At 42.3% G+C, this 247,213-nt stretch overlaps 10 protein-coding genes and 2 long non-coding RNA genes across 15 annotated transcripts; 7 read left to right on the top strand and 5 right to left on the bottom strand.

Annotated features, from left to right (window-relative positions):
- Nucleotides 1-54,025: 54,025 nt before the first annotated feature.
- On the top strand, nucleotides 54,026-74,595 carry tanc2a (tetratricopeptide repeat, ankyrin repeat and coiled-coil containing 2a). Its single transcript, XM_079565203.1, has 28 exons — nucleotides 54,026-54,101; nucleotides 54,192-54,299; nucleotides 58,633-58,772; nucleotides 58,974-59,142; nucleotides 59,259-59,582; nucleotides 61,742-61,867; nucleotides 61,934-62,200; nucleotides 62,281-62,417; nucleotides 63,463-63,694; nucleotides 63,782-63,954; nucleotides 64,037-64,117; nucleotides 64,184-64,384; nucleotides 64,747-64,881; nucleotides 64,964-65,160; nucleotides 65,330-65,438; nucleotides 65,517-65,639; nucleotides 65,721-65,858; nucleotides 65,978-66,076; nucleotides 68,671-68,862; nucleotides 68,943-69,027; nucleotides 69,394-69,527; nucleotides 69,606-69,729; nucleotides 69,814-69,989; nucleotides 70,315-70,447; nucleotides 70,537-70,628; nucleotides 70,704-70,838; nucleotides 71,217-71,317; nucleotides 71,789-74,595. The coding sequence occupies exons 1-28, from the start codon at nucleotides 54,041-54,043 to the stop codon at nucleotides 73,353-73,355; spliced, it is 5,559 nt and encodes a 1,852-aa protein (XP_079421329.1). The 5' UTR covers nucleotides 54,026-54,040; the 3' UTR covers nucleotides 73,356-74,595.
- A 1,256-nt stretch (nucleotides 74,596-75,851) lies between these two features.
- On the bottom strand, nucleotides 75,852-80,181 carry cyb561 (cytochrome b561). Its single transcript, XM_079563806.1, has 6 exons — nucleotides 80,012-80,181; nucleotides 78,864-79,071; nucleotides 77,069-77,167; nucleotides 76,883-76,986; nucleotides 76,629-76,786; nucleotides 75,852-76,129 (listed from the first exon to the last, which is right to left on the bottom strand). The coding sequence occupies exons 2-6, from the start codon at nucleotides 79,066-79,068 to the stop codon at nucleotides 75,937-75,939; spliced, it is 759 nt and encodes a 252-aa protein (XP_079419932.1). The 5' UTR covers nucleotides 79,069-79,071; nucleotides 80,012-80,181; the 3' UTR covers nucleotides 75,852-75,936.
- Nucleotides 80,182-87,399: 7,218 nt separating this feature from the next.
- On the top strand, nucleotides 87,400-129,116 carry hdac5 (histone deacetylase 5). Of its 4 annotated transcripts, XM_079564168.1 has the most exons (29): nucleotides 87,400-87,510; nucleotides 95,205-95,348; nucleotides 109,962-110,045; nucleotides 110,674-110,918; nucleotides 111,101-111,245; nucleotides 111,330-111,435; nucleotides 111,941-112,074; nucleotides 112,653-112,784; nucleotides 112,979-113,088; nucleotides 113,432-113,548; nucleotides 113,747-113,858; nucleotides 114,015-114,128; nucleotides 114,233-114,426; nucleotides 114,500-114,618; nucleotides 116,382-116,568; nucleotides 119,287-119,398; nucleotides 120,465-120,598; nucleotides 121,043-121,163; nucleotides 121,236-121,285; nucleotides 122,417-122,524; nucleotides 122,674-122,729; nucleotides 122,818-122,905; nucleotides 123,227-123,346; nucleotides 123,425-123,522; nucleotides 124,686-124,804; nucleotides 127,312-127,445; nucleotides 128,087-128,165; nucleotides 128,243-128,414; nucleotides 128,714-129,116. In XM_079564168.1, exons 2-29 carry the CDS (start codon nucleotides 95,327-95,329, stop codon nucleotides 128,751-128,753), a joined length of 3,252 nt encoding a protein of 1,083 aa, XP_079420294.1. In that variant the 5' UTR covers nucleotides 87,400-87,510; nucleotides 95,205-95,326; the 3' UTR covers nucleotides 128,754-129,116. The 4 variants fall into 4 exon arrangements, with proteins under 4 accessions (XP_079420294.1, XP_079420291.1, XP_079420293.1 ...); XM_079564167.1 differs by lacking the exons at nucleotides 87,400-87,510; nucleotides 95,205-95,348 and adding an exon at nucleotides 102,594-103,604 and having other exon boundaries at nucleotides 111,101-111,236; XM_079564166.1 differs by lacking the exons at nucleotides 87,400-87,510; nucleotides 95,205-95,348 and adding an exon at nucleotides 102,595-103,604.
- Nucleotides 129,117-133,116: 4,000 nt separating this feature from the next.
- Nucleotides 133,117-134,379, top strand: LOC306968558. The gene is made up of 2 exons (XR_013793267.1): nucleotides 133,117-133,174; nucleotides 133,543-134,379. It is a non-coding gene; the product is annotated as an uncharacterized lncRNA (long non-coding RNA).
- A 999-nt stretch (nucleotides 134,380-135,378) lies between these two features.
- On the bottom strand, nucleotides 135,379-138,075 carry pex12 (peroxisomal biogenesis factor 12). The gene is made up of 4 exons (XM_079564261.1): nucleotides 137,886-138,075; nucleotides 136,927-137,062; nucleotides 136,248-136,777; nucleotides 135,379-136,145 (listed from the first exon to the last, which is right to left on the bottom strand). Exons 2-4 carry the CDS (start codon nucleotides 137,050-137,052, stop codon nucleotides 135,743-135,745), a joined length of 1,059 nt encoding a protein of 352 aa, XP_079420387.1. The 5' UTR covers nucleotides 137,053-137,062; nucleotides 137,886-138,075; the 3' UTR covers nucleotides 135,379-135,742.
- Nucleotides 138,076-145,828: 7,753 nt separating this feature from the next.
- LOC306969586 (uncharacterized protein) lies at nucleotides 145,829-148,579 on the bottom strand (the record flags this gene model as incomplete). Its single annotated transcript, XM_079565249.1, has 3 exons — nucleotides 148,407-148,579; nucleotides 148,168-148,330; nucleotides 145,829-146,136 (listed from the first exon to the last, which is right to left on the bottom strand). The coding sequence occupies exons 1-3, from the start codon at nucleotides 148,539-148,541 to the stop codon at nucleotides 145,829-145,831; spliced, it is 606 nt and encodes a 201-aa protein (XP_079421375.1). The 5' UTR covers nucleotides 148,542-148,579.
- A 6,971-nt stretch (nucleotides 148,580-155,550) lies between these two features.
- On the bottom strand, nucleotides 155,551-171,709 carry col1a1a (collagen, type I, alpha 1a). The gene is made up of 48 exons (XM_079563968.1): nucleotides 171,143-171,709; nucleotides 169,382-169,570; nucleotides 168,837-168,859; nucleotides 168,666-168,701; nucleotides 167,418-167,510; nucleotides 166,629-166,697; nucleotides 166,503-166,547; nucleotides 165,669-165,722; nucleotides 165,515-165,568; nucleotides 165,380-165,433; nucleotides 165,253-165,306; nucleotides 165,114-165,167; nucleotides 163,568-163,612; nucleotides 163,443-163,496; nucleotides 163,324-163,368; nucleotides 163,181-163,234; nucleotides 162,855-162,953; nucleotides 162,713-162,757; nucleotides 162,483-162,581; nucleotides 162,270-162,323; nucleotides 162,083-162,190; nucleotides 161,820-161,873; nucleotides 161,185-161,337; nucleotides 160,990-161,088; nucleotides 160,860-160,913; nucleotides 160,724-160,777; nucleotides 160,531-160,638; nucleotides 160,400-160,444; nucleotides 160,195-160,293; nucleotides 160,013-160,120; nucleotides 159,768-159,929; nucleotides 159,579-159,632; nucleotides 159,392-159,499; nucleotides 159,259-159,312; nucleotides 159,117-159,170; nucleotides 158,849-159,010; nucleotides 158,646-158,753; nucleotides 158,461-158,568; nucleotides 158,323-158,380; nucleotides 158,134-158,237; nucleotides 158,002-158,055; nucleotides 157,792-157,899; nucleotides 157,654-157,707; nucleotides 157,469-157,576; nucleotides 157,096-157,375; nucleotides 156,823-157,013; nucleotides 156,486-156,728; nucleotides 155,551-156,184 (listed from the first exon to the last, which is right to left on the bottom strand). The coding sequence occupies exons 1-48, from the start codon at nucleotides 171,225-171,227 to the stop codon at nucleotides 156,038-156,040; spliced, it is 4,344 nt and encodes a 1,447-aa protein (XP_079420094.1). The 5' UTR covers nucleotides 171,228-171,709; the 3' UTR covers nucleotides 155,551-156,037.
- LOC306968554 lies at nucleotides 165,534-171,109 on the top strand. Its single transcript, XR_013793266.1, has 3 exons — nucleotides 165,534-165,629; nucleotides 166,489-166,568; nucleotides 169,869-171,109. It is a non-coding gene; the product is annotated as an uncharacterized lncRNA (long non-coding RNA).
- Nucleotides 171,710-224,576: 52,867 nt separating the features above from the next.
- On the bottom strand, nucleotides 224,577-225,513 carry coa3b (cytochrome C oxidase assembly factor 3b). Its single transcript, XM_079565006.1, has 2 exons — nucleotides 225,314-225,513; nucleotides 224,577-224,912 (listed from the first exon to the last, which is right to left on the bottom strand). Exons 1-2 carry the CDS (start codon nucleotides 225,480-225,482, stop codon nucleotides 224,806-224,808), a joined length of 276 nt encoding a protein of 91 aa, XP_079421132.1. The 5' UTR covers nucleotides 225,483-225,513; the 3' UTR covers nucleotides 224,577-224,805.
- Nucleotides 225,514-225,757: 244 nt separating this feature from the next.
- Nucleotides 225,758-227,914, top strand: rpain (RPA interacting protein). Its single transcript, XM_079564690.1, has 7 exons — nucleotides 225,758-225,919; nucleotides 226,023-226,217; nucleotides 227,027-227,093; nucleotides 227,171-227,288; nucleotides 227,426-227,489; nucleotides 227,567-227,707; nucleotides 227,813-227,914. Exons 1-7 carry the CDS (start codon nucleotides 225,848-225,850, stop codon nucleotides 227,840-227,842), a joined length of 687 nt encoding a protein of 228 aa, XP_079420816.1. The 5' UTR covers nucleotides 225,758-225,847; the 3' UTR covers nucleotides 227,843-227,914.
- A 355-nt stretch (nucleotides 227,915-228,269) lies between these two features.
- On the top strand, nucleotides 228,270-234,081 carry LOC306969524 (26S proteasome non-ATPase regulatory subunit 11A-like). The gene is made up of 13 exons (XM_079565158.1): nucleotides 228,270-228,470; nucleotides 228,951-229,052; nucleotides 229,258-229,454; nucleotides 229,544-229,601; nucleotides 229,686-229,880; nucleotides 230,026-230,170; nucleotides 230,352-230,412; nucleotides 230,653-230,715; nucleotides 231,017-231,142; nucleotides 231,237-231,272; nucleotides 231,358-231,409; nucleotides 231,487-231,630; nucleotides 233,058-234,081. The coding sequence occupies exons 1-12, from the start codon at nucleotides 228,278-228,280 to the stop codon at nucleotides 231,627-231,629; spliced, it is 1,371 nt and encodes a 456-aa protein (XP_079421284.1). The 5' UTR covers nucleotides 228,270-228,277; the 3' UTR covers nucleotide 231,630; nucleotides 233,058-234,081.
- Nucleotides 234,082-235,321: 1,240 nt separating this feature from the next.
- Nucleotides 235,322-241,770, top strand: LOC306969299 (homeobox protein Dlx3b-like; the record flags this gene model as incomplete). Its single annotated transcript, XM_079564909.1, has 3 exons — nucleotides 235,322-235,738; nucleotides 239,211-239,395; nucleotides 241,342-241,770. The coding sequence occupies exons 1-3, from the start codon at nucleotides 235,411-235,413 to the stop codon at nucleotides 241,768-241,770; spliced, it is 942 nt and encodes a 313-aa protein (XP_079421035.1). The 5' UTR covers nucleotides 235,322-235,410.
- Nucleotides 241,771-247,213: the final 5,443 nt, after the last annotated feature.

The following is a 247,213-nucleotide window of genomic DNA, read 5'->3' as shown; positions in this document are numbered from 1 at the left end:
ATTCAACCATATTCTAACCAACTCAATAAATAAATGTATGTACACATTTTCTTTCTACGGCAGAGGGAGATAGAGATGGTCATGTCTTTTGGAGTTGAACCAAACAGAATAGTTTATGCGCATACAACAAAACCCCAGTCACACATTAGATACGCCTGTGCACAAGGAGTGGACATGATGACTTTCGACTGTGAGGAAGAACTCCTCAAGATCTCCAAGTGTCACCCCAAAGCAAAGTCAGTAAAATTACCATTTTATTATTTAAAAAAAAAAAAGAATTCACATTGCTTTACAATGCATCATATAATCTAATATTCTGTCCAGACTGATGCTGCGGATTTCAGTGGATGACTCTAAATCTCTGCTAAAAGTCAACTCAAAGTTTGGAGCCAAACTCCCGGTTGTCAGGGACCTGCTGAAACGAGCCCAGGAGCTGCACTTAAACGTTATAGGAGTCAGCTTTCATGTTGGGAGTTATTGCCAGGACAGTGAGGCGTACAAGATGGCTATAGAAGATGCTCGAGAAGTCTGTGATCAGGCTGTGAGTTGTGGTAAAATGAGTTTGTATGCACTAAAGGGCAGACGTTTCTACAAATGTACAAGCACAGAACATAGTTCCTGTATAGATGTTTCTAATAGCAAAAGTGAATCTCTATAATATGGCCAAGCTTCAGTCAGAGAGCTAGATAATAGATTAATGATTATATTAATTATTTCAAACAACACATTTCAGAAAACGCTGGGATTTGAGATGAGCCTTCTAGATATTGGTGGTGGTTTCAATGGTCAGAGCGACCATCAGACTTCAATTCAGCAGGTAACTACAAACAAACCTTTTACATCCACTGTCTTCTCAACACCCAGCTAAGGAGCCATTTGACTTTGTAGATGTCCACTGAAATAAATAAGGCTCTGGATGAGTTGTTTCCTGCTGACTCTGGAGTGCAGATTATTGCCGAACCTGGGCGTTACTTTGTGGACACAGCCTTCACATTGGCTGTAAACATCTTTGCCAAAAAGGTCGTCCAGTGTGATCCAACTCAGAACGAGGGTAAAGGGACTGATCCCATTTCCACAATTTTGTGTAGGGAAAAATGTGGAAGAAAAAAGAGATTTCTAAATGCTGCCCACTCTTTAAAAAGAACCGTGATTGTTTTCAGAAACTGGGAAAGGCTTGGACAAAACAGTCATGTACTACATCAGCGACGGTGTTTATGGCTCAATGAGGTTAAGAACCCATTACTCTGAGATCTACAGATTTTATCCACATCGTCCCAGGGTAACACACTTTCACACCATGTGCCAATCTTTCGCAGTGTATTTTATAATAAACTTTTGCTATAATTCTTATGTGCAGGAAGGCAGTGAGCCGAAATACCCGTCCATTATCTGGGGACCGACCTGTGACAACATGGACAGAGTGACTGACACCGTTCAGCTGCCCGAGTTAGATGTTGGAGAGTGGCTCCTTGTTGATGACATCGGGGCGTATTCAGTAGTTATGGCGAGTGAGTTCAATGGATTTGAGAGTGCTCATATTTACCCTGTGGTGACAGCACAGACAAGGAATATCCTGTTTCACTGTAAAAACAACTCCAAGGAGACTAGTCATGCTTAAGTTACACAATTAGGAAACACTGTTGGATCTTAAAGGTTAAAGAGTATTATGGGAGGAGGGGAATTCTATACGACTTTGTAATTCTGCATGAATACCATAATACAGGTATACAGTATATAACTATCCTTATGGTTAAATGCGTCAAAAAAGTATTTTAAATTGCCTTAAGGTGAGTAGTGCTCAGTTACACTTACTCAAGTACATGTACTTAAGCAACTTTGTGAAGTAATTGTACTTTTGAAAGTACTTTTTACTTCTACTTGAGTAATATTAGAACGAAGTATCTGTACTCTTACTTCAGTAAAAATGCAAATCTTAATTTAGACACAGAAAAAAAATCTTCACAATGATTTATTTTTATTGTTTCTTATATATTTAATTTTTTGTTGTTTCTGATAATGTATGATTATGTAACTGAAACATAAATCAGACTTTTACGCTCAGTTACACAGAAGTTATAGTGCTCAAGTAAAATCTTTCTCCAAGTACTTTTTTAGTCTTACTTGGGTTAATATTTTGGCCACTCCACCCACCTCTGGTAACATGTAATCCCTTTTATAGCAAGAGTTGCTTTTTAACACTTTGATTCTTGCTTCCATTTGAAAACCATAAACACTAAAGGTTAACCAATGCAAATAAAAAGCTGGACTGATTTCCTGTTGCTGCATCAGTGCATAGTTGGACTTGATTGGTTTGAAATTGCTGTTTCATTAAATATTGTAATAAAGTATCTATGTATGGTTCGTTTTCACCTATTTAACCTCAACAATACTTAATAAAGGCGTAGCAGACCAGACAACTGCTTGAACAAGTAGTCTGTTAAAATAGAATTTGATAAAGATGTGCAACCAGCTCAATGTGGGTAAATGTATAGGGCAGTCGTTTGTCCAACTGGGGCGCTGCAGTGAACGCACCATCCAAGGTGCGTTTCCCCTGCGTGTTCACGTCCGGTCGCCCTGATTAGTAATCAATGGCTGCTGGCTGCCCAGCTTTTTTTTATTATTTTATAACAAAAACAAAACAAAAACAAAAAAGAAAAAAAAAGAAAAAAAAAGAACATAGCCAGAGGTATACAAAACCAAAAAAATGGTATCGAAGCAAGAGACAGAAACAGCACAACAGTTATGCAACACTTTGTTACATGTTTTTCTTTTCTTTTGAATACACATCTAGATCAGCAGCAGCACTATTTACTTAGTGTCAAACTTTTCGCACACATTTTTAGTTTTGATCGCCTTCAAATGTTCTATTGGGGCCAGAGAATGTAAGTATGTGGTCAGATTCTTTTGATTCACGGTAAATACAGGTTTACTGCCAGAAAATCTGGATTTGTGAATATGAAATTTTGCAAGCAGTAATAAAAGATTTACTAGAAATTCTTTGTCTTTATCTTGTATTCTATTGAAGCATCCAAAGATGATATGTTCATACAATAGATTTAGGTTGAGATGTAGTTTGTTGTATATGAATTTTGATAAATCTTTCCAAAAGGTTTTGGTGTAGTGACAATACTAAAAGAGATGGGGGCTGTTTCAGGCAGCGCAGAACAAAAGGAGCAGGACGTATCAATGTCTTTTTTTAACTTTGTCATGAAATGCTTAGCGGGGTAGATTTTATGTAAGATTTTGAACGAAATCTCTCTGACCTTGTTGGTAAGTATGTACAGTATTTATGAGGCAAGAGCCAAGTGACGAATTGCTTGATTGTTTCTGCGCGGCCCAAAACAGACTTTGCCACATAATGTTAATGTTTGATAACAGATACAGACATACCAGACAACTGAAACTCATTTCCACACAGATTTACAAAACCAACTGGAATGGCATTCATAACTTGATAAAACTCTTGAGGGGAAACAGAACAATTATATGTATGTACAAACTCATCATAGCTCATTGGATGACCATCTGTTTTAAACAACTGAATAACTAAATGTATATTTCTGTCGTGTCGAGTTTGTTAAAAACATGCTCCTTCTTTTATGCAATAGTTCACCATTGTTCCAAATGTAGTATCTTTGGGGTGAAAAGTTGTGCTTGTAAATCATTTTCCATGCCAGCAAAACATGTTTATGAAAATCTAACAGTTTTATGGGTATCTTATTTATCTGATAATTACACACTAGCAAATAAGGGAGACCACCTATTTGGTTAAATGTAAATTTGGGGATGAAGTTCCATAATGAGGAGTCATTTTTAAGGAAATACTTTAACCAATTAATCTTAAACACATTGTTTAAGGAAGAGAAGTTCAAAAAGTCAAGTTCTTACAGGTGTTCATTACCACAGATTTTCTAATATAATGAGTTTTTTATCTCCATAAAAAATTGAACAGCAATCGGTCAATTTTTTTAATTGTGAGACCATCCAGAGCCAGGGATGAGGCAGCATAAATAAGCCTGGAGATCCTCTCTGCTTTGGACAGTAGCACACGTCCCCTCAATGACAGGTCTCTCTGTAACCACTGGTTGAATCTGTTCTCTGCCTTTTTTATTCTGGGGTCAAGATTCAGAGAGCATCTCTCCTGCTGATCTTTAGTGATGGTAATACCCAAGTAATTTACACTACTCTTGACAGTGATGTCATCAATGGAAGTTACATCACTATACTTTAAAGCCAATAATTCACATTTACCAAGATTTAAGAATAAACCCAGATGTTTTGGAGAAAACAGAAATGGCATGAATGGCAGGTTTCACTTGAAGAGCATTTTTAAGAAATAGTGCAGTATCATCTGCTAACTGACTAATTAATATATTTTGACCTGCAATAGAGATACCCTCCAGGTCACATGATTTCATATACAGACAAAAGACCTGAGCCACTACTAAAAATAGGTAGACTGACACAGGACATCCCTGCCTTATACCTCTCTCCTGGTAGAATCTTTGAGTGGCACCATCGCTCAGCTTAATCGAGCCGTTACCATTTGTATAAAGAGTTTTTATAGCATTGCAAAAGTAGTCCCCAAAACCAAATTGTTCAAGACAATAAAAAAGAAGCGGGTGCTCTACTGTGTCGAAAGCCTTTTGAAAATCGAGGAACAGAATGAAACTGTCTTCTTCAATCAGATGTGAATAGTCTATGAGATCCAACACAAGTCTTATATTATTGAAAATACGCCTTTTACTCATAAAACCTGATTGGTTCTTGTCAATAATAGTGTCCAAGACCCTTTTAAATCGCTTGGCAAAAATTAAAGCCAACAGTTTATAGTCATTGTTGAGGAGCGTTATGGGCCTCCAGTTATCAATAGAAAGTGGATCTTTTTTCATCTTTGGTATGAGGTTGATGAGCCCCTGTGACATGGTAGCAGGGAGTTCTTCATTTGCAATGCTTTCTGTAAAAACCCTGAACAGAAATGGCTCTAACTGTTGAGAGAATTCTTTGTAAAATTCAGCAGTAATGCCATCATTCCCTGGTGATCTGTTATTTTTTAGCCGTGTTATTGCCTCTTGCACCTCCTGCTGGGTATTTGGAGAATCACACAGCAGCATATCAGTCTGACTAATTGTTTTAATACAATCAATGTAGCTGAAAAAGGACAACATAGCATTATGATTAAATTTTGATTTGTATAGAGTAGAAAAATAGCGATAACAGAAGTCAGATATCTTTTTCTTATCATTGGTAGCGGCTCCATCAACGTTGAGCTCGAGTAAAGAATTGTATTTGGCCCGTGATCGCTCCAATTTGAAAAAATATGACGTCATTTGTTCTCCTTCTTCCAGCCATTTTTGCCTAGACCTGACGTAAGCACCCTCAGCTTTACGTTTATAGATATCATCAAGTTTATTTTGAAGGTCCATCACTTGTGCCCGATCATCAACAGACATTGACTCAGGTGAGGAAAAAGACAGAAGGGAAATCTCAGAAATAATATTTTCTTCTTCTTTACGCCTAGACTTGGCTAATTCACTACCATATTTTCTAATATATTTTCCAGTTTCATATTTCAAAAGTTCCCAGTTTTTTACGTACATGTTCTCACTCTGGGCTCTGTCCCAATAACTCTTAATTAGCCTGGTTAATTCCAGATTGACAAATTTGTGGTTTAACAATGAACTATTTAACTTCCAGTAGATGAAGTTTTGGGAAACTGCATTATCTGTGCAAAGATTAATTTTAATAGAGACTGCCTTATGATCTGTCAAAGGCGTAGGCAGAATATTGACTGTAGTGGCACTGTTATCCAGAGATTTTGAGATGAGCCAATAGTCTAATCTGGACTGTCTGGAGGCATCTTTGTTGCTCCAAGTGTATACTCTGTCGTTTGGATTTTTGTCCCTCCACACATCTTTGAGTTCATATTTACTTATTAACATTTTCAAAGCAGAGTTTGCCAGTGTGGTTCTACCAGGCGGCCATCTGTCCTGACTCTCATTCATAACAACATTAAAGTCTCCTCCGACTGTCACGTATGCATCAGGATATTTTAGTGATAAAGAAGTTAGTTTAGAATCTAAAGTTTCAAGGAGATTATCGTTATCTGCCCTGGCATTGTAGCCATGGAGGTTGACCAATATGAAGATTTTACCATTGAGGTTGCAAACCATACAAACAAAGTGACCCAGCTTGTCACATATAATGTGCAAAATGTCTCCCCTAAAATCATATTTCAAATTAGACACCCCTGCAGAACGCTCTGAACCGTGTGCAAACCAAATGTCGTTACCCCATTGTGTTTTCCAAAAGTTTGAATCTTTTGTAATAGAGTGCGTTTCTTGTAAAAAAGCAAAATCAGCTTTTAGCTGTTTAATAAATAAAAATAAAGCGTTGCGCTTTATGTCATTTCGAAGACCCCTGGCATTTAATGAAACAATAGACAAGGACATGAAAACAAGAAAAAAACATTAAAAAAATAAAATAAAGATAACCTATTTAAAGTGCTACAAAACGGAAGAACTAAGAACAGCAGCTCTAAGACGCCTGCACCACCAACTCAGTTCTGTTGGACTCTTTCAAAAGAAAAGAAGCACCTCGGAATAAAATGCTGTAACTGTAGCATTTATATTCAATGTCTGAAAGCATAGTAATTCACTTGTACCATACAGATGAAACTTGCCCGCTTTGTCCAGTAGGCCATGAAGTCAGTCAGTGAGTAGAATCTCACCTTCACCCTCGATGAAAGCTCGGGCTCCCACGTAGTATGCAGTCTTTCCAGAAGCGCGTGCTCTATGGACATGCGGCCACAGTTTCGCCCTCCGTTCACGATCGCCTTCGGACAGGATATTATAGAGAAATAATAAACTCATCAAAATCGTTCGGTCACGGTTTTCCAGCTTCACATTTAACATTTCGATGAAATAACAGAAATATAATGTTGTAAATATCATTAGCTTCTAATTCACAGACATTTTATACTTTATCAAGTCATTTTCAAAATACTCTTGCGGCATTTTTTTTACAATTTGGGGAGGAAACAGTTGAGAATGGCAAAAAATTACAAGTCAATATTTGTCTTGGTAAATGACTGGTGACAGACAGCAGGTCTTACGTTCTTCTGCCGGCACCTGTAGACCAGTCAACACTCCACCTTCTCCATCTGTGCAAATGGAAACCCAGAGTAAGTAAACTACTGCTGTTTTAAACTATTTCAACATTAAAGGCTGTAAAAATATGTTTTTATTGTTAGTGATGATAGCTGACACTGAAATCTTAGAAACCTCAAAAACCATTCACAGCTTCATTGATGGAAAAATCAAAGCCTGTAATTCAATGGTAAGCGTGCACATTTTCAAATATTCATCAGTTAAATAAGTTGTTATTGCATTTTTTTTGCGTTTTGTTTTGTTTTTTGTTCAGGGAAGTGAGGTTCCTTTCTGTGTGGTAAATTTGGACAATGTCTATGAAAAGTTGCAAATATGGCAGGCTTTTCTGCCCAGAGTGACACCTTTCTATGCAACAAAGTGCAACAGCACACCAGCTGTACTCAGGGTGCTGAGTGCACTGGGAATAGGTTTCGACTGTGCCAGTAAAGTAAGTCTTTTTAACTATAGAACAGCCAAGAGGTCATTTTGACCTTTCTTACTTCTTCCCTCCCTCTATACATGTTTGTTTCGTTCTTTTTGTTTTCATAAAAATGTCAGTTTTGAAGACTCAAGTAAAAAAATGTAGCAGACCGAGGCAGTTCACCCCAATAATCACAACGCCACTCTGAATTGCAAGTCAGAGAAGCCAGTATTGACTTTGCCCCACTCTAAGCGCACACAGATTTGTTGGACTAGTTAGGACAGAAACAGGTTAAGTACATTGTAATATTGTTTTGATTCTTTTAGAATTAAATATATTATTTGTTAATTTTGAGTTGGAGACATTAAAAACATCTGGTGTCAGCAGCAACCACAGACTTGCATCCGGTCAGAAGGGGAAACAGGACCCAGTTTTTGTAGCTACCGTAGCAACGTACTGTGGGGTAAAAGAGGCGCGCTTACATTATGCAGTCTTTTGCTTGACACAGGGCTGTGACCAAACAAGCTAATGAATGAGATAAAGAGGATGTGTGCTCAATGTTCTGTGAAGATTTTCCTACTATTATTTCAACCAATTTTAGTGTTCTAGCCAACCATTCAACCATATTCTAACCAACTCAAAAAATAAATGTATGTTCACATTTTCTTTCTACGGCAGAGGGAGATAGAGATGGTCATGTCTTTTGGAGTTGAACCAAACAGAATAGTTTATGCGCATACAACAAAACCCCAGTCACACATTAGATACGCCTGTGCACAAGGAGTGGACATGATGACTTTCGACTGTGAGGAAGAACTCCTCAAGATCTCCAAGTGTCACCCCAAAGCAAAGTCAGTAAAATTACCATTTTATCATTAAAAAAAAAAAGAATTCACATTGCTTTACAATGCATCATATAATCTAATATTCTGTCCAGACTGGTGCTGCGGATTTCAGTGGATGACTCTAAATCTTTGGTAAAACTCAACTCAAAGTTTGGAGCCAAACTCCCGGTTGTCAGGGACCTGCTGAAACGAGCCCAGGAGCTGCACTTAAACGTTATAGGAGTCAGCTTTCATGTTGGGAGTTATTGCCAGGACAGTGAGGCGTTCAAGATGGCTATAAAAGATGCTCGAGAAGTCTGTGATCAGGCTGTGAGTTGTGGTAAAATGAGTTTGTATGCACTAAAGGGCAGACGTTTCTACAAATGTACAAGCACAGAACATAGTTCCTGTATAGATGTTTCTAATAGCAAAAGTGAATCTCTATAATATGGCCAAGCTTCAGTCAGATAGCTAGATAATAGATTAATGATTATATTAATTATTTCAAACAACACATTTCAGAAAACGCTGGGATTTGAGATGAGCCTTCTAGATATTGGTGGTGGTTTCAATGGTCAGAGCGACCATCAGACTTCAATTCAGCAGGTAACTACAAACAAACCTTTTACATCCACTGTCTTCTCAACACCCAGCTAAGGAGCCATTTGACTTTGTAGATGTCCACTGAAATAAATAAGGCTCTGGATGAGTTGTTTCCTGCTGACTCTGGAGTGCAGATTATTGCCGAACCTGGGCGTTACTTTGTGGACACAGCCTTCACATTGGCTGTAAACATCTTTGCCAAAAAGGTCGTCCAGTGTGATCCAACTCAGAACGAGGGTAAAGGGACTGATCCCATTTCCACAATTTTGTGTCGGGAAAAATGTGGAAGAAAAAAGAGATTTCTAAATGCTGCCCACTCTTTAAAAAGAACCGTGATTGTTTTCAGAAACTGGGAAAGGCTTGGACAAAACAGTCATGTACTACATCAGCGACGGTGTCTATGGCTCAATGAGGTTCAGAATCAGTCACTCTGAGATCTACAGATTTTATCCACATCGTCCCAGGGTAACACACTTTCACACCATGTGCCAAAAAAAAGCGTCCAGTTTCACTTTATTGCAGTGGGTTTTCAGCCTAAATTTAATTGTATTTTTCCCGACATGATAAACTTTCGTTGTAATTCTTATGTGCAGGAAGGCAGTGAGCCGAAATACCCGTCCATTATCTGGGGACCGACCTGTGACAGCATGGACAGAGTGACTGACACCGTTCAGCTGCCCGAGTTAGATGTTGGAGAGTGGCTCCTTGTTGATGACATTGGGGCGTATTCTGTAGTTATGGCGAGTGAGTTCAATGGATTTGAGAGTGCTCATATTTACCCTGTGGTGACAGCACAGACAAGGAATATCCTGTTTCACTGTAAAAACAACTCCAAGGAGACTAGTCATGCTTAAGTTACACAATTAGGAAACACTGTTGGATCTTAAAGGTTAAAGAGTATTATGGGAGGAGGGGAATTCTATACGACTTTGTAATTCTGTATGAATACCATAATACAGGTATACAGTATATAACTATCCTTATGGTTAAATGCGTCAAAAAAGTATTATTATTTTACATTCTTTCTTATTAATAATAATAATTCTAATACATTTGTGGGAGCATTCTGGTAATATGCAGAGGTGAGTAGTGCTCAGTTACACTTACTCAAGTACATGTACTTAAGCAACTTTGTGAAGTAATTGTACTTTTGAAAGTACTTTTTACTTCTACTTGAGTAATATTAGAACGAAGTATCTGTACCTGTATCTGGTTGCAATTATTTGGTGATTTTAAATGTGTTTTATCTTTCTGTGAAGCACTTTGGTCCTCCTGGTGTTGCTGTAAAGTGCTATATAAATAAACTTGGATTGATTGATTGATTGTACTCTTACTTCAGTAAAAATGCAAATCTTAATTTAGACACATAAAAAAAATCTTCACAATGATTTATTTTTATTGTTTCTTATATATTTAATTTTTTGTTGTTTCTGATAATGTATGTATATGTAACTGAAACATAAATCAGACTTTAACGCTCAGTTACACAGAAGTCATAGTGCTCAAGTAAAATCTTTCTCCAAGTACTTTTTTAGTCTTACTTGGGTTAATATTTTGGCCACTCCACCCACCTCTGGTAACATGTGATCCCTTTTATAGCAAGAGTTGCTTTTTAACACTTTGATTCTTGCTTCCATTTCAAAACCATAAACACTAAAGGTTAACCAATGCAAATAAAAAGCTGGACTGATTTCCTGTTTCTGTATCAGTGCATAGTTGGACTTGATTGGTTTGAAATTGCTGTTTCATTAAATATTGTAATAAAGTATCTATGTATGGTTTGTTTTCACCTATTTGACCTGAACAATACTTTATCAAGGCGTAGCAGACCAGACAACTGCTTGAACAAGTAGTCTGTTAAAATAGAATTTGATAAAGATGTGTAACCAGCTCAATGTGGGTAAATGTATAGGGCAGTCGTTTGTCTAACTGGGGCGCTGCAGTGAACGCACCATCCAAGGTGCGTTTCCCCTGCGTGTTCACGTCCGGTCGCCCTGATTAGTAATGCACTAAAGCTGCGAACGCCGTGCACGTGCAGCATTCAGTCTCGGGGCTGTTGGCCATGGGTTCGAGTGGCGCATGTAAGTAGCTTGCTTTTGGCGGGTTTCAGGCTCATTAATGCACATCAATAGTGTCACTAATACCATTTACTTCTGGCTAAGGTGTTCAGGAGTTGTCTGGTACTGGCCTCTCCTGTAAAGGTGCCAGAAGCCCCGGTTTGGCCATAGTCGGTTGTACATAGGATAAATAAAGTTCAGATTTGTTTATTCGCTTCCTAACGCATGGTGAAATAACATGCATATGGTTGCTTCAACAGTTGGCCTCTGTTGCCCGATTTATGGCTCTCAATAGTGCTCTCCCTTTTTTTTGAGTGCGAGTGCCCTTTTTTTTTGTTTACTGGGTGGGGTTATGCCCGTGCTGCCATATTTTCTCTCATGAGGAAACCCTCTGCTAACTTAATATACCAACATAGTGCAGACCAGGGGGCTTTTTGCCCCGCCCTTGTCCATAGCACGATTAAGAGGTTACACCTTAAAGACTCAACCTTGGAAATTATGCCATTAAGTAACATACTTTTTGACACAACTTAACCGAGGATGAACAAAGGGCAGGGGTGCAAGGCAATTTAACATTTTTCAATGATTGTACAATCTCAGAGCAAAGTGGCCAAGTCTGAAAGATCTTGACAAATCTACACTATAAAAGTGTCTTCAGTGAAACAAATGATTTGTGTTATAAACACCACAGCAATAAATGGTCAGAATGGAGTTTGATAATGCATTAAAAAAAATGATTGCCCTACACAATGTGTAAATAATGTATACGAAATCGCTGTGCGACAAAGAGTGTCTAAAGCAGTGGTAGGCAAATGTGCTTGGTGGAGGGACGTTTTTTGAAGGTCTTAGCTTTCAAATAAGGTGTTACACTGGTCAAGCTCTGGCCACTATGTGAACGTCACCAGTAATACCCCACACTGCCAAGCATCGTGTATCTGCAACACAGGCACATCAGGGACTAGCTTTTATAGAGTTTTGGGTCACGCGAGAACAGATATTTGGAAATAGCCAAAGCATACACTGGAGATAGAAGTTGTCTCAAAGATAAGGCGTTTATTGCCATTGTTCCTAGTTACAAAGAAGTAATACCAGCTGATGACTTCAGTGAGAGAGAAGAAGTGAAGTCCAGAACTCTGTTGACAGTCCCCTTTTATCCTAGGCTTCACACCTCTGCACAAAGAGGGTGACTGCCTATCTGTGAATCAGTTGTATGTGGCTATGTGTTTGTATATTGTCTGTACTTCATGTTATTTGCAGAATAGCGTGTAAGCAAAGCATGAGTCAGAAGCTTGTTAAGATTTCCTTACAATCCTTACAGTCTGTATTTCATCTTTCAAAGACATTTCTTTGTTTTATCCCCCATGTAAAGCGTCTTTGAGTGTCCAAAAAAGCGCTATACAAGTCTGATGTATTTATTATTATTATTATTATTATTATTATTATTATTATTATTATTATTATTATTATTATTATTATTATTATTATTATTATTACAACGCCAACGTCCTGTACAAGAAAGGCCAAAGTCGCCTCCACCTTCTGAGGAGACTGAGGTCCTTCGGAGTGAGCTCCTGGGACTTTCTATGACTCTGTGGTAGCCTCTGCTCTCCACTACGCTGCCGTGTGCTACCTCGGGCACACACGGCACACAAAAAGGTCAAAGCCAACACCAAGAATATGCTCTACAGGTTCAACTATTTTCCATTTTTTCTCTCAAAATATCGTGTAACGGGTGGTACCTCAGGGTGTCGCTGTTTCCCTTCGGCCGGTGACGGCTTAAATAGGAAGTGGCCTGGTTGTAGCAATGTGCTAGTTTCCGTGGGCGACCAGGAAGATTGCTGGGCTCACGCTGTGCTCACCCACGCCAGGTGTGAGGGCTGAAGTTGTTTGGTGAGTGAATGTTTTTTAGAATGTATAGGTTGTGTGATGTATGGTAGCAACAACGCTTGATTTTAATTGTTTATTTTAATGGCAGAATCGATCAAAGCCGATTGATGACCAGCGGCGTGGGGGTTGTTGAGCAGACTGTGTGTGGGGCGTTCACGACGCACAGGTAGCTTTTAGATATTTTTAGATATGCTTAATAAGATTAAAGGTGTTTAAAGTAAGTTTGGTGTGTTTTATAATGAGATATTTTTGTCTGTTTTTACAGTGTTGCTACCTGCTGTCCTTGTGGTTTTTGTTTCCAGTTAGTCCGTCCCGCTGTAGCCCATGCTGGGGAGTTCGGTTTGTAAGGGCGGACTAACTAGGTTTTTTTTCAATACTTTGTTTGTTTCTTTTTTGTTTTGTTTTGTTTCGGGTCACTTCCCCAAAAAACCTGCATACGTCAGAGTCAGACTAGAGTTGATCCAATCGCACGGTGTGTTCACATTGCAGTGTTTTGCTGTTAGCTTGCGGTGCCTTTTCAATATTGCATGTTCAGCTTCAATGTCGCATGTTGTTGGGTTTGCGGGTTTGCCCGCCTTGTGTTATTAGTTAATTTGGATCATATCGGCGCTCTGTTGTGCAGCGGGTAAAACGGGCTGTGGTCCCGCTATTTAACCCTACACGAATAAATAACGTAAACCTTTCTTCTGACTCTGTTCGTTCATATTTCGGCATAGTAACATTTGGCGTTGTTGACAACTTTGGGAAGTGACCATTTGAGTTTTTTTTATTAAGTTCAAGGACAGCAGGGGCAGTGGGAGAAGACTACGCGCTGGGGACTGGTTTGGCTTGGAAAGTTTTGCAGCCATGACTGACGCAGAGAAGCAAGCCATGTCACAGCGCATTGAAGAACTGGAAAATCAGCTTGCAGCACTAAGAGCTGCCAGCCCGAACTCTGAAATGCCCTCTTCTTCTGCGGGAGCTACAGGTGGGGTACCTGGTCAGCAGGCACAGGCCCCCATCATATATGTGCAGCAGGACAGGAAGCTGCCACGATTTTCAGGGAAGGTGGACAATAATGACTCATGGACCCTGGACGAGTGGATTGAACAGATGAGACAGTTTGCACAAATAAGAGGAACAACGGAAAAAGAGCGAGCGCAAATAATCTATGACCATCTAGAGGGCACTGCGCGTACAGAGATAAAGTTTTTGCCTACATCTCAAAAGGAATGTATGGAATCCATTTTTAAGGTTTTGAAAGAGGTCTATGGTTGTATGCACTCTCATATTGTTTTACAGCGCAGGTTTTACAACCGTAGACAAATAGAGGGTGAGTCATTGATAGATTTTTCTCATTCTCTGATGGACTTAATGGATTCAATCACTAAGACTGATGCTCAAGCTGCTTCTATAGCTGCTTCTAAAGATTTGCGTGACCAATTTTGTGATGGGGTTCGGGACCAAGCATTAAAAACACGACTGAGAGACCTGGTTAATGCAAATCCTAACTGGACAATTCGTGAGGCCAGAGCTGAAGCTACAAGGTGGATGGCTCAATGTGGTGGCCAGCAGAAACATAAAAGTAATGATTACAACTTGGCTTCGAATGAAACAGTTGCTTCTTGTGAAAGTGTTTCAGGCTCCTCGCAACACAGCGAATTAATGTCTCTGTTAAAAGCACAACAGTCTCAGTTGGATTTGGTCATTAAAGCACTGGCCCCCCAAAGTTTGCCTCCAGCTAGACCCCGCTATAGTAGGCCCCGACGAACAACTGATGGGAAGCCTATTTGTTTTAGGTGCGATCAAGCTGGTCACATTGCACGAAACTGTCCGGCTAATGTTGATAAAGAACCCCAGCAAGCTGCTCAAAATCAGCCAAATCCAATGGGAAACTAGAGCCCGCCAGTGTGCAGAGCCAAACTCTGGTGGGGGGACTCCAAGGCTCCCAAAGTAATGCAGTTCACGTTGATTCTGATGTAAGTCACCTTATTGGCGAATGCTTTGAAGCAGAGGTAGACTTTGCTGGGGTCAGTGTCCCCTGTTTGTTAGACAGTGGCTCCATGGTTACTACGGTAACTGAGAGTTACTTTAATAGCAACTTTTCTCATCTGTCTGAAAACGGGTTGAGGGATTGTGGTTGGCTGGGGCTAAGAGCAGCCAATGGTCTAAAAATCCCTTATTTGGGTTACATCGAGCTAGATGTACATATCCTGGGTGTGTGTCTCCCTCGCCGGGGTGTGCTAATCGTGAAGGACCCCTCTGATAATCACATGAAGCAGAAAAAGGCAGCTGTACCAGGAGTACTCGGTATGAATGTGTTTAACCCTCTGTACTCTGAACTACTGAAGCTGTATGGCCCTGACCTCTGGGATGCGCCGGTGATCCTGTCTGCTCCACCTGGCCTGAGGAGAGTTTTGCGGTATTGCCAAGTGATGGAGGCCATGGCTAGCTCTCCCGACCCCCATCTAGTGAGAGTGCAGGGTAAGACACCACTTTGTATTCCAGCTGGCAGCCTTAAATATGTCCCTGTTACTTGCCCACATGTGCCCTTAAACCAGTCCATAGATCTGATGGTTGAACCCTTGGGTCCAGAACACACGGGTCTGCCTGAAGGATTGTTGGTTTCACCTTCCTTAGTAAAGGCAGAAAGAGGTAAAGCATTTGTGCCAGTTACTAATGTGGGTACATCAGATGTTTGGTTAACTCCACGCAGAGTAATTGCAACAGTTCAGGCGGCAGATGTTGTATTGGGGGAGCAGTCACAGATTCAGGTGTCTATAGATTCACACACATGTACTGCTTTTATTACAAGTCAGGAGATAACCTCAAATGAAATTGAGTTGAACTTACCAAAGTTTGAAAACCTTGAGGAGATGGAGGGGCAACAAGCAAGGGCTCTGTTAACAAAATATAATAATGTTTTTGCAACAAGTGATCTAGATGTGGGCTGTACCAAATTGTTAACTCATGAGATTCCACTACTAGACGAAACTCCAGTGCGGCAGCCTTACAGACGGATTGCTCCTTCACAGTACGAATTGGCTCGTAACCACATACAACAGTTGTTGCAAAGTCAAATAATTAGAGAAAGTTGCAGTCCATATTCCTCTCCTATAGTTTTGGTGTTGAAAAAAGATGGTACATTGCGAATGTGTGTTGACTACCGGCTGTTAAATGCAAAGACAAGAAAAGATGCTTTCCCTCTTCCAAGAATAGAGGAGTCTTTGGATGCTTTGGCTGGAGCCCAATGGTTCTCAACACTAGATTTGGCCAGTGGCTATAGTCAGGTGGAAATGGCAGAAAAGGACAAGCCAAAAACAGCATTTTGTACACCGTTTGGCTTATTTGAATTTAATCGCATGCCTTTCGGTTTATGTAATGCGCCTGGAACTTTTCAGCGGCTTATGGAGCGTCTGTTTGGTGACTGTCGCCATCAGTCTGTACTATTGTATTTGGATGACGTGATTGTTTTTTCCACCTCTGTCCAACAACATCTGGAGCGATTAGAGCAGGTTTTCTCTCGCTTAGCAGATCAGGGATTAAAGGTTAAGCTCTCCAAGTGCAATTTTTTTCAGAAACGTGTGAGATACTTGGGTCATGTTGTGTCCGCTGAGGGTGTTTCCACAGATCCTGACAAAGTGGCCGTGGTGCAAGACTGGAAACAGCCTAGCAACTTGGCGGAGTTAAGGTCATTCCTGGGCTTTGCCTCATATTACAGACGGTTTATTGCAGGCTTTTCAAACATGGCCGGCCCCTTAAATCGCATGGTGGCAAAGCTTCTTCCCCCTGGAAGAAAAGGAAAAACACCAAGGAAGCCTTTAGCTGAGTTCTGGGACTCTGAATGTGAACAAAGTTTCCTTAAGCTCAAAACTGCTTTAATAACAACTCCTGTTCTGGCCTATGCAGATTTCCAGAAGCCCTTTGTCTTGGAGGTAGACGCAAGCCATGGGGGCCTGGGAGCTGTATTGTCGCAAGAGCATGGGGGTAAGTTGAGACCCATTGCCTTCGCGAGCCGTAGTTTAAAACCTACTGAACGAAATATGAGTAACTACAGCTCTATGAAGCTTGAGCTGGTAGCACTCAAGTGGGCAGTAACTGAGAAGTTTAGAGAGTATTTACTCGGAAATAAATGTACAGTGTTCACAGACAACAATCCCTTGAGTCATTTGGCCACTGCAAAATTGGGTGCCACTGAACAGAGGTGGGCATCTGAGCTTGCATCGTTTGATCTGACAATCAAGTATCGTCCTGGTTCCCAAAATGCAAATGCTGATGCTCTGTCCCGCCTCCATTTACCAGCTGGGGAGTCTTGGATGGAGGAAGAAGTTTTGGTTGAACAGGCAGAAATAGGTGTGTTACCTGGCCTTACCCCATCTGATCTCTATACACTGCAGTCCCAGGATCCCACTATTGGAAGTTTTCAAAAATATTGGGAGGAGGGGAGGATGCCCAATGCCAAAGAGAGACAGGAGCTCAGCAGGGGTTCCAGAGAGCTAGTTCGACAATGGGGGCGTCTCAGGAGGAGAGAGTCTGTCATGTACCGTTGTGCCCACAGTCCGGATGGGGAGGTTCAGCAGCTGGTGTTGCCTCAGTGTTTACAGGAGCGTGTCCTGCGCTCCCTCCACGATGAACATGGTCATCAGGGGGTAGAACGTACTGTACAGCTAGTTCGCTCCAGGTATTATTGGCCAAACATGTATAACGACGTTGAGAAGTGGTGCAGAAACTGTGAAAGGTGTGTGCTCTCAAAAGCGTTGCAACCTAAGGTTAAAACCTATATGGGCGCGGTCAAAGCATCCCGGCCTCATGAAATTTTGGCCATAGATTTTACAATGTTGGAGCTTTCTACAGATGGGAAAGAAAATGTTTTGGTTATGACTGATGTGTTTTCCAAATATACTCAGGCAGTGGCTACAAAAGATCAGCGTGCAAGCACAGTTGCAGAAGTCCTTGTCAAGCATTGGTTTCAGTTATTTGGTCCCCCATGCCGTATCCATTCTGACCAAGGGCGTAATTTTGAAAGCAGTCTGGTTCAACAACTTTGTAAAATCTACAATATTGACAAAAGTCGTACTACACCTTACCACCCTCAGGGAAACGGACAATGTGAGAGATTTAACCGTACTTTGCATGACTTGTTGAGGGCCCTTCCACCGGAACAAAAGCGTAGGTGGCCCAGGCATTTATCTCAGGTGACTTATGCTTATAACACTACTGTGCATCAGTCGACGGGCAGGACCCCCTATTTTTTAATGTTCGGACGGGAGCCGAGATTGCCTGTAGATGTTTTGTTTGGAGTAGAGGAGCCAGAGCCAGATGTGACCGTGGAAGAGTGGGTGGCGGAACATCAAGGGTCGTTGAATGTTGCGTATGAAACCGTACAGAAGAGACTTGAGAGTAAGAGAGAACAAAGAGAAATGAGAGAACATGACCAGGGCATGGCTGCTGATTTTGAGGAGGGAGATTTGGTGTACACAAGGAACCATTCTGTTAGAGGGAGGAATAAAATTCAAGATTTTTGGGATCCTGTCCTCTATCATGTAGTTCACCCGCCTCCCCCAAAAGGGGTGGTCTATTCAGTTGCTCCAGTGGGTCAGGAGGGCCCCCTCCGTCAACTCCATAGAACAGAGTTGAGAGGTGTCCCTGAGAATAGGACTGAGGATGTTATCGCTAACCCTCCTACTGTAGATGATGCAATCACTGACACAATGTTGAATGACTGTACAGTTGGCCAGTCTGAATCAGAGATTGCACCAGGGTTAGATGGTGATAATGTGAGTAATGATGTTGAAATGTTTGTTGATGTCCAGCATCTTCCAGGTCAAGATTCCACTAAGGAAACTAGCACCCCCTTAGTCTCTGAGCCTCGGCGATCAGCTAGGAAAACAGCAGGACAACATTCAAATCCTCATAGGCTGCCACAATCTATACAAGTTACTAAACCAGCAACATAAAGTTGCAGTGATTATGTGTTTTCCCCTTTTTTATACATCGTCGGGTCGACGATGCTCCTTGTTGGGGAGGGATGTAACGGGTGGTACCTCAGGGTGTCGCTGTTTCCCTTCGGCCGGTGACGGCTTAAATAGGAAGTGGCCTGGTTGTAGCAATGTGCTAGTTTCCGTGGGCGACCAGGAAGATTGCTGGGCTCACGCTGTGCTCACCCACGCCAGGTGTGAGGGCTGAAGTTGTTTGGTGAGTGAATGTTTTTTAGAATGTATAGGTTGTGTGATGTATGGTAGCAACAACGCTTGATTTTAATTGTTTATTTTAATGGCAGAATCGATCAAAGCCGATTGATGACCAGCGGCGTGGGGGTTGTTGAGCAGACTGTGTGTGGGGCGTTCACGACGCACAGGTAGCTTTTAGATATTTTTAGATATGCTTAATAAGATTAAAGGTGTTTAAAGTAAGTTTGGTGTGTTTTATAATGAGATATTTTTGTCTGTTTTTACAGTGTTGCTACCTGCTGTCCTTGTGGTTTTTGTTTCCAGTTAGTCCGTCCCGCTGTAGCCCATGCTGGGGAGTTCGGTTTGTAAGGGCGGACTAACTAGGTTTTTTTTCAATACTTTGTTTGTTTCGTTTTTTGTTTTGTTTTGTTTCGGGTCACTTCCCCAAAAAACCTGCATACGTCAGAGTCAGACTAGAGTTGATCCAATCGCATGGTGTGTTCACATTGCAGTGTTTTGCTGTTAGCTTGCGGTGCCTTTTCAATATTGCATGTTCAGTTTCAATGTCGCATGTTGTTGGGTTTGCGGGTTTGCCCGCCTTGTGTTATTAGTTAATTTGGATCATATCGGCGCTCTGTTGTGCAGCGGGTAAAACGGGCTGTGGTCCCGCTATTTAACCCTACACGAATAAATAACGTAAACCTTTCTTCTGACTCTGTTCGTTCATATTTCGGCATAGTAACATTCGCATTCTTTTAGATTCTGTGTTAAGACAAGAACATGGATTCTGCAGTTGGTCAAAACATTCCTGGACCATTCCCAGTGTTTCACTAGATGACTAACACTCAACAAGTTTCTTTTGTATGTGTGTGGATGTCATTGACCAGTTCCTCCATTGAACCAACTAAAGATTAAACACTTCCTGGGACTCCAGAGGCTTGAACTTGAGCAATAGAGCTGCACATGTCCAGTACTTGTCTTCTTTCAATTGGAATGGGAGCGGTGACAGTCACAGGAGGATCCCACAAAACAGTCCCCACCTGAATTAACAATGTCTTGGTGAGCTTGATTTAAGTCCCATTGATAACCAGAATAAGTGCAAAACACAAATGAACATCCTTGTTCTCCACATTTCAAACGCAATGACCTCTCAGGGTACAGACCATGCTGAAACTTCAGATGTCTAAATAACAGTGAACAACTCGTGTGGTGTAACCTGAAGATCAAACACCTGAATCCCGGCCTGTTTCCAGGCAAAGATGTGTACCTTAAAGTTCAGTATTGAGAAGTCCTGCTTGGATTTCCTTGACTTGAGGGTTCCCCTAAATGCTGCCAATGTCAATGCCGTACACTGTGGTCTGGATGAATGTGTAGAAGTTGAGCAGCGCCTCATTGTAGGACACAGCAAAAGCGAAGTGGGCCTTGAAGAGCTCATCAAAGGCGGCGACTCCAGTCTGCACTGACAACAAAAAAAAACATTTTTTTAAATGATATTCATATTAAAATATGTCAAATTCATTCTTACCGCCATCATCAATCTTCTGTGCAGACAAGAGTGGGTCAGTGAGGTGAGCTCTACAAAAAAAACATAGTTTTGGTCAAAATAGTGAAAACTATTTAAAATTCAAGTAATGTGAATGGCCACTTTAAACGTTACGTTAGCTTACCCATGAGTCTCTACCATGTCTGCCACAAGTATGTTCACCGTGATTTTTCTTGTGCCATCAGAAAGGCATTTTTTCCGCTCATATTCTTTCAATATTTTCTCGTCACCTGGTTTTGATTGTAGAGCAGCCTGGACAACCTGAAACAATCCACAAAACACATTAGCAAAAAATACTTACATCATACATAGTGCTGTCAGGCGGTCCTTCAAGCAGTTTCTGAGACTGAAGCATCTGAAGACAAATCCTCAGTTCTGTCATCTAAGAAAACAAAACAGATGTCAGTATCAGAATCAGTTTTATTTCCATGGTTATGAACAGGTTCACAACAAGGATTTTTTTCAGTTGATCGTGCAACATGAAACACAAAATATAACTTTAGATAAATTAACAACTTTAATAAGAATACAGGCGGCCGAAATGAGTTTCCTTCGCAGGGTGGCTGGGCACACCCTTCAACATCGGGTGAGGAGCTCAGTTACCCGGGAGGAGCTCGGAGTAGAGTCGCTGCTCCTTCACGTCGAAAGGAGCAGCTGAGGTGGCTCGGGCATCTGTTCCGGATGCCTCCTGGTCGCCTCCCGCGGGAGGTGTTCCAGGCATGTCCTAGTGGGACAAGGCCTCGTGGAAGGCCCAGGACACGGTGGTGGGACTATGTCTCCGAGCTGGCCTGGTGTCGCCTCGGGGTCCCCCCAGAACAGCTGGAGGAGGTGTGTGTGGATCAGGAAGTGACCCGACCCCGGATAAAGCGGAAGAAAATGGATGGATGGACTTTAATAAGACTATAAGGGCATGCATAAGAAGATTACATTTAAACTATGATAAACAACAAATATTTGACGTAGAAAATCAGTGTGAGTGTATTTCCAGATATACAGGTGCATTGAGTGTTAGCAGCAAATATGAGTGTGGACATACCACATAGTGCAGCCAGACTAAACAATAAAGGTGATACAGTAGAAAATTACTTGCATCTCTCACCATTGGACTCTTTAGTGAAGGCTTTTAAAGACACCTGTACGGACTTCAGAAGTTCGTCAAATATGTCAGGATCCACTTCAACATCTGTAGAGTCCTTTAAGATGAAGGTTGTGGACACTGGCAGATTGAATTTTTCTCGTACTAGCAAAAGAAGAAAAATTGCATCAAACAGGAAACACAAAAAGGTCCTAAATAATCAGAGATGAGTTCAATCATTACAGATGTGTTTTGCACTTACCATGTGAAATTAGCAATTTATAAAATGGTCAATTTGAGAGATTAATGCTAAAATGAAAAGATCTGAAATGAAAAGATAACTACAATCCCATTACCTTCTTGTATAAAGCCTGAATAGCTGTAGACATCCTCCGTCTTTGGCACCTTGACCCACTTGCTCACTGTCTGGTATTCTACAGGAATCAGCATATCACAGCCTACAGTAAAAACATAATCATCATACAATCAAGGTGTGTTTATACTCAGTACATAAAAACAAGTCACAAAAAAAAGACAAAATAGGCCACAGCTACAAAGACATTATCTTAGAGCCTGACAACAGAGAGAGACACATCAACCCAATATACCTACCAAACCATGTGGTAGTCTGCCTCAGTGCAACTGTGGCTACAATAGAAGCTTACCACCACCACCAAGTATGGAGTGAATGAACACTGCAACATAACACATTTGTTAGTGTTGCTATATAAAAGCAATGTACTATTATTACTATAATACTTTTGGTTACTTTTTCCAACACAAATACAGTGGTTAAGTGATAAAAGCTCCACGTGGCACATGACAATGAATTATAATGACACTGTAAAACACAAGTGTCCCTTTATTGATAAGTATGTATTTCCCAAGAATATACCAAAAGCATTTTAATATTTTGTAATTTGTCTGTTCTGATACATTGTTAAAACATAAACTCTCAAACTCTGACAGTCCTCCAGTACTCAAACTAAATTTTAAGATAGCTTATTCCAGTCATAGCAGATAGACAGTTTAGGAATCAGCATTATTTTAGTCACTGCTGATGCTTTGCACAATCACAGGCTAAAGAACGATGGCTACACGTGCATAACTAGCAGATTAGCAAAGCTGGGTTCTGAAACACACATGCGTGCCTTACACCAAGGCCAGTGACTTTTCGGCGGTAGCGTACAATACAACCAAATTGCGCGACTACGAGTTTCCTACCCATGTGCTCAGCGCGTTCTCACTCCGAAGCAACACTCCGAGCAGCGGAGGACCCTGGTGCCTCACCGTCTCCAGCCCAGGCGAGCGGCTACAGCCGCGCCCACGCTAGGCTAGCGGCTTACCTAGCATCGCAGCCTCACTCAAGCTAACAGTGCACTTCAACTTCTAACCTCACATACGTTAACAGCCTCAATAAAATGTAACACAGCAGGTCGCTAAATAATGAGGCTTAGTGACTAGTCCATTAAAATCTTGACGACATGTATGCGAAAACAACACGGAGCTAAATGCATTGCAGAGGGACCTTATACATACGTAAAATGTAAACTACAATGTACAAGTTATACTTATACCCCAACTCCGACATTTACACCTCCATTATTGTAAAACTTACCGATGTCCTCGTAATATGCTTCTTTGCACTGCAAATCTGTAAAAACTCTGATGGCAGTCATTTTAGGGATAGGTTTGCCTGAGTCCTCCTAGGAACGCCCCCACCTCCTGGAGACGCCTCCGAGCTTTCATCACCAGCCGAGTAACCAACCACTGCTCCTCAGCAGAACCCCCTCCCCACTGATGCCACAGACAGCGTGTGGAGGGGGCGTGTCGGAAAGGCTCAGAGGTTCTTAAAGAGACAGAGGCCTATTTCAAGACATTCGCTTGTTAGGATCTGGTTCTTTTGTATCACGCGAGAACAGTTTTTGGATATAGCCAAAGCATACACTGGAGATAGTTGTTGTCTCAAAGATAAGGCTTTTATTGCCATTGTTCCTAGTTACAAAGTTGTATAACCAGCTGGTGACTTCAGAGAAAGAGAAGAAGTGAAGTCCAGAACTCCGTTGACAGTCGCCTTTTATCCTAGTCTTGCACTTCTCTACGCAGAGAGGGTGACTGCCTATCAGTGAGTCAGTTGTTTGTGTCTATGTGTTTGTATATTATCTGTACTTTGCGTTATGTTCAGAATGATTATGGTGTGGACCATTGTCTATCAGCTCATCTCAGTGACATGGTCTTCTTGTTCTGTAGCGTGTAAGCAAAGCATGAGTCAGAGGTTTGTTCAGATTTCGTTATAATCCTTAAACGCTACAGCCATTTTGAGAGAGCAATTTTATACAAGGCAGTTATTTTAATTTACTGCATTTACAGACCAACAGAAGGTTTCGTCATCATTGTAGTGTGCTATAGACTGGTGCGTGTGATTGAAAAAAGCAGAATACCCCCTCTTTAAGACTTTGTGTTGGTATCTGTGTCAAAATGTGCCTAAAACTTTGAATATGAGCAAAGAAAACTTACTGTAGCGACAAGAAAACAATGGCGACCGCAGAAAACAGTTTGCGCCTTCACGAGGCTTGAGTCTCCTCCTCCACGGAAATGAAGGGTGTGGTCAAGTTTAACACGAGCAGTGTAAAACCCGTTTAACAATGAAAATCAACACTCACACTACAAGTGTTACTTTTAATAAATTAAGTGTTAAATTAACTCTAGTTGGTGCAAAATACAACCTACACCGGAAAATTAACACTGGCAGATTTGCTATGAAAATGTCAAATTCAACTCCTTTTCTTCAAAATGAAATGCTGACATCACACATATGTGACTTTTTTCCTGTATTGCAGTGAGAAATCCATGACTCAAAGGATCTTGGTCCAGGTCTCTGGTCAGGTAAAATCTTCATCGAAGAGGGCTGTGTCTGAAAAACATTACATTAACTGTTGGTTAATCAATAAACTGTGTAAAACCATAAAATATTTTAAATGGTTTGCAGGCTGTCCTTACAAAGAAAACTGTGCTCCTTATTCCATATAGTTTGCTCATTGCTCACATCAAATTACATTTTAGCTACTAACGTCACTTTGACTTTATTGTTTGTTTTTTCTTTCTCAAAAAGAAATGCTGAAATACTGAATTGAATCTGAGAAAATTTATTTAGATTCTGTTCAGGATTTAAACTTTCAGTTTTACTCACTGATTCAATTAAAATCTGCATTTATCAATTCCTGGTGGCACCGACCAAACCTCCAAATCTAAAATATAATGTATATAATATATATATAATATAATCCCCACTTCCACTGACAGGTCCAACACTGAGCCTCTGATATAACTCAGATTCTAAACCCTAACCTCTGCCCTAACCTGTAATCCAAGGAGCAAACAGTAGTGGTTCGCCAAACTCTGCACAGGCAGGTGCCCAATGATTTCCAGTTCACAAAGTGACTAAACAAAGTCATTCAGGTGCCTGTAAGCCTGTAATTCAGTGGTAAGCGTGCACATTTTCAAATATTCATCATTTATTTATTTAATCCTAATATATATATATATATATATATATATATATATATATATATATATATATAAAATGTATATACACTGCTCACAAAAACTTAGGGCACACTCAAAAAACACATCCTAGATGTCAATCAATTTGATTTTTCAGATGAAAATCTTTATTCATAGTGTAGGGCAATGTGTTGAGAACAAAATAACATAAGAATGATAAATGGAAATCAAATTCTCAGCCCCTGGAGGTCTGGATCCAAAATTATAGCCAAAATCAAAGTGACAAATCAGGTTGATCCAAATTCTGTAGAAATTCCTCCAAACGAGTCCGTATCATCCTCAGTAGTGTGTGTGGCCTCCACGTGCCTGAATGCACTCCCTACAACGCCTGGGCATGCTCCTGATGAGACCACGGATGTCCTCCTGAGGGATCTCCTCCCAGACCTGGATTAGAGCATCAGTCCTGGACAGTCTGTGGTGCGACGTGGCGTTGATGGATGGACCGAGACATGATGTCCCAGATGTGCTCTATTGGATTTAAGTCTGGGGAACGGGCAGGCCAGTCCATAACATCAATACCTTCATCATGCAGGAGCTGCTGACACACTCTTGCCACATGTGGCCTGGCATTATCAGGCATCAGAAGGAACCCAGGGCCCACAGCACCAGCATATGGTCTTACAATAGGTCCGAGGATCTCATCCCGGTCCCCAATGCCAGTCAGGGAACCTCTGGCTCGCACATGGAGGGCTGTGTGGCCCTCCAATGAAATGCCTCCCCAGACCATCACTGACCCACCACCAAACCGGTCATGCTGATGATGTTGCAGCAGCAGAACGTTCTCCAGGGCGTCTCCAGACTCTGTCACGTCTGTCACATGTGCTCAGGGTGAACCTGCTCTCATCCATGTAGAGCACAGGGCACCATTGGCCAATCTGCCAATCGCTGTGTTCTCGGGCAAATGCCAATCGGGCTGCACGGTGTTGGGCATTAAGCACCGGCCCAACTTGTGGACGTCGGGCCCTCATACCACCCTCATGGAGTCGGTTTCTGACCGTTTGAGGACCAACATGCACATTTGTGGCCCTCTGGAGGTCATTTTGTAGGGCTCGGGCAGTGCTTCTCCTGTTTCTCCGCGCACAAATGAGCAGATAGCGGTCCTGCTGCTGGGTTGTTGACCTCGGTCGGCCCCCCCCAGGTCTCCTGGTGTACTGGCCTGTCTCCTGGTATCTCCTCCATGCTCTGGACACTGCGCTGGGAGACACAGCAAACCTTCTTGCCACAGCACGAATGGACGTGCCATTTTGGATGAGCATCACTCCCTGAGCGACTTCTGTGGGTTGTAGATGCTCCTCATGATACCTCTAGTGGTGAGAACACTGGACAAATGCAAAAGTGTTCCAAAAATACAGTACAAAGGATGAAGACAGGGAAATCGTCTGTGGTCACCACCTGCAAAACCATTCCTCTTTTGGAGTGATCTTGCTAATTGCCTCTCATTTCCACCTGTTGTATTTCCACAACACCAAGTGAAATTGATTCACAATAACCGTGGCTTCCTAACTGGACAGTCTGATATCCCAGAAATTTGATTGACTTGGAGTTACATTGTGTTTTTTGAGTTTGCCCTAAGTTTTTGTGAGCAGCGTATATGGGAGGTTGTCCCAAGCGCATTGTTTTAAATGTTGTAATCTGTAAAGCACTTTGTGATACCTTTCGGTATGAAAAGCGCTTTATAAATAAAGTTTGATTGATTGATACTTTACTTTGGGATGGGTAAAATACAGATCCTTTAAATAACATACTTTTTGACCCAATGTAACAGAGAACAAAACTCACTAAGAAAGACTCCAACTCTGGCCACTTTTAAAGCACGTTTTAAATAGTGGCTAAAGGACAACCAGTCCTGTGAACACTTTCAGTTGTTATTGCATTTGTAGTGATTTGTTGTCACATTTTGTAAATTGTGTATGTGTTGCCTGCCTAGGGACTACAGCATCTCTGCTATAATCTGGCATATTTACAGTGCTCATGTGTTCATTAATATGCATTGTCCCTATCAAATAAATAAATAAAATAAATCAAGCAAATTCACCTGCAGACTATGAAAAGAGGCGTGTTTACCGCAAAGGCGCCCAATCCCGTCAGACCTTGGAAGCTAAGCAGGGAAGGGCCTGGTCGGTACTTGGATGGGAGACTGTTTAGTAACACCAGGAAGCCTAGCGAATGTAGTGAGTGAGTGGTTGGTGGTGGTCGGAGGGGCCGATATGGCGCAGACTGGTTGCCTCGCTTCCGTCAGTCTACCCCAGGGCAGCTATGGCTACAATAGTAGCTTACCACCACCAAGTATGGGGTGAATGAATAATGCAATGTAAAGCGTCTTTGAGTGTCCAGAAAAGCGCTATATAAAACCGATGCATTATCATTATTATTATTAACAACCTATAAACACAAGAGCATTACACTCATGCACAAAGACTACAATAATAACTTGGGCAAATTAGTATGCAAATACTATTTAACCAAATACAAATAATAAGTAAGTAATAAACTGACTTTGAACCTAATTAAGATACAATGATTACCTTCCACCAATAGTGTTCCCCCCAGTGTCTGGTTGAAATAGGCTCTTCCATGGTTTGAAACAGGGTTCGTTCGAGATGCGATTGGGGCTGGCTGATCGGCGAGAGTAGCCGGCGGAACAGGGGCGGAGACCATCCGACCGCTCCACATGCAGAGAACAACGAGAGTGGCCTCAGATCACGCAGCGTCTCGTTCAGATATCGCGTTCATTTAAAATGTATCCTAAATAAAAGTCATTCACCTCCTGCTCTGTTTCCTTTACTCCAGAGACATCATTCTTCATCAGAGAAAACTTTCCCATTTGTTTGTTTGTTCAAGTTTGTGAGATAAAACACGTCCTTTTAAATCACGAGTTGTTGCAGACCTGGGCAAAGTACGGCCCGCGGGCCACATCCGGCCCGCGAGATGATTCAGTCCGGCCCATAACTTGTAGGGCATAAATTCATAAGCATGTCAAAAAAAAAAGTAAGTCTCTAGCTCATTCCTGTGCGGAGTTGTGATTTTTTATTTTTATTACCAGAGTGCTCACTCCAGCCACTAGGGGGCAGATTAAATAAGAATAAAAGTAAAGAATTCCACAGGTGTCCAGCAAAGGGCACTGGCATAATAAGATATAAAGATATAAACAACACATTGTGTGACTTGCAAGTGGGAAATGGACAGTCTGCCCCTGGGCAGCTGTGGCTACAATAGTAGCTTACTACCACGGAGTGCGGAGTGAATGAATATTGACTACAATGTAGCAGAGACTTGTGACACAGGCTTGTAAAGTGTAAGCCGTTTTTATGAGGCTACAGTCCTGCCAGGCTCATCATTATAGATTATATAGATATAATCTATAGATATTGAAATAATTTATAGATATTGAAAAAAAGTCCTCAATGTATTTTCCCAATCAAAACATTTTTTTTTATTTTGGAGCTTTTGTTCATGGACCCCAGCGATACACTCCCGATATATTATACTTATATCCCGATATAAGTTTGAGTTATTGTTGGTGCGGCCCTCCGACTCAATTCAGGCTCCTCATGTGGCCCCTTATGAAAATGAATTGCCCACCCCTGTGTAAGAGCATCAAACATGAGCTCTATTTTAGGGGCGATACAGAACTAGAGTTATAAGTTTTAGTTTCCGTCATAGTTTATTTGTTCAGATCTAAAGTGTTGCCCTGAGGAGAGGGGAGGGGTCGAGGAGCACGTCTGTGATCACAGCAGACTCGTATCCAATCACCTGCGCGTGAGCCGCGGACAGGTGGGCGTTTCCCGTCATGCACGAGGCCGTGGAGCCGCTGCAGTTGCCTTTGGAGAGATGCAGCGGCTGATCAAGTCGGCTGCTCTCGTTGGGGTCTCACGATCTTTCCGTGCCCCACGTGCCCGTGACATCAGAGCCCGTCTGGAGCAAGTCGGACAGAAATCTAACCGGCATGCACCGTGCGTCTGCAGTCAGCTGTCAAAACTGCGTCCGTCGGGCTCATCTCAAACACACCTGATGCCCAGCAGCCCCTCAGTCTGTCTGTTGTCCACAGAAGCTCAAAGGGAATTGAACTGTGAGTATAATGTTTACCTGAATATTAGCTTAACAAAACTGTACACCTAATTAGAAACTATCGTATTTTCCGGACTATAGGTCGCATAAAATGTATGTAGGCCTATACAATAATTTTAAAAAAGGAGCACGTGGAGGTGGGTTTGAGACGCAGCTTTTGCGCATGAGCCAATTACGCACAGGTGTCTGTCAGATCTTGTTCTGTGGTTGGTGGCCGCTGCCGGAAATGGCTCTTTGCATAGCGTTGACATTTTTTTTAACGCTAGTCTCCCCTCCGGCCGCCCGTATCTCGTCGCTCTCTGAATCTTGACCCCAGAATAAAAAAGGCAGAGAACAGATTCAACCAGTGGTTACAGAGAGACCTGTCATTGAGGGGACGTGTGCTACTGTCCAAAGCAGAGGGGATCTCCAGGCTTATTTATACTGCCTCATCCCTGGCTCTGGATGGTCTCACAATTAAAAAAATTGACCGATTGCTGTTCATTTTTTTATGGAGATAAAAAACTCATTATATTAGAAAATCTGTGGTAATGAACACCTGTAAGAACTTGACTTTTTGGACTTCTCTTCCTTAAACAATGTATTTAAGATTAATTGGTTAAAGTATTTCCTTAAAAATGACTCCTCATTATGGAACTTCATCCCCAAATTTGCAATTAACCAAATAGGTGGTCTCCCTTATTTGCTAGTGTATAATTATCAGATAAATAAGATACCCATAAAACTGTCAGATTTTCATAAACATGTTTTGCTGGCATAGAAAATGATTTACAAGCACAACTTTTCACCCCAAAGATACTACATTTGGAACAATGGTGAACTATTGCATTAAAGAAGGAGCATGTTTTTAACAAACTCGACACGACAGAAATATACATTTAGTTATTCAGTTGTTTAAAACAGATGGTCATCCAATGAGCTATGATGAGTTTGTACATACATAGAATTGTTCTGTTTCCCCTCAAGAGTTTTATCAAGTTATGAATGCCATTCCAGTTGGTTTTGTAAATCTGTGTGGAAATGAGTTTCAGTTGTCTGGTATGTCTGTATCTGTTATCAAACATTAACATTATGTGGTCTGTTTTGGGCCGCGCATAAAACAATCGAGCAATTCTTCAGAACGAGATCGCAACAAAACCTTACGTAACGAACTACTGGGCTCAATTCAAAAATGATATTGGTTGGACACAGGTCTGGCTCTTGCCTCATAAATACATACTTACCAACAAGGTCAGAGAGATTTCGTTCAAAATCTTACATAAAATCTACCCCGCTAAGCATTTCATGACAAAGTTAAAAAAAGACATTGATACGTCCTGCTCCTTTTGTTCTGCGCTGCCTGAAACAGCCCCCATCTCTTTTAGTATTGTCACTACCACCAAAACCTTTTGGAAAGATGTGTCAAAATTCATATACAACAAACTACATCTTAACCTAAATCTATTGTATGAATATATCATCTTTGGATGCTTCAATAGAATACAAGATAAAGACAAAGAATTTCTTGTAAATCTTTTATTACTGCTTGCAAAATTTCATATTCACAAATCCAAATTTTCTGGCAGTAAACCTGTATTTACCGTGAATCAAAAGAATCTGCCCACATACTTACATTCTCTGGCCCCAATAGAACATTTGAAGGCGATCAAAACTAAAAATGTGTGCGAAAAGTTTGACACTAAGTAAATAGTGCTGCTGCTGATCTAGATGTGTATTCAAAAGAAGAAAAAAACATGTAACAAAGTGTTGTGTGTTATTATGCTGTTTCTGTTTCTTTTTTCGGTACGTCTTTTTTCGGTACGTCTTTTTTTTTTTTTTCCTTCTAAAAAAAAAAAAAAAGGAAAATAAATTGTATGTATACAATAATAATAATACAAAAAATAATCCTACAAAAAAAAAGCTAATGCTAACGGCGCTGTAGCTTCTCTCCTCCCCGTCTCTGCCGCTGAACTTTGGCCACTCTACATATTATGTCAAGAAAGGGCAAAATAAAAATATATTATTCCTAAAAAAAAAAAACTGTGGATTTTCGGAGGCTTCTTTCCAGTCGCCAGGCAGCATAGGGAATGAATGGAAGCTCGCCACTCTCGGTGTGAGCCCTGTCAAGCTGCACTGACAGTATCAACGCGCATGTGCACATGTCTTTGTCTCTCATTAAAAACGAGTTATTAACAGCTGGTAAACTTTGTCTTGCATAATATTACGTAACTAAAGAGCAGACGACTCTTTCCTCAGCAACTTTTATTATTTAAACGGTCATGCTTTCTGATTATTGACAAAACTTGTACTTTTTTTGTTTTTAAAGCCTATATTTTCAACAGACAGATATTTAAAGGCAAATTGTTTTAGCAGCTACATCATTTACTAATTACATGTAGAATAGACTGCCTAATTCGACAGTAAAATTTATGAAACCATGTTATTTGCTGAAAAAGGGGAACTCGATGGCTGAATGTAAAATGACTCGATAGTTCTGCACATGCGCAGCAACGAGTAGTGCAACTCGACAAGCCGTCTGTTTCGATTGTACACAGGCGTTCTCTGAACTGTTGACGTTAGTCTGTTGTGTAATGTGTCACGTTTATCATACCGCACGCCTAGTCAGCCTGTTGTTGTTTTTTTCTCATTAGGCTAGTGCGTCTTATACTCCAGAGCGACTTATCCAGTGCTTAAGTTGATCCCCGTTTGGGGGAACGCATTCCCCCAATTCAATTTTTTTCAGGGTAAAGGATCCGGGAAATATTTAGGAGGATCCGGCAAAAATTTTATCTGATGTAATGGTGTCTAATGAGAGTGTTCCGGCAAATGTTTTGGCCTGTTCCCCCAATCCATCACATCAGACCAAAAGTGTTCCTTAAAATACTAATTTACAAATTAAGCACTGGACTTACCTGTTTTTTCTTCTTCACTAAAGCCACACCGTGCAACATTTATTTCATGACAGATATTTTCATAATTGAAATACCTCATAAATATACAAACAAACATGTGCCTTTGCTGTGAGCAGCTCAGCTCTCCTGAAGGCCCACTGCAGCCCCGTCCGCTTGACGCAAGCTAGAATCGTTCTAACTTCCACGTAGCTCCTTCACATTGTTATGTCTATTTGTTTTTAATATCATAAAACGTTAAAACACAAAAGCACTAAATCATAGCAACAATATATTCATGTAAAATAACGTCAAAGAGGGAGACTGAAGGAGTTTGTTGTGTGTTTCCTTGCTTTGCGAAAGGATCGACCAATCACAGCGCTTGCGTTCTGTAGCCTAGCACTTGCCGCGGAGTCACCTTGTGCGGCAGATGCAGCTGTCGCAAAATTACAGCACGTTCCGGCCCGCCCACTTTTGACTCATTTTACTTTGACTCGGCACTTCCATTGTCCTGACACTTCCGAGCGCCGAGCGTGAAGCCCATTCATTAAGCGGAGAATGAGGGGAAAAGTTCACCGCTCAAATCTGATGTTTAGTAGATTGATTTGTGTAAAATGTCCAATGTTCATTTGCACCAACACGTCAATACTGCACCGCTTCTCTGCGCGGCCTGAAAACGGCTTTGTTTTAGTGTAGTGACTGATTTTATGTGGACTTCTCCAGCCCCATGTTAACAGATAGGAGAAAAGGGGCGGGCACAATTCATGGCGGCGCCCACGCCAGCCTCCGGAATAAGGTGAATAAACCAGGGTTAAGACATGACTGTAACTTTACCGGGAGTCTGTACTCCTGCTCATCGCCATGGAAATGTTGACCAAAGGCAGCTGAATTTGAGATTTAAATAGGTTTGGTCCTTACTCAAACCTATTCTTTGATTACCCACAGCAAAAATAGCATTTTCTGTGTCGAGCTGGTCACCGAGATCATGTTTTGTATTGATGGCATCAGTATAGTTATGCAGTATACCGTTTTAAAGGAATAGGCCACCGTTTTTACATACTGAGATATGTTCTTACCTAACCTTAGACGAGTTAATATATACCCGTCTGGTCTGGCAGTAACTCCTAAAGGTTATTGACGGAAGTGAGCGGGGGAAGTTTTTAGGAGCTACTGCGCGGACGTTGTGCTCCTCGTATAGTACCCCTTTTTATCTGCTTTTAAAATCGACATGTTACATTTCTGTGTAAATATACTTCGCATGAAAACACTTCACGTAACTTTATTTAAATAGGGAACACGTGGAAGAGCTTGGTAGCTTCTATCGTGAGCTTTTTTGGAGCTATATGACATGCTATGGGAGAGGCTGCGTATGTGCTCCGTTTGCGTGACAGAGCGCACGGACAAAGACCAGACGGGTATATATTAACTCGTCTAAGGTTAGGTAAGAACATATCTCAGTATGTAAAAACGGTGGCCTATTCCTTTAAGCATATTTTGGCTGGTGCGTCTTATACTCCGGAGCGACTTATAGTCCAGAGAATATGGTGTGTCAAATCAAATAAGTTAGTTGTTTACAAATTGTGACATAAATGATGAAACAACAACATTGCATGATTGGAGAGGTATCACACATACACCCACTTTCAATGAGGGTGACTTTATTTGTCTGTGGTAACCGCAAATGCACACAGGAGATCCCACGCTCTCCTGTCGGCACCTGCAGAGTGAGCACCACCTTCTCCATCTCCTCAAATGGAAAGCCCAAGTGTGTACCTGAAACTCATGATTCATCTTATTTAAAAACACCTTTAACCCCGCCTTTATCGTCAGCGTGTGCATGTGACACTGAAGTCCTGGAATCCTCAAACGTTCAGAGCTTCATTGTGGCAAAAATCAAAGCCCGTAAGTCAATGGTGAGTCAGCACATTTTCTGATTTTCAGTACACTGCGTTCCAGAGTATTATGCAAATTGTATTCTTGTGTCAAAAAGGTAAAAAAAAAAAAAAAAAAAGATTTACTGAAACTCATGAATGGTTTTGTGTCTCGGTGCTCTATGAATCACTGACACAAATCTCAGAGACCTGGGATGAGTAGTTTTCAGGTTAAGCCCAGTTAAGGGAAAAAGGATGTTCCACTTTATTAAGCAGATCATCATTTTCAAGCAATATGGTTAAGAAAAAGGATCTCTCTACTGATGAAAAGCGTGAAATAGTTGAATGCCTTGGTCTAGGTATGAAAACCTTCGATATTTCATGAAAGATTAAGCATAATCATCATGCCGATAAGAGATTTGTGGATGATTCAGAGCACACTCTGGTTTGTGCAGGTAAAGGCACAATATGGACGGTTTCTGCCAAACAAACGCATCAGATTAAGAGATGCAGATGCTACAAAGCAGCAGACAGGTATTTGAAGCTGCTGGTGCCTCTGGAGTCCCCCAAACATCAAGGTGTAGGACCCTCCAGAGGCTGCAGTTGTGCATAAACCTTCTATCCGGGCCTCCCCTAAACGGTTAATTGAAGCTTATGAACAGAAACTGCTGTAACGGGCTCAGATATACATGAGGACTCATTTTCAAACAGTCTTGTTCACTGATGAGGCCGTGTAGCCCTGGATGGTCAAATCAATGTAGTAGTGGATGGTTGGTGAATGGCCACAATGTCCCAACAAGGCCGCGACGTCAGTAAGGAGGTGGCGGAGTCATGTTTTGGGCCAAAATCATAAGGGAGAGAGCTGGTCGGCCCCTTTAGGCCCTTTTAGGCTCCCTGAAGGTGTGAAAATGACCTTTGAAAAATATGTGGAGTTTCTGACTGACCACTGTCTTTTATGCTACAAAAAGAAGAGCCGTGCTTTCCCTCTTCATGCATGACAACGCACCATGTCCTGCTGTAAAGAATACCTCTGCATCACTGGCTGCTATGGGCATAAAAGGGGAGAAACTCATGATGTGGACCCCCTCCTCCCCTGACCTCAACCCTATTGAGAACCTTTGGCGCCTCAACATAAAATACTTCTATGAGGGTGGGAGGCAGTTTTCATCCAAACGGCAGCTCTGGGAGGCTATTCTGACATCCTGCAAAGAAATCCGAGCAGAAACTGTCCAAAAACTCACAAGTTTAATGGATTTAAGATTTTTGAAGCTGCTATCACACAAGGGCTCCTTTGTTAAAATATAACTTGACCTGTTAAGATTTTTTGATTGAAATAGCTTTTGATTTCAGTAAATATGACCTCCTAATGCTACACATTCAACAAATGACCATTTTCAGTTAATTGCAAGCTTTAAAATTTATAGAAACGATGAGTTGCATAATAATTTGGAACAGTAGATTTTGAGGTTTTTACTACATTCATTTTTGAAAAAATATCACTGGGAGATTTTTTCAACCACATTTAAATGATCCTCTACCAGTTAAAGACTTGAAAATTATGCTTACTCTCATTTGAGTTGATAATTTAGAAAATCTGTCATTTGCATAATAATTTGGAACACAGTGTATTAGTTTAGCACTTATTTGAAACTTAATGTCTTACCACTGCATGCGTTCAGGGAAGTGAAGTTCCTTTCTGTGTGGCATACCTGGACAGTATCTGTGAAAAGCTTTATAAATGGCGCGCTCATCTGCCCAGAGTGACACCTTTCTATGCAGTGAAGTGCAACAACACACCAGCTGTTCTCAGGACGCTCAGTGCACTGGGAATAGGTTTCGACTGTGCCAGTAAAGTAAGTTTGTGAAACCTGTCACTCTTCACTTTGTGCTTTTTATAAGGCTCGTCTGTTTTGCGGCAGAGGGAGATAGAGATGGTCATGTCTTTTGGAGTGCCGCCAAACCAAATCATTTATGCACATCCAACAAAACCCGAGTCACACATCAGATACGCCTGTGCAGTGGGAGTGGACGTGATGACTTTCGACTGTGAGGAGGAGCTCCTCAAGATATCCATGTGTTACCCCAAAGCAAAGTAAGTGAAATTTGTATTTGTTTTTGTTGAGCTTTTAACCCTATAAGCAAAACACTATCATCCTTACAGACTGGTGCTGCGGATTTCAGTGAATAACTCTAAATCAAGCGTAAACCTCAGCTCAAAGTTTGGAGCTAAACTGGAGAATGTTGGAAACCTTCTGAAACGAGCTCAGGAGCTGCTCTTAAATGTAATGGGAGTCAGCTTCCATGTTGGATGCGAATGTACAGACCCCGGGGTGTACATGAAGGCCATCGCAGATGCTCGACAGGTCTTTGATCAAGCGGTAAGTAGAAATGACTACACAGTAAGGGGTATTTAGCCAAGTCCGCAACGCTCAGGCCTTGTATTTAATAAATTACACATGACTGATGGAACTAGCGTAAGGGATAATCGTGTGACTGTTTGCACCACTCCTTAACTCTGAAGAGCCAGTGGGCCAATATGGACGACTGAGAGCCAAACGCAATGTTTTGTGTTTGGGAGATGTATGGCCACAAATTGAAGTTTAACTAGTAACACACATTACGACCTTTTTATTTTTGCAATGTTCACAGAAGTCACTAGGATTTCCAATGAGCCTTCTTGATATTGGTGGTGGATTCTCAGGAAAAGAGAACTTTCCAGTTTCATTTCAGCAGGTACTGAATAAACGTGGCAGATTTAGCCGAGTTTGCCCGTTCAAACCTTGTCTGGGTGCTTTGCAAGACTATAACGCTGCCTTCATGTGCTCCGATAAACATGATCCTCTTCAGTTGTGAAGTGGAATTACGAGTGAATTGTGTTCAAGTGCTTTAGTGTAGTAGCAAACTGAAACATTTACCATGCAATGTGAGCTTCATAACTATGCTAGCCTACCTAGTACAGTCTAAGTAATAATGGCAACAGCGCCATCCAATGAGCACACAAGGACCAAACACAAACATAAAATCATTCATGCCATATTTGGCTCAACAATCCGATAAAAGGTTTAAAATATATATATTATTGCTGCTCTGTTGTAGATAGATATATGCACTTTTTAACTGCATTTTAGATATCGAATTCTGGATGGCAGGAAACTTTCTCCAGCTTAACCAGGACAAAACTGAAATGTTTATCATCGGCCCTGAGGCCCAGAGAGAAACCTTTACCCAAACTACAGTCACTGTCTATTTATCCTTCCTCACAGGTGAAGAACCCGGGTGTGATCTTTGACTCTCAGCTGACTTTTATTCCACACATTAAGAATATCACAAAGATAGGGTTTTACCATTTAAAGAACATAGCCAGAGTCCGCCCCATTCTCTCTCGGGCCAACACGGAGACGCTATTTTAGCCTGGCTAACGCCAGACTAAAATCACAAGTGATATTTAGTCTGGAGACCACCAATTAATTTTCTCGTAGGAAAGGTGTGGTTTACGATCGTCCATAGCCGTTTATGGGACGCTACGAATGTCTATCATGCGTCTGCACGTAGCCACAGCCAATCGTATCATCGTATCAGGCGACGTATGACGTACCCGCTGTAAACTTTCGAGCTAAACTATTTAGAACACGGCCTAAAGCTTGATCAAAAAATAGCGTTGCGTCTGCTGCTGTCATGTTGGATCTGTAAATAAACTTTTTTTTTTTTTTTAATCCGTAAATAAACTACAAGCTTCCGTATATCGAATAGCGCGTCATTGTCTTGCCGTCCCTCCTCGTTCTGTGATTGGTTCCCAAATCCATGCGAAAATTTCGGCCATGGTCCCCAGGCTGTTGTGCAGTTCGAAATGATTCGAGCGCACACAGCAGTCTGGAGTTAGCCAGGTTAGTAATGCCCTGCTTTCTGGTCTTCCCAAAAAGAGTGTCTCAGGTTTACAAAATTCAGCAGCTTGTGTCTTGACGAAGACCAGGAGGCAGGACCACATTACACCGGTTTTAGAATCGCTGCATTGGCTTTCCGCGTGCTTCAGGATCAACGCTTACCTTATGAACCTTCACGGCCCCTTCGCTCCTCCGGCAGGGGTCTCTTAGTTATTCCTAATGTCGACAAAAAGACTCCCGGCGAGGCGTCTTTCCAATATTATGGCCCTCTCCTCTGGAACGACCTGGGAGGAGCTCGGGGCTGCAAAGAACATTCATGTTTTTAAGAGCAGGCTCAAGACCCACTTTTTTAGCTTAGCTTTTATTTATTTAGTCCTAATATATAATATATATGGGAGGGTGTGCCAGGCGTATTGTTTTAAATGTTGTAATCTGCAAAGCACTTTGATACCATTCGGTATGAAAAGCGCTTTATAAATTTTGATTGTTGAAGTTTCTCATCTCGAGAACTCGGGCTTCAAAATTATTTTCCAGTTTCCCATTGTTGGAAAATACAGGATGAGGTGGCGTTCATGTCCAATTTTCCACTCGGCAAGTGGTATTTACCATATTTATGAGACCATGAAGGCAGCATTGTACTGTACAGTTTTATTTGAATCATCTATTGCTGTACCTATGATTGAATTGTGTGACCACATTGCTCTGTAGATACCAAATGGTTTCGAAGGATGAAGAAAGTGTAAAGGCAATCGGTAATAGTGTTTTCCATATTTCAGGTGTCAAATTCAATAAATGAGGCACTGGATGAGTTCTTTCCTGCTGACTGTGGTGTTCGAATTATTGCTGAACCGGGGCGTTATTTTGTGGAGACTGCCTTCATACTGGCCGCCAACATCTTCGCCAAAAAGGTTCTGCCATGTGATTCATGTTGCTGCAGAGGTACTTCATCAAATAATGCCACGAATAAGATGCCAAACTAGCAGTTTTAACAAGCAGAGTTTGACTATCTATATTAACAGTTTAACAAACTAAACGCTTAATTTTACCCCTTTTCAGATAAAGAGAAATGCAATGGCAAAAGAATGATGTACTATTTAAGTGAAGGGGTTTTCGGTACCCTGAATGCTCAAGTATATTATATGACCACATGGAATATCTCCCCAATTCTCAAAAGGGTAAGCTGTTTTGTACTTGGAAGAATTTCACATGCTTTTATTTTTGAATGCATATTGACTATTCCCTCTGAGCAGCCAGTGGAAATCAATGAGCCAAAGTATGAGTCCATCATCTGGGGACCGACCTGCGACAGCGTGGACAAAATCAACACTTTTTGGTTGCCAGAGTTAAATGTTGGAGATTGGCTTCTTGTTCATGACATTGGTGCCTACTCGGTTCCTTTGGCAAGTGAGTTCAATGGATTTGAAAAAGCTCAGATTTATCCTGTGGTAACTGCAAAAACATGGCACATTCTGTCAAAGTTATGAGACTCGATCTTGTAGACTTCAAATGTCAAAATGGGATGAGTCATCTTATACTGTAGTTACAAATAGTGACTTGATATACGCCACTACAATCGAACTCAGAATTATTTTAAAAATCTTTTTTTTTATGCATGGTTTTTAGCATGTGTTTTTACAACGTATGACCTTGTTTTTACCCATTACATTTTTACTGTGAATTTGTCTTCATACAAATAAAACTAAACGTTGTTTACATCTTTTTTTTAATTACAATTTAACTGTTTGCACATTTCTTGTCTATTTCGCACATCCTGAATTTCTCCATTGTGAGATCAACAAAGGATTATCTTATCTTCACTCATGCCACAGAAAATATGGAAATTATGTGTCAAACGGGCTCATTTCATTTAGTGATTCCATGAATGCATCTAGATGAAGGTAGCCTAAACAGATGAGTTAAAACGGCACAAAACAAGATCAACTTTCATGATTCAACTTTCCTAAAGACTTAGACTTATTTGATTTTGCTTTATCAGACATCCTGTCAGATGCTGACCAATAGAAGTGGGCGGGAACAGAGCATAGAGCTGCATTAAATGGAACAGACCTCTATTATAAACATTGCCACTGGCGGACTCAGGGCCAGCCCTGGCCTGGTGCCCTAGGCAAGATAGAACATTTCTGGGCAGACTAAAACAAAAATTATGTAAATATTGCACACAATTGGTTAATCTGTTCTGTTTCCAAAATCTTTGGTATTGGCCGTCCTCACGGTCCTCTTCACACACTTAAAGTAAAACATGGCGATGATTTCTTTTAATCTTTAAATGACACTTTTAATCTCACCAGCGATACCTGAATCAGAATGTTGTTTTTTAATGTATTACTATTAAATCTGTTTATTCCCATTATTTCCCATATAGCCTATGTTTGTTAATTCCGATGGAAAATCTCAGACTTTGAAAGTTTCCAAGGCCACGCTGTGCTAGAAATGACTTTCTGAATTGCTTTAGTGCCGCCTTGTTGAAGCAATAACATTCTGAAAGGCTGAATTCTGATATTAAAAACTATATCAGTCGTAATAGAAATGTATTTCGTGTAAATGGAAAGTAGTCTGTTCTTCAAATGGGGCGTAATCTAATCTCCATGGTTACGGGAGGTGAGTCCTAAACCCACAGCAGGCACGGACGGCACACGCGGATGCTCCTACGTTCACTGACCACTAGATGCCGCCGTACCTTAACAATCCGCCGTGTGACTCCTCGCTGCTGTCTGTGGATGATGTGGCTCTGCTGTCGGGATGTACGGGACGGACCACGGCACGGACACACAAGGACGCGCGCACTGACCACGCCCATGTCATGAATAATTCAACACCTCCTGTCGAGCGGAGCAGCCTCCTGCCACCGGAGCTCCTCCTCAGACGTCAGCGGCAGCAGCAGCCCGTGCCGTGCTCACCGGGGGAATCAAGGATAATGCACAGAAAACCGATCCGCTTTTGTCTTCGAACGAGGAACCAATAGTACCCGGTGATGAGCGGGGACAGGAGAAGAGCTGCTCTCCGTTGTAAGCACACCGACAGCATCGTGGGTTCCTACCGGGAAGGGCACACGCCTAGGGCTTGATATTAACCCGACCGTGACCCACCTATTCTCCTCCGCCGGGCTCACGACACCCGACGCCGCTGCTTTGAGGTGGGGTTTGTTTTACTATTTAATCTCTGGTTCAAAACGTGTTTAGATCGTAGTAAAAAAAAAAAGAAAAAAAAGACGCGTACGGGTCGGGCGCGCGTGTCGATGCTCTCTCTGACTGACACACCTCACAGAAACGGGAGAAGAGCGTGCAGTTGAGTCGTAATGATGCGTACTACAATACAACATCTTTGCTGCGGGATGCATATGCTCATTTGAATAGTGGACAGTGCTAGCTTAGCCGCAAAAGCTACAGCACTGTTCAATTGTCTGCACACTGGTCATATCTGTGTTATAACGGGCTATCAATTTTGAAGAGAAAGTATCACATCACTCACCGATTGCCTCGTTGATTTGAGAGAATATCCTATGTTATCTTCAGGGCACGATCGTGTCATTCTCAAGCATGAGGATGTGCATTTGTTTTCCGTACCTGGCTGCGAGCAATGTAGTTTTTCTGTCAACACGCGCAGGCGACATCCCACGCCGCCGCGCGCGAAGGCTTCACGGCTGTTCCCCCCCCCATTGGACGCCACTTTGGAGAAGAGCGATTGCACTTTCACGCCCTCCTCTTGCCGTTTTCTTTTTTTTCCAACCCTCACACTTTTTGCTCGCGATTCAAAGAAGTGCTTGGACTGTACATGCTTGTCTCCCCTGAGCCAGCTGGTGGTGGGTCACAGTTGTTTTTGGCAGGAAACAGAAAATCCTTTGTGCGGACTTGAAAGGATTATCTCTCCATACGGAATTTAGTATTGTTAATCCCCAGGCTGTCCCTCTTATGCCGTGGATCGATTGGATTGAATATGGTGGAGGTGAGTGATTTCTTTCAGGTGACTCGCCAGTTGATTGAATCAGTGGGTTGCCATCTTTCTTGTTGACATACCTGCTGCAGTTTGAGTGAGCACATGTGTGTTGGAACCGGAGTCACCCCCAACACATCAAATACACCACCACATATCAGCCATTTGTTTTTAGAAATGTGCACAAGCAGTTTTCTGGGCTGATCTGATCCCCTTTTCCTCCCTTTGGATTTTCCTAGACATTTGTGGTGCGGAAAGGGTGTAATCCCATGTTAATCTGCCTAGTCCAGTATTCTGGGTTTATCACTACAGCGATTAAGCGACCTCCTACTACGTCAGTCATTACTTTAATTAAAGCTAATCAAGACTACACTAAACATTTGTGCTCAGTTACACATAATCTCTTCTGCACTCACTGGATTCATGACTAAATAAGGTTGACATTGCCTTATGCACATGTGTTGTGAAGATTAATGGCACAACCTTACCTGTTTTCTTAGTTTAATGGTGTGTGGAGTTTTTTGATTTACGAGAAAAATCATTAGTCGATCCTATATGACATATTGGTGGCACAGCCCTCTCACCTCACAGCAACGAAGCGCCTGAGTTTGACTCGAGGACCTGAGTGAGACCTTTCTGTGTCGATTTTGTGTATTCTCCTTGTGTCTGCGTAGGTTTCCTCTGGAACGGCTAAGACAGTGGGACATTTCTGCTTAATTAAAGGTTAATAAATACATTTACGTATTCATATCTTACTAATATGTACTATGAGTCGCTAATCTGGGCAGCCAATCCCATTTTTTTTGCAACGTTCTGTTATTCTTTGCTCCTTTCCCTATTTTGTAGCATAGAATTAAGTGGAAGAGCATGATTTGCCGGGCCAGTATAGCTCTGCAGTATCAGGTAAAGTCAGACTCCTGCGCGGCCAGCTGACTCATGTCTTCGATAATGCCTTGAGTTGTTGGGATTAAGGCAGGTAATGCACATATCATTCGAGTTGTGTGTCAATAATTCGCAAAGCCACCCTTCAGCACTTTGCCATCCTAAGCAGTTGTATTTAATGCTCCCCTGTTGCCACGCACGTCCGCTGTGGCCTGGGATATACTACGCTTACAGGCACAACTGGAAATACTACACTGCCCGCTTGCATGAAAGAAGTGTCAGTTCAATTTTATCCCGGAGGTGTTTTCACATTATAGTGGCAGCCACATACAAATAGGAATCTGAAGCATTTCCATGCAGTGGGGGTATTAACTTCAGCCTCTTTCCCCCCAATTGTAGATGGATGGATGTGGCAAAGCAATTGTTTGAGTGTTCAGGGAATATGGTCTCAGGTCAGTGAAAACAACAGACTTTGGCCTGACCCTGTTCTTGATGTAGGTCCTCGTGAAGTGTACTGTCTACTCCGCTTGCTTGCCTTTAAAGACCAACTATTGAGGCAAGTCAAGCGGAGCCTCGGGATCAGATGTTCATAAATTGGCATTTGTTTTCTAGCCTTTTGGATGATTTTTGTTTTCGGTGAGGTCTAATGTGAATCAGTACATCTCTTAGTTTGTGCTTACCTGTTTGTAGGATTAGATTATTTGTGAAGCTGCTCTGTGACACATTAAACTTCAAAGAGAAGATCTCTGTTTACACAATAATCGGTAAAAGGTGACTATCATTTGGCCCTTTGTTGCTCCACTGGATTTATATATATATATATATTTTGTTTTCGCATTAGTTTCCTAAAGGTGGTCTGGCTGAGCAATTGCAGGAAGTCAGGAATCAGGATCGGCTTCTCTGGGGAAGAGAGATAAGAGTGTGAGGTTTGGCTAAAAGCTAGAGCATCTGCACACCGCCATTGCTACAGTATAAGAAACATCCAGTGGACATGTGCATGACCAAGCCCAGTAAACAAACACGCTCTGTACTCCCAGCTTTAATCTGCAGGGATGAAAAGTTGTTTGACTAACTAGTACAAGTTTCCTCTGCTTTATAGCCACCAATGACTTTTTTGTGTCCTGGGCAAAAGAGGAAGTCCATCTGAAGTGTTAACGGAAAGAAGGCAAAGGCGAAGCAGGATGGCCGGCATATCCCAGTATGCCTCTGAACATGTGAATCCATACAAGGCAGTAGCCAAGCTGTGTTCTCAGTTGGATATACAGGAGATGTGGGAGTTGGTTATTTGAATTTATTTGCATATTGTTCAAATGGAGATTAGTTTGTTTTCTTACAAGTTACAGACCTGCACCTATTAGTGTTGTTAGTTTTATGGAAACAGAATGAGTACATTTGGTCAATGAAACCAAAAGCTTCTTACTTGGAAGAGACAAAAATATATTTCTATTCTGTGCCACATGCTCAGTGGGTGAATCTACTGTACACGGGATATTTCTAGACTTGTTTCACTACGGAGACCCAATGGAGGCACTTATGGGGTGTTTCCACTGGCAGGCCAGCCCAGTGCCTGGTCAGCCCTGTTGGGCGAGTGTCTCCACTGCCCAGGCCAGGACTAATCCGGTCTGACCAGGCATATTTTTTGGGACCGACCTCTGGCTGTGGCCAAGGGCGCTGAACCGAGACTAACAGCGATATTTGTTTAGTGGAAACCCTCGCCTGTACAAGGTAGAGTAGATATGTGACAAGGCAAGCGCTTGGACTGGGATACCAGCGTGTTATGTGGAACCATGGCTTTAGGCCGCAAAAGTGGCACATGGTGGCACAAGTTATTAAAGTGATAGTGAATTTAGTGATTTACAAATGTAATAGATTGTGTATAATTGACTACCTGGGCCTGCAATTTGATGTAATGTAAGCAATATTTAATGATAAAAAAAATTCCAAGTCCCCCCTATTGCTGACCTCAGACACTTAATCAAAGACGAGCTTTCCTGTGAACCGGCATGTCAGGTCCAATCAGGTGGGAAGGGGTAGGAAGCTTGATTGTTTATTTTTGAAAGTTTGTTCTCGCTCTCCTCATTTTACAAACTAGGAGTGACTTTCTGGTCCAATCAGGAGGGGAGGAAATTGATTGCTTACTTTCACATTAAATTTCTTCACTTTAAGGCTGTTTTTTCAATTAAGTAACTAAAATATAAAGTATTTGTGCTTAATTTCCCAATTTGATCTAGATTGGTGCTATATACTGTATTATGAGCAACATTAAATCCCCCCCATTATGCTTCATATACAGTATCTGAGATGCCAAATCCCATCTGAGTGGCGTTGTACATGGGGTGGCCAGATTCTATTGGTGCCACCCCTGCCCCCCATTGAGACACGCCCCTCCCGTATATCAGCCTAAACGAGCGAACATGCATTACAGACACTTGGATGGCTTGTAAACAGTTGGGCAAGTGTAAGCATGTGCAGTGCGAAAGCTTTTTCTGCTGGCAGTCCGTCCGTTCAAACATGGATTGTAAATAGTAAAACTGGGAGTGCCAGTCATCATTGAGTTAACATGCCTTTTGTTGCATTTAGCACATCAAAAGTTGAATGAACTCTTTGTGGCCATATAATTAATTATTTTAGCCTAGATTTAGCCTTTGACTCATGTTTGTTATGGTAAACAAATTAAAGCCTTTTTATAGTAGATGCCACTATAGCACATTTCCAAAAGTGAAGATGTCTTATGTTTTTGTCACAACAAGCACAAGCATCCATCTTTGTTTGCAAACAGTTTGACTGATTTGGCTTGAAAAATGGTTTTAAGCATAGTATCAACCACAAAACGGCAAACAGAGATCTGTTCTTGTGAAGACGGCTAGACAGTAAACATGACTAACTGCTCACAGGCTCACTATGAATCAGCTCAGAGTATGTAATCGATTCTAGCTTCCACAGCCAGCCAAATGAGAGACAACTTTCGTACACATCTGGATCCAGAATGTAATGAGAGCAATATATGACCTTTTTTTGAAGTCAGCATGACTTATAAAACTGAATTGATGTGTCAAAATGCACTCCCTAAAACTGGAGTACTGACATGTTGTGATTCAGGTATTTTCTACATTCAGACTCAGAGTCATGTCGTCTGTGTTTGAATTGCGGTTCCCACACACTCCTGGACTGCCTCTTTCTTGCTCTAAGTGACTGACAGGCAGATTTAACCAGTCACAGTGATGTAGAAACTCTCGTCAGAGGAAGCAGACAGCATTTAGGATTCTTTTCTCACCCCTAGTAATAAGGTCATCCATTTCTGGCATTTACGCCTGCACTGATGCGTAAATAAAGTGCTAAAACCCTTCATTACAACAATGAGACAGGAACGGCACATTAGACGAGTCCTAATTAAACAAAAGGGCAGTCTGTGTGTAGCCCGATGTTCAATGATGTGCATAAAGTCTCAAAATAAGTATTTGGCCGTGCTAGCTTAGCCTCAGCATCACGTCTGCTAATGGTGCCATGTTGTTGTGAATTATATAATAAAAAGTTTGCAGGGTCAGATGGAGCGTGTAACTGACAACAGATGGTGAGAGTGTGTGTGTGTGTGTGTGTGTGTGTTTGTGTGTGTGTGTGTGTGTACACAGACACACTTGAATGAGCGGCTCCCCACGTCAGTGCTGCTGAGTCACATTTACTGGCTATCACTACCACGGCTGAGTCAGGCGCACTGTTCGCCGCAAAATTTCATACTTCCTGTTTTCTTCATTCTTAGCTATAGGGAGGAATGGCTTCTCATTGATTTTGTGTGATTCCACAAAACGAGATAATCCGATTCCGTTCAGTCTGAGAAATCAGGCAGCAACATGGACCGTATTACAGTGAATCTTTTATATCGAGGGGCTATTGAATTGTACAGTTTAATTGTGTTACAATAGTTGCTCAGTTGCAGATGTTGCAAGTATGGCCTGACTCAAAGACATGGTATGCAGCATTAGCTCTATGTGTGTACATGACAGTCAGCTGAAATTGAAATGGACTTGTAAAGAAACCTGCAAAGATTTTTGTCTTATACTGCAGCAGAGTGAGGCAGCAGTGACTTAGTTGGCTGAGCTTTCTCCGGCACCTATTTGTAGCTTCAGTTTCCCCTGGGGGAGACTGACAGAAGCGCTGTCGCGACTGCACACATCTGTGCCAATGGTCCCTCTGACCACCACCATTCTCACTCACACACATCCTGGCCTATTTTACATGTTTTCAGTGGTAGGAGAAACCGGAGTACCCATAGGAAACCTATGCAGACACCATAGGTGGGAATCGAACCCTGGACCTTCTAGCTGTGAAGCGAGAGGGTCTGTCTACTTAAATAAATACATTTACTTAAGTAGAGGATCTGTACTTTACTTGTGGTGTTTTTGTTGAGGACTTGTTATTTTTACTCCACAACATTTGAAAGATAAATATAATACTTTCAAGTCCACTACAGCATACTGTATAAGCTCTAAGGTATAAAGTTGCCAGCATATTTTGTCTAAAATTAGCTTTACAATGCACACTCCAGAGCAGGAGGTGGCACTATGCTGATGTACTGTCAATGCCACGGTGTCACAACACAGAAGAAGGTTTGTCTCCATTAGGTGTGTTTAAGATGAGCGAGGTGCTGCAGGCGGCTGCAGGTCAGATTCGTGTCCAAGATGGCCCCGCCTCGCTGTGACGCCACCTGTGCGACGGTGCCCGTATTCTCGTGAGACCGAGGCGGCTGGAGCGCCTTGGGTAGGCCAAAGGGATTGTGGGAAATGAAGTGCTGTAAACACGTTCGCCGACAGAGGACTAACAGATGATTGGATGAGTTGTGTTTAGATCAGAAACGTGTTGCCCTGACGCACCGCAGCCTCCTGCATCCTTTTTTCTCATCATCACCAAGATCTACTTAAATCTGCAGAAATGCTTCATATTTGACAGAAAGTGTCTATTATTTTAGCTGTAGTGATGGGACGTCTGTCTGGTGTGTGGGAGAAGCAGAAATGCGTCCTCAAACTTAAAAAAAAACTTTTATTCACAAACTCTTTCTAACAAACGCGAGACGCTGCGTGATCTGAGGCTCCTCTCTGTTCTCGGGGCTGAGATGTGTCTGACTTGATTAGAGGCGCCTTTCTCCGCCCTCGGACGCCACCGCCTGGTCTCGTCTGGAATCAAGGCGACGCGCACTTCATCTTAAACACACCTATTGTGTTGCCGTGCAGATGGTAAATTTGTGTGTTCTTTTTCATACCACTATTCAAACAGATTTGTACTCTTTACTTTGAAACACTGAACGATTTTGAACAGCAAATTCTTCAGTTCTTTCACTTCACAAAAAATTAAGCTTTGATTGTTATTAGAGTCATATTTGACGAGTACTAGTATCTGTACTTTTACTCAAGTAATGAAACACTGCCACTCAAACGGACTGCCATTCATTCACTCACTGTGGAATGTCATGTCATGTGTATACCCTCTCTAGTTGCTACAGTATGCACTTCTGCACACGTTAGCCGAGGTGGTTAGCAGGTTTTAAAGAAGAGACCCCAAGAAAACGGAACATTTTCTTGCTTACGAAGGATATCGTTCTTAAATAATTTGTAATTGTCCAGATGCAACCATTAAAACGGCGATCTTGATTCGATTACGATGAATTATGCAGCTACAAAGCACTCAAACTGTCCGTCTCATTTACACTGAATACACCGGTTTCCTCCCGGAGACGTTTTGCTGTCACACCGATGCCGCGCTTTCACTCAAGTGTGTTCGGACGTACATGACACAGCCTCAGTTTTTTTAGACTCAATCCCATCATTTCTGCTCACTTGTCGTGGAGGATTAGCACACTGACACACATAGTATACACACAGGCGAGGCTAAGCTAGCTGATGTCAACAAATACAATCTTTTTTGGGGGGGGTGCGCTTTCTCAGACGAGGATTATGATTTTTTTTTTTTTTTGTAAATCCAAACAAATCCTGATTGGACTTGGACTGAAATGTAAAATTTGATGACATTTGTTTACCCGGTGTTTCTCGTTGCTTATTTTGAATCCGCCAAAAATCTAATGTCTGAAGTGATTGACGCAAATGATGGAAATGCTTGGTGTTGCATTGTTCTTGTGGTTAGCAGCCACATTTGAAGAGGAACCATCGAAGAGGATTGACTAGTTTGCATTTTCAGAGATACATGTTAAAATTATATTGCCAAAGTGCTGTCAATTTTACATAATTTAAGGTAGCTATCAGCAGCTGATAATAAGGTCGATATGGGTTTTTCTAAAGCCGATGCCAATTTTTGGGGATTTCTCTTGGCCGATGTTGATTTGCTTAGCCAATATTTTTTGGCCACTTTTTCTAAATAGTCTATAATCCTGTAAAAACATAAATACTCGACCACTCCAGCAGTGGCTGATTTTATTTTATTACTTAAAGGGACTATACAGTGTTTAAAAATGTTAAAACTAAGTATCCCCCTACATGTTCCAGCCATGTCCTAATGTGTAGAATGAGCTCAGACCTGTTCACCACAACTGCCTCTAAAATCCTGCACTATCGCTCAGAAATTCGGGTCCGAAGTGCCGTCATGCACAAGCTTAAAGGGGGGGTATTATGCAAAATCGACTTTTTCAAGCTTTACATCATGTTATTATGTCATTCCCTCATTAAAAACATGCCTGAAGTGTTGCCTTGGCACATTCACGTATTTTTGAGTAATCTGTAAAAACTCTGATGACAGCCATTTTAGGGATAGGTTTGCCTGAGTCCTCCTAGGAACGCCCCCACCTCCTGGAGACGCCTCCGAGCATTCGTCACCAGCCGAGTAACCAACCACTGCTCCTCAGCAGAACCCCCTCCCCACTGATGCCACAGACAGCGTGTGGAGGGGGCGTGTCTGAAAGGGTCAGGGGTTCTTAAAGAGACAGAGGCCTATTTCAAGACATTCACTACAGCCATTTTGAGAGAGCAATTTTATACAAGGCAGTTGTTCTAATTTACTGCATTTACAGACCAACAGAAGGTTTCGTCATCATTGTAGTGTGATATAGACTGGTGCTATGTGATTGAGAAAAGCATAATACTCCCTCTTTAATATAGAAGCTGCAGTTACGCATAAGACCTGAGGTGGCAGTAGTGAGCATAAAATGACTAACTTGCATCTAGCCCCTTTAAGTTGATTCAGTCATAGTTGCTGTCCCAGCTTTGATTAGTGTCCATTAGCATTAGCATGCTGCCGTTAGAATTAGCATACTGTTACTAGCTGCAGCATTTTGCGTGACGATTAAAATGCCGGGTTCTGTACTTCAAAATGACATGAGCATGTCCGAGTGGTGGGAGGACTCATTTTAAAGCCCTGACTTCGCTCTTTCCAATGCAAAACAACTCTTTCACTTTCGGTCCCGGAGATATAGGCTTTTTTCAGCACTGATCGGCTGATATTGTAATATCCCCAAATATCGGCAGGCCAATATATCAGTCGACCTCTAATAATAACACAACGTCTACTCTAGCACTAGTCGACTGTGCAATGAATTTGAGAACGCTGTGACCCGCAGTTGTTAAAGTCTATGCAGCAAACACTGTTTTGAAAGTGACTATCCCAAATGGACATGACATGATTTCTCAGTTGTTTGCACAAAAAGGCTGTAGCACTGTCTTCAGCTGTAAATGACCAACCCTGTAAGAACATAAAACCAGGCCACTGTGTCACGGAGCCACAATGAATGACTTGTCCCCTTTCTATGGCTCAGTTGTGATAAAACAGTCATTCATGTGTAACCATCCAAGAACAGTGCGCTTGTTGTCTGGTCTTAAAAAAAATGGGATAATAGCATCTTTTGTTGCCTTTTGTGCGGGAAAATCCAAAAATGGAGTCTGTTGCGGTGCATGAATCACTTGTTTGCAGACTTGTACTAAATGGATCAAGTTGAATGGGCCTGACTAAAGCATTTGTGAGTAATGGCAGTCGGTCAGTAGAGGGGGACAGAAGCTCCAAAATCCTCTCGAAACGGTCCGGTCACAGAGACGTGTTCATTAAGTGCAGTCTCTTTGTGGCAGACAGACACAATTATTCTGCACACTTCAGGAGCGAGGTGCGGAGCAGTGATTTTCTGCTCCGCTGCTCCAGAGTAATGGACTTAATTAAGCTGAGGCGGAGGTGAATGGAGGATTATGGCATATATGGATAAAACATCAGAGTTTCAGAGGAGAAAGAACGTTAAGCAACTTTTGGGACAAGATTGGAAAGAAAATGGTCCGGACTTTATCTTCAAAATTGGTTGAAAACGTGGCCAAACACCATTATGATGAATGACTGCTCTATTATACATGTGACTGAGGAAAAGAAATTATTCAGATTTTTTTGTGTGCTTTCATTTGCCGCAGTACAGCAATGTGTTGTTGAGCTAAACTACATAACTTTCTCTTGTAATTTCTTGGTTAGTAATTATCCTCTATCCCTGTATTAGATTTATGCACTTTGCTGAGAGAAATGGCTGTCAAAGTTATTCTTCCATATTGAGATTATTAAAAACAGAGATGTATGACTTGTACATTAATATTGGCAAACCTAAAAACTTCCAGACAAGAGCCAGTATTATAGTTATTATCCTGTTGGACATAGATTCAGAAAACTTTGAATCTGTCATTTATTTCTTCTCTGTGTGAAATTACACACAACAACAAATCAAGAAGCAAACGGTGCTGTTGAAAGTGGGATCACATCTGCCGTCCACTTTGAAAGAAAGCATGATTGAAAATATGAAGTCAGCGCGTATTTGCGCATCACATGCATGTGTTGACATTAGCATGTGCAAATGAGTAGGAGGCAGTGACTGCCTGCACCATTTAATCTGCCATCTGTTCACTGCCCAGATCGTCTTATTGTAAACACAGACACACGCTTTCACACAAAATTCACATTCAGTCAGCCTCCCACTGGAAGAGGCGGGGCAGACAGTTTACATTTTAATTGGTCTTTGTACTGATTTAAATATCAACAACTGCCTCCAGCACTAAAGCCAAGGGCACGTTTTGTATCACTCTGCATCTTTAACCAGCAAGAAACAGTAACATCCATAATAACAGGTTTCAATTTCAGGCTTTTAATGTCTGTTGTGCACTCCACAATAATATACCATTGCAGTTATTGTTCACATAAAAGCATCGAGTTAGATGCATTTTCCAGTGGTAGTGAGTATGGACTGATCAAAAAAGTCCTGCATGTTTTGGAAGAAGCATATTTTTCTTTAGGGACCACATATTGTTTTTCCCATTTGGGCAACTTATGACATGCTTAACTCCTCTGGGAGAATCATACAGTGGCTGCAGGTGAACGGGGTTAGCTTCTAATATTTTCCTCATTAATGCATTGCTAAGCAACGGCAGCTGGTTGCTTAGCAATGGCATCACTACATGTAGGGTGTGTTCAAAAGTCATGCTGTAGTCGAAGGAGGGGGATGGTGTATGTGACAGAGAGAGCCATAATTCCACTCCGCCGCCACTGGGACAAATGAGAGATTGTGCCGAGTCAGCTCATAAACATGCATGTGGTGTGGCTGAGACAACCACACTCATCAAACACACGTCAGGCTCCGCTCAGGGCTGATCAGGAGAGAAAAGCCTGCGCTGCGGCTGGAAATGGTCAGATTCTAGTGTCTGGATCATCCTGCTGTAGCTCACCATGCATGTTAAATAACTCTTAATGGTTTTGCGTCTTGGTCCAGCTGGTTAACTGCCTGGTGGACACCAGTTAGACTATAGCTCAGGCAATGTGAACATTTCAGCAGTTACGTCTTGAGCATGTTTATCAACCGCAGACCACAGTGGCTGTGATTGGCAAAATGACAAAAACATTTGGACTCCAATGTCACAGAGGGCGATCTTCTTTCTCTTTCTTTCTTCACACTTTAAATGCTACCAGCAAAAGAACTTCACTGGACAAGAAACGCTTCTATATACTTCTTTTCAAAGACAAATGTTGCATTTGGACACTATAATAATTTAGTCCTCTTGGAGAAAGTTCTGTGAGTATTTTTAGTGCTAGGGGACATCTGAGTGTCCAAAGGAAACTACGAAGACCCAAGGAGACAAACTCTGCACAGAAAAAGTCAAACCCAGAACCCAACAGCGTCAAACTTTGATTGTGTGAACCAGTGAAGCAACACGGGACTAAATATGCACCTACATGTCACATTTTTGGCCTCCCATTGAACCAACACTAGCACACAAAATTCTATTTTCCAGGCCTGTTTTTCCTCTCACCCCCTCTTCACCCTTTTAATATCAGGGTTCCGTTCAAATGTTCCACCAGTAGCTTCTTTATGAGGCTTTGCAATTGCTTTGGCCCGGAGCTGCTGAAGACAACTGTGAATGGTTTATACAAACAAGACTGGGATTAGTCCTTCCGCTCTCATAAAATACCAGCAGCACTTCAGGGAAAACAGCTTACATTGTGTACTTGTTGGTTTTTCGGTATGGCACTGTGCTGCTCTTTTCAAGTCCATAGTAAACAATACAAAGAGCCAATCCTCTGCAATTGAAGTAAAAAAAAGACAGAGCCTAATCTGACCATACACAAATTTATATTGGAAACGTTAACTAGAATTCTTCAATACCTACAAGATAGTTTACAATTACAAGTTCTGCCTGATTTGGTGGCTGTTGTATTTGGTCCAAAGAGCTTGCTTCACTGGGTTACCGACTACTTTCCCTCAGTATTTTACCCTGTTTCACCTTATGCTGCTACTCTCACTTGAGTGTCATTTTGGGAATGAAAAAGTGGCAAAATGCCAGCGTTTGGACCACATATGCATATGAGTGATCAGTGATGACAGAACTGTGTGTCCAAACCACTGGATAAGAGCCAGATCTTAGCTAAGCTCTTGTCCATCAAAGGCCGACTTGACTTTTTAGGATTATGGCCGGTCCAATGTACTCAGTAAGGCGAAAGCCCAGTCTTATAATGAAATATCAATATTTGTATTTAGTGGCGGGTGATATGCCAAAAACATTCATATCACGATATTCTTTCTGCTCCTTTGAAAGTTGACATTAAATCCTGGAGTGAGGGTTGCATTTGTTGCTGTTTAAGCTGAGTCTTGTCTTGTTGTCCAGGGACAGAAGATCCAAAATAACCTTATGGGTAATTCCGGCACACTAACATTTGTTTCTGAAGGTAAATTTTCCCTTTTAAATAGATAAGTAAAAGTAAGTATAATATTTTTTATATTCCAGAAGTGTCCAACCATGTTCCGAAACAGTCTGAAGATGCTCCTTGGAGGCCGGGGCCGCAAGAACACGACCAGTGGTGAGTACATAAACTTTATTTTCCCCATATTTTCCAAAGTTTTTACTTTTGAATTTTTTTTTGACGTAACGTGTACCATGTGTTTGTTAGGCGGCAGTAGCATCGAGTCTGACGGATCAGACGTACGGATAATGGAGGGATTCACTCGGTCACTGCCATCTTCTCCTCTTCTCAATCTACGGCTGCCCAAGAGACCAGGTATGAGGGCCATCCCGCCACAACACACACAGCGCCGTCAAGGGCCAGTGATGTACTTTAAATGTATGCGTGATTCTTAACTAAACATGTTGTTGGCTGTGGCTGCTGGCTCCTGTTTTATGAAGAGGGTTAGAACTGATGACCCCTGACCACTCGTCGGATCATGTGTGGAGAGAGAGAGAAAGAGAGACACACAAATGTAACCTAAGCCTATGGTAACTCCTGCTCTCCTCTGGAACTCCTCCTCTGCCTCCTCCCCAGGGTTGAGCTGACACACTTCTCCTAAACACTAACATGTGCAGTCTTTCCCTGGGTCTCCCCCATAGTTCTCTCTGTCAAAACACGAGCTTTTTTTGTGTGTGTAATGCTGTTGTGTTCTTGGGCAAGACACATGTCATGCACTTGGCCCCTTTGCATTGTCTGTAAGAGATAGCTAAAGCTTTTTGCTGCATTTGAAAGTTCACTCTTTACTGTGATTGGCTACACCAACCTGTCACTCACTCGGAGCCTGACGGAATTCACTTTTTTATTTTTCCAAAGTTTCAGTACAAACTATCGCTAAGCTATTAGGCTATCTGTCTTTTGTCAGGATTCTCCCTCTGCTGACCTCCTTTTGGTCCCCTCTTTCTCTGTAAACCTTTCCTCGAATGCCTCGACATGTAGCAGATTGCACAGGGTAGCTCCTCCCGTGGTCCGTCCCCCTCGCTGCATGTGTGCGTGTGCAGTGCAGTTGGGGTTGGAGGAGGGGACTTTTGATTTGCGGGGCAGTCAGACGAGGGAGGTCGCCTTTCAGCCCAGATATGGAGGTCCTGCTGTTGAGAGAAAAACTTTTTCAATCCTCTGGAATTGTTTTTTTCGTACTTCAAACCCACTTGGACGTCATCTTTTGGGCTTGATGACACTTTTAAAACATGCACACCAGTCTTTCTATTCTTTTGCAAGTTTTGAACTGGGGCTTACCTGAATGAAGAGGGATTTTTGGCTAACAGGAGCTACATCAACTGTATGCCGTGAGTTGTGGTCAGAGCTGCAGTAAATGGATTTGCCAGTGAGTTCAGAGCCATTTTAAATGCAGCAGTAACCAGTCTTTGGGAAGTTTCTTTGCTGTACTTCCCACTGTATCTAATCTTTCTGCTTTTGCTTTCTTTGGAGGCTTTTTTGTGCTTTATCACATTCCTGCCTCCCTAATCTACTCCCCTGATCCTTTGTACCTTCAAAAAGGAGGAGCTCTAGACCAAGGAGAAGAAAACAACGTTTGAACTGGTTGCTAGCAGAGTACAAATGTATGCAAAAGCATCCTGAAAACTTTGCATACTTTGTATCTGCCCCCCAAAAAACACTAACACTTGTCAGCTAATTTTCCAAAATGGACTGCACAGCAGCAATTTTAAAGACTTGCGCACGTTCAAGAGTGAAATTATGCCGACCAGACTGTTCATCATCGCGCCGTCTGCGGAGACGGGAAGAAAACTGCGGATGCTGCGAGGATGCGATGGCGGCGCACGTTGTCGGCCATGTTTGCTCTCTTCTTCAATGCCTGCTGTTCTACGTCTGCTGCTGTTTGTCACACGACGAGAGCCCAGATCTGCGACGGGACTGGCTAGAATGCACTAGCAATACATCTGTAAGAGGAGGAAGAGGAAGAACAGAGGAGGAAGGTGGGGCTTAGCAATTAACGCATTTTTTATCCTGGGTATAGAAGACTAAGTTAAGGTGTACTTTATTGTCCACGGAGACAAATTTGTCCTCTGCATTTGACCCATCCTTCGATGCCCCTGGGGCGACCCGTCAGGAGCAGTGGGCGACTGCAGTGCAGCGCCCGGGGACCCATCTCCACATATGGAGCCAGGCTGATGGTCAGAAAGAATCACCTGGCTGGAGGACCAACCTTTTGTAAACTATTAGAATCCTGTAGTTCTAACTCCAGTCACAAGGGGCCAGTAGCGAGGTTTGCTTGTCATGATGGAGGTCTGTGCTCACGGAGAGCGTTACTGAGCGCCTCCAGGTTTATAGCATAACTTATTATTATTTGAGCAAATATTGAATTGCATTTACTTGACTCTTTGAAAATTGAATGCATTAAAGCTGTTAACCAGTATTGTCAGTTCGATTAACTCCACACCGCCTCAACTGTCCAGCCCGGCACGGACACTGTGCTCCAGTAAGAGCTCCTTTGTTTTATGGTGTGACTTGCGCAGTTGTCACAGCATCAAATCAACCTGAGACCCGCCAATGAAAAAGCCATTTGTCTTGCCCGTCACATATCTGTGGCCTTGATACTACAGTCAATTTATTGCTTAGTATTGATCCATTTTTGTTGTAAGGTGTGTCCTTCCGAGTGACATGTGGCCCTTTAAAAAACCAAGAGGACATCGCCTTTGACCACATGAATCTCTAACTAGACAATAGACAATTCAGCTTTACAAATAAATTATACAATTAAACAGTGGAAAAATGTTGTACACCAATGTACTAATTCTCACGAGTATGTGCCGTGCTCCCAATGACCCTGAATGTTGTTTTTATGATTTCATACAGCACGTAGTTAACTCATGTTTGACTGCAAGGAACAGGAAGCATCAGAGCATCCATTAAATTATATTGAACAGAACTGAATAAGAAAGACTATCCATGATCTGCTTGGATGATCTGCTAGTTCACCCATACATGGTTTGTATATTAAGAACAACAACAAAGTTAGAATTTTGAAAGCCAATTCTCTCAAAGCCAAGAAACACGTTTTTATAGTGCCACAGTGCCGTGTAAAAAAGCTAAAACAAACAATGGGAACGAGTGATGGAATACAGCTAAAGAACCAAAATGGATGTCTGCTGTCTGTCTCTGATCCTTCCACTTGATCTGGGTCCGACTATAAACGGCCTGCACACCCTGTCATTGGCTGACCGCACGCCTGCATGTTTGGGAGCACATAGTTTCTCCCCTTCTTTTTGTCCGCCTGGTTTTTCACTGGGATGCTACTGCTCCGGCTCCGGGTCCAACAGTCAGCAGTTCATAGCTGTAATTACAGAGACACAGAATATGAGCTTTCATGCTGTGGCTGTGGCTTCTGCGTGCGCCAGCGTGTGTCTATACTTGGCATATTTAGGTCATGATTGTGAATATATTAATGCAGAGATCAATCAGACTGCCGCTCCACTGGGCTTCGCGTTAGTTACCGACCGCGTTCGCGTTTGTTCCACTTCTATCGGTTTGGCGTGATGATTTTGTTCCTGTTTTTCGACCCCCGCTGGATAGCTTTACTTTCACAGAATAGGAAGGTGGAGTTTTGAGTAACCATGGCAACTGATAAAAGGGCGTCATCTGAAGCTCGTGAGGAGTGAGGACGGAGGCAGAAATAGTTCAATCAAAGTTACGGTTCAAAGCTTTTTCTTCACAAGACATTTTTCTCAAGATGTCTGAACGCTGTGCTAAAAATGGGAAAACATCAAAGCAATTGCATCAAGTTTTTTGGTAAGGCGATGATTTTTACTGAATTACAACTTGAAGCATTGTTGTGACAATACTCATTTATGTAGGCCAGGGGTATGCAACGTCAGGCCCCATCCTCCATCATAGAACCTCTGGCCCTCAAGATGATTTTGACGAACGTTATTACACAAATCAGAGATCAAATGCTGGTTTAAGTACTGTAGAAATGTGAAAAATACTGTAAATCCCTTTAAAATTTCCATTTGGACCATATATGATGTACAACACTGGCATTTGTAGAAAGTGATGCCCTTGGTCTTCTGACGACGCAGAAAATCGTCCCTCCACTGAGCAAACCTGCCCACCCCAATGTGATTTAGTTTTAATGCCCATATTGTGTTTTGAACACCCTCTTATTCTAGTACTATTTAAAGCGACACCGTGTAACATTTCAGCTAATAGTTAGAATGAAATACAAGGATTTATTTAATTACAGATATTTTTTGTAGATATGTAAATGTGTTGTGTATGTTGTGAGCGCCTCTCCTCAGACCAGACTTTTCACTTTCCTGTGAGCGGATGCCTCCAGCTCGTCACCATGGAGATGTTGACTAAAGGCAGCTAAATATGAGGTTTAAATTGGTTAGGTCCTCATCCAAAATCACCTCTTCGATTACCCTCTGAATGTGGGACGATGCAAATGAGCAGATATGAACTATATGAGACGAGACACAATGTTACTTTTAAATAAACCTACAGAACAACCTGGGAGTGTGACTGAAAAATGGACAGACTGAGTTGAGATCCCGTCTGTCCATTTCTGTATTTTCAGACCTAAATACTTACATATACAGTATGTTCAAACTCCTCCTTTTTATATAGTATCTCTTCTGATTATTTCCAGGTGAGGAGGAGGAGCTGGGACCACCGCCCTCGGTCGATGAAGCAGCTGATGCGTTGATGACCAGGCTGGGCTTCTTACTGGGGGATAAGATTGTGGCTCGAGAGTCATTGCCTTCATCCCACCCTCAGGAGGATGAACAGGTGCTACAACACTACCTACACTTAAAAACACATTTACGCACAAGAGCTTTTTTGACGTCATTAAATACTATTTTGCTGCTATATTTAAATATGGTGTACCTAGTGATTAAAGCTGTAAAGCAGGCCATTGTGCTCCTCCTTGTACCTCGTTGTTATTCCGTATTGATTGATCACATCCACTGTCTGCTGCCTTTTCCCCAGAGGATGTCCCCGTCCTCCAGCCTGGCCAGCAGCGGCACCTCCCCCTGCTCCACGCTGCAGCCCCCTGCTGGTGGAGAGAGCAACAACAACAACAAGCATGCCCCTTCCAACTACGCCTCCATCACCTCGCCCTCCTCCACACTGGACAGCAGGGACAGTGGCATTATAGGTGACTAAAATGAAGCCGTAACACAAATTACAACACAAAGCGTTTACCGTGGACAGTATGAAGCAACATTTTTAAGGGATTTCGTAGATAAATCTGAAGTCTTTTTTCTCCCGTAGCCACATTGACCAGCTACTCCGCTGAGTCAGCTGTGGAGCGTGACGACGGCGGCAAGTACCACACCGATGGTTACCACGGCAGCAGCCTCAACCTCTGGCATCAGGCCGGGGGGCGGCAGGTGGTGGCCTCTACGTCCTCGTCCAGCATGATGGCACCAAGGGGCGGGAACAACGGCTTCCTGTACCGGACGGAAGACGGCATGTCCGCCTCCACCTACAGCCTCAACAAGCTCCACCCCGACCGGGCGCACGACTTCTCCCGCTCCTCTGGCTCCACCCACTCCATCCCGCTCTACCTCATGCCACGGCCCAACTCGGTGGCCGGTAAGAAGTGCCCTCTGTGTGTGTTTCCTGTTAGGAAGGAAAGCACATCACTCACTGTCACTCCAGCCGGCGCACGCTCCTTAGTTCATATCACAGGATTTACTGAGCTGCGGCTAACGCTCCGTCAGCAAGATCGCTTTAATTAAAGTGGGAAAGGTCTATGATTCACTTCTGATTTTCCATATATTTGGTGTAATTCAGCGCTTGTCAATGTGAAACTCATGCTGCGGGGAAGGAGCAAACTCTGTTGCCAAGTATCTCTATCTTTCATGTTTATTACTGAAAAGATTGAGCTTCTTGATTCCAGTGCCTTGTGAGGGTGAAATCAAGACCACTTCCTCGTTACCTGAATAATAGAGAATGGTGGAAAACAAATGATATCTGGTTTATAGGAAAAAACATAAAGCTAGTTGCAATCGCAGTGAGGGAGAGGAACACAGCATGCCCACTTCATCGCCTGTTGTTCTTTGCATATCGCATTTTATTGTGAAGTTATAATGCCACAATATTATTTTTTTTGCACAGAAGCTGAGTTGTTAACAGAAGGTTGCAAACGTTGTTACGTAAATCATTTTTTTGTTCCCCACTGGGCAGGGATTTTCAGATAATGACCAGCGGTTCCCTAAAATAGAGCAAACAAACAGAGCGAACAGACTTTTTTGTTGTTTTTGTGTAGTGTCATCTCTCAGCCATAAAACATGTATTACACTGTACAAGCAGGCTCTGGTCATATTTCACGTGTTAATGTGGCAGCTGTTTCTTTTAAGACATTGTAGAAATGGGTGAAACAGGCAGTTTTGCCCTTTTTATAGTCAGGCTGTTCCTATCTGTCAGTGATAAAACATTACGATTGTGTAATTAATTGTAAAATAATGAATAGACCTCATGCTTTAAGCCTTCAGGCCAAGAATCCTCTCTTTTAAAGGTCAAACTATCAACTTCACTGTACATTTTTACATCCATTTTACTGGATCTATGACTTGTACTCCATTAGCTATTAAACATAGCACAATCTAATTCAGCGAGGCAGACACTATATCATAAAATTGTCCGATATTTGCCCTTGGCTTAATGTTGCCCCTTCCCTCTTTTGTGTTGGCTCTTATAAAAGTAAAAACCCATGAGCCCTGTGTAGAGGAAGGAAGTGACATGTATGACGTTAGTTAGAATTCACACACGCACAGACAGGATACAAGGCACAGTAATCCCACTCTCAGCAAGAATGGATTTAGAGTGTGGAGGCAGACGTTGGTGAGTTTACTAAAAAATCGACAGCTTTGTTTTCAATTCCAATAGCCTGGCTTTTTCCACAGAGCAGGATTAGTAAGCAGTTAAACTGGGTTCGAAGTAAAGGGTTTTTGGGATGCCTACATTTTGGCAGAGCATATTGAGAGTATATACTTGATTATTTGAACTGAAGAGCCTTACTTTAATCTTTTTTCCTAGCTCTGAAGATATATTTTAGATAGCCAGTGTTTAGAAATGTTCTACTAATGTCTCCTGTATTGATAGCACAGTTAGCCACATAAACTCTCACTGGCCACAGACCTGAGGTGTCATGTCGTTGTAAAAGCTGTTGAGTACAAACATGTTAACAAACCCGCAGCGATCCAAGGAAGTGCTTCCAAACGTTGGTCCTTTTATAGCTTGTTAAATTTGTAAAGCATTGAAGCGGATAAAGCCTGTTTTAGCCCGCTTTGTTTACACGCCGCAAGGTCACAGCTAATAAAACTGGTCAGGTGTGGGCATAATGGAATCTACTGAAGCGTGTTAGGGTTTTTGACAATTGGCTAAAACCTTCATCCTATACCTATAGCCTCTGTTCAGAATAACCACTAATTCTTCTTTTTATATTAAAGGCATGAACTGCTTTCTAAAACGTTCCTAGTCTACCAGGTGAGAGTTGCTTTATGTGTAAATGTAGGGGCACCTTACAGCAAGAAGGTCTCGATTCTAGGGCTATAAAGGTCAAATCAATGGAAAAATCAAGAAAATAATGTCAATGATCAGCAGCCTCTATGTGATGTTATCTACCCACTGTTGCACACATATCCAGGCATTTTCAATCTTCTAAACGCGTTTTTGACGACATTATTCATTGTAATAGTGGTACTGGTTCACTTTTGACGAAAATGACTACAGATCCTATTGTTTTCCAGCCACTAGCACCGCCCACCTTGAAGACTTGGCGTATCTGGATGAGCAGCAGAGACATACCCCCTCTAGGTCCTCCCTCAGAATGCCCAGACAGACTTCTGGGAGTCGAAGTCAGCAGGACCACAGAGGTAAGCCGCTCACATGGATGTATTCTGGTGCTGAGCTACTCTAACATTCTGGACTCGTCTCCATAGTGCGCTTCACTCCATCCCTCAACCTCAAGCCCTTCCACTTCGAGATTCCCGGGCTGGCCGGCGACTGGTTGTTCACGGGGAGGGAGTGGCTCTTCCAGGAAGTCGACGCCTGTCTGCGCGGCGCCGATCCGGCAACGAGTCGCGGCGTGGTGATCGTCGGCAACATGGGCTTCGGCAAAACCGCCATCATCTCGCGGCTCGTGGCGCTCAGTTGTCACGGGAACCGCATGTGGCCGACCGCCGCTGGTAACCACAGTGCTCCAAAACGTGAGTGGGAGGCGCTGTGTCTGTGTAACCTATACGCTCAATGTTGACTGTAATGTGACTTTTGAATAATGTGACTTCAGATGCCGAAAGTGCGCAATTTTCCCACAATTCAATGGGAAGGGGGGAAGGAGTGGAAGAAGGGCGAGAGGAGAGCTGCCCAGGGACTCCGGAGCTGAGGAGGAGACAAGAGGAGGCTTTGAGGAGGCTGGCAGGACAGGTAGGATCCCAGCTCCACCAAAGTCAACACTCTGTAATGAGGCCTATAAGGTATAAGACAAATGTTTGCTGAAGTAGGTGGATGATGTCAGTATTGTGTGAGAAACTTGTGTTGAATAAGATCACAGGTTTGGGCTTATACAATGGGGTGGGGTGCCTAGGTTAATTTCGATCTTCCTTTTGGGTAGAACTAAGAATTGATTCAATTAAATTCTAACAATTTTTTGGAGGAAAACATAGCACCATCTGGGTAAAAAGTTAATGAGGCAAATTACTTCTAGAAATGGATAATGATCTGAAACACACCTCAAAATCCACGATGGATGACATCAAGAGGTGCAGTCTGAATGTTTTGTCCTGGCCTTCACAGTCTCCTGATAGAAATCTTAGTTCTTAGTTCTTTACCAAGTCTTGCCATATTGTGGGGAATACATGGACTTAAAATATTAAAATTAAACCAGATTTAAATTTTTATGTTATGGGAATTTCTCATCACTTCATCGTCCCATTACTTTGCTAATTGTTCACATTCATAGAAAGTTTTTGGGTGTCAAAACTTTCACACTATGCTGCATTCCGGAGTGGAGTGACTATCTTGGTAATGGAGATAATGTTTCTTTCACTATGTGTAGCATGTCAGGATAATGCCCGACGAGTCGTCCATTATCAGAAATAACACAACGACGTGGAGGCGTGAACCGGTTGCTCCATCTACTCCACGGTAGCAACTGTCTGGATGACGCTAAGTCCAGTTATTTCTGATAATGGACACCATGGGGTGCATTATCCCACTTATGCCATGGTCCCACAAACAGAAACTGTTCATTAGGGGCCTAAATAACCTACACCCTCAAACCAATCAGAATCGAGTATTCACCCAGACCATGGTATAAGCTAAAATAATGTATATAATGTGTGGCAAAGTCACTTAATAACCTGGTTTTCTTCTGGATATGATCTTATATAGTTACATAGTCTAAGACTGTATATAAATGCGCTTCCATGCATCTGTCCGTCACACAGTTGTTTCCCTGGCTTGTGTGCAGGTGGTCTCCTATCACTTCTGTCAGGCCGACCACTGTTACACCTGCCTGGTCCCCGAGTTCGTCCACAACATGGCCGCCATGCTCAGCTCCAGCCCTCAGCTGTCTTCATACCGGGAGCTGCTGCACCAGTCTCCACAGCTCCAGAGTATGCTCAGTCTGCGCTCCTGCATTCAAGACCCAAACGCTGCTCTACTGAAGGGAATACTGGAGCCACTTGACCTACTTTACAGAGGTACATGCTCAACCAAATCATTAGATGTAGATGCATGTTTACTGTATGTTCAAGTTATGATGGTAAACCTGAGGTGTTTCTTCCTAGAGAGGAAGATCCAAACCGAGCGCACAGGGCTGATTGTCCTGATTGATGGGTTAAACGAAGCAGAGTTTCACCGTCCGGACTACGGCGACACTCTGACTTCCTTCCTCATCCGGCACATTCCCAAGTTCCCTCCTTGGCTAAAGGTCATCACTACTGTGCGCACTGCACAACAGGTACATACTGCCACAGTCTTGTATTGAAAGATGTCTGTCATTTCAGTGTTTTCATCAAGTAAATGCTGTTATTTTTATGTAGGAAATCACACACTCCTTGCCGTTCCACCGTGTGTCCCTGGACAGGATGGAGGAGAACAGTGCCATCGAGCAGGACCTGCAGGTAACATGGATGCCGTCTGTCTGATCATTACACCTTTACCTGCTGCTGATATAGGCCTCTCCACAGGGCTACCTGACGCAGCGTATCCATGGCAGTGCAGAGATACAGAGTAATGTGTCCCTGAGTAATGGTCGTCTGGACAACATGGCTGTGGCCAAGCTGATCAGCCACCTCAAGAGCCTGAGCCGAGGCTCCTACCTGTACCTCAAACTGACTCTGGACCTGATCGAAGGGGGCTACCTGGTGCTCAAGAGCTCCAGCTTCAAGGTGAGGACGGCTCTGGGAGAAACAGACCAACCAGAGTCCTGTCAAATAGAACAAATGAGCTTGTCAGATAAAACACACTCAAGTATTTTACAATTTTAATTATAATGCATTTCCATAGCTTTTGAAATTTTGTCCATTTAGGCTATTCATTCTTTTCTTAATTGGTTTGCCTCTACACAGTCTCACCAACACAAACTAGATCTGTCTCTGCCAACTAAGCCATTGCCAACTGTAAATCAAACTGTTATATTGTGCTCAGTGTGAATATAAGCTTAATTTAATATTTACTCCTAATGTTTAACATCAGTTTAATCATATTCATAATTTACATACTGATTGTACTGTACTGACTCATTCTGCAGGTGGTTCCCGTGAGCCTGGCCGAAGTTTATCTGCTGCAACTGAACATCAGATTCCCCACCCAGTCGTCTTTCCAGAGAGTTCTGCCTCTGCTCAACGTCACCGTCGCCTCCCTCCACCCTCTGACGGACCAGCAGGTACCGCACTCTGCCTTCAATGACCTTTGCAAAAAGTAATGTTTGTAATATTAAAGTGTGGCTTCTGCCTCGGCTGTTGCAGTTGTTTGAGGCGGTGAATGCGAGCGCGGTGGATGGGGGGACACTGCCCTGGGCAGAGTTTGCTCAGAGGCTGGAGCAACTCTCTCCCTTCTTGTTGTGGAGGAGTGATGGGAGCAGGATGCTGAAGCACGCGTCCTTCAGAGAGTGGTTGGTGTGGAGAGAGGAGGGGCAGGATGACCGCTTCCTCTGTGACCCCAGGTACACAACAACACAGGGACTATCGTAGCAGAACTCTTCAATAAAAATGCAATACAATTTTACTGATTTGTGTCAACTTGGCCCTCAAGAGTAATGTAGCAAGTGTGTGAAAGAATTGTGTTGTATGCAGTTGTTAATGTAGTGTGTTCATTGTTGTGGTCATGCTCAGGAGCGGCCACACTCTGCTGGCCTTTTGGCTGTGCAGGCAAGATGGCAAACTGAACCGTCAGCAGACTCTGGAGCTGGGCCACCACATCCTAAAGGCCCACATCTATAAGGTTCACAGACACAAGCTCACAGCCATATATCCACGCTGCCTCACACCTGCCATAACTGTGGCCATTATTCCTCCCCAGGGACTTAGCAAGAAACTCAGGGTCTCCTCCTCAGTACTCCAGGGGCTGTGGCTCTCCTACAGCACTGGCAGTCTGAGCCCGGCTTTGTCTTCACTTCGAAACCTCTACACGCCTAACATTAAGGTAATGTTTTTATTAAAACCAGAGAGCACATGGTCACAGGGAAGAGCTTCATCTCTATAATGTCGGTGTTACTCTGCGCAGGTTAGCCGCCTCCTTATCATAGCAGGGGCAGACGTGGACTACCGCACGGATGTCCTCAACAACGCCCCTTTGTTGTGTGTGCATGCTCATCTGGGACACAAGGACGCCGTCTCCCTGCTGCTGGACCACGGAGTTCAGGTAGTCAATACAAAACCTGGTTGATTCCATCGTTGTTTATGAAAGGTCTATAAATACATTTGCTTTTCTAATATTCACGGCATATGACTAACATTCCGTCTTCCCTTCCCTGTTGTCAGGTGGATGCTCAGTCTAACGATGGTCTAACGCCACTGGGTTTTGCTGCAGCGGCTGGACATTTGGATATTGTGACCATGCTGAGCCAGCACCGAGCCAAGGTAACTCTTTTCTGCTTACCATGGATTTGTCTCACACAACCTTTGTGTAGCCACGCCCATTCCTTAACCAGACTGCACAGGCCTAGGTGCAAGTCGAGGAGTAATTAAACATGCCTTTTAGTCGGACTGGGAAAATTAGCACGTTAAAGCATTGGGTTAAAAAAATGCGAAAGTGAGAAACTCTCCGGCCATGTTATGACATCACATTCATAATCCCTAGTAATTTTGTGAGTAATCATGATTAACTGCGATTATTTACTGCCAGATTTGTGATACATTTTTTTGTCAGATTGAAAATAGCTGTACTGAAAGCTCTGAAAGCCGGTGCAACATTTCAAGCCCAGTCTTTATGAGTGGAGCTAATTATAGTGGAGAATAAAAAAACCTGTGAATGAATTTATCTGGACTAGATTTCTTTTCCCCATTAAAGTTACTTATACTTACAATTCCTTTTCTGGAAATGATTTATATTCCTGGTGGATGCACACAACTGCACTCCGCTTACACCAGAATCAGTTCACATTTGCCCCATCTTACTCTTTGTTCTCTCTTTATGAGGGCTGATCATTGAGGGATGATTTTGCAGTGCCCGCACCCTAAAATTATGCTGATTGATAAATTTAAGGGGCTAGATGCAAGTTTGCCATTTTATACTCACTACTGCCACCTCAGGTCATACGTGTAACTGCAAATTCTACATTAAAGGGGCTATATCATGCTATTTTAGCCATTCCAAAGTTAAGTATAGGCATTTATATGATATATTGTACCTCTACCATTATGGAGCACTCATTTTTGTGATAAATATAAGTGTTTTCTGGAGGTATTTTTCAAACCCGGAAGACACAACGCTTCGATTCAGTTAACTCCGCCCCCTCTCTCCGCGCATACAACTTTACCGAAATATAAATAAACAGCAAGAAGTGAAATTGCTTCACGATGCAGTTATACGGAGTTGACATCTGCAACACAGCTTCATAAATGGCTAACACACAAGCTAATATGCTAACACACAAGCTAACCCGCGTTTGGATTGACTCACCCTCTGCTCCATCGCTGTTTACATTATGGAACTCGCGTTGGTTATAAAAGTTAATCCACTTTGATTCTGGCGAAGGTTCCCCAAACATCCATCAGTGACAATCACAGAAAAACAATATTTTGGTGATAGTCGCTGAATCCCGGAGAAAAAAACAGCTGAGTGGCCTCTTCTTGAAAAAGGCTGAATAAACTCCTCGTCCTTGTAGCCAAACGCGCTTCTTTTTCTCCGTCCGTGACATTATCGTTAGTTAAGAATAAAAAACAGGTGTCCAGAGTACTAGGTAACGAGCTCCGTCTTCACAGCTGCAGCGCAAACATGACTGATCTGTTCAGACACACTGGCTGTTTCCCAATTGCCAGGATCCTCGGCGTCTCGACCACTTCGGACGTCATTCGCGTCATCACGGCGCCGCCAAGTGGTGTTCCATTTCACCTGGACCACTCGCCCCCTCGCAGCTCGATTCCTCCGTTTGGCTCATTTACGAAGGATACAGCTGTGGATCCTCCGCTGCCTCGGAGAGCTGAAATTACCCATGATGCACTGCAACATAGTTTCTTTTTTCTTTTCTCGCAAAACTTTATTAGTTTGAACTCACTTTAAAAAAAGTTTTGTTCCACATAAACAGTTTCCTGGCCTCTGTTATTCATAAAACAGTTGTTTTAATGAGCATAGATTGACACGTGACCTGACGCAGCCGCTCGCTCCGGAGGCCGTTCCATTTGAGCTCAAAGGCGGCGGGGAGAGGACACTCCGCTCCGTTTTGGAGGAGCCGCCACCGAGGACGTCAACGAAGTGGCCAAACGGAGGACGGATCCTCGCAATTGAGAAACAGCCGATGTGTTTGTTTTGGCCACAGCTGACCTGGAAGCACTTCGGGCACATCCTTTTTTTTTCTTTTTTTTTCTTTTTTTTTTTTTTTGTTCATTTTTTACTCTTTGTTTCTCTCTTACGACAGAAATAATGAAAAAGCTGTTTTACAAATTAAAATCAGGCCGTAAGCATAGAATTAACACATTACATTACAGACGTCGAGCACTTCCGTTCCGCTGTTACGACACAACTGAACACTCAGTCGTTCACGAGGAGAGGGAGGAGCAGCTGCTCAGAGAGCAGGATTCAGGAGGATTACTGAGAGCTGCGTGAATGAAGCCACAAACCACTTTGGGGGTGTTTTTAATAAGGAAATAGCATAACAACATGGCTAAAGGCTCCAAAAAGTCGATTTTGCATGATATAGGACCTTTAAGCTCGTGCATGACGGCAATTTGGACCCGAAGCAATACGTTTTTGAGTGACAGTGCAGGATTTTAAGGGCAGTTGTGGTGAACAGGTCTGGGCTCATTCTACACCTTAGGACATGGCTGTAACATGTAGGGGGAGAAAAATACATAGTTTTAACATTTTTAAACCCCGTATAGTCCCTTTAAGTTAAGATCCAGTTTATTCCTGGTTCAATCTTGTTTAGGCATAATACTGTATTTGATAACTATTAGTGGTGGCTGCACTTGCACAGCGTCCTATGACTAATCAGAGCCCCGTTGCTGTCTCTCAGGTGGGCCATGTGGACAGCTCAGGCCGGTGTGTGCTGGTGCTCGCAGCGCAGCGTGGACGTCTGGATGTGCTGCACTTTCTGCTCAAATCAGCCGACTGGAACTGCACCACCTGCTGCGGCCAGCGGGGGGCGAGCCGAGGCCAGGCCCTACAACAGGCTCTGATCGCAGGGGCCAGCATGGGACACGCTGAGGTGCACAGTCGAAAAAGCAGCGGGGAAATGTGTGGTAAAGCAGTATATGCCAGTGTGTTCTAACGGAGGCCTCTTTGTAGATTGTGTCTTTCCTGCTGGATCTGCCTGAAGAAGATGAGGACAGGCCAGAGATCAACACGTGCGACAGTCTGTGGGGAGAGACAGGTATAGTGTAAATGGAAGAGAGAATTTAAAGCAGTAATTTTTAACCTCTTAACCCACGGATGACCAATCACATTTTCTCCAGTTCCTCCTTTACCAAATCTAAAAGCTTCTTGAAAACAGTGTCAAAAGGTCATGGAAAACTTGACAAAAATGTGTGACGAAAACACAAAAAAGCTACATGGCAACAATGCGAAGAAAAAGATCCTTCTAGATAGCTTTCAAATGAGGCATTACACTGGCCTATAGGCTGTAAATCTTTAGATTTGGGTAAAGTGGAACTGCAGAAAAAGCACTTGGTTAAGGCGGGGGTAACAAAAATCGTTACTGGGACCTTTTTGAGTCTAAAGTGCTTTGTATTTTCTTTAGCACTGACAGCAGCAGCGGGCAGTGGCAGACTGGCAGTGTGCAGACTGCTGCTGGACCAGGGGGCTGCTGTGGAGAAAAGCAACAAACGAGGGGCTGCTGCGCTGTTCAGCAGTGTGAGACGAGGCCACTGGCAGGTGAGGCAGAATGCATTTTAGCATGTAAGGATTGTTTTGGTGAGTGTGTAGACAGGACACACTGTCTTTCTGGTCCAGGTGGTGGAGCTGCTACTGAGCTGTGGAGCAGAGGTCAACATGGTGGACCAACAGGGACGCACCGCGCTCATGACCGCCTCCTCCGAGGGGCACATGTCCTCCGCACAGCTGCTGCTCGATCACGGTACACTTCTGAGTGCAATGTCTTGCACCCCATCGTCCGTTTCTACCTAATAAATGTTACAATTACTTACAATGACGTGTGCAGGTGCGTCTCTGGACCTCTGTGACAGGGAGGGTCTCACGGCCCTGAGCTGGGCGTGCCTTAAAGGTCATTTGCCGTTGGTCAGAGAGCTGGTGGACAGAGGAGCAGACACCGCGCACGCCGACCGCAGTGAGCGCACCCCTCTGGACCTGGCGGCTTTCTGCGGGGATCCTGAAGTGGTGTGTGCAGCACATTTAAAAACATGCTCATTCCCTTTGTCTGGTTGTATGGGCAAACCTGCTTAGTCATAGACCATTTTAGTTTCTGCTTGCCTTGAAAAATATAGTACAGCACATTTTTACTTAACCCTCAAAACATAAAAGGTGATCATAAACCAGATCAAGCATGTGCTGTTTACATGCATGTGCTGCCATCTGCTGGCGGATAGGAGATCTTACATTTCATGCACAGAAAACGTTCACAGTGATACTAGCCTGATTGATGAGTAGTAGCTGCAGTAGAATAATCATATTTAGCATCTAACATTATTATCATCCGTTCCAGGTGCAGTACTTGGTGGATCACGGTGCATCGGTGGAACATGTGGACAGCAGCGGGATGCGTCCTCTGGACAGAGCTGTCGGCTGCAGAAACACTTCAGCAGTGATTGCTTTGCTCAAGAAAGGCGCACAAATAGGTGCTAAATCAACAGACTAACAATATATGATTTGGATACTTTCTTGAATTTGTCTCCCTGTACTACCCTGTACTTCTGTCTTTGTGTAGGACCTGCCACCTGGGCCATGGCCACATCGAAGCCTGATATTTTGATGGTTCTGCTGAGTAAACTGATACAAGAAGGCGACCGACTGTACAAAGTAAAGCAGCGAGCTTCTCGCAAAAGTTATCCCCTCAGTTTACCATTGCGGTCTCTGATCAAGGTGTATTTTCAGCAAGGGAACGTGCAGGAGGCTGTTGTCTCGTACCAGTCAGCTCTGCAGAAGTTCCCGGGTGACGAGTTGAAGACTTTTCGACAGCTCAGAGTTTCCGTTCTGCTCAACCTCTCTCGCTGTCGCCGCAAAATGAACGTAAGGCTTGTTTTTTAGAGTTTATATTTGCATTACGGGAAGATGATACAAAATAGATTTTCTTTACCAGACAAATAGACTGAAAGCTGAATTAAGCTGTTGCAGTAAACGATAACTCCTTGAGTCAGATGGGTTCGGGTTATCTTGTAGTTTTGATGTATTGGTGAAAACCGTAAAATCAAAGTGAACAGAAAAGTATTAGCACACAGCCATACAGTATCTAGACAAAAGTTATTGTAATTCAGATTAGGTGATTATATACATTAAATCCAATGAATAGGGCAATAACTCCTGTTCCACCTCTTAAGCATTGCTAATATCTCCACCGCAAAGTACATATTTACCATTGCTGATTAATTTGTCTTCTGCTTGCTTCAGGATTTCAGCCTGGCTGAGGAATTTGCCACTAAAGCACTGGATCTAAAAGCCAAATCTTATGAAGCTTTCTACGCCAGAGCCCGGGCCAAGCGCAGCCGCAGGTAACTATGGCAACATGAAGCACAAATAAAACCCTGAATTGTCAGTAAAAAAAAAAGTCCACTGTGCTTTTTGCGTTATGCACATGTTTCTGAATAATCTGTTACCTTAAAAGGACATGATCAAAGTGCTGCTTTTAGGCTGTGGTTCCCAACCTGGAAGGAAGCCTTGTCAGAGGGTCACATGATTACTTGAGAAATTAAATGGGAAAACAATATCATATGATTGGGAAAGGAGAACGTGCAGAAGCCCCCCAAAGTATGTTAATGTTGTATTTAGATGGTTATGAGCCTTTACTTTTAATGTATTTTTGGACTGGGGTCTCAGCTTGTCTCTCTCCTGTCTTGAGGTAACCACTGCTTTAAGGCAACTTCGTATTACACAGTGTATAATATTTGTAACAAGGTTACAATCGCCTTTTGATCATGTGCCATTTGTCTTTATCTCATCATTTCTTTTCTGTCTACACTCAGGCTGTACCACGCCGCGCTGGAGGACCTGTTAGAGGCCAGCCGCTTGTGTCCATCCAACCGCGAGATCCAGAGACTGCTGTCCCGGGTAAAAGAGGAGTGTCGCCAGGCTGCCCAGCAACAGGACCCCTCTGCTGTCCCACCACAGCACATTTATCAGCAGCACGTGTCCAGAGATGAGGACGACGAAGACACAGAACACATTGAAGCGGTGGTGCAAAGCCTGAACAGCCACAGCAGCCCTCAAGGCCCTTCTCCGAACTCGTTATCTCCAACTCATATGTACCACCATGTCTCGAGCCCCGCCCACTCACCTTCCTCCCCGAGCCACGCCCGGCACTTTAGCCCCGCCTCCTCCCCGGTCCACCAGCAAAGAGTCAGCCCCATGTCGGAAAGCCTGCCCCAGTCGATGTTAGCGATGCACCACCCGGAACAGCATCTGCAGAGCCAGAGATCGTTCCAGAAGCAAAACACAGTCCAAGGCCAATGGCTCCAACCGGCCAAGGCTCAAATAGTCCGAACGAGCCAGCCAACCTCTGCGGCCCACTCCAATATGGTGTTCGGGGGCTCTGCCTATTCCCAGTTTGCCCATTTGCCCAAGGAATTAGCCGAGCTTGGTGAAGGATTTCAACTCCAGCCTGGTTTGTCTTACCAAGATGAGGTGGATTGCCAGCCCAGGCCCACAACAGCGTACGGAAGAGGGATGAATCGCTACAGCCAAGGTAGCCAGTTCAGTCGAAACCAATCCAAAGCTGCGTATTACCCAATGGAAGTGACGGAAACGTCAAACGTGTGTCCGCCTGATTCTTACAATGATTACCAGTACCATTCCCAAGGGGGGCTACGACGGCCACTCAGCGCGCACCCAACCTCCTCCTCTTCCGCCGCTTCAAACAGGCCACTGATCCACTCTCAAAGCGTCAATGTGCGCAGTCTCGCGGGGCAACTGCCTCCGCCAAATTTATCCACTTTCCGGACTTCAGCCTCAGCCCAGCATGTGGATTTACCACCAGACCCGCCTGCTTTCACAGGAAGCTACCACGATGATCTGTTTTTAGGCTCGAACCCTCAGTCCGATCTGGGGATTATAGGAGGTGGTACTTATCCCGGGGAGGCGGGGCGTACGTCGTCGAGGAACACTCCTTTTATGGGCATTTCGGACAAGAATGCAAGGGTACAACCGCAATACCAGCAACAAACCCCACCCTCTTCCTCATGTGTGAGTCCATCACGCTCCTGGGCCGTCTCCTCCGTGGACACTGTGGTCACGTCCCCCAGCAAAGCTCCTCCCACTCAGCCATACCCCTCGTCTATTGCATACCATAACCGTAGTAATAACAATGCGCACAACGGCCATTATTACAACAACCAAAATGACTACTACGAAGTTACGCCTGGAAAAGTTGAAAGCTCAGTCCAAATAGTCAGTCAGAATCCGTCGTACGTTGATGTGAGGCTCGCCCGCACTATGCCAGTGATACACAGCTGCTCGGATAGGCCCGCTGAGCGGAAAATGGGCCCTACCTCTCCTGTCAAACCAAAAAGACCCTTTGTGGAGTCCAATGTATAGAAAGCTACAGCTATAATATAACTTTGTGAAGGAAAGGAACACGGTCTGGCAAAAGTTACAAGTTCATGCAACGTGCTGAAGAAATGGCACGCGAGTCTGAAGGAAAGATGCAATAATTGTGGAGTCTCTCTTGACATTTTTGTGACAAGTTGTGGGACAAAAAGGGCGAAAAACAGAGGTTTTTAATTTTGTTGGAAGTTGGAGCACAGTTGGGTTTGCCATGATGTTAATTTGTGAAAAGTCTTCTCAGAAAACGTGGGACTCCTACCACCAAAGTGCAGCCATTTTAGTTTTTGGAAACAAAATGTACACATTGTCTGGGTGCTTACAACGACTCATTATGCTTTCAGCCACTCAAAGAATTGAAATTGTTAACCTTGGAGAATGGCACAGTACATAGTATGACAAAGCACAATGGGTCACTATGGAGGAAGATGGAAATAACATCTGCTACCTTCTGATATAGAGCTTTGTTAAGACATACACATTTTAATAAATGAAATGCTTTATGTCATAAAGCATTAAAAACGTGGACTAACATTGCGTGGCGTTGCGAGCCATAGTCTATAGTCCCAAGCCATAATGTTTGAGGACAATGGAGTTGTTGAATAAAGCACTGACTTATGTATATACAAGAAAAATAAGTGTTATTTATCTTTTTAAGTTATGTATTTGACTGTACAATACAATTTCTTATAATGTAATGTATATTATCTTTCTTTCCTTTTTTCTTTCTTTCTTTGTGTGTGTGTCCTTTTTTTTCTCAACAGTACCCAAAACAGACAATATTCAAAGATCATTCATTACCTGCTTCTGTCCAAAAGCCTTTTAGAAATGTTGCACTTCAGGTTTTTTTTACACTACAACCTTTTTCTACGTTGCTGCGCTAATTTTATGCAAAACACAACAGTTCGCTAAACCACGCCTTTTACATGTGTTGCCATAGAGACCGTGCAAATTCACTTCACTCCCCCGGAGGACTGTTTCTACATGCTCCGCACAGATGCCTGCTTTTGTAATTTTATATTTATTTGTTTTGTTTTTTTTGTCTTTATACATGAACGCTAAGAGTTCTTTTGTCGCGGTACAAACGTCCACTGCCCTCTGCGGATGAAGTTGCGAGGAGGCATCGAGTTGTGACCAGTTATGCTGTTGCAAAGGCCATTGCTAAGACACATTGTTAGCATGTTGGATGTTCCAAGACTTGTTGAAAAAAAAAAAAAAAGATTAAAAAGTGACTTCAGCTTATAAAAAATGTGTTGGAGTGAAATTTTTGTCTTTTGTTTTACAGGTATGAGGAGCAAAAACCTGTCATTGTCAGAAAAAGACGCTAATAATCTTAAAGTCAGGGTAAAATTTCAAACCAGTAGATTATTACTTGTTAGAATCTGACTGGGCCAAAAGATTAGTCAGCGCGATTGCAGAAAGAATCGCATGTTTTTGAGCAACAAATGCAATATATTTTTTTAACACAATGCTGCTTTATTGGGATTTGACATAATGAAAGCGACCAACAACTGAACATATGTTTTTTCTGAATAAAAAGGCTATATTATTACACAAATAAATACAAATAAAGCCAAAGACATTGAACAACTCTGATGCAGAGGCCTCATACAGTGAATTGCATGAACGTCAGTAAACTATAATTACATGTATGCAAACTGGGGATGTATTCTTGACACAGGCACAAACAGGCTCAGAAACAACAAAGCAGAGTCTGGTTTCCTTTTGAAATGCCAACAAGTGTGTGCTTGCGTTTACAAATAAAAACAAGCTGCGTTACATTTCACCATATAAATTTCCCATCTCTGTGGATATGTTGTTGCGTAACTTCACTCCTCGTAGTCAAATATTAGGTTAGAACACATTAGGTCCTCTAGGTTTATTTTATCACACACAGCAACACATTTTTGAGTTTTGAATCAGTTGAGTTGCTTTTGTGACAAAGCAACATTAACCTGGAATGTTCCGCAGTGTGGCTTTAAGTCATAAATAATGGTAAATTTTGCGATATTTATGCACTGTTGACAATAGTGGTGTGGTAGGAGACTAGAGAGGCACTGAGGTATCAACTTCAACAGCAACCAACAAATTAAAACATGAATACATTTACATCAAATATACATTTATAAAAGCCTTTTCATAGCATGAATACATGATTAACTTAACTGGAGAATAATTCAGGTATACTATATTATAGTAGCAGTCTGTTCCAAAAATACTAAAAATATCAAACAATAGTGATTCATTCTGATTTGACATTCAACAGTTTTCTCAGTTATGATAGGAGCACATGATTTTACACTAGACTAAAAAGTTAACAGCAGCTTCATGTTATATTTTCTTGATCCATTATATACTGTATAGTACTATATTAACCCCTGAACTGGATCCTTTCATTGGCTCTGATGGAATCTTTAGAAACCAAAGTCAGGCCTGTCCAACACCTCATTATCAAACTGCAAGTTTAATAATGTGATGTCACATGAAAGATGTCCCTATCCCTTACATGGGCGGGCATTATATGATTTATAGGTTCAAACTACGGCACTATTGTGGAGTACAGCACATTGAAAGCTCAGGGAGTGGGCGAGGACGCCCCCTCTGTCAAAGTCTTGAAGTGCACAGACAGCGCCTCCTCCTCAGGGTGGTGGGGTCGCCTGTAGTCTTCATTGGTGATAATAAAAATCATCAGAACCCCGAAGCACACCAGCACGGCCCCCAGGCAGTTAGCAAGCACCCCCTCTGCAGTGAACTGAGAGTATGTCGACCTGGGAGGACAAGAATGAAGAAAAGATATACGGGTTACCTGGGGTTACATTGGTTGAACTGATTATTTACACTGTTACTAGTATTCCACATATAGGTATATTAGGTATATTTTGATATATTAGTATTGTAATTTAATTTAATGAAATGCTAATAATCTAATGTTGTAGATGCAATCCCGATCACAAAATGTGTGTTGCAGACAGGTAGCTCATGCCCAGAGAATTACAATAGTCAAAACAATATCATAAGTAGAAGCCACTGTGTGCGATGGAAAGTAAAGGCACCATGCTAAACACCCTAACAGCCTCTGGGTCACTAAAGGTCAAATATGCTCTAATATGAACTTATTGTTTTTTTTCACATAAACAGTGCACCTTTACCTTAGTGATTCAATTGTGATGTTTATATGTCCTGTCAGAGTTCATTTGCTATCTAGCTTTGTGACTTTGCTACATTGCCATTGCAACGTAACACTGTGGTAAACATTTTGGCACATACATGATACTAAAGAGCAGTTTCTCTGTAATTCCAAGCAAGCAGCTCCCGATGGCCATCACCAGCAACACTATTCCACAGAAGACGTGCAGCGGGAGGTACATGGCCCGTAACCATGCCGACGCAACGGGAAACAGGAAAAACATCAGTCCGAGCACCCACTAGGGCCATAAACAGGACAAGACAACATCGTAAGATTAGATAAATATGAAACTTGGCCGGTTAACTCCATTGTGCAATACCAGCGAGCCACTCACCTGTATGCAAAACAGCACGACGGTCGCAATGCCGCACCAGCTGTGGAGAGAGTACATGTCTGGGATCTTGGAAGCTCTGTGGAAGTCAAACACAGCGACTATTCCTGCAGCGAGAAAATGAGCAAACATAAATAATTAGATCCATTCAAAGTAGACATATTTTCGGCTATGTTTCACTAGTCTTACCAACAATGGTAAATATGAGAGCAAACAGGTGGATAACCCCGTGCAGCAGCTTAACGTTTCTCTTGGGCTCATTGCGGAATACTCTATACACCAAGATAGCTAAAAGACAAAAGGCAAAAAAAATGGTCATACATAAATTTTATACTCTGCACTTTTTAGAGGTTACCACAGCAAACCATCTGCCCCTGAACTCAGGATAATAAGTTAGAGTTCACTGCAGTACAACATATGTTATCCATCTAAATAAGTAATATTTACAAAAGCAATGAAACCCTTCACATAAGTCTCTTGGTAGAACTTAGCAAGGTCTCATTATACTAGGAGTATTGTATTCTGAAGACTGTTTATACTACATCCTCCCAGACGTGTTTACTTTGCCTAGCTTGTCAATAGGCTGACAGTAAAACTGGTTTATGCAAAAACCAGACAACAAAGACTATGGAAGCTCTTCTCTCATGGCGACCCCATTAAGCTTTTTAAATAGATCTGAATTAAACTTCAAACAGCTGATTTGTGTGGTAGAAGTGATCGATGTGTTTGTACGTATGAGTCCATGGCCCGGGGTAGATGATTAGCTTGTGGCTGGCTCCCTAGGGTGCTTCCTGCCTCTGTCTGCCTCAAACCACCAGATGACCTTTAGCTTTTATTGCCGTAATTCAGAGTAATCCTGTAAAAGACAGCTGCAGCAGGGCAAACAGTTGAGATAATTGCGTTACTTGCAATTGTACAAGCGCCACGGGTTACAGGTGTGAAGGCAAAGACATACAATAGTTGACTGACTGGACGGTAGCATTATGCAAAGCTTTGTTTGTAAAACTCAGTTGACTTGGCTTGAGCAAATTTTACAAAGAAAGAAGTATTCGCTTTTTGGATAATTTTCTATTTTAGTATAGAGCTTTTCTGTAACTGCTGTGATGCTGTTCTAGTTGAAAGCCAAAGGTCAACATTTTACAGCGACTTATAGGAGCTATAAAGAAGCTGTAAGCTAAAAGTAAACCATTTAGTACATGAGCTAAATACTTCAAACAAACACTTAAATATTCCACACCACTGTGTGCTTCACTTGTTCTGTCAGCCTGTGAGACGTGCTGGGTGGACAGGGTAGCATTAGGGTCATCTGGCCAGCGTTAGCTTAATGCAACAAGTCACTGGCTCGCGGCGAGGACACTGAGTCTTGTCAGTCACATCCACCATTTAATCTGGTGCCTGGAATCATCTGTCTCTGTGCTCTGCTTTGCTGCTGGTAACTTCCACAATATTGGTTTAGCACAATGGGTGCTTTTGAAGAGCAACTGACCAAAAAGAGGGATAGTATTATGTCATACGCCACAGAGGACTGGTGCACACACACAGTAGGCTCTGCAATAAAAACTATTATTGATTAAAAATTCATTGTCTTTTGGTTGCAGTATGACGTACTTTAACACTTTAACTCTACTTGTTTTCCGTAAAGCACTTTGAATTACTTTGTGTACAGATTGTGTTAGATCTTCTACCTTTACTGTCTTTGCCTTACACTCTTGCTCTACACACACAAAGCAAAAAGAACAGGAAAAAGATAATGAGCCCATGTGTAAAATTAAACCTGAAATGTTACTAATTGTAGAAGAACGTTTTGACAGCATTTCACATCACTAAAACACAACTGAACTTCACTTTGCTTGCACATGACTGTACTTTAAATGTGGACGGATTAACACTAGTTACTTTATTTAATCATCCCTCAACTCCACTTCCTGCTCTACCTGTCCCCTTGACGCAGTTAAACCCATTTCAAACAGCGGCGTCAACTTACCATCGCCCTGAAGGAACACCAGTCCCAGGACCATGCAGAGGGGGTGAAGGTTGAACTCCTTCGCTGAGCCGTCCCACGCAAAGCCACCCCTGTAGCGCCCCATCCACACCCCGGTCAGGACCACCGATGTCAGACCTAGAACTTGGGTCAGCCCGACCACCCAAGGCAGCGTGGTGCGACGGGGGTACGGGCCGCACTCATCCATGACCTGTAACACAGGGAAAAGAGGTGGCCTATCAGGCAGGACAGTGATCGTGCTGCTGCTGCTGGAGAGGAAAGGACTGGCAGAGGCTGACTTTACACAGAAAATAAATGCTAAACAAATACATGTTTTTTTTATGAGTTTTTCACCCACAGAACATTTTTTACCACTCTGTTACTGTTGAAATGTGCTAAGTGTCTTGCCCCGGGACACAACAGTAAGCACTCAGGCAGCAGGCTGTTCAAACAAATGATGTTTAATCTGTGTCATATTTTTATGGAAATGTTACAGCCCATGTGCCCCAAGTAAAACGTTCTTTTTTGTTGTTGTTGCAAGAATCAAATAGACTGGGATGGTAAAGAATAACGCGACTGAAATAAAAGCAACCTATATAAATTGCAATAAGGCTGCAGTTTACGCCTTGGCTTTAATACAAAATATAGCCAACAGAAATGGGCTTTCGGGTTATACAGTATTTATACAATTAGGGAGGAAGCAATAAAAACATGCGCAGACCATAACATCATCGCACTATAAACACCACAAAAAGTAGCCTATTTAATTCCAATGTGTCTGTCCAGTGACACCAACAAATGGGCTCCAGGAAGTGTGCAAGTAGGTGGCCGGAGGCTATTTGAGGACGCGAACAGAAACGATGCATAACACAAATGCAAACGTCTGTCCATGCCATTTTCAACTGCTTCCTCTTCTTCTTCTTCGTCTTCTTCTTCTTTTTTTTTTTTAATTGTCCGTGACGCATCTTAGCCTCAATTAGCAATTCGCAACTAATCCCCAATGCGCATTCATATTTCCCATGGAGACTTACGCCTGTTGCGGCGCGTTTTGGCACGTCTAAACGTGTCTTTGTTGATTACAAACTATGATCGGCTGTTTACGTCCTTACAACATATTAAGTTATATTAAAATGATACAAATGATGACTTACCACAGCGCTGAAAACGTACAGAGAAAGAAGTTAGATCCGCTTCAGTGTGTGATAAGTGCGTGTTTTGGGATAACCTCCTCCTAAAGTAACCCAACCCACGTGACAAGCAAACAAGATTAATAACAAAGCAAAACAACGACACAACACACCTTTTTACACCGGTTTTGCGCTATTTTTTTTTAAGAGCGTTGCCTTACCTTGGACCTTTTTTGTTTTTGGCAGCGATTCTGGAGTAAGGAGGGAAACAACTGTCAATGCGCAATTTACGCGCAGAGCATTAGGGATCGACTTGGAACGTCACCAAAACGTCAGTAGAAGAGGGGGTCTGTCTGGGTGGGGTCGGGAGGATCGATGACTAAACGTCTCGTGTGGCAAGGTGGGGTAACCATGACAACCACTGGAGCGAGCGAGATGGTGGATGGAGGAGAGGAGGGAGGGATGAGGAGAGACAGTCAAAAGTCTATTAGTGAGTGAGGGTGAATGCTAACCGCTTATTAAAGAGGACAAGGGGTGATTAGGAAGATGGAGGAGGAATATACGCATGGGATTAGGCCAGTTTAAGAAATGTTGGGCCACTTACTTAGGCTAAATAATCAACAACTTTTGCTTCATGGGTTTTGCACTATGCCCAAATGATAGCTTTGCATGTTTGATTGGCGTGCACATTCCCCAACTACCCATGGTTAGTTGTTTGGTTCATGAATGAAAGCAAAACATATAAATACATTTGTCAAATTCTCATTAGGGGCAACTATAGCTCTGCCATTGTGTGAACCCACCTCCACGCTGTAATAATTGCCGAGATAATCGAAGCCATGTTTCTTCTATGATGCTGTATTTTTGTGAGATGCGGGAGCTCCTTAATTGACCACTAGAGGGTGCTGTAATCTGGGCTAAATCTAGGCCTGCTCAGTCTCTCCTCCGCAGTCCGCACTGTAGATAAAAATAAGATATACTGTCGCAAAGTTTTTACCTTTAAACCCGCGTCAGCGTTTCTTCCAACAGTGTACAGCTCGGTGTGCGTCAGTAAATTGCCGTAAGGAAGGACGGGGTTGAGGTGTTACAAATGTAATGGGCAGCATCTAGTGGCATTGATAAATTGTTCAGGGCCCTTGCGTTCCCAATTTAACTCGGAGCGACTGGCGGAGAGAAACCGTGGCTGTCTTCATGTGTGTCCGACTTGTTCGTTTTTTTTGTTTTTGTGTGTGTGTGTGGCCCGGTGTGTGAGAGAGAGCTCTTTTTCGGGGCCTGACATTAGTGATTTGTGCGTGACTCAGAGGCTGACGCACGGCTGGTCAGACCTTTTCTGTGTGTGTGAAGCGTTTGTGCTGCCATAGCCTACAATGTTATTTATAGTTCATCTTTGCTGGAATTCTTTCATTCGCACAAGCTCGCAGCTTTGCAGTAAATACTGTAGGTACTGGTAGCCTATCAAAAATAATGTTAAGTAGCCTACATCTCGGTAGCTACAAGTGAAAGTAATTGGGTTTATTATTTCTACTGAAAAAAGGGTAGGTCCTACACTCTCGCTCTTCTTTCTCTCTTCTTCTCATTTCTGTCTTTTACATTGGACACAATTTCATTTCTGCTCGCATGAACCACCGCAGTACACCTGTAAAACAAATGTGTAGAAAAGATTCTGCAGCTCAGCCCAATTGCATGATCGGACAAACCATTTCCCAATTCCATGTTGGAAAATGCTGCTACCTATGGGTTAATAAAGTCCTTTGTTGCTTTTCCAGCTGATGTCGTAAGTGGCAGTCCTCTCCTCTCCTCTGTGGGTGCATCCGAATCGAGCAAATTGGTAAGAGAACGAAGCAAACCGGAAGTACGTCAGCGTCCGCCATGATAAGAAGCGTCCGAATAGGGCTGTCAGTTCGGAAGGAGGTAGGGAAAGGCGCCTGTGTGCTTCCTATCATATCTCCTTTGGTATAGGGACGTCTGGAGGTTCCTCACCAGCGATCAAGAGCTATGTGCCATCCCATAAGCCACCGCGCTGTTGACACCTCCCAACCCTCAGTGATTCCAAACTTTGTAAAAGTGACAAAATAAATGTTAGAGTCAGCACAGTCACATCTCACTGTTGAAACCTTATTTGCCAGTGCATAACCTTTTGAGTGACAGTGCAGGATTTTGGAGGCAGTTTTGGTGAATAGGTCTGGGCTCATTCTACACATTAGGACATGGCTGGAACATGTAGGAGGATGAAAATACTTTTTTTTAAGTTTTAACATTTTTAAACTCTGTATAGTCTCTTTAGATGAAATCACAGATTATGGTTATGTGTATGTTTGAGTAATTAAAGTCAGTAGCCAGCAGATTGTTTTTTTGAAATCCAATACTAAATGGGTCATGTAGTTTTATGAAACAGCTGTGGGTGATGTCACTTCCCCTGTTGTTTCTGTCGTTTGGTGAGGACGGTCGGTTTGTGCGAACGCAGCTGAAGCTCTAGTTCCTAACGGCATAGGGATCTAATGGTTGACCTTAGGTGTGTTTGAGGTGACAGTTTTGACAGCCGACTGCAGAAATATTTTATCCCACAAGCTTGAACAAACAAACAAATGGGGAAAAAAAACCATCCGACCGCTCCACATGCAGAGAACAGCGAGACTCTGCGTGATCTGAGGCCACTCTCGCTGTTCTCTGCATGTGGAGCGGTCGGATGGTCTTCAGACTTTTTTTCTCCACCCCTGTTGCGCCGGCTACTCTCGCCGATCATCCATGCGAGGCGCAACTGCATCTCGAACACACCGCTTATCACGTGACAAGGGGATAGGAGCTAGGATCAGGACATTATTGGAGGAATTCGGAAGCAGCCTTCGTTTTCCTGCCTCTCTTGCGGGTTCTGAGGCGTGGCTACTCGGGGCTGCAGAGCAACACACCTATCAGCAATCTCCAATAAACCTGCACTACAAGAAGACCAGTTTCCTCACCATTCCTCGCCAGTTCGTTTATAGTGCTATGTCAGTACTCCTTTTGGCTCTTTCACGTACCCTTTCTTTCTCCTGTTCTTTTTTGCTAAGCCTATGATTTTGGTCTCCAGCTCCTGCCCGCCCATCTGCCTGCCAACCTACCTATAGCGACTCACCTGTCTGCTACTCACTTTCATCCTTCATCTGGTCCATACATCAATACCTACCTGTCATATAAACACTTGTAACCACTTACCTGCTGTGCTCTGTTTTTGGGTCCAATAGAATACCGTGACAGTTGATCGGAATTAGAATTCCTTCTGGTTGGATACTGCAGTCAAGCATGTTAAAGTCTCCAATGTGGCGCGGACTCTGAAGCTCTTTTGTCAAATCAGTGCTCAAATATTTTAATGAGCGCTTCAGTTGCGGTCCAGTCTGTGCTTCATTGCATGTATTCATGCTCTGACCTGCACCGACGCAATACATGTGTCCATATGACCTCTGGTTATTAACGTTTAATCACTGCTGTCACACATGAGGAGACAGCAGCCCAGTCATTACAGCCATTATTATCATCCCTGACAGGTATAGACCATGCTCTGATTATTTTCTGATTGAGAGAATAGAGGCCTTTTTTGTTTATAAACATGGACACATTTACATCCGGACAGTTGAGGTGCAATGTGGATAAACAGTCAATTTTCCATGTAATTGTGGGAATGAGATGGTGAGAGACACAGTGGGCAATAGCCCAGTTGAGAGAATTTGACACAATCCAGAAGGTTGGTGGTTCAATTCTGAAGATGGCTCTGATGATTTTAAGATGATCAAAGCTAATTCCGGGTAATCTATCAGTAATTAATTGCAGGCTAACTAATGTGCACATTTTTGCCATTCTAATACTGAATCTATGGTTAATGTGAGAGTGTAACGTTTTTTTCCCCCCGGCGGGATTTTACCCTCACTTCATATTTATTCTTAGCCCCTAACACTGATGAAGCAATCTTTGTGGCCCTTTCAAAAAATACCCATGAGGCACCTGTGGAGCCATGTGATAGAGGATGCATTACCATGGCAACAGCATCTAAATTTGCTGTGTAACATCTTTACTTTTCATTTGATTTGTTTTTTGTCTTTCTAGAATCTTCCGTCACCCCCACGTTGTTGTTTTGCAGGCCACATGTCTTCCTCATGTTCTCGGAAGCACCATGTCAGCGCCACACGTTGCCTGACTCTCATGTGCTGGCTCTCTCTCCATCTCCTCCACCTCCCACTCATCTCCCTGTTTTTTTGCGATCACATTGTGTTGGGGGGGGAGATATTTTTAGGCGCAAAATGTGAGTCCTCCTCTGCTCTCTCCTCACATTGGGAACAAATGTGCCTGCTAATAATGACAGATCCATTTCAGTTCATCAGTATGGTGTAAGATGTCCCTTTTAGTCAAAGTGTGGCTACAATTTTGTTCAACTGTTTCTTCTCTCTCTCTCAAAAAGCTACAACGTTTGTTACCTCCTTGGTCATACAGTTATTCAGCCAGGCTTAAACTTGGTCCCGGAATCTTAAAAAAAGCTGCCGAAGACACAAAATACAATTGCTCCCTAGATTTGCACTTTTTAATGTATCTCTTGGTAAAAATCTGATATTGCACATACTAATGTCAAATTAAATAATAACAATGTAGTCTTGCCACTCATTCAGCTCTGTTGCTGATGGAATGCTATCTGCATATTCTTTATGCATATCTCGGTATTATGATATCTCGGGATCTTGTCACAAGCAAGGGACAGGTTGTTGTCAGTAATGTGCTTGACGTATTGCACTGTTGTTGTAAAGAGGGAGCTGAGTCAGGGGACAAATCTCTTGATTTACCAGTCAATCTACGATCCTACCCTCACCAAGGTCATGAGCTTTGGATGGCCATGAGCTAAGATTGCAGATAAAAGCAGCAGAAAGGAGTTTCCTTCTCCGGGTGGCTGGGCACACCCTAAGAGATAGGATGAGGAGCTGAGTTAACCGGGAGGAGCTCGGAGCAGAGCCGCTGTTCCTTCACGTCCAAAGGAGCCAGTGGCTCGGACATCTGTTTCGGATGCCTCCTGGTCGCCTTCCAGGCATGTCCTATTGGGAGGAGGCCCCTGGGAAGTCCCAGGACATGCTGGGGGGACCATGCCAATCAGTTACAGTGATTAGTACTTTGTCTAATGTCTCGCTTGTGGCAAAAATGTTTGCAATGTTTTGCCTCTCACCCAAGAAACTTTGTCAGTGACAGTTGGCGAATATTCTGTATACCCATCCAGTAGGAGTGGTTTAACTTATAGCACCTGTGCAATTGGTCGTAAGCACATACTCAAAGTGCTTTTTCCTTGAGTAATAATATTTTGAAATACTTCCACCGTGACTAAATCTGTAACTAACTAAAGCTTCTTAATGTTACGATAACATTTTAAGTTTAAGTTTGATCCATCCATCCATCCATCCATCCATCCATCCATCCATCCATCCATCCATCTTTTTCACGATTCTTATCCAGGGCGGACTTAACCTACCCCCTGGGCTGGAGCCCAGGCAAGCCCAGTGGTTCTTATCGGGCCTGTTGGTCTCTCATCAGGGGCTTCTGAAACGCTCTTTGTCTGACCCGTCAACTAGGACCTGTTTGAGACCCTACCAGGGGCACGAAGCCCTCGACAACAGAGCTTTCAGGATCATTCGGGTGCTCAAACCCCTCCACCACGTTAAGGTGGCGGTTCGAGGAGGGGGGTTTAAGTTCAACTAAAAACTCATTTGAACTTTGGAACTGTTTCCCATGCCCTGTGTTGTTCCTCAGGGGTTGGACACTGGTCCTATGAGTCCTCTTATTTAATCTACATGCTTCCATTGAGTCAGCTAATACACAGCTATAATGTGTCCTACCACAACTATACTATAAAATCTGGGACAGACTTCCAAATGATGTGAGACAAGCCTTAACTCTGACAGTGTTCAAATCCAAGCTGTTGGATTCTTTTTTTGCTCCGCATAAATGATCGTAGTAGTTTCTCAGTAATCCAGTATTTACGCCTAACATTATTCAAAGTCACATCACTATTTTGGCTCCTCTATTCTATCCGTCAAAACTTAAGGTATCTGTTTTTCATACTTGACCAGTCATAATGTGGCTGTTCTATAGATGCATCACATGCATCAGAGATTTTTTACCCCCATGGCAACGTGTCTTTTGATGCATACAGTCTTTCTGATCATATTTTATCAAACCAAGCAGTAACCTTTAGCTACATAGGATGGACTCTCTATATGAAGTGACTGTCCTCTCTGACATCTAACTCAGAACAATATACATGATGACCAGTTGAGGCAAAACATTTTTCAAGAAATAAGAAACCAATCAAAACCAATGCTGTTCATCAACCAATATCAGTGGTTCTTTCAAACTGGTGCATATTCCACGGTGGTGGTACAAGGGCTTCTTCAAGTGGTACTTATCTACAAAAGCCTGTTCATTGAGATAATTGATCTTAATTTCATGCATTAGCAAGTTTTTTCTTTTCTTCTTTCTCCAGGTTTGAAACAATTTAGACTCCCTTGAAAACTAGGCTTTTAATCTCAAAGAGACCATTGCGGCGTATTTTAGACCAGTGCTTAATTTGATCCTCCATTTGGGGGAACGCATTCTCCTAATTTTCAGTTTTCAGGGTAAAGGATCCAGGAAATATTTAAGAGGATCCGGCAAAAAAAAACAACGGTTTATTGAGAGTGTTCCAGGAAAAGTTTTGGCCTGTTCCCCAAATCCATCATATCAGACCAAAAGTGTTCCTGAATATACAAATGTACAAATGAAGCACTGTTTGGAGACCCTGTTTTAGGCATTAGGTTAGTCCCGATTTAATCTGGATGGGCCTGGTGTTATAAGGAATTTTATGAGGTTGGTGTGAAAAGTTTGAGATTAGCAGAAACTAAACAGTTTTGATGAGGTATTATTTAGTTTTTACGCCCCAAATAATAATTAAAAAAAAAAAAAAAAAAAAAAGGTGGGAGAGTTCAAAGTTCAGGAGCTGCAGACCCCAAACACTCTTCATTTGCCTTGCCTTTACGCACATCAAGAAAGGCCTACCCCAGCGTGTACTGATAAGCAAAACATGTTAAGCAGTGAGACTGTCTCTCTGCTGCGCTGCTCCCGGTCTAATATCCGCCTCCACTGCTTTCTATTGAGTCTATTTATAGTGCGCGCAGACTGGTCACGTGGTGTGGAAGGACGTCAATAATGTTGTTGTTGGTGGTGGGTGCGAGCGAGGGACGCGGAGGGAGGCAGCGCGAGCCACACACTGTAAATATGGAGGCGGCTGATCGGTAGGAGGTTGAGACGGCGACTTGAGTTTCTCCCCCCTTTTCCCCTCGTCTCTGGAAGTAAAATTGACGCGTTTTCGTTCGGGAGAGACTCGAGGGGGGGGAAAAAGAAGACGCGGCACACCAGCGAAAACACTGCGGGGAAAGAGCGACCTCCGCACGGATACGTACGGCGCTTTCTGGGGGGTGCGCGGGGGGGGAGGAAGAGGCGCCCGCTGCTGCTGCTGCTGCTGACATCCACACTCCACGGTAAGCTTCACTTCTCGAGACGGGGGTGAATGAGCGCGTGAGGTTGCTGCTGCTCCTCGCCACGCTTTGACAAATCTATTAAGTATTTATAACTGAGTGAGAGGGGAGCGCCGGACTTGCTAACTTACTGCACGCTAGAGCATTAAGCTAACTTGGGAATAGTTCGCCTCTTGCTACGGCTAACCAAAGTACACCTGACAGGAATGAATGCTAACTCTAAGGAGACGTGCCATTCTGAACAGGGAATAGCTTCTGTGCTTTAAGCTTGAACATATTTCTACACAGTGGTAATAGCGTGCTAACAAGCGAGGGGCAACTAGCAAGTGACCAGCTCCAAGTTGACTACTAGCCTCCAGCCCCATCAGCTGCAGCCTGGAGCTAACAAGCAGGAGGACCTGATCCAAGCTGCGCACCACCAGGTTACAGTAATAGCAACAGTCAGCATGTATCTGCTGTCATGGCTACAACAAGCCAGGAGTGTCCAACCAAACAGGTACAGCTGCTGCCAAGTCACCTTTCACCTCCATGGTTAAAAGTTAACCCTGGGAGCTTTTAGAAAAGGGAGATTCATGACTCCCTTTTCTAAACTCAGACAAGTCGATTTGATTTGTTTTAGGAAACCGATTCAAAACATCGCAGTGACACACACAGCCAAACCTTTAGTGTGTGCTCCAGATTCCCCTATTTTGGGTGAGCTGATCAAAGACGTTAAAGGCACACTGTGTAACATTTTGGACTGAACTGTGGCCGTCAGTACGAAAACATGTTCCCAGTGACCAGCTCGACACTGAAAGTGCTAGTAAATGCTAATAATAGTACGTAGCCTATTACAATGTCAAATTCTGCTGATTTTTGCCAACATCTCCATGGAGACGGGCTGGAGACGCACCCACTCCTTCTCCCGGTACAGTTACAGTCACGTCTACGGAGAGGAGAGCCGCTCACAGCAACTGCACATGTTTGTTTGTACATTTATGAGGTATTTTTCAATATATATCTGTCATAAGTGCTTGTTTTTAAATTGTATTCATTGGGTAAAATGTTTTGCGGTGTGGCTTTCAGATTAGATATATTTCAATATGCCAACGTTGTCTTATGAAGTCAGGATCTGTGGTATGTTATAGCGTTATTGCTCACTGCTGTAGTTCTAGCAGGGTCTTGAAACTACCTGTTTAACCTGATATGATTGATGCCGTGTGCCCTTTCTATCACCGTACAACAGAACTTGTTGTCATTGGATAAACCTCATCCAGCATGACCTGGTTGATAATTACAGGCTGGAGAGCAATGATGCATTTTTTAAAAGGGTTACACCTTATGTAGAAGCCAGGCATAAGCTAGTGTGACATTTAAAAAATATTGACTATATAATTATTGCTGACGTAAGGAGGTGTGGGCATTTTTAAACCTACAGCTTCACTCTTTTACACTCATACATGCCAGCTACCACCAGCTGCCAAGCTTGTGGTGACCAAGTGGTAGTAGTCACTAGGTACAGCTCACACAACACGTCAATAGCATTATTACTGTGATTCCACCTTTAATTATAGTTCAGACATGTGCTAAAAATGTTGGTATCCATTCAGATGATACTCTTTGAATAAAACCTTCAGTGTCTATATTTTGGTCTAACTTTTACCATCACTAATGCATTCCTGCGCTTACTAGTTTATGGACTGTGTTGTTTCTCTGCTTTGCATTAGTTCTGCTCATATACGCTCATGTGCAGCAGTGTTTATTGATCAAGTGACGCAGAAGAGAATCTTTACACCAGTCATGGGACCTCTGTGTGGAGTAAAGACAAACGCTGTGGTTGTATGTTGCAGATATAATTATCTAAGCAGACCTGGGCCCGTTCAGCTCTCACGTGGCAAATGAATGAATGAAAGGGCCGAAGAGCAGCACGCCGGGTGTGCCTTACACCTGTTTAATGTATGAAAACCGATGTATCAATTCACTTTCTCTTTCTGTGTAAAGAGAAACTGTCAGACGCAGTTTGTGTGATACTATGGGCTCTATCTAAAACTCCAGACCACATGTAGATACTGAAGTATAGGCTTTCTATCTGGTCAACCTTTGGCATGCAAAAATAAGTAAAAGAAACAATATGATAGTGCTTTGCCATTTGAATCAAACCTTGTTGAAGCTGCAGAATTTATAATAATCCAGTTAGACTGGCATTGAAGGTTCACAGTGTCCAGTACACCCCCAAGGTTATATACACTGTGTACTCTCTTAAATCCACTGCACTTGGCTGCTAAATTACTTCTCTTTATCCATAAAAGACCAATTATTCACTTTTTACATCACTCTAGGGCTGCAGTTTTTTTGGGCAAACAAAATAAAATGAAGATTCTTCTGGCAAGTATTGTGATTGCAATTATATTTGCGCTGTACGTTTTGTTTGTTTGTTTGTTTGTTTGTAGACTTTATTGTCCCCGTAGGGAAATTTGTCCTCTGCATTTAACCCATCCGTTTTAAAGCAGTACTAAGTAGCTCATGCCCCTAGAGGCCATAAGCGCCAATGCAGATGTCGTAGCATGTTACCCTTTTTTACTCATTAATTGTCCATGAGAATAAATACTACACTGACAGAAAAGATAAAGGGAAAGAGGGATATATTGTACATCCAATCACACAATAGATATATTATTTTTTCATTTAAACTTAAATGAAACCTACTTTCATTTATGATGAAAGTAGGTTTTCATCATAAATCCACAATTTTCATTTATACTGTTAAAGTGGCGCTAGCCTGCAGTTAGCTTTGCCCGTTAGCCTGTTAGCTTCTTCTTCGTGTGTATTGGGTGGGGCTGCAACAAACGATTATTTTTGTAATCGATTAATCTTACGAAAACTACGAAAAGGATTTAAAATAAAGATTAATTCTCTGGGCACATTTTTTTTCCCTTCAGAAGCATTAGCACTCAGAGAAGATCTAAATGGGAACTGCCAAACTAATATAAGATTCATATTACACATTTATTTTATATAGATGTCATGACATGCAGTAGTTGAAGTCTTGGCTAATTGCAACCATTTAAGTTGTGATTGATTCAATAGCTCTGATTCATTTTCTATTTTCAAATCTAAATTGCATTTTGATTGCAGCTTGCTTTTGATTATCTTCTCACAGCAGTTCATTCTATCCGTGCTAGAGAGATGCTCTCACAATAGCAAGGACGCAGAGCTAACCTCGGTTCTCCCCCTCTGTGTGGCCTCATCGCACCTGTTTGTTTAGGGAAGAGGTGTTCAGGTGAGCGGGTTTCCACGGCAGCCTGCTCCCCCGGTTGCCAGGCAGCACTTCCGGCCCCGCTCCTCTGTACGGGAGGGGCCAGGTATTTTAGGAAAGGATGGTGTGAATCGGAGGCGGCGGCACAGCCAGATTGAGAGAGAAATGTGGATCTGCAGTATTCCTCCACTGTGCTGGTCATGTGGGCGAGTTTCTCCCAAGTCACGTGAGCTGCTGCTGTCTTCCTGTATTTGCAGCGTCTCTCTTTTATTTGCATGCGTGGGGCTCGCAGGGCAGTTGGCCAGCAGGTTAGTCTGTCACTGCTAGAAGTTTGGCCACAGTACACGCTCTTGATGCTAACTTACATCCCATTATCTAGGCTGACTGTTACCACGGCAGCCTGGCGGGTCACTGCACTGACATCCTGTGGGCTGCCTTGAGTTAATGCAGAGTGGATAATGTGCAAAAGAACCTCGTCAAGGTTTCGCTCAGTGAGGGGGCCTTTCATTCCTCACTTAACAAAGTACTCTACAGTATTTCTTTATGTTCCAAATGGATCTATCTGGAGTGATTTAATTTTTAACTTTACAATATTTTATGCCAATGACCCTCAACAATTACATGCCAAACTTTCTTTTACACGTCTGTTTGGATATGATAGTGAGAGAAAATGGTGAATCCAGAGATGCAAATATTTGTGGCCCAGCTGTCATGGCAGACTGCTGTTGATTGTTCATGCTCAATAAAGATATGCAGATTATGTCACAGCATGACAACAGAAGCCAAATAAGTGTTATATTCAACAAAAAATACTAAAATATAATTAAGCATTTGGACAGTGTTTTATTTTTTGGAAATTCCCCCTAAAGTTCCCATTGAGAGTTTATGGAAAATGTATCCTAGCTCTCTCCAATGCATTGTTATTATGTCGTATTTTGAATTCTATGGTTTGATCCAAAATTGTAACATACTGAAGTCAGCATAAATGGTGATTTGGTTTAGCATGTAGTTTTTGAACATACACAATTGGTTCTGCTTGCAAAGCTCACCTCTTCTATGTCCTCTTCTCCCTCCTCTTCTCTCCTCTTTTCTCTCATATTCACTCTCCTCTTCTCTCTCCTCTTCTCTCTCCTCTTCTCTATCCTCTTCTCTCTCCTCTTCTCTATCCTCTTCACTCTCCTCTTCTCTATCCTCTTCTCCCCTCTTCGCTCTCCTCTTCTCTCCTCTTCGCTCTCCTCTTCTCTCCTCTTCGCTCTCCTCTTCTCTCTCCTCTTCTCTCTCCTCTTCGCTCTCCTCTTCTCTCCTCTTCGCTCTCCTCTTCTCTCTCCACTTCTCTCTCCTCTTCTCTCTCCTCTTCTCTCTCCTCTTCTCTATCCTCTTCACTCTCCTCTTCTCTATCCTCTTCTCTCCTCTTCGCTCTCCTCTTCTCTCCTCTTCGCTCTCCTCTTCGCTCTCCTCTTCGCTCTCCTCTTCGCTCTCCTCTTCGCTCTCCTCTTCTCTCCTCTTCGCTCTCCTCTTCGATCTCCCGTTCTCTCTCCCCTTTGCTCTCCTCTTCTCTCCCCTTTGCTCTCCTCTTCACTCTCCTCTTCTCTATCCTCTTCTCTCCTCTTCGCTCTCCTCTTCTCTCCTCTTCTCTCCTCTTCGCTCTCCTCTTCTCTCCTCTTCTCTCCTCTTCGCTCTCCTCTTCTCTCCTCTTCGCTCTCCTCTTCTCTCCTCTTCGCTCTCCTCTTCGCTCTCCTCTTCGCTCTCCTCTTCGCTCTCCTCTTCTCTCCTCTTCGCTCTCCTCTTCGATCTCCCGTTCTCTCTCCCCTTTGCTCTCCTCTTCTCTCCCCTTTGCTCTCCTCTTCACTCACCCCTTCTCGCTCCTCTTCTCTGTCCTCTTCTCTCTCCCCTCTGGTCTCCTCTTCACTCACCTCTTCTCTCCCCTTTGCTCTCCTCTTCGCTCTCCTCTTCGCTCTCCTCTTCTTTCCCCTCTTCGCTCTCCTCTTCTCTATCCTCTTCGCTCTCCTCTTCTCTCCTCTTCGCTCTCCTCTTCTCTCCTCTTCGCTCTCCTGTTCTCTCCCCTTTGCTCTCCTCTTCTCTCCCCTTTGCTCTCCTCTTCACTCACCCCTTCTAGCTCCTCTTCTCTGTCCTCTTCTCTCTCTGCTCTCCTCTTCACTCTCCTCTTCTCTGCCAGTCTCCTTTGAGTGCAGTGGAATTGACACTCATTTTACATCTGTTGCTATGCTGTGACATCACCTCCAACAGTAGTTCTTCATGAACTCTTGTTCTTTCGAAAACACATTTATTTGCTCTTAAATGTTTAATTCCTTATAATGGCTGACTATATATTTTTCATGAACCATGTTGCTAAGCACCAGAAAACTGTATTTTACACTTTGTAATTTAGCTTTTCCCCCCACACAGTTTGAAATACACTGTTATTACAGTACAGTATAAGACCTGCTTCAGTATTTATTCATTTATTTTTTGCACCTTGGACATGGACATCAGAATTTGCCACTATTTTTCATTTTCTATGATGAATGTTTCAGCAAAAGCTCAAAGGCAGTGAATGGCAGAGAAAGACCAGTAGGTGGAGCCAGACTACAGCTCCACCACAACGGGCTAAGAATGAGTCAGTGAGGATGTACAGTCTAATTTATATAAAAGATGAAACTGAGTTTTCTTTAATTTTGCTTTCTGTGATTTTTTTTATTTTTTATTTAACTTGCACACTTATCACTTGAAACCCAAAGGAGATTCACCTGAAGAGGTTTTATGATCCTCTGGGGCTGCTGTAGTTTAAGTGTTTTCTATTGATGCTGTGAAACTCTGAGGCTGCCATGGTTGACGATTGGCATGGATGGATTGTGGGTATCTATGGTGGGTTGGTGGTGTCTTATGGGTGCCTCACATTCACATATGGGTGTAGGTGTTATTGAAGGGGGAGCTTTCTACGTGATGTCCCACTCTCAACCCGGCGTGAGCAGCAAGATGGACAGACAGATGGGATTGAGCCTTGTGTGTGTCACTGTTGTTAAATTCGATTCTATGATGAACATAAGGCTGAGTATTATTTCAGTAAAAAGTACCAACAAATATTTAGCTATTGAAACCCAAGCTTTGAGATATGGCGGGTCGTGAGCCTGCACCAGAGAGACTTGGCCCTCCCAGCCCACAAGTTTCTACTAGTTTCTTACCACAATATCGTTAGCCACATAGCATAACTGCCTAATTCATTTTGTATTGTTAAAATGGCAATAAGAGAAAATTATTATTATTTCCTAAACTAAAATACAAGCACTTGGCTTCAGCAGTGGTCAATTTATTTTATTAGGCTACTTTAGGTACTTTTCTGTCCCAGCCATGCCCATGATTAGTTTCCATTAGCAGCGTTAGCATACTGATGCTAACCGCGGCGTTTTGTGCGGCGATCAAAAATGTGTTGAAACTAACTCAGCAATTGAATTCCCCTGGTTCTTTCCAATGATATGCACATATTCACTTAGATGTAGGTGGTAAAAGTTGTGTTTTTAAGGCATTGAGAGGCAAAATTGGTATTGGTTGAGTATCGGATATTTGTGGCCGATACTTGATATCGTGTTTTTTTCAGTATCTGCTCCGACATCCGATACCAGTATGATGAAAAACATGACACCTTTTTAAAGTTGCCATGCATTTTTTGTTTTAAGCAGTGTTTGCACAAAACGCATCAGTCACAGTCTGATAGAAGAAGTTCTCCTAGACTGTGATCTTAGGGCCTTAGGGCAATCTGTCAAATGTTTCAAACAAATTTGCCTATGGGGACAGTCCTCAACCACAATACAATAACTATATTTGCAACTAATTGCTTAAAAGCTTTAAATATCTAACTTTTGCTCTCTCATGATGGATTATTCCTGCATTTTAATATTGTGCTTTACTACTTCAGCTTGTTTTTGAGTCTAATCCAAAGGACTAGGTGCTATTCTTCCCGCTCTTGATTTGGATTACCTAGAGCTCGTAACAACAACAACAACAACAACGACAACAACATGCTCTTTTCCCAGGTTTTTAGAGGCCAATTCATTAAAAGGTTGTTTTTTTTAAGATGTGAACATAAAAGCACAAAGAGGCGCGTGTGTAGTTGTCTCTTTTGATGTGAGACTTTGAGTCAGAAAGGACAAAAATCATCAGGTGTGACCGTTTTATCTCTGAGACAGCGCAGCTGCAAGAGCCAGACCAACCAAGCCGCAGATTTATAAAACATGTCGACTTCTTCAAAAATGGACAAGTGGTGGACTGAATGCTAATGCGACACAGCCTAAATAATGAATGAAGCTTTCTGAGAGTAGCATTTTGCACAAGGTTACATTAAAACAGCCTTTTTTTTGTATTTTTCTGAGCGGCGCACACACCAGCCCACACATTAAGTAAATGTCAGCGTGCCTTTATCTGTAATTAATGACGTCTGCTCGGTGCGCTTCTGCCTTGTTTGCAGAGAAGGGAGCGTGACTCACCTGTCTGTCTGCACCTCCGCTGGCCGCCATGGAGTACCCGCTTTAACACTCGCGCCAGCTGCGGAAGGGACCGGGCAAAAGAGCAAGACGAGCACCCAGCTTCATGAGTTCACCGCACGCCTCAGGTAAGGGTGGGAAAGGTGATGCCGTGGGTTCTGACTGCATTCCTGAAAATGCATTTGGTCGACTTTTCTGCTTTTTCACATTTTATAACTTTGTGAGTCTTGTTGTTTGCTGACAATGGTGGGAAGGGGTCAGAGTAAACACTTATCACTACTGTTAGCAACGTGATGCTAACAGAGAGATAAAAGTGCATGGTCAGGGGAAGTTTAGTGTTGTTTTGGTCACAGTAAGTGGAGTAGCACGGTTTTACATTAACACGTAGAGCAGTGAGTTGTGTGTATTTAGCTGATGGTACAGTAGTGGTTCCCAAAGTGGGGGTTGTGGGACACTGAAGTGGGGGTCGCGAGATGATTTTGAGACAATATTTAATTTTACTTTTCTGTCATTTAATTTAATGTATTTTTTATATTTTGAGTAATTTGGGGGTTGCCTCCTGAAACGTCGTTAGTACCCCTGCAGTGCGGAAACAAAGCACAATTGCAGAAATGTTTTTGTATTTATATTAACGTGTTTAAGAAGGTGCACATGCATTCTTGTACAAATACTTAAAAATGCTGGATTACAGCTAAGGCTGATTTCCATCCTCTGTCCCCTGCCGGGCCAGGCCCAAATACCCACCATGCACCAGTCACTCAGCAAACTGCAATCATTCATCAAAAGCATACAGCGTACTCTGCCCACACTCTCATACACGCACGCACACACACGCACACATGCATGCACGCACACACACACGCATGCACGCACACACACGCACACGCACGCACACGCACGCACACATGCACACACACACACGCACACGCACGCACACGCACGCACGCACACATGCACGCATGCACACACACACACACACGCATGCACGCACACACACGCACACGCACACTCCAACACACGGGAGGGTGTCCCAAAACAATCTAGAGAAGGGCTGTTCAAGTCTTCATCTGTACTGGTTGTTGAGAGTTGACGAGTTGCCTTTCACCACTATTGCTTTATCAAATAGACTTTGTGGAGAAAGGTGAACCTTTCTCTATGATGGAAAACTCCTGTATGACTGAGAGTTTACACCAGACGTGTCAAAACTTTTATTAATTGTGGTCTGGCCACATTTTGAAGTAGGGAGGGCTACAGACCTGTGGTCAATGCAGTGAAACATTCACCTGGGTGCATTTCGATTTGAACCGTTCTTCGCACCTTTCTTTAGGCTTGGAGCTTAAATGTCAGCTTTGTCTCACACTGTTTTGTTTTTTGTGGCTATATAACCTTGTAGAATTATTAAACGTATTAATCTTTCAGAATTAAGACGTACAGTGCCTCTCGTAAGTATTCATACACCTTGAACCTTTGCACATTTTGTCATGTTTACAACCCTAAACATGAAGATTTTATTTTGATTTTTTTACTGAACGTTCACACACAAGTAACAGACAACTGTGAAGTGAAAGCAAAATGATACATGATTCTGTTAATTTTCAAAAAATAGAAAAGTGAAGTGGGGCTTGCATAAGTATTCATACAGCATTTTCTGAGTGCATTAAATTGCCTTTAAAACATTTCTAATGACTCCAGAATGTTCACTCCTTGGCCTAACGGTTAAATAGAGGCCACCTGTGTGTAATCTACTCTCAGTATAATTACAGCTGTTCTTTTAGGCCCTCAGAGCTGTGGTCGGAGTGTATTGGTCACTGAACAGCATAATGAAGGTCAAGGAGCACCAGAGAGGTCAGGGATAAAGTTGTGGAGAAGTTTAAAGCAGCGTTAAGTTATACAAAGATTTCCCAAGATTTGAACATCTCCCGGAGCACTGTTCAATCCATTGTTCGGAAATGGAAAAAGTATAGCACCACTGCAAACTTACCAAGGCGTGGTCCTCCACCTAAAATATCAGAGCGAACAAGGAGAACACTGGTCAGAAAGGCAACCAAGTGCCCCAAGATAACTCTGGAGGAGCTGTGAAGTCCTGCTGCTGAGCTGGGGGAAACTGTACATGGGACAACTATAAGTCGTATCTACACAAATCTGGCCTTTATGGACGAGTGGAAGAAGAAAGCCATTATTGAAAGGAGGCCTTAAGAAATCCCGTTTGAAGTTTGCTAGAAGTCATATGGAGGACACAGCTCCATGTGGAAGAAGGAGCTTTGGTCAGATGAGACAAAAATGTAACTTTTTGGCCCAAATGCAAAACGTTATGTATGGAGCAAACCTAACACTGCTCATCGTCCTGAGTGCACCATCCCCCATAAGAATAGTTGGGAAGATGGATGGAGCCAAATACAGAGATATTTTGGAGGAAAACCTGCTGGAGTCAGAAAGAGAACTGAGGCTGGGGCGGAGATTTACCTTCCAGCAGGACAATGACCTGAAGCTAAAAAAAAGCTAAATCTTCAATGGAATGGTTCAATAAAAACATATTAATGTGTTAGAATGGCCCAGTCAAAGTCCTGACCTAAATCCTATTGAAAATCTGTGGAATAAAGTGAAAACTGCTGTTCACAAACGCTCTCCTTCTAATGTGACAGAGCTTGAGTTGTTTTTTAAAGATGAATGGGCTAAAATGTCAGTCTCTACATGTGCTAATCTTGTAGAGTCAAACCCCAAAAGACTTTCTGCTGTTATTACAGCAAAAGGGGGTTCCACAAAGTATTCATGCATGCTGTATGAATACTTATGCATGCCCCACTTTTCGGTTTTCTATTTTTTGAAAAATAACAGAATCATGTATCATTTCGCTTTCACTTCACAGTTGTCTGTTACTTGTGTGTGAACGTTAAGTAAAAAAATAAAAATAAAATCTTGATGTTTAGGGTTGTAAACATGACAAAATGTGCAAAAGTTCAAGGTGTATGAATACTCACGAGAGGCACTGTATCTCCGGTGATGTGTGTTAAATCAGCAAGAAGCCTGAGGACAACTGTTTTGAGGGCCGCATCACACAAAGGTTTTACACATGTAGCCTGGACAGCCAGACAGACTATGGGCCAGATCTTGTGTTTCTAAACGTAGGCTTTAGACTGTAGCTTTCGTGCTGACGAGGTGTGCTCTGTATATTCTTCAGCTTCATAGCTGGTGCAGTAAGTGGGATGAACGGGGGCTGGACATGGGTTGGACAGACACCCATGGCGAATGGTGAAGTTATGGACAACAGCGGTTCCTCCCCAAGCTTTTGCGTGGAATGTGGGTGAGCGGGTATGAGCGTGGCGGTGGCTGAGTGGGGGTGTAGGGGCACACGTGCTGTTGTTTTGTCCCGCACGGTGCTCTTCAATACCAGAGCCAGCTCTCTGCTCTTTTCAGCTCTGTTCTTTTTCTCTCAGGGAACAGCCAATGCTGAACTCATAGTGGAATAAAGCTTATGTCCTCTGATAGCTTGAAAATGCTGAATGAAGTGCATGTTAATGTAAAGCTGATTGGAGAGACAAGGGGAAGAAGCATCAAATGCTGGTTGCAGTCAGCTGTCACACCACGCCTCAGTCGACTCTGTCTCTCTAAGCCACGCCCCCGCACCCTGGCCACGCAGGCACTAGCACGCTGTTTGTTTGCACGGAAGATGTCACACTGGTCTGTGCTAACGCTGGTGTTGCGCCAGGCGAAAGATCGGCCTCTATATGTTTTTCCTTTTGTTTACAAAGATGTGCAGTCTTTAACCTAAGCAGAGAAACACATGATCTGTCAGTACCAAAACAAACGACCAAACGCTAAACCACTACTAAACTACAGGCCAGATAAGTTATTAGGTTTGAGAAATGGGGCACCCTCGGTGGCTACAATAGTGGCTTACCACCACTGAGTGTCTGAGTATGGCATGAATGAATAATGACTACAGTACGTCAAAGCCTTTCTAGGGACGATCATAAATTAGCCTTAGCTATAAATTCACAAATCACACATTTTTTCAGTGATTGTGTACATCAGTGCTATAACCTGGCATAAAGCATCCGTCTTGTTTGACGTTAATGTATATAAATTAATAAATAAACAAACTAAACTAAATCTGCTGTGCTGCTCTACAGTTATTGAAGCTTATGATAAAAAAGATGTGTAAGATGTTAAAAGACTGCTCTTGGTGTTGAGATGTAATCATCGTCAGATCATAGAGCAGATTGCTAAATTTCCTTTGTCATTGCAGTGGAGTAAAAATGTCAGAGCTGTGAGTCAGTGATGAGAATATAACACTTGATTGTTCAAAACAAAAGGTGACTGCCATTTAGTCCAAAGCCTATTATGTATGACTAAACTAATAGCAGGCCACTGCTGCATTCTGTTTCAAAGGTAGTGTCCAGCTAGAGATTTTCTAAAATCCTGTATCACTCACTCACAGCCAACTGTACTCTTCTCTTACCTGTGATTTGGGGAGTTTCGTAGTTCGCCCGTTGACGTGGCAGCAGATTGCATCCTAGACTTCAGGAAAGAATTGGAAAAGTGTTTCATCTGGCTTGGCAGGACTTTAAAATTACACTTGTTTGCAAATATTTAAATTGTTTTCTAGAAAGCCCCAATTTTGACAAATCTCACTCACTTTAAACTGGAATATTTTGCCTGAATGTCTTGTTGCATGATAACCTTCATATCTTAAGCTCAAAATACAATAGTCTTACTCTACTTACTAGATGAACAAAAGAATAGACATTGCATATACCGGGTATGCATATATTTTTTTTCATTTTTTAAGCAGCCGCTCATGTCAAATACAGCTGAAAGTTATTGGTCATGGAGTCAAATATAGCACAGAAGGCACGGACCGGCAGAGTACAGACGCAGCAGCGCGGCGGCTCCTGGGGTTGATGCGCCTCAAATAGAAACGCAAACATGAGTCATCGGCCCGGCTGCCGCAGTGCTCACCTTCACCAGATGTGTTTAGTATGGCCCGCGAGGCGCCCGGCCGCTCTCACCTTCCCCTCTGTCCTCTTTGACGCGGGAGAGACTGGACGGCGGATCATGAATGAATGATCACAGCAAATAAGAGCGAACGGGATTGTGAGTTTGACGCGCTGTCAGGATGAGCGCGCCGCACTTGTCTTGATGCCTGTTGTGCTGTTGTGAGTCACAGCGAGACATCCCTGAGGCTGCTGGAGGACACTGAGATGTTTACACAGAGCCGAGGAGGAGGAGGAGGTGATGAAGAGGCGGTGGGATGAATCAACCAGGGACTGATAGGGAAGCAGAAAGCGAGGGAAATTGGGCTTGTGTCAGAAAGTTCAGGCAAATTTACTGTGCTGGCTGTAGTCGCTAAGTAGATATAAAAACATCTGCATTTGTTGGGGTGGGGACGTCTGGGTCCCGCACGATTCATGGCTCACGATAACGATAACCTTACGATATGCCGATAATGTGATAATCAATATGTTGCACAAAAATACTCAGCGATACATCACCATTTTTAAAGAAACATACTACATTTACATTTGTTTTCATGTGGATTGTACCCCTTGACTTACACATTGATCTGTCAGTTTACATTTAAATACAGAAGAAATCAAGTCCTCTTTCAAAAGTAATAAACCAATCACAAATTAATCCTATTTATAATTATAAAAAGAGTACTATATTTGTGTGACTCTCTTTGTGCTTAAAATTGTAGTGCTGCCCTCTACTGTCCTGACTCAATTCTTGATCATTAATGGCCTCTATTGACTGAACGCAGTAGAGCACTGCTACCTCATTAATATGCATAAGGTCCATCATTAATATGCATGATGTCATGAAAAGCATCAATATCGGAAAAAACGGTATTGTCCCGCAAAATATCACGATATATACTGATTTGTCACACTCCTCGTAGTTGTCGTATTGATGCTATATTCTTTCGACATCTCACCACATTTGATATTGCATTTCTCACTTCGCGATACATCTCCTTCTGGTAAATTACTATCATTTTCTATAAAACGAGCTCGATATATGAGCGACATTTTCTTATTGAAGCCTTGTATACTGCTTGACATTGAGCTCCGTGGTGTCGGAAAGTGTTCTTCACTTCTTTAAAAGCACCTCTTCGTTGCACGTCCTTTTTCTGCTCAGGACTGAATGGAACAAACAAAGCCTATAAATAGCAGCCAGCACTTTCAATTAATAATATGCGCGCTGACACTGAAGTGAGTGCTGCCTCGTCTTCTGCTTCTAAAATAGGCCTTTTCCGTGGTTTTCCGCGGTCGTCCCCCGGCGGCAGTACCACCAGATAAAGTACAACACCACTATTTTAGATCGGCTTAAATATTAATGCACACTTACTTCAGGCTTATTTTAGGCGCCGGGCTACAATATTTGGCTGTGCTATTTGGATTTGTTCTCCTCTCTCCATAATGCAGCATTTATTGTTATGTTACATGCGTTCAAGCTCAACTAGTTTGATCTATGTGACTAAGAGATGCACATACGGTTGCACACTTTGTCACATTGTCAAAAACACAATGTGATTCCTCCCTTCACTTCTTTCTTCACGTCCTCGTTGATCAATCAAGGTTTTTTGAAAGCTCTGAAATGCCCTGCGCTTTCTTTTCTGCCAGCAGTTTTTTTTTACAGCTTTTATTGGCTTCTCCCAGACAACTGTACTATCTTGGAGATTAAATATTTCCCACCTCTCTTTTCTATCCATTTCAATCATTCTCCGATCGTTATGTAACCAGTGACAGGCCTCATTAATTCAAGCATCTGCCGCTATAAGCTGCCGCCGCCCCCCGTCTGCTGGGGCTCGGCAGCGACGGGGTCAAGGTAACAGCGCAGGTCGCCATAACCACCTGGGTTAAATAATACACACACCCCCTCTTCCCTCGTCTCAGCAACGGGCTGTGGGCACATAAGAAGAGGATGGACACAGGCCTCGTATTTGGAACCACCCCAATCACCCCTTAAGACGAGGATGCTAATCTTACTTTGGATCGACAGGTGAAGGAGCCGCGGCGACACGACAACCCCCCACCGACAACACTGGCTGGAGGCTTACTTGCTCTACTCCGTGCTATTTTTATCCAGCGGCTCCGCCTCCTCCCCACCGGGCTATTTTCAGCTGCATGACCCCCCTCCCCACCCTCCTCCACCACCAACACCGCCACCACCACAATCTCTTGCAGTTTTAGTAAATGTCTTTTTCCTCTATAGCAGTAAAAGCTGCGCCGTGAAGCGAGGATCAAAGCTTGTATAAGGACTCCCCTTGTCTTTCTACTTCCTCTTCACTCACTGATCCACTATCCCTCCCTCTCTCTCTCCCCCTCTAGCTCTGGCTTCTTTCTCTCCGCTGTTGTTCATTCACACTCGCAGACACTCAATATTAGCAGTCTGACGGGCAGCTGTGACGGCAGCTCTCTCCTTTTTCTACTTCTTTCCCACTATTCTTTGCTTTTTTTTTTCTTTCAGATTGGTTTGTTTTTGCTTCAAACTATCCCCTTTTCTGCTCTATTCCTACTTCTCTCTCACTTCTGTCATTCTCTCAGCGCTTGGTTCTAATTTTGGAAGCATGGAACCTCGGGGAGCGCTCTCCCAGAGCTATTTGCGTCCTCGCCTCCCTTCCTCCTCGTCTTCTCGGCCGGTTCTAGTCAGACAGGAGGAGAACGGCATGAGGAGGCTTTGATGCGCTGTGCAGGGGAATTCACCTTCTGTTTGCGTTTTAGACGTGGAAGCAGCTGCATTTTCTACACTTGCTGTGGTCTGGGAAGGAGCTGCTGAAGTAGCTGGAGAACTGATGCTGCTGTTACAACCTTCAAGCATCAGTCAGCGTCTGAAATCTGTCTTCTGTCTACTTTTATCCACCATTTTTGATTATTACCCTAATTGCTACTGCTTGAGAAGACTGGAGGCTTTTGCCGAAGTATCCTGGATTTTTAATTTTTAATTTTTCAGAGAACTAGGACTACGCCAGAAGTACATTTTTTTCTGAACTGTTGCTAGATTGGCCTTCATAACAAAAGCTGGGAAAGCACACTTCTGAAAGCAAAGCAGCTTCACAAAGCTTTGGCAGACCTGTATGTGAAGTTTGCTCTGATATTTTGGGAAAGTAAGGCGCTCCGAGCATTTTTCAATGTCAGACAGTCAGTGACATTCTGCAGTGTCTCTCGAGAGAGCCATGTTGACATCTGGGCCGCCACACTGACTGGTGTTTAGGGACAGAGCTGCCTCTGGTCCTGGCATGCTGTTGCATCCCCCCGTGTCAGGACTGTGCACCATGTTGCAGACCATCTATGAGACAGAGTCATGCTTTTCGACGTCCGGAGCGGACACCCACCAACCGCTGGAGCTCGACAGGGGCTCCGGCGCTGCCGTGCCCACGACCGGTGAGTCATCTCCGGGAGAGCAGAGGGAGGGAGGGGAGCACTGACTGGGAAACACAGCTCAAGCAGCAGCTCTTCAGCGGGACCCCGGCATTTGGTCATGTTGTACTGCAGGCTCATACTAAAGACAGTTTTGTGCTTGGTCCTTAGAGATGTGTCCTACAAAGTTGAATTTGATTTAGTGGGCTAAGGGCTTACACAGCAGCAGCATAAGCATCAGACTGGATCGGTACTACGTGTGCGGGACTGTGTATAGGAAATGATACAGCAGTTTGTTTGACATCATTGTTTAATCAAAGTGACAAGAACGTATTATAAAGTATGGAGATATTCTGTATCAGTGTTGTGTTGTGTGTGGATCTTGTGATTGATCTGCACCTGCAAACTTTCCACGCACTGAATCTTAGACAAGATACAGTAAAGATGTTATGTCAATGCTGTCTGTCTCTATTTAGAAAACATGCATTACTGTATAGGGAAAAGCGTGCAGAATCTCAGTTATTGGTGTGCAAAGGTTTCGAACTTTCCTTGTTCAGACGGAAGTAAATTCCCTGTAATCTTGTGTCGAGCTGCATTTACACCATTGGCTCCCTGGCAGAAGCAGGTCAGTGGAGTGCACCAGCCCTAAGGCTTGAGGTCAGTCTGTCTGTCAAGTCATGTTTGGAAGCTCACACTTTCCTGTTTTACAATTAGCGGCACAAACTTTTTATATTGAAGTCCCAATGCTGTTTAGTAAAGCTAAATGTGCAAAAGACGTGGTAGAACTTGAAGCTAAGATATTAATGTATTTTAAACTGAGTGCGTAGTCCAAATCTTTTCAGCATCACAAATGATTCTTTACATATTTTGCTCAAGTGAACAAACATGACACTTTATTTGATTATTGTAATGAACCGTTTATTCACTGCTAGAATTGTCAATGTATTTGCCGACCAAAACCCACTAACCCACACTAATTCTGTTCAAATCAACCCAACATATTGACCCCTAAAATTGGCAGAGCTCATCGATCATCAGCTGATCTGAATGTAAACATTGCCATCTGTTATGGCCTTAGACAAGCCCATGCAGGCGCTGCGGCTAGTCCCGTGCCAGGCTCGTAGACCACTGTCTCAACATCAGTGTTGTAGGTTCGAGTCCTGACTCACTTTGCTAAATGTCTCTTCTTACACTTTACTCCCTTTCACTCTGAGCTCTCGCGTCAAATGAAAAACCTACAAGCCAAAAATCCTAAAAGAAAACCCATACAGTCAGTCAAGTTAAAGACTTTTCCACACAAAATGTAATGCAATAGTTTCATTACTTATTTGACTTTATTTCACTAGCTCACTGTTTTCAACACGAAATAGATGAAATCTTAATAAGTCATGAAATCATCTTGACTCTGTTCCACTCTTTTATAGCAGCAGTCTGATGGAGCTTTATGCTGAACCTGCAGTGCCTCAGCTCAGGTGTACTACACTGAATGGGACAGTGCAGTTAAAAATATACCCTGGAACCCACAGATGCTGTCATGGTACACTAATTATGTGGCACAGGTGTTTTGCGCATTTTTGAACTTTGCAAACAGCACTTAGGCACTTAGTGAAATAACCTGGTGGGGAAAGCATGAGCTGAACAGACATGCCATTACGAACATGCGTCATTTCCGTGGGATTTATTTGCGGCTATTTGACCAGTGCCAGTCACAGGTATTGAACTATGTCATGTCTGAAAGCTCGACAGCACACGCCAGTTTTAATGAACTGTGCACATCCATATCGATCCAGGTGTGCATGTTGTATGGGGGCACACTGTCGCTTGTGAGCTGCCATATTCAAAAGTGAGCTTCCATATACAAATGTGAGCTTCCGTATACAAAGCGTCACAGTTTTCTCGCAAACTGCTCACGCTACTGTGTTTACTAAAGCCCACAGTGTTCGGGACAAACCACTGTTGTAAATGTCTTACTGAACAATATATTGGCCTAGATGTTGTGAAGAACTTGGTGCTTATGGCTGCAGCAGAACGCGGCGCAGCCACTATAGATGACCTGCAGTCTGCCAGCCCATAATACACACACGCTATACCAGCTGTCTCCACGGCAACCTCACAAATGGCCCTCGTCTTGTTCTTCTCTTAGCTTCTAATTTGTACTGTACACTTGGCCATTATACTATTTTTACCAGCCTCTCTCTTTTCTTCTGTGCCGCGCCGCCTCGCTTTCCATCGGCAAGTTCTTCTGGTCTGTTATTCTCCAACTTTTATTTCACTTATCGGGTAAATAACGCCGGATATTTTTAGCAGCTTTTAACATGGTCAAATTCTGATCTCATTATGTTTGTTCTAAGAAGTTTAACAACTTAAAGACTTGCGCACATCGTCTTCAAGGCTTAATCAGAGCCGACATATGCAGCATTCCCAACACGCACACAAATGTTGGAAATTCCCAGGCGGCGGTTTGTGTCCGTGCCGGTGCGTTCCAGTGGTCATCTTTGTGAAAAAAATAGCATCTGACCACAGGAATAGTGCATTACAAACAAGTGACATTGAGACAGAGGGATGATGTCATAGCAGCGTTTGCTTTCCACACCTTTGTAAGATACTGTTCTCCAGTGATAGTGAAAAGTTTGTTCTATGTACCGACAGAGAAGCTGTGTAGCTTTCATTGAGTCCTGTAGATTGGCAGCTTTGCTGCTGCGATAGATGTTTTTTTTTTTCAATCATTCCGCTCAACCAAGTGGATCAACTGAAACCGTCTGAACACAATGCATCTTTCTTCCTTTCCTCGGATGCCTCGCTCCAGACTGAAGAGAGTTCGTTAGGGAGTCTCATTATACGGCCGCCTTGAACATTAGCCCCGCTTGTAACTAACTGTGTGTGTGTTTACCAGACTATAAATGTCTCTGCTTTGACGTCAGACGCTGGCTGTTGAGGAATGCTGCGCGCTTGCCAAAAGCGCACACACACCCTCGCTCAGGCCCGGACAGTGTGTGTGTTGTAGTAGAGCGGAGCACACGTGCGTCACAGTGAAACGCCACAATATTTGTTTAGGTAATTTGGACACGAGCGCCCGCTGCACACACTTGCCCTGTTTATTCTCAGCGCGGGGCACTTTTTTAAGGCTCCGGACCAACTTTTTCAAGCCCGGGCCGCAGCTATAAACCGTCATAAAAGAGCAAACTAAAACTGGTGTGTCTCGCTGTGTGGCTGCGGAGCTAAATCGGCCTTTCATTGGACACATGAAGTCATGAACGCAGAAGCTATGAACATGGAGATAGAATATTTGCAGCACGTTTTGGAGTGGCGGATTAATATTGTTGCTACACCCATTTCTGTTTTGTTTTTCATCTCTTTTCACATTTTAGTTCTTTATTTATTCCGTTTTGTGGTATAACATCTCCTAGGTTTGCCACCTCATCCTAACCCATTGTTTGCAGCTTCAGTAGTTTGCGCTAAAACTGCACTCGAAATCCATTCAAATACAGTATGTTTGACCTTATTTTACATGGCTAATTATTAACTGCACAAAAGGCAAAATAACTTAAGAATTATTATTTTAAAGGCAGATCAACTGCACAGAATACAATTATTTAATGCTCACCTACATGTCTAAAACTAGGTCTTAAGCACAAACAAGCAAATGAAATCAGTTGTACATTAACCATGTCACAGGGTGAAAGATCAGGTCTGGGGCTACAAATTTAAGACAATTAGAAATCGGAAATATCTTCTCCTCACATGACAACATGATTTGCGCTAATTAGCTTACTTTGGCCGCTTGCACTTGAGTGGCTTTAAACCCACGTGGGCCCAAAGGAGCTGTCTGACTCCAAACATCACATACCTTTCTTGTCTGGCTTCTCAGAGAGGTCACAGGGCGTCTAGTGAGGTTAAAGGCCAGGGGGTGAAAAGGGCTTGGGCTGCCAGATTGTGGGCCAGTTTACCCAGTCCTTGGCCTTTGACTTTGAGAGTTAATCCCCAAGCGGCTCCTAACCCATCGCCTCCTTGCACTGACAGAAATGAGTGCCTATGACGTCACAGCAGCCGGGGTTCACTTACTATAGAGCAGACTAAATTATTGAGCGGTCACGGTAAGCTGATTGGGGCGGCTAAGCTGATCGAGAACTTCCTAAACGGGCCTTGCTGAGTAGTTTTGGCATGAAAACTGGGAAAAGGTCCAGGATGGAATGAAATCTATCCTTTTCAATGCAGTAGTTCAATATAATACAGCCCCTGAGTTGTGACAATTGCAGTAATTCTGGTTGTGTCTTTTGTTTGTTTCTATCAACAGGACTTCACACAGCATTCTTTCATTCTGACTTTTCCTTGGTCAGATCGGCACAGTTTCTTTAGCCATATCACTGCACCTCAAAGACTGGTTGTAGCTTGATTAGTAAATCTAACTAATTGTCAATTTTCAATAAGATTCCATTTTTATTGTGCCCTGCAAATTAAATTCCAAGCCATCTTTTATTAAACTACTCTCACAAATATAAGACATGCACAAGCAGGAAACCATTTTTGATGGATTGTGTCATACAGATGGAAAATGCTCATATTTTTCTGTATTGTTATTATTATTATAGTTTTATCCCAACGTCAGAGAAATGCCAGCTGTAATTTTTCTAGAATTTCCCAGAACTGTCTTGAATATTGCGATAATTATGATATTAGTGCACAGCACAGCAAACACCGTTAAATGCATCATCCAAGTTTCTAAAACAAAAAAACTAAATGAGGACGAGGCTTAAATTAGCAGAAATTAGTAAAATTATGACTAAAACTGAACTTTTGCACATTTTAAAGTTGCCAATTGTTTTTATTTAGCAAATAAATGTGTCAGCCAGTTTGAAGGCCTCAGTGATTTTGTGTGGTATTGTCACTTCTTTTTAGGGCTGAAACAACTAAGCGATTATTAAACGATTTAGTGATTAATCGTTTTCTAGTAAACACACACAAACACATTAATCATAAAAATAATCGGTAGATTAATCGATTATCTAAATAATCCTTAGTTCTTTTCATATGAATATTGCATCAACTAATTGCAATAATTTGGTCACATAGACCTTGTTTTGGGCTTACATTTAGAATTTAAAGTGATAGTTTGTAAGTTTAATTGAATACGTTGTGTATAATTGGCCCCTGGGCCTGCAATTATGTTTTTATGCTGATCTCGGCAGCTAGAATCAGACTCAGAATCCCCGGTGCTGTGACTTTGACCAATGAGAAGAGCTTTCCTGTGAACCGGCCTGGTCCAATAAGGAGGGGATGGAGAGGGAGCTTGATCGTTTACTTTTAAAATTCTTTCTCTCCACTTTAAGCTACAAATAAAATTCAAACCCTTTGGACATTTTCACTGCAATCGGCCTGAAAGAAATCCGTTGATCCCTGTTACCTATATGATTATCATCACCTGAGTCTGTATCTGCAGAATTCTCTGTGGAATAAGGTTGAACAGTGTTGGGGTATTTGCTCCATATCGTTTATTGACCATGTCCGCTAACACCTCTCGGGCCCTGAGTGGGTGATCAATATTAATCTCTTGTGCTCATTAGCTCAAGTGGAGCCACAAATCCGCATCAGAGAGAGGCGCGTTGTGTGTTTGTCACTGGGCAAAGCGGCTCACAACAGCAACACTTGTATTCCCCGTTTATGGGATGGCCCACGTCCTGCATTGTTCATCATCTCAGTGGTGTTTTAGACGAGCATTGCAATATTGCTGAAATTCCGTATTGATCTAAGACAGCTGAAACTAAATATCAAGAAGTTTCACTCGAGGGTTTTCACACGATTGACCCTAAGCCTCTCCCACCCCCATCCTCATGCTCCCCTGTGCCGAGCGGCTGTTTCCATATACAGAAAAAATGAACTCAGAAGGAGCTGTTTGGAAAAAGGAGGAGCTATTTGGGCTGATGCAAAGATTACTCAAAGATGCGCGAGTTGGTCAATACCCTGCACCGGATTTTTTGTTGATGAGAGAGCAACATTTTAACGTGGTATAAAATCTATAAACCTCTGCCGATGTCACGACGTGGTGCTTCTCTGTACTTTTCAGCTCTCAAATCGCCTTCGCTGCAAAACACATAACGACATTTTGCATGAGTTCTATTTTGACTTGTAAAAGGTAAAGCCGTTCGCCTATGTTGCACGTTTGCAGTGACAGCCCTTTAACTGTGTCTTAAATTAGAGTGTGTGTTTTAAATCAGGCGAGGGCACCACAACAGTGTCTCCAAATGTTCACTATGCCAATGTCGGGCCGCCGGCTATATTTAGGCGCGAGGACGCAGTGTACTTGAGCCCTCGCACCACGGCGGCTCATATGAATGAAGTGTGATGTCACCGTCACTCACGCCTCTGTGCCCGTGTGTGTTGCAGTGGAGGTGAAGAGCGGTCTCCCATCGGGCATGCAGAGTCTGGTGGGTGCTGCCGGTGAGCAGAGGGGAGCGGCTGGAGACACGGGTGAGTCCCCCCACAGCTACTAAAGACCTCACGACATAATGTCACATGTTAATTTGACATGCACTTGTTACTGTTTGATTAAATGCCACATCTACATTCAGGAAGGATTTCGGAGCGCACTTCAGTCAAGAGCAGCGTTTCTCATTTTGCAATGTTCCCGACATTTTGGGCTGTTTACAAAAAGCTATCATTACATGTCATTTCCTTCCACACGCTTTTACAGCAGCAAAACAAAAGGAATAAAAGAGTGAGTCATTGGGGGCTGGAGGGAGGTTTTTTTTGTGGTCATAGAGAATAGTTTGGTGTGTAATTGTTCATAATTATCTGTGAGGACAGCAATAACAGTGGTCTTTGCACAGCTCCAACTTTAACTTTTGCCCTTCAGTAAACCATCTACTATATGCCCTAGTGTAGTGTCAAAACCAACATGCTCAAGAGTTAAATGAGAGTAGAGATGATCAGTAGGTCAGAAAAACTATGTAGCGTGGATTCAACAGCTTTCTCCTTTATGTGGTGAAAGGCGTCTGAGAGGTATGAAAATGTAGGGAATGAGGAGAAATGAGGGCAGTAGCTTAGTTCCTGAAACAGGTGCATTTAATAAAACATGTTGTCTGTGTCTGTGTTACAGGTGGCTGTCAGGGAGAGGGGCATGGTGGGGGCCCAGTGGATCTGCGCACGGAACCCAGGGTGAGCTCTATCTCTGGGGGCCCCGCGGCGGTGGACACATCCCTAAGAGAACAGCAGCTCCAGCAGGAACTCGTCCTTCTCAAACAACAGCAGGAGCTCCAGAAACAACTATTGTTCGCTGAGTTTCAGAAGAAACACGAGGTTCTGACCAGACAACATGAAGTGCAGCTACAGGAGCACCTCAAGGTACAGCATTACAGACTTTAGACTACACTTTAAAGCAAGTACGTTTCTCATGTCATGTCTCAAACTCCATCTTTGGGTTTGAGTTACCATAAACTAACACTGAATTATTCAGTGACAGTATTTTGTATTGACTGTGCCATGTTTACTTCCTTCTAATAATATAGATGTGTTGTGTGCCTCAGCAACAGCAGGAGCTGCTTGCCGCCAAGCGGCAGCAGGAGCTGGAGCAGAAGAGGAAGCTGGAGCAGCAGAGGCATGAGGAGCAGGAGAAGCAAAGGCTGGAGCAGCAGCTGCTTCTGCTCAGGAACAAGGAGAAAGGCAAAGAGAGTAGGACCGCACCTCCTCCTGCCTCATACAGGCCTTTAAAACAGCGTCCACCCCAGCCGACACGTCTCTCCTCTGGTCTTCTAGGTGCTATTGCCAGTACAGAGGTGAAGCTGAAGCTGCAGGAGTTCCTTCTCAATAAGAAAGAACCTGGCCCTGGTGGACTCAACCATTCCTTCTCCCCTAAATGCTGGTGAGGATAAAGAATAAAGGAGACTACTTTTTATTTAGAACATCAGAAGAGGGACTTGTGTCTAATGTCACAAGAACTTACTCACAGAACTGAGTTATGTGGTGCATGTATGAGGACTCTGGAGCGGGCTTATTTTAGCGTCTGATATAAACAAAGAGTGGAAGTGTGTCACTGATCTCAAACATCAAACACAATGGCACTATTCACTGTTAGACCTTCACAGCTCCTTTACAGCATGTGTTTTTCACCCACGTACAGCCGCAATTCAGGACAGGACAGCTGTAAAATAGAGTCGCACAGACACCATCCACATTCATCGAAGCAGGAAATAACACCAAATGCATTCTAGGAAATGAAGGAAATGGCTTTAGGATGCAGGGGCTAAACTCTGGAGACCTGTGATTTTGCTGTTGCTGTAGCAACTAGCTTAGCCTGCTTGTTTGAGATATTTTCTGCGGGGGGATTTAAAAGTATGTCATTTTGATGTTTTACCTTGTGTCCACAGGGGAGGCCAGCACCCGTCCTTGGAACAGAGCTCACCTCCACTGAGCAACACCCCAGGAACTCCCCCATCCTACAAACTACCCCCACTGTTGGGCAACTACGAGGGCAAAGACGACTTCCCGCTTCGCAAGACAGGTACATGCAGCTGACTGTCTGAAAGAGCTGTGGAAGAGTGGGTTGATGAATTAGATATGCTAGTTGGAGCATGTGGATAGTTGGAGTGTTTTAATTGGCCGGTCCAACCTAAAATCGAGAGTTTTGAATATTTGTATATTGCTAGGTTTGGACTGCTTTTCTCGAAATTACAACAAACTCTGACACAAGCCAAACTAGTCACCACTGTATCGCTGCAAGGATTGTGTAGCCTGGCCTGATAAACTCCAATGCTCATTTTAAACTACGTCAAATCCTTCTTCAAACCTTTTAATAGACAAAAGCCTATCATTTTTGTCTCTGTGAATCAATGTTACTTTAGAGACGCCCACTATAGCAGCTCATCCTGTAAACAAAGTGCCAACATGCACTGGCGCCCAAAAGCTAATGTGGGATTAAATAGTTAGACGTCGTATCCGCCTTTAAGCTGGCAGAAAAAAACACGGCCGCCCTTAGACTACTTTGGAAAACTTGGCCAACAAAGAAGTCCTAATAGGATTACCCAAGTGACACCAATGACAATTAATTCAGTGTTTTTTGTATGTGTTTTTGTTATTTAGTTTCCGAGCCAAACCTCAAAGTGCGCTCGCGGTTGAAGCAGAAAGTTGCAGAGCGTCGCAGCTCCCCTCTGCTGCGCAGGAAAGATGGGACAGTCATCAGCACATTCAAGAAGAGAGCTATTGAAATATCAGGTAAATCTTATACTTTTTCACTGCACCATTGAGACTTCAGTGCCACACTCGCTTCTGAATCTTTCAGCACCCGATTTCGTAATATCTTTGGAGCATATGAACTAAATATTTGAGACACATTAACCCTATTAAGCTGAAAATCTCTGTTCATAAGGTTTGCCTCAGTAATGTTAGATTTTCTGTGTCTCTTCCAGTGTCGTCTCTGTGTAACAGCGCTCCTGGTTCTGGTCCCAGTAGTCCCAACAGCTCCAACTCGGCCATCGCCAACGGCAACACAGGATCTGTCCCAAACATTCAAACGGAGGTACACACTATTACTCAGTTATACCATGCTTAGAAATCATAGGCGGCCTTGGCCAATGTGGCATAATGCTACAAATGCAAACACTGGAGTAGTCAATGGCATGTTGGTTTCGCCATCATCATCATTAACGGTCTTAAAAAGGAGGTTCTGTAATGGTTTGCAATCACACTTTGATGTCACATTAATGAGGTTGATGGGTTAACAACAGCCAAGAAAGTTGTCTCCATCATCCATTATTTGCAATGTTTGGCTAATGCTAACAGCTAATCCCAACAAGTTTGAGAATCTCCTGTTGACGTCCAACATTGAAAGAGTCTTAATGTTTTGCTTGTTTTGCTCACAGCTGAGATCTCTGCACCAGACGCTGGGGGCTGATGGGACATTGAGTCCTTTGAGTCTCTACACATCACCCTCTTTGCCCAATATTTCCCTGGGTCTCCCTGCCAACACGCATATCACGGTAAGGCTTCTTCACACGTATGCTCCCACACAGTGTCTTCTGCAGGCTGCCTATGTGCACACACTGTCTGGAAATATGGCCCGCCATATGCATTGTCAGGGGCCCATATGTTTTCTTATGTCTGCAATTGGCACGCAGATTAGAACTCTGTTTATTTTGTCTCGTAATACCAAATAATTCTTTATATTTACTCTCCAGACGTCACAGCAACTGACCGCACAACAGGAAGCAGAGCGGCAAGCCATCCAATCGCTACGAGGGGGCGGGGCTCTAACAGGGAAGTTTCTCTCTACGTCCTCACTACCAGCAGGTATATCAGCTTTCTGATTATGTTGTTACATTGAGGGAAAAAATACATGTGAAGTCTTTTTGTGAATTCTTCTAAACCTGAAACTGTGTTGAGGTGAAGGATAGCGAAATTAAACATGAATATTGATGTTAAATATTTGACCTCTTGTCTTTGCAGGTGTTGGTCATGATGTAGAGACCCAGCCCCCCAGTTCCCATTCCACCCATTCCTCTTTGTTGCAACATGTGCTGCTACTGGAACAGGCCCGGCAGCAGAATGCTATGCTCGCAGGTATGTACACAAGTTCACTTACAGTACCTCCTAGTTGTAAAGTGGTGTCCAAAAGCACTGAACGACATCAAACATCGATGTTGTTTATATCTTTTCGCGCACAGTCCCTATGTACAACCAGTCGCCGTTGGTTACGTCTGAACGGGGCGTGGCCAGCAGCATGCGTCCCGTCAGCAAACTGCCTCGCCACCGGCCCTTGTCGCGCACCCAGAGCGCCCCGCTGCCCCAGTCGCCTCAGGCCCTGCAGCAGCTTGTGGTCCAACAGCAGCACCAGCACTTCTTGGAGAAACACTACAAGGTGTGACTCTCATTCCTCACCTCAGCAGTTCTGCAGCACACAGCCGGACTAAAACATAACGCTGTGGTTACAGATGTTGTCCAAAGGGGTGGAGCTTCCCAGACCCCCGCCCACACATCCCGAAGAGACAGAGGAGGAGCTAACAGAGACCAATGACATGCAGGAGGACGACACAGGGCCAAGACACCACAGGTATGGCAAGTCCAGTCGATTGATAAGTATGTTTTTTTCTATTCTACTTATGCGCTCCCTACATATTTGATGATATGTAACAGAACTTTTGAGTAAAATTGTCACTCAAGTTGTTGGACTTTTAAAATCTCCATTGGTGAGTAAAAGTCTGTAAAAGCAGGTCAGACAGAAAAATGTATTTATTATACAGCATTTTCATTTAGACCAACAATTTACATTCAGTAAATGAATCTTACTTAAAATATGCATAGAATAAAATGGCCTAGTAAAATGTGAGTCAATTGGTGCTTTAGTTTTAGTCACATTTTTGTCATTTCTGAATGTAATTAATTGAGTCACTGTTTAGTCAGACGAAAACTGAAAAGGTTTAGTCAGTTTCATTCTAAAAAGTATTAGTTCAATAACTTATGGAAATTGAGATAAATAAAAACAATCTCTCAGATTATTTTTACCAACAGTGGCGTCTGCACAATCGTACATCAACTTACTTTCTGTGTTCATATGCTACAGTAGCATGTGAGTCCACGTGAGCACTGGCGCCGCTCTGTGTCATGTTTACCATGTGTGTTCTCCTGCGCTGCGCACAGGCTGCGAACGGTCTGATGAAGCACTTAATCACATTTTCATCTCGACTTGTCTCACTCACGTAAAATTATAAACGTCTCGTCATGTTATAGTCCCCAAAGAGCTATTTTTAGTTTGTCATCATTACGTTATTGTCATTCAAAGAAGGTGTGTCAACTAAATTATATCGTTATCAACTTCTTTGACAAAAACAAGACTGGTGTGTAGGTTTCCTCTGGGTACTCTGCTTTCCCCAACCACTAAACAACATGTACAATAGGCTAATCCTCCAGCCAGGTGGTTTTGACCATTAGCCTGTCTTCACCTGGAGATGGGTCCCTGAGCGCCGGCCCACGCTGGCGGCTCACTGCTCCTACAGGGCGCTCCAGCGGCTTTGAGGATGGGTCAAATGCAGAGAACGAATTCCCCTACGGGGATGAATAAAGTAAACCTTAACCTTAACTTAACCTCACTAGCTTAATACTTCAACTGTATGTAGTGATTCTAAATGGTCCCATGCCAAGTGCTTTGTGACCATGTCTGTGAAAGGTGCTATACAAATAAAGTCCTTTTCTTTCCCAAAAATACGGCATGCAATAGTGATGCGCGGGTTGTGGGTTCCACCCCGGTCCTCGCAGGCTGCCCGCGGTTCGGGTCGGGTCGTGAAATTCTCCTTTGATCGCGGGGCGTGTTGAGATGGGTCAGAAAATGCCGGTCGCTGCCACTCTTTGCCGCCGTACACGGATTCATTGAATTCTGTCACAACTTATTCCGTCACTTTTACAGCAGGTTTTTGACGTAAATATTTAGTGGATTATCATAAAACAAGCAGCATTTTGCAGCTTGTTATCCAGAGAACGCTTTTGTGGAGCTCATGACTCCTATTTTCCACGGTATGTGCGACTGTGTGTGACTTCGCGTTACCTCTGCTCATAGAGAGAGAGAGAGAGAGAGAGAGAGCGCGTGAAGGGATGACATGTCGGTACTGTTCAAACGGATCATATTTGTAACGCGTACTTTTTAATGGTTGTGGGTGCAGGGCGGACCGGGTCGGGTTAGAACCTGCTCCATATGTGGGACCCACGGGCTGAAAAAAACCTTGACCTGCGCATCACTAACGTGCAAAGCACCCTTGTTAAATGAGACCTGCCTGTTGTGTGTAGGATGCAGGCACTATAGAGGCTGCTCTGTTATTTCAGGCTTCAGAAGGACGGCTCTGACGAGAGCATGCCGTCCTCAGAGCGACTGGGCATGAAGGGCGAGGAGGAGCGAGGGAGCATGCACGTGAAAGGAGAGAGCACCGAGAGCGAGCTGGACGAGGAGGAGGAGGACGATGACATCATCCAGCTGAGGGAGGGCGATGAAGACGAGAGGGGGTACAGCCAGGTGTGTGCACCTCACGCTGTAGTGCTTGCTGGCTTTGAAGTTCATTTGGTCCATTTTTGAGAAATCACTTTTAACACTCTGTTCATCCCTTATTTTTATGTATCTCACTTATCACTGAACGTCTTTGTCTGTACAGTGCATACAGTGTTCTTTTTCATTCTATCTATAGCTATCTTAGTCTGCTTTTTAATTGATCTTCTTTTTACCACACTGTCATGTGACACACAATAGTGACTTAATGTGACTGTGGTTATTGCATCCAGCCTCTGTCTATGGGAGAGTCCATGTGCAGCTCGATTCATACCTTTTGCAGTTGAGTAAAGTGTGGCCAGTTAAGGCTAAGTTCTATTTGTTCTTGTGCTCTTTCTGAGGTGTTATGCGTCCATTCTGAAAACAGTGAAGTTTGCGCAGCGTCCCAACTCTGGGGAATGAATCACAGGGTGCATGAACAACCCACCGCTCACTGCTCGGTGCATCAGTGTTTTAGTGCGGCGACACAAGCCGCTGTGCGCTAGTGTTCTGACTCATCTGAGCCAAGCGTCAGCCGCTCCTCTGAACTGAATTGGCTTCAGGTGTTTCTCACCCTCCCACTCTTGTTTTCACACACTGATACTGTGTTCTATTGATGTAAACACTTAACTTCTGTTAATATTTTTGTAGGTAAACTGCAGTGTTCCTAGTTGCACATTTTCAGTGAAGCATCATTATTCTTTATAGTGAGAACAGATACTATAGAAATATTTTAAATGAACTGTCCATAAAGTACAATAAAGCAATGTATAAATTCTCCAGTGTTTAGATATTGTTTTGAGTTTGCACATTGTATTAAATCTGAGCATCACCTTGTCCTTTGTGACTTATTCTATAAATTGATCAAATAATTGAATCACTTGCTAATGCAGTATCCATTCACTGACTAAACCTCATCCTCATTTTCCCACATCTGCCACTTACTTCTGCATCTTTGTATCATTTTGACTGTGCTTTCATACAGTTAAATTGGTTGATGCATGACAGAATAATATGATATGCTAATCGGAACTACTCTGAAATGGCAGCCAATGTGAAGTCAAACTTCGTCTTTATATATGAGGCGTTGAGTGGGAGTGTGTGATTGACAGCTGAGCTGGAAGGAGGTTGAAGAGGCAGAGTTTTAATAGTGCTATTGAACAGTGACGGCCACATCCCGTTGCATTTACTCTGACTAATTGACATTTGAATATGACGAGATCTCTGAGGAAGAGTATTGACATGGCTCGTCTCTAAGGAGGCAGCAGTCTCTTATAATGCGTCCTCTGTTTTGATTGACACAGCCAACGTGTTGCTCAGCCAATAGAAATAGATTAATGTGATGTTTATTTCAAATAAATAAAGTTGTTTTTTAATGCAGTTTATTTACACTGTTAATTTGACATTACTCTCATGGGGAAATCGAGCTGGGAAGGTTTGTTTTCTATCATTGGAAGTAAGGCCGCTGTGTTCATACGGATGAGGACGTTAAGAAAAGAATGGGTGACATGCGCCATTGAGCACTACCATTAAAAGAACAGCAGCTCTGACATCACCTTCCTCCAAATAACAGTTTTGTGCGTGAAAAACTTCTAAACCCTGACCTCAAACAACTCTGAAGTCATTCTAATAGTTTAATGCTCAGGTGTTGCACAGCTCACTTCAGTTGTTCAGCAGAGCAGTGATCTTAGGCGTCTGCTGCCCATGATGTGGAACAGGCTAAAATTGACCTTTGTTGTGTGTTAAGCCTGTCTATATATATCATTCCAAACACCACTTTTTGACTTGTGTTTATGTTGACGGCCTCACTGATGACGCTGCTCCTTCAATGCTAGAGAAATGTGACTGAGTTCAAAATCTATCAATTTGTGCTTTTTATACGCACTCAAGTGGAGAGTGAGTCATCGGCAGCGAGCGCTGACATTTTACTGAGAGAGGGGGATAAAAAAAAAAAGGTGGGTTTGGAATGTAAATGCTTGAGGTGTGCTTGCAGCTTTTTTGTCACCGGTGCACTTTCAAAAAGCGTGAAAGTGACGCTGATGAGTGTCTGTCCAGCCGCTCGCCCGACACACAGCTGTGACATCATCAGGCGGTGACTCAACCTCTGGACGCACCGCTGTGGAGATGTGCGTTTGTGTGTGTAAGTGAGGAGATGTGCGTTTGTGTGCATTTTTAGTTGTCCACCCACTCCTGATGAGTCACCTCCAGCACAGCAGGGCCACAGCAACGCCAGCTATATATAGACGAGCAGGAGATTCAGGAGGAGTCAGTCAAAGTGGGTAAAAAATGGTGGTCATTAGGAGTGGAGAGTGCAGGGACGACAGTGTAAACTCATGTGTGAGCGCAGAGTGTGGAGAGGAAGTGGCATAGGAGGCTGGAAAGGCACATGTACATTATTGCATTATTGCATTGGTAAAATAATATTCTCCATCCAAGTTATATTCCAATCAGTGCATGGCAGATTTAGTGAAATGGATGTGTGAAGAAGGAGCCTATAATCTAGATCTTAATCGCATTTTGTTTTGTCACAATGTGTCACAACCAACCAAGACAATGACATCACACCTCTGTAAAAAAGAAAAGAAAATCTCTATGTAATATGCTAAGTAGCAGCACTGTTTTTTTTTTTTTTGCATGAATCCAGTGAATGAAGTGTGCTCTCATTAATGCTTTAGTGATGACTCATAACTTTCTCATTTCTCCCATCAGGCTTTGCAGGTCGGAGTGTTCCAGTCGGCACTGCCTCACAGAACTCTGGGTAGAACGCAGTCCTCTCCCGCCACATCGACTGTCAATCCCATCAAACACCTCTTCACCACCGGTCAGTGTGATGCCTGTGCATCTGGACTGTGAGATGATGACACTTTACACATTAGCTCAACTAGCATACGCCACACTCCTTGTTGCTTAGCAACAGAGAGCCAACAGTGTTTTGTCCAACATCTCAAGTGAACCAAGAGCAATGAAATACAGCCGTTACCTAATCATATTTATTTATTGTCACTCATTTCCTCCTTTAGCGGATGAGTCACTGCTGTTTATGTGTTTGTTCAGACGTCTGCAGTCTCATAAATGTGCCTGCTTTCGCTTTATTCAGTCAAACATCATTAATATGGGCCTTTCATTAATTTGGATAAAATATATGTCAAATTCTAATACATGTTATTTTTTATTAACTTGTTTTTACGTGCAAAGGTTTTGGCACCCGAGATCTAAATATCTATTCATGTGAACAATGACACAAGGTGAAGATGAAATGATCTCCAAAAGGCGTGAATTTTTTTAACATAAAAATATATATAAATTCTTATACACCTTTTACATTCTCAAAATAGCATAAAAGGAAAAAAATCCTGAGCATAGAATTGAGCACCCTGCAGGGTTAATGCCTCATAGCCCCCAATCTGACAAGTATCACAAACGATTAAGCGATTGAAGGCCATGGGAAAACATTCAGACATCACCTCTTGAGTTCATTTACAATTATTACCCATAAATGTTATTATAGAACTTTTTGGACTGAGTAAGCAAAGGTCCATGTGGAGATGACGGTGCACAGAATTTCATGAAAAGCATTTCTTTCCAACAGTTAAGCCTGGGCGTGTATCGATCTGCAGGGTTGTAATTGTAGCCAGTGGCACAAGGACTGGATTCATTTAAATTACAACAAATTCTGGTGGAAAACGTAACACCGTTTGTGAACAAGCTGAAGTAAAAAAGTAAATGCCTTCTTAAAATGGGTAATGATCGAAAATGCACTTCAAAATCCACGATGGACGACCTCAAGAGACCGCCCAGACGTCTCTCAGTTCTGGAAGACTTTTGTAACGGAGAAAGGACTAGAATTGAAAGACTCTTGAATGACCGCCTCTGTGTTGTGTGTGCAGGGCTGGTTTACGACAGTCTGATGCTGAAGCACCAGTGCATCTGTGGGAACGCTCACATCCACCCCGAGCACGCCGGCCGAGTGCAGAGCATCTGGTCCCGTCTGCAGGAGACCGGTCTGCTCAACCGCTGCGAGGTACATCAGACACTCCTCACATTATCACTCTGCTGTCCTTCTCTCAGATTAGCTTAGCATTTGTTGGACACCCTTTTTAGTAATCTTATCAATACACCACCATAAGATAGAGACCTTCATAGTCACCCAATTTTCGAGTAGAAAGCAGTGATTCTCATTACTGGGAAGTTACCGTGTACTGTGTGGTAATAATAACAACTCTGAAAATGCAGTGCGTCACTCTCCTAAAACTGCTACCAGAATCACAGCTGAAGGCTTGGTCTGAATACATGCATATTAATTCAGCCCATCTGTCTGAAAATACTGTTTCTCTGTAGTATTTTTATGAATTGCCAAAAAAATCCGGTTGCTTTTTTATCTCCAATGCGCAAATGAAAGAGAGAGGGGAGACGAAGAAGAAAAAAAAAGGTGTTAAATACATGGTCATTGTCTGTGTGTGAGCAGAGGATCCGTGGGAGGAAAGCGTCTTTGGACGAGATCCAGACTGTCCATTCAGAGTTCCACACTCTCCTCTACGGCACCAGCCCGCTCAACCGGCACAAACTGGACCACAAGAAGCTACTCGGTACTGGCCCTTCTGCCTGTCGGCCCCGATCGCACACACACACATTCGTAACATGTGCTTCTGTTTGTTCAGGGCCGATCAGCCAGAAGATGTACGCCGTCCTCCCCTGTGGCGGGATCGGGGTAAGAGATCACTTTTTGTATTGTTATTAGTGATGAGGGGAAAAAAGCACTCCTAGAAATTACAACCCAGGACATACTGTAGTAGAATGCAGCAGTATGGAATAACTTACTTCTGTGTATCCATCATATTAAGGTTAGAACTGCACTGCTCATACTGTAGTGCAGATCTCATGGGCCGCTTTTACATTGAGGTCAGCCTCCAAAGAAAAGTCTGAATCAGCTTCTATATAAATACTGCTGTGGTTCAGTTAAGGCGCGAGTACTACCAAACAACAAACTCCAGTTAGGTGCTTTTTGAGGCCAACACATTATGCAGTCAGAGCATCTCTTCTATTCACCCAGATTCAGCTTCATTTTCAGGAAAACACAGGCATAAAAAATTAGCCCAAGGACACCGGTGTAACGGATGAACTGTCCATGGAGGAATTTTGAACATTGATCATAATATTTACTTTGTAATGGTGTTATGGCCATGGTCCGAATGTTTCATCTCTTGAGAACCATCTGCATTTTATCTGCACATATCCCCACTTTATAACACTAAGCATCTTAACGTGGACATGTCACGCATAAGGAGCTTGAAAATAGACTTTAAAACATTATTTTGGGTGCCTCAGCTTTGATATGTTCACTTTTGTCATTTGAAAACATGTCTCTGTAAGAATTGGATAGTAACAATGCAGACAATAGAGCTGGTGAAAATCTTGACTGGGGCTCCTCCTGGTGGCGGCGATAGGAACCGTTTCTCAAAACAAACAAAAACCTTACAGCTTGGGCGTCGGACATGTGATAAACACACTTCGAGCGCAGAACGGCTCAAAATGGATCATGTTGGATTATGAGCTTTAAAAATGTGGAGGACAGTTTTTGGTTTTGAACAATGTAGCAACTGTCATCAGGTAGTGCAGAACGAGGCGCTGACACCGTAGTAGAAGAAACCGCTAGATTTAACAGCTCTGGCCGAGGATTAACTCAAAACTGTGCAAATGCTGTGAAATACTACTCCAGGATTGTCTTTGACGAGGGAACAGCATTAAAACATGGTTTAAACCTCAAGAAAGTCGATTTTGCATGATATGTCCACTCTAAATGTCTGCTAACCTCGGATTGACTGCGTGCTGCCCCCTGCAGGTGGACAGTGACACGGTGTGGAATGAGATGCACTCCTCGGCGGCTGTGCGCATGGCAGTGGGCTCTGTCATTGAGCTGGCCTTTCGGGTGGCAGCGGGGGAGCTCAAGGTAACACACTCCGGACTGTTTGTGTCCACTTCTATTAATACATCTGCAAACACAGTGCCGAAAAAATAACGCTCCACACAACAACAAGAACACACGCACAGACATGCCTTAATATCCCAAGCTAAACAGTCCCTCTTGTGTTTTTCTAGAATGGCTTTGCAGTAGTGCGACCGCCAGGGCACCATGCTGAGGAATCCACGGCCATGTCAGTACTATTACCACTCACTCACTAAATTGAATTGTTGTGGTTTTGAGTCTTTCATTGTTTTAAATGATTGATTATGTGGCCACAGGGGCTTCTGCTTCTTCAACTCAGTCGCCATCACTGCCAAGTTACTGCAACAGAAACTGGGGGTGGGCAAAGTCCTCATCGTCGACTGGGTAAGAAAACTAGGTGTTTTTATAGGTGGTTTTTTTATTTTTATTATTATTATTTTAAACTTTTTATTACACTAATACTCGACATTTCTGGCTAGTGGAGCAGGTTTAGGAGTTTATTCTTCAGTTTTTTGTCAAATGTTTGCTCTTGGGCATGTTTAAAATATTTCCACTGTGCAGAATCTTGATTTATGATTTAGCAGAAAAATCACCAAAATATTTCTGAAATGACATTATAATGACATTATTAAAAAAATGACATTTTACATTGAAGCACTTGCGTAAGTTTGAGGCAATTCTAAATGCAGCATCTCTTTGCCGCAGGACATTCACCATGGCAACGGGACCCAGCAGGCCTTCTACAGCGACCCCAACGTCCTCTACATCTCGCTGCACCGATACGATGACGGGAACTTCTTCCCCGGCAGCGGCGCCCCCGAGGAGGTGCTGTGTGCCGAGCTATTTCAGTGTGCGCTCCCCTCACGTCCTGCGCATGTGGAGTAACAGCTCGTGTTTGTGCAGGTGGGATCTGGTGCAGGTGTGGGCTTCAATGTAAACATCGCCTGGACCGGAGGAGTGGATCCGCCCATGGGGGACGTGGAGTACCTTACAGCTTTTAGGTAAACACAAACACTGGAGCGCATGCAGCAGGGAAGGTCACACACAGGATGATCATGTACGCCATCGAATGAGAGTATTTGGTTTTGTAATAACCAAGTTCTCTCTGCATTCTTGCTCATCTGCTGTGATTTCAGGAGACATTTAAATCCATAATGACAAGCTACCACACAAATAAAATAGGAATTTGATATTAAAATGAGAACATTTTGCAATTTTACCATATTTTATATGTACTGTCTGTATATATACTGTAAATAAAGTATTTCCTCTTGAGGTCTTATGAGTCAAGCATTGATAATTAGGCTCACTATGAAAAACAGATAATAGCATACCCACTTTACTCTCTAACCATTGTTCTCACACCACAAAAAACATGATGTATCCATAGCAGCAGCAGCTCTGTGACTAGTTTTCCTAAAGCTTTAAGACGTTGGGATAAGTATTCACAGTAATTACACAAAGCAGAAGCATTTAATTTTCTTATTGCTGGGTTGCAGGTTCTAGAGTATGATGATGTCATCGGACCCAACGGGGGGCAGGGGCCCGTTTTTCCTATTAACAGCATTACACTTTCACAAGTCGTAGCTAAAAAGAAAAAAAATGAATTAAAAAAAATATCATTAATATCAGTCACTGGGGTCAATGGGTCCATGATCTCTCTGTACAAGACCAAAAATGTCCTCAAAAACAAAATCATTTTTCCTCTATATAATAGTATAGGCCAAGTATACTGTCTTCTTGCCTTCTTTTGTAATGTACAAAACAGTGTGATGCACACTGGTATTATCACCTGTCAAATGAAACACAAGGCTGACTCAGAGTGTCCCACAAACGAAACAACAGCAGGAATTGACTCCACTGGAACAAGAAAACAAGAAAATCCTGGAAGTCTAATAACACGGTGACTTTTCACACACGTGCTGCAGATACTGTAAAAGTCGTGCTAAGTTGGCTCTTTGTGCTGAAGGTGTTAGCAGTGAGCACACCCACAGGTAGCAGCGCACTGTAAACCTGTGTGAGCGTACTGTGAAGCTGTGAAGAAAAGCACATCAAAGCGCGAGTGCCGCCGCCTTGTTAGGCAGCAGGTTTGGAATGTGAGAAGTAGGAATTCCATTAAGAAGAGACAGGCTTTTGAAAGGATGGTTTTGTGTCTGCTTTTCAGGAGCGTGGTGATGCCCATCGCTCAGCAGTTCAGTCCTGATGTGGTGCTGGTGTCAGCGGGCTTCGATGCCGTGGAGGGTCATCAGTCCCCTCTGGGCGGGTACATAGTCTCGGCTAAATGTAAGCACTCCCCTGGTAACAACGACACATTAAGTAACAATCTATTAAGCCACTTCATGTAAAGTTCCTCCCAATAAAAATAATTTAAAGCAGTACTAAGTAACTCTTCCCCCTAAGTGCAACTGCAGGTGTAGTAGAAAGATACGATTTTTTAATGTATTAATTGTCTTGGAGAGTAAATACTACGCTGACAGGAAAGGCGAAGGGAGAGAGGGTTACTGTGCAACCAATTATACAATGGAAATATTTTTTTTCACTCAAACTTGGCTGTAAATACTGTTTAAAGTGACGTTAGCCCGCAGTTAGCTTTGCCCGTTAGCATGTTAGCTTCTTCTTCGTGATTTCATTAGTGTGTATTACTTTCTCCGCACCGGAGGCAGTCAAGTTGCAAACATGGTTTTCTGGCCAGAGACACCAGGGGGAGATGAAAGACCCTCCAATCATCCCATAAACACTTGTATTACCCCCACAGGGACTACGAAAAGGATTTATCAAGGTCAATAAGTTACTTAGTACTGCTTTAAAAAAAGCATTTATTTTTATGAAGGATATTTTCATAGGTGAAAAGACCTTAAAAATGAACAAACATTTTTTTATGAGTGGCTCACCTCTCGAGAGACCTGATTTGTAACTTTACTTGGTGCGGACGTCTCCAGGTCGTTTCCATGGAGATACAGTAAATTGGAGCAACATCTATACCACTGAGAAGGTTAGCGCCCCCTGTGGGTGAAGGCAGCAGCTTTCATCCATTGGAATGAATGGGCAGAGAAAGTCTTATTTACATGAAAAAAAAAAGTTTTCTTTTATTTATTTGTTGAATGTGAACAGTAGGCCATGGAAGCACCTGTTGCTTCAGGTAATTCATAGAGAAGACGGTTAACGTTTTTACACTGAGCAGCTGAAACCCACAGTGATCATGACGTCATTGGCTTGTGTTTGCTGGTTGCTTTACAGTATAATGCCATTACAGCTTCAGCTTTTAATCTGTCCCTTTTACATTGTTATTAAGTTAAATGTATGCAGCCTACAGTGTAGTTTTGTAACTTGTGAGAGCAAAATATACATGGTCAATTCAGAAGCTAATCTACTAGTCGTTATGTTAATGTATGTTTAGACCCAGAGAATCATTAATAAGGCCTAACGCTGAGCACTTCTAATAAGTCTGAATATTTACTGATTAAAGGCGTGACTAAGTGCATAATACACCGCCACAGGGATATGTGCACAGTGACCCCACGTGATTTCCGCCTGAACAGTAAACCAGACGCTGTCCTTCCTGTCCGCTATCTCTTCCCATTAAAAATGAGCAGGTCCCACAGAAATGAAGCAATAGCTCAAGATTTCGTAAAGAACAGCGAGTAAAAGTTCGGATGTGACTGGAGCAGGTTAGAAAATATTACGTGAGACGTAACGACTTCACTGGAGGAAACCTCCGTGTTCAACAGTGCGATGTTTTTGTCTTGAAGCTAACGCGGCTAACAAAATAAAAATTAAATCTAGCACAAAGTTTTGAACGAGCCTGCACAAAAAAGAATCGTCCTGTTAGTAGTTTAAATAATATTTACCTGTTTACATGTTATATTATCATTTTTTAACACTAGCCTTTAGCTCTAAGATAAAAGCTCCTACCTTACGACAGCTGGCGTTTCCTTTTGGTGCTGGATTCACAGCGAACATGCTGTTTGTAATATGTTTCTGTGACTGTCCATCAGTAACTCGTTGTCCTTAACCAAATCCTGAGCTGTCTCTTTATTTGTGGGACCCTGCTAGTTGTGAATGTAAACGATCGGCGCAAGGAAGTCCAGCGTCTGGTTTACTGTCCAGGAAGAAGTCACGTGGTAAAACTGTGCATATAGCCTATGGAGCTATATCCCCAATAATGAGACAGATAGTAGCAATCAATAAACTAGCTCATATATTTTTCCATACAAAATGAAAAATTCTTATGACAGTCAGTTGATGTGTCCGTAAGCAAGAACGGACATTTTCTTGTGGTTCTGCGATATTATTTTATCCCCAGAACGAGAAATGATCCCAGTTCTCCCATACACACAAATGCCTTTTTTTAGATCTTGTTTTCATTCAAAGGGCGCACAGACTCAAAGTTCCCGGATGTTGCTCCCATCGTTGTTAAAAAAGACAGCCAAATATGAGATTTAAATACTTTAGGTCATTATCCAAATCCAGTCTTTGATTTCCCACTACAAAAATAGCATTTTCCATGTCTAGCTGGTCATGTTTTGTATTGTCGGCAGCAGTATTATCCAAAATGTTACACAGTGTGCCTTTAAAAAAGTTATTATTTATATGTTTTGTTTGGTCACTAAAAACAGACCTTTTCAATAATAAATTAAGTAACTCATTCATTTGTTAGACACTGTTTGAGACAATGTCAAAATAACAATCATTTTGCTACAGTATATTCATTTTGTAAGTTACCATGACAACCTGGGGGCGACAGCTCCATGTGCCAGTGCCATGGTAACGCAGGTGTTGTTTGTGTGCAGGTTTTGGTCAGCTGACGCAGCTGCTGATGGGCCTGGCCGGTGGGCGGGTTGTCATGGCGCTGGAGGGCGGTCATGACCTGACTGCCATCTGTGACGCCTCAGAGTCCTGTGTGGCAGCGCTGCTGGGAGACCCGGTGAGCCGGCCCAAACCTCTCCAAACCTACTGTCACTTTTCCCGTTACATGACACGCTGTGGCCTGTTGTAATAGTCACGTGATGCTGTTTCCGGTCCTTGATTTTTAACAGGACATGGCAGAAACATTCAGATGGTGCTAATCACTAACAAGTCACATGTCAAAGCTTTTTGTTGGATGTTGGATCTACTTGTTGCCTCAGCTTATAGTTTTTTTTCATTTTCTAATCTTCAAATGTAATTTTAACAGAAACAGGAAACGCTTGTTAGCCTAGAGAAGGATAAACACAATAGAACAGAGCCTATAGAGCAGGGGTTCATAACCAGGTTGTAGTTTCTGTAGTTTGAATGGAAATTGTGGCCAATAGCGGCTTGGGGTCACGACTAAAAGAGGTTGAGAACCACTGCTCCAGAGGGTATGCACATGATGTCATAACATTCTGTAGTGAGTTATTACAGTGCATGCTCCTTTTCCTGCACTAAAAGTTTAGGCAGTATTATTTCAATTCGAAACTACTGAATTACATTAGGCAACAGCATGGTGCCATCTAGTGTTGAAAAGGTCGATTACACTTTTGAGGTTGTGAAGTCTCAGCTCAGTATAACAGTGCAGTGACCCTCTGCTTGTGCTCTCTCCATCAGTGCGAGTCATTCCAGTGGCCTCAGGAGAAGCCCTGTCCTAAAGCCTGCTCTTCACTAGAGGCCGTCATAGACATCCAGAGTAAGCACCTTCAACCGCGTGTGTAAACTTTTGAAGCTTTATCTGGTGGAGCTCTGACTGTGTGCTCTATCTCTCAGGTAAACACTGGCCCTGTCTGCGCAGTCTGTCCCAGGCCACTGGACACATGCAGCTGGACAGTCCCCAGGGACAGTCGGAGAGGGACGAAGCAGAGACTGTCAGTGCTATGGCTTCACTCAGTGTGGACGTGGAACAGTCCAGCTCTGGGGCCGACAACTCTGACACCAGCAGGTCTGTTTTATGTACAGTTTCTGTGAGAACATGGCTCTCTGTAGTCGGACCTTTATACTTTTTTACTTCTGAGAATATAAGCCTTCACAAGAGCACAATAACAAGATACATTATGCAAATATGCTGACACACTAACGTCATCTTACTGTCATTTTTACTTAAATATTTCTTGTGGTTCTACATTTCACATACTGGCGTAGCATGCACTCCTTCATGATTGCCCTTTTTGTACAGTGTGTCCCTAGCTCTTGCTTCACAAGTTCAAATCCTGGTGTGCTGATAGGTGTGTCTATGTGCAGGTCTACTGAAGAGCCCATGGAGCAGGAGCCTGTTTTATAGGAGGAGTCTAAGAAGCACATGCAGATCCACGTTCACCTTCTTGTGGCACCTCCTCTTCTTTCCTCTCCCTCCGTTGAGTGTGTTTTGGACACACCAGCAGCAATGGAGGACTTTTACTGGCTGAGGTGGAAGTGTTGTGAGGCCTGAGACGCCATTGGCACAGACTCACACCAATCCTGCACTGGTTGGAGGAGGTGCAGACGACTTGTTGGCATCTCCATGGCAACCAGAGGGAGGACGGTCAATATAGCCCAGAGCTTTGACCTTCATCCTCCCGTCTGCAGAGGACTTTTGAGCAGGTGGCGCGTGGACGACTTGTCTAACGGCCCGTCGACCTGTCGATGGAGCAAAGGAGACAAAAAGTTTTAAAAAAAACTCTTTGATCTGATCAGAGGAGGGGGAACTAGGTGCCTTTTTGTCCACACAAAAATAACAATTGTACTTGGAAACCACATAAACCACCGCCGGAGCACCTCAGCAAAAAACTACAAAGAAACAATCAGCCCTTTTAGGCCTGGACTCGCACTCACTACAGTCACATCATTTTACTTCATGTCAATGCCTTAATTTGTTCTTCATTTAGTGACCACCAGGGAGCGACGTGTCATGTTTTGTTTTCAATACAGTTAAGCCATCATACCTCACCACAGAGCGCCATGTAACATCTCCACTGAATATTGCTTTATGTAAATACAGCTGTATATAATAATAGTCTATTATATTTACTTCAGAGACATCACCTTTTCAAAGGTGACCCAAAATATTTATACATATTTATTAACAATGGGTCCAGACCCAGTGCACTACGAAAGTTTCAAAGACAGAATAAAAAAATACAATCTTAAATCTTAACACTCATAATAATGTACCGAGAATCATGTGGGAAAGATCTCAAACATAATGTGCATGTAAATGTAATATTTCAAAGAAAACGACTGAACAGTAGAACATTTACATTTGTGGGAGTCAAGTGACGGCAGCACATTTCCACTGTATCTCTGCATTTCATCACTCGCTGTAGAGAAGCCACAGCTGTGTGCTCGTATCCAAGTTAGTAAGAACTATAAGTACTGTAGGTCTGACCTTCAAAATGATTATCCAAAGTAAATGTGTCTAGTTTAGATCAATGCACAACAGTTTAAGTACAGTTATAGTTACTGGGTACATATTACATTTTTAACATAGCTCTGTTTACGATACACCGGTGAATCTCCAAATAATGATGATATTTTAAATGAATAAAGACTGCCAAGCCCTGCTAAGTGCTAAACAGCTAATATCCTTGGAGCATTGATGGCGTCTCTGCTGGTGACGGTGCCTCAGGATCCTGTCTGGTCTCTGCGCCCTCCTCTTTCCACAGGACTTTCTCCTGTTCTATTCCTGTTGGCTGTAAATATGCGTCCTGTCAAAGTGTGCTCACTTTTCTATGACTGTAGATACATCATCAAACACTACTTTCTCTTTTGTATAAAAACATGAAAACATGCTATTCTCAATATCTATAAGTGTAACAGTGTTGATCCAATCAGGTTGGATTGTGAGTATATATTTGCAGATGTGATGTTGAACAGAGAGTAAGCACATGAAGTGAGGGCTCAGACCACCTGTCTGTCTGTCGGTCTGTCTGTCGGTCTGTCTGTTTACACATGCTGAAAGGCAGCAGCTGGAGAAGAGGTCCTGTTCCTTTGGCTGGACAAAGCAGACATGCTGCCCTCCACAGGCCAACACCAGCAACTACACAACTTCAGCTTTAAAGTGTGCTTGTGCAGTATTTAGTGAGTGGGGTTCAGTGAACTGCTCGTGTTGTTCGTGTCAGGTTTAGTGACATGTTGACTTTCCCATTATCCACTTTGCAAAAACTAATAATCAAGCAATAACTGTGTTTTCCAAATGTTATAAAAGGTATTTTCAGTCTTTGTAGCCCATACATAGACTATTCTAATCAGTGAAGCTGTAAACACAAATCCAGAAGGTGGCGCTATTGGAGTCCTGGTCAGAGTTTAAGTCGACTTCTGGCTTGTCTTTCTTTAGACGATTGCAGTAACATTTCCTCAACTAGATCAACCAGTTGACAATCTTTAAAATCTACAACATTCAGATACAGATAAAAGCCTTTTGATGGGCCCATACATAGTTACAGCTGTTTCTGTCTCATAGAACCCCTTGTTCCAAATACTGAGCACCCCCTTAAAGACTGAGGGTCAGGACAGGCCCAGATGACGATGTGTCGTCACTTTAGGGCATTTGTGCTACAGGCTTTTCATCACGCGCCACTGCACTGCGCTCGGCAACATTACAGCAGCAAAAAACACAGACAAACAGCGACAGCAGAGACTCTTTTTCCACGCGGTGACTTTGTTTCGCCAAAGCTTGGCCAGCAATCTCTATCCACTCAACAAAGCGGGTGGAATAGTTCACTTCAGAAGCTGCAGGACGCCTCATCTGAGTGTCAGGTTAAGTGTCCTGAGAAAAGTAAAACATGGTAAAGGCATTATTATTGTTTTTAATAATTCTTATTATTTCTCTGTCATATTGTACCTTAAGCAATAACAGGCCTAAACATGAGCAGAGACATGGGGCAAAAGAACCTCGCCATGCACTGTAACTTTAATACTTAGTTATAGCCATATTTTTGCACATTTCTTAAGCCATATTTTTTTTTTACTTGTTACTTTACCTAATATGCACCTACACAATGCATATAACGGATGAGAAAGCACAGGTTTCGAGGTTCTCGGTACAGTGACACATTACTAAATAGCCTGTTATGGACGTCTTTAATACTTTTTGAGTTTTTTAGTCCATAGAGTACTAACCTGACACTCTGGTGGGGCGATCTGTCTGCGATCCTTCTCAACACTTGTATAAATGTCTTGACGTGATAAAACATTCCTGGACCAGAGCTCTAGCGAAATGTTCATAGGACAGTTTTATTGTAAAACCATTTTAGCTCAGTTTGGCGCACATTTAGAAAGCTTTAAGGCTGCAATAGGACTGTTCTGGAGGTCCCATTACTATGGCAACCACTGTGGGTTTGGAGAAAGTTATGAATAAATGCCGAAGGGAATGAGCTGCAACACTATTTGTTTTTTTTTTTACCAAAAGGACTTTTCAAATGTAATGATTTCCATGGTTCATGAATGAATGTCCGTTTTGCCTCACCACTCTGCTGATCTTAGGCGCATATTGTTGAGGTCAAACTAACTTTAGTAAGCCAGGGCTGATTTGTTTGTCTTACAGGTGGACAGTGATGGAAAACACGCAGTAAATGATTGAGCCTTGTTTCCAGAAAGTTACTTGTGCTATTTTTGTACTATTGACAAACTTAAGTCCATTTTGTCCATTTGGTATTTGATAAAAAAAAAGGAAAAAAAAAAGCAGGCACTGAATTGGGGAAGAGGTTTCATTTCCCGTTAACGTTTGGTTATTTCTTTCAAAAACAATAAAACGCCAACAGGGTTATAAAGACAGAGGAGGGTAGAGTAGTCATTAAGAATGATCAACTACATTAAAACTAAAGGCTGGAGTAAAAAAGTACTTGGTGACAAAGCGCAAGTATAGAGTTGCTGCTTAACCGTAAAAGTCTGATTGATTGAACAGTGTGAAAGCTTTGATGTTAACAAATGCACCATGAAAATGTATATAATCAATACTTCTGATACAGAATTTATTGAAGTTTAAGTTAATTAAAGGCAACAACATTTGTATCAATTTTATGACCCTGAAAAGTGACCCTGCAAGTTGTGAAATGTGACTACAAACTCGTCTAATACGTAAGAAAGGTTAGGAATGAGTTTGGACCACACTTAAATTTAGTGGTTTCTGCTTTTATCAAAAAAAAAAAAAAGAAAAGAAAAAGTCAGGTATAGGGCCTTTCATTAATTGTCATGTTGACGTGAAGCTTTTGCCTGATTTACTCACAGTAGAAGTGCAGTGGGAGGAAAAAGTATGTGAACCCTTTAGAATTTCTCACATTACTGCCTAAATTCCTCATAAAATGTGGCCTGGTCTTTTTCAAAATCATAAGAATGATTAAACTGTGTGCTCAAACGAATACCACCCACACATCTACATTTTATCATATTTTTTAATAACCATAACATGTAAAGATTCACAAGACAGCATGGAATAAGTAAGTGAACCCTTGTATTTAATAGCTGGCTGGCAAACTGCTTTTCTGTAGTTGCAGATTAGACAAGATTCAGGGGGTGTACTTTCTTATTCCACGTTGTCCTGTGAATGTTTACATGTTATGGCCATTAGAAATATGATAGCATGTAATTGTTTGGGTGGTATTAGTTTAAGCAGACACCGTTTACTCATTCTTGTGATTTCAATAACGATTAGACCAGATTTTATGAACAATTTAGGCAGAAATGTAAGAAATTCCAAAGGGTTCACATACTTTATCCACTGTAAGTGTTACTTAAAGTGATAGTGAAGTCTAAATGTTTGACAAATTTAGCAAAATGTGCAAAATCGACCACCTAGCCTTGCATTTTGATGTTGAGTTGATGTTATTTTCTGAAAAGCCCCTCCTTCCCGGGTCTCAGCGACTAATCAGAGTCTAGCATCCTCCTGCGTTGACCAATGAGACAAGCTTTTCCTGTGGAGCAGCCTGTCTGGGCCAATCAGAAGGGAGGGGGAGGAGCTTGATCGTTTACTTTTGAAAACCCTGTTCCCGCTCTCCTCATTATGCAAACTAAGGAGAGCTTTCTGGTTAAAGAGGGGAGGAATTTGATTGTTTACTTTCAAATTCCACTCTAACTCTCACTTTGCAAACTTACAGACTATCGCTTTAAAAGTATGTCATAAAAATACTCCCAAGCGGTACAGTAACGTCAAAAAGAGTACTACCCGCCTCTGTTCATCTGAAAGCTAATACTACAACGTGTCTTTCTTCCATTCATGATAGCACAATCACTTAAGAGTGGACATTTTTTTGCTCACCTTACTACTCCTCCTATTTAATGAATGAATGTGGAGCTACACTGGCTGTGATGGTTTCCCCAATTCAAATGCCTGTCCTTCTTACAGTACCAGCCACACTACAGTGAAACGCACACTACTTTACTCACAACATTTGGACTTTTTTGCTACGTGAGCGAACGGTGTAAATTTCTTAACATGTTTGATACTGTGGTGTACGTGTCCCGCTCTGCAACAGTGCGCTATAACGGGACGGGACATTCTCCTCCGTTTCTTTCCGAGGAGTGGCCCTTTCTTTCTGTCGTCTCTAGTTTGTGGCTTCAAATCCGATCACAAGCACATTCCTGACTCTTTCTCATGTCCGTGGCGTTGTTTTTTTTCTCTCTCTCGAGCCAGACGCTTTTTCTTGTTGCGACAATACGACATGTGTGTAGTTCTCGCTGACTCACATGTAAATAGCAAAAAGTGCATCATTGTGTTCACGTGCAATACACGTTATCGGAGCAATCTTATTACTGTGATGATTATTGAGGACGATGCCCGTCTTCTTTCTCGTCTTTTCTGTTGTTGAAGTCAGGAGTCAAAGGGAAGCCGATTCTTCACTCACGACCGGGGGTTTGGTGGACGTTTGAGAAAACCCTCTTTATTACTCACTGTATTGTTGTGGCGTTGCTCCTCAGTATCGGTTTCTTTTCTTTTTTTAAACAGTGGGCCTGTTGTTAAATTTGTTGGAAAACTCAATAAAGCAATTCACTGACAAATGTACCATGCTCGTAGTATATTTCCTGTCAAGACGCTATGTCCATGTCAGCAACTCTTTGAAGATGGACAAGGAATCATTGCATTTTTAGAGCAAATATCTGAATTATTTGATTGTCAGGAAATATAAAAGAACAAAAGGAGCGAGGAAAAACCTGGAATTTGTGGAAAATCTATATTTATAAATCTAAATCTGGAGTGTACTTCTTAGTATCACTAAAATAAGAAAAATCTGCAAAACTATGCTAAAAATCACATTTTTATTTCTTTCATGTACATGTAAACGTGACAGCTTCATTATTATGACCGTTCCTTCCCACTCAGAAGTAAATTTCTCTTTTTTTGTTTTATTATGAGTTTCAAACAATGATAGAAGATAATCGGCTGCATATGTGGCATTACAGATTCATCCAAAACTGAATACATTAAAAAGTTGTAAAAGCACTTTGTCAGATTTTTAAGTATTTGGTTACTTAACCAAAACCAACAACTTTAATTTAGTGGTTTCTGCTTTTATCCCAAAGAAAAAAATCAGGTATAGGGCCTTTAAGCTTTGATTCATTGTCATACTCACAGTAGAAGTGTAGTGGGAGGAAAAAGTATGTGAACCTTTTAGAATTTCTGTCTAAAAAGATGGTCTGATCTTTATCAAAATCACAGGAATGATTAAACAGTGTCTGCTTAAACTAATACCACCCAAACATTCACATTTTATCATATTTTTATTGGCCACAACATGTAAACATTCACAGGACAGCGTGGAATAAGTAAGTGAACCCCTGTATTAGACACTTCTTTGGCAGCATTAACTGCTTTTCTGTAGTTGCAGACTGGACGCTCAAAACGATCAGGATGAATCTTGGACCATTCCACTTTACGAAACTGCTGTAGTTTAGCGAGATTCATGGGATTCACTTACTTAATCCACACTGTCCTGTGAATGTTTACATGTTATGGCCAATGAAAACATGTATGCATTTCTTTCACGTAAAATATTCACACTTTAATCAGCAGTTACCAAATACAGAAGATGATGAGGCAAATTTACTTCCAGAACCGGAGAGGGATTCACACTCCATTGTACACACACTTGAAGGCACTTTGACACCGAACTGCGTTTCAGTCACATGGCTTTTTTTCTTGTTATGGCTGCCATTTTGAGCACTTTTTTCCCATCAAAGGGCATTTCGAGAAAGATTAGTTTTGGAATTCTCAATTGCTATGGAAACGGTACTCAAATTTCATCCCTCTTAAATGCATGGACAGTGAAGTTCTCAGACTACGGCCGTGTCTGCATGGCTTTAACTCTCCGGAGAGTAGATCTTGACGAGCTGCTGCAGTTCGCTGGGGTATCCTGTGACGGGGCAGCGGTGGTGGGTCTTGACGTAAGCGTACACGCAGCGGTAACAGAACACAAAGCCCGAGGTGGACAGGACGGTGGCGTTGGTGCGCAGCCTGCGACACAGTGGGCATGTTTGGAGGTACAGCTCGCTCTCCGCCGCGCTCTGATTGGGCGGCTGCAGGTGGACGGGGGGCGGAGGGGAGGGCAGAGCTGTCAGGGTCTTCATGGTGCTCTGGTTGTCTGAGGAGTACCACCACTCCAGGAACTGCAGGAAGAACACCCCCAGGGACAGGGTGGTGGACAGGGACATGGCGAGCCCCCTGGTGGCCTGAGACACCAAGTGCCATGTTCTGTGCATCAGGCTGCGGATAAAGAGGGGGGCAGATGTTACTATCGTGGATTACAATAAAGGAGAACAAATTCTACAAATGGATGAACTTAAACTTTAACGCCTCCAACGTTACCTCTCTCCCACGGGTCCCTGCTCGCTCTCCCAGCTCAGCTCCATGTCCCTGATGTCCTGGGCGCTGAGGCGGGCCAGCCTGACTCGGGCGAGCCACAGCAGAGGACTGTGACTTTTGGCCACTCCGAACACGAAGAGCAGCTGCTGACAGAAGACCAGCGCTTGCCAGGCCGAGCTCACGTAGGGGTATGCGGCTACAGCGGCCCGGTACATCCTCTGCCACCTGCTCTGCCCCAGCCGGATAGAGAAGTCCTCCTCGTCTCTGTGCCTGGCTAGTAGCGAATCCAGTTTGGCCCGCAGGTACGGCACGAGGCACAGGAGCAGAAGAGAGCGCCAGTGTGACATGCTGCTTAGACCGAGCTGACCCCGGCGATGGCCCGACACCCTCTTGAGGCCGTAGAAGTTCTCAGAGAAGGAGGCGCTGCAGTGGGAGAGGAAGTGGTTCTGTAGCAGGACGTCCAACAGCAGGTAGAGCTCGTCGAAGCAGCGCCACAGGAAGCCATAACGGGACGGGTTGGATTCAGCCAGGACCTGAGGATATTTAAACAGATATCAGATATTCAAACAACTTCACATTTACTTTAGTAAAATCAACAGAAGCCATCACTGGGCTTCTCTGACCACAACCGAGGAATACTGCTACTTTTAATTCCACTCCTCATGTCTGTTAGAGCACGTACTTTGACTGCGTGCCTCAGAGCAGGTTTGACAGCCTCCATGAGAGACTCCTGGGCCAGTGCCTCAAAGATGGAGGGCTGCTCCGGGGCCGCATTGCTGCTCAGATGGGCTCCGACTTCTGCCATCATTCATACACACCTACAGGGGGGATGAAAATACAGGTTATGTTATGTATCCATTTCCTTTATTTTATCAGGCAAAACATTACAAACAAATCCGTCTTTACGATGTGGGCCTGGCCTACCATTTTACATAGAGACTGGTAGCTATGGAGGGTATTTTAGAAACTAGATATTAACAAAACCTTCAACATTGCAAATTGAGAGTCAGTACATCTGGCACACTGTGGAGTCCAAAGGTTTTGGTTTAAACAATAACTCAAGTTTCATAATAAAGTATACTTTGCTCTGCCCGATCCTGTCAGATCTCAGAAGCTAAGCCGGGAAGGGCCTGGTTGGTACTTGGATGGGAGACTGCGGGGAACACCAGGAAGCCTGGGTGAATGTAGTCTGTGAGTGAGTGGTTGATGGAGGTCAGGGGGACCGATGGTGCAGATTGGTAGCCTCGCTTTCATCACTCTACCCCAGGGCAGCTGTGGCTCCATACGTAGCTCACCATTACTGAGTATGGTGTGAGTAATACACTTTGAGCGCTTTTTAAGACTAATGCATTATTAACTACTAGAAACTAGGAATAAATAGTGGATCAATATGCGAGCATGTTTTAATTTTTGCTTCAACATACTCATTTGGCGTCAAACTGTACTATTGAAAGTAAAAACAAATTTGACATTCGTTGTTGTTTGACAGAATTTAGAGTTTACTTACGTTTGTGGAAATACACAACCGTTGTAAATCTTCTATTTTGTTTTCTGCCACAGAATCGTGTAAAAGTACAGAGGTACAACGTGTGACCCATGTTGTGTCCTGAGTGAGTGAGTGACAGTTAAGCTAGCACTTACCTGGGGCTAACACGTTAGCTCTGAACAAAAGTACGGTCGGAGACCTGTTCGCCTGCTTGTTGTCCTCGGCCAAAGTAGGTAGAATGCAACCTGCATTGCACTGAACGGCATTTTCACAGCTCAAACAATTGCAATACGTAAAGTAAACAAATGTATCATGTGGACGTTGTATGAAACTGTCCTTCACTACTTCCGGAAACAAACTATTCCTTGCGTAATGACGTCACGATGACGCTAATTTATTTTTCCCTGAACAACGGGCTACATTAACTCAATGTTGTATTTGACATATTTAGTACAGTATTTCTTGGTACTAGTTTCTTGAAAACAAGCAAACAAATGTGCTTGCATTTAACGGCCACCAGGGGTCGCTGTAGAATAGACCATCATAACCTACTTCTGAGGACTTTGTGAACATTCATCAGGAAACATACACTTTCTTCTCTTTGTCTATCATTGAGGAGCTCTAGTTATTGCAAATTTGAATCTCTATATTTGTATGGTTTTCTTTGGGGCTTTTTGAGTCAAAGAAAATAGGCTAGCTTGACATCTGGCCGATGGGTCCCCGGGCGCTGCACACAGCTGCCCACTACACCTTACAGCAGGGGTCCTCAGACTTTTTTCTCTGGGGGCCACATTGTTGTTCCTGGCTGTGATGGGGGGCCGGACCAGGTTGGCTATTACATAGAATTGTATGATCCAGAGCAAAATGCCTCATCGTGAAGTAGATATGACTCGCCTGCACAGTCGTCCCCACGACTATATCCACAAGATCAACACTTGATTCAGGCTCATATTTGTTTCGCTGTAGTGGTTTGCAAAAATAGTAATCAAGTCTTCACACTTTGTTTTAATTTCCATTTATTTATATTTTCAAATAAAACATCATTATGTAATGTGACCAAAGTAATAACTTCTTACACTTGTATTGTGCTTTACAAGCCTGTTCACAAGTTTCTCAAAGTACTGTGGTCATTATTCATTCTCTCAACACTCTGTGGTAGTGAGCTTCATTTACCACGTGGCTATAATGTGTTTATATTCTGATCTCTTATGTAAGTGCCCTCTGCTGGACACCTGTGGAATTATTTTTTATTTAATCAAATTGCCCCCTAGTGGCTGGAATGAGTAAACTGGTTATTTAGTTAAAATATCCTAACTCCGCACAGGAATGGGCTAGAAACTTACTTTTTTTTTTGACATACTCAGGAATTTATGCTCTACAAGTCGGGGGCCGGATTAAATCATCTCGCGGGCCGGATTTGGCCCGCGGGCCGTAGTTTGAGGACCCCTGCCTTACAGGTTGCCCCGATATCGAAAGATGGGTCAAATGCAGAGGACAAATTGTGTTGTACAATTGTATAGTGACAAATAAAAACACCTTGACATATTTCCCTAACGAGACAAAAATATAGATAAAATATACCTATACCCTTACTTTCAGCGGCAATGAATGAACCTTGTGTGACCTGCAGGTGTTTACAGGTAGACAGCTCTAATATGGAGAGTGAGATACTACCATACTGCAAAAATAATAGCCTTCCACTGTGGGGCCGGGGTCCACAGTGATACAAACTAACACACATCAGCTCAGAAAAACCTGATACACTTGTATTCGGTTATTAAATGCAATGTATACATTCATGCTTTTGTTCTGTGTTTATCTAAGTTATGTTTTATGTTTCATGTTTCACTATTGAACCGGAAAAAAAATTCATAGTTTGTGACAATGACAATACAAACATTTCTGATTCTGAAAATGATCATGTTCATTTCAGATCAGGTCAAGAGGTTAAGGATAGGCACTGGCAGGCACGATAAATTGTGAGGGTCTGCTACTTGGGGACCGCTTCCAATTAATTACTCATGTCTTCAATCAGTCGAAAGCACTTCCGTGAGGTTACTTGACCTTTGACTTCACACGCTTCCAGTCCCCCTTGTCATGACTTGTCCTCTTTTCCGGTAGAAGATTGTGACATCATTATTGTTTTTTGCATTAGCAGAGTGCAGTGTTGTAGGGACACCTTAATCCGTTGTCATTTTGTTTCTTTCTTTTCACCTTTGTAATTTTTTTAAACTTTGTTGAAAGTTGAGGGAGGAAACGGCAACCAGAAATGAGGTTACGTACAAAAAATGGCCGTTCCAGACCTGAGAATCAAACCTGGGGCTTTCTTGCTGGGGTCATCTTTGAAATTATACCTAACTATTGAGACATTTTTCTCAAAGTAGACCCTATGTAGTATATAATAATACAATATGTGCTCTTTGTTGACAGAGAAATGTTACCGAAATCCCATTTCATTGGCCCTGTACATGTGAACGATAGGTCTGTCATTGGGAAGATGTTACACTGTCGAGAGTCAATTCCTTTGACACTAATTTAATTAGTTAAATCCCCCCTATCCCCCTATCCCTCCATATTATACGCCTATTCTATCACTTCTCCTACAGTCCAGGTCGTCTGATAACAACAACCTGGTAATTTGTAATCTGAGCTGTGTCTATGTAGTTTTATTCCTGCTGCTTTGCTGGCCTTAAGTAATGATTTCCTCACAGGTCCCATACTTTAAGCTTGAATTTCTAACTTCTTGTCTTTACAGGGCAAATACAGGAAAGTAAAAAGACCAGTCAACTTGAATGCTCAGACACAGTATCAGCTTGCCTGAAACCTGCGCATTTTGATCTTTTTCAAAAGCAAGTTGCTTTTTGCTTCTAATTGATAAAACAGCATACTTGTGTTAGGTGTTTCATCCACGTTTTGATTTAATTTTGAAGTTTGTAGTTTCTGGTGAGGTGCAAGCTTGCACAGAAGTGTCAGAGCAAGTGGTGAGAGGAGATGGAGGCTGTTCTTCACACTTTACCACTTCCCTCAGACGCCTACTGCACCTGCACTTTGCTCCTCAGGGTAACAGACACCAGCTGTATGTGAAGGAACTTGTAAGATATAAAAAAAAGAGAAAATAAATAATGTTTGATTCTATATGCACTGTTTTTCTTGTTATTGGAAGATGAATGCCAGAGGGTGCTCTAGACACAGATGGAGCATTGAAAGCTCCTCACAACTTAAGAATTAAACTATATTGTACCATGGTGAGTCAAAATAATGATAACCACTTTGTCACTTTACTTTATTATTAGCTAAGCCATTTCAAACAAGCTAGAGCATTTTAGAAATACTTTATTGTGAACAAATACACATTCGCAAAATGTAATGAGTGCAGTTCCTTTAGATAAATAAGATAGTTTGTTTAAAGGTGCATTATGCAACTTTTTATGTGAAAAATAAAGTTGATATTTGTGCATATTTGACATTGTAGTGGCTGTATGAATGGTCAGCATGGCGCCTTTACTTTGAATCACTTTAGTCTCTACAACGCTCCAGGATCAATTGTTTTGTAGGTTTTCTGTTGAGAGGGCCCATCAGCAGCCTTCCAAACAATCAATCCTGGAGCGTTCGAGAGGCCACTGTGAAAGTAGCCGCTGGGTCATATATATCAACTTTTTTTTCTCACATAAAAAGTTGCACAATGCACCTTTAAGTTATTAGCAATATTATTTCATTGATATGGACGGTTATTAATGTGACTAACTTCGTGAATACATAAAAAAAACTGAGAAATATCAAACGCATGTGTAGAGGAGCAGACCCAGGAGCAGCCCGACAGCGTTGAGGTGCTGTGTGTCCACAGAGCTGTGCACAGATGTCCCATCTGTGTCCCAACTGAACAGGGGACAGGAGTTGGACATGCTCCCCCTGCTGGTCAGTAGGACTCCAGAGAAGGTGATTGTTTTGGATTCTCTATTGGCCCAGGCACAGCTCCCAATACGCTGCTGCATCCACACCCTGTCCCCGCGCCTGAGGGAGACCATCAGGTAACACGTGTTCAGAGTGGTGTCCCCTCCGCTCACCTGGGGGAAACACGGACACATTTCACTTTGACTGTTAACCTGATCAAATCACTGGAACTGATCAATACTTTTGCTATAACCATTAAGTCCACAAATACAGTTGACTGGAACCGGATTTGTGCCCTTTTCTAGTTGACTATTTTACTATTATTACTTAGCTTTTCATGATATTCTTTTTTTATTTTTTTCTGAAATCCTTAAACGCTCAGCTCTGGTTTATTAATCCTTACCTGTGCGTGGCAGACACTGGTTGGCGCGTTGTTGACTACAAAGTGCCACAAGTTGTTGAAGCTGCCGCGACAGAGCTGAGCGCTGAACATAAACTGGTAAATGCCCATCTGTGGAGCTGTGAACACTCCAGTCTGGTTGTTGTAGCCTGAGCCCTGGTTCAGCAGCACCTGGTTAAAGACGATTGGGTCAAACTCTATCTCCCTCAGCTGGCCTTCGTACGCACAGAAGAAGACAACAGCGCTCCCTGGTTCACAACACACATGTCAGAGGATATATAGAACAAGGCGGCTTGTTTTACATTGTCTGCATTGTCAAGTTGCAAGGAGGAACATTCTGACTTTTTCAACCCAATTTAAGAAAATCTAGTATTTTGCTTTTTAGAATTTTTTTGGTATGGCAGTGCAATCTTTCTGTTAGGACATTTATTCATTCATTTTCAGGATGTACATTTTTGACATACCTTGCGTGTTTGCAGTTTCAAAGGGTACCTCCAGAAAGACATATGGATCAGTAAAACGTCAAAACATTTGGTCACATTGATTGTCAAGTTACTTACAAATTTGACGGATGTCACCACAGCTGTTCTAAAGGCCAACAACACAGCAACTTTAGCTGTGAAACGACACATCTGTGGATAAAATATGATAATGACATTCAATGAAGTTTGTAGAAAGGAACACATACTGCTGTACCTTGCTGTTGCTCTTATAGTGGATTTGATCGCTCATTCACTGTAAGTCCAGGAGTAGTGGCTCCGTGCCCAGTGAACAAAGTCCCCACACAAGTTTGACTTGCTTCTGTCAATAGGCCACACAGACCTGAGTTCCCGGAGGGTCCCTCGGCCATTCACAGCAATGACTGTCCTCCAACTGTACAATTGGTCAATCATGAAGTGGTTGTGATTCATTATTCAAAACAATCAACACTGCACCTGCGAATAATAGGACTTTGGTCAAGTCTTCTTAAAATGACCAGGTTTGGGACCATGTGAAGTGCTTGATTCTGATTGGTTTACTCATCATCTGTAAATTTCCTGTTATGGACGCCATTTTGAGCCATTTTACAGTTCAAAAGATAGAATATTTAGACCAGATGTAGTCTTAGTTAACTAAGAAGTACACTAGTACACGAACAGTAACTAAGGGGGGCGGGGCTCAGTGAAACTTCAATTGCTAATGATTCTCATTTTACTCACTGTTTGACACCATCAGGAAGTAAAAATCCTATGCCAGAGCTTTGCAGGACACATAGTTTGCTTGACGAATTGAAGTAGTTACTACAGCTTGTCCACATTTTTTTCATATACCTTAAGACAACATTGTACACAAATTCCGATAAAGATGAACATGAAATATGAAATAAAGTGTTATAATTACTAGGATACCTGAAATTTCCATATACCCTCACTCTCTATTCCATGTAAGAAGTACATTTTTTATAGCAGGGTTTTGCCAGTACTGACTAACTTGACATGATACCAGTAATGATTATTTGTTGTCCTGTTGTGCTCATGCTCATTCTAAAGTATCTATTATAAGATTCTGTCCCATTTACTAGGATTGGCCAGTTTTGAATAATATAAGCTTGACATTGGCTTTACTTGCTTTTCTCTTTATCCAGTTCATGGTTTTAGTAACCCTCACTAACCCCCCCTGTGTCCTCTACTGCCCCTCTGTAACGGGAACTTGACTGTCTAGTAACCGTAACTGACAAAACTAAGCTGTATCCTATGCTGCCCGTGATTGGTTCAGGTCATATGTCACATGTACAGAATGAGCCAATCAGATCGCTCTGAACTGTTTTGAATTCAAAAGAGAAGTGTTCGACAGCCCTCAGTGTATCATCAGCAGAAACAGCAGAAATTTATTTCTCATTAATCGACATAAGGTGAGTGTGTCTTTGGATATATTTGTGTTTGCTCAGAGAGTTTGATGTATTGCTACTATTTTCAATAATTTTTCATATTTGAAAAATGCAACAACGTCCTTGCTCTACCTTATAACACATTTATTATTTAATTTGGTGACCACACAGTGGCCTGTCTAATATTAGTGATACAAATTTAAGTAGTAAAGCTCCAGACCTGTCATTTAAAGACAGAAAATAGATACTTAAGGGTAATTTACTAAGTGTTCTTGTGCAAAAGTGCAGCAGCAGCACAGTAATTTGTGTATTTTTTACTCATGGACCATTTACATATTAGCTTAAACCACTGTGTGTTTGTTTATCCTTATTGTCAGTCCATAGTCTTTTTAACCTGTTTTTACTGAGCTTACTGATTGTAATTCTTTGTTTTACAGAAATCTGAACTGCTGTGAAAACTTTGAGACCATCTCAGCATCCAGGCAATAGGTAAGACGGCACTCATCTTTATATTCTGATAAAGTGGCCATAAGTTGGATGTGAAATAACATTTATGAATGCTTTTGTGTGTGTCCAGTGTCAGACTGAAGAGCAGCTGTTGAAGGATCTGCTGAGACTTGAGCCAAACACACAGAGGTGAGACAGAGTCAGAGCTGAGATGTTTGGATGAGACAAAGCAACATTTTACCTGTAGGTTTTGGTCTTGCCATAGGGACTCACAACTAAAGCATTTTTGTTCTTTTTATGTCTTACAGAAAGCTGACCACACTGATGAAGACTTGACGGTGATTTACAAAGATCCCCTTCCTTCTGCTGTGAGTCTGCAGAACCTGCTGCATGTGCAGAGTCTGTGGAACCTTCTGAGACACTTCAGCTCCTCGTCTTCATCGGCTCATTACAGACTAATCCACCTGTTTGGACTGATGTGAACTATAACTGCAGAAATAGAGATTTTCAATCATTAATTTCACCAAAAAATGTAAGTGTTTTAATGTTAAATAAATTGACTTTATAACTACACTTTGTTTTGCTTTATTACAACATTTATATCTTGTACTAAATTTAAAACTTCATTAAGGGGAATAACCAATGAACCATTATGGGAGCAGGAATATTCCAGTAACAATTACTAAGAATAATAGTACAGGTTAAGGCCATATTTAAGTAATCAGTACTCGGAATTCCCAGTTGCCAGTACTAACATACTGGGCGGCACGGTGGCGCAGCGGTTAGCGCTCACGCCTCACAGCTAGAAGGTCCCGGGTTCGATTCCCACCTGGACGGGGCCTTTCTGTGTGGATGTTCTCCCCGTGTCTGCGTAGGTTTCCTCCAGGTACTCCGGTTTCCCCTACCACTAAAAACATGTACAATAGATTCCCCTCTGGGGCGAGGACTCCCCTGAAAAAGAGATTCTTAATCTCAGTGGGACTATCCTGGTTAAATAAAGGTCAATAAAATAATAAAATAACATGTCTAGTAATCAGAACTTGTATCATAAGTAATGGACACTGTGAAAGCCCTCTTAATCATACTAGCATTACTAGTAATCATGGCTTAACATTGGCCGTAATAATTATGCATCGGGTTTACAACTCATTCCAAGTAAGCGCAATTAGTTGGAATTTACAGTGCGGAAAGTGCAGAAACAGAACCTACGTGAGTGGGAAGGAAAAAGATACCTTCAAGATATCGCCTTAGATGGAGACTTTATTGCCTGTCGACATTTGAATGCTCAATTTGTGAAATACACAATCATCGCAAACAGAATGAAATAATGAAAACATTTACACACATTTAAGAGTTCAGATTAATGCTTGTTTTAGCCAACATTGCCAGATTTCGGTGCCTTCAATGAGCATGTTCAGAGGATTACAATTGGAAATCAATGTTGGACACCATACACATTGACAGTTACTTGCAGTAAACAGGTCGAGACCCCTTCAGGACGGGGGACTTTGCGCCTGCGTGTGCGAATCAGTGTCCCAGTTCCTCCCGCGGTTCTTCTTCCTGTTCCTCTCGGCCATCACCAAGGCTGCCACCACGGTCACTACCACCGTCACCGTTATGACCAGTACAGTCGCCGTCTCAGCCATGCACAGCCGACTGTCCACCCAGACCAGAGAGTAGCCGGCCAGCAGGGGGGGCTCATGGCACGTCACGTTACGGTAGTCGTCGATGTGGAGGTGACGCACAAATAAGATCTTACTGAAGACGCGGTGCAGGTCGCAGTCGCAGCTCCAGGGGTTACCTGTGGAGGGTAGGATGCAGATGTATATGTTCTTAATAATGACCTTTATGTTCTTTGAATACGATGAAGGTATAGGTGCTGCATTAGGCCGCAAGCTCTTCTAAGTGGGCTGCAGACCAAACAAAACAGTAGCAGCTGTGGTAGCCTGTTCAGTCCTGCCACAGTGAGAAAACCCTGGAGTCTCATTCAATGCCAGGTCTAACTGACTGAAGAGCAACTTAATCCACCTGGAGGCTGAACTCTCCCCTACCTCTGCTGCCCCCTATGTGTTATCTGTATTTGATATTGCACTGTAGCTGATGCTAATATATCTAATTTTAAGGTTACCATGACGACTAGTGGTCAGACTATGGGACTACTGTTTTGTTTCTGTTCAATTCATAATATGTGAAATAGTTGTCTCTTAACCCCTGCCTTAGCCGAGCACATCTTCTCCAGTTTTACCCAAATCTAAAAGCATTCCCGACTGGAGATCTTACAGCCTATAAGCCAGAGTTAAACCTAATTTGAAAGCTAAGACCTTTAAAACTCATCTGAGCTTCTTTCTTGGTTTTTTTTGCCACGTTTTTGCCACGTTCTTGTCCCATTTTTGTCCCATTTTAGTTTTTTTGTGTAACGTAAGGGATGTGTGATCAAGCCACAACAATGTGACTAAAACACGTCAAGAAAGCAAGAAAAACAAGGTGAAAAACCAAAAACGACGAAAATCAGACTGAGAAAGTTTAAATTACTTGAATTAGTTTTGTCGGTCTTAGCTTTCAAATGAGCCATCACACTGACCTATAGGCTGTGAGCTCCAGTCGAGAAGCTTCTAGATTAAGAGGTTAAGAGGTTAAAGGAATAGGCCACCGTTTTTACATACTGAGATATGCTCTTACCTCACTTTAGCCGAGTTAATATATCCCCGTCTGGTCTTTGTCCGTGCGCTCTGTCACGCAAACGGAGCACATACGCAGCCTCTCCCACATGTCACATAGCTCCAAAAAAGCTCACGATAGAAGCTACCAAGCTCTTCCACGTGTTCCCTATTTAAATAAAGTTACGTGAAGTGTTTTCATGCGAAGTATATTTACACAGAAATGTAGCATGTCGATTTTATAAGCAGATAAAAAGGAGGACTATATTGTGAGGCGTAATGATACGAGGAGCAAAACGTCCGCGCAGTAACTCCTAAAGGTTATTGACGGAAGTGAGCGGGGGGAAGTCTTTAGGAGTTACTGCGCGGACGTTGTGCTCCTCGTATCATTACGCCTCACAATATCGCTATATGACATGTGGGAGAGGCTGCGTATGTGCTCCGTTTGCCTGGCAGAGCGCACGGACAAAGACCAGACGGGGATATATTAACTCGGCTAAAGTGAGGTAAGAGCATATCTCAGTATGTAAAAACGGTGGCCTATTCCTTTAAAAATACACTGTAAATGGTAAAAAGTTTAAAAGTGTTAAAAGTTATTAAAAATACATTGTCAGTTGTAACTTGCCACATGACGTTAGTTAGTTGGTAAGCGCGGTAACAGATGCATTATGGGTCAGAATTCTCTACAAGGTTTACAAGGCACATATGTTAAATATGTCTACTGAATGGCACATTACAATGCAATATGTACTGTACTAGAGCTGAGAGTGACAATGTTTTGTTTTGTTGTTTTAGTTTTCACTGTGTTGACAATGTCCAAAGACAGAGAAAAATTAAAGTGACATCAAGACATCACTATCAGATGTGGGCCTTTATGTCTTGTGCAAAACCAGTACAGCTTTTTGCACCAAGTCTGTCAGAGTAATGTCATTTTAAATCACCGAATGTTTTCTAATTGACAAAAAGGAACAATATGGAAATGTGGGAAACAACTTGGGAAAGCACTACTTCTTCCTTTCTCACTGAAAAATCAATGCAGACCTTTATCTCTTCACTTCATGTAAATATTATCAATGTATAAAATAGAGCAACTCGCCCGTCTCGGCACTGACAGTGTGAATCTCTCCCTCTTGCATGATCCTTTCAAAAAGCCTTGTAAAGAAGGACAATAGTACCTGAGAGCTGGATGTGAGTGGCTGTGGTGTGCAGGCTCATGAAGGTCTTGAACCTTAGGTTGTGCAGATTGTTTCCGTCCAAAGCTAAAACGGTCAGACTGTAGAGAGGAGCCAGAGCATCGCTGTCAATCTGCGAGATGTTGTTGTAACTCAGCCGTAGCAACTGCAAGAGATTGAATGAACTTATGGTCAAATGCAATGGGTCCAGAAAGTCCACTGTGTGTAGGTGTGATGAGCACCTCCAGGCCTGGAAGCATGTCCAAACTGCCCTGCTCCACCACAGTCAGCCTGTTGTACTGCAGATAGAGGTGTCTGAGTCGGGACAGCCCCTTCAGCACACCGGGACCCACTGCCTCCAGCTGATTGTAGCTCATGTCAAGCTTCTCGAGGTTGTCCAGATTCTCTAGGCTGGAAGGAGTACATGAGAAATGTATCAGACAGATAAAAAAAAAAAAAACAACCATGTGAGATTGCCATGTGTTTTATATGAAGTATAAGTTCAAACGTATATACACATTTTCCATCAAATAGGGCTCAGCAAAAGTAATTTACACTTGGGTACCTGTTTGGAGGGATGCACTGTATGTAGTTGTGCTCCAGCCGCAGTTCCCTCAGGGCCGACATGCTGGTGGAGAAGTCCGCTGGGATCGTGGTGAGCAGATTCCAACTCAGATCCAACTTCTCCAGGAAGTACAGGGAGAAGAACGCCTGCCACGGGACACAGGCACAGGCTTAATCCGACCACCTGCTCATTCATGCAGCTAGATGAGATTGTAATCCTTTTCATTCTTTATTTATTTACTTTTAGCCTAATCGCTTTGACCCCAACTGACCGCACTCTTGCAGTTTAACCCCCTGTAGTTCTGGGTAAAAAGCTATGCTGATTATGTGGCGTCGTCGCGCTGCTCTTTATACAGTTATGCTGAATTTAAAACAGAAAAATACTCTTTTTTTTTACTTGTTCCAAACCCAAATTGATTTGTTTGAAAGAATGTTAAAATAAGCATAACCTAAAGAGAAGAAAAAAGCCTAAATGCTCCACAAACCAGTAGTTCTTAAAGGCGCATTATGCAACTTTTTATGTGAAAAAAAAAAAAGTTGATATTTTTATGTGGGGAAAAAAGTTAATATTTGTGCGTATTTGACCTTATAGTGACCCAGCTGCTGCCTGAGTGGTCAGCATGGCGCCTTTACTTTCCATCACAGTCGTCTCTAGGACGCTCCAGGATCAATTGTTTGGAAGGTTTTCGCTGCTGACGGATCCTCTCACCAGAAAACCTACAATTATCATGTATGCTGACGACACGGTGCTATATGCACATGGCAAAACTGCGGAAGAAGTCGCTCAAAAACTGACCAATGAGATGGAGAAAGTTTCTTTGTGGCTGAAAAACTAATGCCTCACCTTAAATTTAGATAAAACTGTTTCAATGTTTTTTACAAATCGACATAAAATACAAAATTGCCCGAACATTTTAATTGATGGACAAATCATCACAAATCCAGGGCAGGTAAAATATTTAGGTGTCATACTGGAACCAAATTTAGGCTTTAAACAGCACATAAAAAAGTTATCAAATACAATCAAATTTAATATGGCACAGTTCAGACACATTCGAAATTCCCTTACGATGGAGGCCTCAGCAGCCTACCTAAATGCAATGATTGTTCCACACTTTCTTTACTGTATGACAAGTTGATCACAGGCTTGTAAATCTGCCCTCAGGCCACTTGAGTCATTATATAAAAGTTCTCTAAAGATTCATGATAAGAAAGGCAGACGATTCCATCACTGTCAATATCCTCGTAAAACACAAATTTCTCAGCTTTGAAAATTTGATAATCCACACAAGTCTGTGTTTGATGTATAAGATCCTCCATGACATGACATAAAAGAGTTCATCTCTCTTGGCTCTGAAACAACAGCTCGACCCACTAGATCTACAGTGCGAGGCGAATGCAGGATCCCGAAACGAAAGACAGCACTTGGAAACTCTGCTTTTTCTTGTGTGGCCGCTCGTCAGTGGAATAAGTTGCCCACAGAGCTGATAACAAGCACAAACTCTTACACGTTCTCACGCCTGGCAAAGAAATGGCTCTTGTCAAATCAAACTTGCACCCACATGTGACCGGATGTATGTGTGTGTGTGTGTTTTATCTGATGGTTGTGTATGTGAAGATTTGCTTTTACTATTATGAACTTGGTCAATGTAAATGCCATTATCCATGTATGCATGATGTTTTTATGTACTTTACTATAACATCAGTCTGCCCAGGGACTACGGGTGGAAATTAGCACTTGAGCTATAACCTGGTACAATGCATCTCTCCCCTTGAGGTTAATGTTTATTGTACACTGTCCCTGTTTTTCTAAATAAATAAACTAAACTAAACTAAACTACAAAACTATTGATCCTGGAGCACCATGATGGACAGTCAAGGTGCCATGCTGACCACTCATACAGCCACTGGGTCACTCTAAGGTAAAATACGCACAAATATAACCTTTTTCCCAGATAAAAAGTTGCATAATGCACCTTTAACAGTATCTTAAGGATTTGGAAAACATCAATACTGGCAAAATGTGTGATGCTAAACCAGCATGATACTGTCATCGCTGGACTTGACTAACACATGAAATAAAGACCAAGCGTGTTCACAGAAAGCACTTGTCTACCTTGGGCGCTAAGTCTTCGATCTGGCTGATGCTGAGGTCTAGCACCCTCAGGGACCACAGGCCGACGAAGGCGTGGCTGCCCATCTCCGTCAGGTTGTTGCCTCCCAGCTTCAGCAGCCAGGTGCCGTGAGGGAGGCCTCGCGGGACATGCACGAAGCCCTGGTCCTGACAGTCCACCAGGTTGGCATGCTCATAACAGAGGCACCGCACTGGGCACGAAGGGGAACTCCGCAGCAATGGGAATAGATATAAAACAGTCAGAAGGAAGTGGACAAGGAAAAGAGGATTCTTCATCGGCACCAGGGGGATGGAGAGATGTTGAAGTCGTGAAACAGTGGCTGGAGAGGAGGTGAAGAGCCGTTCGTGAGACTTCTCTTTAAATTCTTTTATTTAGCACATCTGAAAAAGAAGAAAATGGAGATGTAATTCAGATCAGAAACAGAACAGAAACTTTGAGAGAGAGCGGGTCATCTTGTGATCGGAGGGTCGGCGGTTCGAATCCCGCAGGTGCCCACTGTCGTTGTGTTCAAGACACTTCACCCACCTTGCCTGAAGAATGAATGAGCGTGTGAACGGGTCAATTATAAATATACATGCATAAAATACAGAAAAGTAAGCACAGGATAATTTTTTTGGCATATTCAAAGTATGATGAAGTACCAAGTATTTTCAACTCACCTGTTTTGCTGAAGAAAATAGCATCCTCCATTTTGTAACAGACCCACAGGTATATTTGCCTATGCGGGACACGGACTAAGTGATGGCGAGACGAGAGTGCTACTGCAGCTGACGGGAGAGCGAGAGTGGAGCGAGCAATGTCTTAATCCTCTAATCCCTCCATCAGCAAATGTCACTGATTATGTTCAAAACTCTGGCAACTGCTGTGTTCATTATTTCCCTGTGTCTTACTGTCCTCATGTTAGTCAATAGCAGTGTGTCTGCTTGGTGTTGGGACAATTTTCTTCTTTGTCAAAAGACTTATTAATTTATGACTCAACAGGGAGTCTAAGGGCCTTTCCCAGGAGCCTAGATTCTTTTTCTTTTTGAGAATGGACTATTTTATTTAAAGAGGGGGTATTATGCTTTTTTCAGCCACATAGCACCAGTCTATAGGACACTACAATGATGACGAAACCTTCTGTTGGTCTGTCAATGCAGTAAATTAGAATAACTGCCTTGTATAAAATTGCTCTTTCAAAATGGCGTTAGCAAATGACTTGAAATAGGCCTCTGTCTCTTTAAAAACCTCTGACCCTTTCCGACACGCCCCCTCCACACGCTGTCTGTGGCATCACAACAACACTCCGCTCGTTGTCTCAAGTATTGAAACTACGATCGGTGCATTTTAATTTTTATTGTTGGAAAGGACCTACTGTTTATCACTTTGTGAACAATGGCCACACAGGATATTATTTGGAGACGAACCTTCCACACCGGACGCTTGGAAGGGGCTCTTGCCTGAAAAATAACTGCTGTTTGGAGGCTATCTCTTTGCATCTGCCATGCCCTATGGATCTCTAACTATACCCCCATGGACGACACCAGGATCTGCAGGAGCCCATACGATTCAAAGACGGACATTATCTGTGCAGGTGGACAATGGTTTTTCGAGGTTACCCGTTAGCTTGTTATAATCGACTACAGCTCATTGTTGATGAAAAGTCTGTAATAAACCACAAATGTGTAAAGCCAGGCTCATTGTGTGATCATCGTAAAGGCTGCTTCGAGTAGTTGCCGGCTTTATTGACGTTATTTGTGCATAATATGCTGCCTGTTTTCAATGAATGTTGTGAAGGTGAAGGTTGTTAGCTTGTCGCGGCTAATAGTGCCTTAGCTCCGAGAGAAACCACTCGGCTACGACTCACTGTAGATGAAATGTGAGCAATAAACTACACAATCAACAAGCCAGGCTCCGTGTGTGATCATCATAAAGGCTGCTTCAAGCAGTTGCCTGTTTTAGTGACGTTTTCAATGCATAATATGCTTGTATTCAGTGAATTTTCCCGTTAGCTTGTCGCGGCTAGCTTGTTAGCTCCGGGAGAAAACCACTCGGCTATGACCCATTGTAGATGAAATGTGAGCAATAAACTTCCAAATCAACAAGCCTGGCTCCGTGTGTGATCATTGTTAAACGGTTCTTTATGTGTGTGGTGGTTTTATTGACTTTATGTGTGCATATCTCTCGTTTTCACGTGATGACTCGAGGTTTAGCTTAGCATTAGCTTTCTCCGGAGGCTCTGTGCATCATCAAGGCCCAGCGCAGAACCAGACACTGAAATAAGCGTTCTTGTCACCGGTTTTAATCCTGGGTGTTTCGGTAACAGAAACACTGATGTGTGTCTTTGTAAAAGTCTGCTGTGGCTCCGGTTCACAACACATGAAGCTAATCATCCATGATGACTCTGTTTACATCTTAGGGCTAGACACTGCAGGGAGGGGGTTCTGCTGAGGAGCAGTGGTTGGTTACTCGGCTGGTGACGAAAGGTCGGAGGCGTATCCTGGAGGTCGAAGGCGTTTCCTGAAGGAATCAGGCGTTTTATCCCTAAAATGGCTGCCATCAGAGTTTCTACAGATTACTCGAAAATACGTGAATGTGCCAAGGCAACACTTCAGGCATGGTTTTAATGAGGGAATGACTTAATAACATGATGTAAAGCTTGAAAAAGTCGATTTTGCATAATAGGCCCCCTTTAAACATGTATTTGATCTCTATTGTGTATAATAATATACTTCTCAAAATCATCTTGCGTCAAATTAAATTCACTGCAATTAGCTGTCAATATGAACATAACATATCATTTGCATAAAATATAGCATACATATATATATAATCGTAGAGCTACTGTATGTCAAATGACAAAGCGGCTAAAAAGAAATAGGCACGCACATCTTAAGGCGGTGAAACCTGCGTGCTGGACCTATAATAAGAATACAGTGATTTAAAGGAAGGGTCCGCACAGTGATACCATTTAATGGTGTAAGAAACTACTTAAAAAATTGGGAGCTTTCACTGCTGTGCGGACCCTTACTTTAAATGGCAAAGCAGACCATGTGTTGATTTAGCCTGGTGCGAGCCAGACTGATCCTCCTTGTTAAAAGATACAAGGGGGTAGTTTGGTACTGTGCAATTTGAATTTCGCTGAAAAAAATAAATAAGAGATTGGTTTAATATTTGCTCTTTTATTTACGAGTGCTGTTGGATAATAATCTGTGTGTCTGTTAGGCTATATATTATGTGTTTCCTTTCTTCATATTTGCTGTCTGCAGATAATCTTGCCCAGTTTTGGTTATTTTACTCGTGGTGCATATCTAATCAATAGGTCAGGGCAATGTAAATGTAACTAATTTCAGCAAAACCATTGAAAGTGTCCAGTGTACCCTTTTCACTTGGTCTGGTGTTGTTACAGTGCCAATATTGACCTTACCTGCTGGAGGAGAGGGCTTCCCCGGCTCCACACAGTGCCTCCTCTGTGTGTGAAACCAGAGAGGGCAGCATTCCTCACCCCTACGTTCAAATAAAGACCTAAATACTTGCAGAAATTATCCCGGGTCCCTCTGGGAATGAAAGTCTATCCCCTTCAAGGTGGACAACAGTGTCTTTGTGAAGCCATGCTAATGCCCACAGCTGATGCAGGTCCTTGCAAACCCGGGCATTCACTGAAAGTCAGCCGTCAGACAAGACCGGACCAGATCACATGAAGCTGAAGATGATGGAGAGTGGCCTTATGTACTTTATTTGGACACACAAGTACCTTCAATGGACTAGCATCACAAAGCCTAATGGATGACAATGGAATATGGAAACTCAGACTTGGATTACATACTATGCAAAGAGCACTTCAAGGATCTTCGTTGGCAAGAGGTAGGCCATGACTTCTTATTTAGTGGCATTATGGGGCAAGGTGCTAGCAGCTAGTTACTGCTAATGTTAGCATGCATGCAGTTTAGCTACTATGTTCTAAAAAGCTAACACTGAAATACATTAAAAATGGCTGCTGTTGCTAATTGATTATAGGCTATAGCTACTTCAGTTTAGCTGAATATTGTTCAACTGGGGGCAGTCAGTGAGTCAGTCAGGGAATTAGGCAGCATTCAACATTTAGACCACTTGACATGCTTTATTTCAGCATTCAAAAATAATTAAACACATCTCAATTATTATACACATACATAGTAGGTACAGATCCATGTGCTGTTGTCCCCATAGTCGCTTCTTATTGCTGGCTCTCTTTCTGTACATTTTTGAATTTGGGGAAAAAGACTGAGTTGTTATTTGAGGGGTGGGTGACATAGAAGAAAATATAGATCCACTTCACAAAGTTTGACGGTCTTAATCTAAACTAGACACCAGAAATTGACAGGTGGATTTTTAGCACCAAACGGTCCTGCGATTCCAACATGACCTCAACAATACAATACCACCATGTTGGAATTCAGACGACCCTTAATAAAGAATAGCACCTTAAAAGTTAGCTATTTTTGCTGCTGAAAACTTGACTACCCGACTGACTGCCACAACAGGCTTCCGTTCACACATACGGGTCCCTTTTTCAAAGCTGGAGGTAGCCATGAGACATTTTGTTCTTTAAAAAAAGGTTTCAACCCATGTGTTCTCTGCTGGTGGTTTTAATACAAGAGGACAGGAAGGAACAAACAAGCATACGTCCATGCCAAGTCAAAAGGATGGGCAGAAACAAACATGGCTGTCAGTTTCACCGTTTATTCATCAACACCTGAACGTGGTACAATGCATTTGGGTTCTGTCTGTTGGGACTGTCCTTCCTCTCTTTGCAGTGGTGTAGAAAAATAAGTCACTTGTGTAAACTCCAGAGAGGCCAGGTCGGGGCTTGATGGAATGCAGGGGAAGTCGATTTTTTACACTTTACAGAAGCATATATTATTTTCTTGTTGCCAGTGAAACAAAACGTCTTTACAGGATCCTTGGTGTTGTAAAAAAAAAAAAAAGAACTCAAAAATCAAGAAAAAAAAGTAGTGGTCCCAAACACGATGATGCCAATATTTCTGCGTCATCGCCATTTCGTTGAAGTGCAGGTTTTTAGGATGGAGGGCTTGCAAATTTGATAATGTTATGGTGGGGTTTTTTGTAGAGAGAGATGACTGCTAGAAAAAAAACAAAACACACACGCACGCACTCACGCACACAACAACAATTTCAAGTCCAGATTGCTCTTTTTACAAGAAACAGACAGGTCCCACTTCAATGCCAAACTCTTGGTCTGGAGCACCAACGTCCATAGGAGCGATATCAATGATGGGCAGCCGAGATGTTTTCGTTGTCTTGTAGTCGATAACTGTCTTGCCCCATGTTCCGGTGTGTGACTGAAAAGGAAAAAATACATAGCTTTAGTAATGTACAGCATAAGGTTACCAAACGTCTTATCTGGCAACATCTAATGGTAAATATTTATTTTAGACGAAAACTATACTATATAACTATACAACTGCTTATAATCTATGAACACATCTACAGAAGAAAGTCAATGTGGGACTTTTATCATACACATCTAATTCATTAATGCCATTTCTCCACGGGAGGTGCATTTGTCTGTTAAAAGCAGCAAAATCACAAAGAAATGGCCTGTGCAATTATCACACTTTGAAAACCCTGGTGCTTCCATACCGTGCATCCGTCCTCCAGAACACTGTAGGTGAAACGGCTGTTGCCCTCTGCTCTGATCTCGATCTCGTTGGAGCCCTGGAGGAGCAGAGCCTTCTTGAGGTTACCGACAGTGGCGTCAAAGTAGCCCACGCTGTTCTTGCAGTGGTAAGTGATGTTCTGAGTTGCCTCGGTGGACATGAGCCGCAGGAAGGTCATCTGAATGTTAACATCCTCTGGCTGAGAGCCCTCGCTGCCATACTCAAACTATGGATTCAAGAGGAGCGATTTCATGGGTCAGTTTTAAAGGTGACAAAGATTGAAGAAGATAGTGCTTTTGTTATTGTTAAAAATGCAGTACCTGGAAGCCATTGTTCATGGTCTCGCCGAACCAGACATGCTTCTTCTCCTTGATGTTCTTGCTCATGTACCAGTTCTTCTTGGCGACCTCAGGCTGAGATGGTGATACACACGTCTCTCCTGTCTCCATATTACAGTAGACTTTGATGGCATCCTGAGTGCAGCCCTGGTCGGGGTCAATCCAGTAGAAATCTATACAATTGAAAAACATCATACGAGGTCAAATCTTCCACCGTAAACTAATCATCAAAAGCTCAAAACTCTTGATTCTCACCGCTCTTCCACTCTGGATGGCACATCTTCAGGTCTCGGCAGGTTCTGGCAGGGTTCTTGCGGGTTCCGTCTGGGCTGCGGATCTGCTCGATTTGCTGGCTCAAGCTCTTGAGGGTGCTGTCCACCTCCAGATCACGGTCACGCAGAACATTGGCATCATCAGCACGGAACATACGGAAGGGATCAGGGGCCTTCTCCTGAGGCTGCGCAATGAATCCAAGGTCAAATCCACCACCAGGAGCACCTGGAGGTCCTGGGGGTCCGGGAGGTCCAGGAGGACCCTTTAAAAAGAGACAACAGGAACCTTAGCTCTATAAGTGTAATGCTGGTTAGCAAAATCTGGAGCAAAATCTATAGTTGGATGTCACACTCACAGCGGGTCCCATCTCCCCAGAACGACCGCGAGGTCCAGAAGGTCCAGTAGGTCCAGGAAGACCGCTCATACCGTCTTTACCAGAGGTACCAGCGGATCCAGCAGGGCCCTGCAAAAAACAATGAAAACTATAGTCATTCTGTCAGTCCTATAGGATCACAATATCAGCTCATCTCATCAACTTACTCTAGGTCCAGCAGGTCCAGAAGGTCCAGCGGGTCCTTGCTCTCCATTAGATCCCTAAGAGCAATTTCACAGATTATTGTGTGTGCGTGAGAGTATTTTTTTGATGATGCAGCATGCGCATAATGATTTTTAACTCACAGCGGGTCCAGGGGCTCCCTGCATGCCAGTGAATCCTCTGTGTCCCTTCATTCCTCTCTCACCAGCCTCGCCGCTCTCTCCCTTGTCTCCACGGGCTCCAGCGGGTCCCTGTTTGGATGACAGTGTTTTAGCTATTTTCACTGCTCTTTTGTTGCCATATTTCTAATTGGCCTACAACAGCTGATATTCTTCATGTCACATGTTACTTACACCAGGGCCTCGGGGTCCAGCAGGGCCAGCAACACCAGCAGGACCAGCAGGTCCCTGTCACCACAAAAGCATATATTAGTTATCAACCAGGGAGACCTTTCAGACATTTTCAGGAATTTCTTTGTCACGTACAGTCTCTCCACGGTCACCGCTCTTTCCAGCAGGTCCAACAGGTCCAGGGGCACCAGGAGGTCCAGGTGCACCAGGGGCGCCGGAAGCTCCGCCCTCACCACGGTCTCCCTGAAAGGAACGTAAAGATATTGTGTTAGAACAACAATCTCCAATCTTGATTGTGATTCTTGATCGTGTACAGAGTTGCACTTGCTTTGGGCCCAGGAGCTCCATCGCGTCCAGCAGCTCCCTCGTTACCTGGGGATCCCTAAATACCAAAACATATCCAGTCAATCATTCTATTATGCATGAAGTGGAAAGGATATCAGACTGGAAAGTTGTTCATACCTCACGTCCAGCCTCACCAGGGGCACCACCAAGTCCAGGGGGTCCCATGGGTCCAGGGGGTCCACGCTCACCACTAGGCCCACCAGATCCTTGCTTTCCAACCTCTCCCTATATGTAAAACAATATAAGTCAGTCAAATAGTTCCTCTTCTACCATACCGTTTAAGTCGATGTTTAAAAACTTACAGCGGGTCCGGGCATTCCAGGGAAACCTCTCTCTCCTCTCTGTCCAGGGAGACCAACAATACCACGCTGTCCAGCAATACCGGAAGGTCCGGGCAGACCCGCATTACCCTAGAGGATTAAAAACAGAGAGAAAGGAACCTATAATCCTCACCATTTTCATCACATAATTAAGGAGCAGTCAAGATCTTTTGGAGAAAACTTACAGATGGACCTTCAGCGCCAGGGCTACCCTTCTCTCCGGGAACTCCGGGAGCTCCAGCAGAACCAACCTCACCAGGGCGACCAGCAGGACCAGTCTCACCACGGTTTCCTTTGGGTCCTTCCTTGCCAGCGGGTCCAGCAGGTCCAGGTGCTCCAGAGTTGCCCTATTCGTGGAGAAAAACTGAGTTTAACACCCTGGCACAACTATTTATTTCAAAAGTAACTTCCACAAGTCAATATTTCAATATCCAAAAGGTCATTATTACTTACAGAGGGGCCGGGAGGTCCAACTCTTCCAGCAGCACCAGGGAAGCCAGTGGCTCCCTGAAGAAAAGTAAAGCATCAGTTAATACAATAGGACAGAAACTATTTGCTATCAAATTCTACTAGCACCACAGTGTGAGAGACTTACGGGAGGTCCAGCAGGTCCACGGGCTCCCTTAGGGCCGGTGTTTCCAACAGGACCCTGAAAGAGCATGTTTATGTCAGGGCTTTTGACAAATACATTAAAGACGGTTGGTGTCATTTTGTCACAGTTAACAAACCTGAGGTCCAGGGGCACCAGTGGGTCCAGCAGCTCCAGGGGGACCAGAATCTCCCTTAGCACCATTATCTCCAGACTCTCCCTTACCACCAGGCTGTCCATCAGCACCCTGAAGTGGCAAAACAGACGTTAGCACCATTCTGAGCTAGCTGAAGATGAAAATGGAGGAACATCTATGTTTCACTAACAGGAGGTCCAGCGAATCCAGCAGGTCCAGGTGGTCCAGACTCTCCACGCTCACCCTGAGGATCACACCAGCAACATTATTTGTAAACATGTTCATACCATCTAATCTGTTAACTGAGTCAGTGAGCAGGAAAGGATTTGGATATAAGTTGCAGAAGCAACAAATGAGCATGGATGCTAATAAAACATACAGGGGCACCACGGGCTCCAGAAGGTCCAACAGGTCCACCAGGGCCAGACTCTCCCTTGTCTCCAGTGGATCCAGCAGGTCCGGGAAGTCCAATAGGTCCAGTCATACCACGAGGACCGTCTTTACCAGGAGCTCCATCACCACCCTTTGCTCCCTGATCTCCCTGAAAGAATAACATCAGTGTGTTTAACATGTCATTCTGCACATCTATGCACAGATGCATTTGAATCAGAATGTAGCTCTTACTCTGTCTCCCTTCAATCCTGGCAGTCCAGCAGCGCCACGCTCACCGGGCATTCCCTGCAGTCCGGGGGGACCCTGAGCTCCAGGAGCACCGGGGGCACCAGCATCTCCCTACAGAAACAACATGTTGAAAGAAATTGCTACAACATTTAAATTTCAGTGGTATCGTTTAAGATCTGGATTACCTTGGCACCATCACTTCCAGCAGATCCAGGACCACCACGAGCACCAGCAGGTCCAATAGCACCGGGGGCACCACGCTCACCAGGGAAACCTCTGTCACCCTAAGAAGAACGACAAGAACTCAACTTGAGAAATGGACACTTAATTTAGTACTGAATTATATGTTAACTCTATATTGACAGACTTTGAGGGGCAGAAGTTACTTACTCTAGCTCCAGCAGGTCCTGGGGCTCCAGCTTCTCCGTTCAGACCCTACAAAAACACCAAGAGACAATTAAAGAAAGAGATTAATTAACTAATTTTAAATTTGCTCAATAATTCAGTATGACAACCCTTACCTGCTCTCCAGGCTTTCCGCTCTCACCAGTAGAACCCTGAGGTCCTGGGAGTCCCTGGAATCCAGGAGGTCCACCAGGTCCCTGTTCTCCTCTCTCACCAGCAGGGCCCTAAAAGTGAAAAGATAAAACTCAATACCTGTGCATCCTGCACATGTTCAAAGGTTCTGTAGTGATGCAAGTTTATTTGACTTACAGCGGGGCCAGAGGGTCCCTGAGCGCCAACCTCACCATCCTTTCCAGGGGCACCCTAGATAGAGGAAACAGCACATGTTAGTGATGATTTTCCTTTTCAATAGTAATATTAGGGAGTGATCAAGAGTGCAACTTACACCAGCTCCAGTTGGTCCCATCACACCTCTCTCACCAGGTTTTCCTGCCTCACCCTAGACACAGACCCGGGCAGGTGAGTTTATGTTAATGCTTGTCTGTTTTTACGTAAAAAGTCAATAAATCACTCACAGCGGCTCCCTTGGGTCCGGGGAATCCCATAACTCCAGGCTGGCCTCTGGCTCCAACAGGTCCTGGGGCTCCAGGGCGACCATCTTGTCCAGAGGCTCCCTATGAAACATTTAAAGAAAAACATTATAAAGCATTTATTCCCTCTGATATAATTCAGCTCTCATCATTTGCTGATGTTAGTGAATGTAGACTTACAGAAGGTCCCGTCTTGCCATCGGGTCCAGGGCTGCCAGGGCTACCAGTCATACCCTTAGCACCAGGCAAACCAGGCTCACCAGTGCGACCAGACTCACCGGTGGAACCTTTGGGTCCAACCAGACCAGGGGCTCCACGCTCACCAGGGGCACCCTAGAAAAAAGAAATGAGTGAATGTCAAAATAGGAACAGGGAAAAAAGATCACACATTCATAAACTGGCATTAGGGCTTAACATGAATGAGGAAAATCTTGAATATACATGAACTTCTACACATTTTTGAGTTACCATGAGTTTTTGTTTTCAGCCGTTATGGCAAAAAAAAAAAGTGTAAATCTCAGATCATGGATGGCCTCAGTGATTTAGAGATGTATCTCTTGTGATATGAATATTATGTCACCTATAATTACACCAACCATAATTTGGCTGTGCATTGTGCAACTCAAAGTAGAAACCAATTAAAAAGTTCATAACCCCATGATATCTTCATTAGATGTTCACAATCAAACAGTTCAAAGTCAACATGTGGCTGCGTTCAGTGAACTCCCGTCCCAGATTCAGTTTTTGATTTGGATAATCTGATCACCCTATATACTTGACGATACATATCAGAATATGATTTTTGTTTTACTGACCTTGGCTCCAGCAGGGCCATCAGCTCCAGGGAAACCACGGCCTCCAGGTCCACCCTATAGTGAACAAAATAAGATTATCTTAGCAAGGGTGCTTCATTTGACACATACATTATTATTGTTTGTTTTGACAGTCTCTAATGTTGAGGGTTTGGTTTGCAATGAAAATGCATAAAGACTGTTCTATATAACTTTACTAATGTATCCTTTCGTCACTTACAGTATTACAATATGATGTATACAACATAAAATATGATAGTACATACTCTCTCTCCGGGGGCTCCACGGGATCCAGCAGCTCCAGGCTCACCTCTGGAACCTCTCTTGCCCTCTTCACCAGGAGGTCCTGGGGGTCCCTGAACTCCTGCAGCACCCTAAAGATGCACACAAAGTGTGTTGTGTAAATGAGAGACCATGCATTATATTTCTTAATGTGGATTGGGCTGAACTTACAGCCTCTCCCTTGGCACCAGGCTCTCCCTTGGCTCCAGGGACACCAACCTCACCCTGAAGATTAAAAGAAAACAAAATGATTAAACACATGACAACTATACAAATGTATGGAGACATTTCCTAAGTCCCATTCAACCTTGAGGAAAAACATCAAGGTCTTAAGTGTTAAAACGTAGGGTTGAATATATGGGTGAAATATCAAGCATTACTCACAGTGTTACCCTTGGCTCCGGCAGCACCAACTGCACCCTGAGGTCCAGGTGGTCCACGAGGTCCGGGGAAACCAGGAGCTCCAGCAATTCCAGAGGCACCCTGCAGAGGGCAGCATACAACAATATAGTCTCATGCTGCAGTAACTGGACTGAGTCTATCTTTCCCAATCACACGGCTTCTCTCTTATTTAGTAAATAAAATATTGACAATGTTTTCATAGAAGCACTTACAGGAACTCCCTTAGCTCCAGCAGCACCATCGGCTCCAGGGTTTCCCTGCGAGACAAATCAAACTTAGACCTGAGGCGGCACAGACTTTTGCTGTGTCCAAATTATTGATGAAAATGGGACAGAGTTGATTGCTGTCACGTACAGAAGGTCCAGCGGGGCCAGCAGGTCCGGGGTTACCAGGCTCTCCACGGGCACCAGCGGGGCCCTCGGGTCCACGAGCACCCTGAGCTCCTACATCACCCTAAAAAGACAATACTGTTGGATTAATACAAGAATATTGTTTATCTCTTGGGAAGATTCTGCATCAAGTGGCTATAACACAGTAACAATAACATGCATGATCTGTTTTTTGAAAAAATAATTCCAAAATATTTTTCAACGGTCAATTAGGTCAATAATCCAAACAAAACTAGAGTAACGACTAAACTGCAAACAAAAAACAATAAGAGAGAAAAGCTATATACGTACTTTGGATCCAGGGCCACCGGGGAATCCAGGAGGTCCAGCGGGGCCAGTGGGGCCCTGTAAGATGAGGCAGAAACAGTGAATACAAAATGATCACGTCAGTGCTCCATTTAAAGACATGACTGTGAAAAGCTGTGGAGACTTACTGGAGGTCCAGCAGCACCACCGGCACCATCGTTACCACGAGCTCCCTACAACAACAGACCTATCAGTTTGGATGAAAACATTTGAATAAAGACTAATGGCCTGTGTGTTGTTCACTCACAGCAGCTCCAGTTGCACCAGGACGGCCTCTCTCGCCAGGCAGACCACGGGGGCCCTGACAAAGAAGAACAGGAAGTCAGACGCCGATTGGCAATAACGAAAAGTATTGAAGATGCGGTGACTTACCATAGCACCAGGAGTACCATTCTCTCCAGAAGCTCCGGCCTCTCCCTGTGCACAAAGGTATGGACATTATATCACTTATGTCACGTGCACTTGATGTAGATGCTAATCCAATATAAGTATACATCATAAATATTAATGTATTCCTACTGTTAGCTAATGACTTAAGATAGAAAGTGACTTAGTAGCAGAGGAGGGAAGAGTAGCCAAAATATATACTCAAGTTAGAGTAATGTTACTTTAAAGCAGTACCCCATGTAATCATGATATAGCCTTATATAGCAGCATATAGTCTTATTTAGCATTTTTCCAGATGCTCAAAGTCGCTTCACAATTCTGTGCATTATTGACCAAGTTAAAGTTAAACAGTAATGGGGTTAAAAGCTACTTGAGTACTAACTAACTGTGTGAAAGTCTAAATGTTTTAGTGTCATTGTAATCCCACAAACCAAATATAAAAAACATTGTTTTTCAAAGAATACACAATTATATAAAACTAACAATTATTTAGATAAAAATGTAAGTTTAAATTAATTAAACTTTGGTTCATGTCCATCTGTCGACATGGACTTACAGACTTATTCACAGTGTTAAGAGTAACCAAAGGTTTTACACCAGCAGGAGTACAGAATATTATTACTGTGTGATACTCCAGGAAGTACAGTCACTTCAAAAAGTTACACCTGCTTCAACTTAGTAGTAACAAATAATAAAAGCATGATCCGTAAAGAAATATTCAAATGAATGAGATCCAAGCGATGAGTAGAGCGATATTATTTTATCAACCTTAAAGTCATAATCTCAGAATGAATTAAGAAGTAATCTGTTACATTTTTAATCCTTCAAATTAAAACAAAAAAAGTTGCACACAGTGATTCACTGCAATTCTAAATGATTTTTTTTAAATGAAAGGGTGCATTTGGACAAAGGTTTAGCCTTGAATCTGGTTTGTTTGACTGTGGCACAATAACACAAGCCTATGACATACTAACATAGTCTTGGTACTGTGGGAATTTCCTTCCTCACCTTTGTCACTGCTTCTGTTTCTTGCACCTGCATAACTGATCATGTTTAACATTTCCTGCTCATTTCTTTTAGATGTGCAATTTCTTTTTATCCAAGTTAAAGGGCGAGGATTTGGAAAGGAATGACACATTTTCATTTAGCTAAAATTGAAAGTTTGAGACGTGCATTATAAATGTTGCTCGTTTTTGCTAACATGTGTTTCTAGTCTGCACTTGTCTTTTGGTCCTTAAGTTTAAATAAACCAAATAGCCAAATAGACCAAGGGTAGGTACATTAGGCCAATTGAGGTCCCCAGAATATGATTGCACATGACAGAGATTTAAACACCTGTCAACATAGTAAAAGCACCATACCGGAAGTATTGCTATCAATTCCTATGAACAGAATACCAGAAAACTCTGTTTATTCTATGTAGGGAACAGTACAACTAATTGTACAAATAGTAGTACCATCTTATCTGTAACTCGGACACAAATTGACACAGGAACAAGCAAACACGTCATATCCTGAAATATAAACGTACCTTGGGTCCAGCAGGGCCAGAGTCTCCCTTGGCACCATCAGCTCCACTGAATCCCTATGAAGACCAAATCCAATCTGTTAGCTTATGTCCTGTTGTCGTTTAGAACAGTTTATATCTGACTTGCTGGGGTGACACTCACTCTGTGTCCTTTGATTCCGGGCAGTCCAGGGGTTCCGGGGAATCCACGAGCTCCCTAAACACATCACACTTTGATTTAGTTGTTTTTCACTATTGTCTGCACGGCCGCTTGTTGGTATTAAGATTACCTGAGCTCCAGCAGGTCCGCGCTCACCGGAGCGACCAGGTTTGCCAGACTCACCCTAAAAGCACAGTCAGTACAGTTAAACATATGCAAGACGTAGTTAATGATAACAATGATTTCAGTACTTATATGTTCTTACATCCTCTCCGTTCTTTCCAGGAGGGCCAGCTGCACCACGAGGACCCATGGGACCCTATGAGATGGACAACAAAGATGGACAATAATGTCAGGGTGAGATGAAAAGGGCAAGATGAGTATGTTTTGTTTTTTTCATGGATTTTTTTTCCACTTACAGCAGCTCCAGCCTCACCAGGCTCACCAGGGGGGCCAGTAAATCCTTGAGGGCCCTATAGGGGGAGACAAAGACCATTACAAGACACATCTGAATAAACAAGGCAAACTACTGCTGTCAATGCAATGCAAGCTGTATGTTCAAGACTAAACCGTTTGGAGCATACTTGTTTTGTTACTTGTTACTTGTACGTTTATTTATTTGTGTTGGGTGTGGTCAAAATTAGTTTTAAAGTTATGTGACAGTAAAATGTAATATGAAAGAAATGAAAGACATTATTAGTGATGACAATCATGTGCAAAAGAGTGCATCTCAAACCATAGTATTTGTTTGCAGTAAGTCTGCATTTACCATTCTGACCATAACATTCCTATAAATGTACCTCAACACAACCATTTTAGTTTTCACGGGCATGAGAAAAGTGGTGCTCTCCACATAGTAAAAGTTACATAAAAGATATGTCACACTGCACGTTGAGAGCACACTTAGATCTTAAAATGGGCACACAAAAAAGATGCTTTTCAAACCAGACATCAGAAGCACAAAAATGTGCTTTCTGAGCTAAATCAGGGCAATAACAGGTCTAACTATGTGCCATGTCCAAACTTGAGCTGAACTGGGGCTAAAATAGGACAAAACCAGGTCTAAACCAGCTCCTAAAAGTGGACAAAAACATGAATAGGCCTACATTTGTCAATGAGTTAAATAAAGGTGGAGCAGAGTAACCAGAAGCAACCAACGCACTGCCACCGGTGGAACCAATACCACAGTTTGAGAAACACTGCCCAAGTATATCAACTTTTGCTCTTTATGTTTTGCAGAGTGTTGTACTCACGCTTGAGCCAGGAGGTCCAGGAGGTCCGCGGGGTCCCATAGGGCCCTAAACATGACACCAAAACAGGTCAGTTCAAACAGTAATGGAGTGCATTACCCCCGAGAGTGTTTTTGGCCTCATACTCACCATAGGTCCAGGCACAGGCATGGCAGGGGATTTGTCATCATAGCCACCAGACATCTGAGGGGAGAAGTTCTGGGGGGGAAAAGACAACTTTCATTAAAAACAGCTGAATGAATTCCAACATTTTCAGACACTTATTTGAAAATACAAGTGATTATTTATTATTAATTCATGGTCACTACAGCTCAGTGTATAGTCATTCTGAAATTGTTTTTGTTTTTTAAGTTCACAATTAGCTTTGTTGTTTCTAATAAATGCCAGGTCCGTTAATGCTATGCTAATGCTAATGTTATTTAGCACGAAGCTGGAAATCTAGAATAACAATTATTGGTCAATTCTAAGAGCAACACTTGTATGCTCCAGATGAAAGGCACATGAAAACCTGCTGAAGAGTTCATTTGTGGAGATTGAGAGCCACTTAAAAAAGATTAGACCTCTGAGTGTTCATTAAGTGAATTCAATTGAAGCACAGAGCAGCTTTGATCATGTATTTAATTGTTATATATTTTTCATGTGTCACTCAACAGTGTATTATCTTTTTTTCTGCATGAGACCCCAATCCTGCTTAACAACACTTACACTTCCCAAATTATTTATACATTTCCAAGTTGAGGACCCCTGAACGATCGACTTCATTTTATGACCTTTTGACCTTTCCCTGACCTCAGACTGAGCAGAAGTCACCGGTCCTAATCTAGGTCAAACTGAAGCATGAATGGTGGGTTTATTTTCCCTCAAAACTCTCTCCAGTTTCCTCACTGAATAACAATAAAACAAACAAACAAAACTTACTCCACCAAGGCCAGGGGGTCCAGGGGGGCCGGGAGGTCCAGGAACTCCAGGCTGTCCAGGGATGCCATCTCTACCGGCAGGGCCAGCAGGACCCTGCAGAGAAACAAGGCATTACATTAAAATTCAAAAGCTTTGAACTGTTAAACACAGACATTTCTGCTACACGATGCAAACATGTGAATATGTTTGTATTATGCACAACATAGAGCTCAGTCCCGCCCTCTTTCGGTCATGTGGTGAGCACTAAAAAAATCGCATTCATTTTATGCATTAACTTTTCGAAAAATAAACTGAAAATATAAAGAGTTCAAAAGCATGACACAGGCTGATCAGCTATGTGCTAACTGACGACCGGCGCGCTGATACTTTAAGAAAGACAACTCTAAATACTTGAAAATTTGAGAACTTTTCAGTTTATAAAGTTTTACATAAATCTTCATTTTAAAATGGTGTGTTTTGTGTCCATGAGTTAGCACGTAGCTGGTTAGCCTGCGTTGTTCTTTTAAATTCTAAAATGTTTGAAAAGTCAATGTATAAAATGAATGTGAATTTTACTTCCGGCACCAACCGAATGTCCGCAAGTGGGCGGGACTCTTGAGAGTGTAAACAATTAATCAGCTTTAATGGCAGATCATGTGACCAACCAGGAAGTACACGCTGCCAGCTGGTCAAGTAATATCATCAAAATAAACACTGGATGAAATATTAAGGATCTTCAGTAAAAAGTATGAAAATCAAAAATAAGTAATCCGTTTTTTGATATACTTATTAATCTATAGCTCAAGATTTAAAAGGTATGTTATAAATATCTATTAATGTTTGTTACAGGTTTTTATAAAAAGTTCCATAGAAACATACAATCTAGTGAACATGTTATGCCTGGGCTGAGGAGCCGTAAAGCAAAATGCCTTAAATTAAACTGAACCAGGAAAGAATCCAACTTCGTGCGTTGCATGTTGCAGCTTGAATGTTCCTTATTTCACTGCTGTACAACTTTGACCCTTCCAACTGCTCGGACACTTTTGATGTATTGATGTATCATTTACAAAATGCTATAGTTGTAAAAGAGAAACATATTGTCATTGTATTCATATTTTCATGACTTTAGAAGCAGCTTCTGTTTTTACCGCTGCTCTAAAAACACACCACGCTAACACTAGACACTTGCTTTCTACGTGGCTTCCACAAACCACAGCGGCCACATCCACAGAGCGAAACCAATCATTTTTAAAAAAGCATTTCACTTACCCGGTCTCCCTTGGGCCCACGCTCTCCTCTGGGTCCCTGTGGGAAATATGAAATTTGCATTTTGTAATCAAATAAATTAATGAATGCATAAAATCTATTCTTCTTCTGACTCTAGACCAAACATCTACTAATCATATGCTCACATTTGGAAAGAAACAAACAAATGCCTACCTCAACCTGAGCATCCTGGAATCCTGCCAAAACATGGAAAACATCAATCTGATTAGATTTAAAACAAATCTTTAAACACCACAGTCTCATTACAGATGTGAAGCGAAATCATGGTTCGCCTCAGTTGTTTAAATATTGTTAAAGAGTTGCTCTTTCTATGAACTGCATGGGTAGAGAAGGACATAACTGGAGATCAGTATTGCATTATCCGACACTTTGACTTTTATAGAACATTGTTGTATGTTTGATGACGCTTTAGATGGGAAAAACTTGACTATAAACATGATTACTGTAGTCATTGCTGCCTTTTAGTTCAGTTTTGAGTGACCACTTTCTCTGCCAACGCAAAGCTTTGATAAACCAGAAAATACATGAGGATGATGCTGACTGACTGAAGTTCAAAGTGATCAAAAATAGATGCATGTCTTCTATAGTAATGAATGCTTTATAAATGTACATACAACAGGCTGATTGAGTAAAGCAAGCGACGCTAAAGTCACATGTCCCTGGCAGTGCCTAAACAGTGAAGAGAATTTGCGCAGTACCGTCGTCGGGGCAGATGGGGCAGCACTCGTCGTGGGGGATGATGGGGTTGGGGCAGTCCACGTCTTCGCAGATCACAGCATCACACAACACGGAACCGCTGTCGCACACACAGATCTGGCAGGGCTCGGGTTTCCATACGTCACGGTCAGCAAACACCTGGCCGTCCATGGTGCAGCTCCCACTTTGGCCTGAAGAGGGCGCCACAGAGAGAGGGGGGGGTAGAGGTCAGACATCTGGCACCATAGAAATAACTATAAGGCCTAACCCAAGGAAAGCAAGTAAACACTGGGAGATTATTGACCAAATAAACTCTAAGGTTATCTTATGTTGCCAATGCTCAAATACTTTTATTTTAAGAGATGCTGTTTTGTACATTTTGATCATAAAGTTTACGAAACATTTATATTTTAATGCCAAATGAATGGTTTGTCAGAATAAAGGTAAATGTGTCCCTAATGCCTGATTTTTCTGTTCTTATTTGTTCAGGTGAAAAACAATTCAGCGGCTGAAGCTTTGAACAAATGAATGGAAATGTGCATCAGAGCCACAAAGCAGCGTTTGGACTTTTTTCACCGAAGAGGAAAACTAAAGTCTCCAGTGCTTCTCCTCTTCCTGCTCCATAACAGCCATATTCTGTCACATTTTCCAGCATCAGCTGCAGCATCACATGTGTGTTTTTTTTTTCTAACTCAAATGCAGGCTTCTCTGGGCCTCCTTCTGAGGTCCTACGACGTGCCTGAGTGCTGAGCTCAGAGCGTGCACTGTCGGCTTGGCAGCGGGGCCTGGAAACTCTCCGCATGTGTTTGCAATTAGAAGCAGCAAAAAAAAAAAAAGAGTGGAAAGAAAGAGGAGGGAGGGGGGGCGAGCGTGGGACGTGGCGGACAGATGTTGCTGGCTGTTGTTCAGAAACTCCTCTAGGTGGCGCTGTGAGTCCATGCGCTCACACACAGGCCTCCCCCCCCCCACACCTCTAAACCACAGCTGCTGAACTTCTCCAGACAGTGGAGCCACATCTGGAAAAAGTGACTTGGGCTTGTGCTTGGTTTTTTCCAGGGCCTCCTTCCTTTGTCTTCCCAAAGTTTTCACTCACTGTCCCCCAACTTCCCCGAATTTGTCTCAAAACTGCCTCTGCTCCTGTGATTGTGACAGACAAGACTACGCCTGCTCTTCACACTCTCACCTGGCCTGCCTGATAGTTGGCCTGAGGCTGTGAATTACCTTGCCACATTGTGGAAGCCACTGTGCCTTTTCTGTCTGGAGATCCTTGTGTTTTGGTCATCAAGAGCACACTTCCTCCCTCATCCTACACCCCATCCATCAACACTACCCTAGCTTTGCCTTAGATGGACTCGGGTTGTAAATAAGAAGCCCTGTGAACCTAAAGTAAAGGGAAGCTATGCATGGACATAGGAAGCATGCCTGGTATAGCTTTTAAAGGCCTTGCCTGGAGGAGAACCTGCACAGACTCGCTTTGCACACATCAAGAGGGGCAGAAGGCACAGGCGAGCACAAGGAGACAGGCCTTTTTGAGATGCCCACGCCTTTATAAAGATACACCTCAATCTAACTTTCTTGGCAACAAACTGCTACCGCTCGAAATGATGGAAGTGCACATCATCTGGCCCACGCTCTGCTTCCAGTTATGTTGCCAGCTCTCAGCAGATGTCCACACCCGATGGCATATCCAAAGTAGCAGGTAAAAAAAAAAAGAAAAGCCAAACCAAAAGTTGCTGTCAGAATCTCCAGGTTTGAAAACTTACGGTCATCATCAAATCCCTGGGCATTGACCAGGAGCACGGTCGCGCCGAGCAGCAGCGCCAGCCGCATATCCACAAAGCTGAACATGTCTAGATGCCACCAGACATGTAGACTCTTTGGGGCAAGAAAAGGAAGGGGTCTTCTTGGTCTCCTACACTCCACTCATACACGGGGTAGGGTCCGCTTTGCCGATCACCGTTGTTCCTGACCCCAGCAGAAAACTCCCTACTGCCTTCCCTCACTCTCACCCGGGGCTTTTATATGTGGAGCCTGGAGAACTGGGAGGTACTGCGACGCACCCTCATTAGCCCGCTGCCTGCGCACGTTTAGGGAAGACAAAAACGGACCCCTCCTTCACAGCAGAAAAAAAAAAAAAAACCCTAGCAGAAAAGACAGAGAAGAAGTGGTAAAAGCAGCAGGTCCCTCCTTCTGTGAGGCCAGAAACCTGATCTGTGCAGCATCAGCCACGGCTCACTGTCCTTCCACTTCCTTGTTATTTGAAGTGCTTTATCCTAATCTTGCCACTTTCTGCTGATTTGTCCTCCATTAAACGTCTTTGGTGTATCTTGCATATTTTGCTTGGTTGTTTTACTTTCCAGGGGTTTTTACGGCCGAGCTGTCAAGCTGTGAACATGTGCTGAACTCTGCTGTTTGATGTGTTCGCTTAGTCTGAGTTTGCCTCCTGCTGATTCAGTTTGACCTTAAAGTTCCATTGTTCTCAAGCACAACTTTCAGCTTTGGTCATCAACACTTGGGTTATGTGCATTAATGGATTACAGTTATTGCCCTCAGAATGAAAAGCATGGCAGCCTCTGTTCATGTGCCCTTTCTGTCATCATAATGTGTACAGGGCCTGCATGAGCCACAAAGCAAAGTACAGAATGAAACGAGACGATTTGAACAATAACTTCGCAGAAATTGTATATATATAAATATTTTTTACAGTTTCTAAATAAACTGAGGAGAAATCGTACATTTTCTGATTTATTTTTAATCTATGACACTCAAAGAGCGCTCACCACCTTTCTCATAGAGATGTAGTCATGAGATTTCATTCATCAGCCATGTATATTGTGGAGGCAATAATCGCTGCACAACAAGAAGGTCCCAGGTTTCATTTCTGGATCTGTCTGTGCGGACATTGAATGTTCTCTGCTTGTCTTGGTGAGAATCCTCCATCAACTCAAAACATGAACGCAGGGCAAGACCTTCTAGGAGATCCTGGCTCAAAATCTGGAGATGTGTCCGGGACTGTGGTCGTCACTCCTGCAGGTTGCTCTGAGGCATTGGCTTTGGCAGAGGACATATTTTCTATGGAGATGATAAAGTCTACAAATACAATACAAATATTAGAAGAGACAGTAGAAATAATTTTAATACTGTTTGTCACTTGGGCCGGACTCAGAAATGGCACAAATCAACACCTCTGGGTGTGACACTGCTCTGTACCAACAACAGGTTTAAATTAAGCTCTATAAGCCGTAAGGCCGACTACATGCAAAAACTATGATGTTTTTTAGGTGTGTCTGGGGGGAGGCCTAAAATCTTTAAAAATCTTTATCCCTTTTATTTATTTGGCTTGAAATGATTGAATCAGCTTCAAACATTCAGTAAGGCTATCGGTCATCAGCTGCTCTACAAACAAAAAATAGTCTTCATTGTATGAGTGGTAAGACTATACAGTATAAAAAGAAGGAAACAAAACAACATTGTTTAGAACTCATCGTCTTGGTTTAATGATTCTTATCTTAAGTTTTTGATCATCAGTAGATTGTTTGAGACCTTAATTTGTCACCACCAGGTCTTCCCTTAATAACTTTGACTGGGCTGTTGCAGTGGTGCTCAGTTGAACAATAGGCCTGTTGGAGTTGCTATCTGCCAATGCTTAACTGTCCTGTTTCCTATGAACCAACCAGATGTTGCTTTTTTCCTTTTACAGCAGTGGCTGCAGAGAGCTAAACTTGCTACTCTTTGGAAATACCTGCACAATTGTGGGGTCTGCAGACTATATGATTGTTATTGGCAGTCAATAATAAAGGCCCTTTTTTAGCGGCCCCCCGTCCAAATAAAGGATTATACGGCGATCCCCTCGCCTCCCCCTCAGAGCGCGCCGGGCCGACGGCAGGTGAGCTGTAATTAAGGCCAAAGCGCACATTAAGAAGCAGATGAGCCGAGGGAGACGAGTGGCCTGTGCCATCTGATCCAGAGGAGGCAGACACGTAGCACAGTCTGGAGCCTCTAATTCCCCCCTCCTCTGTGCTCTCTGCTGCTGCGCAGATACCTCCACATTATCCAAGTGTCTGCCTCTTACAGTGAGCGCTCAGTGGAATGCACTCTGAAGAAGAAAAGGCCGAGAGGCAGAGCAGAGGTGGAATCGCCAGCTCATCACTCCCTCAGTCTCCTCTGAATGAAGCGTCATAGCTTCATGATTCAACACACATTCCCATTCTCTGTGGACCACTAGTGATATTTCTGATCAAAAAGGAGTCTGCTGCATTTACTTTGACTGAGTGCTATTTTCTGTAGACCCTAAACAGCAATTAACCAATTGTGACAGTCTGCCCATACGTCATAATGACCAGATTTCTACAAACTCTACACAATATCAGAGCTGAAGATCTGGCACAGCGTCTTCACAAATCTACTGTTCTCAGCTACACATGGTGCTTCACAGGGACAATTTGTCAGCAAAGGCAGGAAGAGTCCTGAGGTTTATGCCTGAATCCTCACCAGTGTAGCAAGTAAGTAAGTAAGTGCTTTATTTGTCATTGTACAACTGTACAACGAAACAGTGTTCAGGTGTTAGTCCTGAGCCGCTGCAACTGAGCAACGCCACCATAGTGGGCCAACCAGACCAGCATGTTTTTGGAGGTATAGGGCAACTGTAGCACCTGGAGGAAACCTGGCTGGCTTCCTTCAGTCCTCCACTGAAACGGTGCACCGCCTCATGGGTTTGCCCCTGTTTCAGAGCATGGTGTCCTGCACTGGTCAGCTTATCACCTCCTCCTTCCTCATCCTCCTGCACAGCTCCCTCCGCTCCACAACAGTCTTTCACCATCTTCTCCTTGTTTGTCCCTTTCTTGTTCCCTCTAGTGCCTCTTGTGACGCTGTTTTTACTCATGTAGGAGACTTCATTAAAATATTATATTCAAGTAAAAAGTAAAAGTAAAAAGTGCCCAATGCTGAAACTACTCTAGATCTAAAAAGTGACAGATAATGTTATCGGGCCCGATCTTTTGGCGCAAGGACAGCACTGCTCCACGTGAGACAGTCATCTTGCCTGTGCACAGCTGTTGTGCTATGTGCCTGCGCCACTGGCGTCGCTCATTACACGACTTAGTTTGTTGGTTTATTAGAAACAGCACCAGCGCTGCTCTCCTATGGCAGCCTCACATTCTTTTCCCCGTTTACATCGCACTGCCTCAGGTTCTCCCTTTAGCCTTCTAGGCTTTTATAAGCTCTCACAGGTCACACACTGATGGTGAGCTGTATAGCCACGGCTGCCCTTTGGGACAGACCGACAGAAGCGCGGCTGCTCACATCTGCACCAACGTCTGGACAGCTCCTCCTTTCACGATTTTACCCACATCGGTCCAATCACGCACCGAGAGGCGGGACTTCATTCCCCCGAGAGGCGGAAGCCGTCACCACACTTTACCAAAACAATAGAGATGGCGTGCGCGGCGAGTGATACGTTGTTTTCTTCTGCTCTTTCGTCTTTTAGATCATTTAAAAAAAAAAGTAATCCCTAAATCCGGAGCAAAAAATAGCGTTCAAAGCGCTCCTCGTAAATAAGGACGTTTTTGGAAAGGCTTCCTGCCGCTTGTTGCTGCGACGTATCTAGCGTTGCTCTGATTGGTTGATGCCGTGTGTCAATCACGCCCACCAGGAATCATTGAGACCATGCTTTCTCCCAGACTACATGTCTTTGAAATATCTATGAAAAAGCATGTAGTTTGGCAGGCCAGGCAAACCTCCATTTATTCACTCTCAAGCACCATTCACCCTGGCCTATTGCACATGAAAAACCTGTATAAACCCTTACATTATTTTTTGATTTAATGTTTTTTGAGGGAACAGTGACATTAAGAGACAAGGCAAGGCAAGTTTATTTGTAGAGCACAATTCACACACAAACTGCACCAGATTACTGTATAGCTAAATAGCGTTTCCTGGCCCCTGGTCCTTGAATGTTCTCCGTTCATGGGAGTCCAACGCAGCATTCAAACTTGACTTCAACACTGCAGCAATAGCCGATTGGTCTTTATGCACTTTTTGATCTAACTCAAAGCTTTGTAGACATAATTAAAGACCAGTTCATCCTTGCTCGCCGTAAATGTTCTCGAATACTTTTAGTTTCAAGCAGGCATACACTAACATCGCATGGCGGGTGTTGACAATAATTGTTGTTGTTTTTTTTGCTGTGGGCTTTGCGATGGGATAACTTTAGCTCATTGTAAGGTCAAATAAGTTCTTCGAGGCTGGAGAACGTGTCTGACCCGGACACTGGAGGTGAGCTCACATACAGCGCCCTACACTACCAGCTAATTACAGCTCGTGCCAAGGCCTTACTGCAGTAAAGGCGCGCAGTAATTAGTAAATCAAACAAGCTATAGTCTGTAATCTCCCATTTCTGTCCGACAATTGGACACAACACACAGAAATGCTTTAGATTCTTGGCATTGGGTATGAAGATATAGGGAAACACATAAATACAGTCTGGGGAAGAAAGGTATTTATAAAAAGCTTGTATAGAGCATTGGAAATGAAATATGCCCTTTTTTCCCAGAAAAAACACAGATTGGAGAGTCCTGATAAAAAACATAAACCTAAAACATGACAATGATATAAAGGAAGACTTATTAGTGTCAATTACAGTTCTTTGCAGTGAACATTTTTGGAATATTTTCTCCAGCTAACAGCTTCCTCGCCATCTCTGGAAAACTGACAAATGACACGGTGTGTGCTCTCAAAGACCAGAAGGTTTCATGCAAACGGTCATTAGAGGGACACACAAAGCCGAGGAAGCTCCGTATCCTCAGCGCTTTCACACAAAGATGCTTCCCTGAGTCGTTTGACTGAGAAGCTATGGCTATGGTTTTCTCAACATTTGTAGGAAAAATATAGATTAATCATGAACTATGTATACACTGGCTGTCGTCTTATGCGCCCAGAGCAGATTATGTAAGACACTTGAAAAAAATCTTCAAAGGCTGATCTTAAAAAGAAAAAAGAAGAAGAAGAAAAAAGAGTAGCTTTGATGTAAATATAGGGTATAAAAACAGTAGTGGCGATAATGATAATAATTGGAACCACTCCAAATGTTTTAGGACTTCTGAAATGAGAGGGTTTGCAAAACTTTGGCTGTTATCGATGCCACTGCGGATAAACACATCATCTATTTATTATTCATTAATTTGTTTGAACTCAATCAAACTCTTCTGGATAAATCTGTAAAGTCCAGAGCAGCAGGGAAATAAAAATGTTAGGTGAAAAAGATGACACATATTGGATTTCCTGGGATGGAATTATAACAGGATCAAATCGAAATGCCTTTCTTAAAGATTGTTGCATGAAATGGTCTGATCCAGGTGTAGCAGGTGAAGTTCTCCAGGGAGGAGGAAGAGGGCGGTCTGCCCAGCTGTTTTGCCCCTGGGAGTGGAGCTCTCCCACACTTAAGAGTTACCTCTCCATCGTTTTAAAATAAAAAACAATCTGACCAATATGAGGATGTTTGATGACATCCACATAAGTACCTTTTTAAAAAAAAAATAACTTAATCAATCCTTTTCCTCGTCCCTCTGGAGATAATGCAAGTGTCAATGGGATGATTGGGGTCTTTCATCTCCCCCTGGCGTCTCTGGCCAGAAAACCACAATTGCAACTTGGCTGCCACCGGGTCGGAGTCACCAATACACACTATGGGAATCACGAAGAAGAGGCTAACAGGCTAACGGGCAAAGCTAACTGCGGGCTAGCGCCACTTTAGCAGTGTTTACAGCAACGTTTGAGTGAAAAAATGATCTCCATTGTGTCATTGGATGTACAATATCCCTCTCTCCTTTTGGCTTTTCTGTCAGCGTAAAAAAACATAATATGCTACATCATCTGTAGTGGCACTTATGACCTCTAGGGGCACGAGTTACTTAGTTCTGCTTTACTGCTTTTGAAAATATTACTTATTTATATGGAGAACAGCAGATGCAAGTTCATCAGTTGCATAATTGTCATTTTATTTGAGAGATGTTGGGCAGAAAACTTTTTTTATTTTTTTTATTTTTAAGCCAATAGCAGGAAGTGACATAGATAAAGGTAAAGCTCCATAGCAGTTTCACTCATTTTCCATTGACTTTACATTGTCGGTACGGCAACAGTTTAAAATGGTTTGCCTTCATCAATGTCACTTCCTGTCAGTGTCCAATAAGGAAGTGAAACTATAAACATCACAAAAACTGTCCAGACTAAAGAAAGCTGGGTCAAATTGTTTGCAACATCTTAATTATAACTGTGTAAACTATGTTTTTCGTCAATGTATGATATGCACTTTAAAGGCCTTCAACCTTTTCTTGTAAGTAAACTGAAATAACTACTATTTAATGAAAAATCTTTCAGATAGAGGGTAATGTTGCAATTAATTTAATCAAAACAATCCCCAATATCCTGCCACAGCCCACACACCGCTACCCCCGGCCACCCCTCGGACATGCTCCTGCCAGTTGTACTGGGACAGAATTATAAACAAAGCCTGTGTTTTGTTTTGGATCAGAATGCACTAGTCTGGTGTCCTCTGGTATATATAAACAGCATGGCACAGCACAGAAACAGCATCAAACCAGGCTGTATTTTATACATATATGATTACCCAGAGAAATAAACAATTAACACCCTCAAATTAGTTCCAACTTGGCCCCGGGTTCTTCTGGGTTTTGAAAAGAACCGGGTGGGTTCCTGAAAAACTCAAAAATCCTCACAAATATATTTTTATCCTTCATTTGTAGAAAGGCATTTCAGAGAAAGCAAATAAAACAGTGCCACACTTCTACACAGATCTAAAAATGCATGTGGATGAATTTCAACGACGAAGCATGAATTACAAACATGGCCAATGTGCCACAGAAGTGCAGTACTTGACAGGATGATAATGTTGTACCAATGATCTCTGTGACCTGCACTGTTGTTACAGGAGCCCTGTCATAAAGCATGGCATGTAAGGACATAGGCAGAGTAGTAAGTGCTCTTTGCTTCCCCCTAAATGAAGCCATTGAAAAACAGAGAGAAATTGGAGACTCCCTATTGGTGCAGCTATCATGCACAATAGACTAAAAAGTGGATGAATGAGATAGATTTATTTGTATGACACGGCCTGCTGAGGTTGAATGAGAGATTGTTCTCAAATTCAGCAGTTTACTGAATGAGCTAAGACTTTTTTTTTACCTACCTGGGACAGGTACCAGACCCAGTGATACAGTGCACTACAGCAGGACCATTGGTATATTTTGTCCTCTCTCACTGCTTAATTCACTGCGGGCTAACAGTTGTCCTGTAAGAGGATAAAAGGGTGTAAATACTAAATGAATGTTTTGAGGCTGCAGTGCAATGAGTGTGAGCTGAGGCGAGAATGCAGAGAGGAGAGCGCAGGCGGTGCCAGTCCGGTGAAAACTCGAGTCTGCACAGATTCTGTCGATCACACTCCAGATCAAATTGACAAAGTGAGCAGGATCACTGAGGTCTCCGATGGCAAAGTGAGACGGTCCAAATGCTCTCAGCTTCAACCAGTGTTGACACATACAGTTGCTTGATAGAGGTCATTTGGACACAGAGTGTTACAGATACACTCCGTCAACAATTATTATGCAAATTGTATTTCAGCACTATAAAGGTAAAAAAACAAAAACAAAAAAAAAATCAATTAAACTCATGGATAGCATTGTGTCTCAGGGCTCTTTGAATCACATCAACATCAATCATCAATGACATCAATCTCCGACTGCTGGGATGATGAATTGTCAGGTTAAGCCCAGCTAAGAGAAAAACTACTGAAAAAGGACGTTCCACATTATTAAGCAGACCACCATTTTCAAGCAGTATGTGAAAAAAAAGCATCTCTCTGCTGATGAAAAGCATAAAATAGTTGAATACCTTGGACTAGGAATGAAAACCTTCGATATTTCATGAAAGATTAAGCGTAATAATCGTACTGTTAAGAGATTTGTGGTTGATTCAGAGCACACACGGGTTTGTGCAGATAAAGGCACAATGAGGAGGGTTTACATACATCAGATTAATAGAAAAGCTGCTACAAAGCAGTAATCAGGTATTTGAAGCTGCTGGTGCCTCTGAAGTCTCCCAAGCATCAAGGTGTAGAACCCTCCAGAGGTTTGCAGTTGTGCATAAACCTTTTGTCCACCCACCCCGTTAACTGAACTGTTAATTGAATGCTCACAAGCAGAAACGGCTGCAGTAAGCCCAGAAACCATCCGAAACCGTCCTCATTGTCCTCATTGTCCCTTTATTTGTGCAAACCTGTGTGTGCTCTGAATCAGCCACAAATCTCCAAACAGTACGATGATTCTTTCATGAAATATCAAAGGTTTTCATATCTAGTCCAAGGCATTCAACTATTTCATGTTTTCCATCAGCAGAGAGATCCTTTTTCTTTCCCTTATTGCTTGAAAATGGTGGTCTGCTAATAATGTGGAACGTCCATTTTCAGTAGTTTTTCCCTTACCTGGGCTCACCTGAAACTAATCATCCCAGGCGTCTGAGACTAATGTCAGTGATTCAAAGAGCGCTGAGACACAAAACCATCCATGAGTTTCATTGATTTTTTTTTTTTTAACCTTATGACACTGAAATACAATTTGCATAATAATTGTAAACGCAGTGTATTTACCAGATGTGGCCTTGTTGTTCTCTACTTTTTAAAATAGTTTTCTATAAAGAACACTAGGCACCAGTCACCAAGATGGTGGACAAACCACAAGTCACGTAATCGAAAAGACATCAAATGTCAAACAAGTTCCATTCACTGTGTCTCTTTAAGTATATCATCTAAATTCAGCCCAGATTTCAGCGCAAAGAAAATGTGTAAGCCTTGAAAAATCAGGTGGCAACAGTGAGAACCATGAGCAGAAACAAAATCTTATTTCATTTGGGATTGCATGTTTACAAAAGCATTAAGCACTGTTTAGGAGCACACGAGTAAAGCAACAACAAGTAATCATAAACAGTTTAAATGAGGCTATAAAGTGTAGCTGTGGCATCTGTATTTGATTATTATTAAGAAAGGATCTGTTTAGCGATTAGAGCTGTGACATGATCAAAATAAGTCTGATCAAGGTGTACTAAAACCCCAACAACAGGGCGTGGTCTGACCAAGAGAGGTGGAGCTGATCATTCACATCTCTTGACAAGGTGACTGCCTCAGCAAGCACAACGAGAACACACCAGTGCACATGGCACAAAACCATAACACCAGCTATGGTGAGGAAACAACATTAAACAATTTCAAAAGAAGTTAGTTTAGCACAATGTTCGACATTTAAGGAATCTTAGTGGAATTCTTGATGCCCCGTATGGCTACAGTAGCAGGCTCTTTGATGTAGCAGTCCCGGCACGTTTACACTTCCTCCTGTGTTGTTAAACCCGAGATACACAGCTGTCTGTCATCACATGCAGCGAGAAGCCTCTATGTGCGTGTGTGTCTATGGATGACTAGCTTAGGTTACCTGCTGCTTTCTCATTACCACCTCTGGCTCCCACACTAATGGCCGAGCTAACGTGTGTGTTGATTTGTGTGTAAAAAAAAGGTCTTTATGAACGGAAACGGTAGCTTGTTTGAAGTTAACGCTACTGGCAAAAAGGGGGAAAGTCTATATTATTTTAAGAGTATGTGTGTATGTATACATATGTTAGTGTCAAAGGCCACCTCTTTAATAATCATTTACAACCAGAGTGCTGATGGCAAAAGCAGAAGGACCTTAGCCAATTAAACAGTTCCGCCTCTTGGAAGATTTTATGTGCGCATGGCACCAATTACATTAGTGAACCACTGTGCATGGCATAAACTAACAATTTTGCAGGTATCTGCCTGTAGGTTAGGTTCCATTTCGGACCCTCACACTAATTGAAAGACTTTACTCGCCAGGTCATTACATGTTGAAAGAAGAGCAAGAGGAGACATTCAGCAAATTGTCAGAGCTGGTTCTCAAATCGACGCTGAGGCCAGAACAGTGTTCCTTGGTAACACTTTATTTTACACAACCCTTGATACGTTGTACCTGCCAAATTTAACTTGAAACTATGGGTTACATACACAATGGAATAATAAGTATTTGTACTTTGTTGTTACGTAATGTAATAAGAAAAGACCCTAACGCTAACCTTAAGCCCTAACCCTAAGGGTCTCATTACATTATGTACCTCCAAAGTAGTAATACACTATATTCCATTGTCTATGTACTGCAAGTTATTACAGATTGGTACAAAGCAGATTACATTGTACTAAATTTTGTTTGGTACAATGTATCAAGATAGTGTAAAATAAAGTGTAGCCTGTTCCTTGAACACATGCGCAGCAGCCTTACAATGAAGACCTCAAATATAATACATTTAGTATTGTATAAGCTGAAGGGCCCAGTGGTGTTTGACTGCAAAAGAAAATGGCTTCAAACTGGATTTCTGGGTTAGAATACAGTGCGCCAACCCCTCGTCTCTCTCTGCCAAAGACCCATAATTGAAGGCTTCGTTCTGACTTGGGAAACGACTGGCTCAGTTTGGAGATGTGGGAGAGAGAGGCCACGTCCACATGTGAGTCACTCCACTCTTCCCTCTGCTCCTTAAATATGCTCTCTCTCTCTCTGTCAGTGAGGTCAGACTGAACCCAGCTGCAGACTTCCACCAAAACACTCCAGCACTTAGCATTAGCAACAGTTAGCCCTGATCACTGAGGGGCTTCAGGTGCCCATGAGCAAGGCAATGACTTCTTCAGTCTAATTATCGTGAGGCAGACATTCGTAGTCCTCGGCCTAGTTTGCTTTGTTAGACTCAGACAGACCTGTTGGTGGGTGTCTGGCAGCCCCTTCTCTGTGAGGAGTAAATGACACAGTGCAGCAGAAGCAGGAATCTTTATTCAGGGAACATGCTACACAATAAATGTCAGAGCAAGTAAAGTTTAAAGTGGGTTATGAGCTTCCCACAAAGTCACTGGGTTCACCAGGTACATTTATAATAGCACCATTATGCCACACAGTTTAAACACATACTTATTTTGCTACTGAACATCCAAAACAGTCACACGTCAAGGATGCCCTTTGTCACTTGATCTGTTTGATACAGTTTAGAGGAGAAGTGCTCAATGGCATATCTGTTGTTTGATAGAATACCATGAATCACGCTCCCGTTTCTCCAAACCAAATGCTCTGGGTCAAATCTTTAAATATATATACTAGTACTTAAGCATTTGCAAGTCTTATCACATGTGTGGGAATTTGTTTAAAGCTATGGCTGATGTCGTTAGCTAAGGAGGAGGGGTCAGAAAAGCGCAGAAGGGAATGAGCACAGTGTATTTCTCTTAGTTGTACTCTGTTTTCAACATGTGAAGAATATCAGGCCCATCCCCCGCCTCGACGCAGCACAGACAAGCCGAGGATGGAAACTATGAGCTGTTCTCTGCTGCCAGACAGCACAGAGAAAAATGATCATCACAGAGAAAGTCTCCAGCACTGAGCGGACTCTTGTGCCGCTGTGTCAACTGTCAAACTTACACAGTCTTAAAAATTCACTACAAAGTTTCGTCAGTTTACACAACATTAACAAACAACTTAATGACTTACAAAACACAAAATAAAGAGCCACAGAGTTTAGGTCTACCTTAGCCTTAGCCTGCCTTAGCACCAGCAGACGATCATAATTACAACTCTCGTAATCAGCCACTGTGTGATCACATACTCTACTCACACAACATGATGTCATTGTATACAATAAATACAGCAACATTTACATTGCCAGGGGGTTCATTTTCCTGACTGGGTGAAAATGTCTGGTTTCATATTAATCAATGTAACTCCTAATCTAGTAAGGTTTGCAAATGATAAAAGGACCACAGTAAGGTGCCGATGTCCAGTTCACATGAGTCGGGAACACTTTGGCTGTTGGTACAGTCACCTGTGGGGTCCAGACTCTGTAATTGTGACTAAATGGTCCAATAACAGATGTGTTTAAGATCACATTAATTGCATTCATTTCAGGCTTAGTTTCAACGTGCACTTATACAGTAGGTGTTCAGGAAGTGCACTGTAGTCCCTGTCCTCTCAAAGGCTGTCAGACCAGCGTGTGTGTGTGTGTTAATTGTGTGTCATAACCTGCCGGCGTCCTGCATTTCCTGCGCAGTAAACCCACTGCCTGCAGCCTCCCTCACACCTGTACATGTGTGGCTTTGGGCCCTCTCGATGTCACGGTGGGTTGTGGCGCCATTTGCATACTAAAAACAGGCGGCATGCTGTGTGGAGGCTGCAGACGGTTTTCTTCAAACTGGGATTTTCCGCAGTCCCCAAAATGCTACTCTACAAGCCAAGCTAACTCACACTCCTTAGTGTTGATGCTGCATTAAAGAAACATGCTACCAATATGTTTATTAATATAGTGTTGTTTTGGCCAGTACCTTTTAGACAGGACAATATGGCAAGAAGAATTAGAAGAGGCAGTCAACATGATGCATGGGCAGCCATGTACCCAACTTAAGTGCAGCAGTGCTAAAACAAGTTTTCTAGGATCAAACACTCAAGGTAAACAGGTCATCATGACAAACTGTGCTTCATTGGACTCTGAACTTCAGAGTACAATGAAGCACAAACAAAATCTTCTTCTTCTTCTAACTTCACCCCTGTTTGGCCCCATAGAGGAGAGGAAGAGAAGCTAAATGCTAACAACATGTTTGGTCTTTTTGCGTGACTGAGCGCACGCGTGAAGACCAGACATCATCTCGTCTAAGCTCAGGTAAGAACATATCTCAGTATGGAAAAACGGTAGCCTGTTCCTTTAATGCAAAAAGAGAAGAAAGTCAAGATATTCAGTGATGTTCAGTGTATTATTGAGGAAAATATATCCACAAAACATTTTTGGCTGCTGTTTTATTTTTTATTCTACGGCTGCTTGCCTAACTTGTTTACTACTCCGACTTAGCTTTTGAACTAGTGACTGCGTTAGTTTTTGACATGACTTGGCTTCACTTTTAGTTGTGGGAGAATATGGAGAATATTCATGGAAGCCTATGGACATGGGACATGTGCACAGGCCGGTCCCAGGAGCATCAGCTCAGCAATGCCCTCTACTCTGTTGTGCGATGCTGCTGTGACGGGCTGTTGGCTTTGCTCAGTGTGTTGTGAGCATGTTTAGCTGTATTGGTTTTGCAGGAGGAAGAGGCTCCTTCATTGTTAATCATGTGATCATGGGGCATATGGAAACACTCAGATCTGTGTTGCTGTGGTTACGGTCAGACATGACGGTGTAAATCAGGCCCTGCTCTTTGTCCATTTCCAACAATAACAAAGAGTCCCATGGAGTGTTAACATATAGCTTTGGTCTCTATTTAATTCCAAATCAGCTAAAACCCTTATCTATCTCCAGATTAGTCATGTTTGACCTGATATTGTCACATTTCTGTCTGGATCTGGATCAGGCTTCATACTTATTTCTTATTTATTTATTTGAGCATACATTTTGATCAAAAGGAGTGGGCCGAAGCAAGAAGCTTATGAGCGCCTACCCCCAACTCAATACTGCTGAATATGAACTGACACTAACGAAAATGACTGAGTGATATCTGCTTGTCCATGGTCACACTGACACGGGTGCTCATTTTTAGGAGCAGGGGTCTGGGGTCAAACGTTATGGTGGGGGTCGGGCAGTCCTCCAGTCTGACTCCATAAAGTCTTTACCAGTGGCTTGAGGCGCCTTGGTTCATTCTTAACGTTGTTTTTTATCACTTCTTTGATGGGATGGGTGGAGCACAGTAGGTGTCTTAAATGCATTGAGTGATATACACATTTTAACACTTGTGCCTTCATACTGTCAACCATTTTATTTATAAAAACACCAAAACATTTCTTCCTTGTAATTGAATAGGAGAGGACTTGTGTGTGTTTTTATGAACATGCATACTTTCAAAATGTTCAAAATGCGATCAGTTTCACGTTGGTTCTACATGTGTTTAGCTCATCACTCGAGAGGTCTAGGCCTCATAGGCACAGAGGTCACTGACTCTGCAGCCTGTCCAAACACACGTTACAAACACAAAAATCATGCTAGAACATCTCACTGAGACAACTCACAGGAAGTCGAGGGATAATGTGCAGTACTTCATTTATTACAACCCAACCAAATCAGATTTCAGGAATGAACAGCCTTTAATGATTGCCATGTGATGTAAGACTATTTACTCGTTGGCGGCCAACGTCGAAACTTAAGGCTCATTCATAGTTCACAAGACGCAAGAACTTTTGTAACTGACGACACAGTTCCATGACAAGGCAAAAGTGACTTTATTTTGTTCTGCAGCAAAAAGAAATGCTTGTGTCTTGTGAAGTATGAATGAGCCTTTACGAGCCTCCCATTCATTTCTTATGGGGACTGACTCAGACTCTTTGAATAAATGTATTTCTGAAAGACTGCATGATAAACAGGAAGTTATTGGAAATCTTTGAATCAAATTGCAATATAGGACTCTTCTTCAGATTAGGAGTCTCGAGCTATAGAGGATTAACCAGAGCACTTAAATCAGTACTAAGTAACTCATGCCCTAGAGGCCATAAGCGCCACTGCAGGTGTCGTTGCATGTTGCGTTTTTTTACTCATTAATTGTCCGTGAGAGTAAATACTACGCTGACAGAAAAGACAAACGGATAGAGGTATATTGTACATCCAATTACAAAATGGAGATCATTTTTTTCACTCAAACGTGGCTGTAAATACTGTTTGAGTGGAGCTAGCCCGCAGTTAGCTTTGCCCATTATCCTGTTAGCTTCTTCTTTGTGATTCCATTAGTGTGTATTGGTGACTCCGACCCGTAGGCTGCGAAGTGGCAATTGTGGTTTTCTTGCTAGAGACACCAGGGCTGATGAAAGACCCCCCATTCATCCCATTAACACTTGTATAACCCCCAGAGGGACTACAGAAAGGATTTATTAAGGCAAACATGTTACTTAGTACTGCTTTAAGACATAGCCACTCATGACAGACACACGTTCACTCCAAACATGAACTTTCCGGCAGCAAATTTGTGACTAAGCCAGTCTTTTTTGCCACAGTTCCCAGATGAACCCTTTGTATGGTTATGTACAAAAGCAAAAATTGGGTTATCACAGCAAGCTGAATAATAACTAGAGCTTAAGGGTGAAAGCTTATTATAGAAATTGGTTAGTTTCCAATAGAATAGCTATTGGCAATGTGAGGTTATCTTTTGTGTCCACTGCACATGAATATGAAGCATTTTCACTAAATACGAATACTACCTGTCGCAAAAACATCGTAGTCAAAGCCAAACAGGAGCTTGCAGACACAGTGCACTAACGCCTATGGCTTGCTCTCTTTATGATTTGCTTTAAAAGCCTGACGTGGCTCAAGGGTGAAAGTTCTCCGAGCATAAAAAAGCAAAAAGGAAAATTATTGATGCACTTAAGTCACAATGTCCTCCATCAACTCGTGTGTGTCTCTTTGTCTGCCCCCCGGGGACATGAGCCTCACTTTCATTTCGTCTCCTGAATTGCGTTAGCTATAACTTGTCTGTCTTCGTGCCACTTACGTGCGTCTGACAGGCAGAGGTAACGCTCTTCTCTTGCGGTTTGTTTTTAATGTTTATAATGATAACATGTCTGCATTTAGCCGCTGTGATGTTCGACATGCCAGCTCAGTGCGATCCGCTCCCGTCGTTACCTCTCGTGACCTCCCCCTTGTGTGAGAGACGCGGCAGAAGAAAGAAGAAGACGTGGCATGGTGACGCTGCAGCAGATCTGGACCAGCCCTGAGGCTCGAGTCTCTCCGGGAAATACGGGGAGACTTTGCGGTTCCTTAACCATTGCAGAGCTCCAGGGTGACTTTTTGGGGTTCTTTTCAAAAGTTAGTTGCCAGGTTTGTTTTGACAAATGCATGAATGCTTGTCATCTTAGTAGATATTCTTTTCTATACCCAAATATATAAACAGACTCGTAATAATTGGTTACATTGATTCAATCCTGTTACCAGTCAGAGGTGTTTTTATCACACTGTACTATGTTATAAATCAATATAAGTTTGTAATTTCGGTGTTTTATGTGTAGAATTAGTATCTATTTTCGGTGTGTTCATTGCAGCTAATACAATGATCATACAAAACGTTTAAAATGTAAATCAGTCTTTTACATTCAGTCAGTTTCTCAGTATCCCCAATTATTATTATTTTTTTTAAATTAACTGTATGTAATGTTATTCTTGCTTGAGTAAAACACTAGAGCTCCAGATTACTGTCTCTGCTGTGTGGCTCAATTCTAGAGCTGCAGTGCATTGCTCACCATAAATGAATCAACTAAAAGGTAGTTTACCGTCTATTTCACATGTGAAAATGTAGTTTTCCTGTAACAAAGATTTTCCACCTCTTTGGACTTTTGCAGCTCTCTTGACAACCACCATGTGCTGTGCCGTCAATTGTGTGTTTTAGAACCCAAACTGGATGAGAAGTGGTAATTACGACAGAGTATCCTTCTGCCTTACTGAACTACTATGGGGATGAGATGCGGGAGAGACAGTCGGGTCAGGAGTGAGAACAGCCCTCCCTCCCTTCTCCTCGTGGCACTTTAATGTAAGCAGTATGTGCGACACATGAGGGGGCGGAGCTTCGCACACACACACACGCACACACACGTACACACACATCCACAGTGCATTCTTTTCCATTGAGCTCAACCCGGGGAAGAGCTTGACCGCTGCACTGAGTATGACTGGACTTTTATCCATTTGGACTGCCAACCAAGACACGCTTTCATTTTGCAGTTGTCCAAATCACAGTACAGTACTGATGATACACAGCACGACATGATATGTCATGAGGTGAAAATACATACATATCAATGCAAAAACCATACATGCAGGATAAGTAGAGTACCAGGTTTAGGCAGCAGGGGGCGACATTACAAAAAGTCCTTTTGCCGTTTAGTTTCTCTGTCCTCATAACCTCACAGCATTGATAAAATACAAAACTTGACAGATGTAGTTTCAGCCACACTCCATTACCTTCCATCCCAAGATCATTTGTTTGTAATGTGAATCGTGAATCGTTTTGGTGTCCAGTCAACGAATGGGAGATAAATAGTTAATCTGTTCGAGTGTCTCCTCCTCTCTGGTCTGGTTTCTCTCTCACCACTCCCTAACATCAGCTTCCAAGTCCTAAAGTGGTGTAGGTGTACTGTATGCTATTATCTACTGCGCTCCAATTCCTTTACGAATAATAAAAGAAACAAAATGAAAACTAGATAAAGTTGTAAGTTTCTTCAACATGTTGAACAGTTACGTTTATTTATGATCTGTCAGCCTTTGGTCTGCTCTGTTTACACTTCAGATTCTACTGAGATTCTACTGTGTGATGTTAGTCCAAAGTCTGTAGGTTTTCTGGTGAGAGCCTCCGTCAGCAGTGAACCGATCAGAAACTCTAAAAAACAATTGATCCTGGAGCCACCGTGATGGAAAGTAAAGGCGCCATGCTAACAGCTAATGGAGTTGCTGGGTCACTACAAGGTCAAATATGCATTTTTAAATTTACATAGTTGTCGACGTTTCGAGAATCATCAAATTCTCTTCTTCAAGGGCCAAAGCTGTTAAATCCCAATGACAAATTCCAGTGCAATGTGTGTGGTAAATTGCCATTGTCACCTGGCAAAACTCTGGATTATTCCCTCTGTGTTGTATCTACCTGGAGGATTGAGGTCAATCTTTTTTGTAGTAAGAAAAAGTGTGATTTCTTTTTCCCACTTAAAAACTTCCATAGTGCACCTTTAAAGGTCATATACAGTTATATTATTCATTATTCATCCCGACTGTGGACACCTGAATAGGGTTTTCTCTCTTTTTTAACATCTACAAAGACAACAGGTCATTTCTGAGCATGGAAAGGCCTGGATTCAACGGATGGAACAATAGCTGAAACTAGTTGAGCAGGTGAAAAAAAAATAAATAAATAAATAAATAAATATACTCTGCCTTACACAAAGAAAAGTCAAAACAACATATATTATTGTTCAAGCTTTTATTGTATTTTTTTTTTAATTTTCAGTTTTACTAAACACTTCACACAACCAAGTCAAAATACTTTATTTTACATGAACTTCAGAAGCTTACGTTTTTGCCCTGATTTAGACTAATACAAGGCTGTCAATCAGAGCCATGGACCCCTCCCACCACCACTGACACACACACACTACATTCATATGGCCGGCGGGCCAAGTGTCCAAGAACATGACAGTTATTGGACGAGCCACTCCACCATATGAGCATTAATACATGTGAGTTACACATTATTAATAATACGCAAGTTTGTTTGTAGAGTGCATTTCAAGGCAATTCAAACATCAGCAAAATCAAGAATTAATTACATTAAATGAAGATTGCAGATCAAATACTTTCAGTTGTCACATACACAACTACACAAAACAATTTGAACAGTTTGAGGATTTGACAGTTCAGGCCTGTCTCACATCTTCGAGAAGTCTGTTCCAGATTTTAGATGCACAAAACTGAAAACTGATCAGATGGTTGAGTGACTTGTCCTGGAACTTGTCCTGTTCCCATAGGTGAGCGCTGTCGCTGTGTCTTTGGGCAAGACACTTCACTGTCTCCAGTGTCTACATACATCGGTGAATGAATGAGAGTGTGAATGGGTGAGAGTTTCCTTTGCACTTCCTTGCACTGTAGAGACCATTTCCATTCATGTGTTTGGTCCTGACTCTGGGAACCCCCAGGAGACCTCTCCGTGAGGTTCTCAGAGCCCGAGACGGTTCATATGGCTCTAACACAGATGTACTTTAGTGCTTGACTGCAAGCAGAGCTGTTTCGAAGTCTATTCTCTGAGCAACAAGAGGCCAGAGACCTGAGCACTGGACTAATATGTTTGTATTTCCTGGTTCTACACGACTCAAGCAGCAACGTTCTGGATGTAATAGTGGCCTATTGAAGGGCTACAGAATAAACTATGTGTCATTCACCTTGGTCAATGATACGACTACTTATTGTGAGTGCCAAATGGTTCATATACATCTAATACTATAATACAATATTTTTTCTTGATATAAGCACAGACTTGACAGTGAAGACACAAGACATTTGTGACTTTCCTAACGGTTAAGTTGACAGTTTTGCAGCTCCAAAGCGAATCCCTAAAACATATATAATGACACTCTTTTGTGCACATTCCTGTCCGTGCTCTCCCGTTAAAACGCTTCAAATTACACGTTAGCCCCCCCCCTCTCCGTCCTCTCCCCTCTAATACCACCTGCACGGGCTCAAGCAGGTGTTTCCCATGATGCCGCGGGCTCTCTAATATGTGACATTATGAAAGCCCACAGGAAAAATATGTGCGCTTTTATGATACCGCTGACATCCCTGTTATTTTCTTATGATTACAGGTTGGCATTGTGGAAGTGCACGGACTAAAGTAAATAATGGAAGAAAGACATTTAAGGTGATGTATAAACTCATATGAAAGAGTTATCTCCGAAATAAATCATTTGTCGTGCGATTCTGTAATACATTCTACTGGTTCCTCAAAAGGTTCCTCAGTTCTTCATGCACGTCCACCTTAATGTTGTTCCCAATTACGGACCCTCATTATATGCATTGAATAAGAAGATTGAAAAAAAGCATTGTTTGACACCATCAACTCTATTGTATGTCCTGCTGCTCCTCTTACACCTGTGTTTTGTAAAGCTGCAGCAATGGTTTTCTAAACGTATTTATTAATAAAATCCAGGATATTAAAGATCAACTTCCAATGCTCTTGTATAATAGCAATAGCATCTGGTGCTTTTGAGCCTGTTCCCTACGAGTGGTCCTCTTATAGCCCTGTAACACAGGCCGATGTCTCAGCTCTGATAACCAGAATGAAGCCGTCTTTCTGTGTGTCTGTGATGTTCTGCCCTGTAGACTTTTTGTGAAAATATTTGATATCATTGGCCCCTGGGTTACCAATCTGATCAAGCTTTCACTTTCAACTGGTGTTTTTGCCACTTGTCACTTCGGTTTCCGCAAGCATCACGCCCTGCTTAAAGTGTCCAGTGCTATTATGACGTCTGCAGACAATGGAAAATGAATGTTTTTTGTTTTGTTTGAGCTCGCGTCAGCATTGGACACTGTCAATCATCAATTCTGGTTGACAAGACAGCTTGACCTGGTCGGAATGTCAGGACTTTGGGTGGTCCTCTTATTTATCGGAATGGAGCTTTAGTGTCTCTGTTAACCAGATTCTGTCTGACTCTACTGATTTGTTGTGCGGGGTTCCCCAGGGCTCTGTTTTGGGCCCGATTTTGTTTTAACTTTATGTCTTTCCAATAGGAAAAAATATTCAAAGCTTTGATGACGTTTCCTATCATTTGTTTGCTGATGATATTCAGCTTTATTGATCTTCCAGTAATTAACCTCTGTGCTGAAATGGTTCCTTGCAACTAAACTCAGACAAAACGGAGGTGCTGGTGATTTCCCCTAATGACACCATTTCAAGGATTCACCAGTTTTTGGGCGACCTGAGTTTGCGAAAACAAGCCTTAGAAATCTAGGCGTTACTTTTGACAAAGAATTGTCCTTAGAGCATCACTCAAAACTGCTTATCAAGGAATTGTTTTTACCAACTGAGAAAAATCTGTCTCTCTTTCTTGAAGAGCTTTATTTGTACTTTCACAGACATGGTCACAAAGCACTTTACATGAAACTTAAAACAATTGTGTCCAGAGATGATCTTGAAATGATTATCCACGCTTTTGTGTCTTCTCGTTTATTCTCAACTATTGTAACAGTGTATTCTTATGTCTAAATAAAAGGAGCTGTCTCGTCTTCAGCAGGTACAAAACTCTGTGGCGAGGTTACTGACTCGCACAAACAGACGGGCTCATATTACTCCCATTCTAAAAGCCCTTCATTGGCTCCCAGTCTCTTTCCGTTTCCATTTTAAAATCCCGGTGCTGACCTGACCTGAGCCTTGCATGGTCAGTTTCCCTCCTACATTAGAAGCTTGTTGTGCCCTCTCGGAGGCTGAGGTCTCAGGATCAGAACCTTCTCATGGTCCCTCGCACTCGTTTCATGACCAGAGGAGATCGCTCCTTCCAGGTGGTTGCGGCGACACTCTGAAACGATCTTCGCTTACTTCTTGTGCTTACTTGATTCTGTAGATGTTATTAACAGCAAACTGAACCCTATTTGTTTCAGAAAGCATTTTATTTCCTGTGGATGAAAGTTCTTTTAATGACCATCATGTTTGACCATCATTGCAACTGTACTTTGTTTTCCTACTGTAATTGTATTGTAATTTTGTGCACTTAGTGACTTCCCCGTTTGTAAAAGGTGCTAAATAAATAAAAGTTAGTTACTTACTTACTTACTTCTTACTATGAAGCATAAACTATGTTTTGGTATTTTTTATTTATTTTTGACGAGCCTGAATAGCACATCATTTAGGACTCTCAGAAATTCCTCTTCAAGTCTGCTACACCCAAGTCAGAAAACTCCCCACAGCCTTTCTATGGAGAGGTTATTATTGTCCTCCGTGCCGCGCTTTTCTTCTGTGCCCAGTTGCCCTTTAATCACTCTGAGCCGACATGATCACAGGGCAGGACAGTTTGAGCGACCTCTTGACCTCAGTCTCAAAAGTCCAGATTCTCAGAGGACCCCTCGGGTACCCCGTATGTCTGCATTCAGATACTAAGTGCCAAATAAGTCGATCGGGGTTAAACACACCGTTGTAACTGCTCCACATGCCCGACCAGTTCAGCTGAAGATTTGTGATCGAAAAAGGGTGTTGTTTTTTCCCCTCCAGAAACAGTGACGACTGAGTGAAGTATTTGAACTGTAGACCAAGTTAAAGGAACAGACCACCGTTTTGCCATACTGAGATATGTTCATACCTGAACCATACTCTGTATCAGCTGCACTTTATTAACTCTGAGTGATCTTCTCGAATGCCGACTGTAACAAGTGAATTTCTCCTTTGTGAGATCAATAAAGGATTATCTTATCTTATCTTATCTGAGCTTAGACGAGTTGATATGTTATTATTATTATTAGCATTTAGCCTCTCCCAGCATATTCCCATAGCTCCAAGCGGGGTGAAGTTAGAAGCGTCCAAGCTCTTCCACGGGCACAAAGACCAGACAAGCACGTGTGAAGTCGTCTTAGTTTTATTTACTGTATTTATAAAACCTTTTGATTTCTCATGACCTAGGCTAGTCGCTGTTGTTTATATAATTATGAGAGTACTGCTCCCTGAAAGTCCAGTCTGGGACTTTATTGCTGCAAAGCAAGAGCCACTGTTGCCTCAAATTTGGCTGAAGCAAATGGCTCTGACCAAATACTGCTCAGTAGATGTCCTGTGTCCTCATGCCAATGTAGCTGTCTTTGATTATTGTTGACTTCAGGCATCACGCAATTTGTATTGAATATGTTCTAAAGATATTAGCTTTATTTGATGGGACAGCACAGGGTGAAAGAGGTGGAGCTGGACCTCGAACCCATGATGCTGAGGGCAGATCAGTATTCCCACATAAATGCAATAGCCCCAGCCACTGCCAGCTGTGCATCTTTTGAACAATTTTAAGGTTACACGGTCTAATCTAAATCTCTCATTGTTGGAGTTTAAACAGTTTTAGTGAGACACATATAGCAACAGTTGTAGAGTTCAATAAAAAGTAAATCCAACTCTTCTCCTCTGAATCAGAGTTGTAACGGTCAGGCCGGAGGAAAGAAAAGGGCGGCTGAGAATAGCAGTGTATAATCTGCCGTATCCAGCGTGGCGTCCAGGCCACTCGCACTGCTATAAATACACATTAAATTAGAGGCTAGCCTCTAGTGTGTATGTGTGCACAGCCTAATGGTCCGCACGCTGAGAATGGTGGACTTTCTGACATATATTGTGTTAAACATATTGGGCACTTCATGAACTCTAAAGGATTTTCAACACAACTCTTAAAGGGACTATACGGGGTTTTAAAATGTTAAAACTAAGTATTTTCATCCCCCTACATGTTCCAGCCATGTCCTAATGTGTAGAATGAGCTCAGACCTGTTCACCACAACTGCCTCTAAAATCCTGCACTGTCACTCAAAAAAGTGTTAATTCGGGTCCGAAGTGCCGTCATGCACGAGCTTAATATAGAAGCTGCAGTTACGCATAAGACCTGAGGTGGCAGTAGTGAGTATAAAATGACTAACTTGCATCTAGCCCCTTTAAATGTGACATATCAAGCTCAACTTTGGGGAAGTTTCTCCATCTTACTTTCAAACACCTACAGCAACATATTGAGTTTGAGTTGAGCTGAAAATACTCGATTTGTTGTATAACTTAAAATAACGCACATTTCAAGATAATATACTTATGTGTAAATATACTCTAAAATGCAGTTTAGGCCTGCAGGGTGTGCATTTCCCTCTTTCATACAACAGTGACCAGGGCGGCAAAAACAAAGGTTATGTATCATTAACATGCTAATCAATGTGAGGGAGAGAGTGTGACCAAAGAAAGGATCAGAACAAATTTGGTAAAGGGGAACATATGACTACATGGAAACTCCCATGTGTGAATCAAACAAAACCCCACACCAGGTATGTTTTTGATGAAGATTTAAAGATGTTTAAATCTAAAAAAAAAAAAAAAAAGTCAATAATAATAGCCTTTTGATAGACTGAATGTTTTACTGCAGGTGTGATGCAAATTTCAGTCTTGGACCTTCTCATTTAGGAGTTCAGTGAGGAGGGAGAAGGCACCGTGAGTGCTCAAACAGCCAGTTGGATGCTATACTATTAACATTACTAGCGCTGGTGCACTTCCATTACAGGAAACATGAACACCATAACCTGCTGCAAAACAGCTGTTACTGATGTGCTGTTAGTCCAGGCTGCTTTTTGTGCTTTGCTTCAACCTATATTTCATTTCCATTTGTAAAGTCGTAATTACATAACGTCATCATCGGCACATAGTTTGAACAGTGTTTGAGCTTATTTCCCGGTCATAACTGGACTGTTTTTTTTTTTTTTTTTTGCCTCGTCTGACCTCCATATATTTCCTGCACGTTTTTTATGCATGATTTTAACCATTTACTTGCTGTTTCATTTATCACACCGGTGAACCGGAAAAGATCTGGCACAGGAGGAGAGGCACGACTGAAGCTGGTGCATGTCGCGGGCCGCCATTGTGGCAGCGTAAAGTAGAATGGATATGACATGGGGCGGATGGTTCCTAGAAAGAGGTAGCGGTGACCAATAGAGAACTGAGGGCACCAGACTGGACAGCTTGTGTAGTGGCCGTGTGACCAATGTGACATGGAGGAAGCAAAGGCGATATGACTCGGGGCAGAGGAGGCAGATGTCAGTCCAGGGACACATGGTGGCCAGTGCTCGGGAGGTGACTCGGTGGAGCCAGCTGTGTTCCACACAATGGGCGAGGATAGCACTTCTCTTGGGTCCTCATTACGGGGTGCAGGACCTTCTGTGATACCACCCTCTAGTGGCTGGGGCCGACTCCAAAAGGAACTGTGTAGTATTGAATCCTATGATAAAAGCCCGGCACCAAAGAAACTTCTGTGACAGCTCTGAGGAAGTATCATATTTATAGCTAAGCTAGTTTTTGTTCTGTGGATTTTTAAAATCTTTATTGACAGACCCTCTGCTCGGCTTCCCGCCTTTTTGCTCTTTTTAAGAACATACTCTGTAAGAGGAGCAAGGTGCGGCATCTTAATTTCACACACCACATGGGCCCTTTATATCTACGATATATCTAAGGGCCCCCCTCATGAAATGCACAGTTGATGCCTGAAAAAGTGGTCCCTGGAGACAAAAGGAGGAACACCAGAGAGTTTGGGCTGTTCTTCGACTTTTTGTATAATCTGGATGCACTACCTTGTACTCGCCCTACAATTTTTTATCCATAATTATCTTACTTTGGCCACAGCATTAATAATAAACCCAAATTTGCAATTACCCAAAATTGTGACACCTTTACCAAACTAGAGGTGTTTTCTCCACTTGTGGCCACAAATGTTGTTGACAAAGATACAAATGACGACAGAACCACAAATCCAAAGGTCAGCAGTTCAATCAGCTCAAGGCAATCAACCCACGGCTTCTACAGTGGGGCAAAAAAGTATTTCGTCAGTTCCCCATATGTGGTAGTAGGCCTACTTTCTATTAATACTTTTTTTCCCCACTCTATATGGCGTGGTAAAAATTACAAATTGGCTTGGCAAACAATCCTATTCAAATGTTTTAGTTACATCATCTGACCAGATTATCCTCCTCCAGAGTACACATCATCGATTAAAGGAAAGCTTGAGGAAAGACCACTTGTAACTGGTTCCTAATTGTCCTCTTAAATCCGCATGTGCTTCCATCCTGTATGCGTGTTCCTCAGTGTGTTGCTGCTGGCGGTGACAGGGTTTACATGGCACAAGATCAAGGAGGAGAAGCAGAGGGAACGCGGGGGTACCTGTTGTGTTTACTGCTCTGTTGGAAACCAGATCCTTAACTGGAGTGCTACTGTTAAGTCAGCAAAGAGATCCCAGCGCCATGTTTACAGGTAGGCTGGCTGTACGTAGGTGGACTGGCATATTCTTCTATAGGACTTGCATTTAATTACCAAATCTGAGTAACACGCAAACACTAGCACAGTGAGGGTGCATTTAGTTACAGCCAGGCCCTAAACTTTAGGCCCTAAAGCAGGGGTGTCCACACTTTATCTATGGTGGGCAAAAATGGAACATAACAGCAAGTTCAGGGCCGAACTCTCGAATGTTTTGCATATGAAATGTGAAAGATTTTACTGCATGAAAACCTTCTTTAGTTCTGGCTATAGTTTAGTCTCTCTGCGCAGACCAGTTCAATGACACTGAAAAGTAGGACTCTTGAGCTGAAAAGTGAGGACAGAGTCAAAAATGAGGACACAGAATCTACAGAAAATAGGCTTTTATGTTGCATTCTTAGGAACACGGAAAAAAAATATCATCAGACTAAATAGAAATTAAATTTGATCATCTTCTGATTGTGAAGTCTATTGTAGGCTTATATTGTTTAGTTACATGGTGCACATGCATTTGAGTCAGTGGTCTCCATGGTAATGCTGAGGGGAGGGGGGTTACTCTCTCTCCTTTGGTTCACGTGCTTTGGGAAGGATGAAACCATACGGAGTGATGAATGTGTGATACCTGTCTCTTCCCTGCTCTTCAGTGCACACATGTGTGCGGCGTGGCTGTCGGATGGCACTGACACGCAGGTGTCCCTTTAGGACAAATGCCCAAAAGGGAGCACAGGCTTTCATCGTCCGGACACAATGCTTAAAAACCGGACTGTACAATATTGAAGAAACTTGCAATGTGCAATACCGCTGTGCAATATCGCGATAACGATATTATTGCCATATTTCACTAAACCATTTCAACACGGCGTGTTCCGTTCTATTAAACACAAATTGCATGTAACACGTTATTTAGAAGATTGTGTCGCAAAAACACGACATCAGCGCCAAGACGAAGATTTGAATTAGGAAATGTTTAACTAAAACTTTAACTAGAACTTTTACACATTTATACATTCAGTGCATGTTTTGCCTGTGTTGGCAAAAAAAATGTGTCGATCTCAGTCTGATGAAGGTTGGTGATGTTGCGATATATTGTGACTTCTCGCAATACGGATATTGCACCACCTAATAGTGCAATACAATATTTTTTTGCGATGTATTGTGCAGCCGTACAGTACAGACAGTCTGCTCAGCGCACACTTGAATCAAACTAAGCACCATTTACAAAGCTCAACACTTCGTTGGCCAAGTTTGGCCCACAAGCCCTGCTTTGTGTCCATCTGGCCTAAAGGGTTTGATTGATTTAATGCTAGTGTACAATATCGACAGGTCAACGGGGGATACTAGCAGAGCTGATAATCAATTCTCTGTATAATTAGGTTTTGGTGCAACGAATAATGTGGGTATTTATCTCACAGTTACAAATGCATCATGATACAAGGATCAATAGATTGAACTTTAGAACTATAGTGACTAAAGTCCACACAATCTGAACAGGCTTACATTCAGAAACATGAATGCTGCTGCAGGTACCTGCCACGCTGGCTCCCAAACTCCTGCAGGTCTTTATGGAGTTGTTTTAAAATGGACCCCCTCCGGTGCTTTCCAGTATGGCGGCGGCAGGGGGCCCCGGGTCACCTCTTTCGCCCCTTTTTTCTTTTCTTTTAATCTTGCTCATTCTCTCCCTCTCAGCGATTTTTAAACAGCGCGTCTTTCCATATTAGCAGCTTTGAGCCCTTATTAACCGCCGCCCCACACACCTCTAAAGGCACTGCTGTTTTCTGTTAGCACTTAGCCACGTTAGCAGGGGGCTGGAGCTCCCTGAGGAACAGCCCGGTTTGGACCTGCATCTTTTTGAAGTTTTATGGTGGTCTCTGGGCTGAGGGCTATAACAGTGGAGCTATGGAGCTACTTTCCACATAACCATCCATTGGAATCACTGAAAATTGAGTCTTGGAATAAATTTGTAACATACTGGTTTGCCATGTTTACTAAAATGCCCACTTTATTTCAACAGTTCAATACTTTTATCTATGTAATAAGATCTATCTTAATATTGATTGATAATCTTTATTGTCCCCAATGAGGAAAATTGTCTTGGCCTCATTGCCTGCAGCTGCCACACATACAGTATAACCGTTCATTTACAACAATTAACAACAGTTGGTCAGTTACAACCAGTACATCACAATAATCCAATACAGTTTGTCTCAGTTATGACACCTCTTCACCTGCTCTATATCCTTCCGTTTGTTTAAAAGGGACACAGAGTTCAGGAGGAATGAGAGCTTGTATCTGTTGCTCTTGATGCTGTGTGCTCTGTACCGTCTTCCTGATGGGAGAATTTCATATTCACCATTCAGAAAATGTGACGGATTCTCAATTATTTTCTGAGCTTGGGTGAGGTCAGTGCTTTCAAAAGTCTTTTGTGTTTGTCAGCTTCCTGGCCCTCAGGACTAGTCTCTCAATTTGTGTTTTACTCTGCATAGTTAGAGGACCGTACCAGGCTACGATCCCGTACCGGACAATACTCTCTAGAATGACAATGTAGAAGTGAGTCAACATTTCTGTGCTCCACCAAACAGACACAGTCTCCTTAAGAAGTGGAGTCTTTGGGACAGTTTAGAACACAAATACTCAATGTGCACATCCCATTTGAGCAGGTCATCATGTGCACACCTACTTGAAGGATTTCACCTAAAAATTACCTCTTTTGTTTTAACGGCAGGGCTGCACAGTATATCACAAAACAATATCGCCTCGTGACGCCAGGTGATGTAGCACCCGCATCGCTAGAATGCCCAACACATCGCAACATCACCAATGTCCCCATCTGACTGGGCTCCACACATTTCTTTGACAAACTCAGCCAACAAACAATACATTGAACTCATAAATGTGCAAAAGCAAAAGCTCAGCCTTAAACACTGTTTAACACTAAAGACTCTTTAGTCTTATTTGGTCTTGATAATCTTTTTTAGACACAGTTTGCTTTAAAGAAAAAAAAAAAAGTCAATCACGACCTGTGTTCAACTAGAATGGAACACATCGTGTTGAAACAGTTCAGTGAAACATCGCAACAATATCGCTATTGCAACATTGCTCAGCCACATCACATATCACAGCCACTTTAGCATTGTTCAGCCCCAATATATACACTCTTATGTATATGTGCATACATACATGTGCACCTAAATCACTAATTCTTACTGAAGACGCGCAATAAGCCGTCACAAAAACACAAAAAAACAAAAAGAACACTGGAAAAAAAATAAAATAATGAAAAGTGAGTTTCTTGAGAGCTGTTGAAACTAGTGAATATCTTCATTGTGAGATCAATAAAGTCCCATCTTAACTTATCTTATGAGCCCCAACCAAATTTAATGCACTAACTCCAGGTTAGATGAGGACAAAGGGCTCGTCCAAGCCATAACTAAACTAAAGCAGGGCTTAAGAGTTGCATGTGGCTCTAAATACAATGGTTACAGATCCTTGTATGGCTGCTTTGTGAGTGCTACAAAATGTCTAATTCTAGAGGTAGCTTGAGTCTTGTAGACACAAGAGGGCGGGGTTTAAATAATAGACGGGATTCATTTTAAGACAGACACTCCAAAACAGCCAGTAGTACTCGAGAATGCATCAGGCTTTGGTTTGATGAGTTCTGCAGACTCACAGCTGATTTATTTGTCATCATACTGTTACGCACATGCTCCATCGACCTCAAGTCGAACACTACTCAAGATCCGGGCACCGAAATGGCGGAGCTGTTCCTCTCAGGCTGTCCCATTGGCATTGAAAGATGGGTCAAATGCAGCAAAGAGAACCATTTTCACTACAGAGACAATAATGTATTCTTAAAAGATAAGATAATGACTTCAAGAACTTCTTCTGGTGGTCTTCTTTTCTCCAATGCTTTTCCTTGCAACCATTGACCATCAGCTCTGTGACTCTACACCGCAAGAAATAGGTTAATCTCCCTAAAGTCCGTTATCAGTGTTTGCCCCAGCACTGTGAAGTAATTGTACAACAGACAATATATAAGGAGGTACAGAGGGAGGGAAAACTGAGTACATTTCTGCCAAAATTCTGCATAAAATGTGGTCTGATCTTTACTAAAATCACAAGAATGAGTAAACAGAGTCTGCTTAACCACCCAAACATTTACTTTTTATGATGTTTCTATTGGCCATAAAAATTCACAGGACAGCTTGGAATAACTGAGTACACCCCCTGGCTAAGGATGCTCCAAGAGTTAGTTAGACAGGTTAATGCAGACGTCATTTAGAGTCAATCTTGAGACTAAAGATGCGAGTAATGAGACTATCCTTTTTGCTCACACTAAGCCCTATCTCCCTATTATTGCTTTATGTAGAAATATGTTCCAGTGTAAACTCTTTTCATGCCAATTCCGGCCATTTCAGTGCAAACTGATGACTAAGGGCCAACAAAAATGGATCCTACATTTTACATTTTAACACCCCAATTAGTGATTTGCTTTTTCCCCTTTTATATAAACCATAGTAACTTTAACTAGACTAATTTAGACTAAAACACTTCACTTTTAGTGTGAAAGACACCAAAAATCATGACTCAAGAATCTTAAAAGATTGTACTTGGATTCTGGCATCTCTAATTTGGTTTTATTTGTAAGTTTATCCCGGCTTAAAGCAACACAGCCAGTTGCGCTTCCAGATTTGTACTCTGTGTCTTCCCAGAGGTTAAGTGGCCTTGACTGGAAGTAGGATTTAAACGGCTCCCTCTGGTGGTCATTTTGACAGTGAAAAACCTCTACAACCAGAACTTCCATTCACACACGCAGACCCTGGTGCGTGCAGGTACAACAGTGACCTAGTATATGGTACTAGGAAAGGGCACTGGTCATTTTGGGAGAGTGGTTAACAGTAAAGGGACAAGGCACAGACAAAACAGAATCACCTTAGTTAACACCAGTTATCACAGGACGGGGCATGTTTGGGGTGCGAGGGTGATGGGTTTGTAAAGGAGGGAGGGGCCGGCAAGGGTCTAGAAGAGGATAGAGGGAGGGGCATACAGGGGGTGTGGCTGGAAGTCATGAAAGGGGTGGTCCTGACGCAGATAGGGGAAAAAAAGATGGTTGGTTTCCCATACGTGCACTCTGTTTCACCCATACTCTACTTGCATTACTTCTAATGCCCTATAGCCGGCAGACTGAAGGCCTGTAGCCTGAAGACCAAAGAGGATATTTTGGATGTGGGCTAATTGATGTGAGAGAAGATGATGCTGAGGAAAGGGTCAGATGAAGTCTGGACGCTGTGGCAAGCGCTGAATAAAATATAAAGAACAGTATTTGCAGTAAATAGATTACCATTACTATTACTATTGCAACAATACATAAAACAGATCTGTGGGTCCAAAGTGGTGAAATATGTTTATCTTATCAAAATGGCGTCCATAACAAAAAAAGTCAAGTGATGAACAGTGTTGGGGGTAACGTAATACATGTAACAAAGTAACATATTACTTAAACAAAATACAGGGATGTATTAGTCATTACAATTCAAGTTACTCAAGTTAGAAGTACATTTAAATACATGAACAAAAAACAGCCAAACTCCCCCCAAATAAAAAGCAGCACCAAATCAATTGGACACTGGTGAATAAGATCTGCAGTTGCATGTTGCTAATGTCAAAACAAAACATGAGAGAATGGGGAAAGTGAAGGAAAAGGAACTCTTTTGCTTGACGGCATTATTACTATTTTCCGTTTATATTTTGCCAAAAGTAACTCAAAAGTAACTCAAAGTAGTGTAACTCAATTACAATTTTAAAACAATAATATGCAATACAAACATATTACATTTTTAAATCTGTAATCACTAATATAGAATATATTACAATTTAAAGTATCTTGCCCAACACTGGTGAAAAAACCCATCCAAAACAATCTTCCGCTTTGTAAATTAGTCTAGGATATACTTTACTGTCCTCATGGAGATTTTTTTTTTCCTTTTGCACCTGGCCGTCTTGGTCTGGAGCCTTACAGACGTAGGCAGAAAGAGGTTCTTAAATCTGTTCAGCCTACACTGAGATACCCTGAATCTCCTTCCATAGGCCGAGGACCGCTCTCCGAGATGGTTGACTCGAAGTGTGGAGAGTCAACCAACTCAAAGTGGAGAGTCTGCTTTTGTCTGGCGCCCATGCCAGACAAAAGCAGACTCTCCATTACCGCCTGGTAAAAAACAAACATAAGCTTTGGCAGACTCCATACAAGCTCAGTCTGCATATATAAACATGAGTGCTCCAGCTAAACAGGCAGTCTATCTGGAGCCCTACCTATAGCTGTAGACCTGCTCAACCACAGTGCTGTGTAATACCACGGGTCTGAAACCATTTCATTAGTCTTTGTGACGTTGAATTCGGCAACTTAACACTGAATGGAAGCACTGATCTGCAGTACTCACGTTCACTCTATTATGAACCTTTTCTTATTTTCTTTTAGAGATTACCCTGCATTATATTCAAACATGTCAACTTTGGACACAACTTCTAGACTGCCCTGTTGAGTTATTATTTTCTCTCTCTGCGTTCCCCTATTCCATATATTAGGGTGACAAGAAGACTCTATTTCTAGCTCCCCATCACATCACAGGGTGTGGGGACGGGGCCTATTGTCTTGTCAAGTTTGGGTCATCCTCTCTCTAGCGAAGTATCAGATTTTTTTTTGCATCAGTGCAGCAGATGTGAGCATGAATTTGGTTAAAGGGGAGGGACCGTACGGAACAGGTCTCGTCTGATTGGCTGTTTGTCTGTGTGAGTCAGTGCCATGGATTTAAGGCCAGGCGAAGGTCTGTCATCTTTTCTCGAATTTCCTTTTCACTTTCTCTCCACCCATCACACGAGACTTTCTCCCACATGCACTCGTTCTTCCTTCTCTTTTGAGGATGGAAAAAGCTTTTTTACCGTCTGGTCAAACAGACGGAAAGAGACATCTACAAACAATCACGTGCGCCTCTGTTGTTGGCCAAGTTCGACGCCCCAAAATAGCCTTAACATTTAGAAACTAGGCAGACATATCAACTTTTTGCATGTAAGTATATTTAGTCTGTATTATTACTCTTTTATAAAGCAGCTCATCATAAATGGATCCTCCCCCAGCCGCTGCCTCCTGTACTCAGCAGCCTGTCTGTGCCTGCCCCTAACATACTTCAAGTTCCAGCCCACTCCTAATCGTTTTTCCTTCTGTGTCCTCAGTCTCCTCTGCAACTTTTCTATATCAACAACTACAACACGGTATTCTCTCAATTTACATCAATCCTGGCAGCACACCCATTAGAAGCAGAGAGCATTGTCCATATCCTAAGCATGACTAAACGTGTGACTTATATTCTGCAGCCCCCAAATTTTTCACTGGCTTGTCCTGAGCTTGTTCCTTCGAGCCAGGTGAGAACTCGTTTCTGCTAAAAAGACCGTTTTCTTCCCTGTGTTAACAACCAAAGTTTGTTTAACAACAGGAGTCTTAATGCTACTAACACATCATTTTTTTTAATCCTGCTTCAGCTGGGACATGAATGGGACAACTTTCTATAGAGGTGAGTGTCCACGAGGTGTCCAGAACTGATGCAACAGCCACTCCAACTCGACCTATTTATTCCATGGAGATTACAAACAAAACCAGTGACAAACGGCATCCCTGTCAAAACAAGTTTCTCTTCTATTAACAAAGCTCCTCTGGTCTAACGCTACCATAAAAACAAGCTAAACACAAGATTCATTTATTTATTTATTTTAGCAAATACAATATATATTTAGATGCTAACCATATTTTACGCAGAACTGACTCCAGTGGTGGCATCTCAAACACTCACCTAATGTTTACAAAACTCAAGACGGTTTTCTACAAATGCACCCTCTAGTGGACCAACAATTTTACTCCAGACCTGATCATTTCTGAGTGCTAAAGCGACAACATTTACCTGTTATTGCGATGTGGGAGGTCATATAATTCATTTCAAATATTTCATGGTCCAATTTGAGCCTTGAAGATGCCTTGAAGTCAGTAATGGAGCGCTATAAAGAATAAACCGTGTGTCGTTCCGTTGATGGAGGATTTCCTGAAGCATGCTGCCTCCTCCTGGTGGACAATTACAGACATAACACTTTACAGAGGATCAACTGGACTAAACGGGAGTGGAGCCTAATCATATTGATGCTTCTTAAGATGTTATTACATATTTTACAAAATCAGATTTTTTTTTATTTTGCCTGAGAAAAAAAATGTATATTAAAAAAAACGGTTCTTAGCAGCAATTTAGAAAAGTGTTCTGTAATTGGTTGGATTGGCTTACCTGGCTAACGCCATGCTGCTGTGTGCGCTCGAATTATTTCGAACTGCACAACAGCCTGGGGACTATGGCCCAAATTTTCCGGTGGATTTGGGAACCAATCACAGAGTGAGGATACGGAAGCTTGTAGTTTATTTACGGATAAAAAAAAAAAAGTTTATTTACGGATCCAACATGACAGCAGCAGACACGATGGTATTTTTCGATCAAGCTTTAGACCTTGTTCTAAATAATTTAGCTCAAAAGTTTACAGCGGGTACGTCATACGTCATCTCATACGATGATACGATTGGCCATGGCTACGTGCAGACACATGATAGACTTTTTTTTTTTTTTTTTCGTATCGCCCAATAAACGACTATGGACGATCGTAAACCACACCTCTCCTACGAGAAAATGAATTGGTGGTCCCCAGACTAAATATCACTTGTGATTTTAGTCTGGTGTTAGCCAGGCTATGGATTGGCTCCCCTTTTTAGGTTTTGAAAATGGAGATTAGATTAGTGAATTATCTGTTACAGTCTCAAGCCTGATTTATCTTTGCCTTTCTTATGTATGTATTTTTTTTCACAGAGATGACATTTTAATTGGCTAAAACTTCCAATATTTAAGCTATAGAGTACAGATGACGGCTCAAAAACCTTTGTCTACTTTGTTTTATAACCTTTCTAATCCTCAATACTCCCCACTGTATTTAAATTGACAGGCAAATGTCCTGATTTGACTCAGACTGTAAATTTAATAGACAGTGTCTCCTCACTCCTCTCCGTTTACCATAATGACTAGACACGTTCAAAAGGGAAATCGTGGCGGATTTACAGACTCCTCCTACCCTGCTCCGATCGAGCATGTTCCTAAAAAGGGCAGAGGGGCGGGATCTTCACTGTAGACTCGGCCCACGGCCTGTCAATTAAAGCCCGACCCTCATTACTATACGATATTTCTAAAACGTACCTTACGAAAACCAGCCTGGTCCCTGTACCAAACCCAGCGTTATCACAGGAGCAATATCTAGCAGTCGAAATGGAAAAAAAAAGGCACCAGGCTTTACAGTTGTCTAAAACGTGTCTAAAGTGCACTGCTTTCTAATGGAAAACTAGCTTGTTCTGCCCTGTGGGTCTAGTATGAAAATCTGAAAATGTAACTTTTGTGGTTCCGGAATGTTAGGGGTTGGCAATGTTTTTATGTTAATATAAGAGGGAACATATTTAATGAATATGCCACTCACGTATCGCCTTCATTTGTTTTTTATTGAAGAAATAAGAAAAGAATGTTTACCAAAAAGTCGCATCTTAAGCCATGCACTATCTGTCAGATTAAATGAAACATCTGCAATATTAAACAAGATTTTCTCATGAAATATGCGCTGTATGTGTAGTTTGACATTATATCACCTCAGGAAATCTTAGCTTTATAGGTGTGAAAATAAACAAACTGGCTGATACTCAGTTCAATTGTTTCCTCTTCAAAGGCAAGGCAAGGCAACTTTATGTAAACCACGCATTTCATACACAAGGCAACTCAATGCGCTTCTCTTCCAAATTATACCACATTTTCTGAAATTATTTACACTGTATATAGATTTCATCAGTTAATGCATAAATAAATCACATGACATTTAATCGGTGAATCTTAACCAAAATGGCTCATTTTCATCCATGTATTGCTGTCACATAAAATGAAATATCTTCAAATCTGCAAATTTCAAGAGAAAATCTTGTTTTATATTGCAGATATTTCATTTTATCTGACAGATAGTGCATGGCTGAAGATGCGACTTTTTGGTAAACATTCTTTTCTTATTTCTTCAATAAAAAACAAAGGCGATACTCGAGTGGCATATTCCCAAATATGTTCCCAACATCTTAAAGTATTAACATAAACACGTAGTTGCCAACCTCTAACATTCCGGAACCACAAAAGTGTTATCCCCACAAGTGTTAGCCCTTTTTCAGAATTTTTTTCACTAGACTATGGAGGCAATGGCGGCCCCTGGCGTCGCGGTCATGAAGCAGAGCAACCAGCGGCCACTGATTACACTGCAGTGTCTGAATTAATTCTATAAGAGCTGATCACGCATCATATGAGTCTTTCCCGCGATGGCCAGGAAAGTAAATACAACCATAACCTATACAATGAAGTACTAAAAAACAGCAAGAAATCAATAGGCAACTGTTTGCAAGCATTCTTTTCTCATATTCTCTAGGCTGCTGTAGGTTTCCTGTAGCAGAAGAAATCCCTTTGTTTCTCACACTTCCCAATATCGTAATCCTGTGTGCTTGACTTGTCCACCATGCCGCAGCGCTTATTTTCAGGACAACTTCTCATTCCTCCATACTGGACTTCCTCTCCGCCAACCCACACCCAGCGATCTCCCAGGAACCTCAGTCCTGTCCACACCTGCAAAACAATCACACAAATTAGCTGCTCAAATGATAGATTACAGTATGTCGATGGTTGGTACCTTGCCCGTGATCTGGCTTCTCACATATTCATGGTCCTCTGCAGTGATGAGAGAGGCCAGGTTGTAGTGGTGATCTCCAGTAGTCATAGCTCTGCAGTGGGCCTGGGCCTCCTCCCATGTCTTCATCTGGCTCACCAAAAACAGATTTTCATCAACGCAAAAGAACTTCCTTGATTCACTGCATGTCTTGCCCCTCCATCGACCATTGTCTCCTTTCTGCTTGTAAACACAGTCTTCCCCATCATCTGGATCATCTTTTTCCCCCAAAAGATGTATAAGTACAAAGAGAAGAAGTATAATGAGACCTTTATCCATAATACATCACACATATGCAATCCTAAAACAAATACACTATATTCTCACCATCCTCCCATGTGTTGCTAAACGTGAGTGGTCCATCTCCTCTGGACCATTTCCAAGGTGAACTGGAATCGTCCCGGTACAGACCGAGCCAAGAGTCTTCATTGATTTGATCATTGTCTTCTTGAGTCTTGATAGTGACCAGGTCAGTGTAGTGCTGCCTGCAGTAGGCCTGAGCCTCTCTCCAATTTAAAGACAGGTCATTAAAATATACAATTCTCTGTAGGCCTATGACTCCCATCACCGGCCAGAGCAGAGAGAGGAGGAGATGCACCATCTTCCCTATGTTGAACAGCAGACACATGCAAAACAGTGAGCATTAGCTTCACTTTGAAATGCACAATCAACCACTTGATACTATTTGCACTGAAGAGAGTAAAGCTATATGTATATCAGCACTCACATACAGTGCACTGCGAGATTGCACTTTTCTTTATTTTACAGCACAGTAGCAACAGAATAGGATGAAAATGTTAAGGAATAAATCAAATCGGCTAGAGTCCTAAATAAACGAAAATGAAGACTGTTGATTATCATGAAGCATGGTTATGGTTTTATTGGTACAGCAACGGGGCTACAAAATTTATTTTTCTTCATTATTCCTTTATGCAGAGATATTTGTGTCTCATTTCTGTGGTATTACTGGTCGAGAAGTAGATGGTGCCAAGATATTTATTTTGGACAACTTTCATAAACACCTTGAAACTCATACCTCAATTGCTGGACTCCTGTTTGCCTACTTTTCCTCTACTTTTAACACCATGTAGCCTCACATTCCTGCAGAGTATCTCTCAACTCACTTCCATCTGGACCATCAATTGATATAATGGATTATCATTTTCCACACCAACAGGTCATAGAGAGTGTTGTCTAATAACAGCTTATCTGACATCATTCACACTTCTATTGGTTTCCCACAGGGATGTGTCCAATCTCCTCTCCTGTACATCTTACATACTGATGAGTGTAGTTCATCTCAACAGAAATACATACAGTCAGGTCCATAAATATTGGGACATCGACTCAATTCTCATCTTTTTGGCTCTATAAACCACTGAAAAGATTCTAAATGAATTACCATAATATTTTAACTTTTGAACTTTTTTCACATGTAAATGGGATCATGAGGGAAGAGCAGACACCTGGCCATGGAACCGCTGAGCAGCCACTTTTGGTCCCTTTAAAAGTGGGAGGCACACATACAAACGGTTGTAATTCCTGCACTGTTCATCCGATTTGGATGTAAATTGCCTCAAATTAAAGCTGAAAGTCTGTGGTTTAACACATCTTGGTGGTTTAGGGAGCCAAAAACATAAGAATTGAGTCAATGTTCCAATATGTATGGACCTTACTGGAGACTGTGCTGTGTGGGCTGTAGTATTCAGAGGAGGAAATCTTCTATTCCTACAGCCATTCAGCTCCTGAACTCTGACCCCGCCCTCCCCTGTTCTGCAACACAGCACCTAAAGGCTGATGTTAAATACAAATACATTGTAATGAAATTAACATTGCATCCTACAATGTACAACACACAGTTGGTAAAAACAGATAAAGTGGAGCGGTGTCAGTGCATCCAAGTGAGTAAGCAAAGCTCCCATTGTGAGAGAAGGCATGATGATTCAGATTGAAAGTTATTTTAAATGTTAGGGCATTTTTATAACATGCATTTGGAGGTTTGCGTGTGGACAGCTGTTCTGAGCTTTGTAAGTATAATTTTACAACATTTCTTTTGTTCTGCTGTCCTCTGTTTTTAAACTATAGCAACTCAAACACAGAAGTGTCCCTCTCCAGGTCTTTCTGTAGCCATTTGACTATGTCTGTGAAAGGCGCTATATAAAGATCTTCTTTATTGTTGTTCTTTTGATTTTCGACCAATCTGCCTCAAAATTCTGGTATAGTAGACACAAAAAAACAGGGGACACATTTTGATATATTGATTTTGATATATACTTATATTTTCTTTTTTTTAACGTCATGTGACGTTCTCAGTGCAAATGTGTTAAAATGAGGTGATTCAGTCACAAACATCACATCACCACACATGCACAGGTTTTTCCATATGGAGCCAGTTAGATGTGTTGGATGGTGATGTACTGGGGCATCTTTTCAACAAAAAAAAGTGCGCGATAACATGAAAAACACAGTTCTTGCCTATGTACTAATGGTGTACTAATGGTCTCAATTCATGCACTTTTCCACCTACATTAGTCTCAAAGTGCATTACATCAAGAAACCACTGACTCATTCATACTCATTCATGCAACAGACACTGGAGGAAAGGGGCGCACCTGTGGGAGCCAGGGTTTGAAGCACCAAGCGTCCGGGTATTTAAGATGATCTGCTCTACGTTTTGAGCCTCTGCCACCCTTGTGGATAAAAAGACGAATTATCTCACTGATGCATTCAACAAGTAAACATTTAGACATAGCAGGTGAACGCAGGGAAGTTAAATTAGTGTAAGAGACAATGTGAGTGAGCCTAAAGCACAAAATGTTTAGTCAACTTACCTCCAGTGAAAATGGATCACCTCTGATCTTACAGCGTGTGTATGGTATTCTCATAGGGCTTTTTTCTCATAACACATTTGACTGCAGATTTTCATATGTTCAAAACAATGCTCACAGCACCAATCACGGTCCATCCGACTCAGGTTTACTCAAGTTCAGGAGTTTTTTCAAGACATTTCTTTTGCATTTGCATCACAGCACATAAACAGCACACTTAATCCGTAAAGGATCTGTATCATGCTATTTCAGCCATCCCAGTTTAGGCATTTATATGATATATACCTCTACCACTATGGAGTACTATATTTTGTGAGAATTTTTTTTGGGTGAGAAAAGTATTTTCTGGCGGTATTTTGCAAACCCTGAAGACACGATGCTTCGATTCCGTTAACTCCACCCCCTCTCTCTGAGTTTATCCGCCCATACACAATTAGCAGTAAAATAAATATCACAGCAATAAGAGACGTTACTTCACAATGCAGTTATAAGGAGTTGACATCTGCAACACAGCTTCGTAAATGGCTAACACACAAGCTAGCGCGTTTTGATTGACTCGCTGCTCTGTCCTAGCTGCTCCATCGGGTGTTTACATTATGGGACTCGTGTTCGTTATAAAAGTTAATCTACTTTGATTCTGGCGAAGGTTCAAGCATTCATCAAGAGACAGTCACAGAAAAACACTATTTTGGTTGATAGTCGCCAAATCTCGGAAAAGAAATTCCACCTTCTAGCGATAAGCCTCTTCTTTAGGAAGGTTGAATAAAGTTCTGCAGCTCTCGTAGCCAAACGCGCTTTTCTCCGACATTTTCTCTGACATTATCGTTACCCAGAGAAGGCGACCCACGCATTCATCAGTTCTCGGTTGAACTAATGCAATGCTCTCTACTCTGGCCTCCCACAGTCGTCACTCCACCGGTTACAGTTAGTGCAGAATGCAGCAGCCCGTCTTCTCACCGGTTCATCCAGACACAGCCACATCACTCCTGTCCTCCCAGCACTGGCTCCCGGACCGTTTTCAGATTGATTTTAAAATGTTGACGCTTGTTTTTAAAGCCCTCCATGGTCTCGCTCCATCATATCTAACTGAGTTGCTGACATCGCCCCAGCAGAGCTCTCCGGTCTGCCAATCAGATGGTTCTGGACGTGCCCAGGTCCCAGTACAAGCAGTGGGGCGATCGTTCCTTTGTGGTTGCTGCGCCGAAACTGTGGAACAGCTGCCCCTCAGTCTGCGTGTTCTCACGGACCTGTGAGATTAAAGACTCATCTTTTCAAACTTGCTTTTAATACTTAGAGCACGCTGAATTGTGTCTAGGTTGTCATTATTTGGTGTTTTTAAAATGTGTTTTATCTTTCTGTGAAGTGCTGTATAAATAAACTTTGATTGATTGATTGATTGATTGATTGATTGATTGATTGATTGATTGATTGATTGACTGATCGATCGTTAGGTAAGAAAAAAGAACAGGCGTGTCCAGAGTAGGTTAGAAAGAGCTCCTTCTTCACATCCTTCAGTGCAACACTATAGCGTAAAAAAACGTCAGAGTGTCACAAGTCAGACATTTTCCAGGAGAAGATTCAGGAGAATTGCTTAGCACTGTGTGAATGAAGCCAGAAACCACTCTGGGGGTGTTTTTCGATTTTGCATGATATAGGTCTTTTCCCCTGGATTCTTGACGATATCTAACTAAAACATGTGTGAGGTGTGAGCAAATAACAATACAAAACACAAGAGAGTGCTAATCTCAATCAACGTTAATCTGAAGAAATAAGTGTAGCGCAATTCATAGGAAATTAGAAATACACGAAATACGAAATACGTTTCGCCTCTCATCCAAGAAGCTTTATCAGCGACACTAAAGACTTTTGCAGAAGAGGCTCTACCAACACCGCAGAGAAAGCTCGAGCAGCCCTCAGTCTGCAGCCCATGTCCATGTTAAAGCCATAAGGCGCTCCTTTGATGACAGTGAACAGTGGACAGTTGACCAAAGAAAGAAGATGGTTTGTAAAATGGGTCAGTGAAGCGATTTTTTGTTTACGAGCAGTGTTCAGCTGAGAGTAGGGGCGTTGAACCTTTTGTTGTTACCAATAGCTCTACTTCAGTCCTCCTGATGGTGGCTAGTACAAATACATCAGATTGAAAAGTGTCTATTCCATCCTACATTTGTGAGTGTGTTGGAAAGTGTTGGAGGAGCTCTTATTTTTCACTTTTTACTTGACTGTTTTATTTATTCTCTATGTGAATGTGATGTATGTGAAACAGTTACTAACCAGAAGAATTTCACCCCGGTCCAGATGCCTTTTTTATTTTAACGTTGGCAACAGTAACACATGCATATTGCCACTAAGGGTGGACAGAAAAATATAAAATATGCAATTACAAAGCTTGTTTATTTGGTAGTGGGTTTGATTGGGAGGGGAATTTAGCAATAGGGAGATTGGTCCCTGATCCTTGGCAGGTAAATGAATGAAAACTGATGACAAGAGGAAATGTCCCTCTGTATTTCTAAACAGCTGCAGGTCTCTTGTAGCAGAGAAAGTTCTTTCTTTCATGACATTTCCCTAAACTGTAGAGCTGGGTGGAGTTTTTATCCAATGCACCACAGCGGTTAACAGCAGGATAACTCTTAATATCATACTGGACTTGCCCTCCGCCGACCCACGTCCACTGATCTCCCAGGAACCTCAGTCCAGTCCACACCTGCAAACACATAGGCCTTTAGAAATCGAAAATCACCTTTGGAATCACATGCCGAGACTGCCTTTTCTCACTTGTTCTGTTTCCGCTGTTTGACTAATCGCTCTGGCGATGTTGTGGTCCTCAGGAGTCATGAGAGAAACCAGGTCATAGCTGTGGTTGTTGTAGACAGTTGGGTCGATCACCTCATAAGCTCTGCAGTATGCAAGTGCCTCCTCCCACGGCTTTCTCTCTTTCACTAAATACACCCATTCTTCAACACAGAAGAATTCATTTTGTTGGTCACATTCTTCGCTCCTCCATTCTCCGTTGTCACCTACATTCTTGTAAACACAGTTCTCATCAGCTTTTGGGTGACCTAGAAAATGTAGAAAAGGCATAGAGCTTATCAGCACTCTGATAGGTATTCAGTAAAACGAATCTTATCAATATATTTGGCATAGTCTTTTATATCACTTTTTATTAACTCTTTGCAATTTTATGCCATATCCATCCTATTTCTGTAGCCACATGACTTGAAGTGAAACACTTACTTCCTTCCCAGCGAACACTATATTTAGGCTCATCTCCTCCAGACCATTTCCAGGGAGCACTTGAATTCTCGCGATACAAACCGAGCCAGCTGTCCTGTGTGATGTCGTTATTGTCTCCTTCAGTCCTGATGGTGACCAGGTCAGTGTGGTGCTGCCTGCAGTAGTTCTGAGCTTCAGGCCAGGTGAGCGACTGAGAAATATGTACAATTCCTCGTAGACTCATGGCTCCCATCACCCAGAGCAGAGAGAGGAGGAGGAGAACCATCCTGTCCAAGGCGGACAGCCGCAAGAGACAAAAACAAAGGAGTGAGAATGAATATAACATGGAATAATAATCATAATCATATCACTAATAACTTCCCAGTTGTTGATAAAATGTTGAGCAAAATATGTATGTACAACTAACCAAATATTACACATGTTCCACTTTTGTCCGTTTGTTTTGTGTTTTTTGTTAGTTTGAGCATATATTGTTCAAATTAAAATAAGGTAAGGTTTTGTCCTTGAGGGAAATTGTAATTGACGACTCATCCATCCTTCAATGCTGCTGGCACAATCTGTAATGTTAAACTCACTTACCTTCAACTACCACCTCTGATTATGAGCTGAATGTGGATTCTTCATGTGACGCCCTTTGCTAGTGCAACTTTTTTATATTGTGCAGAAAATGCTTACTGGACCAATCCCAGCAGCCTGACTCGGCTATTATGAAAATTGCCTAATGATGTTAAGGATGAACTAAAATCATTTGCATAAAACGCTTTTTGTTCTTTAGAAGTCACTTGAAGGTTATGTTTTCTTCATAAGAGCTGTTCCTCTGTCTTTATGTGTGAAACCTACATTGTGCAGCCTGCCTTTTGGCCAAGTCAAGCCAAAAAGTTCCGCTTAGAAAGCCTTGATAGTAATCAGCCTATTAGTATATACTGTACACATCCAGAGCAGAGAGAGGAGATGAGGCATCCAGCTCATGTAGTTTCAAGTTTAAACATTAATGTCTTCTATGGAGAAGGGTTCATTTCTACATCATCTGTTTGCCTGCTAATGATTTTGAAACAGCATTAAAATTTTAGTTTGCTTTGGAAATCAGTCTTACTTTGTCACCTTTGAAGTAAACGCCTGTATCGTAGACTTCGAAACACTTGTTCTTCTCCGGAGCGGTCAAACAACGTGCATCCAAAATGTACGGAGGACAATGAGCAGGCTGCAAAATAATCCTGTGTAGTAGCTGTAGATGGTTTGTTTTTCAACAAAAACACCCCCAAAAGATATTTGAATATTCTCCCTTCAATAGTAAATGTTTATATATTAAGCAATTCAACTCACCGGATTTATTCATTCATTTATTCATAGTCACATACTCATTAAAGTTGTACATATAGACCTAGTATGTGCTTATGTATAGGTATAGGCCTATACGTATAAAAATTAAGAGCCCATTTTTGGATACGGCTCATACATGAATACTACATACATGCACATACATATACATAAAGTAATTGTGAATACTGTATCTCTAAACTGCTGCAGGTCTCTTGGTGCAGAGGAAGTTCTTTCTTTCATCACACTGCCTTATGCTGAGCTCGAGGGAGTTTGTATCCAGTGCAGCACAGTGGTTAACAGCAGGACAACTGTTAATATCACCATGATAGCCGTCCTCTCCACCGACCCACATCCACTGATCTCCCAGGAACCTCAGTCCAGTCCACACCTACAAACACACATGCAATTGAAGCACTGAAAATCCCCTGCACAACCACAGTCAGTGCCTCTGTCCCACCTGGTCAGTTTCCGCAGTTTGACTCATCTCTGCGGCATAGTAGTGGTCTTCAGTGGTCACCAGAGAGGCCAGGTCGTAGCTGTGGTTATTGTAGGCAGCTGGAGCAATCACCTCCATAGCTCTGCAGTGTACAAGCGCCTCCTCCCAGGTCTTTCTCTCCTTCACCAAAGACAATGTTTCATTAGCGCAGTAGAAACTGTACTGCTCGTGACAGAATTTTGTTCTCCATCTTCCTAGATCTCGCGGTTCCTTTTTCACACAGTCTTCGCCAAAGTCTGGGTCATCTACAAATGAAAGAATGCGCAGGAAAAGCATTGTGCCGCGAAACAAAAGAGACAAAAGTCACTTACCTCCAACCCATGAAATAGTGAAGTTGTTTGCCTCGTCTCCTTTGGACCATTTCCAGCGGGAGTAAGAATCGCTGCGATACAAGCCCAGCCAACCGTCCTGGACGATTTTACCATTGTCTGCATCATCTCGAATAGTGACCAAGTCCATGCGGTGCCGCCTGCAGTAGGCCTGAGCATCAAACCAGTTTAAAGATTGCTCCTGGTATATCAGAATTAGTTTGGCTGTGGCTCCCATCGCACAGAGGAGAGACAGAAGAAGCTGCATCCTCAACACCTTGTGAACAATGTGGAATGATAAAAAGAATCCTTTGTTTGTTTTGGATATATGCAGAAAGAATAAATGACCACATCAGAAATGAGTACGTACATGCTGAAATTCAAACCTTACCTATGTAAACGATAGAAAAATAAGTAAAGCTGCCACAATGGAATTATTCAATTAAGAGTTTCCTGGATGATGTGATGAACTTCTCCACATACAGGCTGCTGTGATGTATATGGTGATTGTTGATGTGAAAAACGCAGCCTGTTAAAAGAGCTTCTGATGGGAAGTCCAGTGGGTTGGATTGATTGGACTAATAATATTGTATATAATCACCAATCACAGCAGCTATGCCTCTCTGGATAAGTTTATGTAAAGAGGGTTTAACCTGTCTGGCATCTCCAGAATTAAGGAGTTTTGAATATGGCAGCTTTACTTCCTTTTGCATCTGTGACGAAGTTTTACATTTGTGTATTTTCGAGGTTTGTGTTGTGTTCAGGTGACATCTAAAGAGCCTATAGTTTAATTGTGAGTAACTGTTTAAGCGAAAAAGTCAGATTTATTTTCAATGACGCCATAACTTGCGTGAAACAAAATCATGTGGAATTCAAGATATTTCCACAGAAAATTCCCAGAAAGTGACATTAAAGTGCATAAATCAATGCAAAGTGCATAAGACAATCTTGATCTATTTTAATAATCATTTGCCACTTAAATATTTACTAAGTAACAAATTTCACTATAATTTTACTTAAGCAGCTAGAAGAAAAAAGTACGGTATGATGAAACTACTCAAAGCAGTACAATTTCTTCAAACAGTTACTCGAGTACATGTTTTTGAGTAAATGTAACTGAGTACTACCCGGCCTGCCTCTGAATTCAATCACTAACTAATGATCAGGGAAAACATTTGGCCATTTTTCTTTTCGGAAAAGTTTCTCTTATACGTTATTTTGGCACCTCCCTCCAACTGAAATATATAACCTATAACCAAAGCTCATATTTTAGTTAGTTTTCCAAAGGTTCATTTACCCCTATATGAGGAAATTATTTTGCAGACCAAAATAAATGAATAAATATTCTCAGGACTTAGTAAACTAAACCACACCCAAGCAGTACTAAGTAACTCATGCCCCTAGAGGCCATAAGTGCCACTGCAGGTGTCGTAGCAAGTTGCGTTTTTTGCTCATTAACTGTGGAGAGTAAATACTACAATGACAGAAAAGACAAAGGGAGAGAGGGATATTGTATATTGTGCCACAACCCAATTACACAATAGAGATATTTTTTGTCCCTCAAACTTGTCTGTGAACACAGCTTGAGTGGCGCTTAAGGGACCAGCAGCGTCAGCATCTCTGTGGGAAGTGAAAAATGGTATTGAGACTTTTAAAACAATGGTTGGAAAAGACGAAGCAGGGAATGCAAGTTCAGAAGTTCATGGGTGCAAATCATTCATAAGGAGGCAGTCTCATTGTTATTTTAGTGTTGTATTTGAGACAGAATTTATTCACTCCCCAATAGGATGAAACAGGAGATGAGAAAAGGCCTCTCTCTCAGTCGTTCACTGTGTCTTGTGCTTGACAGACCTTTATTGTCAGCCCCATCTTTCCTTTACAGGGTTAAGAGTGGCTGCCCCAATCACAACTCATCCTATGGCTCAATTACATTTCGAATACTGTATGGAAAGTGACCTCATGTCTGTCATTCAAAATCAGAACGATCACGCAGTAAATTGGCGAAATAGTAAAATGGGTTATTTATGAAGCATTGTCGGCATGTCGAGAGCTGACGCTGTTTCAACATTTGCGTGGTGCATTGATTGATGAAAAAATGATTCGATTATTCCAGGATTTGGACCACACTCGGACTCTTTTGTCCTTTAACATGAAAACAAAGACAGTAGGCCAACACAAGTACAGCTCACATAGTCAAAACATCCATGTCTTTCTAAATGTAACATACTATATGTAGACACTGAATGGAATATACTGTACAAGAAGCGCACAACCGTCTCATCATTTTGTGTTTGCTGTCGTATGATGAAGCAAGAGATCAGAATTTAAATGGGCTAAGACTGAGTTTGAGTTGTCAATGAAGCCAGTCCAGCCCTGACCAGGAGGAAGCCAACAAATCTAATCTGGATCATTTCAATCGTTCATGCGTCATGGACAAACAAAGCGCAGCATTTGCCTGCTGTCTGACTTCAGCTCGTATATTTTCACAGCAACAAAAAGCCAATGTATTTTAAGTTGCACAATGTCATGAAAGTATAAGAGTGATATGATGAAGGATCAAAGAAGGCATCGTTATTGTCTTCTTTTTAGCCAACTACGGCCAGAAAGATGGAAACTTAAGTCTCTTGTGTAATCCTCATCAGGGAAATAGCTCCTCGCAGGCAAACAAATCACTGAATTTGACTGCATGTCTTCTTTGACAGACAGTGGCTATGTGCAAAACTGGTATCCATGGATCCATCAAGTTTGAAAGACCTGTCTACAGTTCTGGCAGGTTTTATGCAAAGTTGAAATGGTTTGACAAAATGTGACACAAATAAATGTCACTATCACTATATCACTATGTTCCTGGCCCGTTGTTTCGCTTCACTGTGTTTCACAAACCAATATCACCATTAGAATTAATGGTAAAGCAAATAAAGAAAAGAACGGGGCCGCGTTTGTTTTGCCTAATGTGCAAGAGATGACTGAATTTAATCATCGGAATGTTTCCATTTGCTCTTATATGTATTCACCTTATTCCGGAAGTTATCTGTCAACATGGGCCTGGAGAAGTCCACATAAAATCAGTCACTACACGAAAACAAAGCCGTTTTTAGGCCGCGCAGAGAAACAGTGCAGTGTTGACTTGTTGGTGCAAATGAACATTGGCCATTTTACACAAATCAATCGTCTAAACATCAGATTTGAGCAGAGAATACTTCCCCTTGTTCTCCGTTTAAGGTGAATAAATTGTCATATTTTTCATGGTGTTGCCATAGCATTGGTTTGTTTTGTTTATCTGTTCTTGGTGTCTTATTCTGACATGTCTTTTTGGTCTTTGTGATTTTCTGTTTTACTTCCCTCATTACCTGCCTGCCCCGCCCTGATGGGTTTCACCTTTGCCCTGTTTCCTCCTGTATTTATACCCCTGTGTTTCCCTTGTCCTTTGTCTTGTCATTGTCTATGTCAGCCCTGGTTTGTTTAAGTTTTGTCTCTGGATTTAGTTATTTTGGTTTTCATCGTTGTCAGTGACGCATGACGGTGCAATAGTAAACCCCTATCGTGACTTACAGAAACACTATTTTACATACTCATTTAACTTGAAAAACGCTCAAGACCAATGCAGATTTCATTTCACAGGAGGGCAGGGCCAGCGATGAAAGTAGAACTCAGTGTTTTTCATTGCTATTAAAGGGGCTAGATGCAAGTTGGCCATTGTATGCTCACGACTGCCACCTCAGGTCATACATGTAACTGCACCTTCTATGTTAAGCTCGTGCATGACGGCAATTCAGACCCGAAGTCACAACTTTTTGAGTGACTTTAGAGGCAGTTGTGGTGAACAGGTCTGAGCTCATTCTACACATTAGGACATTGTTGGAACATGTAGGCTAGAAGAAAATACATAATTCTAAGTCCCTTTAAGTAATCATTCCCTATTATTCCCCTCGGTGTAAAATGTTTGACAATTTTGTGGATGTTCTGAGGCATTATCTGTCAGTCCATTGCAGTTTTGCTGATGACAATATGCTGAGAGCCCAAAATACCCGAATACAGGTCTGTTTCCTTCTTTTCTCAGTTAAAGACAGACCAAAAATAAGCTGTTCTTATTTTACTTAGGCAAAGTCTGTAAAGGATTTGGACACGGAGAGACATTTTAAACACTTTATCGTATTTGAGTATCTGAGTCTGATCAATAAAACATAGATCAGCTGAACAGATGCAAAGTATTTAGTGGTGTCACAGCAGAAAAAAACTTTATATTTTGTTTTGCAAGTAGGCGATACAGTGACAAAGAGGCTGAAGAGCAAGTAGAGACATTCAACAATTTATCAAAGCCAGGACTTGAACTCACTATGCTGAGGTTGTGTCTATTACAATGGTGTACGGAATCAATTTTTGTGCTGATCTATTTATCTCAAGCCTCCACACTTAAGATGATCAAAGTATATTAGTTGGGGGAGACCGGGGCTATTTGTCACATTGTTTTTTATAGCCACACTAGAGGGCGCTGTGTGCTGGTACTGATATATATGTAATGGTATTCTTCTTCTCTTCCAATTATCATTTCCCTCATTTGAACTGAAGACATGAGGAGAGGATACATGTGAATTGTTTTTTTATGGCTTTTATGGGGTTGTTTTTGTGATGAGAGCTTTCCTTTTGTTAGTGCCATAAACAAATACAGTGATCTGAAAGACAGAGACGTTAGCTTTGATTTGAGCCGTTTTAGAGCTAACACGCTAAAGCCGTTTGTTAGCTAGCTTACACTGTTCATGAAATGGACACTCGGGGTTAGTTGTCACATGGACCGAGGGGTTATTTGTCACATGGGGTATAAATGGTGGGACACTTTTTCTCTCTCGTGTGTAATATGTTTGCATGATCAGTGAACTGTAGAAATAAAAAAAAGTGTGACAAATAGCCCTGGTCTTGTTTAGGAACATCAGATTTTCATGCAGAGAAAAAAGAGCTCCACATCACATTTCCTGTTGGCAATATTGGCGGTGATGTTCTTCTCCAAAGTGCCACAGCGGTGAATGGTGGGACAGTTTGGCAAATGGTCATAAGAATGTTGCCCGTTGAGCCACAGCCACTGATCTCCCAGGTACCGCTGCCCAATCCACACCTATTAAACACAAAGTAGCAAAATATAGCACTGAAGTATGGTGAAAAGGATTGATGTAATAACTTTGTACCTTCTTGAAACCACCCTGAAAAACATCTTCATAGTAAACATTAGAGATCGGAGAGGCCAGCCCGTAGCGGTCGGTGTAGGCTGTTGGTTGATGCTGTGCCAGATCTCTGCAGTAATACAGAGCCTCCTCCCATGATTTCTGCTCTTCCACTAAGATCACTTCATGGACGCAGTAGAAGGGTTCTTCAGAATCACAAGGGTGCCTGTGCAGTTCTCTCTCACCTGGCATCTTCAAACCACAGTGCTGGAAATCATATGTCTCTCCTATTGAAAAAAAAAAAGATATGAGCACTGTGCTACCTAAAAGGCATGCTAGATTTCTTTTCTTTTATTAGTTTCATTTAGAGTCTTTGCATGTAATCTTTAAATTAAGGGAAGAATGAAAACAAAGCATTACCAGGAGCCCATGACCAGAAGTTGTAATCCTGCCCATCGGACCATTTCCACTGCCAGTTTCCCAAACTTATACGTTTATATCGAAAACCGATCCAGCCTTCGTCCTTGATCTCGTCATTCTCAGCCTGGTTTCTGATGGTCAGCAGGTCTGTGTGGTGCAGTCGACAGTAGGCCTGAGCTTCAAACCAAGACTTTCCTTCAACAATTCTGTGTACGATCCTCTTCAAAGCTGAGGCCCCCACACTGAGCAGCAGAAGGAGCAGAAGAATCCTCATTTTCTGTACCTGAAATAAACATGATTCACTTTTGAAGGGGGGGCCTGGTCATCGAAAACTTCAGAGGTTAAAATCCAAAAGAAAGCTTCTTTATTTAATGTTAGATGGCATATGATGATAATGATAAATAATGCATTAAACCTCAATGTATCTGCATCGATCAACATTGTTTGTATTCTGAAAGTTAAAAGCATTTTAACCATTACAACATGTATTTATTATTGGGTTCTTGACTTTTTAGAGAAATCAAAGAGTGAGAGTTAATGGTGAACTCTCTGACCAGCGCACTGTTTCGACGAGCTCACCCCGAGGTTCTCTCACCCTTGTTGTTTATATTGTACACTTATATCAGAGTGATCATGAAGCCAGAATCATCTTAAAATATGCAGATGACTCGGTTATTGTAAGTCTACTTCACAAAAATGAAAGTCAGCATGGCCCAGTTGTTGAGGACTTGTCAAATGGTGTGATGAGTCGTATCTTCTCTTAAATGTTGCATAAACAAAAGATATGATCATTGACTTCAGGAGACGTGCTCTCCCACATGATATAACATATATAAAGGGACAACCAGTGGAGTGTGTGGGGTCCTACAGTCACCAAAGACACTGAGCATCCTTTGAAGTTTTGTTTGCTTCCATCTGGGCGTAGGTTTTTAATGCCAATAAACCATACAAACCGTTTTAAGAAAAGCTTTCTTCCCGCTGCCATTTCCTTGATGAACAAGTATCTAATCACCCTTGACACGCCTATCTTTGTTTTTGTCCAGTGGCTTAAATGCCTGTTGTATCTTTGGCAAAGTACCTGAGCACTTACAAGCTATATATCTAAATATGTATGTGATGTTTATCTGTGTAAGACAAATTTACCTACGGGTACAAATAAAGCAACCTAACCTGACCTAACCTAATCATAAGTTTGTATAGCCTATTTTGTGTGTGTTTTTTACAGTGCTACAGTTCAATGTTACTGTGTGCACACACAGAGGCAGCCAACCAAACTAATTTTAAACATGGTATGTGCTTCTCATGGATTATGACCAAAAACAAATCTTAGCTTATTTTTCCCGCTACTTTTGACTGCTGAACCAACATTCACAAAACAGCTAATTGTGAACTACCTTAAGCTCCTCAAAAAGGGCCAACGCTAAAACATGCAAAATTGTAAAAACTACACCAAAATTGCAGTTTTACTACTCACCTCACACAACAGTTGACATGGTGAAATGGGTTGTAGCGTGGCTCATAAGTCAGTACAGGTGTTCTCAAACAAATCCAAACAGTCAATGCAGAAAAGCAGCCGGATGATGACGGCCATATAGGGCCACATCACTTTGCAAATAGTCAAAATAACAGAATGTTTCAGTGTAGCACGGCTTATTTCCATGGCTCATTTCCACCCAATGTGCTTCAAAGGAGTGCATATCAGTGTTAAGATGCACTTTATTATGGAGGACCGCCAAAACAATTAATATATACATTAATTTCAATGAATTGTCATACTTATTTGAATAAAGATAAACATGTAAATATGTATCCACAATAAAACTCTTTTCTTTACACCAAAGTTCAGCCATAAGGATCTTAAAGGAATAGGCCACCGTTTTTACATACTGAGATAGCTAAGGTAAGAACACATCTCAGTATGTAAAAACGGTGGCCTATTCCTTTAAGTCTCATGGGTTGTTTTGGCCATAGTGGCACTGCCTCATTTCAAAACACAGCTCGCTGGTTTCGTCCAATGAGATGCGTTAAGGTCACCTTGGGCCAGCTGGCTGGGTGTAACCCCGTAATCCCAGTCTTCTGATTGGTTGAAGGGTTCGTTTTTTTTTTTATGGAGCACGGGTTCGATTCCCGGACCGCTCAGGCCTTTCAGTGTGGAGTTTGCATGTTTCTCCCTGTGTCTGGATGGGTTTTCCTACAGGTGCTCCGGTTTCCCCCACCAACCAAAAACATGTACAATAGGTTAATCCTCCAGCCAGGTGATTCTGACCATCAGCCTGGCTCGACAGATGGGTCCCCGGGCGCTGCACAGCTGTCGCCCACTGCTCCTTTTGGGTTGCCCCCATTAGTATCGAAGCATGGGTCAAATGCAGAGGACACAAGTAGGTTTTATTGCCATTGTTTTGAACAGATTCACAACTAGGAATTTTACTCTTTTACGACCGTTAAATGGCGCCCCTTAATGGTTAAGTACACCTTAACCACCTCTTAACTTGAAGGCCTACGCAGAGAGCTCTCCGTACTTGGCAACAAAGGGCAAAACATAATAATAATCAGATTGGATGACAATATAACATCACAAAACATAGAGAAAACAATATTTAGAGCTAGGATAGAACATGATTTTATTGATTTATTAATATATTAGTTTATCTTTATTGTTTTGGCAGTCTTTATAGCTCCTGTAGGAAATTTCTCTGAAGGCTAATGGTTAAAATCACCTGACTGGAGGATGAATACATGTTATGAATACATGTTTGAAATCTCTCTCAAGATGTAAGTACTCAAGAGACTTGTACATACTTACTACCAGGCAGTGTTTAATGTTCTATCTGATCCCTTTATTTGCATTGACTGTAGGTCATTCTGGGATAGTCTAAAATTTGAATGAGGCAAAACACCCAAGGCTAATTTATATGTAAAGGTTTGTATTTACAAAAAAAAAAAAAGGGAATTTATTTTTCTGATATCTTCCTCGCTGTGTAATAAAAAAACAGGCTCTATTACAACAACTTTCAAATAGGGTTTTAATACATGACTGAAAATTTACAGCATCCATTAGTCCATTGTCAATATATCTTTCTTGTCTGACTTTTTACAAGAGCTTAAACATTAATCTTACATGTGAAGTAAGATGAATCGCTGTAGCCTCTTATTTAAATAGCGCTCACAGGAAAAGATCATCGTTACAACCAGAGCAGCACAGAGTTTAACACAAATACTCAATAATAGTTCAATGATCACCATGTGAGTGTAGCACAACAGAACAGTCCTTTGGCCATGTGGCAGCCTCTTAATTAAGAGTTTGCTCCAGTGCGAGGCCCTCGCATGATATGGATCCGTGCTTCATCGTCTATTTCATCCATGATCTTCTCCTGTTTCACTGAAAAAATGGTGTAGCTGACTGCATACCAAGACGTTAAAGAAAGATCCATAACAGGCATATTCTATCTTTGTGAAATAGTCCCAAATAATGTAAATGGTGCATACATTTACAGAGCGCTTGGCAAGGGTTTCAAAAATAATCCAAGTTGTTGTATCAATTACAAATGAGGTGTTTTTGTTTTTTTATCAAAGGGACCACACAGCACTATATTGCTCTATTTGAGTCAGTTTACAATATATTTAATACCAGTAGGAAGCTTCTACCTAGCCCACATTGGCTGTGTGTGACTAAATCAGATCCACCAAACCTCCCCATTGTAAGGGACATTTAACCAAAAAGTGGCTTACACCATGAATAACAATAAAGACTAATACGTCTTATCACTGTATGTTGTTGATGGGACTTTAGCTGAAGGATACACATGGAGATGACAAAGGCTCCGATGGTGAGGCCCGTCAAGACGTTACGGCGCCGTATACGAGCCCCATGTTTCTGCCAGAAGTCCAGTTCCTTTCGGCGTGTTAAAAGCTGTTTTTGTGCCGCTGTGAGGGTCATTTTTGACTGCTCTTGTGCTCCTTGCTCCGCCATGTTTGTTTAGGTAACCTGCTGCCTAGCGCAAAGCCGCTCCGGCCAATGCTGCCATCTACTGGTGTGGAAAGGGCAGTGTCCATTAACAAGCACAACATTGGATATAACACTGTGTTTAGTGAAATTTCATCAAGTACGGTCAAGGTCCGTCTAAGCAAGCATATGTGCTACAGTCAGGCTGCAGTGGATACAGCGAGACATGTCATAAAAGCCACTATGTTGAATTTTTAATGATGTTGTTGTAAAACTACATCACCCACAATGCAACGCGCACTTCAACTTCCGAGGCGCGGGGTTAAAAGATGGGTTGTTTTGTTTTTGCTGCCGTCTGATTACAGAAGAAGTAGCAAGTTTACCGCCGGGCAATGGATGCTTTATTTAGACACCGTTCACTTTTTAAGGCCACCACCCCGCCATGGAAAGAAACATACCGAAAGGTTGGGAATAACTTTTAAACGTTTGACTTTGCGGTGAACTTTTAAGATTTGTTAGCGGTTTATGCTAATGCTCGTGTGTTATGTTTTTGCTGTGCCTGGTCAGCGCTGTGTGGACAGACTGAAGAACAGCCGCTCCAAACTGCTGGAGCGGTACCGACAGATGGGGGACAGCCCACAGTGTAAGGGCTCAGCGGGGTCCATTATCGTCCAGGAGGTGATGGAGGAGGAGTGGAGCGCTCTGCAGGCAGAAAACCACCACCCACTGCCCCTTCTGTGGGGGTCCGATGGAATGGCAGGGGTCAGTTTCACCTAATCCTGTGTGATTTCATATGCCAGCATTTCTTTCCAAATTCTTTTGTTAAATATGGGGGTGATTTTTATTTGTTTATTTTTTTACCTGACTAATTGTGGCTGTCTTGATATTTAATGGATTTTAAGTTACGTGTACCAACACATGTAGGAAAAGGACACAGGAACATGAACAGTAAACTGCAAATAACTCCACAGTTACCATGGAGATCCGCCATCTTTGGAGCTTGTTTGCATACATTTCCATTGACTAACATTAGCCAAAAACAGTATAAAAAGTGGAGAAAAAAAGCCATGGAACAACTCCATCAGCTGCTGGGTTACTGCTGGTAAATGCATCTAACACACTGTGGTGTCCATGTGTTTTAATGTGAACAATAACTCCAGTATTTTAACTTTTAAAATCTTCTCCATTAGTTTACAATTGCTGCTAATCCCATAATGCTTAGCAATGTGACATCACATTCCCGAACTCTATTACAAAACATGCATGTATCGATCTAAACCCGGGGGTTATTGGCATATACATAATTACACAACATTGCCATTAAAATAGGTTGTACTCTAGGCAGAGACTTCCTTTTCCACACACTTCTCCAGCTCCCCCAGAGGAACGACACATCCAGGGATGTGACGCCACTCTTTCTGGGTACACTCAACGCTATAGGTGAGCGTAGGAACTTGGGTTGAGTGGAGAATCTCTATCAGCTCCTTCTTTGAAGTGAATCAATCTGTTACAATGACGGTTAAACGGCAGAGGCCACTCCACTCCGATCACTGTTTGTTTTGCTTTCGTAGATGCTTATGAAGGAATATGACGAACTGGCAGTGCTTGAAGAAATCCAGCAGGAGCTTTTGTCCCATGGTAGTAACTTTATAATGAAATATATTTTCCCCAGTTCCAAGAATTAAAGCCAACATGTTGTTTGTAAACTGTTACAGAAATGTCCATAATTGAGGAATTTGAGAAAAATGTACAGTTTGAACAACAATATATATCTTCTGTCGTGGATGGAATGGATGAGGATGTGGAGCATATAATTTGCCCTGTTTGTCATGTGTAAGTATTTAGAAAATGTTTTCATCACTTACAATGGCAGAATTATTACTACTGTCAGCTGAATCTCAAATTAAAGGGTTCTCTTTAACATTTTGACTTTGACTGCTGAGTAATAGTTCTGCGCTGATGTCTTTCAGGAACAATTTGACCATAAATAATATCTTTATATCTTGCCCGTGCGGTGTATACATTAATACTAAGGTAAGGGGTATTTGATATAAATAACCATTTGTGTTAAATTTATTAACTTGACATGTTGTACAATCTTCCAACTGTAGAGTCGTAATGTCACTTCAGACGTTCTAAAGCACCTGCTAGAATCCCGAGTTTCAAAGCACATGGAGGAGTGCTTTCACAATCCCATCTTTTCAATGGCCCCTAATGCAGACAGCCCCCCTAACCTCATGATGAGCTGTCAGGTAATCATTACGAAAATCTGTGACATCAGAAAGTTTTGTTATATTTTGAAAGTGAGTGACTTTTACGATGACACTTGTATCACAGATACTTTTTTATCTTTTCAGGCTTGTGATTATTTATCTGTTATCCTTTAAGAGACTGTTTGTTACTTTTACAGTGTATTTTATTGGAATATGATTTGAAATAAAGACTATTTTAAAAATAAAATCTGTTACAATTTGTTTTACATGCACTTTTGTGAATTGTGAATGTGTTCATCCTGGATATAATAATAATAATAATATATATATATATATATATAATTATATTATTTTATTTTATATTTTATTTCTTTCAGCAAACCAAGAAAAAAACACCACGTTCAATGTGGTTTTAAAGTATAAACTATGCATCACTTAATCAGATTGAGGTTTTGTCACGATAGGATTCTGTGAAAATAAAGTTTTCTGTAGTAGATATTACACAATAAAGCCCACACCTGCGATGAGCAGTCTGAGGTGAACCATTTACCTCAGATGACACAGGTCATTGTAATGCTACAGACACAGCGGAGGAAGAACAGCTCCCTCATGCCGCCGGTAGAGGGCGCCATTGGCCAGAGCGGTGTGAGCGCGCGGAGCGGAGAGCAGCGGCAGCAGAGCGACTGCGGAGCGGCGGGAGGCACAGGAAAGATGGCAGCCGCGGCTGTGGCTGAGTTTCAGAGAGCGCAGTCTCTTATTGGAACAGACCGGAATGCCTCCATTGATATCCTTCACTCCATAGGTATGTGCAGATGGCCACCAGCCAACAGTGTCCTTTTCCGACCGCCATGGGACAGACTTCAGGCTTTTTGTTAGCGGCTATGCTAAGATGTGAGCGGTAGCCCCGTGTTTTCACTGTTTCTACAGTGAGTCAGCAGCAGTTTTCTAGCCGCTAACAACTCACCGGTTAGCATCAAGGCTAGCGACCACAGCTTCATTCACCTGACAGCAGTTTGGTGACAGCTGAGCGAGCTGCTTCATATTCGTATGAAGAGTCACTTAAGCTGGCATTTCATGCCGTGCATGTCAGGAAATATTCTGCATTCATAATGATTTCGACTGTCCATTAACACTGCTGCTACTTTTACACACTTTGTTTCGGCATGAATGCCTTTGTCAGCCATCGTATGTTTCAGCTGCTCAGTCCTTTCTTACCACTTTGAACTTGGACTTTTACACTTACAATGTTTTCCTCCCCTAATATGCATGTCTGTGTGTTTAGTGAAGCGGGACATCCAAGACAGCGATGAGGAGGCAGTGCGGGTCAAAGAGCAGAGCATCCTGGAGCTGGGAGGACTGCTGGCCAAGACGGGACAGGCAGCAGGTAACCTCTGAGCTGCTCTTTTTCCACAGGTGACAAAGAAAAGTCCATCTCAGAACAAGAGACGACTGCAATGGAACTGCATTTTTCTTCTGCAAAATAATATATGTCCATTGGTTTCCACAAAATAAGATGTGACGTGTTCATCCATCAGTAAAAGCGCTCCAGTTTTTTTTACACTAAAGGTTGTCAACTTTTCCCTCTCCAGAGCTCGGAGGTCTGCTCAAATACGTGCGGCCATTCCTCAACTCCATTTCCAAGGCCAAGGCAGCGCGGTTGGTGCGCTCTCTTCTTGACATGTTCCTGGACATGGAGGCTGCCACGGGACAGGAGGTGGACCTGTGCCTCGAGTGCATCGAATGGGCTAAGGCTGAGAAGAGGACCTTCCTCCGACAAGCATTGGAGGTGAGAGGTGGCTGGATATCAATGAACATGATGATCAATGTTGATGACTTTTGGACATGAGTGCACTTCATGTGTTTTTGTTTTCTTAGGCCCGGCTCATTGCGTTGTATTTTGACACAAAGTGTTACCAAGAGGCTTTACAATTGGGTCAGTAATAAATCGGCTTCTTTGTATTAAGTGTATGAAACATAGTCACTCACAAACTCTACTGCCTGGGTTCGCTTCATGCAGGCTCCCAGTTGTTGCAGGAGTTGAAAAAGCTGGATGACAAGGCCCTGCTGGTGGAGGTGCAGCTGCTGGAGAGCAAGACGTACCACGCGCTGAGTAACCTGCCCAAGGCCCGCGCCGCTCTCACCTCGGCTCGGACAACAGCCAACGCCATCTACTGCCCTCCCAAACTACAAGCAGCTCTGGACATGCAGTCAGGTATGAATGGAGCCACTGCCCTCGGCTTGTAGACCTGGGATGTTTGCTTGTGTTGTTTGATCCAGAAAAGTCTAAGGCGAGCTTTCAAAAGTCAATGAAAATCTTTTGTCTAAAGGCAATAATTCTGTGCCGACTTCATGTCCAGGTGTCATCCACGCAGCTGAGGAGAAAGACTGGAAAACTGCTTACTCTTATTTCTACGAGGCATTTGAAGGATACGACTCCATTGACCACCCTCGAGCCATCACAACCCTGAAGTACATGCTGCTCTGCAAAATCATGCTCAGCGCGTGAGTACTTCACATACACAGAGGCGGCAGAATGTTTATTAATCTGCATGGAATGCGGAGTCACCTTTTGTAGTTTTTTTGTGCCGGCTTGTGTTTCCATGCGTGCAGCAAACATGTTCTAAAATTAGTTGAGTGTAGGTGGAAGCTTCTCGGGGAGTATAATGTACAATGTGTGTTGCAGGCCAGAAGACGTGCAGGCGCTCATCAGTGGAAAGCTGGCTTTGCGCCATGCTGGCAGACAGGTATCTCGTTTTACTTTGGCCAAGAAAATGTACATATAATTTACTACAATAACATAAATACATTTGCCACACATTTTGAAATGCTGCTAAAAAAAAGTGCCATTTATTTTATTTACGGCCATCAAACTTCGTGATCAGTCATGGTTCCACACTGACACTGTTTGCATAGAAAATTGGGAAAATTGCTTAATTGTTCGTAACAATGCCGTTATCTACTATTTGTCGCATTTTCTCCACCAGACCGACTCCCTTAAATGTGTAGCACTGGCCAGCAAGAACCGGTCTCTGGCAGACTTTGAAAAGGTTTGTGCTATGTTTAATAAAGATGATGTTGCTTTGTCTGAATGTCCACACTATTCCCTATATACGGAGTAGCAGTGGTGTCTGAACGACCAGAGTGTACAAAATAAAATGGTGTACTCAAAATTTCCCACTATCCATCTTGGAAAATTGATGATCATGAGTTTTAGCTGTAACAGAAATAAAGCAGATGAATGCTGATTAAAAAAAGTAGTACACTATACTACTGTAGGGGGCTCGGGTGGACATTTAGATATAACCTTCGTCTTGGATACTTTTGAATACACTGTCGTTTCTTCTGAAGGCACTAAAAGAATACAAAGCAGAGCTGAGGGACGACCCCATCATCAGCACACACCTGACCAAACTGTACGACAAACTACTGGAACAGAACCTCATCAGAGTCATCGAGCCGTTCTCCAGGGTGCAGGTACTTCAGGACCATGTCAAGTCAATGGACTTTGTTGGAATGGTTTAGCTAATGTAGCGGTAATATATAATGTGTGCTTGTTTTTTTCTGCCAGATATCTCACATCTCTTCCCTCATCAAGCTTTCCAAGGTACCTATGTTGTCAATTATAGTGATCAAAAACAGTTCCTCCATATTTGTTGAGTCTAAAATATATCCATCATGTGACTTTTCAGGCAGACGTGGAAAGAAAATTGTCACAGATGATTTTGGACGAAAAATTCCACGGTGAGCTTCTCCTACAGCCCATATGCTCATTGTGACAAACTTGCTTCTTAAACAGCACTGTGTGTACCTCCTCTCAGGTATTCTGGACCAAGGCGAAGGCGTGCTCATCGTATTTGAAGAACCAGTGGTGGATAAAACGTATGAGGCTGCTCTGGAGACCATTCAGAACATGAGCAAAGTGGTGGACTCACTGTACAACAAAGCCAAGAAGCTCACATAAGGTCTGCTCTCCTCTAAATCCATTCATGTCAGATTACAGTAAAGAAAACGGTGTTGGTTATGCTTGTGGCATCTGGCAAAGTTTCTTCTAGAAATATTTTTGCCAGTAGCCAGAATTATGTATTCATTTACACCAATGATAAAATGCACTGTAGACTGGTGTTGGCCAGGGTAAGGTTGCTCTCTTATCGGGGACTTTGTTCATGACATTTATTTTTATTTTATTTACTGTGCATGACCAACAGCCTCGGAATGTTTTCATTTCTCGATTGTTTATTCACATTATTCAGGAAGTCACAGCGGGCAACGCCATCATGTGTTCATGGTCAAACTAACTGTAATATGTGTCGGTGTTAATATGCAGTGGGAGGAAAAAGTAACAACACCCTTTGGAATTTCTCACATTTCTGCATAAATTGGTCATTAAACTAGCCTGGCTAACACCAGACTAAAATCACAAGTGATATTTAGTCTGGGGACCACCAATTCATTTTCTCGTAGGAGAGGTGTGGTTTACGATCGTCCATAGTCGTTTATTGGGCGATACGAAAAAAAAAAAAAAAAAAGTCTCATGCGTCTGCACGTAGCCCCAGCCAATCATATCATCGTATGAGATGACGTATGACGTACCCGCTGTAAACTTTTGAGCTAAATTATTTAGAACAAGGTCTAAAGCTTGATCAAAAAATACCATCGTGTCTGCTGCTGTCATGTTGGATCCGTAAATAAACTTTTTTTTTAATTATCCGTAAATAAACTACAAGCTTCCATATATCGAATAGCGCGTCATCGTCTTGCCGTCCCTCCTCGCTCTGTGATTGGTTCCCAAATCCACCGGAGATTTGGCCATGGTCCCCAGGCTGTTGTGCAGTTCGAAATAATTCGAGCGCACACAGCAGCCTGGTGTTAGCCAGGTTATCATTAAACGTGATCCGATCTTTATTTGAATCACAAGGTCAACCAGCGATTGAGGGGTGTACTCACTTATTCCTCGCTGTCCCGTGAATGTTTACATGTTATGGCCAATACAAACATGACAACATATAATTGTTTGGGTGATATTTGTTTAAGCAGACACTGTTTTCTCATTCGTGTGATTTTAATAAAGATCAGACCATATTTTTAAACTACCTTTGGCAGAAATGTAAGAAAGTCAAAAGGGTGTACTTACTTTTATCTCCCTCTGCATGTTGGTCGGCTGCAGTTCTTTACAGATCCTCACAGCCAAACCATCAGAGTTGCAATGAGAAACACGTGAAAATATCGCTAAAATTAATCTGAGGTCACTATTTCGTGTCATCCTCCTCTTCAAAGCCCATAACAATAATTGCGATTGACCAAAGAGATTCCGACTTTGATAACATTTTGATGAATTGCACAGTGCTGTTGTGTGGATCCTTATCTAACGGAGTACTTCTTGTCTTCTCAGACTGCATCAGCCCGTACTCCTGTTCAAAGCTGCGTGGGCCAGTCTTCTGACGCTGACCCGGACACTAAAAGTGGAAAGGGGACCGGGGTATGACAAGATCATGAACAATGTCTAACCCAGCAAGCAAATAAAGCCGGCAGACACAGGATACGGGATAGTGAAGTCTTCTGAGCTGGCCTGTCCTCTTCTTATTCCTCACTGTCCCTCTCCTCTTCCTCCCACTGTCATCTCCAAGTGTGAGGTGACACTCACAGTGCCTCCCAATGGACAAACACTGGCACTGCATCACTTTTTCTGCAGAACATCTCAACAGGACTGGTTTTCCTATTTGTTCCCTACTTTTCCCGCCCTCCTCAGCGCTGGTCATCAGGGAATCTTGTAAATACTTGTAAAGAGGCATATACAGTACTTGGCCTGCCACATGTATAATATAGAAATCAAGGCTTGGTCTGACAAGAATGTTCAAAGTCCGCTACCTACCTACAACTTGTTTTACAAAGTATTCTGGACAACACTTGGGACCATTCCACCAGGACGTCTTTCTCTTTCGTATGTCCACTTTGCTTCTTGTTTGTATATACATTGTCAAGCTCCTTTCGCATACACGGCTGAGTTTTCTTTTCTTCTGTTCTGTTTTTTATTTTATTTTTACAAATCAAAAACCTGAAACTGTAAAGCTTGACTCCGCCCTCTTGGAGAATGGCTTGTCACACCAAGTGCTTTTCATATCTAATTGGAATTGGATGCGCGAGAGAGAAAAAAAAAGAAAAGATGAAATACGATGTACATTTCTAGAAATTATTTTGAAAGGACTGACCGGTTAACCCTCTGGATCAATGGAATAAAACAAAACAAGATTATGGTGTTGTCCATCTGGGTGGCTGACTGAGTTTGTATTTGGGGTCTGACTTCAGATTGCCATTAGACTTAAAGAAGAGTTAATGGTGTGTGTGTGTGTGTGGTCCGATACAGGTCGAATGGTGCCATGTTACAGTGCGGTAGTAAACAGCGGCATCTGGGGGTGTGGAAACGCATTATTGTAGGCAGTGTAAAAAAAAAAGTAAACTCGACCCAGTCCGAGCACATTTACTCTTGTTCAGAGATGTGAACCTAACATGAATGATTTTGTATAATCAGCTAATAATTGAGGTTAATGGCACTTTGGATTTTGGGAATATAAACTAATAGGAATGTAACAATGCATTCGAGCCCTGATTCGATTTTAATCTACCGATATCGCTTTTTATTAAACTTTTTTTTTTTTAACCAAATGATGCACAACATATTTTATAGCCAAAGTATGTTTCTTATATTTTAACATTTGCATTTCTGTCCTTGTAACAAACTGTAACTGTTGCCTCAGTGAGAGGACTTTACAAAACACAAATCATTAAAATGAACTAATCTTTTTTCAAATCGATTTTTGATGAAACAAGATAAAGATCAGATAAAATCAATGAATTACTGGCGACAGTAAAAGCACCTTGTGATATATCACTGAGGAATAATGAGTGATGTTTCTCCCATTTTATTTTGCATGTTTATCTAGGCCTACATTCAGAACAAGCAATTTGCCAAAATAATAAGTTGAATGAAGTTGTTACATGTGCTTTCACATTTGCGGATTTTGGTTCAATCAAACGGAAACTTGAGGGAAAGTCCACATTATTGTTTTGCAGTGCGTGAGCTGGACCCTCATGAACAGCCATCACTGCCAGTGCTTTTGCTCCTGGGGCACAAAGTCCCTGAAAACATTTGTGAGCGCATGTTTAGCCTATGTTAGTCCATTATAGGTGTTTCCGCTCTTTCTCCCGTTGATTGAAAAGGGTCAACCTTTCAGTCCACCCCTCAGGCTGAGCGTAAACTTTACTGCGCCCCGCGGCGTGGGTGAACCCAGAGGAGCAGGTAAACACATGTAGCCTACGGGAAACGCACACACGTGGGAATTGGACTTTGGTGGATGTCAAACAAGTTAATTTGAATAAGCAGCTAACTTCTTCGTGTTATCCGACACGTATTATAACTGTAGGATAGAAGGAGGTTGAGGTAAAGACAGACTTAGGGCATGGTGCCAAGAGTTTGGTGGGGGCGTATAGAGGTTTGTGTGGGAAGAATCGCGGAGCCAGACAGGCGACAGTGTGCGCTGCGTTGGCCTCGGGGCAGAGGTAGGGAGAAGGGCGACAGCCAATAAGAAGGAGCTGTGCACTCCCTCTCTCTATAGTCGGCCTGGTTCGGCTCGGCGCGCCCTGTAATTAAGTGCTCCAGTTGGGTAGGGCGACGCCACCGTGGACAGCGTCGAAGCGCCTTGGGAACTCATCCCCGCAGTCCCTACGCGGCACAAGTCAGCGCCAGCATGAACGGTCAAGCGTCACCTGTGTACGAGGACAAGAAGCCCTCCCTACCCGAGCTCTGCAGCACCATCTCGGGCACAGCCAAAGAATCCTCTTCGGTGCCAGAGCCGCCTTCTACGGATTTCTACACCAGTCAGAGCGCACAGGACTTCTACTCCAGCGCGCAACAGGCGTACACGGCCCAGCATATGAACCCTTACGCGTACCACCACTACAACCTAAACGGCATGACTCCAGCCACCGGCTACTCCGTGGGCAAGACAGAATACCCGTACCCCCACACAGCGTACAGGGATCACAGTGCCTTCAGCAGAGAACTTCAGGAAAGCGGTGAGTGTCCTGTGCAAGTTAAGTCCTAAGTGTAGGCTGTTGCGTTTAGGTATAGGCTAATTTTTATGCTCAAGAATGAGTCAGACATCACTGACCATCTGAGGCTTCTTGAAGAAGAGGTCACGTCTCGCCAAACTGCAGAAAGCCAGTGGCCTAATTGTGGCTTATAGGAGTTTTACGCACACGCAGACAAAGCTAGGCTACTTTTGTTTTTCTGTTGCGCTGTAGACTTCTACAGAAGTACCACCTTTAAATTATTTTCTTCTTCTTTTTATAATCTTTATTGCTATTTGCCTATTTATGTTTTAAAACTTTTAGCAACTAGTGCTCAGTGCCATTATTTTTAGTTTACATCAGTGTCAGACTTCTTCAGGTGGTTGTATTCATGGTCATCTATTACAGACTAAAGTCATTTTTATTTGACATAATTTTGTTAAGTCTGTGCTTCAATAGTAACGCATTTAACTTAACCTTTTTCTGCTTTCAGACATTGTTTACATCCAGTTCAGCAACGATTTAGTCCAATTTAGTTTTGACCCATAGTGCTGATTTGGTCTTGATTTAAGCTTAGTCTTAGTATTTGATACTGTGTGAAATGTTTGAGACTCATTAGTCTGCAGTATAAACGTGATACTAGGCCTACATTTTTCACTACATTAGTTATAATTTAATTAGATAAAAAAATATATGAAATTGATGCAATTTTAAGTGTTCAAAAACGAAAAAACAACATCAAGAAAACGACAAAAAAGTACAGTATGTCAGGTCTAACTCATTCAATATAGTTTTTGTCAATAAATACACAACGAGATTATGGTAGTGAGATCACTAAAAGCAATTTGAGAGCTGAAATAGTCAAATAGTCATATGAAGCAAAACATTGGACTTCATGTTGGCTGTTGAGTTTTGAGGTTTGCTAAGTGCAGGTGAAGCGTTGTGATAATGGCTGATAGCAACAGAACCAGCGGCTCAATGATTGAATGAAGCTCTTTTGTCTTATGCACATTTATGTTTAACAGGTTCATGAGCCATTCTCAATTTCAGGAGAGTCTCCACTGGTTAGGAATGTGTGAGCAGCTCAATGTACAGTCTTTGTTTGGATTTGTAAAACAAATATGCATTTATTGCATGTATTTTATATATTATGCTTATCACAATTCACTGACACTGGTTTGAATCCCCGCTCTGACAGGTGCTGTTGTTGTGTTCTTGAGCAAGACACTTTGAACCTTGAAGAAGTATGAGTGTGTAAGGTGTTGATGGAGGTTAGGGCCATTGACACCCCAGGGCAGCTGTGGCTATAGCTTATCATCGAGTGGGATTGAATTATCCACTGCTTGTCACAATACAAACCCGAGACGGTGGCGCTCGCCTGACAGGGCCCGTCGAGGCCTGGATGAATGAGTCTGTGAGTGCGAGTGTGAGATGGGAATCAGCCCATGGCTTCCATTCAGCGTGACATTTTTACTGGCACGTTTCATGTGTGTTCATTAATGTGAGCTCTTCAAACCAAATAAATAAAATAACAAGATAAAGATAGACTTAGATGACCAGTATTGACATTTTTTTTTAAGTTATATGATTAAAATAAGTAATAACAATGGCATTGTAAAAGCCAATATGGGTCTAGGGATGTGATGATTCTAATTGTTGGAGACACAATAATTCTGAGGAAAAATCTTGCGATCATTCACAATAATTTAAATTAAGGAAGAAAATAACAATAACTTTTCAAATCCTTTACATTTGTGTCTAAATGTTCACAAAAAGCCATTATATGTATATTTTCTATCTTCATTTATTGAACATTCAGCCTGTCTCATCTTTTATCTTTATGCTTTTCCCGTACGTACAAAATAAAATAATAAACAGGCAATAGAATATTAATATTATTAGTCTAACGAATGCAAAGTGATGTGAATGTTTTCAACATAATCAATAATAAGATATTTCCTCTGATCTGTGTCATATTTACAAAAGAGTTTCTAAACAAATCTATCAGCTGACTTCCAAGCGCTCACTCTGTTTCATTACCGTTTTCACATGACATAACAAACATAACACGTGCTTCTTTTGGGACTCTTCCTTTGGCAAAGTAATGCCCATTATAATGCAATAATGGATAAGATCCGTACGATTAATTCACCTAATGGGAGCTTTCATAGCCACGATAATTGTAAAACCGGTTCATCTTGACATCCCTACATGGGTCACTGTCATTTACAGTTCATCTGAGGACTTTTTTTTTCTTTCTTGCATGAGCCTTTTACGATTACAATGTTGAGTGATCACAATTGTACTTCAGATATTACAAGTGCATCTATTATTTCGCTTTAACTGATCTGTGCTTCACAAATTGTTTATTTTTTTTTCATAAAATTGAGTAAAGGGTGGAGCCCGGCAACTGCACCGGTTGAAAAATACCTTTGCGGAGCAGAGTTGAGTGGTGGAAAGGGCCCGGGGGACTTTGGCCTGTAGCCACGCACTTCAGGTGTCATGACATGTCAGTCAGCCTTGGCCTTTGAATCATCCAACAGCGACAGCTCCTTATCACGCAACGCTCCCCTTGGCCCCGCCCACCTCCACCACTGCTAGTTACCAAACTGTAAACACACAAACAACTGCCTCCTGATACAGAGCCGTCCATAAAGATAGTAGGTGTTCAGGTTATGTACACGCTGTCGTACGAGTGCAGCGTCTAAGAGATTAGCGCGTGATTCTGCCTTGGTGTAAAATATCAGGAATGGTTGGTTTTTTCCTGTCTCAGGCTTAATTCGTTTTCCACTCTCCGCATTTGTTTTTAGGTTTATCCCCAAAAAGTTGCATTTTATAATAACTTTTTTTATTAAAGTGACAGACACCATGAGGAAAGGGCTCATTTTGAAGCATCAGGCATCACAAACACGACTCCAGTGTCCACGGGTGGTTGACGTCCCAGTGAGAATCCCAAGTGGGCGTGCGGTAGGAGCAGCCCTGCAGGCTACATGAAAAGCACCTATAAATCTCTGTCTCCCTCCTCGGCTGTGGGACGCTCAGACCAAAATTATAAGCTCCCAGCGCTGGCGGAATTTCTTTGAAATTTCTGGGTTGCAGCAGCCGCCACTATTTTGGTCCTACAACTTCACACAAAGTCACTTTTCGAAGCCATGCATAAACTTACTGCAGAAATAAAACCTTTTGAATAAATGGATCAACCCCAACTCCTAAAATAATGGAAAAGTGCTAAAGCTTATGGCGCCTGTTTTGTAGCATTTTTGTAGCTGTTTTTGTTGCTGTGTTTTCATCCTCATTTACAGTATGTCTCGTTTTGTCGCTATTTTGACGCTTTTTTCAAGAAGATTCTAGATTTGGCTACTCTTTCTAATTGCTTGTTCAGAAAAGGTCTGAATAGCAAGTTGCTGATGCGTACTATTTACTTTTTTGTTCCTTTCTTGTAAGACGTCCAAATGAACACGTGCCTTTTGCTCCACAGTGAAAGAAGAGCCAGACATGGAGGTGCGGATGGTAAATGGGAAGCCCAAGAAGGTGAGGAAGCCGCGCACCATCTACTCCAGTTACCAGCTGGCCGTGCTGCAGAGGCGCTTCCAGACGGCGCAGTACCTGGCTCTGCCGGAGCGAGCCGAGCTGGCCGCGCAGCTGGGCCTCACGCAGACACAGGTACGCCTGGACAGAACCACGTCTGCACTGCATCATGCATACACTATCGGGCCAGTCGGACTTTCATTGCCCAGTGCCGCTAGTCCGAGCAGGATGGGGGGAAAAGGCTGCAGGCACTATTTTGGGGGATCCGACAAAGATTTGAGACAATAAAATAGCGTGTCTGAGCAACAGAGGTGAAGCCGCTGTTCCAACTTTACATTGATCAGAGGTTTTCAGTGAATGTGTCTATGAGCATACTTCTGATGCTTCATGACAAACTCTCTGTGAAGTATAATTTGTTCATCTTTAGCTTACTCTCACCCGTTGCCTTTTAAGGACAGTTTATGGTGTTGTCTTGTTGTAAACTGTATCAGTGGAGCTTGATACGTGTGTCGGTTTCAAAATATCGGACCTTCCAAGTACCATCAAGATTAAGTTCGGACCAAACCAATTTTAAAAAGGGTCTGAAATAGATTTGTATTTGTCTAAATCATGTCTAAACTAGGGCCCGACGATATTCGGGTATTTTCGACAATGGACAATAGCCGATATCTGCCTTCCATCGGCTGAGATCTCCAGAACCGAAAGTGATAGATGTTTTTTGTCCTTGAAAGGGCTCAGTTTTGGATTTAAATCAATGAAAATCCCCAAAATATTGGCATTGGCCTCCAAAAAACCCACATTGGTCTACCTCTATTAGATATATTTTCATGACAACAAACATCAAATTAAATTACTTAAAATATCAGCCATATGTCGGCTATCGGCCATGCAAACCCCCTTCATATCGGTATCGGTATCGATGCCGATACCGATACCGACACCGACACCAACTTAAAGCATGAAATATATTCTCTCAAGTGAAAACACAGTGCGCGTACCACGTCTTTCATCTCTCCTGACCACATGGTTTCCTTTGTGTCCATGGAATAAAAATCATTGATGCTGCTTGATCAGTAAAAATGCTCGTACAGCTTTTAACACGATAATTATCGTGATATATGCCACAATACGAATACGTTTAATACTAATACATGGTCTTTTAATTGGCAGCACCGAAACACAAAACAAATGCTAGTATGTAATAATGAGGAAACGACCAAATGTAAGAGAGTTATAAATGTGTAAGTGCTGTAAAGTTTTACATTATCACTTATTTTTCTGAATTGCATTATAGCTTGTTTCTTGCAGCGAAAAACGATGGGCCTCGATGGGCTTTCTAATTAGACCATGTGCAGTGAGCAAAAACGCATCCCTAGGAAAATCGAGATGTTATGAATGTGTTTCTAAAGTTATGGACGTAGTTTTGATTTACAGATTTACTGCATGCCCGTGGTTGAGTGACGGCAGATGAAGCCTCGTGCCGCGAGTTTTGCCTGTACATTTATTATCACTGGTCGTTCCACTTCACTTCCACCTGTTGAATACAGAAACAACAACACACTTTAAATTAACATTCCCTTGACGGGTGCTTTGTTAGAATAAGACAATGATTGAGTATTAGATGAATTCTTTGTCAACTCTTTGTCATATCCAGAGCTTTAAAATAAACAGTAGGTTGCTTTGAGACTGACAGGTAATTGCAGCCTAAACTATGCTCGGCCTATAGGCTTTAGCTGAGCTGCAGCAGGAGTCTAGCCTGCTCATTTTAATAGTTTATACATGAAGAAAATAATGTTTTATTTTATTATCAAATAATGACTGATCACATGTTGCTTTTCTTTTATGTTCTGTCATTTCATCAAATAGTATCTCCCTGTAATAGGGTTCGATCCTACATTTTTATTTCCAAGGCAGCGATCATCTGTCAGCCAAAATAATACAACTTCTGTCCCCAATCCGCCGTGGTGTGCTTACATGCATGAGTGCTATATGTGTTCAGTAGCATGCACCAAATGAACAAACAAATAAATACATAGCTGTTATATCATTGAGGTTTATTAACTGGGATTCTATTTTTGCAGGTGAAAATCTGGTTCCAGAATCGCCGCTCGAAGTTTAAGAAGCTCTACAAGAACGGCGAGTTTCCTCTGGGGGACATGCCTCTGGAGCACAGTCCTGAAGCCAGCGACTCCATGGCCTGCAACTCCCCTCCTTCTCCGTCTGCGTGGGAGAACAACAACAACAACAACAACACCAGCAGCAGTAGCAGCGGCAGCACAAACAGCGGGGGCGGAGCCAAGAATACCGCCATGCTGGATCCCAGCAGTAGGGGGCAGCCTTCCTTTCAGCCGCCGGTGGAATCGTCGGCTCCGTACATGGGCGAATACAGCCATCAGAACTGGTACCAACAGCCGGCAGGGCCCATAGGCCTGGGACAGACCGCGCCCATGCACCTCAGTGCGGCCTCTGCAGCAACGGCGGCTTCTCAGAGCGTGGGCGCCGTTTACTGACTCTGATTGGAGCCATTAAAAACTGTTAAAGGATTATATTTTTGTTTTGTATTTAATATTTTAAAAGAGAATATTTATACGTTAAGTCTTTTCTACTACTGACCTTTTGTAGGACACATTTTACTCGAGCCCATAACAAAAGCCTTGGGTGGTGAAAGACTGAATTTTACTGTATTTGACCAAAGATGACTGTGTCTTCCAGTACATTCACCATTATTCGCCATCTACTGTTTATTGTGGCCTATAAACTTGATCCAATGGGTGGATGAACAAGAGAACATTTGTTTAAAAAAAATGATCATGACGGACTTCTCTTTAAAGTGTTTTAAACCACTGTTCTAACCTTTAAAGGACGCTTGAGGTGTGGATATAATTAATTATGAGAGTAAGTGAAAATAACATTGTTTATGACATGAAAGCTAAGCACGCTAGACCGGTTCAACACGATAACAAAGTATTAATAGCCTTGTGAATTTGTGAAGATGCTTCTTAGGGTTCCGTTCATGCCATGGGTTGTACATAAAACATATTCTTAGTATTTTATGTTTATAGAAATAAAATCACTGCATTAAGATTTCTAAATGTGTTCAGTAAATAGAACTGCTAAGGTTGATGCTGGATTTAATGTGGCTCTTACAAGGATAATATATTTGGCAAAAGATTACCTTGACAAAAGGCCTCGTGCAAAAACGTTTTTTTTTCACTGGTGCATTTTGAGTACTTATCCACGTGTTCATATTCTATACATCTGTTGAGTACAATTCTTCCAATATAGCATGCATTAGAGAGGAGTGTGAGGGAGAGTGTCCTTTCCCCACCAGACATCCGCCACGATGTGAGTGAAGAAGTTCTGCATCTCATGAAAATAGTTGGCTAAGCTAACTGGCTATATTTGTGGAGGGAAAACCAATGTAAAGCTTAGAGAGACAAATCTGATGTACTCTCAGCAGTGTTAATTTCGTCGACTAAAATATTTAGTCTTAATTTTAGTCAAAGTGATATTTTTGACGACTAAAATTGGACTAAAACTAAATTAAACGTTTTTCATGAGACTAAAACTATGACTAAAATGTCCAGATATTTTAGTCGACTAAAATAAGACTAAATAAAAATGAAAAGGAGAGACTAAAATCATCCAAACTTCTATTAACAGTCTGAAAGAGCCTCAGATCATGTAAATTCTCTGCCAATGGATCAGCTCTGAGCTTTGTTCATGTGGAAACAGCTCCATGAAGCAGAGGAACAAGATTAAATATTATGATGAATATTATCAATGCAAAGTCGACTAAATTCGTCTTAAATTTAGTCGACTAAAACTAGACTAAAATTGAAGATATTTTTTGACTAAAACTAGACTAAAATCGAATTACATTTTCGTCAAAAGACTAAAAAAAAAAAAAAAAAGACTAAAAAAGATGAAGAATTGGACCAAAAAAAATAATAATGAATGAATCTGTAACATGACAATATACCCCGGGATAGTCTTCTGTACTTGTTAGTGCCTCCGAGGAGTTCTTGTTAAATGAACGGTCGTCTCCACTGAGGTCCTCCTGCCTTCTTGTGCGGTGAGTCACTGGCAGGTAGGGGTTGCGCCCATCTGGTTGCGGCGCGCAGACAGGGGCAGGCGCTGCGTGCTACAGCGGCAGACTCTTTGGAGACACAGCGCGCTAATAACACACGCGGCTGTACTGCGCTTTCATGTGGCCTGCAGTGAGGAGTGTGTGCATACAAACAAACCTTCACCCAACACACAGGTTAACCCAGAGAGAGAGAGAGAGAGACGGCGTGACAGCTTAGAAAACAGCGTGTTGCTACAAATACAAAAAAGGATCAAGTGGCACTGGGTAACGTCTACAGTTAGGATTGATTTCAGAGTAAATTGTTCATGCAAAGTCGACTGGCTCTGCTTCATGTTAAGGGACACATGATCCTCTCTGCCCTTAAGACGTATTCCTTTATTTGTGTTCCCCTTTTTTACAAAGAACATTTTTCATTGAAAACTCTATGATTAATAACCCCTAGACAACTGAGAGCTGATTCAAACAAATGAAAGTGGTTGAAATTGTGAAACAGGAGAAACCTATAAACCAACATAAGATATTGTTTATGAGTTGGCTAATAATCGACATAAAAGAGTGAAATACTGTTCATATGTTTCACCTTGTAGACTCGCTGACTACCAGATAATTTATGCCAATACCTTTTTGAAAAGTATTTATTCTTAATGTAAATACAACAATAAGGGCTCAATGACTGATCCCTGTGGTACACCTGTGGTACACCTATCGCAAGCCAGTAGTTTTCACGCTCACTCTTCTTCACACAGTGCCAAATTTTACGGATCCTTACTATTATTATACGTAATTGGACTGAAACTGAGTTGGACTTTATTCTTATAAAGTTTTATTTTCTGAAAATAGATGCCAAATAATAGATGCTTTCATTGGCACCTTCTGTCTGTTTTTTGTTGTTGTTTGTAGATATCCATTAATCCGAAATCAACAAGCGTCAAGACTTCTTTCCCTACATATAAAGTGCTGTAGAGACACTCGTGTTTTCTCGGCAAATCTGTAGTAATTTAGATATTGTAAATGCACCACAGGGATCAATCCTTATTATTGTATTTACTTTATGAATAAATACTATTCAAAAATGTATTTGCATAAATTATTTGGGTCTACAAAGTGATACATGTGAACAGCATTTTACTCTTTTATGTAGCCAACTCATTTTGCTTCAGCTAATAAAAAAAAAAATAGGCCTATACCAAGTTTTCCATATTTACGACGTCAAAAGATGCACAGCCTCATAAATGTTTACTGTAGAGTGGATCTGCAGGTTCACTTGGTCGGTTTTGACACACCTCGGGAGTAGTTTGCGTAGACCAGGCTTAGTGGTTACTGGTTTGTCTTGATGTGCACACGTGTATCTCTGTAATTGGTTTATAAAAGGCTCAGCTCATTATCCCATACAGACAAACGTGAAATAATATTGTAGATACTTATCATTCATTTTGGTTTATTTATTTTATTTCACGAGGGTGCAGGATTAGTCCTAATACAATAATTCCTTTGGCCGTGACTGTTCAAAGTCAGTCATGGCCAAAGGAATTATTAATCATTAAGCTCCACTTATTCTTGTCACTTTGACTTGACTTTCATTATCAACTTATGCCATTGTAGATTGTAGCAGTTCTATATTGTATTTGTCAATCCAAAATCGATCATTAGACTTTCCCTACACATAGTGCTGTACTGAAAATTGTGTTTTCTCGGCAAATTTGTAGTAGTTTAGATTTTGTGCTTGACCCCCAAACTGGCTTTTTTTTTTTTTACCACTCAACTGACTGAACCTTGGCCAAAAATGTGTCACACTACAAAAAAATAATATTTATTCAACATGATCCAAATTAACTGTATTCCACAGCTGTTATGCAAATATCTTGTAAAAACAGTAACACATAAATAAAATAGGAAAATCAGTTGATCTGAAATAAATTTATGATGGGAAGATAAAAAATATTCCCATCATAAATGTTCGGATTTGACAATTGGACCCTATTTGAAGAACAATAAAATGTCCATTGTGCTCTCCAAAACCGTGAGTTGTTATGTTAAGCAAGACATCTCTCTCTTCACTTTACCCTAAAGTCCCTCCAGGCTACAGGAGCATATCTAGGGCGTGTATCCCAAACCGCAGCCTCTTCTCCAGGACATCTTCCCTGTTTGTTTAGGCTCCTACCTTCCTGTGCTGAGCCCTCTGCTTCCAGGTGTCACAGAAGAATGCATGCGAACATCAGAGGAGACAAGCAGACGGCAAAACACAGGCCTGTAGCGACCTGTGACGGCACCTCCACGGGCCAAATGGTTTTACAGACGCACTCATGAAAATTCTGCTCAAAATGTTGCATAATTGCTCCGGTGGATAGTGCATATATTGCGTTATATGGCTTGTGTGTTGGTGGTAGCTTTGTCGAGCTTAGAGTGGTGTGCTGAAGGTGCACTTGGTGTTTGGGATCAGAGGGAGAATGGCGAGACGAGGAGATGACATCAGCTGCCGTCACGATCTGAGCAGAGAGGAACACTCAGCAGCGGAAGGAGGGTTTATAAGAGCATCCTGAAAGATTGGAAGCTCAAATTACTTTCCCTGCCTCCCGCCATGACCGCATTAAGAGTAAAAGTCCATATATCACAATACGTCTCTGATGTGAATCCATGTATCGCAATACTTTTGATGCTCAACTTAGTAATGACTTGTTATTGTTGATACAGTACCTGTTTAGAGCCAAACTTCCGAAAAGCTTCTGCCAATTGCACTTCTCACAATGCCTTACTCAATGTTTGACTGATTTATATTAAATGTATATAACTTTTAGAATCTCGATATGAGCTTTACCATTCAGTTCCTTCAGGGTAAAGTACAGGAGTTTGTTCTGATGACATACATGATAATACTTAGTGAATTTTAATGTATTGTGTCACAATATTGTATCAGCCCCTCTGTTTCTATAAGTGTATCATCCCGGCCCTAATACCTACAGGTTCTAATTGAACTGAGGTGAAAAACACGTGAAATTGTCTCTTGTTGACGCTGTCAAATGTGGGTGGGTGAAGTGCCTTGCTAAATGTGTCCACATGCAATATAGCAGTTCACAATTCAAAACAAAAAACTCTATATTTTGAATAGTGAAAGATGTGATAGCGCCATGTGATAGAATCAAGATTATGATTATTATAGACATATTTTTTACAGACTGTGTGATGTAATAATATATTTCTGTTTCTGTTGCTTCTTAATTTTATGTGAGTTGTCTATGTATTCTCTAATCCATAAATGTAAATACAACATTAGAAAAGTCTAAATGATGTAGGCAACTTTATTTTCTAATATAACCGTTTTCATTGTTTACACAAATCCCGACTTGTTTCTGTGTAAGGCATATAAAGTTTTTTCACAGGAGACCTGAGTCCTGCAGAATCTCAATTGCACTCTTAATGTGTACGTGCGTCTGTGCGCTGTCTCCACACGGGTCCATTTTAACAAGAAAATATAAAACAGCTCCCGCTGTTCACAACTTGTTCTCATTAATATGTGTGTGGTTTTTTGCATTTATTTCTTTTATTTTGTGGACAGGCCTTCCTCCTCCCTCCATTTTCAATCCTCTCAGGGCCCACATGCTGTTGTCTGCCCAGTAGCCACTTGCCTAATTTTTATTTTTATAGTTTTGACATTTATGTCCTCATGCAAACTTACCACTTAAGTCACATGTTTTTTTTAAATGGACTCCAAGCTTATTAAATGCATTTTTCCTTTCAATTTGGCTTGATAGAAAACATGTCCTTTCAGTTACGTTATATCTTAAGTGTTTTAAAGCAGGTCAAAAACATTACAATAAAAGCAAAGACCAGCACTGACCTTTATCAGTGGATTTAACTTGCCTTAG

Source organism: Gobius niger, assembly GCF_951799975.1.
Source record: "Gobius niger genome assembly, chromosome: 10".
Lineage (NCBI taxonomy): Eukaryota > Metazoa > Chordata > Actinopteri > Gobiiformes > Gobiidae > Gobius > Gobius niger.
Note: the sequence above shows the minus strand (reverse complement) of the source record. Positions and strands in the feature narration are given on the sequence as shown.

Coding starts and splice junctions, on each gene's coding strand:
- tanc2a (XM_079565203.1), top strand. CDS start 54,041: ATGTTCCGAAACAGTCTGAAGATGCTCCTTGGAGGCCGGGGCCGCAAG. Junction 63,955..64,036: donor CTGTGCGCACTGCACAACAG/GTACATACTGCC, acceptor ATTTTTATGTAG/GAAATCACACACTCCTTGCC. Junction 70,839..71,216: donor GCTGTCGCCGCAAAATGAAC/GTAAGGCTTGTT, acceptor TGCTTGCTTCAG/GATTTCAGCCTGGCTGAGGA.
- cyb561 (XM_079563806.1), bottom strand. CDS start 79,068: ATGGATGAGTGCGGCCCGTACCCCCGTCGCACCACGCTGCCTTGGGTG. Junction 76,987..77,068: donor TCTCATATTTACCATTGTTG/GTAAGACTAGTG, acceptor TTCTCGCTGCAG/GAATAGTCGCTGTGTTTGAC. Junction 76,787..76,882: donor TCGTGCTGTTTTGCATACAG/GTGAGTGGCTCG, acceptor TTATGGCCCTAG/TGGGTGCTCGGACTGATGTT.
- hdac5 (XM_079564165.1), top strand. CDS start 103,460: ATGCTGTTGCATCCCCCCGTGTCAGGACTGTGCACCATGTTGCAGACC. Junction 116,569..119,286: donor ACGAGAGGGGGTACAGCCAG/GTGTGTGCACCT, acceptor TTCTCCCATCAG/GCTTTGCAGGTCGGAGTGTT. Junction 124,805..127,311: donor GTACATAGTCTCGGCTAAAT/GTAAGCACTCCC, acceptor GTTTGTGTGCAG/GTTTTGGTCAGCTGACGCAG.
- pex12 (XM_079564261.1), bottom strand. CDS start 137,052: ATGATGGCAGAAGTCGGAGCCCATCTGAGCAGCAATGCGGCCCCGGAG. Junction 136,778..136,926: donor CTCTGAGGCACGCAGTCAAA/GTACGTGCTCTA, acceptor AAATATCCTCAG/GTCCTGGCTGAATCCAACCC. Junction 136,146..136,247: donor CAGGGACCCGTGGGAGAGAG/GTAACGTTGGAG, acceptor CTTTATCCGCAG/CCTGATGCACAGAACATGGC.
- col1a1a (XM_079563968.1), bottom strand. CDS start 171,227: ATGTTCAGCTTTGTGGATATGCGGCTGGCGCTGCTGCTCGGCGCGACC. Junction 162,758..162,854: donor CTGGCCCCGCTGGACCTTCT/GTACGTGACAGC, acceptor TTTGTCTCGCAG/GGAAACCCTGGAGCCGATGG. Junction 162,324..162,482: donor CCGGAGCCAAGGGTAACACT/GTGAGTAATGCT, acceptor TTTAATCTTCAG/GGTGAGGTTGGTGTCCCTGG.
- coa3b (XM_079565006.1), bottom strand. CDS start 225,482: ATGGCGGAGCAAGGAGCACAAGAGCAGTCAAAAATGACCCTCACAGCG. Junction 224,913..225,313: donor AGCCTTTGTCATCTCCATGT/GTATCCTTCAGC, acceptor CTTGGTATGCAG/TCAGCTACACCATTTTTTCA.
- rpain (XM_079564690.1), top strand. CDS start 225,848: ATGGATGCTTTATTTAGACACCGTTCACTTTTTAAGGCCACCACCCCG. Junction 226,218..227,026: donor GGTCCGATGGAATGGCAGGG/GTCAGTTTCACC, acceptor TTGCTTTCGTAG/ATGCTTATGAAGGAATATGA. Junction 227,289..227,425: donor ATTTGCCCTGTTTGTCATGT/GTAAGTATTTAG, acceptor GATGTCTTTCAG/GAACAATTTGACCATAAATA.
- LOC306969524 (XM_079565158.1), top strand. CDS start 228,278: ATGCCGCCGGTAGAGGGCGCCATTGGCCAGAGCGGTGTGAGCGCGCGG. Junction 230,171..230,351: donor TGCAAAATCATGCTCAGCGC/GTGAGTACTTCA, acceptor TGTGTGTTGCAG/GCCAGAAGACGTGCAGGCGC. Junction 230,716..231,016: donor CTCTGGCAGACTTTGAAAAG/GTTTGTGCTATG, acceptor TTTCTTCTGAAG/GCACTAAAAGAATACAAAGC.